This window comes from Mustelus asterias, chromosome 15 (genome assembly GCF_964213995.1).
Source record: "Mustelus asterias chromosome 15, sMusAst1.hap1.1, whole genome shotgun sequence".
In the NCBI taxonomy this organism is placed as follows: Eukaryota; Metazoa; Chordata; class Chondrichthyes; order Carcharhiniformes; family Triakidae; genus Mustelus; species Mustelus asterias.
This window is the reverse complement of record NC_135815.1, coordinates 6,669,246-6,957,603: the sequence shown is the minus strand read 5'-3', so window position 1 is coordinate 6,957,603 and position 288,358 is coordinate 6,669,246. Positions and strand designations below refer to the sequence as shown.

Sequence of the window (288,358 nt, the reverse complement as noted above, 5' to 3'; positions counted from 1 at the left end):
TCCTGCTCTGCCCAAGACTGCAAGGAACTACAAAGGGTCGTGAATGAAGCCCAGTCCATCACACAAACCAGCCTCACACCCATTGACACTGTCTACACTTCCCACTGTCTCAGAAAAGCAACCAGCAAAATCAAGAACCCCACACACCCCGGGCATTCTCTCTTCCACCTTCTTCCATCGGGAAAAAGATACAAAAATCTGAGGACACGTACCAACCAACTCAAGAACAGCTTCTTCCCTGCTGCTGCCATCAGACTTTTGAATGGATACCTTGCATTAAGTTGATCTTTCTCTACACCGTACCTATGACTGTAACACTACATTCTGTACCCTCTCCTTTCCTTCTCTATGAACGGTATGCTTTGTCTGCAGAGCCACGCAAGAAACAATACTTTTCAATGTATGTTAATACATGTGACAATAATAAATCAAATCAAAATCAAATCAAATCACTTCAATTAATGGGCATAAAATCAGGGTGAGCAACATTATCTTTCCTCCCCCCCACCCTACTGCCCCTCCCCCCACCAAATTTTCCAGGACTTGTGGTGCCCAGATGATTCTGGATGCTGACAATCTGGAGTTGGGTAAGGCTGTGCCTTTTCACAAGGTGGAGATGCCGGCGTTGGACTAGGCTGGGCACAGTAAGAAGTCTCACAACACCAGGTTAAAGCCCAACAGGTTTATTTGGATTCACGAGCTTTCGGAGCGCCGCTCCTTCATCAGGTGACTCACCTGATGAAGGGGCAGCGCTCCGAAAGCTCGTGATCCCAAATAAACCTGTTGGGCTTTAACCTGGTGTTGTGAGACTTCTTACTGTATTCACAAGGTGAGTGTGCAACCTCCGTGTGAGAACATCCACTTCTGTGGCTTTCCACATATATCCAGGTAACCAGAAGAAGAAAGCTATTGAAGTTGTCCCTCTGTCTTCACAAGGAGACTCCTGTGAAGACAGTGACAGGCTGCTCCACTCCTTACCCTTGGTGTCTCCACTGCAGCAACATTTGCAAATCTCTTGAAGCTAAGGCGGGGAGAAATCTCCTGTTCTGATGGCCATTGGAGGGGTCGGGGGACGGCGGGGGGGGGGGGGGGGGGGGGGGGCGGGGGAGTGGCGGGGCGGGGCGGTCATCAACACATCTCCCCGCGGACCTCATTAAATATGAACTCCAGTCTTAGGCGAGTGGATGTTCGCCCAATAGGGAAGGAGTAGGTTCAACAGGCTGATTGTGGGGATGGTGGGACTGATGTATGAGGAGAGATTGACTAGGTTAGGATTGTTTTCGCTGGAGTTCAGACGGATGAAGGGGGGGATCTCACAGAGACTTATAAAATTCCAACAGGACGAGACAGGATAGATGCAGGGAGGATGTTCCCAATGGTGGGGGAGTCCAGAACCAGAGGTCACAGTCTGAGGATTGAGGATAGACCATTTGGGACTGAGGTGAGGAGACATTTCTTTGCCCAAAGAGTGGTGAGCCTGTGGAGTTCATTACTACAGGAAGTAGTTGATGCCAAAATATTGAATGTAGTCAAGAGGTGGCTGGATATAGCACTTGGGGCGAATGGGATCAAAGGTTATGGAGAGAAAACAGGATTAGGCTATTGAGTTGGATGATCAGCCATGATTAATGAATGGTGGAGTGGGCTCGAAGGGCCAAATGGCCTCCTCCTGATCCTATCTTCGATGAGCAGTGGGAGGGGTTTAAAACCAGCTGGACCTACTCAGGCTGGCAGTCGATAGACTCAGGAATGAGCTGCACTCTGTAACCACTGAACGGCACTCAGCTACCACTGTAAATAAGTGGGTGATTGGTGACGGACAACTGGCCTTGGGGTAAGATGATTACATCTCCGTTCCCCATTGTTCCACTCGCTGAGTGAGGAAAGTTGGTCAAACACCTTGAAGTTTGGTGATTGATTAGTTTAGCTCCCTGGCTGTCTCTCTCCTGTCACTGTTTAAAAAAATCCTTTGCCTCACAGGTACAAAGGCTGCTATGACATAGGTTTCAACAACTCATCTCAGAAAGCATATTGAAAAGCTCATCTGCTTAACACAAAGATATTCTGGAAGATAATATGATTTAATGTGTTACAATCTCGCTATTAGCAGAAGCTGTCTGGATGGGCTAGAAGTTGAAATAAGATGAGCATTATTCATATTCATATGAATAACAACTGGGTAAGAGTTACACAGATATGTGCACAGATATACAGAACATAGAATCCATACAGTGCAGAAGGAGGCCATTCAGTCCATCGAATCTGCACCAACCACAAAACCATCCAGGCCCTGTTCCCGTAACTTCACACATTTACCCTGCTAATCCCCTGGCACAAATTGTGTCTGCAATCTATGGTCCTCTGAAGTCTATCTTAGATTCAATTTGCCAGGACTTTCTTTTTCATGTTTCGATGGGATGTGGGCATCGGTGACAAGGCCAGAATTTGTTGCCATTCCTAATTGCCCTTGAACTGACTTTTGACTTGATTTGATTTGATTTATTATTGTCACACATATTAATATACAGTGAAAAGTATTGTTTCTTGCACGCTATACAGACGAAACCTACTGTATATAGAAAAGGAGAGAGTGCAGAATGTAGTGTTACAGTCATAGCTAGGGTGTGGAGAAAGATCAACTTAATGCGAGGTAGGTCCATTCAAAAGTCTGATGGCAGCAGGGAAGAAACTGTTCTTGAGTCTTTGCCAAAGGGTCATCTGGACTCGAAACGTCAGCTCTTTTCTCTCCTTACAGCTGCTGCCAGACCTGCTGAGATTTTCCAGCATTTTCTCTTTTGGTTTCAGATTCTAGCATCTGCAGTAATTTCCTTTTATCCACTGTTCTTGAATCAGTTGGTATTTGCTAGTGCCATTTCAGAAGGCAGCTAAGAATAGACCACGTTGTTGTGGGTCTGGAATCACATGGAGGTAAGGATGGGAGATCCCCTTCTTAAAACTGGATTAATGAACAAAATGGGATTTTACTACAATCAACAACAGCTTCACAGTCACTGTTACTGTGATCAGCTTTCAACTACAGATTTAAAAGAAAAATAATTGAATCCTTTTAATTCCTGAAGTGGGTTGCAAACCCACATTACCAGAGTATTAACCTGGGTCTCTGGATTACTAGTCCAATGAAATTGCTGCTGTCATCCCCTATATAAATTGTAGGAATTCAGTGTTTTTATGATTTTGTTTTTCTTGGCTGGTCTGAAACGTTAACCGATTTGATCTCAACACTCTTCCACTTGCTCCACACCCCATTTGTTTAAACTTCCCGTTCCCTCCACCATTGACGCACGGTGGCAGCAGTGCGTGCCATCTACAAAATGAACTCTGGCAACTCGCCAAACCTCCTTCGACAGCACCTTCCAAACCCGCCACCTCTCCCACCTCGAAGGACAAGGGCAGCAAACGCATGGGAACACCACCACCTGCAGGCCGCACACCATCCTGATCTGGAGCTGTCCTTCACTGTGGCAGGGTCAACATGCTGGAAAGTCCTTCCCCAACAGCATTGTGGAAGCACTTGGGCCACCCATGCCGCAACAGTTCAAGAAGGCAGCTCACCATCACCTTCTCAAGGCCAACAATGGCTGACCACATCTAAAAGAATGGTGCGTTTTATAACAAGGTTTCTGTTTGCTCTGATAGCTAGATCAATCCACTGTTAACAGATTTCCGTCCAAATGTATTGTTTATTCATCGGTGAATTGTGCCAATTCTTTGTTCCAAAAGGCATTTAATGAAACAAAATTCTCAATCATAGCACAGCTCTGAGGAAAGCAATGTGAGTTCATTTTCTAATAAAGTGCCTGTGAAGGAGAGATTGGAAAATCCTCACATTGTGCAAAATAAGCAGTTAAGAAATAATTGAATAATTCATCTTTTTATTCAAATTGACGATGTGTTTTATACAATCAAGCGGTTTTTACCGAATGCAATCAAATACATTTCCACACGGCGTAACAGCGGAAGATAAATCCAAGCTCAAAATGGTACAGTGGACATTGGAACAGGAAGCCCACAGGATACATCGCACGATGCTCACACCAGGTATACATTGGAAAGCACAGGTAGCAGCTCTGAAAAAGGGGGGGGCGGGGGTGAGTTGCCCACACAAAGCCTGCTTGTTTAGCAGTGTGACATTCAGCTCCATTAGAAATGCGGTCACTAATTTAATACACAAAGCAAGATTCCCACAATCAGAAGGGGAATAAATGACCAGATCATCTGTTTAAAGTCATACCGGTTGGAGGGTGAATAGTGCCCAGGAGACCAGGAAGAACGGCCCTCTCTTCGAGACAGCAGCCATGGGAATCTTTTACATCCACCTGAGAGGTTTCAAGCCACATTCAGAGGAAGTCCCATCCAGCAATGGCGCACTCCCTCAGTACTGCACCAGAGTGTCAGCCCCTGAAAAGACAGCTCACTAATGCTCGTAAGTATAAATCTAGGTCAAATGATCATATTTACACACACAATATTTTCATTCAGTGAAATCCATGTGATGAAGCAGCATTGGTGCCATACCTCACCGGATCACATCCAATATATATATTTTAGTTCTTTTCCGAATGCCTTGGAGCTTTCATCTCTGCTCACAACGTTTCACTCCTGACACTCACATCTTTTTGAAATTAAGTCTGAAATCGCAACATGTCGATATTCTGCCGTTTCGTTCTCAGGGCAAAGTTCTTATTCCTTTATTTTGAGAGGAGTCAGTGGGTGGGATTTTCCAGACCCTCTCCCAGCGGCATGTTTTCCGGTAGTGGGAGCAGCTCGCCATTGGCCGCTGGCAAGATCTTCCAGTCCCACCACCGATGTCTATGGCATTTTGCGTGGCCCGCCCGTTCCACCACTGGGCAACCCGCCTTGAGGGGTCGCCATCGGCAGGACCGGAAGATTCCGTCGGTGGGAAAGGCTGGGAAATCCCACCCATTGAATTAGACCAGAGGTGCGGTGCTGAATCAGACGATTCATCACTCTGGGCTGGTCCTAGACGATCCCCCTGCCACCTCTCACTATCGAACTCCATCACAAAGAACAAAGAAAGTTACAGCACAGGAAAAGGCCCTTCGGCCCTCCAAGCCTGCACCGATCATGCTGCCCGACTGAACTAAACCCCCGACCCTTCCGGGGACCATATCCCTCTATTCTCATCCGATCCATGTATCTGTCAAAATGCTCCTTAAAAGTCACAATCGTACCTGCTTCCACTACCTGCCCTGGCAGCGAGTTCCAGGCATCCACCACCCTCTGTGTAAAAAACTTGCATTGTACATCTCCTTTAAACCTTGCCCCTCGCACCTTAAACCAATGCCCCTGGTAATTGACTTGCACAGTGGCCCCGGTCTGTCAGTCTCCCTGTTTGCTGGCCAGCTCGATCGCTGGCCAGCCTGGGACCCCCGTAGTCCTGCCCCTCCAGCCCCCCTCCTCCCCAACCCATGGACTGATCGTGGCCCCCCCACGACAATTCCCAGGCCAGTCCTGACTCCCCCCCCAATCCTGGTGTGCCCCGATGTCCACCCCCCTCACCCAGCAGTGGCGATCCCCCAAACCCCCTCACCCCGGCTGACACCCCCCCAGGAGGCAGACCCTCCATGACGGGAGGCAGACCCCCCCAGGAGGCAGGCCCCCACCCCCCGGCAGACCACCAACCCTCCCACCCAGCCCGCCCCGGTCGCTGGCCTCCCTCCATCCCCAACCGATCCCCATTCAGAGTGGCAGCAGGACCCCCTACCGATTGCCCCTTAGGCCCTGCCCACAATACGCCCCGCCCCTTGGTACTGCCCAATGCACAATGAGCAGTGCCAAGGTGCCCCCTGGGCATGGACACTTTGCCCCTTGGGAAGTGCCAGGGGGCACACGCTGGCACTGTCAGGGTGCCCATGCCTCGGGGGCACCACCCCCTGCCGCCCGACCCCGGGGGGGGCTCCAATTGCCCCCCCCTTCACTCCAGCAGAGTCTCCTGCTAGTTCCCCGAACGTGGGAAGCTACTCTAAACCCCGCCGGAGGATGCTATCAGGCTCGGCAGGTTCCGTCCCGGGCCTGATGATCACACTTAAAATAGATTTTTAAAAGATTTAAATCACTTACCTCTCTTCCCACCGGTTTCCAGTGCGGACCCGACTGCGACTGTTCTCCGGTTCTGGGAGGCGCACATGCATCGGGAACACATGCGCAAATCCCGCGAAATGGCCGGCACGCGCAGCTCCCGACTCGACCTGCCAGAAAATGTGCGGGTCGCAATGGGAGAATCGCCCCCTTAATGTCTGTGTCAATATGCGTGATCTTCTTGGAGACCCTCTCCACTTTTGTGCAGGCGGTTTGTGGTGTCAATGTTAGTCATGATGTGGAGATGCCGGCGTTGGACTGGGGTGGGCACAGTAAGAAGTCTCACAACACCAGGTTAAAGTCCAACAGGTTTATTTGGTATCACGAGCTTTCGGAGCACTGCTCCTTCATCAGGTGAATGGAGGTAGGTTCACAAATACGGTATACATAGGCAAAGACACAATTATAAGATAATTACTGATTCCAAATAAACCTGTTGGACTTTAATCTGGTGTTGTGAGGCTTTGTACTGTGCCCACCCCAGTCCAACGCCAGCATCTCCACATCATGGCGAAAAGAAGGTTGCGAGGAGATTTGATTGAGGTGCTCAAAACCACGACGGGTCTGGACAGCTTATATAGGGAGAAACTGTCCCCGCTGGTGGAAGGATGGCGAAGTGAGGGCACATATTTAAGGTGACTGGCAAAAGAAGCATTGGAGACATGAGGAGAATCTTGCACAGTGGTCCCAACCTGGAACAAGCTGCCTGAGAGGCAGACTCAATTGAGGCTTTCAAGAGGGAATTGAATTAATATTTGAAAAGGAAGAATGCTTGGGGCTATGGGGGGGAAGGCGAGGATGTGGCATTAGGTAAGTTACGCATTTGGAAAGCCAGTGCAGGCACAATGAGCCAAAAGGCCTCCTTCAGTGCTGTAACCATTCTGTGGTTCTCTGTGCTTTGTCAAAGTGCCAACAGAATCTGATTTCAGATCGAGCACCCTAAAACTTAACAACCCGCTGAATGAAAAATTGCTCCTCATTTCCTCCCGAGTGCATTTACCAATTATTTAAAATCTATGACCTCCAGTTACTGAGCCGCTTGTCAGAGAAAGCAATTTCTGCTCGTTCCCTCTTTTAAAACCCTTCATTATTTTGAACAGGTCTATTTTGTCTCTGCGTAATCTTGTCTGATCTAAGGAGAACACTCCCAGCTTCTGAAATCTCTGATTTCACTCTGATGAACCTTTTCTGCACCCTCTATAAGGACCTCAATGCTCTTCACTCAAGCAAATGGGTGTTTCCCTCAGAGATGGTTCATCCCGCAACTCAACAATAAAATAAATCATTTTGTTGGTTTCTGCTTCTTAAAATTTCAAAGGTGAATTTACAGAATATCAGAATTTACAGGGCACGATGGTTAGCACAGCTGCCTCACAGCGCCAGGGACTCGGATTCGACTTCTGGCTTGGGGTCACTGTCTGTGTCGAGTCTGTACGTTCTCCCCGTGTCTGTGTGGGTTTCCTCCCACAAGTCCAAAGGTGTGCGGGTTAGGTGGATTGGCTATGATAAATTGCCCCTTACTGTCAGGAGGATTAGCAGGGTAAATCTGTGGGGTTGCAGGGATAGGACCTGGGTGGGATTATTGTCAGTGCAGGCTTGATGGGCCAAATGGCCTCCTTCTGCACTGTAGATTCTATGATCTCCCAAGTTGGAAGAGTGACATAATTGCAAAGCTTAGATTTTACAATTTTGAGTTTCCACATGAAACAATTCATTTCAATAATGGGAACAATGATCGATGGAAATAGCAATGTTTCTGTCTGAATTTTGTATTGTATTTACATAATAGCACTCAACCTCAGGATGTTCCAGAGCAGTTTTATAAAACAACAAAGTACATTTTACTGTGTGGTCACTGTTAAAGTTTAAAATTTATTTATTAGTGTCACAAGTAGGCTTATATTAACACTGCAATGAAGTTACTGTGAAAATCCCCGAGTTGCCACACTCCGGCGCCTGTTCAGGTACACTGAGGGAGAATTTAGCATGGCCAATGCACCCTAACCAGCACGCCTTTCAGACTGTGGGAGGAAACCAGAGTACCCGGAGGAAACCCACGCAGACACGAGGAGAACGTACAGACTCCGCACAGACAGTGACCCAAGCCGGGAATCGAACCCGTGTCCCTGGTGGTGCTGTCGGAATTTAAGAATCACAGAACCCAATATGTGCACAGCAAGATTCCACAAACAGTCTTGTGTTAGATGACAGGTTAATGAGGTTTTAATAATGTTGGTTGAATGATAAACAGCTCAGGTTCAAATAGAATCCCTACAGTGCAGGAGGAGGCCATTTGGCCCATTGAGTCTGCACCAACCACAATCCCACCCAGGCCTTATCCCCATAACCCCATGCATTTAACCCAGCTAGACCCCTGATGCTAAGGGGCAATTTAGCATGGCCAATCCACCTGATGCATATCTTTGGAGTGTGGGAGGAAACCGGACCACCCGGAGGAAACCCACGCAGACATGGGGAGAATGTGCAGACTCCACACAGACAGTGACCAAAGCCGGGAATTGAACCTGTGTCCCTGGTGCTGTGAGGCAGCAGTGCTAACCACTGTGCCACTGGGGCTTGGTTTATTGATTCGTCTGGAAGCCAGCACCTGGACAGTGCAGCACTCCCTCAGTACTGCACTGGAATGGCAGCCTGGATATTATGCATAAGTCTCTAGAGTGGGACTTGTCAGTTCTCTGACTCAGAGACCCGAGACCCCGCGGCATCAAAATAACTGGGGAGGTGTTTCGCAGGTGAGGCACAGCCGACGGTAGCTTTGCTTTATCTGACCGGCTCGTATGGAAACATCTACCCAAACCCAAGAGAAACAATGACAAATAAAGTGCTGGGAAAACTCAGCAGGTCTGGCAGCATCTATGGAGAGAGAATCAGGGCTAATGGGTGGGATTTTCCACGCCCCACCCACCCCACGGTGTGCTTTGCGGTAGCAGAACAGCCCGTCATTGGTTGGCAGCAGGATCTTACAGTCTTGCCGCCGCCAATGGGGTTTCCCATTCTGTGCACCTCCTGTGGCGGGGGTTCACCGTCAGCGGGTCTGGGAGACCGCGCCAGTAAGGATGGCCAGAAAATTCCAGCCAATGTTTCACGTCCATTTGACTCTTCTTCAGAAGAGAAGAGAGATAGAAATGCGATGGGTTTTATATTGTTGAAAAGTTGGGGGTGGGGAGGGGGAGGGGGAAGGGGCCGTTCTAAATTTGGGATGAGGATTTTCCATCTCCCCGCGGCATGTTTCCACATCGGAGGAGGTGATTTGCCATTGGCTGGCAGCAGGATTTTCTGGTCCTGCCACTGCCAGTGGGGTTTTCCTGTTATTACACCTGGGATGGAGGGTGGTGGTGGTGGGGGAGGTGGGGGGGGGGGGGGGGGGGGGGGGGGGGGGGGGGTGGGGGGGGGGGGGTGCGGACACGGGTTTCGCTTTCAGTGGGAATCGGAAGCTCCCACCAATGGTCTGGCCCATAGAGCAAGCATCTTGAGTCGCATTGAAAGGCAGCACAGTGGTTAGCACAGCTGCCTCACAGCGGCAGGGACTTTTGATTTGATTTGATTTATTATTGTCCCATGTATTGGTATACAGTGAAAAGTATTGTTTCTTGTGCGCTATACAGACAAAACATACCGTTCATAGAGGAGGAAAGGAGAGATTGCAGAATGTAACGTTACGGCGTAGAGAAAGATCAACTTAGTGCGAGGTAGGTCCATTCAAAAGTCTGCTGGCAGCAGGGAAGAAACTGTTCTTGAGTAGGTTGGTATGTGACCTCAGAGTTTTATATCTTTTTCCCAACAGAAGAGAGTATGTTCAGGGTGCGTGGGGTCCTTAATTATGCTGGCTGCTTTGCCGAGGCAGTGGGAAGTGTAGACAGTGTCAATGGATGGGAGGCAGGTTTGCGTGATGGATTGGGCTACATTCACAGCCCTTTGTAGTTTCTTGTGGTCTTGGACAGAGCAGCGACCATACCAAGCTGTGATACAACCAGAAAGAATGCTTTCAATGGTGCATCTGTAAAAGTTGGCTGACATGCCAAATTTCTTTAGTCTTCTGAGAAGGTAGAGGCCATTGGTGGTCTTTCTTAACTATAGTATCAGCATGGAGGGTTCAGAGCCGGTTTTTGGTGATCTGGACACCAAAAAACCTGAGTTTGATTCCTGCCTTGGGTCACTGTCTACTTGGAGTTTGCACATTTTCCCCGTTTCTGCGTGGGTTTCCTCCCACAATCCAAAAGACTTGCTTAGTAGGTGCATTGGCCATGCTAAATTCTCCCTCAGCGTACCTGAACAGGTGCTGGAGTGTGGCGACTAGGGGATTTTCACAGTAACTTCATTGCAGTGTTAATGTAAGCCTACGTGTGACACTGCTGAATAAATTTAAACTTATGGTCTAGTCCGCAAACATCGTTTGTACAACAGGGAGATAGAGTTGCCCTTTTCCGTGTGATGAACAAGGTTCTTTGCAAACAAGTAACTCCTCAATGGGAAGATGAGACTGTCACCTTCCAATCAATCTCCTGCGTCTAAGGTAGTGGTGCCCTGCAGCAGCATTAGCAACCAGGGACAGGTCATCTAGCCCCCGGGATCTGTTCTGCCATTTACAATTCCATTGGATCACGGTTGATCTCAATATCAACTCCATTTTTCCACACGATGCAATTTTCACATGACTCAAAATTGATCTGAGCTGTAATTCGAGAAGATCAGGGAAATATGTAGCAGAAAGTTTCAGTGAATAATTCCAACCTGTTAAAGCGCTTGTTTTTGTGAAAGAGATACAGATCCGCCTCCCATTAATCTTTTGAAATCAAATTGGAACTGTAAATACTTACTCCAGTCTGGAATTAAAATGAGGCACCTGCGTATTCGAAATATCTTCTTCAGAATTTTAATGAGTAACTGCTAAGTGGGATAAATTACCACAGAAGCAGAAGATGTGTCAACCTCTCTTTTAAACTGTTATGATGCAAATGTGTTATTCATGTCCATTTATTTATTCATCCTGTTAAATAACTATTATTTGCCATTTCAATTTTTAGACTATAATCTTACAGGTCCCTTGGCACTTCTCGAAGAAGACCAGGGATTCTCTCTCCAGTTCCCTGGGAAATATTTATACCTCAACCAACATCACTGGAAAACAGAGATAACAATCACTGACTTCATTGCTGTCTGTGGGATCTTTACAGATGCACCATAGAAAGCATTCTTTTTGGTTGTATCACAGCTTGGTATGGCTCCTGCTCTGCCCAAGACTGCAAGGAACTACAAAAGGTCGTGAATGTAGCCCAGTCCATCACGCAAACCAGTCTCCCATCCACTAACTCTGTCTACACCTCCTGCTGCCTCAGCAAAGCAGCCAGCATAATTAAGGACCCCACGCACCTCGGACATTCTCTTTTCCACTTTCTTCCTTCGGGAAAAAGATACAAACGTTTGAGGGCACGTACCAACCAACTCAAGAACAGCTTCTTCCCTGCTGCCGTCAGACTTTTGAATGGACCTACCTCACATTAAGTCGATTTTTCGCTACACCCTAGCTATGACTGTAACACTACATTCTGCACTCTCTCGTTTCCTTCTCTATGAACAGTATGCTTTGTAAAGCATAAACTTCTTCACACAAAGGGTTGTAAATCTGTGGAATTCTCTGCCCAATGAAGCAGTTGAGGCTACCTCATTGAATGTTTTTAAGGCAAGGATAGATAAATTTTTGAACAGTAAAGGAATTAAGGGTTATGGTGAGCGGGCGGGCAAGTGGAGCTGAGTCCATGAAAAGATCAGCCATGATCTTATTGAATGGCGGAGCAGGCTCGAGGGGCCAGATGGCCTACTCCTGCTCCTAGCTCTTATGTTCTTTATGGGAGTTTACGAGGACCTTTGACAGCAGCAGTAATTGCTGAAAGCAAAACACTATGAATGCTGGAATCTGATACAAAAACAGAACATGCTGGAAAATCTCAGCAGGTCTGACAGCATCTAGAATCGAAACATTGGCTCTATTCTCTCCCACAGATGTTATCAGACCTGCTGAGATCTTCCAGCATGTTCTGATTTTGTGTCAGTAATTTCTTTATCAACACGATCTGACAGAGCATGGAATGAAATTCATAAGTACAGACTTTGACACAGCTCTCTCCCATTGTGCTGCTGCCGCTCGATTCCAAAGGTTTCACACTCGGGAACTGTGTAAACCCTGCTCATTCCCTCCTGTTGCTTGCACTGCAGTCTCATTAGCACATAGATGGCAGCTAATCAGCCTTTAATAACTCCGCTGCACTTCAGAGACGCATTCTATCACCTTAAAAGGGCTACTGGTGTCATTGTGAAAAGGGAAGAGAAAGAAGCCTTTCACATCATCAGTGAGTCCCAAAGCAATTTGCAGCCACTTAAGTCCTTTATGAAGTGTAATTGCTGTTGCGATGTGGGAATCGCAGCCACCAATGCGCAGTCAGCGAGTTCCCACATGTAGCAAAACAGCGGTTTATAAAATAGAAACAGACAGTGCTGGAAATGCTCAGCAGGTCAAGCAACATCTGGGGAGAGAAAATAGAGTTAAACACTTCAGGTCGATGACCCTCCATGTGTAGCATAATGACACTACGTTAAAGACCAAAATCTGGGACCCATCCGTTAACCAATTTCCTTCATCCACTGAGTAGGATTGGGAAGGGGCCCTTCTTATTCTCTTGGGTTCCTAATTTATCTTCAGTTCAAACAGAGTTCACTCTCATGACCTGAGCTCATTAAGAACATAAGAACATAAGAAATAGGAGCAGGATTAGGCCATCTAGCCCCTCGAGCCTGCCCCGCTATTCAGTAAGATCATGGCTGATCTGAAGTGGATCAGTTCCACTTACCCGTCTGATCCCCATAACCCCTAATTCCCTTACCGATCAGGAATCCATCTATCCGTGATTTAAACATATTCAGCGAGGTAGCCTCCACCACTTCAGTGGGCAGAGAATTCCAGAGATTCACCACCCTCTGAGAGAAGAAGTTCCTCCTCAACTCTGTCCTAAACCGACCCCCCTTTATTTTGAGGCTGTGCCCTCTAGTTCTAGTTTCCTTTCTAAGTGGAAAGAATCTCTCCACCTCTACCCTATCCAGCCCCTTCATTATCTTATAGGTCTCTATAAGATCCCCCCTCAGCCTTCTGAATTCCAACGAATACAAACCCAATCTGCTCAGTCTCTCCTCATAATCATTATTCACATGAACACTCCAGTGCGGTACTGAGGTGACAGACACTGTCAGAGGTGGTATCTTTCAGAAGATGTGTTGGGCCCTATTTTACCATTCTGATTCTAAGTGCTGGGCGGACTTGAATCTGGGAGTGTTTCAGATCCGACTTTTAGACCCGTTCTCAGGTGCCCCCATACACACTCTGCCTGAAAAAATATCAGCAAGTCCGAATCTCGCTGCACAAGCCTGTGGGTGGGGCCTAGCGCACCCAAAATTCTGCAGCTCCAATCAGTGCCTCCAACTGCGCATGCGCAGAAAAGAATGATAGAATGTGGCTCCCCTGCCACATCACTCCTGCCGCATAATACATCCCCCGGGTCCCCACAGACATTGCCCCAACCCCACAACATTACTGACCCCCTTATGCCCCCATCCACCCGCCACCTCGAACAATTCCAGGCGCCCCTTTCCCGCACCAATCTCAAGCAGAGTGGCAGCGGACCCCCCTTCCCCCCCACCAATCTCAAGCAGAGTGGCAGCGGACCCCCCTTCCCCTCCCCCCTTCCCCTCCCCCCCCCCCCCCGCAGTGATCTCAGGCAGAGAGATCCACCCTGCTCCATCCCTGGACCCTCCCGCACAAAGCCTCCATCTCCTCCAGACTCTGATGGCTGTATGACACCTTCCTCTCTCTCCCCTGTCCCCAATCATTGAGGCATTGATCTACCACCCACTCCCCCTCCCCATCAGCACACCTGCAAGTTCTCACTTGCCTTCCCCTCAATACTAACAAGCAAACTGCATGGAACTTGCTGGAATGTTCTGCCAAACTGGCTGCAGCTGATCTGCCCTAACGAGGGGCAGCTTCATTAAAAACACAAGAATGGACAGGCAGGCAGGCATTCCTGCACAAAAGGTGCACACGACCAGCCCCCCGATTCTCTGAGGGAGACCTGGGGATGCAGCAGAGGCGAGGCAGGACACCCTCTTCCCCCCCCCAAGGAGGACGCAGATCCAGGGGGGCTGATGGAAATGCGGCCTGGGTCGCCACCTCAGTCAGTGCCAGGGCACTGGCCTCCTGAACCGTGAAGCAGTGCTGGAAAAAAGTCAATGACCTCATCCGTGCAGCAAGGGTGAGTGTTGACCCCTATCTTGCATCTTCCCCCTAATCTCCCCCAGATCCTCCCATCCCCAGCACCCTGCATGTTTCCAGCTCCTGACCCCCAAGCACCTCCTTCCTATCCCCCCAAGAGCCCCACTGCGCTTGCCCCTTGAAGGGCCACAACCTGATACTCTGCAGCAGTCACGCCACCATTTCTTTCATGGCTCCTCCTGTCTTCTTGAAGTGCGTAGTCTGACAAGTTGACAATGGACTTCCCTGCAGTGGTACTGTTTTCTACTGTGGTACCGGGGAGGCTTGGTTGCTGCTGGTGATGATGCCGAGTTTCTCAAGTTTCCTGTTTTTGGTGGGCATGTAGATGGCTCCTTCTGTCTTCACAGGAGAAAACCGACCATAACACCCGTGAGACAGTGAAGACTGGTGAGCCAGATCTCCGGGTCCTCACCCCCTTTGAGGAGCGGGCGCTGGAGCTCTCAAGGGAAGGGGGGGGATGCGGGTTGTCAGCGACAGCACGGTCGGGCTGCCGTCAAGACGTGAGCACCTGTCATTCCTCTACTCACTTTGAGGCAACTTCTCGGGGGCATGAGTTTCGGGTGCAAGGGGCAAGGTTTAAAGGAGATGTATGAGGCATGTTTATTTTCACAGAGAGGGTAGTGGGTGCCTGGAACTCACTGCCGGAGGAGGTCACAGATGCAGATATGATAGTGACCTTTAAGGAGCATCTCTACAGCTATGTGAATGGGATGTGAAAAGAGGCATATGATCCCCGGAAGGGTAGGGGGTTACAAGTCAGATGGGCAGCCTGGTCGCTACAGGCTTGGAGGCCGAAGGGCCTGTTCCTGTGATGTAATTTTTCTGGTGCTTTGTTCTATGTTCAATCCTCCCCAGTGACGCCTGGCTGGTCAGCCTCCATGTCCTCCTCCTCCTCCAATAGGCCACCTCTCTGTCGAGCCAGATTGTGCAAGGCACAGCACACGACAACTATGCAGGAAGAGATCACTGCGTTGTATTGGAGGGCCCTGCCACATCGGTCCAGGCACCAGAATCGCATTTTGAGGAGCCCAGTGCACCTCTCCACTATCACGTGGGTGGCTACATGGGCCTCAGTATAGCGGGTCTCTGCCTCAGACACAGGCCTCCGCACAGGCGTCATCAGCCATGTCCGAAACGGGTAACCCATACCACCCATGAGCCACTCCTGCAGCCTGGGCTCCTCCTCAAATGCCTCTGGGATGTCCGAGCTCCTGACAATGAAGCTGTCATGCTCGCTGCCTGGGTGTCTTGCACAGACGTGCATAATGTCCATGTTATGGTTGCACATGAGTTGAACATTTAGGGAGTGGAATCCCTTTCTGTTGATGAATCTCCGCGGATTCTGTAGGGAGTCTTGAAGACAACATGTGTGCAGTCGATGGCCCCCTGTACATTAGGCATCCCCGCAATGCCTGCAAACCCTGCAGCCCAGGCTTCCTGATGGGCCTGGTCCAGGTTAAATTTGATGTACTGCCCAGCCCGGGCACACAGGGCTTCAGTGACCTGCCTCACACAGGTGTGCACGGCTGATTGGGAGATGCCACAGACATCTCCGCAAGGGGTCTGGAAGGAGCCAGTCACATAAAAGTTTAGAGCGACCGTCAATTTGACAGCCAGCGAGAGTGGGTGCCCCTCCTGCCTCAAGGTGCCAAGTCCTGCAACAGGGGCACAGATGTTGCACTGTCTCCTTTTGGAGGCGGAGATCTCGGCGACACACGATGTCCGACATCTGTTCAAATTACATTCATGCGCGGAACTGCTGGGGTCTCTGCTCCCTCCTTCTCCTACGCGCCCCCCTCTGGGTGAATGGCGGCCACCTCCTGCCTCTGGTGGTTGTCTCCCTCTACTCCTGCAAATGGTAAGGCCCAGGCCTCCTATGCCCGCAATTCTTCCTCCATTCTTCCTCCTCAGTTCCAGCAGCAACTAAAAGAACAGCAAGATCAATTGGTTGCATCGCAAAAGCCATCTCATCACTCTGAAGGTGTGGGGGGAGATGGAGAGGAACACATGTATAGGTTATGGAATGCTGCTTATGCAAAGCTGCACCCCCCCCCCCCCAATTCCCCCAGCCACATGCTCCCCACAACCACAGCTCCCCCAATTCCCCCAGCCACATGCTCCCCACAATCACAGCCCCCCCAATTCTCCCAGCCACATGCTCCCCACAATCACAGCCCCCCCAATTCTCCCAGCCACATGCTCCCCACAATCACAGCCCCCCCCAATTCCCCCAGCCACATGCTCCCCTTAATCACAGCCCCCCCAATTCCCCCAGCCACATGCTCCCCACAATCACAGCCCCCCAATTCCCCCAGCCACATGCTCCCCACAATCACAGCCCCCCAATTCCCCCAGCCACATGCTCCCCACAATTACAGCTCGCCACACTACCAGAAGGACGTGGAGGCTTTGGAGAGAGTACAGAGGAGGTTTACCAGGATGTTGCCTGGTATGGAGGGGCTTGGTTCTGAGGAGAGATTGGGGAAACTGGGGTTGTTCTCCTTGGAAAGACGGAGGATGAGGGGAGACTTAATAGAGGTGTATAAAATTATGAAAGGCATAGATAGGGTGAACGGTGGGAAGCTTTTCCCCGGGTCGGTGGTGACGTTCACGAGGGGTCATAGGTTCAAGGTGAAGGGGGGGAGGTTTAACACAGATATCAGAAGGACATATTTCACACAGAGGGTCGTGGGGGCCTGGAATGTGTTGCCGGGCAAGGTGGTGGAGGCGGACACACTGGGAACGTTTAAGACTTATCTAGACAGCTATATGAACGGAGTGGGAATGGAGGGATACAAAAGAGTGGTCTAGTTTGGACCAGGGAGCGGCGCGGGCTAATTGTTCCTTGTTTCTCGTTTCAAGGCTTCATTCTACGATCATCTTGCTGGTGCCAGTACAGAGTGAGACTGCGGATAGTTGGGAACCTGTCTCGGGGGCAGGGAATTCATATGGTGTTCGTGGAAGTGGAAATGACTAGGGTTGGGAAGCATTTTCCGATCGGGGCCATTGTGATCTCCTGGACTCGTTTCGATCGCCTCAGGGGGTCGGAGAGGAATTTCCCAGATTTTTTTTTCCCCATATTGGCCCTGGGGTTTTTCACTCTGGGTTTTCGCCTCTCCCTGGAGATCACATGGTCTGGAATGGGGGGGTGGGGGTAAGTTAATAGGTTGTAATGAACAAAGCATCGTAGCTGTGAGGGACAGCTCGGTGGATAGGATATTGGTATGTAGATAGGCTGGAAAATTGGGCGGGGATCCTGGATTCAGGATTCAATCCTGGACCGGGGAGCGGCGCGGGCTTGGAGGGCCGAAGGGCCTGTTCCTGTGCTGTATTGTTCTTTGTTCTTTGTTCTTTGTCCCCCAATTCCCCCAGCCACATACTCCCCACAATCACAACCCCTCTAATTCCCCAGCCACATGCTCCCCACAATCACAACTCCTCCAATTCCCCAGCCACATGCTCCCCACAATAACAGCTCCTTGAAAAGTTGAGAGGCTGCAGCAATGCTCTTTGCATGGACTTTGTGAACATCCTTCAGCTGGAAGTGAGCTGAGGGCACTAGGAGCCAGCAGCACTGCAAGACTCGAGGTCAGTGCTGAGACCCGGATCCATGCTGCAAGTCGGACATCGGAGACCCTGCAGAGCAACAGTCCCCCCACTCGCAGAGTCACCACCGACCCAAGAAAGAAAATGGCTGCATTGAAAGGACACTCGTGAATAGCAGAGAGCCGTTGGACGCTTGGCACTTACCTTCTCACTAACCCTCACTGATGGAGCGCCCGGATCGGATTTTTATGGAGCATGTCTGTTTCACGTCGATTCTGGATGGGTAAACGCGATGGAGTTGGTAAAGTTGGGCGTGCAGCCCATTAATTCAATTTAAATACATTCAAATGCATTTAAATGGCCGTCGCGCCCGTTTCGGGCGCGGTCCCAATCATGTCCATTTTTGGGCCTTGGTAAAAGGGGAACTGGCGTGGAGGCGGGCACAGATCACGCTACTCGGCTCACGTCCGACTTTAACAAGTTTTCGCGCCAGAAATCGGGCGCAACGCAATGGTAAAATCGGGCCCATTAAGTCTTGAGAACAACATTTGACCCATTGAAATCGCTCCTCCATGCAGATTAATGAGGAATGTTCATGTTCCTTCCTCTGATTGTCAATCAAACCAATACCCATTGACATCTTCATCATGCCAACGTGTTTTGAAGTAACTTTGTAATTCACTCACTGAGAGCACTGTGCGTTGCTGAGGTGCAACCTTTCCACACCCTCCAACCGCAGAGACCCCTGTAAGTCTCAGTCCTAGATGGCCTTAGCTTAAGTGTGAGACTGTGATCTACCATTTTGTCCTTCCATGGGTAAGGAAACCATTTCTGTTTGGAGTACTCCAGGTGTGTTCTCACCAAGGCCCCCTATAGATGCAGTAAAACATCATTGCTTCTGCACTCAAGCCCCCTGGCAATGAAGGCAATCAATCATTTGCCTGAAAAACAGAAAATGATGGATGAATTCTGCCCTCTCGGATGGACACTAAAAAAATCCCACCGCACTCTTTGTGTAAGAGTGGAATGCCTTGGCCAATATCTATCCCTCAATTAACATCATTATACCAGATTATCTCATCATCGTCACATCGCTGTTTGTGGGATCTTGCTGTGTACAAATCGGCCGCTGCATTTCCTACATTACAACAGTGACTACACTTCAAAAATGCTTAATTAGTGGTGAAGCAATGTGACGAGGTTGTGAAAGGTGCTGTACGAGTCTTTAGTCACCAAATCACAGTCACCTCTGAAAGGTGGTGCAGGGAAAGGTCGTGAGACGGTTCCCTGAGGTTTGAGGACCCAGTTATGAGGAAAGATTCGAGAAGCACAGATGATTCCACCTTTCAACACAGCAGTCTAAAGGGAATCCAATTGGTCCACAAATATTAATGAACAGGTAATGGAGAAGAGATAAAGCTGGACCATTGATTGCAACCAAATTGTGACAACAGGACAATTGAGCACAAGTTCAAAAGACTGCAAGGAAAATTCAGGGCGAAGGCCATGAAATTCTTCTCCAATGAAGCGTCCGCAACTCACAGGGTGAAGCAAAGCGGATCGTTCTTATGGCACCGAAAGTTGAATTCTGGGTATCCCTGTGACATGGACATAGGGACGGAGTGGGACACGCAAACACATTTCACAAGAAGACAGAGGGGAGACCTAGAGTCACAGAGGTTTACAGCATGGAAACAGGCCCTTCAGCCCAACTTGTCCAGGCTGTCCTTTTTTTTTAACCATTAAGCTAGTCCCAGTTGTCCGCATTTGGCCCATATCCCTCTATACCCATCTGACCCATGTAAATGTCTAAATGCTTTCTAAAATACAAAATTGTACCCGCCTCTACTACTACCTCTAGCAGCTTGTTCCAGACACTCACCACCCTCTCTGAAAAAATTGCCCCTCTGGACCCTTTTCTATCTCTCTCCTCTCACCTTAAACCTATGCCCTCGAGTTTTAGACTCCCTTACCTTTGGGAAAAGGTATTGACTATCTAGCTGATCTGTGTCCCTCATTATTTTATAGACCTCAATAAAATCACCCCTAAATCTCCTACGCTTCAGAGAAAAAAGTCCCAGTCTATCCAGCCTCTCCTTATAACTCGAACCATCAAGTTCCCGGTAGCATCTGAGTAAATCTTTTCTGCACTCTTTCTAGTTTAATAATATCCTTTCTATAATGGGGTGACCAGAATTGCACACAGTACTCCAAGTGTGGCCTTACCAATGTCTTGTACAACTTCAACAAGATGTCCCAACTCCTGTATTCAATGTTCTGGTCAATGAAACCAAGCATGCCGAATGCCTTCTTCACCATTCTGCCCACCTGTGACTCCACTTTCAAGGAGCTACGAACCTGTACCCCTAGATCACTTTGTTCTATAAGTCTGCCCAACACCCAACCACTAACTGAGTTGGTCCTTTAGGTTTCATAGATTGAAAGCGCAGGATGCTGACTCATCATCTCATCCTTTCTCGTTGCAGAAAAGTCAACAGACGTTTGGGTTGTGTGGATGGAGTTGGATTTGGAGTGGGTGTAGGGTGGATGGGGGATGAAATAGCCTCAAAACTGAGGTCACATCAAGATGAAGTAAAATAAAAAATAATGTTCTGTTGAATTAAGCTTCACGCCACCGACTCCTGTTTGAGGCTGTGGCCATTGCTGATGGTGTTTCTGTTGCTGCTTCTCACGGATGTCATGCGCATGGCGGACGTGCTCTGGAAATAGCTGTTGGATATCGAGGGCTGCCGCCGCCTCTGGCACCTGAGGTGGCTGTTGAAATGCCTTCGGAAACTCTCGCTCAGAAGGTAGAGGGCGAATGGGTTCACGCAGGAGTTGGAGAAGCTTAGCACCCGGCCCAGCACTGTGACCATCAGGTGCCCCAGGGACGGGTCGATCTCACCGTAGTGGAAGGAGCGGTACATGTACAGGACGTGGTTGGGGAACCAGCACAGGGCAAACAGGCCGACAAACACCAGCACAATCTTCGCCAGACGTTTCCGAGTTTCCATCTGGAAAGAGAAACAGGGGAAGAGAAAGAGTAACACTGGGGATGGTGAAATCAGAGGGCAGAACTAAATGCCAAGAGATACCAACAATAACGTAACCCTTTGCCCTCACTATCAACTCAATTGGCTTCAACTCTCGCAGGGAGTGGGCATAATAAGCTTCCCAAAGTTTTCCATGGGATGTGGGCATTGTTAGCAAGGCTAGCATTTCTTGCCCATCCCTAATTGCCCTTGAGCTGTGTCACTTGCGAGGCCATTTAGGAGTCACATAGAAACATAGAAGATAGGAGCAGGAGGAGGCCATTCAGCCCTTTGAGCCTGCTCCGCCATTCATCACGATCATGGCTGATCGTCCAACTCAATAGCCTAATCTTGCTTTCTCCTCATAACCTTTGACCCCATTCACCCCACGTGTTATATCCAGCCACCTCTTGAATACATTCAATGTTTTGGCATCAACTACTTCCTGTGGTAAGGAATTCCACAGGCTCACCACTCTTTGTGTGAAGAAATATCTCCTCATCTCCGTCCTAAATGGTCTACCCCGAATCCTTAGACTGTGACCCCTGGTTCTGGACACCCCCACCATTAGGAACATCCTTCCTGCATCTACACTGTCTACTCCTGTTAGAATTTTATAAGTCTCTATGAGATTCCCCCCTCATTCGTCTGAACTCCAGTGAAAACAATCCTAACTTAGTCAATCTCTCCTCATACATCAGTCCCACCATCCCCGGAATCAGCCTGGTAAACCTTCACTTCGCTCCCTCGAGAGCAAGAACATCCTTCCTCAGAAAACCACATTGCTGTTGGTCTCAGGTCACATGTAGGCCAGACTGGGTAAGGATGGAGGATTTCCTTCCCAAAAGGGCACTTGTGAATCAGATGGGTTTTTATGACAATTGAGGATAGTTTCCTGATTGCCTAGTTTTCAATTCCAGATTCATTCATTGAGTTTAAAATTCCATCAGCTGCCATGGTGGGATTTGAACCCGTGACCCAGAGAACTAGCCTAGGCCTCTGGATGACCAGTCCAGCAGCATTACCAGTACACCACCAGTTCCCCTGCCAAAGTGGCTGAAGGATAAGTCCATTTCCGTACAGAATCATATTTCTTTCCAATGAAGCATAGTTAGATGAAAATCTTCCCCAATCAGGAAATGAGTTGTCTTTTCCAGGCAATTGGCCCATACACGGTGCATTTAAAGCATTTCCTGTTCACTTTCGACCACCAAAGACAATGGATAATAATGCCAACCTATTCCGTTCATGTGGGAAAGCTAAATTATCATCACTGCATACCTTAATCCAAAGTTTCTTCAACTCCAATTGCAATTAACAGTTGCCCTCAGAATGCGTCCAAAAATGTGCGGGTTAGGTTGATTGGCCAGGATAAATTGCCCCTTAATGTCAGGGGGATTAGGAGGGGGGTTACGGGAATAGGACAGGGTGGGATTGTTGTCGATGCAGGCTTGATGGGCCAAATGGCCTCCTTCTGCACTGTAGATTCTGTGATTCTACACTATCAATAGCCAATGATTAAGTGAACAGATGAACAAGTTTTAAACCGAAGGAGGCACTGTCATATGAGCAGTGGTACAAAAGGAATGTGAATCATATTTCAATTATATCAGACATCAAACATCTATTAGTCAGAACAATGAAAGGAAGTGGGTTTCATGGTTCACGGCACAGTGAGTGTGTGCATTTATCTGTTGCATTTTTTGCTTCACTTCTTCTAGTTTTATTCAGATGTGGAAAGCAGAAGCAGGCTATTCACTCCCATCAAGGTCATTTCCTTGATCAGCTAGCCGATTGCACCCTTCATGTTCCGAATCTGCTGCTACCCATGTGTTGAATCTGTCTGTTGTCCAATTTCTACAAGCCGCCCCCTTCCTTCCTCCTTTCTGAAGCTCTGATTTCATGTGGTCAGATTGCAGTGCAGGTCTGAGGAAGGCTATCTCATCCATTGAGCCAGAGATCCCAGTCTCCCCATCCTTCACACCATCGCAGCATCTTGCTATCCCAGGGATCCTTCAGGAAGGCTAATGGAATGTTTATTTCAAAAGGGGGTTGGAGTAGAAGAATAGGGAAGTCTTGCAGCAAATGTACAAGTTACTGATGAGACAGGATTAAGGAGAATCTTAAGGCATTTTATACATACGTTAGGAACAAGACGGTTGTTAGGGAAAGAATCGGACCTCTCGGGGACAAAGGAGGGGAATTATGCTTAGAACCAAAGGAAGTAGGTGAGATCCTAAACGAATACTTTGCATCAGTATTCACAAAGGAGAGGGACATGTCGACTGGTCGTGTCTCAGAGAGATGTGTTGACCCGTTAGAAAAAATCTCAATTACAAGGGAGGAAGTGTTACGTTTTTTAGGAAACATTAAGACAGACAAATCCCCAGGGCTGGATGGCATCTATCCAAGACTCCTCAGGGAGGCAAGAGATAGAATTGCTGGGCCTCTAACAGAAATCTTTGTCTCTTCACTGGACACAGGTGAGGTCCCAGAGGATTGGAGGATAGCAAATGTGGTCCCGTTATTTAAGAAGGGCAGCAAGGATAACCCGGGTAATTATAGGCCGTTGAGCTTGACGTCCGTGGTAGGGAAATGTTGGAGAAGATTCTTAGAGATAGGATATATGCGCATTTAGAACTGAATAATCTCATTAGCGATAGACAGCATGGTTTTGTATGAGGGAGGTCATGCCTCACAAATTTGGTTGAGTTTTTTGAGGAGGTGCCAAAAACGATTGACAAGGGAAGGGCCGTGGATGTCGTCTATATGGATTTTAGTAAAGCGTTTGACAAGGTCCCTCATGGCAGGCTGGTGCAAAAGGTTAAATCTCATGGGATAAAAGGTGAGCGAGCTAGATGGGTGGAGAACTGGCTTAGCCATAGAAGACAGAGGGTAGCAGTGGAGGCGTCTTTTTCCGGTTGGAGGTCTAGTGACGAGTGGAGTTCCGCAGGGCTCTGTACTGGGACCTCTGCTGTTTGTGATATATATAAATGATTTGGAGGAAGATGTAGCTGGTGAGATCAGTAAGTTTGCGGATGACATGAAGATTGCTGGAGTTGCGGATAGTGATGAACATTGTCAGAAAATACAGCAGGATATAGATAGGCTGGAACATTGGGCGGAGAAATGGCAGATGGAATTTAATCCAGATAAATGTGAAGTGATGCATTTCGGTAGATCTAAATGGCAGAACCATCAGGAGTATAGACACACAGAGGGACCTGGGTGTACAAGTCCACAGATCCTTAAAGGTGGCAGCACAGGTGGAGAGGGTGGTGAAGAAGGCATATGGCATGCTTGCCTATATTGGACGGGGCATAGAATATAAAAGTTGGCATGTGATGTTGCAGCTGTATAGAACGTTGGTTAAGCCACATTTGGAATACTGCATCCAGTTCTGGTTGCCATACTACCAGAAGGATGAGGAGGCTTTGGAGAGAGTACAGAAAAGGTTTACCAGGATGTTGCCTGGTATGGAGAGTCTTAGCTATGAGGAGAGATTGGGTAAACTGGGGATGTTCTCCCTGGAAAGACGGAGGATGAGGGGCGACCTAATAGAGGTGTATAAAATTATGAAGGGCATAGATAGGGTGAACAGTGGGAAGCTTTTTCCCAGGTTGGAGGTGACGAACACAAGGGGTCACAGGTTCAAGGTGGAGGGGGGGGGCAAGATTCAACACAGATGTCAGGGGGACGTATTTTACACAGAGGGTGGTGGGGGCCTGGAATGCACTGCCGAGCAAGGTGATTGAGGCGGACATGCTGGGATCGTTTAAGACTTATCTAGGTAGCCACATGAACAGACTGGGAATAGAGTGATACAAACAAATGGTCTAGTTGGGCACATGAGCAGCGCAGGCTTGGAGGGCCGAAGGGCCTGTTCCTGTGCTGTATTGTTCTTTGTTCGTTGTTTTGTTCTTTGTTCATATCTTGTTCATATCTGGAGTTCTGAGAGCAGTTTTGGTCTCCTGATTTAAGGAAAAATATTATTTCATTGGAGGCATCTTAGAAAAGGTTCACCAGGATGATCCCGGTATGGAGGGATTGTCTTATGAGGAAAGGTTAAACAGGTTGGGACTCTACTCATTGGAATTTAGAAGAATGAGAGGAGGTCTCATTGAAACATATAAGATTCTTAAGGGGCTTGACAGGGTAAATGCTGAGAGGATGTTTCCCATCATGAGGAAGTCTAGGACCAGAGGACATAGTCAAGGGACTTGAGAGTCCTGATTCAGGACTCTCTTAAGGTTAACGTGCAGGGTTCAGTTGGCAGTTAGGATGGCAAATTCAATGTTAGCGTTCATTTCTAGAGGGCTAGAATACAAGAGCAGGGATGTACTGCTGAGGCTGTATAAAGCTCTGGTCAGACCCCATTTGGAATATTGTGTGCAGTTTTGGGCCCCATACCTAAGGAAGGATGTGCTGGCATTGGAGGGGATCCAGAGAACATTCACAAGAATGATCCCAGGAATGAAGGGTTTGTCATATGAGGAGCGATTGAGGAGTCTGGGTCTATACTCAGTTTAGAAGGATGAAGGGGGATCTAATTGAAATTTACAGGATACTGACAAGCCTAGATAAAGTGGACGTGGAGAGGATGTTTCCACTTGTGGAAGAGACTAGAACTCGAGGGCACAACCTCAGAGTGAGGGGACGCTCCTTTAAAACTGAGATGAGGAGGAATTTCTTCAGCCAGGGGGTGGTGAATCTGTGGAACTTATTGCCACAGAGGGCTGTGGAGGCCAGGTCATTGAGTGTCTTTAAGACAGACTTGGATAAGTTCTTGATCAATAAGGGGATCAAGGGTTACGGGGAGAAGGCAGGAGAATGGGGATGAAAATAATATCAGCCATGATTGAATGGCGGAGCAGACTCGATGGGCCAAATAACCTAATTCTGCTCCTATATCTTATGGTCTTATAGTCTCAGAATGAAGGGGCGCCAATTTAAGAGTGAGATGAGGAGGAATTTCTCCTCTCAGAGGGTTGAGAGTCTTTGGAACTCCTTGCCACAGAGAGCTGTGGGGCAGAGTCCTTGTGTATATCAAGGCTGAGATAGAAAGATTTTTTTTATCAGTAAGGAAATCAAGGGTTCTGGGAAAAGGGAAGGAACGTGGATGTGAGGAATGTTGGATCAACCATGATCCTACTGAATGGTGGAGCAGGCATTAAGGGCCGAGTGGCCTTTTCCTGTTCCTATTTCCTATGGTCTTATTATCATTACATCTTTGGGTGTTAGGGATTTCAGGAGGTCTGTGCTTGCTTGCTGCACGACCTGATCAAAATTCAGATGTAGGCTCATAAGTGGCAAGTTAGTGTCAGACCATCTCTAAAAACTGACAACCTCTGTTTAATTACATTATCATCACCAAATCCCCACCATTAATCACCATTGACCAGAAACTGGACTTCACCAGCCATAGAAATACTGTGGCTAAAGGAACAAGCCAAAGGCTAGGTAATCTGTGGCAAATAGCTCTCCCCCTGACTCCCCAAAGCCTGTTCACCATCTGCAAGGCACAAGTCAGAAGTGTGATGGAATGCTCCCCACTTGCCTGGATAAGTGCAACTCCGACAACACTCAAGAAGCTCAACACCATCCAAGATAAAGCAGCCCCACTTGATTGTCATCCCATATATCCATCAGTATGAACATTCATTCACTCCACCACCGCTGTATGTGGCAACAGTGCATACCATCTACAAAATACACTACAGAAACTTACAAAGACTCCTTAGACAACAACTTCCAAACCCACAACCTCGACCACCTAGAAAGACAAGGGCAGCAGACACTTGGGAACACCACCACCTGAATTGGAAATATATCGCAATTCCTGCACTGTTGCTGGGTCAAAATCCTGGAACTCCCTCCCTAACAGCACTGTGGGTGTACCTACATCAAATGGACTGCAGCAGTTCAAGATGACGGCTCATTGCCACCTTTTCCAAGGGCAATTAGGGATGGGCAATAAATGCCGCCCTAACCAACGAGTGGATAACGCTCCTGTGAAATTCCTTGGGATGCTTTACCACATTAAAAACACCAACAAATGTGGTTGTTGATTGAGTACAGGAGAATGAATTGACTGCTTGTCAAGGCATCAAAGATCAGGTGTATCTGTACAATTTTAAAGTTCTGATTACTAGAGAGGCGAACATATCAGAACCTGCGTTTACAGGAAGGAAGATCGCTGCTCAGACTCTGCATAATTGTATGTGAGAAATTAGATAGAAACATAGAAACCCGACAGTGCAGAAGGAGGCCATTCGGCCCATTGAGTCTGCACCGACCACAATCCCACCCAGGCCCTACCCCCACATATTTACCCACTAATCCCTCTAACCTACGCATCTCAGGATTCTAAGGGGCAATTTTTAACCTGGCCAATCAACCTAACCTGCACATCTTTGGACTGTGGGAGGAAACCAGAGCACCCGGAGGAAACCCACGCAGACACGAGGAGAATGTGCAAACACCACACAGACAGTGACCCGAGCCGGGAATCGAACCTGAGACCCTGGAGCTGTGAAGCAGCAGTGCTAACCACTGTGCTACCATGCCGCCCTTGTTCTTGTTGTTCACAGAATTAGATACCAAAAAATATTTTCAATTAGTACACATTATACATGAGTACACTTAAAGAGAGGCTCCTTTGAACTATTTATTCAACTATTTATGATTTATATTAATGACTTGGATGGTCACAGAATGTAGTTGAGGCCAAAACGTTGTCTGATTTCAAGAAGAAATTAGATATAGCTCTTGGGGCTAAAGGGATCAAGGGATATGGGGGGCGGGGGGGGTGTGGAAGAGGGAATCAGGATAATGAATTCGATGATCAGCCATGGTCAAGATGAATGGTGGAGCAGGCTCGAATGGCCCAATGGCCTCCTCCTGCTCCTAGTTTCTGTTTCTACAAAGTGGCCAATTGTGTTGTAGCCAAAGGTCGATGCTGGAATCTGAAACAAAAACAGAAAATGCTGGAAAATCTCAACAGGTCTGATAGCATCTATGGAGAGAGAACAGAGCTACCGTTTGGAGTCTGGATGATCCTTCAAAGCTGGGACAAAGGGTCATCCCAACTTGAAATGTTGGCTCTGTTCTCTCTCCACAGATTTAATTCAATGAGTCACAGGGTCATAGAGGTTTACAACATGGAAACAGGCCCTTCAGCCCAACTTATCCATGCTGCCCTTTTTTTAGCCACTAAGCGAATCCCAATTGCCCGCATTCGGCCCATATCCCTCTATATCCATCTTACCCATGTAACTGTCTAAATGCTTTTTAAAAGACAAAATTGTACCTGCCCCTACTACTACCTCTGGCAGCTCGTTCAGAGCAAAGAGTGCAGAGGACGCTGAAAGTCTACAAAGGGATATAGATAATCTAAGTGAGTGGGCGACGGTCTGGCAGATGGAGTACAATGTTGGTAAATGTGAGGTCATCCATTTTGGTAGGAGTAACAACAAAATGGACTATTATTTAAATGGTAAAAAATTGCAGTATACTGCTGTGCGGAGGGACCTGGGTGTCCTTGTGCAGGGATCTCAAGAAGTTGGTTTGCAGGTGCAGCAGGTAATTAAGAAGGCAAATGGAATTTTGTCCTTCATTGCTAGAGGGATGGAGTTTAAAAACAGCGAGGTTATGTTGCAGCTGTATAAGGTGCTGGCAAGGCCACACCTGGAATACTGTGTACAGTTTTGGTCTCCTTACTTGAGAAAGGATACTGGCACTGTAGGAGGTGCAGAGGAGATTCACTGGGTTGATTTCGGAGTTGAGAGGGTTGGCTTATGAGGAGAGACTGAGTAGACTGGGGCTATACTCATTGGAATTAGAGAATTATAGAATTTTTTATTATTATAGAATCCCTACAGTGCAGAAGAGGCCACCTGGCCCATCGAGTCTGCACCGACCACAATCCCACCCAGGCCCTACCCCCATATCCCTACATATTTACCCGCTAATCCCTCTAACCTACACATCCCAGGACATTAAGGGGCAATTTTAGCATGGCCAATGAACCTAACCCGCACATCTTTGGACTGTGGGAGGAAACCAGAGCACCCGGAGGAAACCCACGCAGACACGAGGAGAATGTGCAAACTCCACACAGACAGTGACCCAAGCTGGGAATCGAACTCAGGTCCCTGGCGCTGTGAAGCAGCAGTGCTAACCCCTGTGCTACCATGTCGCCCTTCATTCAGAAGAATGAGGGGAGCTCTTATAGAAACATATAAGATTATGAAGGGAATAGAAAAGATAGAAGCAGGGAAGTTGTTTCCACTGGAGGGTGAAACTAGAACTAGGGGACATAGCCCCAAAATAAGGGGAAACAGATTTAGGACTGAGTTGAGGAGGAACTTCTTCACACAAAGGGTTGTGAATCTGTGGAATTCCTTGCCCAGTGAAGCAGTTGAGGCTACCTCATTAAATGTTTTTAAGGCAAGGATAGATAAATTTTTGAACAGTAAAGGAATTAAGGGTTATGGTGAGCGGGCGGGTAAGTGGAGCTGAGTCCACAAAAAGATCAGCCATGATCTTATTGAATGGCGGAGCAGGTTCGAGGGGCCAGATGGCCTACTCCTGCTCCTAGTTCTTATGTTCCAGACACTCACCACCCTCTGTGTGAAAAAATTGCCCCTCTGGACACTTTTGTATCTCTCCCCTCTCGCCTTAAACCTATGCCCTCTAGTTTTAGACTCTCCTGCCTAAGGGAAAAGATATTGACTATCTCGCTGATCTGTGCCCCTCATTATTTTATAGACCTCTATAAGATCACCCCTAAGCCTCCTACATTCCAGGGAAAAAAGTCACAGTCTATCCAGCCTCTCTTTATAACTCAAACCATCAAGTCCCAGTAGCATCCTCGTAAATCTTTTCTGCACTCTTTCTAGTTTAATAATATCCTTTCTATAATAGGGTGACCAGAACTGTGCACAGTATTCCAAATGTGGCCTTATCAATGTCTTGTACAACTTCAACAAGATGTCCCAAATCCTGTACTCTCAGTGGCCTGTGGCTCAGTGGGCTGTTACCCAATTAAATATCGGGAACCCAAGCGAGATATTTCGTATGGATTGATTCCTAACAGCCGCTGGAAGAAGGTGATAGGTTGCGGTGTGGATATTTACTTGAATGAATTGTCTTCCCCATTCCCTATATGTGCTGTGTCAATTCTATTGGTTCCCCAGCTAGAAGCACACCTGCAGCTCCTCAATTGGACTGCAAACACCACCCATCAGGGACCAATTAACCCCAGCTTAACCTGCATCAATCATGCTCACAGCCAGTTACACTGCGGCTACCAATGTGAGATCAGGATCTTTCACCCAGCCTCACTGATATCACACAACCTGATGTAAACAGGGATAAGAAAAAGCTATTCAGCCCGACAGCAAACCTCCTGATTGAGTTTAGCAATTTCACACTGTCACCCCTGCCCCCTGTTTTATTTCCTTTATCTTCGCCGGTTTGGCTTTTAACTCCTCAGGTTTTGGCTTTCAGGAGACAGGAGTCATTATTTTGCCATTCGCACCACTTCTGTACACGTCTTTTGTTTCTTGACCCATCCCCTTTGACCTTGCAGCACTAACTCCTCTATCATTTAATCTGTCCTGTCTTCCACACGATCACAAGCCACCTCTGATGTTTTTTCTATCCCATCCTCCTCCCTTGCACTTTCTTGAAACCCATTATATTTCTACCTTTCCCAGTCCTTCCAGGATCAGCCATGATCATGCTGAATGGCGGGGGCTGGCTCAAAGGGCCGAATGGCCTACTCCTGCTCCTATGTTTCTATGTTCATGAAAACGTTAACTCTGCTTCTCTCTCCACAGATGCTGGCAGACCAGGTGGGTTCTTCCAGCATTTTCTGTCCTATTTCAGGGTGGTACGGTGGCACAGTGGTTAGCACTGCTGCCTCACAGTGCCAGGGACCTGGATTCAATTCCGGGCTTGGGTCACTGTCTGTGCGAGTTTGCATGTTCTCCCCTACTTACAAAACCTTGCTTTGTGTTATGAGTGCTTAATTTATCCACAGGTTGTAACCAATACTGCATATTAAACAGATATTGAAGGATTAAATGGCTGCACTGTACAGATTGTTTCATCAGCGGTTTTTCACAGTAAGTTCATTGCAGTGTTAATGAACGCCTCTACTTTCTCAGAAGACTAAGGAAATTTGGCATGTCAGCTATGACTCTCACCAACTTTTACAGATGCACCATAGAAAGCATTCTTTCTGGTTGTATCACAGCTTGGTATGGCTCCTGCTCTGCCCAAGCCGCAAGGAACTACAAAAGGTCGTGAATGCAGCCCAATCCATCACAGAAGCCAGCCTCCCATCCATTGACTCTGTCTACACTTCCCGCTGCCTCGGCAAAGCAGCCAGATAATCAAGGACCCCACGCATCCTGGACATTCTCTCTTCCACCTTCATCCGTCGGGAAAAAAATACAAATGCCTGAGGTCACGTACCAACCGACTCAAGAACAGCTTCTTCCCTGCTGCTGTCAGACTTTTGACGTCTCATCCCCGCCGCCCCCGCCTCCCCCCCCCCCCCCCCCCCTCACCCCCAGGGGATGAGACGTCACACCCCTTCTCCTCCTCCCACCCCCCTCCCGCCCCGACCAGAGGATGACCTGGGTCAGGGAGCCGTTGCAGTCTCTGACCCCGCTCTTCAGAGGCTGCAGCAGCGACTTCAGACTTTTATTTTGCAGGTCAGTAACAGCGCGGACGCGGTTCAGGCCAGAAGACGGTAAAGTGGGATTTGGCGGTAGAGTTGGGCGCGCGGTTCATTAAGTCGATTTAAATGCATGCAAATGGCCTGACGCCCAACTTTACCGCGATTTCTTTGGTAAAATCAGGCCCTACATTCTGCACTCTCTCCTTTCCTTCTCTATGAACAGTATGTTTTGTCTGTATAGCGCGCAAGAAACAATACTTTTCACTGTATGTTAATACAAGTGACAATAATAAATCAAATCAAATCAAGCCTACTTGTGACTTTACATAAATACATAAACTTTAAATTGGTCAATCACCAGAAGTTGACAAATATTGGTCTCCCAGACTTCCTCAGGAAACCACCATGACTTTCAAATAAACTTTTAAAATCAAGCTGTGGGCTGAAAGGAAATTATTCATTTCGAGACACAGACAGATGAATTAACTTCATGAATATGCTAATCAAGGAAGTGGTTGGAATGAACAAACCTCAGACTGACAGGCCTCTGTGTAAACTGAACCATCCTGACCACTCAATGGCAAACCACTGCAGTACCTTGCCAAGGGTAATGATGGACCAATCTAATAGAGGTCTGTGGTCACCAACATTTCAGTGGGACATGGTAACTAAACGGAAAAGGTTTCTGACCATTGAATTCCTGTGGCCAAGTTAAAAGGACGACAATGATTCCACCAGCCCCCACATCCTACAAAAATGTTAATACAGGTCGAATATATAGGGGAGGCGATGGCCTAGTGGCATTATTGCCAGACTATTAATCCAGAAATTTCAGTTAATGTTTTGAGGACCCGGGTTCAAATCCTGCCACGGCAGATGGATGGTGGAATTTGAATTCGATGAACAAAAATCTGGAATTAAGAATCTACTGATAACCATGAAACCATTGTCAATTGTTGTAAAAACCCCTATCTGGTTCACTAATGTCCTTTAGGGAAGGAAATCTGCCGTCCTTACCTGGTCTGGCCTACATGTGACTCCAGAGCCACAGCAATGTGGTTGACCCTCAACTGCCCTCGGGCAACTAGGGATGGGCAATAAATGCTGGCCAGCCAGCGACGCACATGTCCCACAAATGAATAATAAAATCCTTTATCCATACATCCAATAACTGAACACATCCAAACTCCTGATGCTCTTTTGAATGGTTATGCAATTAATTTGTATGTTAATGAAGCAATATAATATTATATTACAGATGTAATTAGTGTTAACAGGTAGGAAGTAGAGTGTGTGAGAATTGGCAAATGGAGAAACAACCTAGGGTGGAATCTTATGGCTGTTCATGCCGGCGTGATTTTTTGGTGTTGCTACAATGAACAGAGACTTGGCTGGGCACCAAACTCCCCGTCCTCGCTTGCAGCAGAGAACAGCGAGGGGTGTGAACAGTCGGTAAGATAATGTCCCTAGTATTTGTAGACTAAGCTAGCCTATGCTTGGGCTATCATAATGTAAGTAAGCCAGGGCTTACTGTATATCCTTCAATTTAAAGCTTGTAAAGTTTATTTATTAGTGTCACAAGTAGGCTTACAATAACACTGCAATGAAGTTACTGTGAGAATCCCCCACTCCGGCATCTGTTCGGGTACACTGAGGTAGAATTTAGCATGGCCAATGCACCTAACCAGCACGTCTTTCAGACTGTGGGAGGAAACCGGTGCACCCGAAGGAAACCCATGCAGACACGGGGAGAATATACAGACTCCGCACAGACAGTGACCCAAACCAGGAATCAAAACTGGTTCTCTGGCGCTATGAGGCAGCAGTGCTAACCACTGTGCTACCGTGACACCCTAGATCCCAAAAGCAAAAATAGCTGAATACCGAAATGCAGTCGACCCCAAGGATAAAGGATACTCGACCTGTATCGACCAGATTGTTTCTGGAATAAAACCCATTCAAGAATGCGGACAAGCCTAGAGGAACACATTTGTGTGATAATGGTTGAAAGTTGAATAGGATTTTCCTTGTGTATAAATGGTCTATTCACTGACCAGAATGGACAGATGAGCAAATCAAATTGGTACAATCAAAGGGAGAGGGGATTGCCTCAATCATTGTCACTGGTGTGATCTTTCATTATATGGAGTCTCCATTGGAGACAGATCTTGGGCAGCTGGTATGGAAACTGTGGGTGAACTTGATCATCCACACAGGTGGGAGCAGGGAGTAGCTCAGTGAAAAAACCAGAGTGAAACACTCCGATTTTCAGACTTTTGTGACTCTTAGAATTTTGGGGGGAAAGTTCTGCCCGTGATGTTTAAATACACGGAACTGTTCTGTACACGCTGCGTTATGTTTTATACACTGCAACACTCCCCTGAGACACAGCTGGCTTTAGGTAATCCTATCAAGCTTTCATACATGCTCCAGATCGATATTTTTAATGAATAGCTCCCCTGTTAAAACTTCCTCTGCCCCTAAGCATTGAAAAATACAACCATGGATTCACCATGTGTTATTATTCAGCTTAATTATAAGTTGTGGAATTGGATGTTTCTACCTGGCTAACACATCCATAAGTAAAATTATTGATTATAAAAACCATGTAATAAAGGCAAATAAACTGAAGTTCCTTTTGCATTGCAAAGATTTGGGGCACATTAATGCTGCAAAGTACTTCCCATTTCATATTAATGCTAACAGGGTAAACCTGCCTTAACCTGAACCTGGATTTACCATCCAAATCTCGCTTGTATAGTATTACATAGCATGTATGAGACTGAAATAGCTTCAATAGGTCCATGCCAGAGTGCATCTCCATCTCTCTCCATCTCACTCTATCAGTATATGAACAAAGAACAAAGAACAATACAGCACAGGAAGAGGCCCTTCAGCCCTCCAAGCCCGCGCCGCTCCCTGGCCCAAACTAGACTATTCTTTTGTATCCCTCTATTCCCACTCCGTTCATGTGGCTATATATATATTTCTATTCATTTCTCCCTCATGGGTTTGTCTAACACCCCCTCACATGCCTCTATGCTATTTGTCTCAACAGCTCCTTTGGTAGCAAGTTCCAAAGGCGCAGGTTGTGGTCTAGAATATAAGAGCATAAGAAATAGGAGCAGGAGTAGACCACACGGCTCTTCAAGTCTGCTCTATTATTCATTATGATCATGGCTGATGTTGGGTTTCTATTCCACTTTCCCGCCCAGTCCCCATTTCCTGTCCTGTCCTGGTCCCACCATGCCGACACTATAGTTAAGAAAGCCCACCAATGCCTCTACTTTCTCAGAAGACTAAGGAAATTTGGCATGTCATCTGCGACTCTCACCAACCTTTACAGATGCACCATAGAAAGCATTCTTTCTGGTTGTATCACAGCTTGATATGGCTCCTGCTCTGCCCAAGACCACAAAAAACTACAAAAGTCATGAATGTAGCCCAATCCATCATGCAAACCAGCTTCCCATTCATTGACTCTGTCTACATTTCCTGCTGCCTTGGCAAAGCAGCCAGCATAATTAAGGACCCCACGCACCCCGGGCATACTCTCTTCCACCTTCTTCCATCGGGAAAAAGATATAAAAGTCTGAGGTCACATACCAACTGACTCAAGAACAGCTTCTTCCCTGCTGCTGTCAGACTTTTGAATGGACTTACCTCGCATTAAGTTGATCTTTCTCTACACTCTAGCTATGACTATAACATTACATTCTGCACTCTCTCCTTTCCTTCTCTACGAACGGTATGCTTTGTCTGTAGAGCACGCAAGAAACAATACTTTTCACTGTATGTTAATACAGTGACAATAATAAATCAAATCAAATCACATCCCTTGATTCCCTGAGAGACCAAAGATCTCTCTCTCCCAGCCTTAAATATATTCAACGATGGAGCATCCACAACCCTCTGGGGTAGAGAATTCCAAAGATTCACAACTCTTTGAGTGAAGCAATTTCATCTCATCTCAGTCCTAACTGATCGGCCCCTCAATCAGAGACTGTGTCCCCGTGTTTTAGATTCCCCGACCAGCAGAGACAATCCTCAGTGGCCACCCTCTCAAACCCCTTCAGAATTGTGTATCTTTCAATGTGATCATCTCTCAAACTTCTAAACACCCAGAGAATATAGACCCAATTTACTCAGCTTCTCATTATAGGATGATCCCTCCATCCCCGGAACCAATTCAGTGAACCGTCGATGTACTGTCTCAAATACAAGTATGACCTTTCATAAATATGGAGACCAAAACTGCACACAGTCTCATCAAGACCATGCACAACTGTCACAAGACTTAATTATCCTGGTACTCCAATCCCCTTGCAAAGAAGGCCAACGTGCCATTTGCCTTTCCACATGCTAACTAGACTGTGTGCAATTTTGGTTTCTATATTGACTTCAGTGAGACCCATGAGGTTGGGCTCTCGGAGTATGAGCTCCCTGATTGAGGTCAGAATTGCCCGCCCAATCAGGGAGCCTCACTTGTACATAAATATGGGAGTGTCAAGTCCACTGGCCCTCTGGATTCTGACTTTGTCCCTGAAGCAGTCTAGGAGTGGAATAGAGTGTGTACGTACATAGACTAGACATTTCCTTAGACATATGATTAAACATTCTTGCATTTATCTATGTGAGACACCTTTCAAAATTCTCTTTACAGGCCCTCTAGGTAACAAATAATGGATAGTTGAGATACAGCAGGTCAAATGAAAAGAGAGAGGGAGAAATTCACAGTTACAACTAGAGGGGGGAATAATGGATGGAAAGATAGAGGAAAATAGAAATGTTCAAGTAAATTAAGGAATGGTTGCACATCAAGAGTCACTACATTGCACAAACATCTCAGGACTTTAGCTTTCAAGGCAAACACATTCTGATCCAGAGATGTCACTTTTCCAACTGTCTTCCAACCAAACTTCCATCTTCCACCTAACCTAAATTTAAAGTCATCCAAAGTTCTGCTACCTATATCATCGTACACATCAAGATCCATTCAAATATCACTCCCTGTCTTCACTGACCTACACTGACCTCCGGTCTAGCAAGGCCTCAATTTTAGAATTCTCACCCTAGTTTTCAAATCCTCCTATGGTCTCTCCCTTCTCCACCTCTGTAACTTCCTGCAACCCTACAACCCTTCACACTCCCTACAACCCAAGGGAAGGGGAGAGCTGCGTTTAACATCCATATAGATTGCCTGAGGTTGCATCTCCTTTTAGTTATTAGATGGGCTGCCCCTCAACCTTTGGTTACACTTCAGCTTCACGCTGCTAATCTTTGGTCACCTAATGCAGGGCGGGGGTGTGGGGTGGTGGATGGGGGTGAGGAGGCAGGAGGACCTCCTTTCAAGCCTGCTCCAGGACCCGGCCGAGTTGGCCCTTTACAGGTCCAGGTAGTTGAGGGGGGCGTCTGACTTGACTGTCTGCCCCTTTACTGCGGCTGTGTTGGCAGCTGAGTGTCCTCGGAGAGAGAGCATGCAGTGTTTGCCGGAGCGCTTCAGGCCTCATGGGACTGTAGGTGTTGTGGAGGCGGGTGGGGGATGGGGGTGGAGGTACATCATCACCTCAGAGAATGACACTTTAATTTGATTTCTCAAGTTTCCTTTTTTGTTCGAGTGCTCCTGTCATCCTCTCTCAATTATTGGTTTTTGTTTCATTTACTGTATTTGGTTTACTGAAATATTGTAAATAGGGGATAGCTGGGACACTGGGTTTCGTGGGAGGAGAGCTGTGAGAATGAATAAGGCAATAAACCCTCTCAATAAAGAAAGGTTCTGCGTCTTGGTTTTGGTTTTACCAATCAGCTTTGATCGTATTAACAATCCATCCTAATATCTCTCTTTGGGGTTCAATGTTTGATATACACTCTGGGATTCTAATGCCCCGCCCACCATGGAATCTGAGCGGGCAAGGGGCGGACAACGGAAATGTCCGTTGACCTCGGGTGGGAGTTTCCGGTTTCGCTCAGTGAGGCTGCAAAATCCCGCCCATACTTTGTTCTTCTATGTTAAAGGTATGGCGGCACGGCGGCACAGTGGTTAGCACTGCTGCTTCACAGCACCAGGATGGAGATTGCACGTTCTCCTCGTGTCTGCGTGGGTTTCCTCCGGGTGCTCCTGTTTCCTCCCACACTCCAAAGATGTGCAGGTTAGGTTTATTGGCCATGCTAAATTAACCCTAGTGTCAGGGGGATTAGCAAGGTAAATATGTGCGGTTACGAGGATAGGGCCTGGGTGGGATTGTTGTCGGTGCAGACTCGATGTGCCAAACGGTCTCCTTCTGCACTGTAGGGATTCTATGGGTGGGATTTTCTGGCCGCGCTTGCCCCAAACCCGGAAACGGTCAACTGACCTTTGCCCCCCCCTCCTTCTCCCCCCGCTGCGGTTCCTATGGTGGGCAGAACTGGAAAATTCCCCCCTATGGCTCTATACCACAAAATTGTATTTCACTGTTATCAGGGTCAGTGATCTGGTGAAGCCGGGCGATTACTGGTCGATTAGTGTATGGACCCCACTGAAAACATCAGGTTAGTTTGACCACATCAACCCTACCATTGGCTGACACAGTTTTCCCAATTCCCAATGGGGACTTGCTGTCTATTGAATCCTCTTTCAGTATAAAACGCTCCTATTCCTGTGGCGCTTCCACAGACAGACATTATTATGAGATGTGATTCACCAATGATCCGTACAGATGAGGAATCAGCCATAATGTCAAGGTGTCCCTAGTAAGGGACAGGCAGCCAGGATGGATAGCTAGCTCCATAACATCTCCTCTGATGCTTGAAGAGAAATTGCTTTTAATTTTGCACTTCCAATTTTTTGGGGGGAACAATATTGGACTCAAGGAGAAAAGACATTTTTGAAAAGTGATATACTCTGTAGTTTAGTGATTGAATTGTTTCCTACAATGCTTCCATTTTGCATTTTACAATCAAAAAGCAGCAGGTGTTTTCGTTTTGTTCTTTTACTGTATAAACCCATGTATTTGATAAAGGCAAATAAAACCATCTCTTATTAACAAGTTAGCATTAAAAGCATTGGAGTATTTTATTTCCATATGGATGGAGTAATGACCTGATCTTACTAGTTTATACTGCCATAGAATTAGACCTATACACACTATGACCAAGGTTAAGAAACTTAAGGGACGGAATTCTCTGGCCGTTCCCGCCCCACTGTCACTGCCAGCGAGGAGGGAGAATTTGGCACTCAGCCAAATCTCTGTTCACTGCAGCGGGGGCGGAGAATCCCATAGCGAGTTAGGTCGGAGAATCCGGCCCAACTCTTCGTGTTGGGGTGAGAGTGGACAATTTTACAACGATCTTACAAAAACCTGCATTTATGTATACCACATTTTTCAATCTTAGGCTGTCCTTTTAGGATGTGCTTTTAAGAAGGCGGTGATGTACTGGTATTGTCACTGGACTAGTAATCCAGAGATCCAGAGTAATGCTCTGGACACCCGGATTTGAATCCCACCACAGCAGATGATGAAATTTGAATTCAACAGAAGTCTGAAATTAAAAATCAAATGATGACCATAAAACCATCATTGATTGTTGTAAAAACCCATTTGGTTCACTAATACCCTTTTAGGGAAGGAAATCTGCTGTCCTTACCTGGTCTGGCCTACATGTGACTCCAGATCCACAGCGATGTGGTTGACTCTTAAATGCCCTCTGAAATGACCTAGCAAACCACTAGTTCAAGGGAAATAGGGAAAGGCAATAAATGTTGGCTGGACAGTGACACCCACATCACATAAGCGAATCTTGCAGTGCAGTCAGTGTACGCACAGTATGATTCCACACAAAGACCAATGAGATAAAAAGACCAGATAACATGTTTTAGTGACATTGTCTAAGGGATGAATGTTAGGCAGGACTCCTGCGCTCTTTGACAAATAGTGTAAAGGGATATATCATGTCCACCTGATATCAGGCAGGAGCCACAGTTTTGCAACTCGGTAGAAGAATGGCACCTCCAGCGGTGCAATGTTCCCTCAGTACTACAATGGGAATGTCAGCCTGGATTATGTACACAAGTCTCTGGAGTGAGATTTAAACCCTTTTGACTCGAGGAGGGAATGACACCCACTGAGAGAGACACTGGGCCCGATTTTACCATCAAGTTGCGCCCGTTTTCGGGCGCAAAAACTTGATAAAGTCGGGTGTGAGTAGCGTGATCCACACCCGCCTCTGTGGGGCGCCTAAGAATGGGTCTAAAAGTCGGACCTGAAACACTCCCAGATTCAAATCCGCCCAGCACTTAGAATCAAAATGGTAAAATAGGGCCCTTTGATTACATTTATACACATTTTGCAGCGAGATCCCAGTTTACTAAATTGACACAATGATCCAGCCCAGGTATAGAATCAACATCAATGTCTCTTCTCTGTGTGTCAATGGAATGCTCAATCTGCAGCCTGTTCTGCCTGAATTACAATCTCAGTGTTTATTAGACACTTTGACATAAGCTTACAAGCAATAAATTAAATGTAAACAAGGTGCAACAAAGGTTTTCACTCTACCTTGCGAGATAATCCTAACAAGATTGGAATGTCCTATTACCAAGTATCAGTGATCTTGATGAGCTATTGATTCCATCTGGACATCTCACACCTGAGTTCTTTGTCCTCTAAAGTCCATTTATATCACATTTACTCAGTGCGGAGCTGCTTTTTCATGTTGGAGCTTTTCCAAAATTATCTCAATTTCCAGTTAATCCCGATGGTGACTCTGACCCGTGACACCCTACCTCCTTAACATTACTGAAGACACAAGCTTCACACCACAAAGGAAAGATCCATTTCTCAGAATTGCATTTGCTTTTGATTTCTTTTTCACTTTGTTTGGCCTGGGCTTGATTTAAACTCAGGTCGAGTTTACAGCACAGAGACAGGCCATTCGGCCCAACTGGTGTGTCATAGCCTTTATGTTCCACACAAATCTCACTCCAGCTCACCTCTATCAGCATACCCTTCAAATCCTTTCTCCATTTCATTCTGCTACCCCACAGCCTTGCTCCTTCCTATCTCTGTGACCTCCTCCCAATTCTTGTGGTGCAGTGGGTAGTATCCCTGCCTCTGTGTCAGAAGCTCTGGGTTCGAGCCCCGCCCCAGGTCTTCATGGCAGAGGAAGGTGCGTTCACAACGCGGCCAAACAGGTTGAGTGTCAACCTGCAAATCTTTCCAAACACGCCAATGGTTGTCAGTAAGAGCAGGAGAGACTCCTGGTCAGCCACGCTTGTTGTGGAGTGGCGCCCCTCAAGCTATATGCCCCCAGATGACAGACTAGCAACCTGCTCTGGGAATTACTAGCTATGGAAACAGATGAATGTCAGCCTTGGTGCACCACTAGGTGCAGGAAGAGAATTGGAATGGAACTCCTCCAACATAGAAAATCGTAGAGTCATTCGGGTGCAGAAGAGGCCCTTCGGCCTATCGAGTCTGCACCAACACATTAGAAACACCGGAACCCGCACATAATCCCATCTGCCAGCACTTGGCCCATAGTCTTGAATATTATGACATGCCAAGTGCTCATCCAGGTACTTTTTGAAGGATGTGAGGCATCCCACCTCCACCACCCTCCCAAGTGATATTCCAGACTGTCACCACCCTCTGGGTAAAAAAGCTTTGCCTCACATTCCCCTAAACCTCCTGCCCCTCAGCTTGAACCTACGTCCCCTCGTGACTGACCCTTCAACTAAGGGGAACAACTGTTCCTCATCCACTCTGTTCATGTCCCTCATAATCTTGTATACCCCAATCAGGTTGCCCCTTAGTCTTCCCTGCTCCAATGAAAACAATCGAAATCTCTCTTCATAACTTAAATGTTCCTTCCCAGGCAGCATCCTGGTGAATCTCCTCTGCACCCCTCCAGTGCAATCACATCCATCCTACAATGTGTATCATACTTGTGCTTGTCCATTTCTGGCCTCTTGTATATCCTCAAGTTCCATTGCTCCACCTTCGGAAGACATTCTCTCAGCTTCCACAACTTTAAGCTCTGTCACTCTTTCCAAAAAAACCCTCCATATTTTCACCTCTCTCTCCACAATTGAGACGCTTCTTAAAACCTACCTTTGACTAAGATTTTGACCATTCATCCTAATATCTCCTTAGGCAGCGATCTATCAAATCTTGTCACCAACATTCCTGCAAAGTGCCTTGGAAGATTTTACTACATTAGATGCAATATATAGGTTAACTTTATTCTCGCATTTGTTGCCCATCCCTAATTGCCCTTGAACTGAATGGCTTGCTAGGTCAGGGTATTGAATTTGAGGATCAGCCATGATCATAATGAATGGCGGAGCAGGCTCAAAGGTTCAAATGGCCTACTCCTGCTTCTAGTTTCTATGTATTTCAGAGAGCTGTTAAGAGTCAAGCACATTGTTGTGGATCGTAGAATCATAGAATCCTACAGTGCAGAAGGAGGCCATTTGGCCCATCGAGTCTGCATCGACCACAATCCCACCCAGGCCCTATTCCCATAACCCCATGCACTTACCCTAGCTCGTCCCTCTGATACTAAGGGGTAATTTAGCATGGCCAATCCACCTAACCTGTACATCTTTCGACTGTGGGAGGAAACCGGAGCACCCGGATGAAACCCACGCAGACATGAGGAGAACTTGCAAATTCCACACAGACAGTGACCCAGTCGAGAATTGAACCCGGGTTCCTAGAGCTGTGGGGCAGCAGTGTTAACCACTGTGCCACCGGGCTGCCCTCTAAAGCATTCTCTAAATGCCTGTAGATCCTGTCTCTCAGAATATGGTCTAACAACTTACCCACTACAGGTGTTAGGCTCACAGGCCTGTAGTTCCCAGGCTTTTCCCTGCAGCCCTTCTGAAACAAGGAGTCACATGTAGGCCAGACCAGATAAGGACAACAGATTTCCTTCCCTAAAAGGGCATTAGTGAAGCAAATGGGTTTTTCCAACAATTATCGTTTTCATGGTCATGGCTAGCTTTATATTCCAGATTGATGAATTGAATTGAAATTTCCCCAGCTGCAGTGCTGAAACTTGAACCAAAGTCCCACTATCCCTCCCATCTCCCAACTCATTCTCCTGAAATGCTTGTTTAAGATCAGTGACGGGTGCGGAGACATCTCTCGCTGCAGGATAGCCGTAGTTTCTGGTAACTTACCTGCCTCCTGACATGCTCGCTGCTTTCTCCAGGCATGTCGTGTGCACTCTTGACTAAGCTCTGGGCGATGTGGATGTAGTAAACACTTATGATGCCAAGGGGAATGAGGTAATACACCAGGAATATCATCACTGAGTGGATTTTTGGGTGCAGCTTGTCCGAGAGCGGATACGGGACACAGGCAGTGAAGCTTTCATTCTCCCCATTGTGGTGCTGCACCACCTGTGAGTACACGGCCTCGGGAATGGCCAGAACCATGGAGACCATCCAAATGGTGACCGCCTTAAGACAGGTGTGAAGGACTGCACTGGATGCCTGGATGTCCATGGGGTTTACGATCGCCTTGTATCTGCAATAGCAATAAATGCACAAACTTTAACTTCATTTAAATTAGTTATAGAACAGAAACAGGCCATTCGGCCCCTTAGGCCCCTGCCAGTGTTATTACTCCACATGAATCTCCTCCCACCCTCCTTTGTGTAACTCCATCAACATATCCTTCCATTTCTTTTTCCCTCATGTATCTCGCTTCCCCTTAAATACATTTTCATAGAATCCATAGGATCCCTACAGTGCAGAAGGAGGCTATTTGGCCCATCAAGCCTGCACCAACTCTCCAAAAGACCATCTAACCTATCCCCATAACCCCAACATTTACCCCGCTAATCTTCCTAACCTATACATCTTGGGATACTAATGGGCAATATAGCACGGCCAATCTACCTAACATGCACATCTTGAGATACTAAGGGGCAATTTACCATGGCCAATCCACCAAACCTGCACATCTTGGGATACTAAGGGACAATTTAGCATAGCCAATCCACCTAACCTGCATATCTTTGGACTCAACAACTCATGGTATTAGTAAGTGCCACCTTCTCACCACTCCCTGGGTAACAAAATTCCCTCCGAATTCCTTATTGGATTATATTTAAGACTGTCATATACTTAAGACCTCCACTTTTAGTTGCCCCCCCCCCCCCCCCCCCCCCCCCACCCCCCACCTCAAGTGGAAATATATTTTCTTCATCTATCCTATCAGACCCTTCCATAATTTGAACTCAATGCCTCAAACTCTTCAGTCGGGGCATTGAGTATAAAAATTGATAGGTCATGCTACAGCTGTACAGAATCTTAGTTAGGCCTCATTTGGAATATTGTGTACAATTCGGTCACCACACTACCAGAAAGATGTGGAGGCTTTGGAGAGGGTACAGAAGAGATCTACCAGGATGTTACCTGGTCTGGGGGGTACTAGCTATGAGGAGAGTTGGATAAACTTGGTTTGTTCTCACTGGAACGATGGAGGTTGAGCGGTGACCTGATAGAGGTTTACAAGATTATGAGTGGCATGGACAGAGTGGATAGTCAGATGCTCTTTCCTAGGATAGAAAAGTCAAGTACTATGGGACAGAGGTTTAAGGTGCGTGGGGAAAAGTTTAGAGGAGGTGTGTAAGGCAAGTTTTTTTACACAGAGGGTGGTGAATGTCTGGAACACGCTGCCCGGGGAGGTGGTGGGAGCAGGTACGATAGCGGCATTTAAGGGGCAACTAGACGAATACATGAATAGGATGGGAACGGAAGGATACGGACTCCGTAAGTGCATACGGTTATAGTTTAGACAGGCATCATGATCGGTGCAGGCTTGGAGGGCCGAAGGGCCTGTTCCTGTGCTGTACTGCTCCTTGTCCTATGAATTTACGTCACAGAAATTATTGACTGCACTCACCTGACCCATGCTGCTGCTTATTGCTCGACACAAAGCTCCTCCAACATTACCACATCCCACCCAATCTGCATATCCTTCAGTTCTTTTACCCCTGTGTCACTGGGCTGTTAATCCTTTTGGAGCAGCCTGGAGCTACCAGGGATGAAAGATGCCTCCCCTTGGCATTGCCGGAAGCAACTTGGGACATTCAAATAAAGAGTGATTTCTCATTTTCTCTGAACTCTTTCACTTATTAGTTCTAAAAATATTAGCAATGGGTTAAAACCGCAGTTTGATTGGACGAGGCAGCTGGGAAGTAAGAGGTCACGTGAGGAAACCTCCAGAAATATGTTCAATCAGAGTTGGCAACCTTATTTACTTATGGAGTTTCCCCATGAATGCAAGTCGGATTGTCGGTCCAGATATCAAGAACATCCAACAGTTTTTGATTAATCTTTTCAAATACTTAAAATGTATCACTATGACTCTCAACAACTTTTATAGATCCACCATAGAAAGCATTCTTTCTGGTTGTATCACAGCTTGGTATGGCTCCTGCTCTGCCCAAGACCACAAGAAACTACAAAAGGTGTGAATGTAGCCCAATCCATCGCGCAAACCAGCCTCCCATCCATTGACTCTGTCCACACTTCCCGCTGCCTCGGCAAAGCAGCCAGCATAATCAAGGACCCACGCACCCTGGATGTTTGCTCTTCCACCTTCTTCTGTCGGGAAAAGATACAAAAGTCTGAGGTCACGTACCAACCGACTCAAGAACAGCTTCTTCCCTGCTGCCATCAGACTTTTGAAAGGACCTACCTCGCATTAAGTTGGTCTTTCTCTACACCCTAGCTATGACTGTAACACTGCATTCTGCACTCTCTCCTTTCCTTCTCTATGAACAGTATGCTTTGTCTGTATAGCGCGCAAGAAACAATACTTTTCACTCTATACCAATGCATGTGACAATAATAAATCAAATCAAACTGAATTAAATGATTAGATGAATGCTGGGGCTTTCCGTCCTTACCTGGTCTGGCCTACATGTGACTCCAGAGCCACAGCAATGTGGTTGACTCTTAAATGCCTCTGAAATGGCCGAGCAAGCCAATCATTTCAAGAGCAATTAGGGATGGGCAATAAATGCTAGTATTACCAGTGACACCCACTCCCACAAATGAATAAAAATGTCCCGCCCGAGAGTGTTGAAGGCTTTCAAAGGGGAGTTGAACAATTAGCTGAAAGGAAACGAGAATTGCAGGAGTATAGGGATAGCAGAGGGGAGTGGGACTAACTATACTGCTTTTACACATGACCAACAGAGGATTGGCAGGCTGAATGGCCATCTTCTATTCTATGGTTCTATGAAATACTTTGGTCGGGTAGGCACTGTAAGAAACGCAGCATCAAAGCACCCTGATTAAAATATTAAACAAGCCTAGCAGCAACCCAGGGGAGAGCAGTAACCAGCTAATTCTGATGAGGGTCTCACTGCCATCAGGAGCAGGGCAATAATAAATTCCCGCTCAGTTTGGACACACTGGTGCCTCATTTCCTCCAAGCAGATTTGAAAACCACTCTGGTTGCTCTCCTCTGCATGTCCTGCAGCATCACTGGTTACTAACCTCTCCCTTCCCTCTTATTGCAAAGGCCTAGTTAGCAACCCATTGAACCAGAGGGCACCCATTTCAGGTGACTGGCTTCAGAGCCAAAGGAGGAAAGACTTTATTTTTACACGAGTGTTAGGATCTGGAACGCACTGCCTGAAAGTTTGATTCAATTGTGGCTTTGAAAAGGGATTTGAATAATTATCAGAAGGGACAAGGGGCGGCACAGTGGCACAGTGGTTAGCACAGCTGCCTCACAGCGCCAAGGACCTGGGTTCAATTCCGGCCTCAGGTCACTCTGTGTGGAGTTTGTGCATTCTCCCTGTGTCTGCCTGGGTTTCTCCCAGTGCTCCGGTTTTCTCCCACAGACCAAAGATGTACAGGTTACGTTGATTGGCCATGCTAAATCAGGGGGATTAGCAGGGTAAATACATGGGGTTACGGGAATAGGGCCTGGATGGGATTGTGGTCGGTGCAGAATCAATGGGCCGAATGGCCTCCTTCTGCACTGTAGGGATTTTATGATTCCATGACAAAGTCTGCAGGGCTACAGGGAACGCACAGGGGAGTGGAACTAACTAAACTAGCAGGAGCTTGGCTGGCTGTATGGCCCCTTCTGTGCTATAACCATTGCATGATTCTATGGTTCTATGAAATACTTGGGGCACCCTCCTCTTTCCTTATGAGCTTTTATTTGTTCTTGGGAGACAAATGATATTGGCCATTTATTGCCCACTCTAGTTGCTTTTTGAGATGGTGGAACATATGAATAAGTGGGCCATTCAGCCCCTCGAGCCTGCTCCGCCATTTATCAGGGGAGGCGATGGCCTCGTGGCATTATTCCTCAGACTATTAATCCAGAAACTCAGATAATGTTCTGGGGACCCGGGTTCGAATCCCGCCACGGCAAATGATGGAATTTGAATTCAATAAAAAAAAATCTGGAATCATAATCTACTGATGACCATGAAACCATTGCTGATTGTCAGAAAAACCGATCTGATTCACTAACATCCTTTAGGGAAGGAAACCTGCCATCCTCACCTGGTCTGGCCTACATGTGTCTCCAGAGCCACAGTAATGTGGTTGACTCTCAACTGCCTTCCCAAGGGAAACTAGGGATGGACAATAAATGCTGGCCAGCCAGCGACGCCCGTGTCCCATGAATGAATTTTTTAAAAATACCATGGCTGATCCGATATTCACCTCAAATCAGCACGTTGTCTCTCCCAGTAACCCATCACCCCCTTGCTTACCAAGAATCGATCTACCTCTGCCTTAAAACTATTCAAAGGCTCTGCCTCTTTTCGGGTGAGCGCAGTCCTTCAAGGTCCCAGGATTGGAATTACCGACCCATTCTTTAACTTACCTCAGCTCCCCTGCTCCTCCTAACCACGGGTGCCTCTGGAGTTATTGAGATTTCCTCTCAGATTCTCACTTTGTTGACAATTTTCCCATTGCAAAGCAAGGTCAAACAGCCGGGCGCTGAAGCAGTTAATAAGCACATATTCAGTGAGCAGAGCTTTCTCTGTGCGGTTCCTGGGGCAAAGTGGATGTGTTGCAGCCAATCGCACCACATAGGTAGTAGATGCAGGATAATTAAAATTAAATTCTGCCCAAACATGACGGCCTGATTTGCCACTAATTTATATTTCAATTTACCTCCTGCAGTTAGTTACGTCGGTCGTTGGGACATGTAATCAGGCAAATGAAAAGCTCAACACAAAACAAATTGCATGACTTTTGCAATAAGCCCACAGCTACCTTCCATCAAATGGTGGGTAAAGCTCCACTCAAGTGTTCACTGCTTATTAGCTAGCGTGAATTTTACACTGTGACTGCCTCAGTAACAGTAAACAGAAAATAGGAGCAGGATAGCTGGCCCTTCGAGCCTGCTCCACCATTCATTTTGATCATGGCTGATCATCAAATTCAATATCATAATCCTGCCTATGAGTGGCACGGTGGCACAGTGGTTCACACTGCTGCCTGACAGCACCAGGGACCTGCGTTCGATTCCGGCCTCGGGTCACTGTCTGTGTGGCGTTTGCACATTCTCCCCGTGTCTGCGTGGGCTTCCTCCGGGTGCTCCGGTTTCCTCCCACAGTCCAAAGATGTGTGTGTTAGGTTGATTGGCCATGATCAATTGCCTCTTGGTGTCAGGGAGATTAGTAGGGTAAATATGCAGGGTTACGGGGATAGGACCTGGATGGGACTGCGGTCGGTGCAGACCCAATGGGCCAAATGGCCTCCTTCTTCACTGTAGAGATTCCATTACTTCCCCCTTGTCCCTTATGCTAAGAATAAATCTTTTAAATAAAAATTCACAGTTTTGGCTCCCGTTGGAGGACCCGTGTCCAATTCTGGGCACCACATATAACGTTTAGGGGAATTAATGGGGTAACCATACAGGGATAGGGCCTGGGTAAGATCCTCTGTTGGAGAGTTGGTGCAAACTTGATGGGCCGAATGGGCATTGTAGGGATTCTATGATTCTATGTTAAGAAGCATCTTGTGGAGGATGTGGAGGCGATTTGCTCAAATACTGCTGGAGCTGAGGGATTTTGCTTGTGTGGAGATGCTGGGTTTGTTCTCCTCAGAGCCCACTGGGCCCATAGGAGACTTAAAGTCCGAACGGGATTTAATGGAATAGTAACTAATGATGGAGGGTTTCCAAAGGCAGGAAGGGTGGTTACCAGAGGGCACGGATCAAAACCAACTGGCGATAGGATCAGAGGAGTGAAGAGGGATTCAGTTCTGGTCACCACATTATCAGAAGGACGTGGAAGCTTTGGCAAGAGTGCAATGAAGATTCACCAGGATGTTGCCAGGTCTGGAGAGTGTTGGCTATGAGGTTGACTGAACTAGGATTCTTTTCACTGGAAAGATGGAGGCTGAGGGGAGGCCTGATAGAGGTCTACAAAATTATGAGAGGCATAGACAGGGTGGATAGTCAGAGGTTTTTTCCCAGGGTAAAAGTGTCAATTACAAGGGGGCACAGGTTCAAGGTGAGAGGGGGAAAGTTTAAGGGAGATGTGCGGGAGAAGTTTTTCGCGCAGAGAGTGTTGGGTGCCTGCAATGTGCTGCCAGAGGAGATGGTGGAAGCAGGAACATTGGCAACGTTTAAGAGGCATCTGGATGGGTACACGAATAGGGAGGAAATAGAGGAATACAGTAAGGACAGAAGGTTTGTTTTTTAGTTAGAGCATCATGATCGGCACAGGCTTGGAGGGCCGAAGGGCCTGTTCCTGTGCTGTACTTTTCTTTGTTCTTTAATCCTTCAATTCCAGATTTGTTATTAATCTGATTTAAATGTTGGAGTGGGGTTTGAACCCATGTCTTCAGAGCATTATAAGGCGCAGAGTCGCTGAGCAGAAACTGATAGCCAAGTTCCGCACACATGAGGACGGCCTCAACCGGGATATTGGGTTCATGTCACACTATTTGTAATCCCCACAGCCTGCCTGGACCTGCAGAGTTTCACTGGCTGTCTTGTCTGGAGACAATACACATCTTTTTAGCCTGTCTTGATGCTCTCTCCACTCACATTGTTTGTATCTTAAAGACTTGATTAGTTGTAAGTATTCGCATTCCAACCATTATTCATGTAAATTGAGTTTGTGCCTTTATATGCCCTGTTTGTGAACAGAATTCCCACTCACCTGAAGAAGGGGCTTAAGGCTCCGAAAGCTTGTGTGGCTTTTGCTACCAAATAAACCTGTTGGACTTTAACCTGGTGTTGTTAAACTTCTTACTGTGTTTACCCCAGTCCAACGCCGGGCATCTCCACATTCAGAGCATTACCCAAGGATCTCTGGATCATATCCAGTGACATTATCACCGTCTTTCCTCATTACTAATATGACCCAAACAACCTGTGCATCATTAACAGAGAGTACTTATTTACAACCTTTCTTTCCTTATAATACAGCGGAGTCGTGAGAATGCTAAAACCCACATTCCTGAATATCTGTGTCAAGAAGTTGGAGACATCCTTTATCTTAACTCCCTGACAAGGGCCTGTCTGGTGCTTATTCACCCAGTTTAAATCCAAGGGCCATTGTTGCCTAACTGGCTCATCACACAGTCTGATTCCACCCAGTTTAAATTCAATTTAGGACCATCTTAATCACCTTGTTATGGGATACCCACAAGACGCTGAGTGAATGCATCAACCCTTCCTCAGCAAACCATCAAAGATGTCACATAGCCACTCAAGCAATTATTCATTAGTTTCTGAACACATCGGATGCATAAATAATTAGTGGATAGAAATATAGTCAGTGTCACCCAGTAATTTGAATAGCAAAGTTTACAAGGACAGTTTGGTGTACCACCGTAATTCTGTGTTAATTGGTTATTAAATTATAATTGAGGTCAGTGACTGAGGCTATTATAATTGTGAGATTAATTTCAGATTGGAGACTGGTTTAATGGATTAGAATCAATGTGCAGCTGCCTAGCAATGTTCTTAGGGTTGATATGACCTTGTCCTTGTGGTTGAGTTGACGCCTTAGCTTCCTATGGACAATGGTGATGTGGGACATTGAGTGATGGACCTCCCTACATGTGTGTCTCCCATCCTCTGCGACCATACCTGAAGCAGCTGTTTGAATTCCACCTTCCTCAATGCCAGCCAGTTGTATATTGAGGCAGTGCATCACTCTCTGGCTGGTACAATCTGTCTTTCATAACCTCTTCCTCCCTGCCTTGTTACAGTTTGATCATCCTTTGAAGCACACTCCCAATCAGGCTAGGTAAAGGTTACTAGAAGTTAACCTTCCTGGTGACAATCACATCTCACAGCCATGCAAAGCCTATGATGATCTCTAAGTTATAGCCGCTTGATAGTAAAGAATTTGAGTGTTGCCCAAAAAAGAGACATGTTGTTGAAGTTTTTTCCCTTGCACTCATCAGGACAGACTCAAGAATGTTAAATTTCAAAGGGAGCAACAACTTACACTGTGTGAGAAAAGTGTGCTGACTGGTTGGCGAGTCAACTCTGATTGGGCAAGATGTTACCATAACAAATACAACTATTGTTCCTCACAGTTTTGTTTCAATTCAAGGAAAGGTGCCTTCCTTGGACATGTTCCTTTTGCCTGCAGAGGGTGGGTCTCTGAATATGGATGTATGTAGCTTCGAACATGCATGTGTAAGCCACATTGTGAGCCCAACTGGTAACCTTCAATTGTTTAAAGGGATGAATAGAAAGGCGTGTCCTAACACACAGTCACTCCAAAACTCCCCAATATTTCTCTAATCGAGGGTATCACATGGATCCAAATGTAGTATGACCTATATAAATAGAAGCCTATCTGCAGATCTGCATCTGCCATCATCAATGGAGAATCTCGTGTTTCTATATGTGAGATTTTACAGCTCCAATTATTTTCAGTCAGCTGGGTTTCAGATAAAGCACTGATTTAACTTGGAGGAAACATTCTAGGCAGTTGACAAGGTATTTCCCCGCAGTTAGAAATCTATTAAAATTACTGTCATTATCCAAGAGGTTTTAACAAGTGTGAAGGAGCAAAAAATAGAAGCGAATGCTGATAGGGTGAGATAAAGATAAATGGGAGGAGTTTCATGCGTAGGATTGACACCAGCACGGTCAAAAGCAAAATACTGCAGGTGCTGGAAATCTGAATTCAAAACAGAAGCTGGTGGAAATAGTGAGGAGGTCAGGTAGCATCTGTGCAGAGAGAAACAGAGCTCACAGGGATTGGCCGTGGCCAGGGGGAGGGTGAAGTTAGTACTTACCGACCCGTGGGGTCAGTGGGAAAGTCATGGGAAGTTCGCAATCCGTGATTGCCTCATAAAGTTTTGTAGATTTAATTCCACGCCATGTTACTGAGGTCTCTAGTCGGTTCCCCACTCCAAGGCTTAACCTTATCAGTGGTCAGAACATTCGCTGAAGTCTGGAGGCTGCACTAGCAGACCTGAAGCTGGGGATATTGGGGGTTCAATTGGGTGGGCCAATAATTCCAAGTGGGGTGAAAGTCCACGGGAGAGTGGTGGGGAAAATTGAAAATTGGCGAAACATCTAGCGGAGGGATGGGTTGGGCGGAGTAACTGATTGGAGGCCTCGTGTTTTGGAGGGGTAACCTGAGAGGGGGGGGAAATCAGAGGTAAAGTCGGCATAGAGTGCCCTATCATGAACACTTCTCAGGCAGACTTCAGGATGTATGGATACTGGGTGGCATATTGGTTGGCACTGGTGCCTTACAACCAGGGACCGGGTTCAATTCCAGCCTCGGATCACTGTCTGGGTGGAGTTTGCACGTTCTCCCCTTGTCTGCGTGGGTTTCCTCCGGGTGCTCCGGTTTCCTCCCACACTCCAAAGACATGCAGGTTAGATGGATTGGCCGTGCTAAATGTGTGGGGTTACGGGGATAGGGAGGGGCAGAGGGCCTGGATAAGATGCTCTGTTGGAGAATCAGTGCAGACTTGATGGGCTGAATGGCCTCCTTCTGCACTGTAGAGATTCTATGATTCTGCCCACTTAATCCACCAATTCCTTGCCCCAGTGAAGCTGGCATATTTCTTGATTATCAGTCAGAGTTAAAATTGGAAACTCGGCTGACAAGAAGGTTAGAATTAAACCTTGCAATACGGGTGGAAGAGCTCCCACCACAACTTTTACCAGTTCCGACGACAGTTCATTGACCTGAAACATTGGCCTGGATTTTTTCCCCTTGAGGCAGTTCAGGAGAAATCAGGAAAATTCCGGGCTTGGCCGGCCCACCTCAGGAGAAAGTGCCCACTGAGGCAGGATCTTCATTGTCAGAGTCTGGTACAGGCTGGAGTCGGGCCAGCCAGCCTGGGAATAAATGCAGAGGGAACTACAGGTACCGGCGAGTGCAGAAGCGGATTGTTTAAAAGTCTTGGTGCTGTGGGTCTTTGTCCCAGTTGAAATAAAACACATAGACTTCCATCCCTTACACCCCCTTCACCTTTCACATACTCTCCATGCCCCATCCATGCCATCTCATGCCGCATACACTCCCTTTGTCTGTTCATGCCAATTGCCAAGATCTGCCCTTCCCCCTCAGACCCCTCATGCCTGCTATGCCAAGCACTGTCATTTTACCCACCCCATGACCCCTATTGGCCCCATGCCAAACTTTAGTATTCCTCCCATCCCCTAATGCATTTATGCCAAGCTCTGGCACTTCCATGCCCATTTACCAACTCTCTCGAACCAATGAACACCACCGTGTATTGTGGCATGTGTAAAAAAAGCTTTGAACAAATGTCATTCATAGATAACTTTCTCCTATGATTGAAAAGAAAAGTCAGGACCAAACTAATAAAAGTATCATCCAGGCCTGTTGAAGTTTCAAAACCCACCAACAACAAACCCTTGAAACCACTTAACTCATGTCAGTAAACATTGTGAAACTGACCATAGAGATCAGAGAGCCTGAGCTGTCAATCAAACTATGTTTCCTCCAGGGAGCTGTTGTTCTAGTATTCTAATAGCTGTTTGGGCTCACAGCCATGCATACTTAATGGGTGGAGCTTGGCACAGGGGCATGAGGCACCTGAGGGAGTGGATGTAAGAGGGCAGAGCTTGGCATTGGGGATACGATGGACACCTTTTCAAAAGGTCCCCTCATGCACGTGGGGATTCACAACTCCTTCAAGGAGCTGGACCATGACTCTTTAAAAGCCAGGACTAACTCCATCAAAGTTGCATAGGGGCAGGACATGTCTATCCCTGCAATGGAGCTGGCCAGGTAGGAATGCCGAATATGAGCTTCTGACGTGAACCAGCCCACACCCTATGAAGGCACCCCGAAAATCAGACAGTCTGGGAATGTGAGTCAACTCCCTTCCCTGAGACCAATCAAAAGAGCATTATCTGATTTGAATAGGTTGTTCTAAAACAAAGACACTGACCTACTCCAACCCTTAGAGCTGTTAACTCGCAGCCGGGATGGATAACCAACATAAATACCAGTCCTTATTTGGAAAAGGACTTAAACTTGTGGAAAGTCACATGGTGGGGCAGCCTTGTTTTGTCAGCTTTTAAAAGTCAGCTAAGAACTTTATGTAGGCAGTTCCACCAAAGCCACCAGAAGCATCAGTTCAGCCAGTCTATAACCAGATTACCAGAAAGATCTGAGACACATTCGGCAGCCAGGGTACCTGGTCCAGTTAACATTCACCTGAGAACCAACCTGGAAACCTCATGACCTGCTGTGAACCCTTTGCTTTACAAGACCCTCCCTTCATCTTTACAGCATCAAAACCATCCAATAAATGACAGGCTTACAACGCCTGTGATAACTGTAACTGGCAAAAGTGAATGCCCTTTAAATGTATCGAATCTTCATGTGTGTGAGGGTGTGTGTGAGAATGTGGGTTGGTGTTTCATTTGAGGTAAATGTCTGAGGATAAATTACCTTTCCTTATTTTTAAACTTACAAAAACTTGCAGCTGAATTATTTAATTGGGATACCCACTCAGAGAGGATAAGAAAAGGCATGCCTGTTTCCATAAAGCACACATCGATCATGGGCAGTATAATAACACACACGTTCTGTGTGTAACATATTACTGACCTGAACAAGTTGAACCAATTGCCCTGTTACAAAAGATACAAAAGTCTGAGGTCACGTACCAACCGACTCAAGAATAGTTTCTTTCCTGCTGCCGTCAAACGTTTGAATGGACTTACCTTATATGACTGTAGCTATGACTGTAACACTACATTCTGCACCCTCTCCTTTCCTTCTCTATGAATGGTATGCTTTGTCTGTATAGCATGCAAAAAAACAATACTTTTCACTGTATACTAATACATGTGACAACAATAAATCAAATGTTACTATGCAATAGAAGCTGCAGAAACTGTCTGTGAGATAAGATTCAATTTATCTCAAAAATAAAGGTAACAATTAAGAGAGGAAGGGTGAATTATTGATATTCAGATCACTGAGCATCTTAAAATAAAAAGCTGGGTGCTGGGCATCTGAAATGCCCAGAGAAAATGTTAGAGTTACACAGCCAGTCAGTGAGCATCAGAATAGCTAAATTGTTATCTCTAGTCTGAGCCTTTCATCAGAATTGGCTCTGCACCAGCCCACTGACAGACTTACTGTGCATCCCCAGTGCCCTCTGGCTTTACAAGCAGTTTATATTTTGTGCTAGATGATAATTAAAATAAACAGTAAATAAATCAGAGGATCCAAGTGGCCCAGTTCTAATAACTCATATAGCCATGTAAACCTAAATGTGTTGTCACAGCACCAGGGGCACACATTGGATCAAATTTAACGAGAAGTTAATTCACCCGTTGGACCTACGTGTCGGGGCTTTCATGGGCTCAGGTTAGGGGACCAGGGAGAGTGATGCAGTTCATATTCTGTGATGATCCACTGGGGGGAAGGTTGCATCCATATTTCCCTGTTGGAGAGCGGGTTCTCGGATTTCCTTGTGACCCAAGAGGGAGATGGAAGAATGGTTTTGATTTTCTGATTCTCCATTTTTCAAGTTCTGATGAAGGGTCTTCCAGACGCCAAACGTTGGCTCGATTCTCTCCCCACAGATGCTGTCAGACCAGCTGAGATTTTCCAGCATTTTCTGTTTTTGTTAGATTCCAGCATCCACAGTATTTTGCTTTTATCTTGGATGTTCTGTGCTTGTTTTCTGTGAGCAAATATGTTCATCCCGTATTTTGGGACTGAACTCCAGGATGGGCGGGAAATTACACACACAGACACTCAGACACAGACACTGCACGCACGCACACTGCACGCACACACACTGCACACACACACACACACACACTGCACACGCACACACACTGCACACACACACTGCACACACACACACTGCACACACACACACTGCACACACACACACTGCACACACACACACACTGCACACACACACACTGCACACACTGCACGCACACACACTGCACACACAGACACTGCACACACACACACACTGCACACGCACACACACTGCACACACACACACACACACTGCACACACACACACTGCACACACACACACACACTGCACACACACACACACTGCACACACACACACTGCACATACTGCACACACACACACTGCACACACACAGACTCCACACACACACACTCACTCAGAGACACAGACACACCTAGGTAGTAGTAGAGGTGGGTACAATTTTGTCTTTCAAAAAACATTTAAACAGTTACATGGGTGAGATGGGGATAGAGGGATATGGGCCACACACGGGCAATTGGGACTAACTTAGGGTTTAAAAAAAGTGGCGGCATGGACAAGTTGGGCCAAAGGGCCTGTTTCCATGCTGTAAACCTCTATGACTCTATGACAATATCCCCTCTCTCCATCCCACCAGCCCACACCACACACACACACACACACATACAGACACACATATTTGCATATTCATTATAAAATAAAGAGTTTAGTCATTTGCTCCAGCAAATCATCAAAATACAAACATGAAAGAATGACAAGCTCTGACATCTGGCAGAATAACATCGCTTTAGCAGTCTCTAGGAGACCAGCAGGTACTCACAGCTGCAGTCCACATTCCATACTCCACGGGGAATCAAAGCTTCATCAGTTATCCTGAGAGATTTGTGAACCGGCAGCTAATGACTTTCTCAACATTGGATTTACTTTTTACAAAAATAACGTGGGGGCGCGTGTGTGTCTCGGTAGTGAGGGGGGGGGGTGCGAGGCGGGGAGGAGGAACAAGCTCCAGTCTATTCATTGTCACAGGCAGAATGCTCCAAAGCCTTGACCTGACTAAAGTAAAAATTCACTGGTTGAAAGCAAGAGAGAACAAGCTCAAGGGAAATTAATCTGATATTAAAATATTTCTCTCGCTGGCTTCTCTTGCTGGATGAGCTTCCAGTTACTGAAGTGCTCACTGGCATCTACCCAACAATGTGGAAAATTGCCCAGGTATGTCCTGTACACAAAAAGCAGGACAAATCCAACCCGACCAATTACCGCCCAATCAGTCTACTCTCAATCATCAGTAAAGTGATGGAAGGGGTCATCGACAGTGCTATCAAGCAGCACCTGCTCAGCAATAACCTGCTCAGTGACACCCAGTTTGGGTTTCGCCAGGGTCACTCAGCTCCTGACCTCATTACAGCCTTGGCTCAAACATGAACAAAAGAGCTGAATTTCAGAGGTGAGGTAAGAGTGACAGTGCTTGACATCAAGGCTACATTCGACCAAGTGTGGCATCAAGGAGCCCTAGCAAAACTGGAATCAATGGGTACCGGGGGCAAACACTCTGGTGGTAAGAGCCATACCTGGTACATAGGAAGATGGTTATGGTTGTGGAGGATCAGTCATCTCAGCTCCAGGACATCTCTGCAGGAGTCCCTCATGATAGTGTCCTAGGTCCAACAATCTTCAGCTGCTTCATCAATGACCTTCCCTCTATCATAAGGTCAGAAGTGGGGATGTTCGCCAATGATTGCACAATGTTCAGCACCATTCGCGACTCCTCAGATACTGAAGCATCTGGACAATATCCAGGCTTGGGCTGACAAGTGGCAAGTAACATTCGCGCCTTACAAATGCCAAGCAATGACCATCACCAATAAGAGACACTCTAACTATCACCCCTTGACATTCAATGGCACTACCATCACTGAATCCTCCACTGTCAACATCCTTGGGGTTACCATTGACCAGAAGGTATTTGAGAGGTATTGATAGAGTGGATTCTCAGAGGCTTTTACCCAGGGCTGAAATGGTTGTCACGAGAGGCCACAGGTTTAGGGTGCTGGGGAGTAGGCATAGAGGAGATGTTAGGGGTAAGTTTTTCACTCAGAGGGTGGTGGGGGCATGGAATCGGCTGTCGGTAGTGGTGGTGGAAGCGGATTCGATTGAGTCTTTTAAGAGACTTTTGGATAGGTTCATGGAGGTTAGTAAGATAGAGGGTTATAGATGAGCCTCGAAGGTAAGGAAATTGTTCAGCGCAACTTGTGGGCCGAAGGGCCTGTTTGTGCTGTAGCTTTTCTATGTTCTAGAAACTCAACTGAACTCACCACATAAACACAGTGGCTACAAGAGCAGGTCAGGGGCTAGGAATACTGCAGCAAGTAACTCACTTCCTAACTCCAAGGCTTTTCCACCATCTACAAGGCACAAGTCAGTAGTGTGATGGAAATCTCCCCACTTGCCTGGATGGGTGCAGCTCCAACAACATTTAAGAAGCTTGACACCATCCAGGACAAAGCAGCCCGCTTGACTGGCACCATATCCACAAACAATTCCCTCCACCACCGATGCCCAGATAGCAGCAGTGTGTTCTATTTACACGATGCACTGCAGCGATTCACCAAAGATCCTAAGACAGCACCTTCCAAACCCACGACCACTTCCATCTAGAAGAACAAGAGCAGCAGATACATGGGAACACCACCACCTGCAAGTTCCCCACCAAGCCACTCACCATCCTGACTTGGAAATATATCGCCATTCCATCACAGTCGCTGGGTCCAAATCCAGGAATTCTCTCCCTATTGGCATTGTGGGTCAACCCACAGAACATGGACTGCAGCGATTCAAGAAGGCAGCTCACCACCACCTTCTCAAGGGCAATGAGGGATGGGCAATAAATGCTGGCCAGCCAGCGACAACCATGTCCCACAAATAAATTTTTAAAAACCTGGCATGTCAAGTATCCACACCGTCACTGAGACAATCACAACTGATGTGGGCTGGTCATGTGCCCATGCATCTGACACTCATTTACGAAAGTGGATCTTCTGTGGGGAGCTGTAGTTGTGGGGTGTGTTCCCATGACACTCAGAAGAAACCCGACAAGGGCTGAACCGCTACAGAAGGCTTCACTTTGATATTGAGTTTACGTCATAGAGCACAGAGCAATACAGCACGGAAACAGGCCCTTCAGTCCAACCAATCCAGCTGATCCCAATTTCCCGGCATTTGGCCCATATCCCTCTGGGAGATGTTTATTCAGGATTACTGCACCCAACCTAACCAAATAAAAAATGGTGCCGCTGCCTTCAAAGGAAGTGAAGTATCCAGACAGAGAGAAAATAAAAGAGAAAAGAAATCCTGAGACCCAAAACTCAATAAGCCTTTATCTGACAGAACCTTCCTGGCACAGATCTGCCTAAGCAATCACCCATGGACCCACCACAACTCTCCCAGGCATACCAGGTAATCAAATAGGTAAACTTCCTGAAGTGCGACACCCAGAACTGAATGGAATATTCCAGCTGAGGCCAAACTAGTGTCATTTACAAGTTCAACATAACCTCTTTACTCTTGTACTCGATGCTACTATTAATAAAGCCTGGGACAGTGTAGGCTTTATTAACCACTCTATTAATCTGTCCCGTCACCTTCAATGTCTTATGCACTGAGAGACCCATGTCCCGCTGCTCCTGCACCCACTTCAGAGTTGCATCTTTTATTTTATATTGTCTCTCCATATTCTTCCTACCAAAATGAATCATTTGACATTACAACGAATTGAACTATATCTGCCACTTGTCTGCCCATTCCACCAAATTGTCCACGTCCTTTTGAAGTTCTACCCGATCATCTTCACAGTTCACAATGCTTCCAAGTTTCTTATCATCCACAAATTTTGAAATCATGCTGTGTACGCCAAGGTCTAGATCATTAATGTGCATTAGGAAGAGTAAGGTTCCCAGCATTGACTGCAGGGCAACTCCACTATAAACCTTCCTCCAGTCTGAAAAACATTCAGTAATCACCACACTGTTTCCTATCATTCAGCTAATTTTATATCCCTGTTGAGACTGTCCCTTTTATTCCATGAGCTGTAACTTTGCTCACAGGTCTGTTGTGAAGTCCTATCAAATATCTTTTGGAAGTGTCCTTGGATGGCACAATGGTTCGCGCTGCTGCCTCTCAGTGCCAGGGACCCAGGTTTGATTTCAGCCTCAGGTCACTGATTGTGTAGAATTTGCACGTTCTCCCCACGTCTGAGTGGGTTTCCGTTGGGTGCACTGGGTTCTTCCCACAGTCGAAAGATGTGCAGGTTAGGTGGATTGGCCATGGTAAATGTGTAGTATTACAAGGATAGGGTAGGAATCTGGGCCTGGGTAAGATGCTCTTTCAGAGAATCAGTGTAGACTCAATGGGTTGAATGGCCTCTTTGTGCACTTTAGGGATGGTGTCTGTACACTGCATCAATAGCATTGCCCTAATCAACCCTCTGTTATCTCTTTAAAATATTCCATCCAGCTGCTTAGTAATGATTTTCTCTTGACAAATCCATGCTGCATTTCCTTAATTAACCTGCATTTGTCCATGTGACTATTAATTTTGTCCTGAATTATTATTTCTGGAAGTTTCCCCACCAGCAAAGTTAAATTGACTGATGTGTAGTTGCTGGGCTTATCCTTGCACCTTTTTTGAACAAAGGTGGAACATTTCCAATTCTCTGCAGTTACCCATGAGTCTAAGGAAGACTCCCTGACGTCCACTCTCACTTCCCTTAGTATCCTTGAATGCATCTCATCCTGTCCTGGTGCCTTATCAAGTTTATTGTTCAGACAACCTATTCAATACTTCTTCCTTATCAATTCTAAACCCTTCTAGTGTATTAATTATCTGTGAAAAGTATTAAATTACCAGCTCAGCTATCACTCCTGCCTTCATGTGTAAATTCCCTTTTTGATTCCTCATCAGCTGCACTCCTTTTATTATTTAGATGCCTGCCACAGCCTTGATGGGAAGCAGTTGGTAAGCCTGCGGTGGTGGAGGTGGTTTTATCATCCTGAGATGTGAGTGTGTGAGGAAGCTAACCCTGTGTCTCTACACATGTTGCCATGTTGCCACCGAAGAACATCGTCTGGTTAAGGATGAGGAAGAAACTGAAATAAACTAGCCATGAATTCGATCATCTAACAGTTCATTCACAATGCTTTACAACCCCGGGGATCATTGCAAAACGTGAGACACTTGGGTTAAAGCACGAACGACAGATCATATTTATATCCCAGTCACAACTTAACTCAACAGCTGATGGTAACAAGTTACCATATGTATCCAACCAACAGTGTGAATGTGTAAACATGAATTATCACAGTTAATGCAACAACAGCCTGTATTAAATACACTTAATATAATAAACCATCTCAAGGTGCTTCACAGGTGAGTTCCAAAACAATATTTAACACCAAGCCACAGAGTAAGATGTCAGGACAGGTGACTGAAAGATTGGTCAAAAAGGTAGATTTTAGAGCTAGTTTAAAGTGTATATATTTATTAGTGTCACAAGTAAGCTTACATTAACACTGCAATGAAGTTACTGTGAAAATCCCCTAGCCTCCACACTCCGGCGCCTGTTCGGGTACACTAAGGGAGAATTTAGCACAGCCAATGTACCTAACCAGCACATCTGTTGGACTGTGGGAGGAAACTGGAGCACCCAGAAGAAATCCACACAGACACAAAGAGAACATGCAGACTCTGCACAGACAGTGACCCAAGCCAGGAATCGAACTCTCGACCCTGGTGCTGAGAGGTAGCAGTGCTAACCAGTGTGCCACCAGTGTCTGAATGGCGTAGAACAAGGTAAGGTTGGTGGAGGGGTTTAGGCAGGTTGAGATGCAGGGAGAGAGCTTAGCTTGGCTGCAAAGGCACTTTCTTGAATGGTAGCAGACGGATTAAAGTTGGGGATGTTCAAGATGTCAGAATTGGAGGAACATTGATATTGTCAAAGTTGTGGGGTGGAAGGACCAGACAGGGACTGATGAGAATGTTAACAGTGAGATGCTAATGAACCAGCCATCAATATAGGTCAGTGAGCACTGGGTGATCCATGAATGAGAGTTAGAATCATAGAGTCCTACAGTGCAGAAGGAGGCCATTCGGCCCATCAAGTCAGCACCGATCACAATCCCACCCAGGCCCTATCCCCATAACTCCATGTATTTACCCTAGCTAGTCCCCCTGACACTACGGGGCAATTTAGCATGGCCAATCCACCTAACCTGCCCATCTTTGGACTGTGGGAGGAACCCACACAGACACAGGGAGAATGTGCAAACTCCACACAAACAGTGACCCAAGCTGGGAATTGAGCCCGGGTCCCTGGCACTGTGAGGCAGCAATGCTAACCACTGTGCCACTGTGCCACCCCAAGTTAGGATGTGGACAGCAGAATTTTGGATAATGTCAAGTTTACAGAAAGTAGAGGATGCAAGATGGGCCAGGAGTATGTTAGCATAGTGAAGACATGTACTAAGGATAAATCTGTTGGAAAGTGAATCAAAAATTTACTTACAGCAAAAGAGAAATGAAAGAGTATGTTATAATTTGTGCTATTAAAGTCAAAGCAAGCACAAGAGCAAACCAGGCTGTGAGCAGATAAGTTATCATGCGCATCTATCATTCACACCTCATATCAGGAATGTAATGAAAGTAGTGTATGTGGCTGGAAGCTGTTGCTAATAATACTACACAACAGCTGCCAAACGTAATGTTTCTGTCCCCTTGTACAACAGGTTAAGGTTGCTTTTGAAATTATATAAAATCACAGAATTCACTGCACAAAAATAGGCCATCAACTGGTCTATACTGGTGTTTATGCTCCACTCGAGTCTCCTCCCGCCCTTCTCCATCTAACCCTGTCAGTGTCCATATTTTTCCTGTCCCTCATATGTTTACCTATCTTCCCCATCGGATGCATCAAAAGAAGATCGCATCAAATGCACTAAGGATTTGTCCACTGTTATTGACAGCAGGGACATCTAGTCCATAAAGCTAAGAGTCTAAGCTGGAAATAGAGTACTGTTCCGGTCAATGAAAATACTAATCTTTGAACGGTAACAATGGTCCAATGAACTAGGGTGTGAGCGCCTCCTCTGGTTCAACTGAGCGAATGCACTTTTTAAATTCATTCATTGAAGGTGGACACCGCAGATCAGGCTGCATTTATTATCCCACCCCCAACTGCCCGTCTGAAGATAATGGTGAGACACCTTCTCCAATACAACTGAATAACTTCTGGGCAATTTCAGATGGCAATTAAGAGTCAGCCACATTGTTGTGCCTCTGGAGTCACTTACAGGCCAGGCTGGGTTCGGTGCCAAATGACCCTCCTGTGCGATTGGGTTCCTAGTTTGGTTTTAGCCCCCTCAGATTCAAATAGTCTGAGGCCTTGTGAGGAGATATTCCTTTAGGACAATGGGACAAGAGGTGCTGACAGATGGGCAAACACCTCAAGGGATGGGAGGAGAGAAAGGTGGAATTTCCCCTCATGTATATTGAATGTTACAAAGAGTAGCTGGAGGAATGATAGAATAACAACTTCGCACTAAATACACCTGATGCCCCACTGCTGATAGCTGCTGAATATTGTTCATACTTACTGCACATATACACATGTACATGTATATCTTGCAATGATTGTCATAAAATGTCCCAAAGTGGGCAACAGGGATTAGAATTACACATATATATATTTTTTAAATTGAAATTAGGAGCCAAAACACTGTTGCAGGAGTAAGTTTTAAAGAGGCTCTGGAACAGATCTGAAGGTTGACAATAAAAACAGAAAAGAGTGAAAACATTTTAGCCGGCAGCTATGGAAAGAAAGAGGGTTAAACATTCAGGTCCGATAGGCGCTGCACAGATAGTCAACGCAGTCGGTAGGTATTGTAACTGGATTTTTCTTGAGTTCATTTCGAGATTACACCAAATGAGTGAAGTGGATGCTATTGCCTACCATTGTAATTATTGATAGCTGAGGATCATGGACATATATTGGAAGACATTGAACATATGAGGTCCTGAAAAGGCTAATTGTGGCAAATCTGCTGCGACGTGGCGCAGGATTTTGAAGTGCTGCCTTTTGATGTCTGTCACATTTGTTTTAATTGCATTACACAAATGGCTTGAGAGCTTTGTATTTCTAACGGGGAACATGAAAACAGCGAGGCCGGGAGAGTGCACTTTCATCTCCGAAACTCCCACTGTGATGAATCTGGAGATTGTTGTATTTGTTAGAGCACCATCTAGCAGCAGTGTCCTTTCACCCCCAGTAAAGAGACCGAAATTCTCAATCCCTCCAAAAAGACTAGTAATTTATCCGCCTTTTGTGCAGCTTTTGCAAGTCCCCTTTCGTTTCATTTTAAGTACTCAATGCTGTCATTGTTCGGTGCTGATAATGGTGCATTTTGTCCAATTACTTTCATTATTTTAATTACAACTGGAGATATCGAGATGGAAGAACGCACCAACAGGTAGAAGGAAGATTTAATAGATGGATAGATCAGCAGATAGATAGATAGATGTCATTGGGAGTTTCTGAAGCTCCCTCTTACCTGTCTGCGCTGAGGGCTGTTAGTGTGAACACTGACACTCCCACAGAGGTGAGTTGGATCAGGGGGATGAGTTTACAAGCCACTGTTCCAAAGATCCATTCCTCAAAGAAATACCTGGCAGCATCCACGGGGACGCAGGTCACCAGAAGCAGCAAGTCCCCGGCGGCTAAGCTGGAGATGAAAATGTTAGGTACACTCCTCATGGCGCTGTTGGCCACAAAGATTTTGACCAGAGTAATGTTCCCCAACAAGCCGACGGTGATGATGAGGAGGTAAATGGGTGGAACGATGCATCTGATCGCGAAGAACACGGTGTCAAGGTAGACGATCTCCTCGGTGAAGTTATTCAAAGTTGCTTGCTCCGGCGAGGGGAAGGTGCCGTTGTAGAAAAGTCCATTCTCCATCCTGGTAAAGCGCCTCTCAACTTTCCAAGGCAAACCTGGAAAAGGACACGTTTCGCTCTGATCGCCAACCCCGGCGACTTCCGCGCTCCAAGACTCGCTCAATGTAGTGGGTGGTTCGCCAAATTCGCCCCCTGCCCCCTCAGCCAATTCACAACAGGACAACTGAAAGAAAGAGGAGAGCACAAGACACAAACCGGTCAATATCTCAGCAACATGCTCGCAAGAATACTCCTTCATGACCAACAGTTATTCATTAGTTTTCAATATCCGAAATATTCTCAATAGCATTTTCACTGAAGTTAGGAATAGGTGTCGCGTGATTCTGAGAATACCCGGTGTTTAAGTCCCAAGGAGTCTTGGTGTTGGGGAGAGACAGAGCTGGAAGGTGCCCTCTGTCCAGCCGCACTGTACAGGGAGCTGTCCCCGAGCCACGGTGCTGAAACCTCTCTCTCAATCGGCACTACGATTTCATTTGACTTTCTCTCTCGATCTGACGGGTTTCCCAATCTTTATGGGTTTTCCTCCTCGTTTCTTCTCACCTCCTTATTCATGTTTTGTTTTAATTCTGACCCTCCCTTTCCCCAGCTCTTATTCACCGCTCCTTTCTCTCCCTTCTCGTTCATTTAGACTCTTTCTCTCTCTGTCGGGGGTTCTCTTTCACTTTGTCTTTACTCTTTCACTCACACACGTTCTTCCTTCTCTCTTTCTCCTTTACCTTTCTTTCGGTCTCTCAGGTGCTCCTTTTATGCTCCCTCGCCCACTCTTGATTCCTCTATTAAAGATCCTTCCCGAGATTTTGCTGTCTCTCTCGGTCCTATTGATGAGATCTCAAAGGGTGACACTTCTGCGGTGACAAAGTGATCATTTTATCAACGGGCCGTTTTAGTCACTGGGCTCATGTGTAGTGACGAAAGTTATTGCCAATGAGAATAACCTGAAGGGAACGCCTCTACCTATACAACAATAGGCAGCCCGCTTTCACACAGCGACCAACACAACCCCCATCTCCCCTCCAATCTGCTAAGATCCTACCTTTTGTTTCTCTCTCTTTTCTTCCAAAAGGTGTTTAACTCTTCAATACCTCCACCCGTTCAATCCCTGTTATGTACCGAGAGTTGGAAGGGAAGGAGATTCTGATTTGACTGCGAGATATGTGCGATTAAAGTGTCTAAAACTCAGGTCCCAATCCTGGGGGAATCGGCTGTCCCAAGTGGCGATTAATCGTGTCATTCAGACACATCGGTCAATATTAATTGTATTCTTTCGTGGGACGCGAGCATCGCTGGCTGGCCAGCATTTATTGCCCATCCCTCGTTGCCCTTGGAGGGCAATTGAGAGTCAACCACGTTGTTGTGATTCTGGAGTTTCATGTAGGTCAGGCCAGGTAAGGACAGCAGATTTCCTTCCCTAAAGGACATTAGTAAACCATTGGGTTTTCCCCACAATCAAAAATGGTTCCAGGGTCATTAATAGATTCTTAATTCTAGATTTTTTAAAATTCAAATTCCATCACCTGCCTTGGTGGGATTCGAACCCAGGCCCTCAGAACATTAGCTGAGTTTCTGGATTAACAATCTAGTGATAATACCACGAGACCATTGCCTCCCCACGCACCCACTCCTAACATCTAGACCAAGTACTCTTCTTTAAAATAAACTAACGTGTTTGCCATAACTGGAGGAATAGCAAAAACTCTATTTTTCAGTTTCAATTTACCTTCAACCCCTTTCAGATTCGGAGGAAATTGGAATATTGGCAAAAGTTACATTCACATGGTCACTTCAAAGGGAGATCTTTGCAATGGGCGACCTTCCCTGTTTGGGAAACGGTGCGGATAGAGGGGAGGGTGAAGCTGAAGATCGGAGTTCTTCACCAATCCCGGGACATCGAAATGAGTAAAATCGCGCGTTGTATTGTGCAGGTTTTCACTCCGAGAAGCGTCCAGCCTCTGCCTCGCGGGAGAATGTGGTGGCAGCGAAGCGTCCGAGCCCAATTTCTCATAATCCAGGAATGTGTTCCCCACAAGATCCCAAATAGAGAGCGCCGGGCAACATGACAGATAGATTTCAGACTGGAAAGTTCCTCTCTGCCCTTCTATGTTACCTTTCCCTCCAAATAAGCTTTCTATTTACAAACTCAATCATTGTATTTGGAAGCCATTGCATCGTCAAGGTGTGGGTTGCTTATTCTGTGCAGATATCCTCCCCGGGTCAGATGGACAGGTAGAGTTAAACAGTTAGAAGGAAAGTTCAGATTAAAGCAAAACACTGCGGATGTTGGAAATCTGAAATAAAAACCGAAAATGCTGAATCCACTCAGCAGGTCTGGCAGCATCTGTGGAGAAGGAATAGAGCCAACCTTTGGGGTCTGAGGAAGGGTTATCCAGACTGGAAATGGCTCTATTCTCTCGCCACAGACGCTGCCAGACCTGCTGAGATTTTCCAGCATTTTCTCTTTTGGTTTCAGATTCCAGCATCCGCAGTAATTTGCTTTTATTTTGTACAAATTTATTACCGGATCACAGTCTCACCTTTTGCCTAACCTTATGAGGGGTTATTAGGGGAAAATAATTAGACTCATGGAATGTTACAGCACTGAAGGAGGTCATTCGGCCCATTTCACCCACGCCATCTCCTTAAAAAGGCTATCACTCACCCCACTGCACCTCTCTCCAAACGCCGGCTTCCCAACTCATACCCTCCTCTGTTACCCCCCACCTCCACCCCCCTTTTTTTAACCTCCACCCCCAATTCCTTTTCCCAAGTTATGATGGAATCTTTTTATTCCAGCAGCCTGTCGTGCATTGGCTCCAGAATCACAACAACTCGCTGTGTAAAACAAAACTCACCACTGCTGCTTTTAAATCTGTGCTCACTGGTTTACAAACTCCTCCTACTGCTGGAAACCTGCCCTTGTTAACATTCCTCATGTTCAGCGGAGCAATAATACCGCCCTCAGCTGGACCAGGACTGCGAGGCTGTAATTTCTGTTTATAAATATCGACACCATGAAAGAGTTTTATAGACTATAAGAATAATAAACTATGTTGATTGCGGAAAAAGCTTGGAAATAATCAGGGCACAGAGTAAACATAACATGGAGGAACTGGTCCTTTTGTGAATTCTCAGCTGCTCCTGGACTTGTCTCCTATAATTGACCGGGGGGTGGCAGGTGCGGTGGACAGCGCAGAATTGTTACCCGGAACTCAGGAATGGGCCCCAATATGGACAAATCCTACAGGATTTTCTGCAGTCTGCTTGCAGGCGAGGCGAGTGCTCTTTAATACCTGACAAAGGGTCTTCTGGAATCTAAACGTCAGCTCTTTTCACTCCTTACAGATGCTGCCAAACCTGCTGAGATTTTCCAACATTTTCTCTTTTGGGTCTTTAATATCTTTTCGGTATAAATTTTAAAAAAATAATTTGAAGAAAATAAAATTAATTCAGCCTCCATTTGGGTTCATTTTTCTGATTTGGACGCTGGCAGCTGACTTCCAATCTGGTGGAACCCATTCCTAACTAAGTCTGCAAAGGGTTTGTGGCAATTATATACCACAAGGTAGGGCTTCTGATTTCACTTAAATCATTCTCTGAATTATCCAGTCAATGGGGATCATTTAGGTTTACAAAATATACCCATTTCTCAACCTCAAATACTCACCTTTTAATATACCCTCAATCTCCTTTCTCCAGAGAGTTGTCCCTTTAACTTATTTATGCTGTTCGTTCCTGTGAGTTACCTGGATAATGTATTTCATAAATCCCATATCCTTTGTGTAGAAAAAAACAGATTGGGCCGCACAATGGTTAACATTGTTGCCTCACAGTGCCAGGGACCCAGATTCGATTCCGGCCTCGGGTCACTGTCTGTTTAGAGTTTGCACGTTCTCCCCATGTCTGCGTGGATTTCCTCCGGGTGCTCTGGTTTCCTCCCACAGTCCGAAGATGTGTGGGTTCGGTGGATTGGCCATGCTGAATTGCCCCTTAGTGTCAGGAGGACGAGCTAAGGTAACCTAGCATGGGGTTATGGGGATAGGGCCTGGGTGGGATTGTGGTCAGTGTAGACTTGATGGGCTGAATGGTCTCCTTCTGCGCTGTAGGATTGTATGATCCTATGATTCCTGTTACCATGGAATCATAGAATTGTTACACGGCTGAAGGAAGCCATTTGGCCCATCGTGTCTAAGTCAGCTCTCCAATCGACCATCATGACTTAGTGCTATTCCCATGCCTTTTCCCGTACCCCTACACATTGTTTCCATTCAAATAATCATCTAATGCCCTCTTGAATACTTCAGTTGGACCTGCCTCCACCACACTTCCAGGTAGTGCATTCCAGACCCCAACCACTGTCTGTGTGAAGAATATTTTTCTCTCACATCACATTTGCTTCTTTTGCCAATCACTTTAAATCTGGGAACAGTTTCTCCCTATCTACCTCTGTCCAGCCCCCACATGATTTTAAACATCTCTATCAAATCTCCTCTTCACCTTTTTCTCTCCATGGAGAGCAGTCCCAACCTCTCCAATCTATCCTCATCCAGAGATGATTACATTTGATGTCCTGCTTGCTAATTTTCTACCTCGCTCCTTAAGTTCTGATTGAAGGACTCCGTCCCCTTTCCTACTTAAGTCCCTGGTGCCAATGTGAACCACGACCTCTGGCTGCTCACCCGCCCCCTGAAGAATGCCCTGCAGTCATTCTGTAACATCCTTGACCCTGCACCAGGAAGGCAACATGCCACCCTCTGTACATCAACGGAGATGAAGTAGAAAGGGTTGAGAGCTTCAAGTTTTTAGATGTCCAGATCACCAACAACCTGTCCTGGTCCCCCCATGCCGACGCTATAGTTAAGAAAGCCCCACCAATGCCTCTACTTTCTCAGACGACTAAGGGAATTTGACATGTCAACTACGACTCTCACCAACTTTTACAAATGCAGCATAGAAAGCATTCTTTCTGGTTGTATCACAGGTTGGTATGACTCCTGCTCTGCCCAAGACCGCAAGGAACTACAAAAGGTCATGAATGTAGCCCAATCCATCACGCAAACCAGCTTGCCAACCATTGACTGTCTACATTTCTTGCTGCCTTGACAAAGCAGCCAGCATAATTAAGGAACCCACGCACCCAGGACATTCTCTCTTCCCCCTTCTTCCTTCGGGAAAAAGATACAAAAGTCTGAGATCACGTACCAACCGACTCAAGAACAGCTTCTTCCCTGCTGCTGCCAGACTTTTGAATGGACTTGCCTTGCATTAAGTCGATCTTTCTCTACACCCTAGCTATGACTGTGACACTACATCCTGCACTCTCTCATTTCCTTCTCTATGAACGGTATGCTTTGGCTGTATAGCGTGCAAGAAACAATACTTTTCACTGTATGTTAATATATGTGACAAATAATAGATCAAATCAAATCAAATCCTGGAGTCACATCGACAGCTGAAGAAGTATCTATCTGTTCCTCTTGTGTGCTTGTTATCCAAAGCATTTGCATCGATCAACTTGGTTCTTGTAGTCGTTTTTGTTTAAACTCATATTTTTCATGAGAAATGATGATTCATCATTAGTTGAGCTGAAGATGATATAAATGCTGGAGACCAACACAAGAGCAGAAACAAAAACAAAGCTTACACCTGCTGATGCTTCTATTTCTTTCATCTATTGGCTTACGATAAACTTATTTTGGACAGTGGTCTCACTCTCAGGAGGGCTGAAGCAGCTCTTTTATTCAGCCATTAATTCAAACTCTTTCAAACATTCCAGTTGAATGTGACAAACAAGAACAGGAGTCAACTCTTAATTCACATAACAATCTTCCGATAAAACAAAGTGGGCCACAGATCAGCTCGATAATCAACATTTTTTCCCAAAGGTAGGGGAGTCTATAACTAGAGGGCATAGGTTTAAGGTGAGTGGGAGAGATACAAAAGTGTCCAGAGGGGCAATTTTTTCACACAGAGGTTGTTGAGTGTCTGGAACAAGCTGCCAGAGGCAGTGGTAGAGGTGGGTACAATTTTGTCTTTTAAAACGTATTTAGACAGTTATATGGGTAAGATGGGTAAAGAGGGATATGGGCCAAATGTGGGCAAGTGGGACTAGCTTAGTAGTTAAAAAAAAGGGCGGCATGGACAAGTTGGGCTGAAGGGTCTGTTTTCATGCTGTAAACCTCTATGACTCTATAACACTTTAGGTACCAACTCATACTTAAAACAGTTACAACACTTTTAACTCTTTTACTGAATTTTAACTCTAATTCCTTAACTAAAAGTAGGCACTACCCAATTAGAACAAAGTGGCCAGATGCATTCCCAATGTAGAATCTGTCCTCATGGTCTTCTCTGAAAATGTTCGCAAGGCATTTCTTCTTGCAATTATTGATCTCTAGACTGTACATGTCTTTCATCTACAAATTGTTTCAACTTTTCCAGAAGGCCCTCTGGCACCAAGCCAACGGTGTAACTAGAAACCGATCACATTACTCAAACAGCCAATGAAATTATTTGTAAAGGACTTCATTATGCTCAGTTCAGATAGCACATAACTCACATAGAAATCAGAAAACGCGGTGCATTATGTCTAACTCAAAGTAAACAACTTGGCATACCTAGTCAACACAGGAAGCTTCAGGTCACAGACCAGGCCATGGCTCACAGTAACTCTGCAACCTGCATCCGTTTTTAATTGTAAGTCAACTGAAAATCCCAGCATGCTTAACTCTCAGTTGCACCATTGCTTTTTAAAGCTAATGTTGCCATTTTTGTAGTTAAAATCATTCTTGTAATAATTCTTTCTCTGTCTATATCTCCAATCAGAGCAACTTCAATGCAGTGTTAATGTAAGCCTTCTTGTGACTAATAAACTTTTTTACAAATTGCTTAAACTGGTTCCCTCATAGCTAGTGAAAGGAAATTGCCATTTAGTCATTCTGAGATGGATTCCAATTCAACCACCCACTCCCAAAGCATTTGAAAGGTTTATCACCCTTTCCCTAAATCGGACATTGCTGATCCTGACTATTTGAGAGAGATGGACTAGCTTCCAACTGTGGATCTCTTTTGACCTGAAGGTGCTACTCCTAATTTTTCTGTGTCTTTTTTTGCGGAAGCACTTAACCTCCATGAGATGCTTGTCCCCTGTTTGTCTTCTGAGGCGGTCGGTACAGTTATTCGCTGATCACCATGAGTCCAAAGGAAGAAAATGTCATCGATGTATCTAGTGTATAGCATCGGTTGAAGGTCCTGTGCAGTGACGAGGTCTTGTTCGAATCTGTGCATGAAGATGTTGGCATATTGAGGTGCGAATTTGGTCCCCGGTGAACAATCACTGAAACAACTATATGATGACATCAACAAGTTCCATCCCACCATCAGACTCACCATGGACTACTCTCCGGAATCGGTTGCATTCTTGGACACACGCATCTCCATCAAGGACGGTCACCTCAGCACTTCATTGTACCACAAGCCCACGGATAACCTCACGATGCTCCACTTCTCCAGCTTCCACCCTAAACAGGTTAAAGAAGCCATCCCCTACGGACAAGCCCTCCGTATACACAAGATCTGCTCAGAAGAGGAGGATCGCAACAGACACCTCCAGACACTGAAAGATGCCCTCATAAGAACAGGATATGGCGCTCGACTCATCGATCGACAGTTCCGACGCGCCACAGCGAAAAACCGCACCGACCTCCTCAGAAGACAAACACGGGACACAGTGGACAGAGTACCCTTCGTCATCCAGTACTTCCCCGGAGCGGAAAAACTACGACATCTTGTCCGGAGCCTTCAACATGTCATTGATGAATCTGAACATCTCGCCAAGGCCATCCCCACACCCCCACTTCTTGCCTTCAAATAACCATGATGTGGAGATGCCGGCATTGGACTGGGATAAACACAGTAAGAAGTTTAACAACACCAGGTTAAAGTCCAACAGGTTTATTTGGTAGCAAAAGCCACACAAGCCGAAAGTTTGTGTGGCTTTTGCTACCAACTAAACCTGTTGGACTTTAACCTGGTATTGTGAGACTTCTTACTGTAAGCATTAACCCAGCAGCTACTACAGGCCAGTAAGTTGAACCTTGATTGTGAGAACACTTGTAGAAACAATTATATGTGACAAAATTAGTAGTCATTAGACAAATGTAGCTTAATTAAGGAAGGCCTAAATGGATTTGTTAAGGATAGAGTTGACTTCATGGGTTCAGATGAAAATAAAAGAGACTTTCTTGGATATCTGACTCTTGCTAATGGACAATTGAATAAGCGATGACGAGAGACAACCATCAAGCCATGAACATAAGTTTTATAAACTGGCACTCAAGAGGGAAACATCACTTTGGACAGAAAATGACTTCTGGGGGTGGATCCATGTTGCTTTCAGCCGAGCACTTTAGCAAGTTCGAGCAGACAGAGAACGCCTCTGTCAGCTACAAACATCAGCTTCCTCCATCTATTTGTCTGATTCATGGGGAGACTGCCACAATCTGTCACAGAGTTTGCCATCCTCCCAGATCTGGGAAATCATTCTCATCTATTCTAGGTTGTACATCTTTTCTGCCGAGAAACATAGAAACATAGAAACTAGTCACAAAAGTGGGCCATTCAGCCCTTCGAGCCTGCTCCGTCATTCATTATGATCATGACTGATCATCAAATTCAATATTCTGATTCCCCCCCTTCCCTCCATATCCCTTGATCCCTTTAACTCCAAGAGCTATACCTAAATTCTTCTTGAAATCACACAACGTTTTGGCCCCAGCTACTTCCTGTGGTAGTGAATTCCACACATTCAGCACGCTCTGGGTGAAGAAATTTCTCCTCACCTCAGTTCTAAAAGGTTACCCTCAAACTGTGACCCCTAGTTCTGGACTCCCCCACCATCGGGAACATTTTTCAGAATCTACCCTGTCTAACCCTGTTAGAATTTTAGAAGTTTCTATGAGATCCCCTCTCACTCTTGTAAACTCCAGTGAATATAATCCTAACCGATTTAGTCTCTCCCCATATAGCAGACCCGCCATCCCAGGAATCAGCCTGGTAAACCTTTGCTGTGTTCCCTCTATAGCAAGGACATCCTTCCTCAGATAAGGACACCAAAACTGCACACAATATTCTGGCGGGGGGGTGGGCGGGGGGGGGGCCTCACCAATGTCCTATACAATTGCAGCAAAACATCCCTAATCCTAAATTCAAATCCTACTTAGTTTATTTTCACATCTGAATTGTTGCTTCTTCATAAACTGCTTTAAAATCACTTGAGGCTTTGACATGCTGATTGGGTAATGTTGATTCCTGGACCAAAACTTACAGAAATTGCTTTTGAAGGAGAATAGATGAATTACTGTGTCTTGTAACATTGGGCACAGGTGGTGAAGGGAGTGAATTTTTAATGGATGGGATGTCGATCAAGCAGGGCTGCTTTGTCTTAGATGGTGTCAAGCCTCTTAAGTATTGTTGAAGCAGCACTCATGCGAGCAAGCGGAAAGTGCTCCATTACACTCCTGGCTTGTGCCGCGTAGGTGTTTGACTTTGGGGAGTCAGGGGGTGAGTCACTCACCACAAAATTCCCAGGCTCGGACCTGCTCTTGTCACCACAGCTGAATGGGTGAGTCTGAGTTCTGAAGCAGTAATATATTTCTCAGCACGGGGAGGGAAAGCTGATGGTTAGAGTGAAAGTGAATGGTAGCTCCATTTCACAGTCTGAATGTGATACGTTCCTATATCTGGTATGCAGAATAAGAGGCGGTGTTACATTTCCTGGGCATTGGTTATCCAGATATTGCAAAGAATAAAATACATTCCAAACCATAGGGCTTACAAGGTTCCTCTTATGGCTGGTGTTGAATCAAATAAAATATCTTCCATAAAAACACGAGATGTGGAGATGCTGGCGTTGGACTGGGGTGAGCACAGCAAGAAATCTCACAACACCAGGTTAAAACCCAACAGGTTTCTTTGGAACTTTGGACTTTAACCTAGTGTTGTGAGACTTCTTACTATAAAAACACAAAACAGTAGCAATGAGAGAGTTGTAAAAAAGGTTATGGCATTGTGCTCAAAGGGTTGATTCTCATGTGAGGGAAGTTCGCTTTAGCTAAGACGGACAGAATAGCAATGTTATATTTATATTCTGAATATACAGATCGAGGTCTGTGGATTTTAGAAGAGTGTGAAGGGGGAGAGGTTCTCCGTTTGGATTGGCAGACTATTAGCTTCTACTGGAGTAAGCTGAGTGAAACGATGCTGAAGTCCAGTACAAGATGGACCCTGATTTTTATAAAGCAATGTGCAGTTCTTGAAGAGACCTCACCGTCTATTATTGCCAGGCTACATGAACATCAGAAATAGAAGCAGGAATAAACTGTCTGGCCCTTTGCTCACGCCCCAACATTCAATATGATTGTGGCTGATCTTCACATGTATTCCCCATAATCCCTCAAGTCCTGAGAGGCCAATAAACCTGTCAATCTCAGTCCTGACCATGTGGTCATAGAAATCATAGAAACCCTACAGTGCAGAAGGAGGCCATTCGGCCCATCGAGTCTGCACCGACCACAATCCCACCCAGGCCCTACCCCCACACATTTACCCGCTAATCGCCCCAACCTACACATTTTAGGACTCTGAGGGGCAATTTTTAACCGGGCCAATCAACCTAACCCACACATCTTTGGACTGTGGGAGGAAACCGGAGCACCCGGAGGAAACCCACGCAGACACGAGGAGAATGTGCAAACTCCACACAGACAGTGACCCAAGCCGGGAATCGAACCCAGGCCCCTGGAGCTGTGAAGCAGCAGTGCTAACCACTGTGCTACCGTGCCGATCAATGATCCACAACCCTCTTGGGCAGAGAATCCTAAAGAGGAGGCTGTGTCATAGTGGTATTGTCGTTGGATTAATAATCCAGAGATGCAGGGTAATCTGTCTGGGGACCCAGGTTCAAATCCACCACAGTAGATGGTAATATTTGCATTCAGTATTGAAATCTGGAATTAAAAGCCGAATGACACCATTGTCGATTGTCGGAAAAATCCATCTGCTTCACTCATGTCTTTTCGGGGAGGAAATTTATCATCCTTACCTGACCTGGTCTGGCCTATATATGATTTCAGATCCACACCATAGCAATGTGGTTGACTCCTAAATGCCCGCTGGCCCAGGCAATAAATGAACATCCCATGATCAAATCAAAAAATGGTTCATAACTCTTGGATTGAAGAAATTTCTCCTCACTCAGTCCTAAAGGATCAAACCCTTATCCCCATGTTCTAGTTTTCCCAGTAAGAAGTCTCACAACACCAGGTTAAAGTCCAACAGGTTTATTTGGTAGCAAATGGCATTTGCTACCAAATAAACCTGTTGGACTTTAGCCTTCTGTTGTGAGACTTCTTACTGTGTTACCCCAGTCCAACACGGGCATCTCCACATCATGACTAGTTTCCCCAGCCAGGGTAAACAAACTCTCAGTGTCCATCCTGTCAGATCCTTTCAGAATTATGTATATTTCAATCAGATCACCTTGCATTCTTCTAAATTCCTGGAAATTTAAGCTTAATTTACTCAGTCATCTCAGGAACTAATCTAGTAAACCTTCAATATATTGCCTTGAAGGCAGGTACATACTTCCTTAGATGTGAGGAACGAAACTATGCAAACTACACAAGATGTGGTCTTACCAAAGCCCTGTACAATTGTGGTAAGATTTCCTTGTTCCTGCACATCCTGTTCCTGTTCCTGTTCTCTTTCAATACAAGCGAACATACAGTTGTTTTCCTAATTGCTTGTCAAACCTGCACACTAACTTTATGTTCCTTATACAATTACAACCAAATCTCTCTGAACAACATTTAAAAGTTTATTGCCTTTTTAAAAAATATTATATTTTTCTGTTCTTGCAACCAACATGAATAACCAGACATTTCCCCACATTTCACTCCATCCACCAACTTACTTCCCATTAATTTGACCTGCCCCCATGCCTTTGTTGGCTCTTTGTGTCCTCCACACAGTTTACATTCTGAGCTAGCTTTGTGTCACCAGCAAACTTGGATACATTCCCTCGATCTCTTCAACTAAAACATTCACATATTATGATTAACTGGAGCACAGACCCTTGCAATGATTACAGCTAACAATGGTTACAGCTTACCAACTTGAAAATGCCCCAATTCTCCCTAATCTCTGCTCCATGTCCATTCATTTATGCTGATCTATTACCCCCAACTCCATGAACCCTAAACGTCCATGTTAACCTTTTGTGTGGCACATTCCCAAATGCCTTTTGAAAATCCAATTATACTGGCACCCCTTTATCTATCCTACTTGCTACATCTCATAAAACAATAATACATTTGTCAAACAAGATTTCCCTTTCATAAATAAAAGTAAAATCCTAAGGATGTTAGAAATCAGAAATAAAACCAGGAAGTGCTGGAAAAACTCAATGGGTCTGGCAGCATCTGTGGAGAGAGAAACAGAGTTAACGTTTCAAGTCCAACATGACTCTTTGTCAGAACTCACTTCAGACTCAAAATGTTAACTCTGTTTTTCACTTTCCACAAATCATAGATCTCCACCGTGCAGAAGGAGACCATTCGGCCCATCGAGTCTGCACTGACCACAATCCCACCCAGGCCATATTCCCGTGACTCCCTTATTTACCCTGCCAATCCCCCTGACATTAGGGTCAATTAGCATGGCCAATCAACCTAACTCGCACATCTTTGGAGTGTGGGGGGAAACCAAAGCACCCGGAGGAAACCCACACAGACACAGGGAGAACATGCAAACTCCACGCAGACAGTCACCTGAGGCCGGAATTGAACCCGGGTCCCTGGAGCTGTGAGGCAGCAGTGCTAACCACTGTGCCACCCTGCTGCCAGACCCGCTGAGTTTTTCCAGCACTTCCTGTTTTTATTCCCCTTTGCAAAACCATGTTGACACAGTCTGCTCACACTATGATTTTACAATTGCACTGCTATGACCTTCATTAATAATAAACTCCAACATTTTCTCGATGACTGATGTCAGCCTAACTGGCCTGTAGTTCCCTGTTCCCTGCTGTCTCCCTCTTCTCTAGAAGAGCATTATTAATTTGCTAAATTTATTGTGTCTATTGCGCTTGATTCTGATAGTGTTGACTATCCAGACCACTTGGGCTGAGATCTTTGTCCAATGAAGAAATGCTTGCATTTATATAAGTTTTAAAGTTTATTTATTAGTAGGCTTACATTAACATTGCAATGAAGTTACTGTGAAAATCCCCTAGTCGCCACACTCGCCTGTTCGGGTACACTGAGGGAGAATTTAGCATGGTCAATGCACCCAACCAGCACGTCTTTCAGACTGTGAGAGGAAACCAGAGCACTCCGAGGAAACCCACGCAGACACGGGGAGAACATGCAGACTCCACACAGAGAGTGACTCAAGCTGGGAATTGAACCCGGATCCCTGGTACTGTGAGGCAGCAGAGCTAACTACTGTGCCACCATGCCGCCAGCATCTTTCATGTGTTCAGAATGTCCCAATGACTTTACCGCCATTGTAGTGTTCTTGGAATGTAGTTGTTTTTATCAGGTAGGCAATGCAGCAAATCATCGATGCACAGCAAGATCCCACAAATAGCAGTGAGACACGGTGGCACAGTGGTTAGCACTCCTCCTTCACAGCTCCAGGCACTTGAATTCAATTCCCGGCTTGGGTCACTGTCTGTGTGGAGTTTGCACATTCTCCCCGTGTCTGTGTGGGTTTCCTCTGGGTGCTCCGGTTTCCTCCCACACTCCAAAGATATGCGGGTTAGGTGGATTGGCCATGCTAAATTGCCCCTTAGTGTCCCAAAATGTGCAAGTCAGGTGAATTAGCCATGGAAAATATGCAGGACTATGGGGATAGGAGGAGAAGGACTGGGTAACATCCTCTGCCTGAGAGTCAGTGCAGACTCGATGGGCCAATTGGCCTCTCCTGTTGTAGGCATTCTATGATTCCATGATAAAGACCAAATAACCTATTTTTAGTGCTTATAATAATTGGTAATCAGGATGGCAGAGATACCTGCTCCCTTCTTCAATATAGTGCTATGGGATCTTTTATGTCCACATGAGAGAACAGATGGGGATTCTGTTTAACATTGAATCCAAAAGATAGTGCAGTTAACAGAGTTGTACTCTCTCCGTCCTGCCCTGGAGTGCCAGCTCTGATTTTTATGCTCAGACCTCTTGCATAGAATCTGAACCCATATCATTCTGAGTCTTACTATTGGAATACAAGTGGTACACTAATCCAGCACCACAAACTACCAGGGGCAGGCTGGAATGAGGAGCATTTTCTGTAATGCACTGCAGCTTAGGGAATCATCTCATTTATGACAAGAGGAAATAAATAACTACTTCTGCATTATGCTTGGTGTAAGTCGGATGAAAAAATAATAATTTCGAAATACTTTTGGGATCCGCAAGATGAAGGAATCATTTCTGAACTGCACTTGGAACAACTGGATCAAAAGGTCTATTTGGGGATGGATAACTTTAGAAATCAGTTACATAACTGATTTAAGATTAGCTGGATTAAGGAACCATTTTTGTATTTTGTTCCGACTCTCAGGGAAATCAACAAACCAAATGAACCAAATTTACTGAAATGATCCCAACAAAGAACTGGTGACCAAGATTTCATTGTTTACAACTTTTCCTTCACAAATAAAACCAAAATCAGCATCAATTAAATATGAATTAACACATAAAGATTTGGCCAATAGAAACTTTCACTTGCACATTTAATAAGAGATGCAACAAAGATATGTCTTGCAGATTCCACTCAGCATCTATGGCACCGATTTCAGTCAAAAAGCCCTTTCACGCTCTGAACTATCTCAGGTAAAATTTCAGACCCTTTTGTTCAAGGATTTAGCCAGCAATTCTCATCTGACATCAACATGGCGGCGCGGTAGCACAGTGGTTAGCACTGCGGCTTCACAGCTCCAGGGACCTGGGTTCGATTCCCGGCTTGGGTCACTGTCTGTGTGGAGTTTGCACATTCTCCTCGTGTCTGCGTGGGTTTCCTCCGGGTGCTCCGGTTTCCTCCCACAGTCCAAAGATGTGCGGGTTAGGTTGATTGGCCATGCTAAAAATTGCCCCTTAGTGATCTGAGATGCGTAGGTTAGAGGGACTAGTGGGTAAAATATGTAGGGATATGGGGGTAGGGCCTGGGTGGGATTGTGGTCGGTGCAGACTCGATGGGCCGAATGGCCTCTTTCGGTACTGTAGGGATTCTATGAACAGAGGCATTCTAGAGGACATTAGATGATTACTTGAAAAGAAACAATGTGTAGGGGTACAGAGAAAGGGTAAGGGAATGGCACTGAGTCATGATGCCTGTTTGGAGAGCCAGTGCAGATGCGATGGGCCAAATGACCTCCTTCAGCACCGTAACAATTCTGTGATCAGCTCCCAGCCAACCTGAGTTCCATCGGCATGATCTTCAGCAAAACTGCATACATCTGCAGAACCTCCCGGACTGTGCTCATAATATTCTTGATGGGGTGGACCCACCAGATTAACCTCAATCTGAACCATCAGTATCAATCCTGTGCACTGTATGGCTCAGCTTTGTGACAGAAACAGCCATCATAAATCCTGGTAGTTATCTGTTGCCAGCTCCTGGATCCTGCCTCAGTTTTCTCCAGCCTGCCTGCACTGTACCACTGGGTAATCTGAGCTCAGGAAGCTCTTGTGTCTTTTATTAGGTTTAAACTAGCATCATTTTTCCCCAGAAAGTTTCAGTTTTAGTTTCCCTAGAACCTGAACGTCAATTTCCCTTTCAGTTAGGGGCTGCCTCAAGATAAAATACATGCTTTGAAACTTTGAACATCACAATTGGATCTGTCATTGTGGTGGGGAATTCTATTTTGGTGGCCGGATTACTTTACAAAAACTCTAAAGAGCAACTTTATAATGCAAACTCTCGCAAAGGTAAATGATTCAGTTTTATTAAGCCTAATGAATTTATTTTGAAAACTAGTTTATTAAAACATAGAAAATTCAAACATAACATACAATTAGACATACAGAGAGTTTGGCCAAAGAGATGTCTAAGAGTCTAATGGCACAAGATTATCATAGAATCATAGAATCATAGAAACCCTACAGTACAGAATGAGGCCATTCAGCCCATCGAGTCTGCACCGACCACAATCCCACCCAGGCCCTACCTCCATATCCCTACATATTTACCCACTAATCCCTCTAACCTACGCATCTCAGGACACTAAGGGCAATTTTGACATGGCCAATCAACCTAACCCGCACAACTTTGGTATCATTGAGCTATCTCCGTAGACCCCATTTTTCATGCCAAGCAGTAAACAATTATACACTTTGGTATTAATAATACAGCTCAGTAATTAGCTTATTATGATTTCATTTATTATTCAGCATGTCGATCTAATCATGACAGTATTCTAAATCGAATTATAATCTGCCACCTTAAATAATGGTCTGTCATTTGTTCATTTCTGACTACCAGAAGTCCATCCCTTATCAAAATGGCTTCCTGGTTGCTAAGCAATGCAAAACTATATTCTGTTTGAACTAGCATTTCGCTAGCCTGTCAAGACTGGTTCAGTGTCAGACGAGGGCCCTTTTCACCTGGCCCTCTTCCCAGGCTGGACATGGAGTATGTTTCTAAAATGTTCTAAAATGTTCCTTTTGTCAAGATATAAAGTTTGAAAGTTAAAGTTTATTTATTAGTCACAAGTAGGCTTACATTAACACTGCAACAAAATTACTGTGAAAATCCCCCAGTAGCCACACTCCAGCACCTGTTTGGATACACTGAGGGACAATTTAGCATGGCCAATATACTTAACCAGTACGTCTTTTGGACTGTGGGAGGAAACCAGAGCACCCATAGGAAACCCACACAGACACAGGGAGAACATGCAGACTCTGCACAGACCCAAGCCAGGAATCAAACTCAGGTCCCTAGTGCTGTGAGGCAGCAGTGCTAACCACTGCGCCACCGTGAATTATATATCCTGAATTAATGTGTTTGCATCTGTTGTATTTTCAATGACAGTTACGTATTTTTGTGTCAATGTTGTATTTTGCTAAAGCCATTGATGAAGACAGACCTTGAGTTATAACACATTTTCTAATTGATTTAATTCAGTTTTATAATATTAAAAACATCTTTTAAAACGTAAGCTGCATTCTGAATTAATACATTTCAATGTAATCTGCGTTTAATACATTTAAACAAGTTAAACATAATTTAATTTCATTTAAAACCTTTTAGTATGATCATTTATTAGCTGCTATTTATCCCTGTGTTGGGTATGATTAATTGTGTGTTCCTCACTTCTAAATTGTGCCCTTCTATCTCCTATGTGTTAGCCAGCTAATGCCTACAAATTCTGTCTCAATAAATTCTTAATTCATTGGGCAGAACAAAAAAATCCAGTGAAATTAATCCTATTGTTGAAGCAGAAAATGCGTATCTCTTCTTACCCTGAAAAGATACAGCCTGTGATAAAACCAGCAGCATTGGAGAAGCATTTTCTTATCATCTTTCCAGAAACTAAGAGAACTAAAAATCTATCAAATTAGCTTTGATGTACATTTGCCCAACTATGATTTGAAGGAACTAAAAAGGTCGTGAATGTAGCCCAATCCATCATGCAAACCAGCCTCCCATCCATTGACTCTGTCTACACTTCCCGCTGCCTCGGCAAAGCAGCCAGCATAATTAAGGACCCCACGCACCCTGGACATTCTCTCTTCCACCTTCTTCCGTCGGGAAAAAGATACAAAAGTCTGAAGTCATGTACAAACCGACTCAAGAACAGCTTCTTCCCTGCTGCTGTCAGACTTTTGAATGGACTTACCTTGCATTAAGTTGATCTTTCTCTACACCCTAGCTATGACTTTAACACTACATTCTGCACTCTCTCGTTTCCTTCTCTATGAACGGTATGCTTTGTCTGTATAGCGCGTAAGAAACAATACTTTTCACTGTATGTTATTACATGTGACAATAATAAATCAAATCAAATCAAAAATTTCTGAAATCTTGTAAGACGCTATATCGATCCATAATATTATTTTCAAAAATTTGTGTCAGCAAATTTCCTCTCTACCTCATTTGGCTTCCTGTTGTCATATTTTTGTCATACTTTGTATGAACTTTCCACATCATTAAATATACACGTAAATAAACTGTCACACTGCAATCTGATCATTGGATTCCCATTATTCTCTCAATGCTAACTAGAAATTATATTTTTCTTAGTACCTGAAATTTCTAATGTCCAAAAAAGTCAAAATAAAAAATTGAAATTGATACATATTTCACAATAATTTGATTCCACATATTGCGTGGTAAGATGTAATTAAAGTGAAGTTTTTTTGCTCAAGTAAAATCAAACTGTCATGTATTTTATAAACTATGTCTGGACAGCAACTAAGAAAAAGGAAAGAAAAGGAAAAATTAGGGAACAGGGTGTTGTTTGCAATTGGTACAGTTATTAGTCAGAGTGCTGTAAGCCAGAAAGCAGTTTAGATACAGATGAGGTGTTGAAAAAGCAGCAGCATGAGAGAGAGAGGGGCAGCCAACCTCAGGAATCAGTTTAGCTCAAGAGGAAGTGATGAAGGCAAAAGCCAGTTTTTGCAGAAGATTGCTTTCTTCGTTGAAATAAAGACCATTACCAAATCCTGGTCAGTTAAGGTGTATGGTGTGGTAATCACTGGCTAAATTTGACCAATAGGTTTATGGTTATTGTTTAGGAAATGGGGGGGGGGGGTCTCAGCAGAGTTTAGGATTACCGGGAAAACAGAAACTATAGGGGTTTCAGTCTTTGAAGGACTAAATGCTTTCTGTTAATTTGCCAAATTATAAGATTGTTCTTTGGAGTGTTTTATTACTTTTCTTCCACTTTAATTAATACTCTTTATTTGTTGTTTACTGGAAGAGAACTCTGAGTGCTCACTGTTTTCGCAAATATCCAAGAGAACAATACACCATGGGAAGCCAGTGTTTCAGGTTAGATGACTCTCGCACATTACATTAGCGGGGTTTTGTAACAGTGTTCATTGAGTTGCTCTGTGTGTCTTTCAGTGCCTTGTTTATGGTTTTTATTCGAAGATTTCAGCCGCTACTGAAAGCCTGGGTTTGGTGATTAAATATTTTCCTCCAGCTCCAATGCCATGAGATGAATTAGTATTGTGCAGTCTGAGCCCAAAATGCATCAGTACCATTTAGTTAGCAATACTGAGGAATATTTTCTTTAGCCTCATGTAGTTTCTGCTTGACAGGTTCTTTATTACTTTCAGAAAATTCATATGGAGACTTTATTAAAGAGACTGCATATCTTTATATCTGTGTCCACATGTATATGCGAAAGAGAAAATTACTGTTGATTACAGATAATGGTTCCTTCTTCATGTTCCATAAACTTTTTACAAAGTGAGAGGAAAATAGAGAGACAGTTCAATGTTGAGGAGAGAGAAAGAGAGACAGGGGACAGGGAGAGACTAATAGAGACATGACTGTAGTCAGCACCAAAAAAGGAGATGGGGAATAAAGAGACCAAGATTACTACAGTTGTATAGGGCATTGGTGAGGCCACACCTGGAGTATTGTGTGCAGTTCTGATGTCCTTACCTGAGAAAGGATGCCTTTGTTAAAGAGGGCGTACAGCAAAGGTTTACCAGGCTGATTCCGGGGATGGCAGGTCTGTAATATGAGGAGAGACTAAGTTGTTTAGGATTATAGTCATTGGCGTTTCGAAGAGTGAGAGGGGATCTCATAGAAACTTATAAAATTCTAACAAGATGAGACAAGGTATATTCTGAAAAAATGTCCCCAATGGTGGGGGAGTCCAGAACTCGGGGTCATAGTTTGAGGATAAGGGGTAAACCTTTTCGAACTGAGGTGAGGAGAAATTTCTTCACCCAGAAGGTGGTGAATGCGTGGAATTCACTACCACAGAATGTAGTTGAGGCCAAAACGTTGTCTGATTTCAAGAAGAAATTAGTTATAGCTCTTGGGTCTAAAGGAATCAAGTGAAATGGGAGGAAGGGGGATCAGCCCTGAATTTAATGATCAGCCGTGATCATAATGAATGGTGGAGCAGGCTCAAAGGGCCGAATGGCCTACTCTTGCTTCTAGTTTCTATATTTTTATGTAAGAGGAACAAAAGTCAAGATGGAGTGAGAGAGAAAGAGTGAGAGATACATGTCACCTCTACAAGTACCTGAAATAGCAACGAAATGAGCAGGGCTGCTATTTGAATAATACTGGTCTTAAATTACAGCATTTCAAAGATAGGGATGGGAAAATGATTAAATGTCTTTTTCAATTTGTAACCTAACTTGTACATTATCTACAGAATGAGTCCGTGTAGTCCATAGCTTCATTGCGATATTGTTGCTCTTTGAAATCATGTACGTCTACTTTGCTAAAGCATATTCATTCATATTCAATAACATGCCCTCTTTATTTCAGCTATGCAAGACTTGTCTCAGCATTAACAGAGACATTAACTGAGATCAGTGATGATTGGGGCAACTACACTGTTACAATGGAAAACGTCCCCACAGCAATTATCCAAATTATAAAATACATTTCAACTGCGATCAGGCTGACGTTAGGAGGCATTCTGCTTTTTTTAATCAATGGTTTATTGGTACTTATTGAAGTGAGGGAGGAGCGATGAAGGTTAATCGGTTTCAGTCGGTACAGGAGGTGAATGGAGTCAGCATTCATGAAAGTTTTAAAGTTTATTTATTTTAAGGTTTATTTATGATTAGTCACCAGTAGGCGTACATTCACACTGCAGTGAAGTTACTGTGAAAGTCTCCTAGTCGCCACACTCCGGTGCCTGTTCGGGTTACACTGAGGGAGAATTTAGCATGGCCAATGCACCTAACCAGTTTTTGACCATGGGGAGAAACCAGAGCAACCAGAGGAAACCCATGCCCCATGCAGACACGGAGAGAATGTGCAGACTCTGCACAGACAGTGACCCAAGCTGGGATTTGAACCCAGGTCCCTGGTGCTGTGAGGCAGCAATGCTAACCACTGTGCCACCGTGCCACCCATTGAACCTAACTCAAAACCACAAGTTGCAATAGAATTGTCAAAAAGAGATCATTTAGAAGATACATGGAAATGGGGCAATGATAAGAAGCATCTTCCACGTTCTGTCAAATTTCCACTAATCTCTGTCAAAGTCGTCGAGATTCGAAATGTCAGCTTTGTGTCCTCTCCATAGATGTTGTCAGACCTGCTGTGAATTTCCAGCATTTTCTATTTTTCCTCTTTTCATTCCATCAATTTATCACCCAAGATCTGAGATTAACTGAATGCGCTGGGCAAAAGTCAGCTCCAACAAGCAGAACCAGCCTTCTAACTGATAAATGTTTTGTACCTGTGGGATCATCTTTGAACTATCTACCATCTTTCATTCCCAAACCTTAGCTTCCCACCATAAAAAACCATTCACTTGTGCTGACTGTTCCTCCTGTCAGATAAAGATCTCACAATGAATTGCACGTGGGGAGGAGAAACCGGGTCCACTATTCAGAGAGACCATTCAGATCAATCACCTTCCATCAGAACTGGAAGATAACTAGAGATGCAATCGGTTTTAAGCAACTACAGAGGCAGGGAACAGATGGGAAGGAAGGAAAGAGCAAAATATTAGGCCTGCACAGTTGAAATGATGTGGAGATGCCAGCGTTGGACTGGGGTAGGCACAGTAAGAAGTCTCACACCACCAAGTTAAAGTCCAACAGGTTTATTTGGAATCACAAGCACTGCTCTTTCATCAGCTGAGTGGAGAGGTGAGTTCACAAACATGGCATATATAGGCACAAACACATTTGCAAGATAATGGTTGGAATGCGAGTCTTTACAGATACAGACAATGCGAGTGGAGAAGGATAATCACATGCTTAAGAGGTGTGAATTGTCTCAAGCTAGGACAGTTCGTAGGATTTTGCAAGCCCAGGCCAAATGGTGGGGTTATATGTAGTGTGACATGAACCCAAGATCTCGGTTGAGGTCGCTCTCATGCATGCAGAATTGGCCACCCCTATTGAAGATAGGGGTGATTGTGATCTTCAGATGCACCAAAGCACTTTGCAACCAATCAAGTACGTTGGAAGAAGCCACTTTTGTACTGTAGGGAATAAAGCAGTCAATTTTCACACAGCAAGATCCCATAAACAGCAATGTGATAAAGACTGATTTAGTGTTGTGAAAGGGTAAATATTGAGCAGCACTGGAGGGATAACTCAAACACAAAAGCAAAATACTGCACTTAGAGTCATAGAGTCATAGAGGTTTACAGCATGGAAACAGGCCCTTCGGCCCAACTTGTCCATGCCGCCCTTTTTTTTTTAAACCCCTAAGCTAATCCCAATTGCCCGCATTTGACCCATATCCCTCTGTACCCATCGTACCCATGTAACTATCTAAATGCTTTTTAAAAGATGAAATTGTACCCGCCTCTACGACTACCTCTGGCAGCTTGTTCCAGACACTCACCACCCGCTGTGTGAAAAAATTGTCCCTCTGGACACTTTTGTATCTCTCCCCTCTCACCTTAAACCTATGCCCTCTAGTTTTAGACTCCCCTACCATTGGGAAAAGATATTGACTATCTATCTTGTCTATGCCCCTCATTATTTTATAGACCTCTATAAGATCACCCCTCAGCCTCCCAGGCTCTAGAGAAAAAAGTCCCAGTCTATTCAGCCTCTCCTTATAACTCAATCCATCAAGTCCCGGTAGCATCCTAGTAAATCTTTTCTGCACTCTTTCTAGTTTAATAATATCCTTTCTATAATAGGGTGACCAGAATTGCACACAGTATTCCAAGTGTGGCCTTACCAATATCTTGTACAACTTCAACAAGACGTCCCAACTCCTGTATTCAATGTTCTGACCGATGAAACCAAGCATGCCGAATGCCTTCTTCACCACTCTGTCCACCTGTGACTCCACTTTCAAGGAGCTATGAACATGTCCAAGATGTGCGGGTTCGGTTGATTGGCTATGCTAAATTTGCCCCTTAGTGTCCTGAGATGCGTAGGTTAGAGGGATTAGTGGGTAAAATATGTAGGGATGTGGGGGTAGGGCCTGGGTGGGATTGTGGTCGGTGCAGACTCGATGGGCCGAATGGCCTCTTTCTGTACTGTAGGGTTTCTATGATTCTATGATTCTATGTACCCCTAGATCTCTTTGTTCTGTAACTCTCCCCAACGCCCTACCATGAACTGAGTAAGTCCTGCCCTGGTTCAATCTACCAAAATGCATCACCTCGCATTTGTCTAAATTAAACTCCATCTGCCATTTGTCAGCCCACTGGCCCAATTGATCAAGATCCCGTTGCAATTGGAGATAACGTTCTTCACTGTCCACCATGCCACCAATCTTGGTGTCATCTGCAAGCTTACTAATCATGCCTCCTATATTCTCATCCAAATCATTAATATAAATGACAACTAACAGTGGGCCCAGCACTGACCCCTGAGGCACACCGCTGGTCACAGGCCTCCAGTTTGAAAAACAACTCTCTACAACCGCCCTCTGGCTTCTGTCAAGAAGCCAATTTTGTATCCATTTAGATACTTTACCCTGGATCCCGTGAGATTTAACTTTATGCAACAACCTACCATGCGGTACCTTGTCAAAGGCCTTGCTAAAGTCCATGTAGACAACATCAACTGCACTGCCCTCATCTACCTTCTTGGTTACCCCTTCAAGAAACTCAATTAAATTTGTGAGACATGATTTTCCACTCACAAAGCCATGCTGACTGTCCCTAATCAGTCCTTGCATCTCTAAATGCCTGTAGATCCTGTCTCTCAAAATACCTTCAAACAATTTACCCACCACCGATGTGAGGCTCACTGGCTTGTAGTTCCAAGGCTTTTCCCTGCAGCCCCTTTTAAACAAAGGCACAACATTTGCCACTCTCCAATCTTCAGGCAGCTCACCCGTGACTATCGATGATTCAAATATCTATGCTAGGGGACCTGCAATTTCCTCCCTAGCCTCCCACAATGTCCTGGGATCCACCTAATCAGGTCCCAGGGATTTATCTACCTTGATACGCTTTAAGACTTCCAGCACCTCCTTCTCTGTGATAGGTACACTCCTCAAGGCATCACTATTTATTTCTCCAAGTTCCCTAACATCCGTGCTTTTCTCAACAGTAAATACTGATGAGAAATATTCATTTAGGATCTCACCCATCTCTTGTGGATCCACACATAGAGGACCTTGTTGATCCTTAAGAGGCGCTACTCTCTCCCTTGTTACTCTTTTGCCCTTTATGTATTTGTAGAAGCTCTTTGGATTCTCCTTTGCCTTATCTGCCAAAACAATTTTGTGTCCCCTTTTTTCCCTCCTGATTTCTCTCTTAACTCTACTCCTACACCCCCTATACTCTTCAAGAGATTCACTTGATCCCAGCAGCCTATGCAAGTCATGTGCCTCTTTCTTCTTCTTGACCAGGGCCTCAATATCCCGAGTCATCCAGGGTTCTTGACTTCTGCCAGCCTTGCCCTTCACTCTAAGAGGAATGTGTTTACCCTGAACCCTGGTTCACACACTTTTGAAAGCATGCCACTTACCAGACATCCCTTTGCCTTCCGACAGACTCAGACTCCCCCAATTAACTTTTGAAAGTTCCTGCCTGATACCATCAAAATTGACCTTGCCCCAATTTAGAATTTTAACTTTTGGGACAGACCTATCATTCTCCATAGCTATCATAAAACTAATAGAATTATGGTCACTGATCCCAAAGTGATCCCTCACTAACACTTCTGTCACCTGCCCTTCCTTATTTCCCAAGAGGTGGTCAAGTTTTGCCCCCTCTCTAGTCGGGCCATCCACATACTGAATGAGAAATTCTTCCTGAATACACTCAACAAATTTCTCTCCATCCAACCCTCTAATACTATGGCTATCCCAGTCAATGGTGGGAAAATTAAAATCTCCGACTATTACCACCCTATTTTTCTTGGAGCTATCTGTAATCTCCTTACATATTTGCTCCTCAATTTCCCACTGACTATTTGGAGACCTATAGTACAACCCTATCAAAGTGATTTCCCCCTTCCTATTTCTCAGTTCTACCCACATAGACTCGGTGGCCGAACCCTCGGATATATCCCCTCTCAGTACGGCCGTGATGCTTTCCCTCGTCAAAAGTGCAACTCCCCCTCCTCTCTTACGTCCTGTCCTATCTTTCCTATAGCATCTGTACCCTGGAATATTAAGCTGCCAGTCCTGTCCCTCCCTTAGCCATGTTTCAGTAATTGCTATAACTGCTATTTTGGCAGGTCAAATGGGATGAAGGAGTACAATATCAAGGGTAAGACTCTTAGCAGTGTAGAGGATCAGAAGGACCTTGGGGTCTGGGTCCATAGGACTCTTAAATCGGCCTCGCAGGTAGAGGAGGTGGTTAAGAAGGCGTATAGTGTGCTGGCCTTCATCAATCGAGGGATTGAGTTTAGGAGTTGGGAGATAATGATGCAGCTTCATAAGACCCTCGTCAGACCCCACTTGGAGTACTGTGCTCAGTTCTGGTCGCCTTATTACAGGAGGGATGTGGAAATGATTGAAAGGGTGCAGAGAAGATTTACAAGGATGTTGCCTGGATTGGTTGGCATGCCTTATGAGGATAGCTTGAGGGAGCTCGGTCTTTTCTCCTTGGAGAGACGAAGGATGAGAGGTGACCTGGTAGAGGTGTACAAGATGTTGAGAGGTATAGATCGGGTGGATTCTCGGAGGCGTTTTCCCAGGGCTGAAATGGCTGCTATGAGAGGACACAGGTTTAAGGTGCTGGGGAGTAGGTACAGAGGAGATGTCAGGGGTAAGTTTTTCACTCAGAGGGTGGTGGGTGAGTGGAATCGGCTGCCGTCAGTGGTGGTGGAGGCGAACTCAATAGGGTCTTTTAAGAGACTTCTGGATGAGTACATGGGGCTTAATAGGATTGAGGGTGATAGGTAAACCTATATATAAACCTAGGAAGGTAGGGACATGACCGGCGCAACTTGTGGGCCGAAGGGCCTGTTTGTACTGTATTTTTTTCTATGTTTCTATAATATCCCAGTCCCACGTAACCATCAATGCCCTGAGTTCATCAGCCTTGCCCGCCAGGCCTCTTGCACTGAAATAAATGCAGTTTAATCTGGACTTCCCTTGTTCTCTGTCTTGCTTTTGCCTGATCTGTCTGGTACTAGGACTACTGACACTGCCTTTACTAATTAATGTGCTCTCTTTAACTTCTGTGCTGTCCCCAAACTTCTCTTCTGTCTCCCTACTGCTTTGGATCCCACCCCCCTTCCAAACTAGTTTAAATCCTCCCGAGTGGCTCCAGCAAATCTCCCCACCAGGATGTTAGTCCCCCTCCAGTTCAAATGTAATCCATCCCTCTTGAACAGATCAGCCCTTCCCCAGAAAAGATCCCAATGATCCAAAAATCTAAATCCCTGCCCCCTGCACCAGCTCTCAAGCCAGGCATTCATCTGCCTAATCCTCCTATTCCTACTCTCACTAGCACGTGGCACCGGTAGTAATCCTGAAATTACTACCTTCGAGGTCCCGCACGTTAGCCTTCTGCCTAACTCTCTATATTCACATTTCAGGACCTCATCCCTTTTCCTACCTATGTCGTTGGTACCAATATGTACAATGACCTCCGTCTGCTCACCCTCCCCCTTAAGAATGTCCTGCAATCGCTCAGAGACGCCCTTGACCCTGGCACCAGGGAGGCAACACACCATCCTAGAGTCTCGATTGCGGCCATAGAAACACCTGTCTGTGCCTCTAACTAGCGAGTCCCCTATTACTACTGCTCGCTTGCTCTTTGCCCGACCCTGTCCCACAGCAGAACCAGCTGTGATGTCACAGGCCTGGCTGCTGCTGGTATCTCCCCCTGACAGGCTCTCCCCCTCAACAGTTTGAAAGGGGAATAGGCACAGGAGACTCCTGCACCACCTGCCTGCCTCTCCTAGGAGTCACCCATCTACCTGTCTGAACCTGTGGTGTGACAACCCCCCTGTAACTAGTGTCTGTCACACTCTCTGCCTCCTGGAGATTTGAACTAAAAATTAAAACAGAAAATATTGGAAATACTCAGCAGGTTTGGCAGAGTCTGGAGAGAAAAACAGAGTTAATGTCTCGGGTTGATGACTTTTATCAGAACTTCAAACATCCTTTCCGATAAAAATTCACTGAGTTGAAACATTGGGTGGGATTTTCAGGTCATTCCCATTGGTATAATCATCCCGCCCTGCCAATGGTGACCCCTCATCCTGGGTTCCCCAACAGCGAAGGGTGCGAAAAACTGGAAACCCCATTGACAGCAGCGGGACTGGAAAATCCAATCGCCAGACAATGGCGGGCCCCATCCGCCACCACAAAACGCGTCACAGGGGATGTGGAAAATCACGTCTAGGAACTCAGCTTCACTCTCCACGGATTTGTTGTCATATTCATTCATGGGATGTGGGCATCACTGGCTAGGCCAGCATTTATTGCCCATCCCTAATTGCCCTTGAGAAGATGGTGGTGAGTTGCCTTCCTAAGCTGCTGCAGTCCACATGGTGTAGGTACACCGTGGTGCTGTTAGGGAGGGAGTTCCAGCATGTTGTTCCAGTGACAGTGAAGGAACGGCAATATATTCCTGAGTCAAGATGGTGAGTGGCTTGCAGGGGAACGTCCAGGTGGTGATGGTCCCCTGTGTTTGCTGCCCTTGCCCTTCCAGGTGGTAACAGTTGTGGGTTTGGAAGGTGCTGTCTCAAGAGGCTTGGTGAGTTCCTAAGGTATTGTGTGGATGAGACAGGCTGCTGCCACTGTGCACCGGTGGAGGAGGGCGTTAATGTTTGTGGATGGCGTGGCTTGGAGGGGTGTGGGGCAACTTCCTTGTGTCTGCCAGACCTGCTGAGCATTTGCAGCATTTTCTATTTGTTGCACCAGAGTTAATTCCCCCTGCTCTTCACGGGATCTTGCTGGGAGGACTAGTGGGACCTCACTTTAACTGATCAGATAGCGTTCTTAACAAACATAATCGGCTGCAAGGCCTCCATCTGTTGGCTATCATTTGATGATTCTATTGTCAGTAAACAAAACCCATTCCTGTTATTTAAAGCTTTCCATCTCCGTTGTACCCAGAATAAGAGAAACGTTGATGCCATTCAAAATTAGTCAGTGCACTCACTCATTGCTGTAAAACCATATGGAGTTAGAGAGCTAATGAGTAGGAGCTTACAAGAACTAAATTGACTGACTATTGAAAGAGATTGCTGAATAAGCTGGAAGAAGGTAAAGTCAATATTGTCGGAGCACACAGCAGTCAGTCACCTTCTGACACTGTTGACAGACAAAATATTGTCTTTATTGTAGAATGTATAATGCTGGAGAACAATAATACAATTGTGACACATGGAGCATAGGAACAAGAGGAGGCCATTCAGCCCCTCAAACCTGTTCCATCATTCAATCTCTTTCAATAGTCAATCAATTTAGCTCTTGCAAGCTCCTACTCATTAGCTCCGTAACTCCACATGTTATGGGTGACACAGTGACACAATGGTTAGCACTGCTGCCTCACAGCACCAGGGACTCCGGTTCAACTCCGGGTCACTGTCTGTGTGGAGTTCTCCCCGTGTCTGCGTAGGTTTCCTCTGGGTGCTCTAGTTTCCTCCCACACTCCAAAGATGTGCGGGTTGGGTTAATTGGCCATGCTAAATTGACCCTATTGTCATGGGGATTAGCAGGGTAAATGTGTGGGGTTATGGGAATAGGGCCTGGGTGGGATTGTGGTCAGTGCAGACTGGATGGGCTGAATGGCCTCCTTCTGTATGTAGGGATTCTATGACTTACGGCAATGAGTGAATGCACCAACTAATTTTGAATGGCATCAACGTTTCTCTTATTCTGGGTATGAAGGAGATGGAAAGCTTTAAATAACAGGAATGGTTTTGTTTACTGACAATAGAATCATCCAGTTAACTTATCTGCAGACTTATCCGCATTTTAACACGACTTATCCAGCATTGCGACATATCCCTTGGTGCCCTTAACAACGAAAATTGATTTCTATTTCACCCAGCATGTGAGGGCACCAACATTAGATGTTATGTTTGTTATGTCTTAACGATGTTCAGGGTTGTGGGTTTTAAACAAAAAGAAAAGATGTGGTTCGCACACATAGATTCAAAGTAACAACAACGGATTTATTGAAGGAGCTCTTGCCTGTACAGGGTACAAACTGAAACTAAAACAGCAGCCTGTACAACACCCTAATGACATCACCATTGAATCATGTGACTGACTCTTAAAGCAACCATGCGACAAACTAAATATCTACCAGTGTTCTCGATGTGATCTAAGCAAGGTCTAGTACAAAGACACCTCTTTCAAATTGAAATGCCCAGCAAAACATCCAAGTTCCTATCTGCCTTTGTATAGCCTTACAGTGTGCAGCTTTGAAGATTCATGTACCAAAGCACACAAGTCTTTTTGCCAGTCAACAGATTTCAGTCCCAACTGCAGCCTGGTATAGTTGCTTAGCACTATCCACATAAACATCCCTTCATTTATCTAACACCATATGTCAACCTGCCAGAAGTGGGTTTAATCCCTCCTTTGTATCTGGATATGATTTGTTATCCAAGCTCAAAACATTTGCACCAATATTCATTTCATGCGCAAAATTGGTTAGATAGGGTATATGGTGCAAACCAGACCATTCGGCCCAAGCAGTTAATGCTGGTGCTCCTCTCGAGTCTCCTCCCATATTTCCTCCTCTAAATCTAACATCATAGCCCTCTATTGACTTGTTCCTTCTCCAGCTTGCCCAGCTTCTACTTAAATGCATCTATACTATTTGTTTCAATCACTCACGGTGGCACAATGGTTAGCACTGCTGCCTCACAACGCCAGGGATCCAGGTTCGATTCCCAGCTTGGGTCACTGTCTATGTGGAGTTTGCACATTCTCCTTGTGTCTGCGTGGGTTTCCTCCGGGTGCTCCGGTTTCCTCCCACACTCCAAATATGTGTGTGTTGGGTGGATTGGCCATGCTAATTTGCCCCTTAGTGTCAGGGAGATGAGCTAGGGTAAAAGCAAGGGGTTATGGGGATAGGGTTTGGGTGGTAGTGTGGTCGCTGCAGACTCAATGGGCTGAATGGCCTCCTAATGCACTGTAGGATTCTATGAATTCAGTCAGCATTCCCTGTGGGAGCGAGTTTCGCATTCTCACCACTCTCTGGATAAAGAAGTTTCTTCTAGGTTCCCTATTGGATTTCTTGGTGACTATCTCATATTGATGGTCTCTAGGCATGCTTGTCCCCACAGCCAATGAGGTGTTTTTAAAGTGTAGGAGCTGCGTAATGCAGGATACGGAGCAGCCAATTTACGCACAGTAAGTTCCCACAAACAACAACCTGATAATGGCAGATAATGCATTTTTCTGATGTTGATTGAGGGATAAATATCAGCCAGGACACCAAGGAGAAATCCACTTTGAAATAGGATCCTTTGTGCCCAGCCAAGAGGGCAGACACTATCTCAGTCCGGTGTCTCAGCTGAAAGATGGCATCTTCAACACTGTGGCATTCACTCTGCTGGGATATTGGCCCTTTGGGTCCACGTCTTGGGCTAGAGGGCCTATTATTCCATCCAGGATCACTTCTGCATCCAATTCAACTGCTTCCATCCATAGAGACAGTTGAGTAAAAAAATCTAAGATGATACCTGTCCCCAGCCTGGCTTTAATTAGCGACTTGTCAAAATATATTACTCTTAACATAGTAAAACATCCTTCAGAGCGTCACAGGCGAAAAGAAGGAATCAATGTAAAAGTGAGAACTGACTCCTCTGCCTTTGATATAAATCATATGGTGAGAGGTTTCAAAGAATGTTTTACATCACAGTAATATCCAATCAAGTGTGCCTTGCTATTGCTGTAATAGCACATTTATGAGAATGCCGCCTCAGTTGGGTGTTAGACCAAGACAATAGTTTATTCAGTATTGAATTTGATGTTACTTTAATGTTGGGAAAATTGCTACCATTAAATTAAACCACAGATGATGAAAACCCATTAGTCTTCCTGCTGGAAGTGCAGACAGCAAGTCTCTTATGATGCACAGTCTGTCTGCCCAACTCAAACCCGCGGAGAAAAGAGCACTTACTAAGCTGGTCCAAAAGTAAAAGTAAAAATATTTCGCCTGTGACCATCACTCAGTCGTCTTCAGTCTTTGAGGATAGTTTGAAGTTAAAGTGTTCATAAGTGGATTGATGGCAGGGGGGGTGTTGGTGACATTGCTGCTTCTGGACAATCATGCCAGAGGCAGGTCGTCATTAGCAGAGGCTACCCGCCTGGCAAAGGGCAGCCAATCAACTGAATGAACTGTCGACTGTGGATTGATTGGGCAAGCCGCTGGGATCTTCCTGGCGGCAAACAGGTTTTCCACTCAGGACCAACACAGGCAGGTGCCTAAGCACTTGCCACAACTCACTACCCACAACTCACTCCCCACAACCGAACTGCAGCCATCAGCATCTGCTGTCAGGCTTCTTCCCTCCACATGGGTGTGGGCCTGGCAGCTAGCTATGGCCACCATTGAATCCCATTCAATGCCTCTTCAGAATGACGTTAAAGAAGCCATCCCCTACGGACAAGCCCTCCGTATACACAGGATCTGCTCGGATGAGGAGGATCGCAACAGACACCTCCAGACGCTGAAAGATGCCCTCATAAGAACAGGATATGGCGCTAGACTCATTGATCAACAGTTCCAACGCGCCACAGCGAAAAACCGCACCGACCTCCTCAGAAGACAAACACGGGACACAGTGGACAGAGTACCCTTCGTTGTCCAGTACTTCCCCGGAGCGGAGAAGCTACGGCATCTCCTCCGGAGCCTTCAACATGTCATTGATGAAGACGAACATCTCGCCAAGGCCATCCCCACACCCCCACTTCTTGCCTTCAAACAACCGCACAACCTCAAACAGACCATTGTCCGCAGCAAACTACCCAGCCTTCAGGAGAACAGTGACCAAGACACCACACAACCCTGCCACAGCAACCTCTGCAAGACGTGCCGGATCATCGACACAGATGCCATCATCTCACGTGAGAACACCATCCACCAGGTACACGGTACATACTCTTGCAACTCGGCCAACGTTGTCTACCTGATACGCTGCAAGAAAGGATGTCCCGAGGCATTGTACATTGGGGAAACTATGCAGACGCTGCGACAACGGATGAATGAACACCGCTCGACAATCACCAGGCAAGACTGTTCTCTTCCTGTTGGGGAGCACTTCAGCGGTCACGGGCATTCGGCCTCTGATATTCGGGTAAGCGTTCTCCAAGGCGGCCTTCGCGACACACGACAGCGCAGAGTCGCTGAGCAGAAACTGATAGCCAAGTTCCGCACACACAAGGACGGCCTCAACCGGGATATTGGGTTTATGTCACACTATTTGTAACTCCCACAGTTGCGTGGACCTGCAGAGTTTCACTGGCTGTCTTGTCTGGAGACAATACACATCTTTTTAGCCTGTCTTGATGCTCTCTCCACTCCCATTGTTTTGTTTCTTAAAGACTGGATTAGTTGTAAGTATTCGCATTCCAACCATTATTCATGTAAATTGAGTCTGTGTCTTTATAAGTTCTGTTTGTGAACAGAATTCCCACTCACCTGAAGAAGGGGCTCAGAGCCTCGAAAGCTTGTGTGGCTTTTGCTACCAAATAAACCTGTTGGACTTTAACCTGGTGTTGTCAAACTTCTTACTGTCTTCAGAATGAGCCACAGGGTGAAGGCCCCTCCATCCTGCAGCAGCAGCAGCTTCTGTCTCTGGTGGTGGGACTGCCACCCTTCAAAGGTTACAATCCCTCTGAGTGGGGTCTGCATCAGGAATCTTCTTACCAACCTCAATTAGATGGCGGACCTGGAGGTGGCTCCTTTATTGACCAACTCTAGGAAGATCTCCCAGGTCGATGTGCTGCCATATGAGCTCTGGGGGTGGGGGGGGGGGGGGGGGGAGGCGGCGGAAGGAGGGAGGTGGGAAAAGAGTTGGGGGGAAGTGGGGAGTGTCATAACAGGGTGGAAAGTTGTGCACTTTAAGAAATAATGAAGGGTTGTGAATCTGTGGAATTCCCTGCCCAGTGAAGCAGTTGAGGTTACTTCATTGAATATTTTTAAGGCAAGGATAGATAAATTTTTGAACAGTAAAGGAATTAAGGGTTATGGTGAGTGGGCGGGTAAGTGGAGCTGAGTCCATGAAAAGATCAGCCATGATCTTATTGAATGGCGGAGCAGGCTCGAGGGGTCAGGTGGCCTACTCCTGCTCCTAGTTCTTATGCTCTTATGTTCTTATGATTTAGTGTGTAGCATTGAGTTAGGCGTGGAATCACAGAATCCCCTCAATGCAGAAGAGGCCATTTGGCCCATTGAGCCTGCACTGACCCTCTGTCAGAGTGCCTTACCCAGGTCCTCTCCCCCACCCGATCCCCATGACGCCAAATTTCAGCTTCAGGCTTAACCAATCAGGCACAGTGAACAAGATCTGTTGACCAGACTTATATAATCAAACACAGAACAATTGAACCCATTGAAGGGTTGGCACGGTGGCACAGTGGTTAGCACTACTGCCTCACAGCGCCAGGGACCCAGAGTCAATTCCTGGCTTGGGTCACTGTCTGTGCAGAGTCTGCACATTCTCCCCGTGTCTGCATGGGTCTCTTCCGGGTGTTCCGGCTTCCTCCCACAGTCTGAAAGGTGCGTGAGTTAGGTGCATTGGCCATGCTAAATTCTCCCTCAGTGTACCCGAACAGGCGCCGGAGTGTGGTGATTAGGGGATTTTCACAGTAACTTCATTGCAGTGTTAGTGTAAGCCTACTTGTGACTAATAAATAAACTTTTTGATTGCAATGTCAAACAAAAATCAAATCTGATTTTGAACACCTGATTTGTTTGAGGAACAAGTATTAGGGACAAGGGACAAGGGTAGAAGAGTCATTTACTAGGGGGCACAGGTTTAAGGTGCGAGGGGCAAGGTTTAAAGGAGATATACGAGACAGATTTTTTACACAAGAGGGTGGTGGGTGCCTGGAACTTGTTGCCGGGGGAGGTTGTGGAAGTGGATACGGTAGTGACTTTTAAGGGGCATCTTAACAAATACATGAATAGGATGGGAATAGAGGGATATGGTCCCCAGAAGGGTAGGGGTTTTTAGTTCAATCGGGCAGCATGGTCAGTGCAGGCTTGGAGGGCCGAAGGGCCTGTTCCTGTGCTGTAATTTTCTTTGTTCTTTGTTCTTTATTGCCCAAGAATTCCCCAACTTCTTTGGAAATAACGCCATAGGGTTGTTTTGCTTCCAACCTGTAGAACAGAAGCATCAATTTACATCTCATTCCAAAGGCAGCCTCTCTAATGTTTCCCAAGGGCTGCACCGGATTAGATGTTGGAATAGGGTTTGGATCAACCTGCAATCTTCCGACTCAGTGCTATCCACTAAGTCATGGCGGACAGCTCGGTGGAGGATGAAGAGGAGAGGAACATCTTTGTAAACCTGCAGCTGGCACTTGATTTTTTTTTTAACCTAACCCTACTGGAGTAATTTGCTTTTCAGGATTGCACACGCAGTTATTAGGAGTCCAACTGACTGATGACGTTTAGTTCAAGTAGTGTGACAATCTCTTTCTCCCTCTCTCTCGCTCTCTCTCCTGATAGACTTTCTCCCACACTGCAGGTGTGAATTGTCTTCAGAAATACCTGAAAACATTGAGACAGGAGCAGAACCCTGTAATTACCCGTGATGGCCCTCTGCTATCATTAACTGCTTTTATTTCTCTGCTCGTTTCACACATGCCTCCCTTTGCGAGTTTGTGAAGACAGAACCACCTAGTGGAGAGTCTAGAGGGTGACGTTTATCTCGGGAAGTGTTAACTGCGACACAAGATCAAAATACAGGGACGTGGAAAATGGGCAACAACTGCTGGCCTTGTTCACGCTACCCACATACCATGAAAGAGTCATTTTCAAAAATCTGAAATAAAACAGAAGGTGGAATTTTCCGGTCCTTTGTGCAGACAGAATTTACCCTACTAATCCCCCTGACACCAAGGGACAATTTAGCGTGGCCAATCAACAAAGATGTGCGGGTTAGGTTGATTGGCCATGGTAAATTTCCCCACAGTGTCAGGGGGATTAGCAGGGTAAATGCGTGGGGTTATGGGGATAGGGCCTGGGTGGGATTGTGGTCAGTGCAGACTCAATGGGCCGAATGGCCTCTTTCTGCACCGGGATTCTATGAACCTAACCTGCACATCTTTGGACTTTGGGAGGAATTCGGAGCACTCGGAAGGAACCCTGGCAGACACGGGGGGAACGTGCAGACTCCACATAGACAATGACCCAAGCCGGAATTGAACCCGGGTCCCTGGCGCTTTGAGGCAGCAGTGCTAACCACTGTGCCACCGTGCTGCCCCTAATAATCCAGTCCAGGATAGTCCAGTCCCACCAAAGGCAAACACCCCCGAATGGGTTCCCCAGTGGCAGGATGGGCAAGCCACACAAAACGCTGTAGCGCGTAGACATCACCGGGACCGGAAGACCCGCTGGCAGCCAATGGCGAGCGGCTGGAACACATGCCACGGAAGGGGCAGAAAATCCCGCCAGTAGATGCTGGAAATACTCAGCAGGTCAGGCAGAATCAGCAGAGAGAGAGGAACAGAGTTAATGTGTCAGGGGAAAAATTTAGAAATGTAATAGATTTTGAACAAGTGACAGGGGGAGAGTGGAAAATTGAACAAAATGGAAGGTCTGTGACGGGCTGAAATACAGGCTAGATTAAAAGTTTCATAGTGCAAGGCTGAAGGGAGTGTCCATGGGATAAATAAAGAAAGAAGGAGTGTGGAGGGCGGGCTACTGAATAGTTGCTGTCTGAAAGCAAAAAAAAGAAATGGTAGAAAGACAAGAGTGAGGAAAATAACACCAAAGAAAAGAGTCAAAGTTTAAAGTTTATTTATTAGTCACAAGTAAGGCTTACATTAACACTGCAATGAAGTTACTGTGAAATTCCCCGAGTCACCACACTCCGGCGCCTGTTCGGGTCAATGCACCTAACCCGCGCATCTTTCAGAATGTGGGAGGAAACCGGAGCACCGGGAGGAAACCCACGCAGACATGGGGAGAATGTGCAGACTCCGCACAGACAGTGACCAAAGCCGGGAATCAAACCCGAGTCCCTGGCGCTGTGAGGCAGCAGTGCTAACCACTGTGCCACTGTGCCCCCCCCCAGGAAAAAGGAATCACACTGGGGGCAGAGGTTGGATTTCATGCTTATCATAGAATCATGCAGTGCAGAAGGAGACCATTTGGCCCATCGAGTCTGCACCAACCAACTTGTTCAATCTAATGTTGAACACAGAAGGCTATTAAGGGCAGCACGGTGGCACCGTGGTTAGCACTGCTGCCTGACAATGCCAGGGACCTGTGTTCAATTCCATCCTCAGGTGACTGTGTGGAGTTTGCACATTCTTCTCGTGTCTGCGTGGGTTTCCTCCGGGTGCTCCGGTTTTCTCCCATATTCCAAAGGTGTGCAAGTTAGGTGGATTGGCAATGCCAAATTGTCCCTTGGTATCCCAAGATTGGTAGGTTAGAGAGATTGGTGGAGTAAATATGTGGGGTTACAGGGAGAGAGCCTGGGTGGGATGCTCTGTTGGAGTCAGTGCAGACTCGATGGGCCAAATGGTCTCCTTCTGCACTGTAGGATTCTATTGTATGATCTATAAAGTGCTCAGTTGAATGGTGAGGTGCAGTTTCCCAAGCTGTATTGAGAGTCATTGGAACACCACAGGAGGCTGAAGGCAGAGTGGCAGCAAGGTGATGAGTTAAAATGATGTGGAGGTGCCGATGTTGGACTAGGGTGTGCACAGTAAGAAGTCTCCTGATGAAGGAGCAGCGTCCCGAAAGCTCGTGCTACCAATTAAACCTGTTGGACATTAACCTGGTGTTGTGAGACTTCTTAATCAGTTAAAATTTCAGAGTTCACACTGAGGAACTGAATGGAGATGTTCCACTCGGTGGTCACCCAGTCTGCATTTATCCTCAGTGTAGATGGAGGAGATGGCATTCATAGAATCATAGAATCCCTACAGTGCAGAAGGAGGCTATTCGGCCCATCGAGTCTGCACCAACCACAATCCCACCCAGGCCCCATTCCCATAACCCCATATATTTACCCTGCTAATTCCTCTGACACTAAGGGGCAATTTATCATGGTCAGTCAACCTAACACACACATCTTTGGAGTCTGGGAGGAAACCGGAGCACCCGAAGGAAACCCACGCAGACACGGGGAGAACGTGCAAACTCCACACAGACAGTGAGCCAAGCCGGGAATTGAACCCGGGTCCCTGGCGCTGTGAGGCAGCAGTGCTAACCACTGTGCCACCGTATCGCCCCATCGTGAGCAGTGAATGCAGGATATTAAACTGAAAGTATGTCTGAAATTGAAAACTGCTTTACCGGGTGGGAGGGTTTAGGGATTTTGGTATGGTCCAAGAGATTACAAAATAAAGTTGCTTTCGCAGTAATTCTTTGTTCACTTTTGGTCTTACACCATCATGTCATTTCTGCCTCATTTAAATATAGCTGATCAAAAAAGGCCAAGTAGAGGCAGGGGCTGAAGTGAGGAGGGTTCAGGGAGCGGAGCCCATTCCTGGGCTTGAATTGTTCGAAAGCCATGCTTTATTTCAAAAATGACTTTAATCATTTATTCGGTTGAAATCACTGGTTCGGTTGAAAACAGCATTCAGCTGCTTAAGACAGCAGATTCTAAACTGGACGAGCATAACTGCACCTTACAAATTTCAAATCCAATAAAAATTTAGTTTCGAAGAATCCATCAAAGACAATCACCATTGAGTAATGTCTATCTCCCAAACCATTCACAAAACACTGAGAAAAACAGCCAATCATTTGTGAATTCAATTGGTTGTGGACCAAGCCATTAGGTACAATCACTTTGGAAAATGAACCCTGGTCAAGAACGCAATTTTCCAGCCCCAATCTAATCATAAGATAAAAGCAAAATACTTCGGATGCTGGAATCTGAAACAAAAACAGAAAATGCTGAAAAGTCTCAGCAGATCCGACAGCATCCGTGGGGAGAGAATAGAGCCAACGTTTCGAGTCGAGATGACTCTTCGTCAGAGCTGAATCTAATCATGTCTAAACCACGGAACTGGAACCAACTTGCTATGACCATGTATCTACATTCTCCTTTTCCAAAATGAAAACCACAGAGAAGTATTCATTTAACACCTTTCCAATACCCTGCTGCTCCACACCCCCTTGGTTTCTAATGGGCCCTACCCTTTCCCTGGTTAACCTCTTCCCTTTGATGTATTTATAAAATATCATGGGATTCTCCTGAATCCTGTTTGCAAGTTATTTTCCATGCCCCCTTTTTGCTCTTCTAACTGCTTTCTTAAACTCCCACTTGCACTTCCTCTATTCCTCTAGGGCTACAGCTGAATTGCTCCCTTTGGACTTGCTACATGCCCTTCTCTTCTTCCTCATCCAGTCTTGAATTGTTTTAGACATCCAGTGTTCCGGAACTTATTGCTCCTTTGTGAGCACAGGTCCAACATTTCCCCCAGCGGGAACATGTTGGACCTCTACTCTCCCTAGTTCCTTTTGAAATGTCCCCCCATTGCCCCGCTGTGGACTTTCCTGCAAGGAGCTGTTCCCAGTCAACTTTGGTCAGATCCTGCCTTATTTTAATAAAATCTGTTTCCCCCAATCCAAAGCTGTCTTATGCAGGCCATCTTGCTCCTTGTCCGTAACAAATTTGAACCGTACTGTGTTGTGGTCGCTATTGCTAAAATGTTCCCCCACTGCCACATTGAATACTTGTCCAGCTCATTCCCCTGAACCAGATCCAGCACTGCTCTACCCCTTGTTGGGCCTTCTACAGACTGATGCAAAAAACTCCCCTGAATATGTATTGCATTCTGTTCCTATTGTTAGGTGTTCACGAGTTTGCAATAATGCCAAACCCAGCTCATTAATCCACAATCAGAGTTTGTATGGGATGGATTAGGTGGGATCGAGGAACGGGGGGTGGAATTTTTCCGTCCTGTCTGCCACAGGAATCGTAGCGAGCGGGACACAGACCAGACAAAGTTCCGTTGACCTCAGGCATGGTTTTCTGGCTTTGGGCCAAACGCTGTTGGAAAATCCTGCCCAATATCTCTTGGGAAGAGTTTGGCATCATGTGAGCAAGGTCTCTTTGGGATAAAATCTGTTTGATGTGGTTGAAGTAGAATAGTTAGATCTCTGAGCTGGAATGAGTGGATCTTTGAGCTGGAGTAATGGGGTTCTTGACGAAAAAGAGTAGGTATGTCTCTGAACCACAGTACATGCACCTTTGAGCCACTGTTTTGTCTGGAAGAGTTGTTGTTACAGAACAGCACTTCTTCAAGAAATCTCCATATGTTCAGCGTTAGTCTTTATTGACTATTACAGACCACTGACTATTACAGGGCGGCACGGTGGCAGAATGGTTAGCACTGCTACCTCATAGCGTCAGGGACCCAGGTTTAATTCCCGGCTTGGGTCAATCTATGTGGAGTTTGCACGTTCGCCCCGTGTCTGTGTGGGTTTCCTCCGGGTGCTCCAGTTTCCTCCCACAGTCACAAAGATGTGCAGGTTAGGTGGATTGGCCATGCTAAATTGCCCCTCAGTGTCAGGGAGACTAGCTGGGGTAAGTGCATGGGATTATGGGGGATGGGCCTGGGTGGGATTGTGGTCGCTGCAGACCCAAAGGGCCGAATGGCTTCCTTCTGTACTGTGGGATTCTACTGGAACTATTTACACATGCACAATAAAGGGAGCAAGCTAGGAGCTATCTCCAGAGGTCTGTACATGACTCCACCCAACACCACACTGGGTCTGGGTCATGTGCCTTCTTACATCACTATGTGGGTGGTACTGTACTCAATCCCCTTAACCCTATATGTGCCAGACCCCTAGAGTACCGGTTCTGGCTCATTGATGAAAGATTATGGGGATACATCTATAATCTGGACTGTCGTCCTTCCCACTTATCTTTTTGTTCCATTTGCCTTTATAGTCCAAACTGGGCCAACTGCAGGAAACTTGGGGCTAGCAAATTATGCTATTTTAGCCAGTTAAGTCCTAGCAGCGCCCTTCACACACTTGGAGGTCTAAACTTCATCTAAATCTTCTGGATTCGGGCTGTGGGTATGTGAGTGCATCTCCTCACAGAGAAACTGTCCTGAGAGAAGGTGGTAGCCCTGATGTGGAGATGTCGGTGTTGGACTGGGGTAGGCACAGTAAGAAGTCTCACAGTGGAGGTCCACCTGTTCCACTCACCTGATGAAGGAGCAGCGCTCCAAAAGCTGGTGATTCCAAATAAACCTGTCGGACTTTAACCTGGTGCGGTGAAACTTCTTACTCAGAGGAGTGGAGTGTTCACTTAAAAGTTCCTGGAAGGATGGGAATGTGTGCCTGCAGCTGCCGATGCCACAGTTCAGCGCTGGCTGGTGTGAACTTGGCACAAGCACAGCTAAACCCAACAGAGTGGGCGGAGTGCAGAACACCCGACAATAAATGACTTTAATGGTGATGTTTTGTGGCTTTGTTTTTGTTCCGCGGCTGGGCGGTGTTATGCCCGTGTAGATCTGGATGGAGGTGTGTGTGACATGGAGCAGTTTGAGTTGCTGCATCACACTCCTGCCTGCTCAGTTTGCACTCACCCGGCCTGATTGCCAGGAGATAAAGCCAGAGAGAAGGAGAGAGAGAGAGAGACGAGCTGACTGATGGTTGAGCCCCTTTGGCCATGCTGTTTTTGCTGCTCTCACACAGGATGAGGAGAGGTGAAGGAGGTCAATGGGCAGCCGCCAACACTTCGCCAGGACTGGGTTTGGTGCGTGCAACTTTCATTCTATTTACTTAACAGCAAAGCTCAGCGAGTCATCTCCGCGGATTTCCAGATTCCCTGAGATGCCTCTAGGGACAGGCAAAGTGTCAATATTTAGAGAGAAGCAAACCCCTGTATTAAATAAAAAACCCTGGGAGGTGTTCCAAAGATAAGCAGGGTCGCTGGTGAACCAACATTCAGGTCTGCACAGTTCTACTTTCTAAATCATTTATATTCCCAGCCAAATATTAAATTTCGAACATTCTGGGCACTGGTATTCTAACGGCTTTCTCTGCTGTGGGACTGGAATTTCTTTAGCAATATTTAGTGTTGATCCCCCGCTGGTAATAACAAAGAAACAGAAAATGCTACATAAAACTCAATAGATCTGGGAGCGTCTGTGGAGAGAGAAACAGAGTTGAACCTTTCGGAGTCCCAATATGAATCCTTCTACAGAGCACTTTCTCATTGATGTCCGATCTGCCAGCAGTAAACACAGCTGGACATGGTTTGACGCATCCTGAGCTGGTGGGGATGGGACATCATTCATTCTTGCACATTCTGGGGGGTCAGTCTGTCTCTGATTAATACAGCAGTAAATTTGCTCCCTCGCTTGCTTCCCAATGACTCACCTTCTGTGGCGCGATACATATGGAGATTAATTTAGATTATTGCACCAAGGGGCACAGTGCTGTCGCTGGATTCGTAAATCAGTGGTTGTGACTGTTGATCAAACCCCACCCTTGGTGCGAAAGGTAAAAGATGGAACTGTTGATTTGGAATAACACACAGCTGGTTCAAGGAAGGAAAGCAGCTATCATTACCTAGTCTAGGCTGTGTGTGTGACTCCAGTCTCCTCATAGAATCCCTACAGCGCAGAAGGAGGCCATTCGGCCCATTGAGCCTGCACCAGTTCTCCCACAGAGTGTCTTTCCTAGGCCTACCCCTATACCTGTAACTCCACATATTTACCCCACTAATATATTCTCACCACTAAGAGGCAACTGAGCATGGCCAATGCACTAACCAGCACGTCTTTCAGATTGTGGGAGGAAACCGGAGCACCCGGAGGAAACCCATGCAGACACGGGGAGAATGTGCAAACTCCACACAGACAGTGACCCAATGCCAGGAATGAAACCGGGGTACCTGGCTCTGTGAGGCTGCAGTGCTAACAACTGTGCTGCCGTACTGCCCCTCAAAACCAGCAACATTGTTGACTCTTAGTCACCCTCCGATGTAGTTGTATAATTCACTCAGGATCAAAGTAACATTAGAAAGTGCTGGGGGAAAATCTCCACAGGTCTGGCAGCATCTGAGAAGAAAGAACTAGGGATATGGTTTGAAATCCAGCATGACTTTTATGGAACCCAAGTAGTGGTCTCCAAATGTTCACTCTGTTTCTCTCATGGTGCCACACCTGCTGAGTTTCTTGCATGCTATACAGATAAATCATACCGTTCGTAGAGTATATAGAGGAGAAGGAAAAGAGAGGGTGCAGAATGTAGTGTTACAGTCATAGCTAGGGTGTAGAGAAAGATCAACTTAATGAGAGGTAGGCCCATTCAAACGTCTGATGGCAGCAGGGAAGATGCTGTTCTTGAGTCAGTTGGTACGTGATCTCAGACTTTTGTATCTTTTTCCCGACGGAAGAAGGTGGAAGAGAGAATGTCCGGGGTGCGTGGGGTCCTTGATTATGCTGGCTGCTTTTCCGAGGCAGTGGGAAGTGTAGACGGAGTCAATGGATGGGAGGCTGGTTTGCTGGGGCTTCATTCACAATCTTTGTAGTTTCTTAGTCAGAGCAGGAGCCATACCAAGCTGTGATACATCCGGAAAGAATGCTTTCTATGGTGCATCTGTAGAAATTGGTGAGAGTCGTAGCGGACATGCTGAATTGTGGGGAATGACTGTGCGGTTAACATTTTGCAAGTCAATGATCAGGCAGGTTGATCTGCCAGGCTGGGGTAGAGTCAATAATCAGGGTAACCAATGAGGTTCAACCAGTGTGTCATCTGATGCAGTTTTTCGAAGCCATCTCAGCCTTTGGGCGTCAAATCAAGCCCAGGATGGGGTGCAATGCCTCATCTTGCCAGCTTGGAACTTGTTGGTCTCTCTTGTGGGGGCCATGAATTGGATTCAATTTAAATTTGGTTTTTTTGGGTGGAATGAAATTTTTTCTTTAAAATAGCCCCTGTAGTTTGGTATCATCTCCATCTCTCTCTCTCTCCTTTTCCTCTCTCCATTCTATGGACACTGGGTGTTGAGTTGTGCTGACTGTTGGATCAGAAAGGATTAGGGGAGAGGCCACATGCTCCCTTGCCCTTTGTTTCCATCTTTCTGTTGTGCTTATTTTTTTGTTGTTTGTTTTTTTTCCCCCTGAGTGAGTCTGGTTGGGTTCAGAGGCCCGGTTGACAGCCTGTTTCTCTGTCTGTCTCTCTATCTGTCTCTCTCTCAACAGAGAGAAATGCAAAAACGGGAGCTTTTCGCCACAAGTGCGAAGCGACAGAGTGAGTGTCGAGATTTATCTGTGGCTAGTACACTGGTGCGAGGGGTTTGCCCAATTATATTTGTACTGGGACAACATGTCTTTAAATTATATCAGAAATTTCTATGAAGGATGTGTAAGTATGAAATAATAACCAATATATCAAGCTTTTAGCCCTTTCTGGTTAATCTTTGTAACTAAATGTTGTTATGTGTCTATTTTCCACTCTGTGTTTAGCTGAGGCCTCCGACAGTGATTGGCCAGTTCCACACCCTGTTCTTTGGTTCGGTGCGGATGTTCTTCCTGGGTGTGTTGGGATTCGCTGTCTATGGAAATGAAGCTTTGCATTTCAGCTGTGACCCAGACAGGCGAGAGTTAAACCTCTTCTGTTACAATCAGTTCCGGCCTATCACCCCACAGGTAAACAAGATGAATTAGATGCGCAAAGAGTGCAGTTGTTACTCAAGGCTGGAAGTTAGCGTACATTCACTTTGCCCAATTCTACTACCCCTCTCTACTCTCAGTATAAATCTCTGCTGTCTCTCTTTCCTCTCAGCTCTGACGAAGGGTTATTCTGACCCGAAACGTTGGCTCTATTCTCTCTCCACAGGTGCTGTCAGACCTGCTGAGATTTTTCAGCATTTTTCAGTTTTTGTTCCAGATTCCAGCATCTGCAGTATTTTGCATTTATCTGGAAGTTTCTTTGTTCACTATTTTACTCCCTCTACATATTTTAGTGTTTTTTTTTTCTTCTTCATTGTTAGGAGGTGGACATTATTTCCTACCCAACCTTAGTTGATTCTTATTTTGATATTGCGCGGTTATTGGGGGTAGGGAAGAAAGTGGAGTTGAGGCTATAATCAGACCGGATCTTACTGAATGGTGGACCAGGCTTGAGGGGCTGAATGGCCCATTCTTACTCCTAATTTATCTGTCCGTATGTCTATTGATTTATTAGTCCGGCAACACAATTGTACTTCTATGAAGTACTTGGTTATGGTTGAGGCCTGTCAGTTGACTGTTTACCCAGTTAATACACTGATGTGTTTTAGCCATTTGATTTTGATTTGATTTGATTTATTATTGTCACATGTATTAACATACAGTGAAAAGTATACACTAATGTGTATTAGCCATAGGGATGCAGCATTGTCAGAGGAGCCATTTTTCAGATCAGACATCTTTCCTGGACAAAATAAGCAGGAGTCCTGGCCAAATAAACCCCTCAATCTGATAGAAATGTGATCATTTTTTTCTCTGGGAGCTTGCTATGCACAAATTGACTGTTGTGTTTTGCTCCTTTGCAACACTTCAAAAGAACTTCATTGGCTGTGAAGCACTGTGGAATGCCCTGGGGTTGTGCAAGGCACCATATAAATGTAAATCTTTCTTTACTGCTTGGGGAAGTCATTTCACAAATTGAGAGAACTTTGCAATTTCAAATTTCACATTGCTTCTGGAAACTATATTTGTATTCATGTGAGGGATACAGCCGGAGGAAGGATGCGATTGCACTAGAAAAGGTGCAGAGGACATTCACCAGGATGCTGCCTGGGCTGGAGCCCAGTTATCAAGAGAGGCTGGTTAGACTGGGGTTGTTTTCTTTGGAGCAGAGAAAGCTGAGGGGGGACCCCGGGTGAGACATATAAAATTATGAAGGACATAGATAGGGTAGATGGGAAGAAACTTTTCCCCTTGGTAGAGGGATCAATAACCAGGGAGCATAGATTTAAGGTAAGGGGCAGGAGATTTAGAGGGGATTTGAGGAGAAACTTTTTCACCCAGCGGATGGTGGGAATCTGGAACTCACTGCCTGAAAAAGTGGGAGAGGTGGGAACCCTCACAACATTTAAGAATAGTTTAGATGAGCCCTTGAAACCCCATAGCATACAAGGGCTGGAAAATTGAATTAGGATGGATAGGTGCTTGATGGGCTGAAGGGCCTCTTTCTGTGCTGTAAAGCAGTGTGACTACCCTTGAGAAGTTGATGTTGATTTGCCTTCTTGAACATGATCGAGTGGCTTGCTAGGCCATTTCAGAGGGCAATTAAAAGCCTCCCATATTGCTGTCACTTACAGGCCAGGCTAGGGAGGGACATAGATTTCCCCTTTTATGAAGGGCATTGGGGAACCAGGCAGGTTTTTATATCATCTGGTACCGATGCTACCTATTTGATCCCAATTCATTTAATTAATTATATTGAAATTCCCCAGTAGTCATGTTGTAATTTGATAACAGCAAAATACTACGGATGCATTAAGTGGAAAAGTGAATCGTGTGGAGGGCGTAGAAGGTCTGCAGAGAGATTTGGACAGGCTAAGTGAGTGGGCGAGGATCTGGCAGATGGAGTATAACGTCAACAAATGCGAGGTTATTCACTTTGGAAGAAATAATAGCAAATTGGATTATTATCTAAATGGAAAGAAATTACAACATGTTGCTGTGCAGAGGGACCTGGGGGTCCTTGTGCATGAGATGCAAAAACCCAGTTTGCAGGTGCAACAGGTGATCAAGAAGACAAATGGGATGTTGGCCTATATCGCAAGGGAGATAGAATATAAAAGCAGAGATGTCTTGCTGCATCTGTACAGGGCATTGGTGAGGCCGCAGCTGGAATATTGTGTGCAGTATTGGTCCCCTTATTTGCGGAAGAATATATTGGCCTTGGAGGGAGTGCAGAGAAGGTTCACCAGGTTGATACCAGAGATGAGGGGTGTTGATTATGAGGAGAGACTGAGCAGATTGGGTTTGTATTCGTTGGAATTTAGAAGGCTGAGGGGGGATCTTATAGAGACCTATAAGATAATGAAGGGGCTGGATAGGGTAGAGGTGGAGAGATTCTTTCCACTTCGAAAGGAAACTAGAACTAGAGGGCACAGCCTCAAAATAAAGGGGGGGTCAGTTTAGGACAGAGTTGAGGAGGAACTTCTTCTCTCAGAGGGTGGTGAATCTCTGGAATTCTCTGCCCACTGAAAGTGGTGGAGGCTACCTCGTTGAATATGTTTAAATCATGGATAGATGGATTCCTGATCGGTAAGGGAATTAGGGGTTATAGGGATCAGGCGGGTAAGTGGATCTGATCCACTTCAGATCAGCCATGATCTTATTGAATGGCGGGGCAGGCTCGAGGGGCTAGATGGTCTACTCCTGCTCCTATTTCTTATGTTCTTATGCTGGAAGCTGAAACCAAAACAACAAATGCTGGAAAATCTCAGCAGGTCTGGCAGCATCTGTGGAGAGAGAATAGAGACAGCGATTCAATTCTGGATGACCTTTTGTCAGAGCTGGTGTAATTTAAACTCAGGTCTCTGGATTGCTGACCATGTAGGACAACCAATAAATTATTATAACCCCAATAAAGAGATCCTGGTCATTTTAAGTTGTTCCATTTCAAAAAATATAGGGTTAAATTAATACTGGTGTTACTGTTTTAGAATGAAGTTTACAACACCTTATCTTTGACTCAGAGTGCTTGGAGTGCAGTAGCTGCTGTTTTTTTTGTTTTTGCAAACATCCATTCAGTGAAATCCGTTTTGTCAGCTTTTGTGTGTACATTAGTGCTGGAATGTTCCACATTGTTGTTTCTTTTCATGCTAAAAAATGGATTCATTTAAATCTTTTTCCTCAGGTGTTTTGGGCTTTACAGTTGGTCTCCGTCTTAGTTCCTGGAGCAGTGTTTCATCTCCACGCTGCCTGTCGCAGTATTGACCAAGAAGTGATCCTGCAGAGACCTGCCTTCACTGTCTTCTACATAATTTCTGTCCTGTCCAGAATCATCTTGGAGACCGTGGCCTTTTGGCTCCAGAGTCACCTGTTTGGCTTCCAGGTTCATCCAATCTTCCGCTGCAACGCCACGTCCCTCGATAAGCATTTCAACATCACCAAGTGCATGGTGCCCGAGCACTTTGAGAAGACCATTTTCCTCAGTGCCATGTACACCTTCACTGCCATCACGGTGCTGCTGTGTGTTGCCGAGGTCTTCGAGATCCTGTGCAGGAGGCTGGGCTATATGTCCAGCTCATAAACGAACCCACTACCGACCCACACCCAGGACAACGACCCCACCAGCATCGACTTGTCTCAAGTGCGCCAAGTAACTTCAAAAATAAATTTAAAGTGCGTTCATGTGTTTGAACAGGAACCATTTGCAGGGCTATTGGTGGAGGCTGCGGGGTGGGGGTTGTGACTAATTGTGCCTTAAAAGAGCCAGCACAGCCACAATGGGCCAAAGGGCCTCTTCTTTGGGCTGTACAATTCTATAATATTACTTTGGGAGTTAACAAAATTGCCAACCTATTAATCTACTGGGAGAAAATAATCATTTTAATCTTTTTAAAACTATAAGATGGATAAATTAGACACGGTACAATAACTAGTCAGGAGTATGGAAAAGAAGTTCAGCCATGGTAGAGTGTGGGACTAATGCTGATCAGAGTCTGGTAACCAAATGAAGTAAGGTTATATACATGCATGATGGCTGTGTCTAGTGTCCAATACCTCGTGCCTCATATAACTGGGAGTAAAATTTCAGTACTATTGTCAAACAGGGTCTATTAATCACTCAGAGGGTTCTTTGAACCTCCTAGGCACCATATAAACTGCAGTAAATGTTTGTAATAATATTTTAAAAGTGCGGAAGCCCTTGGCTACATTTGTGAAACATTTCACATCTTGAACTCTGTATGTGTGCAGATTCTTCCAGGGTTACCGGAAAGGTTCGATTCCAGCCTTGGGGTCACTGTCTGTGTGGAATTTGCACATTATTCCCGTGTCTGCGTGCGTTTCCTCCGGGTGCTCCGGTTTCCTCCCACAGTCCAAAGATGTGCAGGTTAGGTGTGGATTGGCCATGCTAAATTGCCCCTTAGTTTCCAAAGATGTCCAGGTTAGGTGGATTGGCCATGCTAAATTGCCCCTTAGTATCCAAAGATGTGTAGGTTAGATGGATTGGCCATGCTAAATTACCCCTTAGTGTCCAAAGATGTGCAGGTTAGATTGTTTGGCCAGGCTAAATTGCGCCTTAGTGTCCAAAGAGATGCAGGTTAGGTGGGTTGGCCATGCTAAATTGCCCCTTAGCATCCAAAGATGTGTGGGTTAGATGGATTGGCCATGCTAAATTGCCCCTTAGTGTCCAAAGATGTGCAGGTCAGATGGATTGGCCATGCTAAATTGCCTCTTAGTATCCAAAGATGTGCAGGTTAGATGGATTGGCCATGCTAAATTGCCTCTTAGTAACCAAAGATGTGCAGGTTAGATGGATTGGCCAGGCTAAATTGCCCCCTAGTGTCCCAAGATGTGCACGTTAGATGGATTGGCCATGCTAAATTGAACCTTATTGTCCCAAGATGTGTAGTTTAGATGGATTAGCCATGGGAAATGTGTAGGGTAACGGGAATAGGGTGGGGGAAAGGGCCTGAGTAAGATACTATCAGAGAGTCGGTGCAGACTAAATGGGCTGAATGGCCTCTTCTGCACTGTAGGGATTCTATGATTCTAAAGCAAAATCCCTTCCAGGAGCAGCCAGTAGTATAAGTCTGGTGCCACTGGGTGTGAACGGCAATCATATTTAGTCACCCAGTAGCACAGTCTAAACGCAGCTGAACTGTGTCACCCGTGCGCAGAGTGGCGTGGTGAGCAAGCTCTCCTTGGAGTTCTGTCAATATTGATGGAAGGTAAATAAAATATGACACTCCCTGTCGGCACCCCCACCAGCACACAATGAAAAGGACAGCTCAGGTTCTGTCTGTATTGTCAACCACAAACAACGTGTATTTACTATACTGACTCAACCAGTTTGACTCATTCAATCTGCTGATTCCAGTCATCTATTCTCAGGCATCAGTCCGAGATTATCACCATATGACCTCACAAAGCAACTGCTGTCAACTGATTGAATTCTCGCATACATAGGTGAAAGCTCCCTTTAAAGGAAAACAGAGTAGTGTTGAATTGGCAATCTAACTCAACGAGGCCAAGGGGTAGCTGATATTGGAGTTAGAATGATGTCCCATGGATGTGGTGGAGAATGCCCTTCTCAGAAGTCTCAGCAGGTGTGACGGCACCTGCAAAGAGAGAATAGAGCCAATGTTTCAAGTCTGGATGACGCTTAGGACCCGTGTTTGATTGCAGGCTTGGGTCACTGTCTGTGTGGAGTCAGCATGTTCTCCCCGTATCTGCGTGGATTTCCTTCAGGTGCTCCGGTTTCCTCCCACAGTCCGAAAGATGTGCAAGTTAGAGGGACTGGCCATGCTAAATTGCCCCTTAGTGTCCTAAGATGTGTAGATAAGGAGGATTAGGGTTATCCAGATTCGAAACATTGGCTCCATTTTCTCCCCACAGGCACTGTGAGACCTGCTGAGATTTTCCAGCATCTTCTATCTTTGTTTCAGATTCCAGCATCCGCAGTATTTTGCTTTTATTATAATGTTCTTCTGAAATTGGGGATGGTGTCGGGGACACACTGTATTAAGAATATCCCTTGGTGTTATGTACATTGTCATTTTCATTTTCGCTTGTGTCTGTGTTTCCTCTGGTATTCAAAAGTTTTAAAGATAATTTATTAGTCACAAGTACATTAACACTGCAATGAAGTTACTGTGAAATTCCCCTCGTCGCCACACTCCAGCACCTGTTCAGGTCAATACACCTAACCAGCACGTCTTTCAGACTGTGGGAGAAAAACACAGAGCTCTACACAGACAGTGACCTAATCCAGGAATCGAACCCAGGCCCCTGGTGCTGTGAGGCAGCAGTGCTAACCACTGTGCTACCACACTTCCCTGAAAAGAACATTGGATTTAAAAGGGATGAATGTTGGATCCCACCACCTAAGTGCCCACCTGAGTAAGTATTCTCCAATGCAGTTGCCATGCTACAACAGACAGGCCTAGAATCTGCCCCAGAGTGGAGCATCTCATAACACGCTGCACTGGTTAGCATTTTACCCTAATCCTTCATTCCAGAAGCTATCTTTGCACCATACGTTGGTGGAAATGTGAGCTTGCAATGGTGCAGTGAGGACAATGGAGCAGCTTGTCAACCAGAAAGGTTTGAGGATTGAAAAAGAACAGGAAGAATGAAGAATCAGATGAATTGGGATCAAATCAGGTACAGAAAGAGAAAGAAAGTGAGGGAAAAGAAAGATCAACTTGGGGGGGATGAAAAGAGATAGAAAGGAAAGGTAAAAATGGTTGGAAATCAAAAATTAAAAAATTTTGATGATTACCTGCATGAGTGAGATGGCGCCACCTTAATTGTTCCCTTTCTAGGCCGGAGATGTTGAGTGACATTTGTGCGAGGCAGTGGTGTTGTAGTATTGTCACTGGAGTAGCAATCCAGAGACCTCTGGGGACCTGGGTTCAAATCCCACCATGACAGATGGTGAAATTTAAATTCAATTTTAAAAAAATCTAGAACTAAAAGTCTAATGATGACCATGAGATTATTGTCGATTGTCATAAAAACCCATCTGGTTCACTAAAGCCCATTAGAGAAGGAGATCTGTTGTCCTCACCTGGTCTGGCTTACGTGTGGCTCCAGACTCACAGCAAGTTGACAAGCGTCGACTCTTAAACATCCTCAGGGATAGGGCAATAAATGCTGTTCCCAGCCAGTGACACCAAGATCCAATGAAAATGTTTTTAAAAAATTGGTGGAATATGAATCTCATTGCTAAAAGATCCATGCACCATTAAACACCACCCCTGACTTCGTGCAGTGAGCTGAACAGGTATTTTTGGAGCAAATGCAGTAATTTCTTGCACCTCATGGAGAGATTGTAGATGAGTTCTATTTCCATCAGGCTGGTGGCTAAGCAGGAAAAAATTGTCCATCAATTTGGGGCAATTTGCAACTCAGGACGTAGCTCTTCCTCACTGTAAATTGCTGTTTTTTATAGCACAGTAATAGCAGTGTGTGCCTTGTTATTTTCTCTGAGAGTTCATAGAATCCTGACAGTACAGAAGGAGGCCATTCAGCCCATCGAGTCTGCACTGACCACAATCCCACTCAGGCCCTGTAAACCCACATATTTATCCTGCTAGTCCCCCCGACACTAAGGGGCAATTTAGCAAGGCCAATCAACCTAACATGCCTGGGTCCCTGGCGCTGTGAGGCAGCAGTGCTAACCACAGTGCCATTGTACCACCCATACACATAGAAACATACAAACCTACCATGCAGAAGGAGGCCATTCGGCCCATCGGGTCTGCACTGACCACAATCCCACCGAGGCCCTATCCCCATAACCCCATGCATTTACCCTAGCTAGTCCCCTTGACACTAAGGGGCAATTTAGCATGGCCAATCCACCTAACCCACACATCTTTGGACTGTGGGAGGAAACCGGAGCACCCGGAGGAAACCCACGCAGACACGGGGAGAATGTGCAAACTCCACACAGATAGTGACTGAAGCCGAGAATCGAACCCGGGTCCCTGACGCTGTGAGGCAGCAGTGCTAACCACTGTGCCACTGTGCCGCCCTCTGGGCCATAGTGACACCACTCTCAGAGTAGCACAGGGGGAGGTTTACTCTGTGCCTGACCGCACAGTGCCTGATTTAGAGTGCTTAATACTGTCACTACCTGTCCAAACTGGAGTGTGCTCAGTACCCCAACACATGAAATTAATACATAACAAAGCTTAATTAAACTAAATCAGTAACAGCAGTGTGTATTATCTACAAGATGCACTGCAGCAATTCACCAAAGATTTCATAGGCAGCACCTTCCAAACCCACGACCACTTCCATCTAGAAGGACAAGGACAGCAGAGACATGGGAAAAACATCACCTGCAAGTTCCCCTCCAAGCCACTCACCATCCTGACTTGGAAATATGTTGCCGTTCCTTCGCAGTCGCTGGGTCAAAATCCTGGAATTCCCTCTCTAACAGCATTGTGGGCCAATCCATAGAACGTGGACTGCAGCGATTCAAGAAGACAGCTCACCAGCACCTTGTCAAGGGCAACTAGAGATGAGCAATAAATACTGGCCCAGCCAGCGACGCCCATGTCTCACAAATGAATTTTTAAAAAATTCAAATAATGACTTGCAATTTGCTCTCGAGGGTTTATTACAAACCAGAAAAAGAATCATTCTTTGTCACTGCTGCTAGTTGTAGAATAATAAGTTGCCCCCATAACCTCAAAGCTGTAGTTGAAATTTGTTTTATTGTCGTCATTCAGTAACCATGATGGATGTGGATAGAATTATCATCCATGTTGTCCTTGTGCAGCCTTCACCTCCTGTCCCTGTGGTCTGAGAACTGGAAAGTATTTTGCATACATCGGTTAGGTACAAAACGTGTTAAACTTACTTACCTCTTGAACTGTCTACCACCTCAAACCAAGCGTCTGACTGTTGCCTCGGTGTGTCTGTCGATGTTCCATGTTGAGTGCGAGCTAACTGTAGCGCATCACCTCAGGTACAAATGTCTTTCTACATGTTGTGTCTTCTGAGATCAAAGCCGGTAACCCACTTTCAGTCCAAAAAATACCTGCTGTGCTCAAGATAACATTTTAGCAACTTTACAAATGTTTGCCGATGTTGTACTTTACTACATACAAGGAATAAATAAAATATTTCTAAGCTTCACTGTTGTCTTTCTCGACTAGATCCTTACTGGGAATTTTCACGGTTATGATACAATTGGAGAACGATAAGAATTTTGACCTCTTTCACTTGTTCCAGAATTTGTGCTAATAGAGGCATTATCATGAGGTGTGGTGCAATGGTTCAGTGGTTAGCACTGCTGCCCCACAGCACCAGGATTCAATTCTGGTCTCGGGTGACTGTGTGGAGTTTGCGTGTTCTTCCCGTGTCTGCGTGGGTTTCCCCCGGGTGCTCCGGTTTCCTCCCACAGTCCAAAGATTTGCAGGTTAGGTGGATTGGCCATGCTAAATTGCCCCTCGGTGTTCAAAGATGTGTAGGTTAGATAGATTAGTCATGGGAAATGTGTGGGATTACAGGGATAGGGCAGGCAGAAGGCTTGGGTAAGATATTCTGTCAAAGAGTCAGTGCAGACTCAATGGGCCAAATGGCCTCCTTCTGCACTGTAGGGATTCTATGATTCTATGATTACAAGCTCCTTTTTGATCTATCAACCCAACTGAACCCATTCCTCCTTCGCCATATTTCTCGATCACTTCACTTTTCAGGAACACACTGCGTCTTTCTCTTTTCAAATTCCAAATGGTACATTATGACTACTTCACAACATTACATGGTGCTAGCTTGTTTTAAAAGCTTAGCAACATCTTCCTGGCTTCTTCTCTGACCCCATGTTCGTACAAAATGGCCAAGTTAAGCAAACACACTGAATCCTATTAAATTAAAATCTAGGCCAGTTTCCAGCAGACTAAAATAAAATGGGTGGAAAGTTTTGGGACGCTGGGTACAGCACCTTCAGAGGCTGGGAATACTGCGACGAGTAACTCACCTCCTGACTCCCCAAAGCCTGTCCACCATCTACAAGGCACAAGTCAGGAGTGTGATGGAATACTCCCCACTTGCCTGGATGGGTGCAGCTCCAACAACACTCAAGAAACTTGACACTATCCAGGACAAAGCAGCCCCGCTTGATTGGCACCACATGCACAAATATTCAATCCCTGCATCATCAATGCTCAGTAGCAGCAGTGTGTACTATCTACAAGAGGCACTGCAGCAATTCATCAAAGATCCTTAGACAGCAGCTTCCAAACCCACGACCACTTCTATCTAGAAGGACAAGGGCAGCAGATAAATGGGAACACCACCACCTGCAAATTCCCCTCCAAGCCACTCACCATCCTGACTTGGAAATATATCGCCGTTCCTTTGCAGCCGCTGGGTCAAAATCCTGGAATTCCCTCACCTAATGGCATTGTGGGTCCACCCACAGCACATCGACTGCAGCGATTCCAGAAGGCAGCTCACCACCACCTTTTCAAGGGCCGCTGGGGATGGGCAATAAATGCTGGCCAGCCAGTGACGCCCACGTCCCACAAATGAATAAATTAAATACATAAATAAGGGGTGTGATACCTGCACTCAGTTAGTCCCACCCCGCCCCCACATATTTATGGCATTGCAATTTTCTTCTGCTTCAGATTATTGTCTCTTTTGAAAAGACATGATAAAATCTTCCCCCACCACACTCTCAGGTACGGAATTCCGGATCCTAACCACTTGCTGCATAAATATAATAATTCTTACGTCATAGAATCATAGGGCAGGATTTTACGGCCTTGCTCGAGCGAGATCGGAAAATCCTGCCCAAGGTCAACGGATATTTCCTTTGTCCGCCCCTCGCCCGCTCCAATTCCGTGGTGGGTGGGTGGTAGAATTCCGGCAATAGCGTTTAACAGCACAAAAAGAGGCCCTTCGGCCCATCATGTCTGTGCTGGCCATCAAGCACCTATCTATTTTAATCCCATTTTCCAGCACTTGGTCCATAGCCTTGTATGTTACGGCATTTCAAGTGTTCATCTAAACGTTTCTTCAACGTTGTGAGGTTTCCCGCCCCTACCACTTTTCAGGCAGTGAGTTCCAGATTCCCACCACCCTCTGGGTGAAAAAGCTTTTCCTCAAATCCCCTTTGAATCCCCCATCCCTTAACTTAAATCGATGGGTGAAATCTTCCCATAAAATGGCAGAATGTTGTTTCCAGCGAGGAAAAATAACATGTATTTTCTCCAGAGAAACCAGTCGGTTTTCTTTCAGCTCCTACCACACGCGAACAAAATAAATCAAGGGGGCGTGTTTCACGCCATCATGTGGCGGGGGGCGGGGGGGGGGGGGGGGGGGGGTGGGGGGGAGGGGTGGCGGGGCCTCGACACACAAATCTTTAAAGGGTGCCCCGATTAGAATGGAAATAAACCTCCCACCCAGCCCACAACGGAGACCCCAGGGACTCCCCACCACCCTCCCCAATCGAAGTGGCATTCAACTACAACTTCCTCCCCCCTAACATGATCATTGGCATGGTGCCAACCCAGCAGTGCCAACCTCTGCTCACCCCACTAACAGGTTTACATCTGGGTGAACCTGTTGTAAGCCTTGCCGACGTTATGTTAGCGGCTTGAAAATACTGTGGGTTGGGGGGGGGGGGGGGTAAGGAGGCATGTTAATAATGTGGAAATGTATTTAAATGAATGCAAATCAGGTTCACAACTGTTATGGGCATGAACCTGATGATGTCACCAGCGAGGGGCAGGGAAGATCCGAAATCTGCGAACTCGTAGTGAGATCTGCGACCTCCGGATGTTGTGCCCCCAATGGCATTCTTCATCTAACTGTAATCCTGAAGCATCTCTGAATGAGCTTAGCACAAGGGCAAAGCAATTGGCCAAAACCCCAATGCTCATTATTTGACAGGTCAACAGATTTCCAAATCCTAAAAGAAGGAGAAGCAGACAGGATAACAAGGCCATAAGAGTGGCTGATGCCACCACCATAGTGGGTCGGATCTCAAGCAATGACGAGAGAGAATACAGGAATGAGATAAAGAACCTGGTGAACTGGTGCGGTGACACTAATCACTCTCTCAATGTCAACAAAATGAAGGAGATTGTCATCAACTCCGGGAAGCGTAGGGGAGATTATGCCCCTGTCTACATCAACAGGGACGAAGTAGAAATGATCGAAAGCTTCATGTTTGTAGATGTCCAGATCACCAACAACCTGTCCTGGTCCCCCCATGCCGACACTATAGTTAAGAAAGCCCACCAATGCCTCTACTTTCTCAGAAGACTAAGGAAATTTGATATGTCTGCTACGACGCTCACCAACCTTTACAGATGCACCATAGAAAGCTTTCTTTCTGTTTGTACCACAGCTTGGTACGGCTCCTGCTCTGCCCAAGACCGCAAAGAACTACAAAAGGTCGTGAATGTAGCCCAATCCATCACACAAACCAGCCTCCCATCCATTGACTCTGCCTACATTTCCCGCTGCCTCGGCAAAGCAACCAGCATAATTAAGGACCCCACGCGCCCCGGACATTCCCTCTTCCACCTTCTTCCATTGGGAAAAAGATACAAAAGTCTGAGGTCACATACCAATCGACTCAAGAACAGCTTCTTCCCTGTTGCTGTCAGACTTTTGAATGGACCTACCTTGCATTAAGTTGATCTTTCTCTACACCCTAGCTATGACTGTAACACTACATTCTGCACTGTCTTGTTTCCTTCTCTATGAATGGTATGCTTTGTCTGTATAGCGCGCAAGAAACAATACTTTTCACTGTATGTTAATACATGTGACAATAATAAATCAAATCAAATCAAATCAAATCGAAAAACTAATGTTCATTTCTCGAGGATTAGTATGGGGAAGCTTGGGCCTGTTTCCTTTGAAGAGTGAGAAGTGATCTTATTGAAACACCTAAGGTCTTAAGGGGGTTGACAGGATGGATACTGCGAGGATGTTTCCCCTTGTAAGAGAGACTAGAACGAGGGGATATTGGATAAAATTAAGGGGTCGTCCATTTACAATGGAGATGAGGAGAAATGTTTTCTATTCATGACTCTTTGGAACTCTCTTTCCCAGAGTGGTGGTGGCATTGAATATTTTCAAGGCAGAGGTAGATAGATTCTTACCAATAAAAGGGTATTGGGTAGGCCGGAGAGTGGCTTTGAGACTATGATCCAATTGCATAGGGGAGCAGGCACGAGGGGCCCAATAGCCTATTCCCCCACCTAATTCGTATGTTCATATGTAGAGTTAAAAAAATAAACAGAGAGGTTGTGTGCAACTTATCTCGAACCTTGTTAAATCTTATTAGCTTGAAGTGTTGTGAATAGTCCTGCAAGAAGACAGGACAAGCACTGGGGAAATTGCAAATAGGATTCATTAGAATGAAACTGGAACTGTGAGTATCAGGAAAGGTTGAACTGACTGGGGCCTCTTGAAAGGAAAAGGCAGAGGGATAATCTAACAGAAATCTTTAAAATGATGAAGTGGTTTGAGGGGATGCAGGGAGAGGAGATTTTGCCAGAGAGGGGTGGCAGGGCAGGGGCTGGATTCCCCAACAAGGGGTTAGGTTTTTAAGTTTATTTATTATTGTCACAAGTAGGCTTACATTAACATTGCAATGAAATTGCTGTGAAAATCCCCCAGTTGCCGCACTCCGGTGCCTGTTTGGTACACTGAGGGAGAATTTAGCATGGCCAATGCACCTAACCAGCACGTCTTTTGGACTGTGGGAGGAAACCGGAGCACCCGGAGGAAACCCACGCAGACACGGGGAGAACGTGCAGACTCCGCATAGACAGTGACCCAAGTTCGGAATCGAACCTGGGTCCTAGGCACTGTGAGGCAGCTGTGGTAACCGCTGTGCCAATGTGCTCCACGCCCACCAACCACACCCCCCCCCCCCCCCCCCCACCTCACCAAACCACCCCCTCCACCCCATCCCCGGGTTAGAAATATAAGATAGCCATCAATAAATCCAACAGAGAATTTAGGAGAAAGGACATTACCCAGGGAAAGAATGATTGAGGTCAATAGTACAGACGCATTTAAGAGGGAAGCTGGATAAACACCTGAGGGAGAAAGGAATCGGAGGGGAGGGTGATGGAACGAGATGAAGAGGAGCTGAGAAGATATTCGAGTGGAGCATAAACACCGTCAGGGACTGGTTAGGCCGAACGGCCTGTTTCGATGTTGTAAATGCCACGTAACTTAAAGAATACCAGCAAAGGAAAGCTTGGCAGATGTGGAAGTTGTCAGTATAAGTGACAGGAGGAAGACAGCTGTGTACCTCAGAAATTCGCAGCGATTACTCTCGGGAGTGCAGCAAAGCAATTTGCAAAGAATACTCGAAGCACAGCCACCTCTGATGAACAGATGGTACCTTGACAAACACGGCAGAAAGTTTGAAAGGCATTGAGATGTTCTTTCAAGCAAAAACAATGGGGCTGGTTAACTTGCCCTGCTCAAAATCGCTGGGATGCAGAAGCCACACTGGTTCATTCATTCATTCATTCAGCTTGGGAGGATAGGCGACTTCATCCCTGTTTGCTAAGCGCAGGGGTACATTATGTTTTTGACAGTGCAGCAGACTGGAATGTTAGGGTGTCGGACACATCTGCCAATACACCTGTGTTAAATGTTTATTCATAGCGAGGAACCAGATTGCCAAACTGAACAGGTGCTTCAATACCCTGCTACTGAAGCAAGCTAAAACATCCATGCAGCAGTCAGGGCTGATGAATGTGTTCTATCCAACCAGCTCACAATGACAGAGCAAGAGCGGTACAAGCTGACATTCCTGATTTATGTGCAGAGAATGTTTTGAGTTGATGCACAGAAAGTACAAACATCAAGTAATTTATCCATATTCACAATTTTCCCTCCTGTACTCCCTTGGATAAAGAGTTGGCTGAGGGGGATAAATGTGAACAGGGTTTGACTGGGTAAATATGGGAAGATTAATTCCTCCAGCCGGTGGGAGGGTGGGGGGGGGGGGGGGGGTTGCATATGAAAACTAAAGGGGCACAATTTTAAAATTGGGGCATTCGGGAGCAAGATCAGGAAGCGTTGTTTTCATACACATGGCAGTGGAAATCTAGAATTCTGTCTTCAAAAGGCCTATGATGTTGAAGTTTTCCATACTGAAATCATTAGATTTCAGGTAACAGATCAAGGGATATCGATCAAAGACAGGTAAATGGATTTGAGATACAGATCAGCCTTGACCTAATTGTGTGGCGGAGCAGGCTCGATGGACTGAATGACCCTCTCCTCTGCTGACTGTCTTTATGTTACATTACGGTAATTAATGCAGCCTTGCCAAGACATTTAGATTACAAATGAATAAATGTCTTCACCAGAAATATTGCCTTCTTGCCTTATATGCCTGTGCGGCACGGTAGCACAGTGGTTAGCACTGCTGCTTCACAGCTCCAGAGACCTGGGTTCGAATCCAGGTCCGGGTCGCTGTCTGTGTGGAGTTTGCACATTCTCCCCGTGTCTGCATGGGTTTCCTCCGGGTGCTCCAGTTTCCTCCCACAGTCCAAAGATGTGCGGGTTAGGTTGATTGGCCATTCTAAATTGCCCCTTAGTGTCCCGGGATGCATAGGTTAGAGGGATTAGTGGGTAAATATGTAGGGATATGTGGATAGGGCCTGGGTGGGATTGTGGTTGGTGCAGACTTGATGGGCCGAATGGCCTCTTTCTGCACTGTAGGATTTTATGATTCTATTCTATGATATTACTCAGAGATTGTCGCGAAAACCATCAATAGAAAGCACTCCCATTGTTTATTCAAATGTCTGGATATATTCCCTTCGCCCATAGATCTACAGGTACCAGCAGATGAATATTATTAGCACTTAGCAAGCCGAGCACTCACATTTGGCTGGAAGCTTCATGCATTCATAAACAGGGACTTGTCCTCTTTGTCAGCAATGTAACATTTTCAGCCCATGAGGTTCTCTGATGTCTTTGCAGTTGAGCGTGCACCTGTGGGACAGTCACTCCATAGTACAAAAGAACCATATTGGCTTACCAGACAGATGGGGTCCATCAACTTTGTGTTGGCACTTGGTGAGAGTAACCCAAACAGAATCCCCCTGCTCTACTCCCTCTTGACAGCCCCGTAACATTCTCTAAGTTTTTGCCCTAAATTCCCTTAAAAGATGGAACATTCTGTGCCTCAACCGTTCTTTGTGGAAAACCATTCCATGCTGTATGATTGTATGAAGACATTTCTCCTACTCTCTCTCTTAACTCTTTAGAAACTATTTTCAATTGATGACTCTTTTTTTTCTGACTGATCTCACAGCCAAAGGAAAATAACGTTTTCCTTTTCACTCAATAAATCCCTTCAAATTCAACCAAAATCTCAACCAAAATCTCAAATGTTTCAAGTCCAGATGACCCTTTGTCAAAGCTTTGACATCTGGACTCGAAATGTCAGCTCTTTTCTCTCCTTACAAATGCTGCCAGACCTGCTGAGATTTTCCAGCAATTTTTCTTTTGATTACTGCTCCTATCACTGGGTTGCCTGGTAACTAATGTTGGAATATTTTGAATAGATTTATGTGTTTTAAAATAGCACAGCTGTGGTCCACATTGTGGCTATTGTAATGGACACACCATGTGTTTGCCACTCGCAGTCCTGCAGCGTTCGAGTTCAGCTTTGCACTCATCCTGTCCACCCCTTTCTTTTATGTTTCACATCAAGTATATAGGAAGCCACACGAAGATAGAACAGGCCATTCTGCCCACCATATTAACATCCATCCACTCCTCTTCATCCCACCCTATCAGCACATCCTTCTATCTCTTCCTCCCTCATCAATCTATCTAGCTTCCATTTAATTGCATCTATGTTCTCCACTTCGGCTAGTCCCTATAGTAACTATGATGCTACTGTGCGTGGAATTTTCCCGTCCCGCCCACCAGGGGAATCCTGGCGGGCGGGACAAAGTTCTGTTGACCTCAGGCGGGATTTTCCGGTTTTGGGGAAAATCCCACCCAGTGTCTTGAAGAAATGCATTTTTATCATGTTTCTTGTCAGGGGTATGTTTAAATTTCAGCTTTGTTTTACATGGTGCCAGTTTGTCTGCACTGGGCAGAGAATGCAGGCTAATGATTGATTTTAGCTAGGGATATGTTTGTTTTAATCTGAGTTAATGCATTTTTGATTATTTTGGTTTTTGCCCTGGGGTTTCAGAATAGGGTTTTGATTAGGTTGATTGGCAGAGGCAAAGACATGTGAATGGGTGATGCTAAGCTTGCAGGAAAAACACACATCGTTCTCTTTTATTTTCAAACAGTCAGTTTCTGCTTGGTCCTGAAAGAAGCAAGAGGTGTCTTTCTGTCTCTCTCTCGCTCTCTCTCTGGAGGCTGCTGTTTGCGACTGTCAGAAGACAGTTGTCTCTCTGTCTCTCTCTCCAGTGGTGCTGAAAAGCTCTAGGACTGTTAACAAATACAAGCATGTAAGCCTGGGGTTTGCCAACTGACTTTGAAGAGGAGTTTAAGTCTATAAGAGGAGTATTGCTTGAATTGGAACTAATAGAGATAGATTAGCAGTTAAGAATTGTATTTTGTCATGTTTAAGTATTTCAATTTGTAAAAGTTAAGCTAATTCATTCATTATAGTTAAAGTGTATTGCTAAATAAAGTTTATTTTGATAAAAGCTTCCTGGTATGTCAGTAGAATCACATCTGGAGTAGAACATGTTGTCCTCACACTAATGCCAAAATAGAAAATGTGTTGGGGTCTAGTCTGGCTTTGTAACGTACCTTAGGGTTTCTGCCCTGATACCCTAATATAACAAGTTCTACATTCTCACCACTCTCATTCTCCATTCAGCAATCTGTACACAAGCTATTAATCGGTATAAATTTCATTTAGTTTGTCCAGAATTATTGTCCTAATGCATTACCATTTGCAGATGAAGCTTGATGCTTTTGGGACACAGGGCAAGTTAATAATGTACCATTCAGAGCCCATCAAAGTCATATCCTCTTCATCATCGTTCTGCCTCTCATTATGCTTTGATGCTTTTTTTCAAGGTTAGTCATTAAAGACTAACTCCGGCACTGTTCAAATAGTCAGCAATACTAAATAATTAAAATTGTGAGACAAATTCACCCATAAACTTTTCAAAAGAAAATCTTTTCATTCCCTTGAGGAGTGATGGAAGTAGTAGACCTGGCAAGTTTCTGAAGTCGTTGCACACAGCTTCCCTTTCTCTTCAATGGACCGAGACAAAATTGCTGCTTTTTGTCAAAAGCTGAGCATTGTACTGGGTTCTTCTCCCAGATGGAATACTTTGGAGGCTAAAGAAAGAACTTGCATTTGCATAGGCCCTTTGGCAACCTCAGGATGATCCAAAGCACTTTGCAGCCAATGAAATATATTTTTGACACTATTGTACTGGAAATTTGACAACCAAGTTGTGCACAGCAAGATCCCACAATAGCCAGGTTTGGCAGCTTCTGTGGAGAGAGAAGCAGAGTTAGGGAGGGTGATTTTGAACCCACATTAGCCGTGCATGGGATCACCGACGCTGGTGTAAAATCCGAAGAGAATTGGAAAACATGAATTTCACTGGCGGAACCACAATTTCCAGTTTCAAACCCCCAGCCGGGGGAGTAACGTGACAAATGCCGCGGGAGGCCGGGGATCTCTTTTTAATACATTAGCATGTCATTAGGGAGCACTCAATCCGGCACCTCCGCCCCCCCGCCGCCCCCCCCCCCGCCACCCCCACCCCACCCCCCCACCTCCCCCACCCCACCTCCTCACTGATTGGCACCATTTACAACAGCTGCATAAAATTGTCAATGTGGTGGCCTCACCTCAAGAGGGGATATCTGAGGTGAGTGCTCAGGTCACCCTCACTATCTAGGTGCCAGTCACAGAGGGAGCAATGGAGACAACGCGGGGGACCCAAATAAAAGCAACCCGGGGGCAGGAAAGGGGTTCAATATTGCCATCTCAGGGGGAGGGGTCATTTGCAGGCCTTACCTTCCCTTCATGTAGGGGGAGCCCCTAGCTTTAAAGGGGTCTGGCGGCTGTTTTGCACTTCCCGTGTCCCCCTTGATGGGCTCTTGTCCATATCCTCACTGAGGGATTGCCTTTCCAGACTGAGAGCTGGGAAGTGGGTGGGAGGAGTGGAATCCAGAGGGCTAGCACGGGGGCCAACTGTGAAGTTCCTGGGTGGGGTTCCATGAGAGGCCTGGCTGCAAAAGCAGAGTGAGAAATTCAGGAATGGGGGCTTCCCTGCCTCATGAGGTCTGAAGACCCTCTCAATGAAGCGGGGATGGGGAGGGAGGGGGGGCAGTGACTGATGTGATATTTGAACCCCAAACTCAGGCAGCAGTGTGAGGCCAAGGGAATGAGATGTATGGGGTGCCTCTCACAGGGAGGGAGGTGTCAGTCAGGCGGGACACCTTCAGGGTCTCCTGGATGGAAGGCTCCGGGCTGCACTCCTGTCCATCCCCTTCCTTTCAGGTGCCCAAAGCCTCTGTGTTCCTCCATGGGATAGAGGAGCAGCTGAAGTAAGCTCCAGTAGCCCCACCGTCCTCTGGCGCTGACACTCGTGGATTCCCACCAGTGCCCTGCATCATGCAGTTGAAACCTTGCACCATGAAGCTCATGCCCTCAGCCACGGAGGTCATGAGCTGAACCATGGCGTGGACTTCCCCCACCATGAAGTGCAGGATCTGTGCCAAGCCATCCACTGCGGATGCCACCCTCGCAGTGTAGGCCTTGCTGCGTTGGAGTAATGGCACCATCTCTTTGGACAGAAGGTGATGGGACTCCACCAGTCGACCTTGCAGTCCGAGGAGGGATGCTGTCACCCCTTCCTGATGCGGACGACTCTGCCTTTATAGCTCCAGAAACTCTGGGATGACCGGATCCAGTCTTCGGCCAGAGGCTCAGCAGAGTCCTGGGTTCCGGCATCCCTCTGAGTGCCGGTTCCCTGGGATGTCCCTCCTATTGTGGATTTTCAATTGTGAGGGGCTCACCAGTGACCCAGAATCCTGACTACTTGTTAATCCCGTCAAGATGCGAGTATCTATGCTGGTGAAAGGTGTAGGAGACAAATGTGATGCATCTTCTATGCTGGTCTCTAAGACCTTGGAGCTGGTCGACTGATTCCCTACAAGGGAAGAGAGATGGCATTCGTGCATAACAGGGGCAGACTGATGAGGGGAAGTTAACTCATATGAAGCTTAAAGAATGACTTCATGACTTGAGGGTTCTCACTTTTGTCTCGTGCCCCCACTGAGAAAAGTCAGGCTGGGGCTGTTTTAATGATGTTGATTAAGGGATCTTTATTTCCAAGGACACTGGAGACAGCGCCCCTGCTCTTCTTCAAAATAGTACCATGGGATATCCTGTGTCCACTGGAGATGGCAGATGGGTTTGTTTTTAGCCCAGGCCTTGTCTTAATTTTGACTTCCAATGATCCTGAATCCTTTGCTTATCCATAACTTTCTCCTGAGATATCTACGTTCCTCCAACTCTGGTCTTTTCAGCATTCCCAATTTTAATCCCATTACCACTGGCCACTGTGCCTTCAACGATTTGGAACCTGAACACACACAGAATCATAGAATCCCGACAATGCAGAAGGAGGCCATTCAGCCCATTGAGTCTGCACTGACAACAATTCCACCCAGTCCCTATCCCAGTAACCCCACATCTTTACCCTGCTAATCCCTCTGACACTGAGGGGCAATTTAGCACGGCCAATCAACCTAAACTACACATCTTTGGACTGTGGGGGGAAACCGGAGCACCCGGAGGAAACCCACGCAGACACGAGGAGAACGTGCAAACTCCACACAGTGACCCAAGGCGGGAATTGAACCCAGGTCCCTGGCGCTATGCCATCATGCCGCCTATTGGAATGTTGGATATATAAATGCAAGGTGTTGTTATTTCCTGTTGTGTTGAATTATTTTCATAAAACTATGATCACTCATCCTAACTGCAAGTGCATTCTCCTTCCTATACTCTAGGTGGCAGAATGGAAGCAGGTGCTGTCCTCTCCGGGGCTGCGGGCGGCGCAGTGGCGGGAGGATTGAATGGGTCCTCCGGCCTGGCAGTGGCGCTGTAGCGGAAGGAGTGATTAGGACCTCCGGCCTGACAGTGGCGCTGTAGCGGGAGGACTGACTGGGTCCTCCGGCCTGGTAGTGGCGCTGTAGCGGGAGGACTGACTGGGTCCTCCGGCCTGGCAGTGGCGCTGGGGCGGGAGGGGTGATTAGGACCTCTGGCCTGACAGTGGCGCTGTGGCGGGAGGAGTGATTGTGTCCTCCGGCCTGGTAGTGGCACTGTGGCGGGAGGTCAGGCTCTCCCTCGGAAGTGGTTGCTGGGGCGGGTCAGAGTCTTGGTAACCGAGGCGATGGCGGCCGAGCCGATCCTGCCGCTCCCACCGGCGCCACCGCAATTCAAACTGATCCAGCATCACCTCCGCACCGCCCAGGAGCACGAGAAGCGCGACGCGGTGGTGTCTTATTTCTGTAAGTCCAGGAATAAATAAGAGAGAGAACCGGGGAGGGAGCTGCAGGGACCGGGCCCTGGGCTTGATCCTGGGCCCTGGCACTGATCCTGGGCCCTGGCACTGATCCTTCCTGTTGCCAGTTGTGGGGTCACCCCAGCCTCTATCTAAACCTGTTTGCCTCTGCCCCTACATCCGTGGCTATCTATGTATGCAAATAGATGTGTATATACATATACATATATATATATATGCATGCATATATTTATTTGACATTTCTGATCATGTATGAGCCAGTCGGGGTTTGGTGTGTTTAAAATTTAATTATTGGTGTCACAAGTCAGCAATGAAGTTACTGTGAAAATCCCCGAGGCGCCTGTTCGGGTACACTGAGGGAGAATTTAGCACAGCCAATGCACCTAACCAGCACATCTTTCAGACTGTGGCAGGAAACTGAAGCACCTGGAGGAAATCCATGCAGACACGGGGAGAATGTGCAGATGCCGCACAGACAGTGACCCAAGCCGGGAATCAAATCCGAGTCCCTGGCACTGTGAGGCAGCAGCGCAAACCACTGTCACCTCCGAGACAGAAGGTTCCAGGTTCGACCCCAGAAACTTGAGCACCACAATCTGGGCTGACACTCCAGTGCTGTGCTGAGGGAATGCTGCACTGTCAGAGAGATGTTGCACTGAGAGTCTGTCTGCCCTCTCACATAGATGTGAAAGATCCCATGGCACTATTTCTGTGTCTGTGTCTTTATATGCCCTGTTTGTGAACAGAATTCCCACTCACCTGAAGAAGGGGCTTGGAGCTCCGAAAACTTGTGTGGCTTTTGCTACCAAATAAACCTGTTGGACTTTAACCTGGTGTTGTTAAACTTACTGTGTTTACCCCAGTCCAACGCCGGCATCTCCACATCATGACTATTTCCAATACCAGGAGAGTTGTCCCCCAGTGTCCTGGCAATTATTTATCTTGCAAAGTCACAAAAACACAATTTCTGGTAATTGTAACATTGCTGTTTGTGTGAGTTTGCTGTGTGCACATACCATAGTATCCCTACAGTGCAGAAGAAGCCATTTGCCCATCACATCTGCACCAACTCTGACAGAATATTTTACCCTGGCCCTCTCCTCATAACCCCGTACATTCACCATGGCTAATCCATCTAACCTACACATCTTGGATACTAAGGGACAATTTAGCATAGCCAATCCACCTAACTTGCACATCTTTGGATGTGGGAGGAAACCAGAGCACCTGAAGGAAATCAAGGCAGACACAGGGAGAACATGCAAACGCCACCCAACCGGGATTGAACCTGGGTCCCTGGAGCTGTGAGGCAGCAGTGCTAACCACTGTGCCGCCCCATTTGCTGCTGTTGTTCTTATTTTACAGCAGAGACTATACTTAGTAAGTATTTAATTGGTTATAAAGTATTTTGCGACATCCAGTGGATGTGAAAAATTGGATATAAGTGCAGGTCCTTTTTGAAGGTGCATCCCAAGGTTTTGCCTTTTTGTCTGTATTCAGTTACTTTTAAAAAATAATATAAATTGGCTAACTCTCAATTCTTAGATTAAAAATGTGACCTATTACTATGTTATATGGACCTGGATCCATTTGCTTAAATAGATTTTCAGTCTTTCTTCCCAACATCTCTGTTCCACCTTCTTCCATCGGGAAAAAGATACAAAAGTCTGAGACATGTGCCAACCGACTCAAAAACAGCTGCTTCCTGCCATCAGACTACCTGGCATTAAGTTGATCTTTCTCTACACCTTAGCTATGACTTAACACTACATTCTGCATCCTCTCCTTTCCTTCCCTATGTACGGTATGTTTTGTCTGTTTAGCATGCAAGGAACAATACTTTTCACTGTATAGCAATACATGTGACAAATCAAATCAAACGTCTCTATATATTTGTCTTTCAGGGTGTGTTTAATTGAGGTTATAATGTAATAAATTCTAGTGCAAATAGAAATAATTCTAGTTACATTCTGTAACCCCTTGGTGGGTTACTACCTCTTGTGGGTTCAATTGTTTATTCTGATTGTGGTGACCATCATTTAGAATAACCTTATCCAACTGCATTTGTCTGAAGGACGAGCATTATGTTGTAACCATAAGTCAGGCTTTGCACAATTATAGTTATCAATAGGAAACAAATTATTTTTATTTGAGAGATAAAGATGAGAGTATTGCTGATTCTTTAAATTATATGTGCAACTAAAAGTGATTTCTTATCTCTAAATTACTGCAGTATATTCTAAGGTTTTGGTTATTGTATCAATAGCATGCACTGTTCATTTCTGGTACAGTTGTCACTGAATAATCTTGCACCAGAGTTGTTCCTGCTTCAGTGGGACTATCATCAGGCATCCGCTGCACAAAGTATTGTACTGAGAGCATCCACAACCAGCTATGAATGATTGTTATTGAGTTTGATAAGATACTGAATACATGGGAATGATTTTAAGATCGTGATGTGGTATTGGGTGTGACTGTTTGTGATTTATGGGGAGCTCTGAATGAGATTATTCCCACTTCATCAGTTGTTCTCCATTTGTGAGTCGGCCTTGCATCAGCTGGAGTGCTTTCAGCTCTTTGAGCTATGGGTTCTTACCCCACTCTGAAGATGTGAGCACACAATCTTGAGGGAGTGCCACCCTGTTACAGGTGCCATCTGATGCCTGTGTTTACTCTGTCGAGTTGCGAGTGAACTAAAACTACATACTGTAATCCTCCTCTCCCTTCAGCAAGCCACCTCACACAACTTGGTGTGACTCAAAACTAGCAGTATAACCGGTTTTGCAAGCTACACCAAACGTACTGAAGTTCTCAGTCTGAGATTGTAATGAGGCGCCATTGCAAGCTAACAAGAGCAACTTGCATTTATATAGCACCTTTAATGTAGTAAAGATCCCAAGGCATTTCACAGGAGGGTAATCAGACAAAATATGATATTGAGCCACATTAGATATTAGGATTTCAGGGAGATGGGGCACAATGGTAATTTCATTAGAAACTCAGGCTAATGTTCTGGGAACACAGGTTCAAATCCCACTATGGCATCTGGAGGAATTTAAATTCAATTAATGAAAACATCTGGGATATAAAACTAGTCTTATCTATCATCAATTGTTGTAAAAAGCCCATCTGGTTCACTAATGTCCTTTCGGGAAGGAAATCCCTGGCCAACATATGACCATGATATGGAGATGCCGGCGTTGGACTGGGGTAAACACAGTAAGAAGTCTCACAACACCAGGTTAAAGTCCAACAGGTTTATTTGGTAGCAAAACCACTAGCTTTCGGAGCGCTGCTCCTTCATCGGGTAAGTGGGAGTTCTCTTGCAACTTGCAACATGTGACTCCAGCAATGAGGTCGATTTTCAATTGTCTTTAGAAATGGCCTAGCCAGCTACATTATTCAAAGATAAGTCAGGAAGGGTAACAAATGTTGGCCTTGCCAGCAACACCCACACCTAAGAAAGACAAAAGGACAGGTATCTAAAAGCTTGGTTAAGAAAATGTGGGTTTTAAGGGTTATTGTGAAAGAAGACTGAGAGGCAGAGTGATGGGCGAGGATGGAGGGGAGCGGGGGAGGGTATTGGCTGTCATGTATCCAGATATTTGTTAACGACCTCCCAAGTTTTTTTGGATGTTTTAATTTAAGTTTTGGAGTATAGGTCACGTGAGTTGCAATTAAGATTGATAGAAGTACAAAGAATAGGGTTTCTTCATTTGATTGTGCATTTTGGTTCATGAAGGTTTTCCTGATATAAATGGGACAAATGACTAGAACAGTATCACAGTAGACTGCTGATTTAGGGTAAAAACAGTAAATACAGCATCTGTTGAGAGAGAAACAGAGTTACTGAGCTGAATAATATCACGTGACAGTTCCGTGACTGTACGTTTCAATGTTTGGGGGCACATGGAGTTTTAACAGGGGAGTTATTCACTTAAAACATTCACCTGGAGCATGCATTAATCAAAAAGGAAATCTTGATGGGATTTTCAGAAGCAAGCTGTCTCTCGGAAGGAGTATAGCAGTGTGTAAAACATAACCCACCCTGTTCATGATATGTGCAGAATAGTTCTGTATTCAGTTTTTAAAATATTGTATGTTTCCAGTTTACATCAATTAAAGTAACCTTATACAACTGCATATTTCTTCTGTTAGATGGCTGTTGTAAACACCTTGTGACAGGAAGTTATGGGTTTTGTAAGACCATTCTAAAGTTGCTATAAAATCATTTTTACTTGAGAGATAATGGAGATGAGAGCGTTGATGGTTCTTTAAATTGTATGTGGTACTAAAATGGAAGACTGAGTGTTTACTTCTATGTCAGCGCAGTCAAAGGTGTTGGTTATCCCATCAACAGCATAATATTGTGTTAATTCCTGATGCAGTTGTCACTTCATAATCTTGCAGCATAGTTGCTCCTTCAGTGGGAAAGTCACCAGGCATCCGTCACACGCTGTATTGTACTGATAACATCTGTCCCCAGCTCTGAATGAAAGCCATATCTGCATAGTATTTGAGGTAGATATGATAGTGAATGCGTGGAGGTGATTTTTAGGCAGTGATGTGTTGTTGATTCTGACTGTTTTGTTATTTATGAGGAGTTCTGGATAGGATTATTGCCGATTTATCCATCATTCTCCATTGGTGAAACGGTGCGATAATAATCGCTCCCTCAAGGGAGCTAGTCATCGACTACAGAAAATGTAGTGGTCCCCTGTCTACATCAACGGGATTGAAGTGGAAATAGTCGAGAACTTCAAGTTTCTAGATGTTCAGATCACCAATAACCATGTCAATGCTATAATTAAGAAAGCCCACCAACGCCTCTACTTTCACAGAAGACTAAGGAAATTTGGCATGTCCACTACGACTTATCAATTTTTACAGATGCATCATAGAAAGCATTCTTTCTGGTTGTATCACAGCTTGGTATGGCTCCTGCTCTCTGCGCAGACCACAAGGAACTACAAAGAGTTGTGAACGAAGCCCAGTCCATCACGCAAACCAGCCTCCGATCCATTGACTCTGTCTACACTTCCTGCTGCCTTGGAAAAGCAGCCAGCATAATCAAGGACCCCACACACCCCGGACATTCTTGCTTCCACCGGGAAAAAGATACAGAAGTCTGAGACCACGTACCAACCAACTCAAGAATTACTTCTTCCCTGCTGCTGTCAGACTTTTGAATGGTCCTAATATATTAAGCTGATCTTTCACTTCACCCGACCTGTAACTGCAACATTATATTCTGTACCCTATGCTTTCCTCTGCCCCTATGTACTCTATGAATGGTATGTTTTGCCTTTATAGCGAGCAAGAAACAATACTTTTCATTGTGCATGGGATACTAAATAATAGATCAAATCAAATTTCTCTCCCTCCCTCCATCACTGAGTTCCTTCTCTCCACTCCCTCCCTCCTTCCCTCCATCTCTGAGCTGCTGCTCTCCATTCTCTCTGACCCTCCCAAGCTGGGCACTCTGCGACTCTTTTCCTTTCTGCATTCTCTAGTTCATACGAATATTCTTCTCTCCCTCTTCCAGTTCGTATTAAATAATTCCCCTCTCATTCCCTCTTAATTAAAGGTGCTTCTCTCCTTCATTCCCATCCCAAAGCCCCAGTTCCTGACCCAGCATTTCTCCCCCTCACCCTGTTTTGTTTGACCCTCCATTTCCATCCTTGCTGTCTTCTCTCTAATTTGTCCCTTCCCTTCATTTCTTCACAGCCATTAATTTCCCCCAGGCCCTTTTACCTTTATTGCTCTTCATTTTGCCTCTCTTCGCTGCTCCTTTTAGCACCTGCTGGTAATGGATATGATTCTGGTCGTCACATACTGTCGGAAAAGCCTGTTCTCCTGACAATTTCATTTCTGTCAACAGCATTTCCAGAATGCTGGAAATACGTAAGCAGTGTGATTGAACAAAGGCAAACGCTTGTTTACCCACTGGGTGACAAGTATTGGCCAACCTTGAATAGCAAGAAGTGCGACTGATTCCTACTGGGAAAGAGGTAGAGCAGGGATGTAATGTGTTTGCTGTACAAAGATGGTTGATTTATATTGGATCTGGTGTCCTGGTAATTTCTGTGTCTCTTCAATCCTCCGAGTCCTTGACCAGAATTGGAATGAAAGTTTCCAGCAGAGAATCTAATGGATTTCAGATGAGTAGACCCATTCTTATTAACTGCAGGTGGAATGATGCACAGCTCGATCTAGTCTACACTATTTCTGCTCCCTACCTGACTGCTGGATATCTATCTGCCTCCAATTTCCTTCCTCTGCCCTGGCGAAGAGTCACTTTGATATTCTGTTTCCATGGCGGAGTTTGGCCACTCGTGTGTGTGTGAATCTGCCCTTTGTCAAAGTGTTGTGTATGTGTAAACGCACGTTCACCATTGAAAACCACTCCACTCCCTTTCCCAGCCCATCCTCTTAAATTGTTAACGAATGAATTAAGTATCTGCATTAAGAGGAAGAAACTGATCTAAATATTCAGTAGTGTATTAAAATACTTTATTATATCCCAAGTGTGCAATTACATTATAATAGTTTAATATAACCGATCTTTCTGTGGCTCAGCAATTTCAGTGGTGTGATTCAGTCCCAGGAGTTTGCTATCTATAGCAGTCTGTTATGATGCTCAGCATTGGTTGAAAATGGAAACAAACCCACGCAATCTCCACCTGTTTACATTATTTACGGGCCAGTGTGAGCTTGTAGTACCTTCCCGAGGCTGTAATTCACCCCAGTTTCAGGCCAGAAACTGCCTTCTGTAAGAGGCCATTCTCAACAACCTCGTGGAGTCAGCACTCACTGATAGTTTAGGCTAGAGCCATCATTCCACATTGCTGGCCTTTGCAAACCTACGTCCCCAACCATTAGGCAAGGTTCGTGATGTGTATTCTCATGTGTGAACTGCCGCATGTGTTCAGGGTGTTCCCACAGAAGAGTTAGCGAGGTCCCAGGCACGCATTGGCTAGGACACTGGAGAGAACACCCCCGCTCTTCTCAAATGGTGCCTTGTGATCTTGTACACTGTGCTGAGCGAGCAATCAGGGCTGTGGCTTAGTGTCTCTTCAGAAAGACGGTGAAGATTGTTTGCTTTATGTTTGGGTTAGAGGGAACGTGAGCTGGGGCCTATTCTCAGTTAGGAGATAATGGAACATTTTTTTAACTAGTGGCAGTTTTTGAATTTCGGGTTTTCTTTGGGGCTTTTTTTCGCTTTTTAAGGATCAGTGTTTTTCACCACCTCTGACTATTCCTGATTTCTGAGGAGAAGAGATGATCTTTTTCAGTTAGCAGTTTAATAAGTTAGTATAAAGCATGGCATAGATTAGTAATCCCTGCAGTCAGCAGCTTGCGAGGGGAAACATTCATGGAAGATGGTGGCACAAAAATAGCGAAGCATACTGAAGCACTAGAGGTACTACCTACCGCGGGAGTTCACCTGTTATCCTGACAGCAGTTTACATCCCACCCCATGCGGACGTGAAGATCGCACTGGACAGAATATACCTCACCGCAAATAGCCTTGAGACAAAACATCCCGAGGCCTTGTTCATCATGGCCGGAGACTTCAACCAGGCCAAGCTCAAGAGTGTCCTACCAAAATACCATCAATGTGTCTCCTGTCTTATCAGAGGCCCAAACATCCGAGACCACTGCTACACAAACGTGTCTACCGCTCCATCACCCATTCACACTTTGGCAAATCAGACCACAAGGCTGTGCTCCTGCTTCGGGCTTGCAAGCAAAAACTGAAACATGAGCTTCTGATAAAGGAGGTCATGCAATATTGGTCTGAGGAATCGGATGTCTCCTATGGGACTGCTTCGAGTCAGTGGACTGGTGAATATTTAAGAACTCAGCGACCAACCAACCTGAATGAGTACGCCACTACAGTAACAGATTTCATTAGTAAATGCATAGAAGACTGTGTGCCAAAGAAGCAAATCCATGTGTTCCCCAACCGGAAACCATGAATGAACGGGGGATATCCACTGCCTACTGAAGTCTGGGTCTGAGGCGTTCAAGTCGGGTGACCCTGACCTATGCATGAAATACAGATAGGATCTATGGAGAGCCACCAAGGATGCCAGCAAACAATACAGGTGGAGTCTCTGATAGGCACACGAACACCCACAGATTATGGCAAGGTCTGCACAACATAATGGGCTACAAGATGAAGGCATGTAGAATCGCCAGCAGCAATGCACCCCTCCCCGATGAGCTCAACGCATTCTATGCCCATTTTGAGCAAGAGGTCAGCGAGAGGACGTCTTCCGTTCCGGAAGCTCAGCCGAACCGATATCCAAGGTCACCATCGCAGGTGTCTGATCGGCCTTCTTGAAAGTCAACCCATGGAAAGTAACTGGCCCAGATTGGGTACCCGGACGAGCACTCGGGCTCTGCGTGGACCAGCTGACGGGGATATTTGCAGACATCTTTAACTTCTGCTGGTACCGATCTGAGGTCCCTACTTGCTTCAAGAAGACCATCATCCTGAACCAAAGAAAAACCAGGCAGTGTGCCTTAATGACTATTGCCTGATGGCTTTGACATCCATCATTATGAAGTACTTCGAAAGGTTAGTCATGGCACGCATCAAATCTGGCCTCCCAGATTGCCTGAATCCACTACAGTTCGCTAACCGTCGCAAAAGGCCCACAGCAGATGCCATCACCCTGGCCCTACACTCAACCCTGGAGTACCTGGATAATAAGGACACTTACGTCAGACTCCTTTTTATTGACTACAGCTCAACCTTCAACACCAATATCCCAACAAAACCCATCGCCAAATTCCATGGCCTCGGGCTCAGTTCCTCCATCTGTGACTGGATCCTAGACTTCCTAACCCACAGACCACAATCAGTAAGGATAGGCCAGCCACTTCCTCCACGATTATCCTCAACACTGGTGCCACGCAAGGCTGTGTCCTCAACCCCTTACTATACTACTTATACACATAAGACGGTGTGGCCAAATTCTGCTCCAACTCCATTTTCGAGTTTGCTGATGACACCACTGCAGTGGGTCAGATCTCAAACAATGATGAGATGGAGTGCAGGAAAGAGAGAATCTGGTGAAATGGTGCGATGACAATAATCTCTCCCTCAATGTCAACAAAATGAAGAAGATAGCTGTCGACTTCAGGAAGCGTCGTGGAGGACATACCCCTGTCTGCATCAACGTTGGGGAAGTGGAAATGGTCGAGAGGTTTAAGTTTCTAGGTGTCCGGTTCACCAATAACCTGTCCTGGTCCCACCACGCCAAAGCTATAGTTAAGAAGCCCACCAATGCCTCTACTTTCTCAGGAGGCTAAGGAAATTCAGCATGTCCCAGCCCAGTCCATCACTCAAACCAGCCTCCCATCTATTGACTCTGTCTACACTTCACGCTGTCTCGGCAAAGCAGCCAACATAATTAAGGACCCCACGCACCCCGGACATTCTCACTTTCACCTTCTTCCATCGGGAAAAAGATACAAAAGTCTGAGACCATGTACCGAACGACTCAAGAACAGCTTCCTCCTTGTTGCCATCAGACTTTTGAATGGACCTACCTTATATTAAGTTGATCTTTCTCTACACCCTAGCTATGACTGTAACTACATTCTGCACTCTCTACCTTCACTCTCCCCATGTACTCTGTCTGTATAGCGTGTAAAGCTTTGTCTGTAGAACGTGCAAGAAACAATACTTTTCACTGTATACTAATACATGTGACAATAATAAATCAAATCAAAGAGTAATGGCTGGTCATCGACAAGGAAATCAGGAGTTAATGATGGAACTTAATGTGGACAATGTCCGCTTAAATCCTGTGGAAGGACCCAAGGCAGATTAAACGCTAATGAGTGCAAATAAGCCTCAAGTATTTCATTATTGACACCTGGAATCGGGCTAATTTTATATTGAGATTGCTCCACTTTCCATGTGGTGCCAGCGTACGGGATAAATAATTAATTAGTTTGAGTGCTCAGCTCGATAGCTCTGTTCAGTAACACGCGAACCTATGTTACAGTTACAACTCGCAGAAGCCCTGTTTGACCAAAGTTAACTACACATAATAAAACAACACTATTGTTGCATTGAGGAAAAAAACCCAGTGAAATATAACATGATAAAAAGCAACAGGCTACTTGCTTAGGAAAAAGCAGTAACCCCAACATGGTTTTTATGAATCGCTACCTGTCAGTTTGTGGTATCTGCTGTGTTTTTCCTGAGCTTTGACTCATGTTGTTTCTGTGAATGCTTGATGCCAGCAGATGAGCTGAATGTTCTGCGTGACTCACATCAGTGAAAGTGTGCACATTGCTTCATGGAAAATATATGACACTGATACATATATGCTAGTGTTCACTGTTCTCTCTCTCTCCCAATGACTGCCCCCTCCTCCCCTTGCTGAGGCCAGGCTGGAATCAAATAACCTCACCCAGGCTGAGGTCGGAACCTGGAGCCTGTCGCTCAAAGCTAGGTGGGAAATTTCCCAAATTGCAACCTGGGGTTGATGTCGTACATGAACATAGAAGATAGAACAGTACAGCACAGTACAGGCCCTTCGGCCCTCGATGTTGTGCCGAGCTTTGTCCAAAACCAAGATCAAGCTATCCCACTCCCTATCATTTCTGGTGTGCTCCATGTACCTATCCAATAATCGCTTGAAATTTCCTAAAGTGTCCGACTCCACTATCACTGCAGGCAGTCCATTCCACACCCCAACCACTCTCTGAGTAAAGAACCTACCTCGTACATCCCTCCGAGATCTCCCACCATGAACCTTATAGTTATGCCCCCTAGTAACAGCTACATCCACCCGAGGAAATAGTCTCTGAGGAGAAGGTCCGAGCATCAAGATGATATTAAAGAGTTTAACAGTGGTACGTTCAGCTCTCTTCAATAGAATAATAGCACTGACTGACCACAGGTGGACAGGTGGTTCAAGGTGCATGCATTGAATCCTCCAGTACGTGTGTGCAGAGGGTTTGCAGGCCAGTTCAATGAGTGTAAATGCAGTCTGCTGTCGCAGGCAGCCTTCGATGAATGGAGGGGAGGGTGAATCATCAATGTCAAATTCTGTGTCAAGTGGTTTACTTCAGGATGACTCATGGCTCAAAGAATTAAGCAGCATCTGTTAGAACTTCTGCTCCCTTCGAATATAAAGTGGCAGGTTGTTTGCTTTTTCACACCTCGATAAGCCAGTGAGTGCCAGCTTCCGATGTTCAGGGAGGATGTTGGGGGAATGGTGTGGGAGAATCATTTTCTGGGTTCGGGCTGGTGGAAACTTTCTAGTTCAGGGTTTGCTTTGCAAAGGAGGCCTCACCCAAACTACTGGTCAGGTCCCTACAGCTGGGTTTACAACTTGCCATCAAGTTCAAAGAGACCGGTCGCCATTAGCCCCCTCGCCTTTGGATGGGGCAGAAAGGAGTTTCTAGAAATGGAAGAAAAGAACATTCGACAAACTATTAAAATATTGCTGTAGTCTACCTGAACAGTCTGTTGCACAGTCTTGGACTTTATTGGTTCCATATCCAGCCTCTAATCCTCTTCCTGTACCTCTCCACCTTGCTGAAACACTCTGTATTTTAATAGCTTTATCAGCCACCCCTTTACCCAGTGCTCCCAATTTTTCTTAACTGCTCCACATTGTTCAATCAAGTACATGGTGGAACAGTGGGATGGGCGGCACGGTGGCACAGTGGTTACCACTGCTGCCTCACAGTGCCAGAGACCCAGGTTCGATTCCCGGCTTGGGTCACTGTCTGTGCGGAGTCTGCACGTTCTCCCCGTGTCTGTGTGGGTTTCCTCCGGGTGCTCCGGTTTCCTCCCACAGTCCGAAAGACATGCTGATTAGGTGCATTAGCCATGCTAAATTCTCCCTCAGTGTACCCAAACAGGCGCCGGAGTGTGGCGACTAGGGGATTTTCACAGTAACTTCATTGCAGCGTTAATGTAAGCCTACTCTTGACACTAATAAACAAACTTTAAACTTAAAAAGTACCTCAGAACACTCAACTGCATTAAAGATATGATTTTAATAGTTATTTAGGGGTTTAGAACTCACCCTGCTACATGTTTCTATCTGCAGCACTATAAATGTTTGTCAGAATTCACCACCTCCCGGTAAATGTCAAATAACAAATAATGAAGGTTAAAATCAGAATTAACTTGACATCCTGAACGTTACATGTTTTGCTATGCATGACAGCTTTAGCTCTATGTAATTACAGCAAGTTATCACGAGATGGCAGTCAAAGTATGTGGTTCTCAATGGTAATAGGTTCATGAAGTCAGATTGCTGAATCTCGTGTAGTTTAAACTTGGAAAGCAAGAGGTCTAATTTCCCAAGATTGTCATCTTGTTTTCCGTCAAGTAGAGATGTTAGTTAAGGGATGTTTTAACATTTAGAATGCACAAATAAGGTAGACCTGGAGGAAGGAAAGAGTTACGTTTTATATTGTGCGTTCCATGACCTCCACAGCACCCAGGAAGGGATTGCACACTTGTTGAGGTGTCGTCACTGTTATGATGTAGAAAATGTGGGGCAGCCAATTTGTCCACAGCAAGCTCCCACAGACTGCAGTGAAATAACGATGAAACATTGGGGAGAGTTCCCTTGCCATTGGTGCAAAGGAGAGGGCCGGTGACACCTCTGACAGTGCAACACCCCTTCGGTACTGCAGTGGAGTATCAGTCTGGAATGCAACTTGAACCTTCTGACACAGAGGCAATTTGTATTGTTGTAAATATGGAGTCACCTATAAGTCAGATCGTGGAAGGAAATCAAATCTCCTTCCTTAAAGGACATTCAGTGAATCAGATGGATTTTTACAATAATTTTCTCATTTAGTGGTCACATTAACCTTGTAGAAATCCAGACTTTATTTAATTGAGTTTAAATCCTCCCAGCTGCTGTGGTAGATTTGAGCTCAAGTGCAGAAAAAGGCCATTCGGCCCATTCCAGTCTGTGCCGACTCTTTGACCCATCTCATTCAGGCCCTATCCCTGTAACCCCACTTATTTATTCATCTAACCCCCCCACCCTCACCCCCACCCCACACATCTTGGAACACTAAGGGTCAATTTAGATCCACCTAACCCGCACATCTTTGGAGTGTGGGAGGAAACCGGAGCACCCAGAGGAAACCCACGCAGACACAGGGAGAATGTGCAGACTCCACACAGACAGTGACCCAAGCTGGGAATTGAACCCGGGTCCCTGGCGCTGTGAGGCAGCAGTGCTAACCACTGTGCCATCGTGCTGCCCAGTCTCCAGATCATTACTGTCGCTCTCTGGACTACTACCGCAGTGCCACAATCTGTATTCTATACTATTGCTGTAAAATCGACTCTCTGAATTATTTCCATCTTGCCTCCAACTCCCTGGCTGAAACCACAGGGTCCAGAATCACTTTGTTTCGAGTTTGCATTGGTGAAGAGCCAGTTAAATATTGTAGATGTCGATGAATACTTTGACCTTTGAAACATTTTGATGTTCTTCCAGAAACTGACTCAACTGCACAGAGTATAAAATTGAACCACCAGCCTGTGTGTGGGCGATCATCATTCTGAAATGTGTAAAAGACATCATACCGGTATTACATTTAAATTGACCTGACATGGTTTATTGAAAAAAAATAATAACAAAAGTACTTTTAACCACAATCAAAGAGTTCTAAAATCCAATAAATTTATTGTCTTAGATCAACTGGCACAGAGAGTTCGTCAGATTCATTCTGAGTCACTTTGTCTATGGTATCATCATAAGGATCTCACTCCGCATTAGATTTGGTGCTTTTGATTTCAGAACCATCTCTGCTGATATGACATAACGGATCCTCATGCTTTAGCTGCTCTCAGATGGTGAACCTCAGGAAACCGATCATTTTGGCATTGAGATCTCCTACGGAATCTTGGTGCCCTGTTGCAATACTCAACTTTTTCATTTCATGAAGTTACGGTGCAAACTAGCTGCTGCTCTGCCGCCTTTGCTGAGCTGGAGGTTTGATTCGCTCTAAGTCAGAGCGTATCCACACATTGCATTTCTGGCTGTGATGTAACCATTCTGACGATATCCGGGGACCCATTTCGATTTGTGCTTGTCAAAAGCAGGCCAATGGCTGGTCCCTGTTCAAATGCCACGTTTTAGTCTCGGACATCACCTTCAGGACAAATTCCTCCTCCTATTCTCATACCAGTTTTTCACTAGTGCTCAATGTCAGTACAACAAAGGAGATAGTCATCGACCTCAGGAAACGTAGTGGAGAACATGCCCCTGTCTGCGTCAATGGGGATGAAGTGAAAATGGCCGAGAGCTTCACGGTTTTAGGTGTCCAGTTCACCAACAACCTGCCCTGGTCCCCCCATGCTGACGCTATAGTTAAGAAAGCCCACCAACGCCTCTACTTTCTCAGAAGACTGAGGAAATTTGGCATGTCAGCTACGACTCTGACCAATCTTTACAGATACACCATAGAAAGCTTTCTTTCTGGCTGTACCACAACTTGGTATGGCTCCTGCTCTGCCTAAGACTGCAAGAAACTACAAAGGGTTGTGAACGTAGCCCAGTCCATCACGCAAAGTAGCCTCCCATCCATTGACTCTGTCTACACTTCCCGCTGCCTCAGAAAAGCAGCCAGCATAATCCAAGGAACCCACACACCGCGGATATACTTTCTTCCACCTTCTTAGTCGGGAGAAAGATACAAAAGTGTGAGATCAAGCACCAACCGACTCAAGAACGGCTTCTTCCCTGCTGCCATCAGACTCTTGAATGGACCTACCTTATATTTAGTTGATCTTTCTCTACATCCGAGGTATGACTGTAACATTCTGCATTCTTTCCTTTCCTTCTCCCCATGTACTCTATGAATAATTTTCTTTTCTCTGTCTAGTGCGCAAGAAACAATACTTTTCACTGTATGCCGGTACATGTGACAAATCAAATCAAGAAGCTCCAATGAGCTATGTATAATATGATTTGTATGGATGGCGCACAAAATGATGCTTTTCACTGTATCTCTGTGCATGTGACAATAAATCAGATCAAAAAGAGGTATGTTTTAGAGGAGGAGAGAGGGAGTTGGAGGAAGCAGTAGTTAAAGGGGCTGCACCTTGCAACAGGAATGAAGTGAAAGGATCCAGCTATCCTATCTAAATGGAATTGTAAGGACATATTCACATTAACGGAAATAAAAAGAGAAAATGCTGGAAGTAGTCACCAGGACAGGTAATATCCATGAAGAGAAACAGAGTTAACGTTTCAGGCCAGTGACCCTTCACATTAATAGAATACTGTACACAAGGGCCTATCATAGACTGTTTCTGAAGAAACCTTTCAATGTTTACTTTTTAAATGTTGTTCCTTCATGAAGTGTGTGTGCGTGTGTTTGCGTGCGTGCGTGTTCCTGTAGCTAGCCCCTCAATCAGCCCAGGTGTTCTGCTTTCGGGGAACAGGCTTGCAATGCTGAGGTGTGACTTGGCCTGAGCAAGCCAGATACACACTACTCATTACTCTCAATGGGCCATGCTGCAGCCACTGGTGACTGTTTAAAGAGGTCAGTGTTATTAAAGCACGTGGTGTAGTGATGGCATTGTCAAAATAATTCCTGAGGCCCCTTCTGGCCATTTAGAATCCCGTGGAAACAACAAAAATTGCACTTATTCCTTTTAACAGAGCTAAAACCCAAGGCACTTTGCGGGAGCAATTATCAAACAACATTTGATGCAGCCATGTGAGATGTTAGGACAGGTGGCCCAGAACTTGTTTGAAGAGGTATGTTTATAGGAGGAGAGAGGGAGGTGGAGTGATCTTGGGAGGAGTTATCAGAAGTTAACACCTAGACATCTGAAAGTAATAGAACATAGAACATAGAAAGCCACAGCACAAACAGGCCTTTCGGCCCACAGGTTGCGCCGATCACATCCCCATCTCTAGGCCTATCTATAGCCCTCAATCCCATTAAATCCCATGTACTCATCCAGAAGTCTCTTAAAAGACCCCAACGAGTTTGCCTCCACCACCACCGACGTCAGCCGATTCCACTCACCCACCACCCTCTGAGTGAAAAACTTACCCCTGACATCTCCTCTGTACCTACCCCCCAGCACCTTAAACCTGTGTCCTCTCGTAGCAACCATTTCAGCCCTTGGAAATAGCCTCTGAGAGTCTACCCTATCCAGACCTCTCAACATCTTGTAAACCTCTATCAGGTCACCTCTCATCCTTCGTCTCTCCAGGGAGAAGAGACCAAGCTCCCTCAACCTATCCTCATAAGGCATGCCCCCCAATCCAGGCAACATCCTTGTAAATCTCCTCTGCACCCTTTCAATGGCTTCAACATCTTTCCTGTAATGAGGTGACCAGAACTGCGCGCAGTACTCCAAGTGGGGTCTAACCAGGGTCCTATAAAGCTGCAGCATTATCTCCCGACTCCTAAACTCAATCCCTCGATTAATGAAGGCCAGTACGCCGTACGCCTTCTTGACCGCATCCTCCACCTGCGAGGCCGATTTAAGAGTCCTATGGACCCGGACCCCAAGGTCCTTCTGATCCTCTACACTGCTAAGAATGGTACCCTTCATATTATATTGCTGCTTCATCCCATTGGATCTGCCAAAATGGATCACCACACACTTATCCGGGTTGAAGTCCATCTGCCACTTCTCCGCCCAGTCTTGCATTCTATCTATGTCTCGCTGCAACTTCTGACATCCCTCCAAACTATCCACAACACCACCTACCTTGGTGTCGTCAGCAAACTTACCAACCCATCCCTCCACTTCCTCATCCAGGTCATTTATGAAAATGACAAACAGCAAGGGTCCCAGAACAGATCCCTGGGGCACTCCACTGGTCACTGACCGCCATGCAGAGAAAGACCCCTCCACAGCCACTCTCTGCCTTCTGCAGGCAAGCCAGTTCTGGATCCACAAGGCAACAGCCCCTTGGATCCCATGCCCTCTCACTTTCTCAAGAAGTCTTGCATGGGGGACCTTATCGAACGCCTTGCTGAAGTCCATATAGACCACATCCACCGCTCTTCCTTCGTCAATGTGTTTGGTCACATTTTCAAAGAACTCAACCAGGCTCGTAAGGCACGACCTGCCCTTGACAAAGCCGTGCTGACTACTTTTGATCATACTAAACTTCTCTAGATGATCATAAATCCTGTCTCTCAGGATCCTCTCCATCAACTTACCAACCACTGAGGTTAGACTCACCGGTCGGTAATTTCCCGGGCTGTCCCTGTTCCCTTTCTTGAATATAGGGACCACATCTGCAATCCTCCAATCCTCCGGAACCTCTCCCGTCTCCATCGACGATGCAAAGATCATCGCCAAAGGCTCCGCAATCTCCTCCCTCGCCTCCCACAGTAACCTGGGGTACAGCCCATCCGGTCCCGGCGACTTACCAACCTTGATGCCATTCAATAGTTCCAACACATCCTCTTTCTTTATGTCCACATGCTCGATCCTTTCTGTCCACCGCAAACCAGCAGTACAACCACCCAGATCCCTTTCCACCGTGAATACCGAGGTAAAGTATTCATTAAGCAGCTCCGCCATTTCTAACGGTTCCGCACAAACTTTTCCCCCTTCACCTTTTAAGGGTCCTATGCCTTCACATCTCATCCTTTTACTCTTGACATATTTGTAGAAAGCCTTGGGGTTCTCCTTAATCTTACCCGCCAAGGCCTTCTCATGACCCCTTCTCGCTCTCCTAATTTCCTTCTTAAGCTCCTTCCTACATCCCGTATACTCCTCTAAATCCTTAACACCTAGCTCTCTGAACCTTCTGTACGCCTCTCTTTTCTTATTCACCAGGTTCATCACAACCTTCGTGCACCACGGTTCCCGTACCCTACCAACACCCCCCTGTCTCATCGGAACGTTGTCATGCAGAGCTCCAGACAAACATTCCTTGAAAATCCTCCACTTTCCTTCGGTACTTTTCCCCAAGAATGCCTCCTTCCAATTTACCCGTCTAATTTCCTCCCTGATGACACTGTATTTCCCTTTACTCCAGAGAAACACTTTCCTAGCCTGCCTGATCCTATCTCTTTCCAATGCTATCATGAAGGAGATAGAATTATGATCGCTATCCCCAAGATGCTCACCCACCGAGAGATCCTCCACCTGTCCAGGTTCATTAGCCAGCACCAGATCAAGTACAGCCTCTCCTCTAGTAGGCTTATCCACATACTGTGTCAGGAAACTCTCCTGGACACACCTAACAAACTCCTCTCCATCCAAACCCCTAGCCCTAGGGATATTCCAATCTATGTTTGGGAAATTAAAATCTCCCATCACGACAACTCTGTTATTCCTACATCTCTCCAGGATCTGTTTCCCCATCTGCTCCTCAACATCTCTGTTACTATTGGGCGGCCTATAGAAAACACCCAGCAACGTTACCGACCCCTTCCTGTTCCTAACCTCCACCCACAGAGACTCCGTCGTCAATCCCTCCACGGCGTCCACCTTCTCTACAGCCGTGACACTATCCCTGATCAACAGTGCCACTCCCCCCCCTCTCTTGCCTCCCTCCCTGTCCTTCCTGAAACATCTAAAACCCGGCACCTGAAGCACCCAGTCCTGTCCCTGAGACATCCAAGTCTCCGTAATGGCCACCACATCACAATTCGAAGCAGCAATCCACGCTCTAAGCTCATCCACTTTATTCACTACACTCCTGGCATTAAAATAGACACATCTCAGACCTTCAGCCTGAGCACTTCCCTTCTCCATCACTCGTCTAACCTCCCTCTTACCCTGTTTACATTCCTTATCTATTTGCGAGCTAACCTCCTCGCTCTCAGTCCCCTCATTTCGATTCCCTCCCCCCAACCTTTCTAGTTTAAAGTCTCTCCAGTAGCCTTAGCCAACCTTCCCGCCAGGATATTGGTCCCCCTGGGATTCAAGTGCCACCCGTCTTTTTTAAACAGGTCACACCTGCCCCAAAAGACGTCCCAATGATCCAAGTACCCAAATCCTTGTCCCTTGCTCCAGTCCCTCAGCCACGCATTCATTCTCCACCGATTCCTGTTCTCACTCTCCCGCGGCACAGGCAGCAATCCCGAGATTACTACCTTTGCATTCCTCTTTCTCAGCTGTCTACCTAACTCCCTATATTCTCTTTTCATGACCCCTTCCCTCTTCCTACCTATGTCAGCAGTACCTATATGCATCACGACCTTCGGCTCCTCTCCCTCCCCCTTCAGGATTTCTGGGACTCGACCAGAGACATCCCGGACCCCTGCACCAGGGAGGCAAACCACCATCCGAGAGTCCCGTCTTTGTCCGCAAAAACGCCTATCTGACCCACTCACCGTAGAGTCCCCAATTAGCACTACCCTCCTTTCCTTACCCTTTTGCACTACTGGGCCAGGCTCAGCTCCAGAGACACTGCCACCGCTGCTTCCCCCAGGTGGGCTGTCCACCCCAGTAGTACTCAGACAGGAGTACTTATTATTAAGGGGCACATCCACCGGGGTGCTCACCATCAACTGAGTTTTCTCCTTCCTCACTGTTACCCAGTTACCTTCCTCCCGTGGTCCCGGTGTGACCACCTGCCGATAGCTCCTGTCAATGACCTCCTCACTATCCCTAACCCGGCGAAGGTCCTCGAGCTGCAATTCCAGTTCCCTAACATGGTCCCTTAGGAACCGCAGCTCAACACACCCAGCACAGATATGGTCGTCCGGGAGGCTAGGAGCCTCCAGGACCTCCCACATCCTACATTGGGAACAACATACTGGCCTCACACTCATAATTGCCCCTTTAAACACACAGGGAAAAAAAAGTGAATGAAAATTTTAAACTTACCTTTCCTCCTCCTGTTTTCTCCAAAGCCCTGCTCTCACTGGGTCTTTTTTTTTAGGTTAGAGGAGGAGGGAGGGTGGGATACTCTACAAGTGTAGAGTATCGGGATTCCTCTCTGTTCCAATTTATTGGGGGAAAAAAAAAAAAAAAATCTCTCTCTCCCAGACCTCCCTGCGCGACCACTTCCGGGTTTAGATATTTTTAAAGAAAAAACCCGCGAAAAAGTAAGTTAAAAATAACAGCGCTTACCCGCAGCACTCCTCTCGCGAATCTCTCCCTCTCTGCTGCACTTCCAAGACGCAATGAGGCCGATTCACTGAGGTGAGTAACTTTTTTTAAAAAAAATCTCTCTCCCAGACCTCCCTGCGCGACCACTTCCGGGTATAGCTAAGGAAATTGGGGATGGCAGGAGCATGAATGTGTACTGAAAAAAGTACACATTAAAAATGAAAGATATTATGGTGAGATTTATGGAGAGTTTACACCAAAACAATCCACAGGTGTAAATCAAATGTGCTGGCGAAAACTGACGCAGAGACAAAGAGCCCAGAGGATAATGCAGCTGGACGGGAGGACTTACAGCAGTAGAGTTAGGGCCATCGAGGGATTTCAAAACCAGTAGTGAGATTGTTGCTGGATGGGGAGTTAAAGTGGGTCAGTGAGCATAGGGGTGGTGGGAGAACCAGACTTTGTGTGTTTTAGAGTACAGGCAGCAGAGGTGTAGATGAGTTCAAGTTTAGAGTTTGGGGTGAATGGCCCCCAGGAGAGAAAGAGAATGTTCTGTCTGAAGATGTTAAAGGGTGTTATATATTTAAGCAGTTACATGATTGCTTTAAGAGCTGATCACGTGATTTGATGGTGATATCATTAGGGTGTTGCACAGACTGCTGTTTTTATTTTCAGTTTGTACTCTGTACAGGCAAGAGCTCCCAGAATAAATCTGTTAGTTTGAATCTAAGTGTGCAAACCACGTCTTTTCTTTTTGTATAAAAGCCACAACCCCAGCATAGTTAGGACATGACAGAAGGCATGGATGCAGTGGCTCAGCTGATAATGTACAGCAGATTAATCAGCTTCTGAAACTGATGCTGGGATCCTTTATCAGAACTGAATTGTGTTCGGAAAGGTGTTCGCCAATGGAATAGCAGGCAGCGCTCCGAACTGAAAAAAATACACATTAAAATGAAAGATATTGTGGTGAGATTTATGGAGAGTTTACACCAAAACAATCCACAGGTGTAAATCAAATGTGCTGGCTAAAACTGACACAAAGGCAAAGTGACCCAATTTTTCACGGTATCTTGTACTTTGTTCTGGTCAGACTGGGACCTGGCCTCCAATTTGCCCTGCTGTTGCAGTGCTTTGTCAAGTCCGCTTGACTTCAGTACTACTGTAGTAGCATCAATGCACCCTTGTTAGTGATGTAATCTCTTTATCAGATTCCTACTGCCTCATAATCCCCTTGTCCATAGCAGCGCACGCATAAACCATCTGCATCTCGTGATCGCATTACCTTCTTGTGATGGATCCCAGGTATCCGTTTCATGTGCAATCAGAGATGCTGTGATTAGATTACCAGTTTCAATTGTTCAGTTCTTCAACCTGCCATTTTTGGAACATGTAGGGGTCGAGCAGTCTGCTTGAAGCTGATTCTTGAAAACCAGCAGCTGTGTAAGCCTCCTGGACATTGGAAACATGCTTGGTGACCCCATCCTCTCTAGTTCCTAATTTGTACGTTATATTTTATGCAAGTCAAGACGTACGAAACATATGCAGTTAAATTCGTGCCTTTGTTCAGTGCAGGATCTCTCATTCTTTCATCAAAGTCTTTTACAGAATCAAAACTTTTCACTGGAAAAAGCTACATCAAGTTGCCCATGTGTAAGTCCAGACCGCGCAATATTTAAACAAAATTCGTCAAGTGTCTGGCCTTGTCACTTGTTTACAGTTAGTGATGTGTATGAAAGTCTAATTGGAAACAGTGTTCTCCCGAGTTGTAAAGGGATGTTTACATCTGATGGATTCAAGATTATTCAAGGAATAAACATTCTATTTCTTTGAAATCGGCCTGTTATAATTACAGTGTATTATTGGAAAACAGCCAGCCTCCTAACGACCAGTCTTGTCCATGACAAAGTCTCTGCTTGGGATTCAAGTCTCACAGCAACATTATAACTGGTCCTTCCTCTAGTCTAGGTTTATGCAGTGGCATACCCATTGGAGTGGGACTGTGAAGAAAGGATTTTTAAACACTTTTTCCCCACCACTACTTGCTATCATTACCAAAGTTCTATAGAAAAGGATTAAAGTTTGACAGCTACAAGTCTGAAAGTTGTAGAAATCTCTGAAAATTTAAAGGATGAGATGGGAAGAGTAGTGTCTTCATTATCACTCAATTTCTTGAAAATTCAGGACTCAACAATTCGGTCAGTCATATTTCCGGAGAATACATCATTACTTGACACAACCTTGATCCTTTTAAACGTACACCACCTCCTCTTGATGAGAAAAGTAAATCAAAAGGGCGTGTATGCTTGTAACTGGCAGAGACGAAAATCTGTGGCGAGAGAATGGAGCCAACGCTTCGAGTCAGAATGACCCTTCATTCGAGCTGGTTCCTTAACACCTGAAAAGAAGAGAAAAAGTTTATTGTTGAGGCGTCGGATGAGTCGGAAGAATGAAATGAAACGGGGGGTGTGGACAGCTTTGAGATAGTGAGTCGGTGCTGCTGGAGAGAGTTATCAAGTGTGTGCATGTGATGGTGCATGGCACTGAGTGGATCTCAGGATACTGTTCAGAAAAAACAAGATGCCTGGAGATATTCAGCGGATCTGGTTACATCTGTGAAAGATGTTATGATCCCAGCTGATATTCGTATTGGACAAGTTAGATCCCAGGGTGGAACCCAGCTTGATTGAGGGCAGCTACTGAACAGAGTCATAGTCAGCTGTTGAACTTTTAACAAAAGAAAAATCATTTATTAAACAAGTGATGAAGTACATTACACTATTCTGTCACCTACAATTCTGCCATTATAGATATATAGAGATTCATGAGGATAGCAAAGGTACAATATCCATCTTGTACTCTAATGCTCACAGTAAGTACAGTCCATGTAAACTAATAAGTGATATGTGGTCGGACACCATTGCACTCTAAAACCAAGTGCCAGATGTCACCCATAAGCAGATGCTATGGATCTCATCAACTCTCCCAGACCCTTACCACACTGAGTCAACCAGTCTCCCGAAAGTTTCCAATTTCAGTCGATTGAGGTACTCGGTTTGTAATCTTCTCCCAAACAGCGCTTTCCCGGACATCTTTAAGAAGGATCCATCTCCAGGGTTTCAACCTCTCCTGACAACGTTCCTCTCTTCTGGATCACCACTTGCAGTCAAGCTTCACCTTCCCCCACACACTCTAAGATATTGGGCAGGATTTTATGGCCTTGCTCATCCTGAAACCGTAAAATCCTGTCCGAGGTCAATGGATCTTTCCATGGTCCGCCCCTCACTGGCTCCGATTCCCATGGTGGGGGGATGGTAAAATTCTGGCCATTCAGTCATACCAACCGAATACCTTTGCTTCACAGGCCCATAGTAAGAAGTCACCAACCTTTTGACTGTCTCCTTGAATCTCGCAAGCCCAATTTGTTCCAAGTCTGCTCCCTGATGCCCTGTCTTTTAACTTGGTAACTTTTCCTCTGCTCATCAGCTTCACTGAACAGGACCTTTTTGCAGATTGCTGTTCTTTTCCTTTGACTAGAAGGACTTCCTGTTCTTTAGGGAAATCTGCCCCCTACAGTGACTATCCTGCCTGTTCAGGCAGTTTCTCTGGAGTGGAATTTTCTGCTGGGTCACCTTGTACCTCTCTGGGTCTCTCTGATTCCCTATTATGAAACAACACAGTTTTTACTACTTTAAGAGTCTTAAAATCTCATAAAATGCAGTATACAAACACCTACAAATGTCCAGACATCACTCTAAAGACAAACCAAAACTCAGGCTGAACACATACAGAAATATAAATTAAACTCATCCCAACGCCCACAACACAAACACAACTCACTTAAAAATATTTGTGTTTCGAAACAAAGACAAAAATGACTCGTGTTTCAGACCAATGACCTTTCATTGATGAAAGATAATTTGGTAATCGTTTCACAATTAAAATGTGAGCTTTTTTTTAGTGTAGCATGAATTGCCTGAGTCCTTATGAAGCTAATTCATCATGATCAGATGACCTATAGTAGATATACAGTAAGCCAGCATGATGATTATGGTACTGGGCAAGCAATCCAAACGCTGCGACTGCAGCACCCACCATGGAGGCTGGGAAACTTAATTCAAATATAAATGGATAAGCATCAGAAAAAAATCAATGTGAAGGCTAATGGATTGTGAAACTTGACTGAGCCTGCCCACTATTACCTGGATTGTGAAATCCCATTTGATTTGATTTGATTTATTATTGTCACATGTATTAACATACAGTGAAAAGTATTGTTTCTTGCACGCTATACAGACAAAACATACAGTTCATAGAGAAGGAAAGAAAAGAGTGCAGAATGTAGTGTTACAATCATAACTAGGGTGTAGAGAAAGACCAACTTAATATGAGGTAGGTCCATTCAAAAGTCTAACAGCAGGGAAGAGGCCGTTCTTGAGTCGGTTGGTGAGTGACCTCAGACTTGTATCTATTTCCCAATGGAAGAAGGTGGAAGAGAGAATATCCGGGGTCCGTGGGGTCCTTAATTATGCTGGCTGCCTTTCCGAGGCAGCGGGAAGTGTAGACAGTCAATGGATCGGAGGCTGGGTTGCGTGACACAGCCCTCTGTAGTTTCTTGCGGTCTTGGTCAGAGCAGGAGCCATACCAAGCTTTGATACAACCAGAAAGGATGCTTTCTGTGATGCATCTGTAAAGGTTGGTGAGAGTCGTAGTAGACATGCCAAATTTCCTTTGCTTCCTGGGGAAGTAGAGGCGTTGGTGGGCTTTCTTAATTATAGTGTCGGCGTGGAGGGACCAGGATCGGTTGTTGATGATCTGGACACCTAGAAACTTGAAGCACTTGACCATTTCCACTTCATCCTCATTGATGTAGACAGGGGCATGTCCTCCACGACACTTCCTGAAGTCGATGACTATCTCCTTTGTTTTGCTGATGTTGAGGGAGAGATTATTGTCATCAGTTCACCAGATTCGCTATCTATCTGAGTCCTGGTGAGGCGAATTCATCACGACCAGAAGATCTGTGGTAGATATAGTCGGTCGGTGTAATGATTATGGTACCAGGCAAGCAATCCAGATGCTGCGACTGCTGCACCCACTATGGAGGCTATGAAATCCCACTCAGCCTGCCCACTGTTACCTGGAAAACCCATTGAATTTGCCCAGTCAGTGTTTGTTATGTATGTGGGGCATACTCTTTAGTTTCCTTTTCTATGAATGGTATGCTTTGTCTGTATAGCGTGCAAGAAACAATACTTTTCACTGTATACTAATACATGTGACAATAATAAATCAAATCAATAATCAAAAGCCCCTTTAAGAGGACGGGTCAGGTTACCCGGAGTGTGGAGTGACGTCCCCAAAAAACCATCCCCACAGCCACTGGAGGGCTGGAGTCCAAAGATGATAAAGCCTATTGTTGCTGTGGCTTGCCTTTTGGTGTGACTTCTTTGGAGCTGCCTCCCCAGTAGTCTCAGACTTCACAGTGTTAACCTAGTTTGTTAAAACCCGCTACACCTGCCCACTATCGCCTGGTTTGGCCTAAATTCTGGTCCAATCCTACATACTGTATATGTTTTGGTCTTAATGTGTTCTTGCAGTCGCCTTGCAAGCCACTCAGTTGTGAAAACAATCTGTGCAAGCCAAGGTCCACTGCACTCCCCTCAAAGCAACTGGGAATAGACCAACATTCCATGAATTAATTGGGGAGAAAAGTATTCAATTTCATTGCAATACCTAACAGGCCACAGACTTGAAACATTTCGGCAGTACAAAGATCGAAGATGTACCACTGAAGATGCTGGACTGGTGTTGGTCAAGGCCCAGTGGCTTGCCAAATTAATTAGAAGCCAACATTGTACACTCAGTGACTTTCACATGCAGCCATACACACAGACAGGAGTTGGGAGCATTCTGTAAACAAGAAGCGTAGTGCAATGACTATTCTAATTGGAATCTGTAACCCACCATTCAGGCTCCCACTGGCAGTCTCAGTCCAGTGGACTGGAGCTAATTTCATCGTGCTGTTAATGGCTTACAGGTGTTCTGTATGCTTCTGAACATGACCTGGACTGAAGAAGGTTGCGCGCTAGTTTGCAATCTTTCTGACTATCTTATTTCAAATGGAATTATCCTCATCCATTCTGTTTATTTGTATTTAACTTCTAACTTGGAGTTGCTAAAACATTGGGATGATCATCTGGGATGAGCTGCAGAGCTTCATGTATGGAACCTGAGTTAACATGAAGGGGCTTTTCAACTTGCAGTGCTCCAGGAATTATGTTAATTATACCAAAGATCATGTGGGGGTTATCAGTCAACTGACACAATGGTTAAAATGCCAGGAATCAAAAATGCTAGTTTACAATGAAATTATTTCATTGAAGCAAACCCACTGCATCTTACCTGAGATTTAGCAACTTGTAGGCATCATTTTAAATTGCTGATTCCTTCCATTCCCCAGGCCCTTTTTAATTTGCCGTTTGGATGCCTTTTTTCTGCAAGGACTTGATCCGTTAATGGTTGCTGATGTGCCATGGAGTAGTTCTATAAAGAAACTTGGAAGTATACATATGAGACTAGCATGGACACCACCTGGGGAAAATTAAGGACCTGCCCGAGTCTGCAGTGAAACTGGTGTCAGTTTACTCATGTTCTAATGCCTCTAATTTCGTAGTAAGAAGTTTAACAACACCAGGTTAAAGTCCAACAGGTCTATTTGGTAGCAAAAGCCACACAAGCTTTCGAGGCTCTAAGCCCCTTCTTCAGGTGAGTGGGAATTCTGTTCACAAACAGAGCATATAAAGACACAAACTCAATTTACATGAATAATGGTTGGAATGCGAATACTTACAACTAATCAAGTCTTTAAGAAACAAAACAGTGTGAGTGGAGAGAGCATCAAGACAGGCTAAAAAGATGTGTATTGTCTCCAGACAAGACAGCCAGTGAAACTCTGCAGGTCCACGCAACTGTGGGGTTACAAATAGTGTGACATGAACCCAATATCCCGGTTGAGGCCGTCCTCGTGTGTGCGGAACTTGGCTATCAGTTTCTGCTCGGCGACTCTGCGCTGTCGTGTGTCGCGAAGGCCGCCTTGGAGAACGCTTACCCGAATATCAGAGGCCGAATGCCCGTGACCGCTGAAGTGCTCCCCAACAGGAAGAGAACAGTCTTGCCTGGTGATTGTCGAGCGGTGTTCATTCATCCGTTGTCGCAGCGTCTGCATAGTTTCCCCAATGTACCATGCCTCGGGACATCCTTTCTTGCAGCGTATCAGGTAGACAACGTTGGCCGAATTGCAAGAGTATGTACCGTGTACCTGGTGGATGGTGTTCTCACGTGAGATGATGGCATCTGTGTCGATGATCCGGCACGTCTTGCAGAGGTTGCTGTGGCAGGGTTGTGTGGTGTCATGGTCACTGTTCTCCTGAAGGCTGGGTAGTTTGCTGCGGACAATGGTCTGTTTGAGGTTGTGCGGTTGTTTGAAGGCAAGAAGTGGGGGTGTGGGGATGGCCTTGGCGAGATGTTCGTCTTCATCAATGACATGTTGAAGGCTCCGGAGGAGATGCCGTAGCTTCTCCACTCCGGGGAAGTACTGGACAACGAAGGGTACTCTGTCCACTGTGTCCCGTGTTTGTCTTCTGAGGAGGTCGGTGCGGTTTTTCGCTGTGGCGCGTTGGAACTGTTGATCAATGAGTCGAGCGCCATATCCTGTTCTTATGAGGGCATCTTTCAGCGTCTGGAGGTGTCTGTTGCGATCCTCCTCATCCAAGCAGTTCCTGTGTATACGGAGGGCTTGTCCGTAGGGGATGGCTTCTTTAACGTGTTTAGGGTGGAAGCTGGAGAAGTGGAGCATCGTGAGGTTATCCGTGGGCTTGCGGTACAGTGAGGTGCTGAGGTGACCGTCCTTAATGGAGATTCGTGTGTCCAAGAATGCAACCGATTCCGGAGAGTAGTCTATGGTGAGCCTGATGGTGGGATGGAACTTGTTGATGTCATCATAGAGTTGTTTCAGTGATTGTTCACCATGAGTCCAAAGGAAGCAAATGTCATCGATGTATCTAGTGTATAGCATCGGTTGAAGGTCCCGTGCGGTGAAGAAGTCTTGTTTGAACCTGTGCATGAAGATGTTGGCATATTGAGGTGCGAATTTGGTCCCCATGGCTGTTCCGTGTGTCTGGATGAAGAACTGGTTGTTGAAGGTGAAGATATTGTGGTCCAGGATGAAGCGGATGAGATGTAAAATTGCATCTGGAAACTGGCAGTTGTTGGCGCTGAGCACTGAGGCCGTTGCAGCAATGCCATCGTCATGGGGGATGCTGGTGTAGAGTGCCGAGACATCCATTGTGACGAGGAGCGCTCCTGGTTCAACTGCTCCATGTGTGCCGAGTTTCTGTAGGAAGTCCGTCGTGTCGCGACAAAAGCTGGGGGTTCTTTGTACAATGGGTTTCAGGATGCCCTCAACATAGCCGGAGAGGTTCTTGCACAGGGTCCCATTGCCCGATACGATGGTTCTGATCTAATTTCGTATGCAGGCTGATCCCATCTCTGAATATCTGTGACTTCCTGATGCAGATGCATCCATGATCATTATAACTGGAGGGGGTGCAGAGGAGATTCACTAGGTTGATTCCGGAGTTGAGAGGGTTGCCTTATGAGGAGAGACTGAGTAGACTGGGGCTATACTCTTTGGAATTCAGAAGAATGAGGGGAGATTTTGTAGAAACATATAAGATTATGAAGGGAATAGATAAGATAGAAGCAAGGAAGTTGTTTCCACTGGTGGGTGAAACTAGAACTGGGGGGCATGGCCTCAAAATAAGGTGAAGCAGATTTAGGACTGAGTTGAGGAGGAACTTCTTCACCCAAAGGGTTGTGAATCTGTGGAATTCTCTGCCCAGTGAAGCAGTTGAGGCTACCTCATTGAATGTTTTTAAGGCAAGGATAGATAAATTTTTGAACAGTAAAGGAATTAAGGGTTATAGTGAGCGTGTGGGTAAGTGGAGCTGAGCCCACGAAAAGATCAGTCATGATCTTATTGAATGGCGGAACAGGCTCGAGGGGCCAGATGGCCTACTCCTGCTCCTAGTTCTGATCTTATATGAGGGGAAACTCAAAACATGAACCTTCCTAATTGCATGGGCGAAGAAAAGGAATACTGAAAATTTGCTTATCTCTTATCAGCAAATCACATACACCATCCTTTAATGACATTTTCCCCGAATAATTGTACTGGAGTGTTTTATAGTTAGAGTAGTTTTCATCAGAAGTGTTATTTGTAAAAAATTTGACAAGTAAGAGTGGTGGTTATATACAGCATATGCAAGTTGTCCTGCATGCTTTGTCAGTGAAATCAGGCAACACTCCCAGGAGCCTTACTGCATTTTGGCTAAACGTAGAAAGAGATGTTGCTTGTTTTGTGCGTCAAAAAAGGGGATGGGACTTGATGGACCTGATAACCTTTGGCTGTTTAGAGAATGATGGTTTGTACTGTAATGGAACTGTTGGGTAGAGGTGGGGGTGGTGGGTGGGTGAGTGAGAAAGTGAGGAGAGTCTGTTCAAAAACTCGTACAATGCAGTATAACACAGTGACTTTTTGACCTTGAGTTTCCCTTCCTTCGCTGGCAGGCATCCAGTCTTCCAATGAACTAAACCAAATAATGGTATCCTTGTGCCCAAGCAGGGAGGGCATGCTGGCTGAGATTCTCTGCCCTGGAATTCCACAGCATTCACTCGGATCGAAGTGTGTGTCGGTGGATGTTGCACAATTGCACTTGATTTAGAGGCTGAAATAGTCGTCACTGTAACTTAGCACCACCACATGGAGAGCATTGTCCCTTTGTCTGCCCAGTTCATTAGCTTGGACAGCTGCTTAGTGCTCGGAAGTTGTGTATTGGAACAACACATCCCAGGGGTGCCAAAAGCATAAAACAAGCATACCCCGTACATATAATCGGTACGTATAAAAACAACTCACTGGGTGGGTAGTAGTAAGCAAATTGTGGATAGAAAAGATAGATCTCCATTTATTTAGCCCCCTTCACATTCTCAGGACAGCTCAAAGTGCTTTATAGCCAATGAAGTACTATTGAAATATAGCCACTAATGTAATGTAAAAGTGGCAATCATTTAACACAGCAGCTCCCACAAACAGCAGTGTGATAAAGACCAGATAATCTGTTTTTGTGATGTTGGCTGAGAGAGAAATGTTCGCTATTTCAATGATCTATTGTGTGTTAGAATCGAGGCGAACACAATAAGAAGACATGTTTTTAATGTCAGTATATTTTCAGTAAAGATGTCAGATAATGTCTATTTGCACCAGAGAAAATCCCCAAGTGATACAAGTGCAGATTTCGACCCACCAAGTACTCGTTGGAGTTTAGAAGGATGAGGGGGGATCTTATGGAGACTTATAAGATAATGCGGGGGCTGGATAGGGTGGAGGCGGAGAGATTCTTTCCACTTAGTAAGGAAGTTAAAACTAGAGGACACAGCCTCAAAATAAAGGGGGGTCGGTTTAAGACAGAGTTGAGGAGGAACTTCATCTCCCAGAGGGTGGTGAATCTCTGGACTTCTCTGCCCACAGAGGTGGTGGAGGCTACCTCGCTGAATATGTTTAAAGCGTGGATGGATGGATTCCTGATCGGTAAGGGAATTAAGGGTTATGGGGATCAGGCGGGTAAGTGGTACTGATCCACGTCAGATCAGCCATGATCTTATTGAATGGCGGGGCAGGCTCAAGGGGCTAGATGGCCTACTCCTGCTCCTATTTCTTATGTTCTTATGTAGGTGGATTTGGGACATACAAACATTGTGAAAGATGTATTTGGCCATATTGCATGATGTGGATAAAATCGCTGGAAAATATGGCCTTCCTTCATTGTCACAAGGTTTGGGAAAGATTATATAAATGCACATTTTGATAAATTATTGATGCAACCTGTGAAAATGTATAGTTACTTGCTATCAAACCTTTGGCCACACTATTGTTATCTCCCACATTGATATGTTTAATGCTGTCTTGGCTAGCCTCTTGTGCCCTATCCCACAGGACTTTCAACTTGCTTAACATTTTGATATGCACTCCAGTACCCAGCCACAGTTCCCTATCATTCACGGCTTGCTTTGGCTCACAATCCTTCATAAAACTTTCAGCACAGAAACTGGACATTTGGCGCACCCTTCAGCCTGCTCTGTACTCTGCATGTGCCTTGTATTTTTTGAATTTAACAGTTTTTCCCTTGATTGTGAATGCATCCATGGCCATGCCTCCCCTAACCTCTGCAATCTAATTTGACCCAAGCCCTCTGTCTTTCTGGAGGCCTATCTTTGCAACTCGCTCTTTCATTCCGCCTTCAATGTGGGACCTATGTTCTGGGACACCTCTGCCATCCCCTCTGCCTTTGTACCTCGCTGCTCACTTTTGAAGCCTGTTCCAAACCTCTTCATGATGTGGAAATGCCGGCGTTGGACTGGGGTAAACACAGTAGGAAGTCTCACAACACCCAGGTTAAAGTCCAACAGGTATATTTGGTAGCAAAAGCCACTAGCTTTCGGAGCACTGGTCCTTCGTCAGGTGAGTGAGATTTCAGTTCACAAACAGGGCATATAAAGACACAAACACAATTTACAAAATAATGGTTGGAATGCGAGTCTTTACAGGTAATCAAGTCTTAAAGGTACAGACAATGTGAGTGGAGAGAGGATTAAGCACAGGTTAAAGAGATGTGTATTGTCTCCAGCCGGGACAGTTAGTGAGATTTTGCAAGTCCAGGCAAGTCGTGGGGGTTACAATCCTCTCTACCCATCCCTCTAGTGAGGGCTCCTAATTCCTCCTCCTAATCATCCAGTCTGCTAAACTGTACAATAACCCAGCATGAAAAGAACACACTTTCTCTTGGTTGCATTTTGTCACCAAGTTCCATTGGTAAAAGATAATTTTTATAATCCACTACAGCAGCTAAAAATGGGAAAAGCCATTGAGGGATTTGCACGTGAGGATGAGAATTTTAAAACCGTATACTTGGGAAAAGTCTCTTAAAAGTATATATATCTCCATGAGGCCACTTTATGAGCTGTTGTAGCTCGCAGTAATTTTTAATGTGTGGCAGAGTCAAATGTTATGAAAAAGCTGAAAGTTCTCTATTCAGTTACCTGCTTAAATAGGCAGGCGGTGCCAGGGCTGCAGCTTTTCACATTAAACAAAGCTCCCTTTAATGCAGGTCAGGATTTTGGGCTTGATTTCTGCTGAGGTGCAAAGGAGTACAAAGTTCACTTTTTCCAGTATTTTTGGAAGGGTTCCGTTTTGCTGAAAAACTCCTTGTCAGCTTTTTATTTTAGCACGAGGGCAGGATGAAGTGTGACAAATACAATCTTGCGCAAATGAACCACTTGTTTTGCTAACCAGTATGTTGCCACCTGTGCCACGAGGCTTGAATTTATGTTGAATTTTGCTATTGCTAGCACAACTCTTCAAAGTCACAGTTTAAAACATTTTTCTCCTGGCCCTACTCTTGAGGTAATATTTCAGATTTCCCCTTTCCATTTTGTGAACTGTTTTGCATAATTCTGGAACATCACCTCTCAGATTCCTTCATACTTTACTGAGCTTCTGACTCCATTTACTCTGTGTCACAAAGATTGCTTACTTTCAAATCCATGATATTGCCTTCACCCAGATTCAGTGCGTCCTCATCCATCCATGTGGTACTTCTGTAAGGCTACAAATCAGAAACCCCAAGGTATATTGTGAAGCCAGACTAGACCCCAACAATTTTCTATTTAGACATTAGTGTAAGGATGTTTCAATCCAGATGTGATTCTACTGACAAACTGGTAAGGTTTTGTCAAAGCATACTTTATTTAACAACACAAACGAATTAGCTTAGGCTTTAACAATTGAACAATAATTAAACATGACAAAATACAATTCTTAACTACTAACTACTAACCTACCACTATTAGTTTCAATCAATTAATATTTCTCTTATAGGCTTAAACCTCTCTTTAAAATCAGTTAGCAAAACACAGGTTTGTTTACTTGGCATACGAGGATGTCAAAGATGCTTTGCAGAAGTCTGAAGTTCTGGTTCATTTTAATCGAGCTACCATTATTCTTGCTTGTGATGCTTCATCTTATGGAGTAGAACAAAGAACATTACAGCGTAGTACAGGCCCTTCGGCCCTCGATGTTGCGCCGACCAGTGGAACCAATCTAAAGCCCCTCTAATCTACACTATTCCAATATCATCCATATGTTTATCCAATAACCACTTGAATGCTCTTAATGTTGACGAGTCCACTACTGCTGCAGGCAGGGCATTCTACGCCCTTACTACTCTGAGTAAAGAACCTACCTCTAACATCCGTCCTATATCTCTCACCCCTCAATTTAAAGCTATGTCCCCTCGTGCTAGCCAACACTATCCGAGGAAAAAGGCTCTCACTATCCACCCTATCTAACCCTCTGATCATCTTGTATGCCTCTATTAAGTCACCTCTTAACCTTCTTCTCTCTAACGAAAACAACCTCAAGCCCCTCAGCCTTTCCTCATACGATATTCCCACCATATCAGGCAACATCCTGGGAAATCTCCTCTGCACCCTTTCCAACACTTCCACATCTTTCCTATAATACGGCGACCAGAACTGTACGCAATACTCCAAATGCGGCCGCACCAGAGTTTTGTACAGTTGCAGCATGACCTCCTGGCTCCGAAACTCAATCCCTCTACCAATAAAAGCTAACACACCGTACGCCTTCTTAACAACCCTATCAACCTGGGTGCCAACTTTCAGGGATCTATGCACATGGACACCCAGATCCCTCTGTTCATCCACACTACCAAGTATCTTACCATTAGCCCAGTACTCTGTATTCCTGTTACTCCTTCCAAAGTGAATCACTTCACACTTTTCCGCATTAAACTCCATTTGCCACCTCTCAGCCCAGCTCTGCAGCTTATCTATGTCCCTCTAGCCTGCCACTTCCCTCCGCACTGTCTACAACTCCACCGACTTTAGTGTCATCCACAAATTTACTAATCCATCCTTCCACGCCCTCATCCAGGTCATTAATAAAAATGACAAACAGCAGTGGCCCCAAAACAGATCCTTGCGGTACACCACTAGTAACTGAACTCCAGGATGAATATTTACCATCAACCACCACCCTCTGTTTTCTTACAGCTAGCCAATTCCTGATCCAAACCACTAAATCACCCTCAATCCCATGTGTCCGTATTTTCTGCAAAAGTAGGGGCAGTAGTTTCACATATTGTACCTTCGGGAGAAAAGTGACCAATAGCTTTTGCTTCATGGACTCTGATTTGTGCTGAATCTAACTATGCCCAGCTAGGAAAAGAAACATAGAGCATAATTTTTGTCATACGAAGGTTTCATCTTTATTTATATGGTCATCATTTCACATTATTGACTGATCATTGACCCTTTACTATTTTTGGGCTATATAAACGCATAATGTCATGAGCTGCTCTTTGAATGCAAAGATGCACTGATCTTATCTGCACATCTTACCATATAAGTGCCATGCCAATACATTATCACGCTTACCTTTACCTATTGAGCAGATGCCACCAACTAGTTTTGCGAATATTCTTTATTTTTCACGACTAGATCATTTGCTTGCAACAGCTTCTCAAGTTCAGAGACAGACCACCACGGCAGATGTTGGAATCTGAATTCAATAAAAAATATCTGGAATTAAGACTCTACTGATGACCGTGAAACCATTGTCGATTGTCGGAAAAATCTATCTGGTTCATTAATGCCCTTTAGGGAAGGAAATCTGTCATTCGAACCTGGCCCGGTTTACATGTGACTCCAGATCCACAGCAAAGTGGTTGACTCTCAACTGTCCTTGGGCAACTCGGGATGGGCAATAAATGCTGGCAAGCCAGTGATGCCCATGTCCCACAAATGAATTTTAAAAATGTGGTGAGGATGGTAGTTTTCCTTGCCTAAAGGACAAAGTGATCCAGATGGGTTTTTATGCCAAACGACAATGGTTTCATAGTCATCATGAGACTTTTAATTCCAGATTTATGTAGAGTTGCCAATGTCATTCGCATCCAGTGAATGGATATGGAAAACAAATTTAACTGAAGTTTCCAACACAAGTGCCTTGTGAGGAATTGGAGGGTTCATTTTATTCTAATTAAAACTTTTCCCTGTCTGTACAGAAGCCATCTAGGCACAGCTTGGCAATTGTTCCAGTGGCCTTTCTGAAGCAGTGAAACTATCCAGGAACAAAGTTTTCAGAGAATATATGTTGTATTTTGGGATATGCAATGTCAAATGTTTCCAAACGCTCATGTAAATGACACTGGGACGTTTTACTATATTTAAAGGCATTATGGAAATACAAACTGATACTGTTGTGACTCCATGGTAAATCTTCCTCTCAGATTTCAGGGAGGCTCATAAACTGGGAAGTCAAAGAAACAATCTTAAGTCCACAGCAGATCAGATAATTTTTACATTGCAGCTGGAGTTTCAGAAGAATATTCTCAATCAGTTTCTCTGTATCATTTCCCACACTGCCATATGTCTGAAATCACCATTTGCCAAGTGATGGATGGAGTTGACAACAGGGTGGTATCAGGTGGCACAAACCTACGCTCAAATTGGGTTCTGCCAGAGCCACTCAGCTCCTGACATCATTACAACCATGGTCCAAGCATGGATGAGAAAGCTGAACTCCAGAGCTGGGAGAGAGTGACTGCCCTTGATATCAAAGCAACATTTGACCGAGCATGGCACCAAGGAGCCCAAGTAAAAGTAAAGTCAATGGGAATTGGGGAAAACACTCCACTGGCAGAGTCATATCTGGCACAAAGGACGATAGTTGTGTTTTTTGGAGGTCAATTATCTCAATTCAGGACATCACCGCAGGAGTTCCTCAGGAATAGTGTCTTTTACCCAACTATCTTCTGCTGTTTCATCAATGACCTTCCTCCCATCATAAGTTCACAGATGATTAATGCTATTCACAACTCCTCAGATGCTGAAGTACTCCACGTCCATATGCAACAAGATTTGTGCAGTATTCAGATTTGGGCTGATAACTGACACGGGCGCAGTGGTGGTGTTGTGACATTGTCACTGGACTAGTAATTCAGAGATCCAGCTAATGCTCTGGAGCCTGGGTTCGAACCCTACTACAGCAGGTGGTGAAGTTTCAATTCAATAAAAATCTGGAATTAAAAGTCTATTGATGACCATGAAACCGCAGTCGATTGTTGTAAAAACCCATAGGTTCACTAATATCCTTTAGGGAAAGATATCTGCCATTCTTACCTGGTCTGGTCTTATTCAATGTTACTACCATCATTGAACCCCACCCCTTAATTATCAACATCCTGGGAATTACCATTGACCAGAAACTGAATTGGATCTGCAAGTTCCCCATCAAGTCATGTACCATCCCGACTTGGAACTGTTAGCACCGTTCCTTCACTGCCACCGGGTCAAAATCCTGGAATCCATCCCTCCAACTCCACAAAGTCTGTCCACATCTACAAGTGGTGGAATGCTCTCAACTTGCCAGGATGAGTGCAGCTGCAACAACACTTAAGAAGCTTGACAGCATCCAGGGCAAAGCAGCCCACTTGATTGGCTCTCCATCCACCACCGATGTACAGTGGCAGTTAGGTATGTCATTTACAAGATGGCCAACTCACCAAGGCTCTTTCGACAACACCTTCCGCAGCCTCTACCACCTAGAAGGACCAGGGTTGCAGATGCATGGGAGTACGACACCCTGACTCGGAAATTTTCTCACCGTTTGTTCACTGTCGCTCGGTAAAAATCCTGAAACTCCCTTCCTAACAGCACTGTGGGTGTACCACCTGGACTGCAGCAGTTCAAGAAGGCAGCTCACCACACCTCGAGAGGCAGTTTGGGATGGGCAATAAATGCTGCCCTAGTCGGCCACACCCACATCTCATGAATGAATTAAAGAAAAGATGGCTGGCAGACATACAGGCAACCACCAGATGTGCTGGCTTTAAAGACCACCAGATAAATAGATCTCTGATGTGGTTGAAGAGTTATAGCCAAGCAGTTTTATCTTTGAAAGAGTTAGTTGCAGATTTTACATGTAAAAGGGATCTTTTCGTTTTGTTGATGGTGTAATTTACCCTGGGTTTGGCTCCAAGTTCCGCGCTAAGAACTAAGCTTGTATTCTAAGCTGACAATATTGGAGCACTGAGAAATGGCTGGACCCACCACTGTGCTGTCCATTGAATAAGACCTTGAATCAAGGCTCCATCCATCTGGATGTGCCTCAGGAACTTCGTGCTTTGCTGAATGAAGAGCCAGGAGTTCTTTTGTGCAGGCCAACGTCCTTTCCTCAGCCAGCACCATACATAAAAACAAATTAATCATCTTGTTGTTTGTGGGCCTTTACTGGCATGAAATGGTTGCCACATGGAGATTACAGGTATTGTGCTCCTATAGCAACAAAATACATTAAGTACTTATGAGATATTTTGATGACTCGATAAGGCCCTATACAAAAGCAAGTCTTGTTATTATAACTTTATACATCTGTTGCCAGCTTATGCCTGGCTCCTTGCCTAGATCTGGATACTTTATAGCTTCCAGCACCGTGACTGCTGCTGTGTGTCATTCAAAAATTTGGTTTTTAAAGATTTAAAAAGCTGTTAAATTTTCACCCTTTTTCTATCATCTCCTGAATGAAGCTTCTAACATTAGGGTAAAGTTTCACAAGCACAGCACATTCTGATACTGAGCTTAGGAGGGATGACACCCTTCCTTCGAATGTGATGTTGCTTCACAAACGAGTATTGACGGGTTTTTTGACTACAGGCAAGGGGCACATTACAAATGATCTAGTCCTTACCTAATTCCCTTTCCAGCAGAATCACGTAATATGCAAGTTTTCTTTGTGTCCCTGGCCTAGTTGGGGCCAACTACAGTCTACAAAAGTCCACTATTGTCCCAGGTGAGCACTGGTGGAACACAAGCCTAGGATTGAGCGTGGCCCTCATTGCAGTGCATCCCACAGTCCCATGCTACGTGGTTTACATTCTGAACGAACCTTGGCTTAGCAAGCACTTGGGCAAGCTGCCCTTAGATCCTCATCAGTGTTTCTCCGAAACCAGCTGCCAGGAACATGTAGCAGGAACTTTCCATGCAGATTTCCCTTGTTACCCTTCAGGGGGGGAAAAAGTTTCTGAAGGCGGGGAGAAGTGGCAAAGCCAAATCGTTTTTAAAAATTTGCTCTGGGGGTTTGGGTAGCGCTCGCAAGACTGCAGTAAGTTGCTGTGAGAAGGTGGTGATGAGCTGCTGCCTTCAAACGCTATGGTCCTCCCAAACAATGTTAGAAAAAGTTTTGGAAGAGTTCCAGAGGCAAGGACCTAATAACTGATTTGGCTCCAATGGTATTGAGGGGCAAGATGGACATTCATCTGCAGGGATTGAGCAAGGAAGAGTACATGTTAATGTGCATGGCTTCTTAGAAGAAAAAAGTGACCTGGAAAATTTGAGCTGAACATGTAAAGGGATTTGCAAAACTTTTAAATTTCAAATCTGCAGTCTAAAGGAAATTATTCTATTACCGATGGGAGGTTCTTCATTAAAACACTGATTGGATGTTTAAACTCAAGGTGCAAAGTACAGAAGATACTAATGTGAAAGGGCTTTTATGCTCAATTACGTAGAACTATTGGAAAGGAAACTCCTGTGAGAATTTTAATTAAAACTGTTTATTTGCTGAGAACGTGGTATGTCTACTGCTCAGACTGGCATTTTGTTCTTAATGTGTGTTAAGTATTGGCTAGGAATGGATTTTATATTAAACATTAAAGTAAAAACAGACTTAATGAAAAACAGTGCAGTCCTCAGAATGAAGATCTTGTTACATGGATTGTCATGCAACTGATGCATCAGATGCCTATTGTGTTGGTATGGCAGTGCATTATTAACTATATCGGTTAAGTTATTGCATTTTACTGTATCTCACCCTGGGCAACTAAAGAATTGTGGCTCACCTGATACTTTTGTTCTTCCAAGGCTTTGTAAACAATGGGTGGGTGGTGCTGCCCTTAGATCCTCATCAGTGTTTCTCTGAAACCAGCTGCCAGGAACATGTAGCGGGAACTTTCCATGCAGATTTCCCCCTTGTTACCCTTCAGGGGGGGACAAAGTTTCTGAAGGCGGGGAGAAGTGGCAAAGCCAAATCGTTTTTAAAAATTTGCTCTGGGGGTTTGGGTAGCGCTCGCAAGACTGCAGTAAGTTGCTGTGAGAAGGTGGTGGATGAGCTGCCTTCTTCAAACGCTATGGTCCTCCCAAACAATGTTAGAAAACAATACTGTGGATGGTGTTCCTTATCTGAAATGTGTTTCCTGTTTGTGAAAATTACATCATCTAATTACTGAAATCTGTGTTTTTTTAATTGAAAATTTATTGTATGAGAGTTTAGAAACATGATTTGTATTGGCTAGAAGCATGGACGAGTGGGTGGAGAGAGCTTCACAGGAAATTAACAAAGATATAACTGAGAAATGGAAGAAAGCGAAAAAGGGGCATGGGGGGGGGCGGTGGTGGAGTAAAAGTACAAAGAGAAAGGTCTTCAGCTCTTGGAAGTTAGGGAGGGAGGAAAATGACAGAACATCAGGGTGGATGTTGGGGTGTAGGCGAGACTGGACACACAATGCCTGAAGGAACATCCTTTGAAGGTCTCAAGGGAGGTGAGCAAACAGTAGTTGGGCAGGTGTTGGAGGTGAGGGGTCTAGGTGTGCTCCAGTTTTTATAGCTGGAGGAGATTGGGGAGGGACACCATGGAGGGAATTGAAGAAGTGGATCTTGAAGGACAAGCATGTTGGGCTTGGCGCTATCGTGTTTTGGGTTAGTTATAGTTTTTAGGGACTTAAACATGGCTCGCAAGAAGTAAATTTGTGAAATCAAGCGTCAATAAAAGCCTTGATATTGTTTTGGGCAGATGTGAAAAGTTAGAAGCAGAGATGGATGATGTTTCAGAGAGAATATAATGTACCATTAAAACTCCACTATTTTAATCCCTTTGTCCAACTCTGTGTCTAGTTCATCTGTGGTGTCAAATCAACAAAGTCCACAAGATATAATTTATATTCCATTTGTGGACCTGTCAGTTCTAAAGTTTATTTGCTTTTTGTGAGCTACCTGATCATTGCACTTGTTGAAAATCTGTGGGTTTCGTAATGCATTCTTCACTGGATCCTGAAGTGAAGGAAAAGCATCCATTTGATTGTGTGAACATGAAAAATAATAATTCCCTTTCCTAGTTTGGAGTGACTCGCAAATTTCCATAGATGTTGGTTTACAGGTCAAACTTTGAAAAACCCCTCCAAAAATGTGGAGGGGCACTTGTGAGTGAAGGAAAAGCTCCCTCACTACTATTATAACGTAGGCCTGGGCTTCATGATTCCACAAGAGGCCATTTATGAAACCTACATTGACAGGAAGTATCCATTCACTGGCAACATGTCAATCTGGGGGTGGATCCTGATAGGTGTTGTGACTAAGATGAAGATGCAGCGGACTATTGTTACTCGCAGAGATTGCTTGCACAATATCAGGAAGCACAACTATTTTGAGAAGTGACATAAGAATATGTCTGTCCATCTGTTACTCTGCTTCAGGGATGTACAGTGTGACTGTGCGCGAGTGTCGGCCTCTCGGTAAGAGTGAGAGTTCTAATGTCCTCAAGGTCACTAAAGCCGCAGGAACCAAGAAACGGTTCTAGAAATTTTGAAAATTATTGTAAAGTAAATCAGCCGCAATAAAGCTTTTGTGAACAGACAAAAAACAAATAGTGTCATGGGATCATTTGTGTCCACCTGAGAAGGCAGACAGGGTCTCAGATTTACATCTCACCCAAAGATTGTACATCAGACTCTCCCTTAGTACTGCACTGGATTGTCAGCTTTGATTTTTGTGCTCAAGTCCCTGGAGTCCGACATGAACCCATGACCCTTCAGCCTCTTCAGACTGCTGGCTTACTGTGAAGGAAAATGTTGAATACCATTGCGGAAATATTTTTTTAAAAGCCAGCTTGGCTAACGCGGGCAAAATCCAATATGGCACAGTCGCCTTTAATAATTGGCATAGAAGTCAGTTGATGAAACATTATCCTACTTTCCTTGCACCATTCATGCAAAGTTGAGAAGTGGGTGTAATTTCGAAAATGCAGCCCATAAATAGAAATATTTGCAATTTCATACGTAGTCACCTAATGAGGAAAAATATTCAGTAATGGTAGAACTGATGTTTGATGTTTTGCCGTAGGAGTTATAAAGTCCCTATGGAGAAAGTTGTTTAATATAGAGACAACAAAACAAATGATTATCTGTACTACACATTTCTGCAATGTTTAGAATTGTATACTGGAAGTAATGCTTTCCTCATTTCCCCTTGATGGATGTATTTCTGTCAGCTTTTCCTCACATTTCCCGCCCCCCCCAGTACTTTGCATAAACATAGTGTCCCCACGGAAAAGACAATTAAAGTTAATCTGTTAATGGAACACCCTCCTGGCAGGCAAAATGTTCTTGTCATTCAAGTCAGTAAGTCAGATGCTCGAATTTGTATTTCAGTCCTTTCCAGTCCATTTAGCGGCTGTTGAGTTGTTAAAAAGCTGCATTCTGAGGTGAAGCTGTTGCCGGAAATCTGCAGTCATTGATATGCATGAGTGTGTATGCACATGCTTTTGTAGACCTGCGATCTGTCATCCTTAGTCCGAGTGCCTAAAAAAAACTTGGCCTTTTCCTGTCTGATCTTGAGCCTGCATAAGAAGAATGCCACTGGTTTCTAGGTGTGTTTCAGTCGCCATCATCCTGCAGTGATGATCTGAAAATCTCCTCTTAAGAACGTAACAGAAAATGCTTTGAGCAATTGGGTGAAGATGTTTTTTTTGTCAGACGTAAGACTGCATTGCAGTGTAATTATTACATGACCCACCTCTGATTATGTTTTCTATAATCTCCTTAGTTGCTTCCCCGCAAAAAATAAGTTAAGTAGGTAAATGTCATTTTTCCAAAAGATGTAGATTTATTTTCCACAGATTGTTGAACACCAGTTTTGAAGAAAAGCGTGACTTTTGAGAACAACAGTGTTGAGACCTGATTTTTCTTTCCCCTCTTCTAAATGCATCAAAAAGGAAGGAGTTTCTCATTTCATGGACATAGGATTGGACCAGCTGGCCCATTAAGTCCACACCGTTTTGCTGGCTATAACAGCTCTTCAATTTCAGTATCCTTCCCCTTTCCATATCCTGTAATGCCTTTCTTTACTTGTCAGTATCTGTCTCCCTTTTTGAAGTATTGATTAATTCTGTTTTCAAACCTTTCCAGGGCAACGCTTCTAACATCTTCATAATCTGTTCAGATTTTTTTTTCTTTGGCATTGCTTTTGATTCTTGTGGTGATGCTTGTTTCTGAACGTGACAATGTCTGAAATCCTGAACACTGAGAATCAGAAATAAAAATACAAAATAGCAGAAACCACCTCCATCTTTGATGCCCTTGTTTCCAACAGAACATTTACTCTCCCGCCCCTCCAAGTTCTCCAGTATAGCTCCCATCTTTGCTCCATCAATTCCAAATGGTGCAGACCTAAGTGTATCTGGTGCCCAACTGAGTTTAGTCATCCATCACCAGATCTGCTAGACCGCATCAATAGATCATCTGGACTCACCAAAACCACCCATTCTTCCTCCATCATCTGATTTCCCCCGTAAACTCCTTCTGATTGCATTCAGTCATTTGCCCACTAGACCAACTACTCTTTGGCTATTGCTGGCTCACTTTTATTGGTTATTTGCCTCATGGACAGGGTTAATTTTTGAGCCTTGCTTTTACAATGGGCACAGGGTTGATGTCACATTTCCCCCCAGTGTGTGCTACCCTACCAATATGAAGTGCTTCAAAAGGTTAGTCATGGTATGAATCAATTCCGGCTTCCCAGATTGCCTGGATCCACTACAGTTTGCCAATTGACATAAGTCCATAGCAGACGCCATCTCCTGGCCCTACATTCAATCCTGGAACACCTGGATAATAAAGACACTAATGTCAGACTCCTATTTATTGATGACAGCTCAGCATTCAGCACCATTATTCCTGTGAAACCCATCTCCAAACTCTGTGGCCTCGGGCTCGGCTTCTCCCTCTGTGACTTGATCCTAGATGTCCTAACCCATAGACTGCAGTCAGTAAGGATAGGCAACAACACCTCCTCCATGATTATCCTCAACACCTGAGCCCCACAAGGCAGTGTCCTCAGCCCCTTACTATACTCCTTATACACCTATGACTGGGTGGCCAAATTCCCTCCAGTTCGATTGTCAAGTTTGCTGATGGCACCACCGTAGTGGGTCAGATCCCAAATAATGATGAGACAGAGTACAGGACTGATGGAGAATCTAGTGCGATAATAATTTCTCCCTCAATGTCAGTAAAACGAAGGCGATAGTCATCGACTTCAGGAACCATAGTGGAGGACATGCCCCTGTCTACATCAAGGGAGATGAAGGGAAATGGTTGCAAGCTTAAAGTTTCTAGGGATCCAGATCACCAACAACCTGTCCTGGTCCCTCCATGCTGACACTATCGTTAAAAAAGCCCACCAATACCTCTACTTTCTCAGGAGGCTAAGGAAATTTGGCATGTCCGCTACGACTCTCACTAACTTTTACAGATGCGCCATAGAAAGCATCTGGTTGTATCACAGCTTGGTATGACTCCTGCTCTGTCCAAGACCGCAAGAAACTACAAAGGGTCGTGAACAAAGTCCAGTCCATCCCATCCATTGACTCTATCTAGTCTTCTCACTGCCTCAGAAAAGCAGCCAGCATAATCAAGGAACCCGGACATTCTCTCTTCCACCTTCTTCCACCGAGAAAAAGATACAAAAGTCTGAGGTCACATACCAGCTGACTTAAGAACAGCTTCTTCCCTGCTGCCATCAGACTTTGGAATGGACCTACCTTATATTAATTTGATCTTTCTCTACACCCTAACTATGACTGTAACACTACATTCTGCACCCTCTCCTTTCCTTTTCTATGTATGGTGTGTTTTATATGTATAGCATGCCAGAAACAATACTTTTTACTGTATACTAATGCATGTGACAGTAATAAATCAAATCAAAATAGCTACTGGAGGAGTTTGATGTATGCAAATTGGCTGCCATATTTACTACATTACAGCCATGGCTACACTTTTTAAAAAAGTATTTAATTGACTGAGGTGTTTTGAAACATACTGTCTAAATACAAGTTATAAAATTTCAATTCATCCTTTTTTTTTCTTTATTCTTTGACGCAATGTGGGTATCGCTGGTAATGCAAGCATTTGTTGCCCATTCCTAATTGCCTTTGATCTGAGTTGCTTGCCAAGCCATTACAGAGAGAGTCAAGAGTCAACGACAGTGCTATCTTAAATACCTTTATATCCTTTATGTTCACTTGCTAGTTTTGTTGGTGAAATTCAAGACAGCTTGAAATATCAGGAAATAGTTTCCAGTGATACTTTAATCAAAATCAGGTTTTACTTTAACTGGATAGGACTTAAAAAATTATTTCTGCCCGCACAGTGGATTCCATTATGGAGAATTATGTGCCATGTCAAAGTACTTCAGGGAAATGAGCAGTACTTTTTAGGCAGCCCATTTGACAGATCACACAAGCGTACAACACTATTATGGGTAATGTATACGGGAAAGTATGTGGTCTTTGGAATGTCTTCAGTCAGCAGTTAGAAAGTGAGCCACAGCCACATTATGCTGGCATGGTTTTCTTCTAATAATCTTTTCCTTCCTATTTTATGATGCAGGCAACAGAATTTAAAGGATAAATTGAATATTTCAAATTGATTCAGTGTTCCAAACGAGTCCGAGAGAACAGACCAATCCACCTTCCTAATAAGAAGCCAAAAGCTAAACAGTAAAAAAAGCTAATCTCTGTTCAATATAGCTTGTGGGTTGGCTTGTCCTATAACTTTTCCATTTACAAAGTATCACTCATGTGGAGCCCCTCTTCCTTTTCCCTGCAACTAGCATTGTAGGTTTAGTATGTAGCTCCACGTACGTTCCCCTGTATGCAATCTGTTTTTGATAGAGAGAAATGGTTTATGCCGCAGCATATTTGGAGCAAGTATGGGGATGTGGCAGGAATAGTAATGGGGTTAAGAAGGTTGGGCAATTTGTGTCGTTTAGACCGACTTGCATCTGAATTGGCACTGGTGCAGAATCCCTTTTATTAAAACTGCCCAAGTAGTTAGTTAAATTGTTGGATGGAAGTCAGATTTCAGTTTATATGACTTGACAATGTCACTTACGAAAAAAAGGATATTAATCTGTTTGCAGATAGTAATTGTGTTGTGCAATACAAACCACACAGCCTGGAGACAAAGATGTCCTATCTGAAATCCACAGTGATAGTTTCACTGGCATGATGCTTTGTGCAAAGTGTAACTTCCAAACAGTGGAGTTCACCTCTCTTTACAACTCTCAAACACCAAACCCCTTTTAAAAATCAACTCATTATGATTGAAGGCCCTTTTTGCTTTGTTTTATCTGGAGAGAGTTCAGAGAAATTTGTTCAAGTAGCAAGTACATGAAGTACTGGGACTGGAGAGGAGTAGTACAAAATTTATGTGAACCAAATTAACATGGTTATAATGACTGCTTCGTTCATGGATCCCCCCACAACACCTTTGTAGAGATTCATGTCCCATATGCACTACCTTTCTTTCTAAAGAATCGTATATTTGTAAAGTTAATGTAAGTGTGAATATAGCCAATAACCTGGAATATTTCAATGGTTTTGTCATTTAAGGTGTTTTACCTCTCCTACACACTTTGGAGTTTTAATATGAGGCCTAATCATAGGAGCTCACTTGCTGGGAAACTTTGCTGATCTGCATCAGCTCGGCTGTGGTTTCGTTGCTGAGATGGGTGGAGGCTCGTGTTTGCAACATCAGCTGCAAATAAAGTGCTTTCCACTTTTCTGACCATATCAAGTCAACACCAGTCTGACGAAGGGCATACTCTTGGAACATTAGTTTGTCCCTCCTCCTGATCAATTTCAAATCATCTTTTGCTCCAGTCGCTGGTGAAGCAGGAGCAGATGGGAGGAATTTCCAGGCCAGTGGCCATGTGGGATGAAGGACTTAGAACCCCACAATGAAGAAAGAGGCCATTTGGCCCATCGAGTCTGCACCAACCACAATCCCACCTAGGCCCTATCCTCTTGATCCCATGCATTTACCCCACCTAGTCCCCCTGATACTAAGGGGCTATTTAGCATGGCCAACCCATCTAACCCGCACATCTTTGAATCTTTGCTAAAGGAAAGCTGTGGGGTTTTCCAGGCATCACGACAAGGCCCACAAACAGTGTGATGATGACCAGATCAACAGCTTTCAGTGAAGGTGGCTGAGAGAGAAATATTGGTCAAACCACCCGCGCTCTTCAAATAATGCTATGGGATCTTTTGCAATCAGCTGAGCGGGCAGACAGCACTTCTGATAGTGCAGCATTCTCTCAGTACAGCACTGAAATGTCTACCCAGATTTTGTGCTCTGGGGTGGAGTGTGATCCCACAACCTCTGGCTTAGAGATACAGTAAGCAGTCTCACAACACCAGGTTAAAGTCCAACAGGTTTATTTGGTAGCACGAGCTTTCGGAGCGCCGCTCCTTCATCAGGTGAGTGCAGGATTTGTTTCACAAACAGGGCATATACAGACACAAACTCAATTACAAGATGATGGTTGGAATGCAAGTCTTAACAGGTAATCAAGTCTTTACAGGTGCAGACAATGTGAGTGGAGAGAGGGTTAAGCACAGGTTAAAGGGGTGTAAATTGTCTCCAGCCAGGACAGTTAGTGAGATTTTGCAAACCCAGGCAAGTCATGGGGGTTACAGATAGTGTGACATGAACCCAAGATCCTGGTTGAGGCTGTCCTCGTGTGCAGAACTTGGCTATCAGTTTCTGATCGGCGATTCTGCGTTGTGTGTCGTGAAGGCCCCCTTGGAGAATGCTTACCCGGAGATCAGAGGCTGAATGCCCTTGACTGCTGAGGATCAGAGGCTGAATGCCCTTGACTGCTGAAGTGACACTTCAGCAGTCACGAACATTCAGCCTCTGATCTCCAGGTAAGCGTTCTCCAAGGCGGCCTTCACGACACACAACAACACAGAATCGCCAAGCAGAAACTGATAGCCAAGTTCCGCACACATGAGGACGGCCTCAACCGGGATCTTGGGTTCGTGTCACACTATCTGTGACCCCCATGACTTGCCTGGGCTTGCAAAATCTCACGAACTGTCCTGGCTGGAGACAATTCACATCTCTTTAACCTGTGCTTAACCCTCTCTCCACTCACATTGTCTGTACCTGTAAAGACTTGATTATCTGTTAAGACTCGCATTCCAACCATTATCTTGTAATTGAGTTTGTGTCTATATATACCCTGTGTGTGAAACAAATCCTGCACTCACCTGATGAAGGAGCGGCGCTCCGAAAGCTCGTGCTATCAAATAAACCTGTTGGACTTTAACCTGGTGTTATGAGACTGCTTACTGTGCCCACCCCAGTCCAATGCTGGCAACTCCACATCATGGCTTAGAGGTGAATGTGTTACTGAGCATCATATGTGGGCCCCAAGGCCTCAGGATGCAGGGGCAAAAAAAAGAAAAAACGCTTCACCCCCACCTCTCTCCTCAAGGCATGTACTCAGGCTGTAGCTGCACCTCGTAGGGGCTATCAATGCTTTGGTTTAAAACTATTGCCTGGTGTTGCTTGCTTTCTCGAATGTACTTCTGTACAGCATTATTTATTTTTTGGAAGTTCTCATGATCTCTAGGGTTTTCACTGGCATGGAACTGCAAATAAAGTGCTTTCCACTTTTCTGACCATATTAAGTCAACACCAGTCTGACGAAGGGCATGCTCTTGAAACATTAATTTGTCTGTCCTTCTGATAAATTTCAAACCATTTTTGCTCCAATCGCATATTCTTTTTCAACTTATTTCTTAGTTCCTTCCTCCTTTCTATGGCCTTTCTAGCCTCCCCTTAAATGTATCTGCTATTAAGTTCAGGCACTCCATTTGGTGCTGAGTTCGACATTGTGACCACCCCGCAGGGCGAAGACATTTACCTCCTGAACATGGCAAATTGCTCTTTTCTTTCTCATTTTACTCGCATCTTCTAATTTTTATTTCATGGCCATAGTCATTAAGAGATCAATAAGCCAGCCGCTTTTACTCCACATTTAAATCGAGCCCTCCAGAGGCTTGTTGACTTTGGAAGGGGGTCTTTTTAGTCCCAATGTAAAGTCCAACTCAAATATTTTTAATTTTGAAGACCCCCCCGTGGTACCCATCCACTGGCTAACAACCATGAAAAACAAATGAAATGTTGGAATGCATTTTTTACTTGGAAATCTCAAGCTCCTACGATCCTGCCCAAGAGTGTTGCCTGACAGTAAAAACAGAATGTGCTGGAAATACCTGGCAGCATCTGAGAAGGGAGAAACCTAGTTAACGCTTTGAGTTGAACATGGTGACTCTTCTTCAGAACAGTGTTGCTTGCATGTCCGATCCAGCAATGACAGTTTGTTTCCTAAAGTGCACCCAGTTCGTTTGCCATCAAAATAGTTTTGGTTTGTCACAGGATTTGGCCAATGTACTAAATCCCAAAATGGAAATAGATCAGCACTGGAAAAAAATGAAAGGGCTGCTTTTAATGAGATGACTTTTAATTCAGTAATGTGGAGAGGCTTGAGAAGCTAGAATTGCAAAGAAGATTAAAGGAAAATTTAATAGAGCTGTTCAAAATTGAGGGATATTGGGAGACGAGAAACTTTTTCCACTGGCACAGGGTCAGTAACTGGAGGACAGCTATTTAAGATAATTTACAATTGAAGCCAGAGATGGATTTTTTTTTAACTCAGTGAATTATTGACGACTGATTGTGAAGATGGTGGATGTAAATTCAATAATTAGTTCCAAAAAGGAACTGGATATGTGCTTAGAAGAAGAATTTTGCAAGGCTATTTTATTCATTCGTGGGATATGGACGTCATTGGCTGGTCAGCATTTATTGCCCATCCCTAGTTGTTCTTGAACTGAATGACTTGCTAGGGCCATTTCAGAGGGCAGTTGAGAGTCAACCACATTGCCGTGGGTCTGGAGTCACTTGTAGGCCAGACCAGGTGAAGGCAGCAGAATTCCTTCCCTAAAGGGCATTAGTGAACCAGATGGTTTTTCTGACAATCAACAATGGTTTTATGGTCATCAGTAGATTCTGAATTCCAAAATGTTTGTGAATTCAAATTCCATCATCGGCAGTGGCGGGATTCGAACCTGGGTCCCCAGAACATTAGCTGAGTTCACTGAGCCATCAACTGAAATAAAAGCAGGGGAATGGGTCAACTTGGTCACTCAATCAGAGAGCAGCTGGCAGAGGCGCAATGGACCAAATGGCCTCCCGTCTATGCTGTATGATTTTGATGACACCTGGTCTACATCCAATTCATTATTTTAGTGCATCATGTTTAGTGACTGTTTTTATGTGTCAATTTAACACAGCTGCTGTTTTAGGCACAGCAGCATCCCACAAAATTGGCCAGCTAATTCTGTTTTTGCCACATTAAATGTAAAAGTATGAAAGCAGTTTATTAAATCTGGGTGGTGGCATTGCAGTTGATTTGTTCCACTGGCATACTGGCTTTTCTTCATTGAAATTTCTGATTCCGTGAAATCTGATGATCATTATTTTCCCATTGGGATTGTAAACAGTCCAAATGGAAAAGTCTGAGTCCAGATTGGAGCTGCCTGTTCCTTTTTTTTTTCCGGAGTTTACATTTGGCTTTACTGGTTCAACCGTTTGACAGTTCTTTCAAACAAGTTTGTTCGACAGCCTTTCCCTGGTTTTGTTCACTTCAACAACAAGCATTGCTTGAATTGTGTCTGCTTGTGTGGGGCTTAGATCTGACCCTCCACTTTGTGCTGCCAGCTATCAGCTCAATATCAATCGGAACCATCAGGGAAAAGTAGTTCATGTGCAGGAAATGCGTTCACAGCCCAAGGGTCAGACACTCAAAATAAGATACAAGTTCAGCTTTCAATGCTTGATTTACTGCTTGGCTCTGAATTTGAATCTGGTCGTGACAGGTAGTCCAGTTCAGGAATTAATCAGCACGACTTCAGTTCATTTTGAACCAAAGGTTTAATGATTTTTCAAAGTACAAGTGGAGTGCTTTCCCCTGTAGTACATAAAATACTATGTACTTTATGTACTTGGGGCATTTCGGTGGCACAGTGGTTACCACTGCTGTCTCAACGCCAGAGACCCAGGTTCGATTCCCGCCTTGGTCACTGTTGACGTGGAGCCTGCACTTTCTTCCCGTGTCTGCGTGGGTTTCCTCCGGGTGCTCCAGTTTCCACCCACAGTCCAAAGATGTGCAGGTTAGGTTAATTGACTGTGCTAAATTGACTCTACTATCAGGAGGATTAGCAGGGTAAATGTGTGGGGTTACGGGAATAGGGCCTGAACAAAGAACAGTACAGCACAGGAAACAGGCCCTTCGGCCCTCCAAGCCTGTGCCGCTCCTTGGTCCAACTAGACCAATCGTTTGTATCCCTCCATTCCCAGGCTGCTCATGTGACTATCCAGGTAAGTCTTAAACGATGTCAGCGTGCCTGCCTCCACCACCCTACTTGGCAGCGCATTCCAGGCCCCCGCCACCCTCTGTGTAAAAAACGTCCCTCTGATGTCTGAGTTATACTTCGCCCCTCTCAGCTTGAGCCCGTGACCCCTCGTGATCGTCACCTCCGACCTGGGAAAAAGCTTCCCACTGTTCACCCTATCTATACCCTTCATAATCTTGTATACCTCTATTAGATCTCCCCTCATTCTCCGTCTTTCCAAGGAGAACAACCCCAGTCTACCCAATCTCTCCTCATAGCTAAGACCCTCCATACCAGGCAACATCCTGGTAAACCTTCTCTGCACTCTCTCCAATGTCTGTGTCTCAGTGTCTGTGCACTGTTTGAGAGCAGATATCCACTCCATCTGACGAAGGAGCAGTGCTCCGAAAGCTTATGGTATTTGCTACCAAATAAACCTGTTGGACTTTAACCTGGTGTTGTGAGACTTCTCACTCAGATTGAAAACACAGGTACAATTAGATCAGGTAAAAGAGAAATTCCAGAATGGCTCTGCGTTTCACAATGCTGCTGTGCTCTTGTCTCTGTGCACCAATATCAGAAGCCAAAACAATGGCAAGGCTCAGACCATTATTGGTTATTCTTGCAGCCAATTGGAAAACCCAACTCATGTTAATTGAAGCAGACAGCATAGGAATTGCGGGGGTTATTGGCACTCAGTGGGTTAATAGCACCTTGTGACATAGCCCTGGGGCTCAAACACCCATCTTCATTCATTTGGGAAACACAGCTAGCTCACTCCATCTTAAACTACCATAGTTGGTTGCAAAGTGCTTGTGGTCATTTTCTTCCATCTTTTTGTCTGAATATTTTACTGAAAATGATGCAAATAAACAAGAAATGGAGGGGGAATTACACTGTGAATGTTCAGGTTTTATTGAATTCGATAGCAACTATTGCAAAGAAAGAGCTATTTGCCTTCTGAAAAGAAAAGCAAGACAATAAATGTGTGCCTTATTACAATCTTAGTCACAGTGATTGCATAATCAAAAAAGACTATTTAATTGACTTTACAATGTCTTAAATCATCCTGAGGTCATGAAAGACATAGGTGTAAATGCAGGCCATTTTTTCCTTATAGATATATGCCATACATTGGACAAGCCTTCTGCTTAAGTTTTGTTGTCGGTGTCCACTTTGTAACTGTTGACAGCTGTGCCAAAGTCAAAGGCTCTTTGGTGCCTAAACCTGGAACTAAAATTGATGGTGCGAACTTGGCAGTTTGGAAAACAGTAACAAAATGTTTACTGAACAGCCCAGGGTCGAAGCCTATAGTGCAGGACAACACCAAAGTTAAATAGGGTCAGACAGAAGGATAAGTTAGTAAAGGGGGCGAGACTAGTTGACGCCAAGTTTGGCTTTAAAAGTCTGTCAACCGTAGGACGAAGAGAGATAAAAATATTTTACCACTTTAAAAGCACTATGCGAATACAAATAGTTGAGTGAAGCTGGTCAGGAAGTTTGAGAAAAGAAAAACATGGTCTGGTGACTTTTGATTTCAAAACAGTGAGGTAGGTTTGTAGTGAGGAACTATTGACTATTGTAGCTGATGAGTCAACATCTAGGGCATGGGTTTATGGTGATTGAAGAAATCAAATTCAGCAAATATTAAATGGCATTCTAGAATTTTGCTCTTTTGGGGGGGTAAATTGATTCCATCAACTTGTCTGTGAAATTTGTCAACCAGTGGTTTGCATTTATCTGCAGAATTCTGATAATGTACGGGTGAGCATGCAAGAAATTGAAATGTCATCATTTCTGTTTTCAAAATCCTGCCACATTGACTTTTTGCCATAATGCTCATATAGGTGGACCTACTTGAGACAGTAACCAAAAGAGAAAGTGCTGGAAAATCTCAGCAGGTCTGGCAGCATCTGCAAGGAGAGAAAAGAGCTAACGTTTCAAGTCCAAATGACCCTTTGTCACAGCTGAGACAGTAATAGAATTACTCTTCTTGACTCCTGAGAAGTGAAGGGAAAGGGACAGGTTAAAGAGCTGCAGGGTTGTTGATGTCATGTGAACTTCAGTATGTGCAGAATTTCATGAACAGTGATGAGAAATGCAGACTGTTTATGTTGTCCAAGATTGAAAAGAGCTTGCAAGCTGTCAATCCAGACACACAAGTAATTTGGAAGGATGAGTTGAACCAGCTGTGGTCATAACCCTGAAGGACAAGTCTTGAAACAGATTAATGGTGCAAATTCTGTTGTACTCTATTGGAAATCGAATACTTTTAAAAGAATTGCAACACTCAAGCAACCTCCCTTCATTTGTGACAATTCACATGCAATGAACACTGACTATTCACTTCAACCGTTCAAGTGTAAGAACACCAAAGTGCAGGGCAGGGGACGAAACTGCTGTCCATCTGGCTAACCCCAATACAAATACCTCACAATCATTCATTCCCTTAAATACTTAACCAATTCCTTAAATATTGGCACAGTGGTTTGCTGCCTCTCAGCACTAGGGACCCGGGTTCGATTCCCGGCTTGGGTCACTGTCTGTGCGGAGTCTGTACGTTCTCCCCATGTCTGCGTGGGTTTCCTCCTAGTGCTCCGGTTTCCCCTCTCAGTCCAAAGATGTGCGGGTTAGGTGCAATTGGCCATGTTAAATTCTCCCTCTGTGTACCCAACAGGTACCAGAGTATGGCGCCTTTGTGTGTGCCAAAGTTACTTTGACAAAGTAACTTCATTGCAGTGTTAATGTAAGTCTACTTGTGACTAATAAATAAACTTTATGTATTTTTACTTTATATTTCCATACTATAACCTGAATTTCATTCCTGGGCAGATCATTCCACATTATTCACCACCACCTGTTAAAAGTGGTTCAATCTAAACTGTTTGTGTATTACTGCTCTTTCAAAGTTTGATTTTATGTCCTATGGTTTTAGAGATTGAGGCAATCTTGAACATATTATTGTGGTTCAGTTTATGAATTCAGTTTAGAATCTTAAATATTTTAACAAATAAAATTGTTCACTTATAACATTTCCATACTCCAGTTGTTCCAAAGTGCTTTACAGACAAGTAAATACTTTTGTAGTCTAGTCACTGTTGGCAGCATGGTAGCACATGGTTAGGACTGTTGCCTCACAGCGCCAGGGACCTGGGTTTGATTCCCGGCTTGGGTCACTGTCCATGTGGAGTTTGCACATTCTCACTGTGTCTGTGTGGGTTTTCTCCGGGTGCTCCGGTTTCCTCCCACAGTCTGAAAGACTTGCTAGTTAGGTGCATTGACCTGAACAGGCGCTGGACTGTGGCGACTAGGGGAATTTCACAGTAACTTCATTGCAGTGTTAATGTAAGCCTTACTTGTGACTAATAAATAAACGTTAACTTTTAATGTAAAGAACGGAGCAGCCAATTTGTACTCAGCAAGGTCCTACAAACAGCGCTGAAATGACTGACCAGATAATCTGCTGCGCTGATGTTGTTTGGCTGAAGGATAAAGGATCACCAGGACACAGGACCTGCACTCTATAAATACACAAAATATGGCGCAGGAGTAGGCCCATTGAGCCTTCTCCACTATTCAATATGATCATGTATGATCCTTGGTTTCAAATTCATTTTTCTGACCAAATCCCACCCTTATATCCTTCAATTCCCTGCAAAACCAAAAATCTGTTTATCCCAGCCTTGCATGTATTTAACGATGGCACACGTACATCTTTGAGCTAGAGAATTATTCCGAAGACACTCAACTCATTGAGCAAAGTAATTTCTTCCTGTCTCAGTCCTAAAGGATTGGCCCTTTATGCTGAGACTGTGCCCCTGTGTTCTAGATTCCCCAACCAGCAGAAACAATCTTTCAGCATCAAGCCCCATCAGAATCGTGTATGTTCCAGTGAGATCGCCCTCTCATTCCTCTCAATTCCAGAGAATATAGGCCCTATTTGCTCAGCCTATCATCATAGGGCAGCTCTTCTTATGTGGAGATGCCGGCGTTGGACTGGGGTAAACACAGTAAGAAGTTTAACAACACCAGGTTAAAGTCCAACAGGTTTATTTGGTAGCAAAAGCCACACAAGCTTTCGAAAGCTTCGAAAGCTTGTGTGGCTTTTGCTACCAAATAAACCTGTTGGACTTTAACCTGGTGTTGTTAAACTTCTTACAGCTCTTCTTATCCCAGGGACAAATTTAGTGAACCTTTGTTATACCGCCTGCAATGCAAGTTAAAAATCTTTAACGTTCACATTAAACAGTTGATGGGGTATTGGTTTAATGTCCAAATTGGTTTTAATGTTGAACTGGAACAGTGATCTGAATTTTGTTTTCAGTCTCTGAAGTGGGACTCAGAAGGACATGCTGGCAACTGAATCACTGCTGATTCACAGTTTATCCCTGAGCCGACTGAAACAATCTGGAACATTTCAACCTCTCCTCCAGCTCATCTGATTTAAGATAGTGGTTTGGGTGTGGCGTATGACTGTAACTATTTATTAATGGTAAGGTATATTCTATGGTGCCCCTCGCTCTCCAAAGTAGCAAGTTAAAGGGCAGGTTTAAGGTGGGGCAGCACCTGAGCTGCCAGCTAAGGCTGGAACCTGTCAGAGCTGGAGCAATTGTCAGTTTATGTCTGAGGTGTTGGCGTGGATATATTCGGCTTGTTTTTTCTGCGTTTCCTGGGCTGGCAGTAAGCTTAAGTAGGAAACTGAAACAGGAGCTAAAATTTAGCTGTTTTCCACTGTCCACAGGAGAAGCACTGTATTAGTTGTCCACAGGAGAGACATTGTATTAGTTCAAAAACTGCAATACATGCCTGACCAGTCTGACACCTTATATACGATGGAAACACACCAGCTTTGTTTAGATAAATGCAATTTACTTTTGGGCAGCACCTCTTTCAGCTGTCAGTATGGACAGTGGCAACTATTGTTCTTGCCATTGCACAGTGCCATTTACACCGTTAATTAAGTATTGTCACCTCTGGGTCTTTTTTAGGGTAATAACTGGCTGGTAGTTGCTGTGACATTTTGGCCAATAAATACTGTAACACAGTAATGTCATTATGTGATGAAGCTTTGTGGTCTGCAGGGTGGAGGGACATTACTGCTGCAATCCCCTCTCCCCTGACTTCTCCAAGTCAGGTATGGATGGGATGGTGTAAATACATGGCAATATTCTATCCATTCTCTTCACCTGATGGATTTAGTACCGATCTGCCCTGATCCTCGATGAACCACACTGATAGTTAACAACAGGAATTTTGATTTCTGCATCAACTTTAACGTAGTAAAACACTCCAAAACACTTCATAATAGCATTACCAAAACAAAATGGAGCCATATGAATGGACCTCCCATATATTAAGCTGATCTTTTTCTACACCCTATACACCCTGCAACACTATATTCTGTACTCTTTCCTTTCCTCCCCATGTACTCTATGAACGGTATGTTTTATCTGCATGGCGCACAAAAAATAATACTTTTCACTGTATCCCAATGTCTGTGACAATAATGCAAATGAAATCAAATAAGGAGATATTAGTACAGATGGCCAGAAGCTTTGTCAAAGGAGTTGGTTTTAAGATGCGTCTTAAAGGAGGGGACAGAGTTGAAGAGGTTTAGAACGGGAATACCAGAGTTTGGGGCCGATACAACTGAAGGCATTGCCACCAGTGGTGCAGCACACACCCGAGGGATGTGTATGAAATATATTTAGATTTTGTCATGGCTAATTTCTAAAATTTTACAAAGACCTTAAAATGCCTGAAGTTATATCTTTCTGTGACACTGAACAAAATGAGCTTCTATGGTGGTATCACAAAATCCTGTGCCTTGTTATCACTGAAGAGACACTAACAACCCCTTTGGCCTGGCCAACTGGTGCATTGAACCATCTGGGGAACCCAATTGGTGATCCACACCTTATGTCAAAGGTATTGTGAAGAGGTGGAGTCATGTGACAGAGAATCCTCTAGCTTGTGCAACCAGCAATATTACTGTAGGAGGGAAATGAAACGAGTCGAGCCATAAGACATAGGAGCAGAATTAGGCCACTCAGCCCATTGAGTCTGCTCCGCCATTCAATCGTGGCTGATATTTTTCTCGGCAGTTTTATTCTAATGGAGCCCAGTCATGAACCTTGGAGACCGTGACAAACTTCAAGAAAAGCTTTTATTCCACATGCATGAGGGAGAGGTGAACTCGGGCCTGAAATCTCAGGTTGCCTGCGAGTCCTCTCTGTCTCTGGTAGATTTGGTACAGGTTAATATACTGTTTTGAGTCATAAAGGTTTATATTAGCGTATTAATTCCTCAAGTTGGATACAAAATGGCTCTTTTAATCTCGTTGTGCAGACTGTATTGTTCAGTACAACTTTGTTAATCAGTTTCTTGGGCAGTTCCGTTTATCCAATTATAATGTCAAAGCGTTGTATTTGCCCAACCAATTTGCACTGATGTGTTAATCGTTATCCCCCTCTGCTAGATGATGTTCTATGGAAGACTATACCCTTCCTAGACTATATGGAGCCTGGCTGTCTTAATGCCGGTTCTCCCATTGTCGTGACAATTCGAGCAATCCCCCGCACATCAGAAGTTGATAGCATGCGTTAATCATTATCTGTCGACAGAGCAGGCCTGGAGCTGCCTGCATTAACCCTTTCCTTCCCTCTGGTGAAGTCCGGCCCTCTGGGCTTGCTCTATGTAGCCCTGCATGTATTATACTGAAATTAAATGACATATGAACGGACATATAAATTAAAATATAAAAGACATCATCCCCGATATTGCCCTACAACAATTACCTTGCTATATTGAAAAAAAAACAGTCCACTATTTTTATATCTACAAGCAGCAGCATAGGTTGAATACCTGGCCCCATCTACACTGTTCCAACTCTACCATCGCATACAACACTGATTCATCTCCATATGCTATTTCATCATGTGATGTCAACTCCACTGGAAAAGTGAATAATAGAGCATCGGTTTTCAGCCTGTCAACTTCCTTAAACAAATAACTCATTGGACTTTGATTCTGAACTAAGCAATTCTTTTCTCTGTGGTATTAGCCCTGTAAATCTTCCTTGTTTCTATCCTTTTACAGTATGAGTGCACAAAAGGTTACACGGCAACCTGCCTCTGACATTTGGTTATGTGCAAATAAACTAACCCTTTGAGTTCATCCTATCTCGAGTTTGCTGTCAAATTATAAATAGAATATTGGGAAATACACTAGTGTTTATAAACGGTGAAGCAACTCTCAAACTTGGACTGGTGGCAAAAGGAGAATCAGGGCTGTTAAAATTAACCCCCTCCTGTCTGTAACAACTATAATATGGAAACACAGCTCAGTGGAAATGTGCCTGCTCTGTTCTCCCCTCTGCTGCAACTCTCCTTTGTGCCTGGCCATATGGCTTTCGCATGTCATCCTCCTTCCTCTTGCTCCAAGTCAAGGGTCGCCAGATCACATGGACCAGTATTTCTAATTCATAGTGTCATATAGTGCAGAAAAGACCCTTCAGCCCATAGAGCCTGCACTGACAACAACTACCACTAGAATCACGCTAATCCTAATTATTCAAGAAAATTACACTTGATCCCTTTGCATTTGATGCAAACTCTTGAAAATCCTTTTCAAACATTCTTAAAACCAATTAAAAATTCCACAGACATTTTAAAGAATTACAAAATTTCCTGACTGCACTGCTTTTGAGTCAAAGGTTGTGGTACTATTGTATTTGCTCCTCATGATCATGAAAGGTAATTGTTCTTGTTATCTGTATGTTCAATCATCTTAGAATTTGCTGTTCTGTTCTTTTTGTGTTTTCCTTTTAACTTATTTTTATTTGTGCAGGTCGCCTGTATGCTATGCAAACTGGAATGAAGATTGATAGTAAAACGCCAGAATGCCGCAAGTTCTTGGTGAAACTAATGGATCAACTAGAGATTGTAAGTGTCAATTTAAAATTTATTCTTAGTTTTGTGTCAGAGGACACGGGTATTTAGATCAGGTGATACAATATAAATCCATTCCAAAGTTTAAGTGTTTAAGTTTATTCATTAGTGTCACAAGTAGGCTTGCATTAACACTGCAATGAAGTTACTGTGGAAATCCAGTTTACATCCAGTGCTCCACATCACAGAGTGGCCCCGAGAGAAATCAAAACCTAAAAACTCTTAAGCTCCAAGTGGTGGGGGCGCTGTGACGGAGGGAATTGCAGGACCTTCCGAGTTGAATCGGTCAATTGGCCTTCCTCATCCTTCACTCAGTTTATATGGCGAACAATGGGAGAGAAGAGGCAGCAGCAAGCAAATCTGTGGTTCAATGTGTTCCATAATCACAGTGCCACTTTATGACCCATTTTGGTTGATGATGGCCTTCGAGGAATCTTAAAAAATGTGTGATTAGATGGTCATGAACATTAAATGGACGGTGATTTTTGTCTGTGATTGCTCTGCTGCATCTTTCTTTAGCCTCTTGGTCTTAGTGGAAAAAACATATTAGCCATTTTTATAACAGTAGCAGAATGGCAGAGTGGGAGGATGGTACTTCTGTTACTGCCACATTACAATAAGAGATGCAAGCCTCCTGGTTCTAATAGCAGCCATTATTTTCCTGTTGCCCAATAATGTCAGAGCCACAGTGAATGTAGGAGTGCTTTCTCCTGAAGGTCCAGCACAGACCAGTTAGACCAAAACAAAACTGGACTTGCAAGATTGTGCCTTTGGTTATGATATGTGCCATTCCAGCATGTTAAAACACAATTTTCAGTTTATTTCCAGCCAATTTTTGATCAGTTTGCTGATGGATTTCTACCTCTTACTGAGCATTTTTCAGTATTTTACAGCGCAATTTATTTTTTGAGCTCCCTGCAGGAGGTAAATTTCTTTGTAGAACTGTGTAAAAGACCTGAGCACTGAGCGTTATCGCACTTGGGCTCTGCAGCAAGTCACTCATAAAGTTTAAGGAGTATCAATGACTAATGCATGTTTACTGTCTGAGTGGTAATCTGAAATGCTTTTATCTTTAAAGCTGAGCTTTCATTCCCAGGTTTCATGTAATCCTGTAGCTTCATTTTAAGCATTTCTGAATCTCTACGTCCTTCAGTTTTACAGTTCAGTTTAAAGAGTAATTGCTTTTACAATAGTATGAAAGCAAAATTCTGTGGATGCTGGAAACCTGAAATAAAAACAGAAAATGCTGAAAAAAACTCTAAATGTGGCAGCATCTGTGGAGAGCAAAACGAGAGTTAAAGTTTCAAGTCCCTAAGACTCCTCTTCAGAGCTGAAGAGGTCTCTTGCAACTTTGGAGCAACCATTTAGCACAACATTGCCCAAACTATTTGGGGACGCAGTGACATTGTGGGACAGAGAGATAGAACATAGAACATAGAACATTACAGCGCAGAACAGGCCCTTCGGCCCACGATGTTGCACCGACCAGTTAAAAAAAAAACTGTGACCCTCCAACCTAAACCAATTTCTTTTCGTCCATGAACCTATCTACGGATCTCTTAAACGCCCCCAAACTAGGCGCATTTACTACTGATGCTGGCAGGGCATTCCAATCCCTCACCACCCTCTGGGTAAAGAACCTACCCCTGACATCGGTTCTATAACTACCCCCCCTCAATTTAAAGCCATGCCCCCTCGTGCTGGATTTCTCCATCAGAGGAAAAAGGCTATCACTATCCACCCTATCTAAACCTCTAATCATCTTATATGTTTCAATAAGATCCCCTCTTAGCCGCCGCCTTTCCAGCGAAAACAAGAGGCAGCAGCAAGCAAATCTGTGGTTCAATGTGTTCCATAATCACAGTGCCACTTTATGACCCATTTTGGTTGATGATGGCCTTCGAGGAATCTTAAAAAATGTGTGATTAGATGGTCATGAACATTAAATGGACGGTGATTTTTGTCTGTGATTGCTCTGCTGCATCTTTCTTTAGCCTCTTGGTCTTAGTGGAAAAAACATATTAGCCATTTTTATAACAGTAGCAGAATGGCAGAGTGGGAGGATGGTACTTCTGTTACTGCCACATTACAATAAGAGATGCAAGCCTCCTGGTTCTAATAGCAGCCATTATTTTCCTGTTGCCCAATAATGTCAGAGCTGGTGGCATAGTAGTCCTATCTTTGGGCTGGTAATCCAGAGGCCCAGGCTTTAGGGACATTGATTCAAATCTCACACAGCAACTGATGGAATTTAAATTCAATTAATAAATCTGAAATAAAAAGCTAGTCTCAGTAACGGTGGCCATGACAGCTATTGGTTGTTGGCTGGTTCACTCATGTCCTTCAGGGAAGGAAATTTGCTATTCTTGCCTGGTCTACCCTACATGTGACTCCAGATCCAGAGCCGTGTGATTAACTCCTAATTGCGCTCTGAAATGGCTGAGCAAGCCACTCAGTTCAGGGGCAGTTAGGGATGGGGGGACAACAATGCAGGCTTTGCCAGCGATACACATGTCCTGTGAAAGAGTAAAAAAAAACAATGTTCTGATATGACTCCATTTGCAAATTAACATGACTCCAGATACCAACAAAATAAAAACAGTAATGAAACAGCATATTAAAATGCGATACATAATTCTTAAAGTTCTCGTATTATAGATCAACATAAAATACATCATAAATATGAAAATCTGGGACCTCAGTGACTGGGCTGCCATCAGTCAATGTTTTAAAGTTTATTTATTAGTGTTTTTATTAGTGTCACAAGTGGGCTTGCATTAACACTGCTGTGAAAATCCCCTAGTCGCCACACTCTGGCGCCTGTTCAGATACATTGAGGGAGAATTTAGCATGGTCAATGCACCTAACCAGCACAAATTTTGGACAGTGGGAGGAAACCGGAGCATCCGGAGGAAACCCACGCAGACCCGGAGAGAACGTGCAGACTCCACACAGACAGTGACCCAAGCTGGGAATCGAACCTGGGTCCCTTGCGCTGTGAGGCAGCAATGCTAACCACTGTACCACCGTGCCACCCAGTCACTCCACCCCTCCAGGGAACCTCTTGCATTTTTACACAGTTGCGTCACAGCGTGCCTAATCAGAGCCATCACAGCCAGAGTATCCTTCACTGGGAATTTATCATTGATTGGTCACCAGGACATTTATGAGCAGCCAGGAGAGTAATGTGATTTTACTTCTCCCAACCCTATTCACGGTTTCTGCGACTCCAATTGTGGTCAGGACTATAGTTTGGGAGCCCCTGACCTCAGAATTTTGCATACTGAGGTCAGGTTACTTTTCATTAGTCCATCGGTTTGGCATTAAAATGAGAACACAATATCACCATTAGTTGCAGTGGCAGTGTGATGAGCAGAAAGAAGAACAAAACAGCTAATTGTCTTCATTCTCAAAGATAGTTTAGGTTCAGAACCAATTTATTTCTCCATTTTTTCCTTGGCTTTCATTAATAAAAAACCTGTTTATCTTCCCTCTCTATAACTCAGTATTTCATTTTTCTAGAAAAATTAACCTGTGGCCAGGAATTCTCAGATTTGTAGTCAAGTATCAGCAAGGGTATTCATCAATTGTGGTTAACATTTTTTCCACCCTCTCAGCTTGGTGCACACGTGTAGCTGGCTGTTCCTATAAATGATCAAGCGAGTTTAGGTAAAAGCCTTAAATTTCCAGGTAAAGTAGCAGCAGCCACTGAAAGGGATCATTCAACATTTTCACAAGAAATGTAGTGTTTTTTTTATTTCTAGTCTCCATCACTCCAAAAAAGGAATTCGACCATAAAAAGAGAAACAAAGATAATTCTGTACCTCTGCTGAACAGTGATGTTGTCTATAAACCCATTTATATTGAGTTTTATTTTAAAGGATCCTGTGGGGAGATCAGGCAAACCTTTTTTGTGGAAGGGCCAGTAGACAAGGAGATCACTGAAGTTGATTAATGAAAATGCAATGTGTACTGGGGGGCAATTTCTGTGCGGAGCGATATGGTAAGAAGGTTGATGGACAAGCAAACTGAACTGAAAAAATTATGGGACTTTTGAGCCCATAGCCTGTTCCTAAAAATTCTTCACAGCAAAAACAGAAAATGTTGGAAAATCTCAGCTGGTCTGACAGCATCTGTGGAGGGAGGATAGAGCCAACGTTTCGAGTCAGGCTGACCCTTCAAAGGGAAGGAATCTGTCGTCCTTACCTGGTCTGGCCTACATGTGACTCCAGAGCATCACAATGTGGTTGACTCTCAACTACCCTCTAGCAACTAGGGATGGGCAACAAATACTGACCAGCCAGCGACGTCCATGTCCCACAAATGAATAAAAAATGTGTTATTTGCCAAAATCAGGTTTATTCATGAAATTGCTGCCCTTGATCTTTTCAACAGTTAAGTTGTTGGCAAAGCAATGTCATTAGTAATATTGGTAAGTTGCTGCAGTGCATCCTGTAGATTGTACACACTGCTGTCACTATGACCTGGGGATGGAGAGAGTCGATATTTGGTCCAACAAATAGCCATTCATCAAGTGGACTGCTCTTTCCTGAATGGTGCCAAACCTCTTGAGTTTGGTGATGGGTTCCATCCAGCTAGGTATTTATGTTATATTTATCTAATTGAAAAAGAATGAAAGGAAGGCGGAATGAAGCATTCACCTCTTCATTATTTTTCATAATTCTTATCTCTATCCCATGCTGTTATATCCCTTCTGTCACGCACTTTCAAAGTCCAGTAGGATGAGCTTCTAGAAGGGCTTAATAGGGTAGTCACTGAGAGATTGTTTCCACTGGTTACAACATCTAAAGCATGGGGCCAGAGCTCGGGATAAGGGACTGTTCATTTAGGACTGACAGAAGGAGAAATTTCTTCACACGGTGAGTTTGAATCATTGGAATTCTCTACCCCAGAGGGTTGTGGATAATGTAATGCATCATTTAATGCATTTTAAGGCTGGGATAGGCAAACTTTTGGCGTCACGGAATCAAGGGATATGGGCAGTCAGTGGGAAAATGCAGTTGAAGCTCAAGATTGTATTGACTGGCAGGGCAGGCTCAATGGGCCATATGGTCTATTTCTCTTTCTTGTCAGAATGGCCACCTGGGCAAAGTTGGTGTGCCAGTGGCAAAATGAAGCAAAATAAGAACACTGCCACCTTGTCCACTTTATGGAAATCCACCATAGACTGGAATAGTGAGCAAGCTTTTCATCTCTGTCAAATACAAACTTTGCCCCTAGCTTGATGTTCACATATAATATACAGACTTTCCAGTGAAGCGATTGCAGAGTGGTAATATGGGGAGAAAACTTTTATGGATTCCTCCTCATCCCTTCCAAAGCACCTCCCCAACCTCACAGTGCTAAATAGAATTGTTGTACTCTTACTTCCTTCCTGATTAAGAACTGCAAGCTTGTCACAGAGCTGTCCTGAAACCAGGTTTCACCTGGTTTACATGGCTCAGTATCACGCCAGCTGGTGTGTGCAATTAATGATCAGCATGCCACCTCATCAGTAGATAGTTTGAGTGACCCTTTATCGACTATCTTTAAGCAAGCAGTGCACCTGTGATGAATTGAAATTTCTGTACCTGCAAATGAACAGGCTGCTGAAAGTTCAAATACTGGTTATCTGGCATGAGCTGTCAATGGGTACAATAAAGTGGAGATCTTTTCTAAGCTGCTGGTGTACATTCTTGTAGGTTTTAGTACTCCTGAAATCTGAAGCATTGCTGCCAGGGAGAGAATAATCTTGGCATTCGAGCAGAAGGAAAATAAAAACAATCCTGCATTGAGGAGAGCTAAATCTTCCTCCTCCGCAACAACCTGTCCAAATTGGTTACTGTTATTAAACTAGATCCAGAGCGTTGGGTTTCAAATGCTAAAAAAAGAGAGCATGAGTGTTTCTGCTGAATGTACTGCAAACATCTTGAGCTTGGAGGAAGTAGATTCAAAAATGGTGGATTTTTTTTTGGAATGTCGAATTTCTTATCCTAATGGGAGGCCTGTCATGTCATAGAATCATAGCATCTACAGTGTAGGAGGAGGCCATTTTATAAAGCTTTATTTATCAGTCACAAGTAGGCTTACATTCACACTGCAATGAAGTTACTGTGAAAATTCCCTAGTTGCCACACTCTGGCGCCTGTTCGGGTACACTGAGGGAGAATTTAGCAAGGCCAATGCACCTAACCGGCATGTCTTTCAGACTGTGGGAGGCAATTGGAGCACCCGGAGGAAACCCACGCAGACACAGGGAGAACATGCAAACTCCACGCAGACAGTGACCCAAGCCAGGAATCGAACCCGGGTCCCTGGCACTGTGAGGCAGCAGTGCTAAGCACTGTGCCATCCTAATTTGGCTCATTGAGCCTGCACCGACAACAATCCCATCCAGGTCTTGTCCCCATAACCCCACATATTTACCCTGCTAATCCTCCTGACACGAAGGGGCAATTTATCATGGCCAATCAACCTAATGCACGTATCTTTGGAGTCAGTTGTCCTTGAATCTTCCCTGATGAGGCTTCATTAAATAAGTTATAACTGTGACTGAGAATAGGCTGGAATGTTGATTTAGAGCCACTCGATTGTGGGAAAAAGCTCATCTGACTGGATTTATGCATTTCTTAAAATCAGCCTTTTTCTTCAATTTCATTATAAAATATAGCAATCTTCAAACAAAAAGTGGCCTTTAGACTATATTCTTGCATCAACACGTTCTTTCAATTGTTGCCATAATTTTTCTGATTTAAAACACTGGCTTGTCTAGAGTATTGCATCCACTTCTCGGCACCTCACTTTAGGAAGGATAGGAAGGCATTTGAGGAGGTACAGAAAAAAATCACCAAAATAGCAATGAGAAACTTCAGTTGTGAAGATAGATGGGAGATATTGGGACTGTTTTCCTTGTAGAAGAGAAAGTCAAAGGGAAATTTGATAGAGACGTTCAAAATTATGATGGGCCAGAACAGAGTAGAAGGATCAAACTGTTCCCATTGCTGGAAGGATTGAGAACCTGAGGGCACAGATTTAAGGTAATAAGCAGCTTCCAAACCCACGACCACTTCCATCTAGAAGGACAAGGGCAGCAGATACATGGGAACACCACCACCTGCAAGTTCCCCTCCAAGCCACTCACCATCCTGACTTGGAAATATATCGCTGTTCCTTCGAAGTCGGTGGGTCAAAATCCTGGAATTCCCTCCCTAACGGCATTGTGGGTCAACCCACAGCACATGGACTGCAGCGATTCAAGGAAGGCAGCTCACCACCACCTTCTTGAGGATAACTAGGTATGGGCAATAAATGCTGACCAGCCAGCGACGCCCATGTCCAACAAACAAAAATATATTTATAACTAATAAACAGAAGTGTTCAAAGAAAATGGAAACACTTTTTAATAAAAATGATCCTATGTTTTTTTTCTCAGGTGTCGTTCATAATTCCTAGGGACTCCCAAGACAATCCTGGAGGGGGGTGATCCTAACTCCATGCCACTGAGAGCATGCTGTATTTTTGAAGCTATTATCTTCAGGGTCAAACGCGCTATCAATCCAGGATATTCCAGGACTTTTTGTTTAAATAGTGTAGTGTTCCAGTGTATTGATGATTGCTGACACTCTGCCTGGTCTCCTACAAAACAAGTCGGCACGGTAGCACAGTGGTTAGCACTGCTGCTTCACAGCTCCAGGGACCTGGGTTCAATTCCCGGCTCGGGTCACTGTCTGTGTGGAGTTTGCACATTCTCCTCGTGTCTGCGTGGGTTTCCTCCGGATACTCCGGTTTCTTCCCACAGTCCAAAGATATGCGGGCTAGGTTGATTGGCCATGCTAAAATTGCCCTTAGTGTCCTGAGATGCGTAGGTTAGAGGGATTAGTGGGTAAAATATGTAGGGGTATGGGGGTAGGGCCTGGGTAGGATTGTGGTCGGTGCAGACTCGATGGGCCGAATGGCCTCTTTCTGTGCTGTAGGGTTTCTATGATTTCTATGATTCTAAGTCATTGCAGTGTAACTGTGAGGAAAGTACTTGTTGAGAGACTTGCATTTATGTTGCACCTTAGTAAGACAAACATGAGGGGAGGGGGAAGCAGTTAAAATGGATGAGAATTCTTTTTGGATCAAATTTTAATTTCATTTCAAAGAGACATTGATGGTGAAGCTCAATCAATCTTTGTGAAATCAGATCCAACTTTCTACTATATTTCATTGCCTATGTTTTGATTTGATGTTTCAACACCTTACTGAACTGAGGGATAATATAATACTGATGACAGGCCGGAGGAGTCTGCGCCAAGTCTGATTTTTATTATTTCCAGGGTCTAAATACCTATCCTCAGTGAATAGAGCTTTCCTGAATTCCTGAATGTTATGATTGGAATCCTGCCCAAAAAAGGTGATTTTTCCACTTATTGTACAGGCCAAGAAGCTTGACTGGTCATTGCTCTTCCCTTGAGCTTGGATGTAAAATCCGCTGGGCTCTTGCGCTGTCCTGCCCACTGCTCTTAACCCTCAATCGGACCTGGTGAGGAGGGGCTGTTGGTCATGCATTTAGTATTCCACGATACAGGATCACTGATACCTGACAATAAGCTGCAAAGCTGTAATTCAGCTGAGTGATATCCTTAAGCCTGTGAATGAAGCTCAAATTATTCACGCGAAATTATTGCATTAAACGTAGTCAGATTTCAAACATTTTAGATCCTTTTCAAAGCTTTCTATGATGGATGCCCCTGAAATCATCTCTTTGGAGGGAGGTAATGGTCTAGTGGCATTGTCGCTAGACTATCAATCCAGAAACTCAGCTAATGTTCTGGGGACCCGGGTTCGAATCCCAGCACGGCAGATGGTAGAATTTGAATTCAATAAAAAATATCTGGAATTAAGAATCTACTGATGACCAGGAAACCATTGCTGATTGTCGGAAAAATCCATCTGGTTCACTAATATCCTTTATGGAAGGAAACCTGCCGTCCTTACCTGGTCTGGCCTACATGTGACTGCAGAACCACAGCAATGTGGTTGATTCTCATCTGCTCTCGGGCAACTAGGGACGGACAATAAATGCTGGCCAGCCAGCGACGCCCATGTCCCACAAATGAATTTGAAAGATGAGGTACTATTTTAAATTGAAAACTTTTCGGCATTGGCTCCCTGACCAGAGGAAATAGCCCTTCCCTCTATTCACCCTATAAAAACTCTGCATGACTAAGAAACACTGCCTGATTTAATCTCCCAACAGTAGGTAGCGGGTGTTAGCAGGTTATGAACATTGATACAAATACAAGAATTAAGAACAGGAGTAGGCCATTCGGGTCTTCGAATAACCTCTGCCGTTCAATAAGATCATTGCTGATCTGAATGTAGCCTTAACTCCATTCTACCCCCAGTAACCTTTGAACCGCTTGTTGGTCAAGAATCTATCTACCTGTACCTTAAAAATATTGTCTATTGTACCAATGTCATCCTTAATTAACAGTATTACCCCTTCACCTTTTCCTGGCTTCCTGTCCTTTCATACATTTGAGCGCAGACCTGACCTCACCTGGCATCCACACGTGACATTTACAATCCAGCAAGAATTACTAGATAACTAATAGGAACAGGATAAACAGAAAATGCTTGAAGTACTCAGCAAGTCAGGCAGCAACTGTGGAGAGTGAAACAATTAATCATAAAATCATAGAAACCCTACAGTGCAGAAAGAGGCCATTTGGCCCATCGAGTCTGCGCCGACCACAATCCCACCCAGGCCCTATCCCCATATCCCTACATATTTACCCGCTAATCCCTCTAACCTACACATCTCAGGACACTAAGGGGCAATTTTAGCACGGCCAATCAACCTAACCCGCACATCTTTGGACTGTGGGAGGAAACCGGAGCACCCAGAGGAAACCCACGCAGACACGAGGAGAATGTGCAAACTCCACACAGACAGTGACCCAAGCCGGGAATCGAACCCAGGTCCCTGAAGCTGTGAAGCAGCGGTGCTCACCACTGTGCTGCTGTGCCGCCCAGATGTTTCAGATTGATTACTTTTTGTGAGAGTGACCTGAAATGTTAACTCTGTTTCTGTCTCCACAGATGCTGCCAGAGCTGTTGAGTGTTTCCAGCATTTCCTGCTTTTATTTCAGATTTGCCGCATCTGCAATATTTAGCTTCTCCATCACAATTGAGCACCCTGGCAGATATTGTTTACCCCTTCTCCCAACTTAGAGGAGCAATTCTAGCACACCTGCTACATGTCCTACATCACATCACCTAACTACCCACATGCCGCAGTTATTTTGGTTCTGTAGCACAATGCGATAGTGGCTTTTATCATTCAGTGTGTGCGTTTATGACAATGCAGCTTATTAGACATTGCTGCATTAAACTCCACAATCTTCAGAATTTGTCTTTTTAATGCAAAAAGTTATGCCATGCAAGCAATATTAATCATTTAAGCATGGAAGGTTCTGGTCAGCTGTCAGAATGTACATGCTTGAACCCTGTAACATATTAGAAACATAGGATCATAGAGGGTAGAAGAGGCCCTTCAGCCCATCAAGGCCACACCAACACATTAGAAACACCTGAACTCCCACCCCATCCCATCTGCCAGCACTAGGCCCATAGCCCTGAATGCTATGATGTGCCAGGTGCTCATCCAGGTACTTTTTAAAGGATGTGAGGCAACCCGCCTCCACCACCCTCCCAGGTAGCACATATTCCAGACTGTCACCACCCTCTGGGTAAAAAAGGTTTCCTCACATTCCCCCCTAAATCTCCTGCCCTTCACCTCGAACCTATGCCCCTCGTGACTGATCCTTCAACTCAGGAGAACTCCTTATCTACTCTGTCCATGTCCCTCATAATCTTGTAACCTCAATCAAGTCACCCCTCAGTCTTCCCTGCTCCAACGAAAACAACCCAAGCTTACTCAACCTTTCTTCATCACTTAAATGTTCCATCCCAGGCAGCATCCTGGTAAATCTTCTCTGCACCCCCTCCAGTGCAATCATATCTTTCCTATAATGTGGCGAACAGAACTGCACACAGTGCTCCAGCTGTGGCCTCATCAAAGTTCTGTACAATTCCAACATGACTTCCCTGCTTTTGTAATCTATGCCTCGATTGATAAAGGCAAGTGTCCCATATGACTTTTTCACCACCCTACTAACATGCCCTTCCGCTTTCAGAGATTTGTGGACAAACGTACCGAGGTCCCTTTGTTCCACAGAACTTCCTAGTGTCCTACCATTCATTAAATACTTACTTGTCAAATTACTCCTAAAGCGTATCACCTCATACTTTTCAGGGTTAAATTCCATCTGCCACTTATCTGCCCATTTGACCATCCCGTCTATATCTTGTAGCCCAAGACACTGCAGCTCACTTTTAACCACCCGAGCGATCTTTGTGTCATTCGCAAACTTACTAATCGTACCCCCCATGTAGTCATCTATGTCATTTATATAATTGACGAATAATAGGGTGTTTTTTCTCTCAAGTTGTGATGGTTACAAGGAAGAGCACTATAACAATATACAGAAACATACAGCTGTCCTTAATTAATGTCATTCCAGGAATGAGCTTTTGTGAATATTGGTTTTTTTTCAATAAAGCTCCGTTTTTATTGTGATAAAGTCCAATAATCACATATGAACTATAATAGCACTGTTATTGTGCTGCCAACTCTTCCATTTTAATGGGAAACCATTTATAGTTAAATATTGGGCTTGTGTGTGAGCTTTTCTTCAAAATAAGCCTAACTGTGATACTACACTCAAAGTGTCTCCCTCACCTCCCACCGGGAAATGTCATTTCCAAGGCAGGGCTCTGAAACATGATTCTCCAGTTCCTTTCAGGCTCCATTCATTATGAAACTCCCCAGAGCTACTTTGATGTGCTGAAAAGCATTGCCAGAACTTTAAGGATTCCCTCCAGAGCTAGCAAATTCTGTTATTCATACAGTCAATTTCCTACCAGCTCAAAAACAATGAGGCTGATGGCGTGTTTGGATCCAGTAATCACTCTGCATCCGTTAATACCTAAACAACCTTGTTTGGATGCTAGGCTGTTGAACAATGATTCCTTGCCAAACCCAGTAATGAGTTATTTACACTGATCACGGATCAAACACCAAGGACCGTTAAAAGTCAAAAACTTTGAAGTGAATTCAACACCATATAAATGTGTTTTACCCAAAGATATTTCTGAAAAATGAAGGAGTATTCAGGATATGAATGAGAAGTTGAATTTGAAAGAGTTTTAGCCGAGTTTTTCTTGAACAATTTAATGGTCCAGATATTGCTATCAAAATAACACAAAACTCATTTATCTACACACACCACCACAACATCTGGTGAGGGTAGATGTGTGATTGAACATGGAAATATGAAAACTGCGGTCCGAAGTGTGCCGCTCCATCATTGGCTCTGCGAAATCAGCATTTTGCTCTCTGCCGCCCCATTCAATGCATCGTGAGGTTCCTCTATTTACATTGTAATTACAAACTAAATCCGCAAAAGAAAAATGGCATGTCCATTTCAGCCAAAGCGCCCTTGATATGTATAAATTATTGATGGTGAACATTTGTAACACTGAAAATTAACTATTACAACTGAGGAATCCCATTCCTTTCAGGTTTTAATTGTTGAGATTTTTTCAAAGTCTGAAATTAAGCATGTTTTTTTTTACTTTGTCACTTCTCTCTGTGTGTCTCTTTTTTTGTACTGATTTGACAATGGTTAAGTTCACCATTCTACCGTATAATCCTTGGTTCAGGCTTTTTTGTTCATTTCACAATCCTTCAATCTGGTTAAGGAGATGCACAGTTGGCTTGTCCCCTTTGTTTACTCAGATCCCATATGACCTGTAGAGGGCCATCTCCCACTTGCAGCACTTGAAGGGTAAAATATCATTGACATTAAACAGGCAAGGACAAGTCTAATTAACAACCGGCGCCATTTGTTGACCTGACACAGCAGTTTGTGGGTCAATGTCTGCCTTTACGTTGTCTTTGGCTTGCTTCCTCAGATTTCATGGAGAATTATGTATTTCTAACCCAACCTCTCAAAGCATTTTATAACCTTGTCTGTCATTTATCTATAATGGATAGAGTATTTCTCATCTTTTTAGAATATTAACATTTCAAATTCAAGTGTAGTGACTCTTTTTAGATTCAGTCAGAAGTCTCACAACGCCAGGTTAAAGTCCAACATGTTTATTTGGTAGTACGAGCTCTCGGAGCGCTGCCCCTTCATCAGGTGAGTGAAGAATTGGGCTCACAAACAGGGCATATGTAGACACAAACTCAATTACAAGATAATGGTTGGAATGTGAGTCTTAACAGGTAATCAAGTCTTTACAGGTGCAGACAATGTGAGTGGAGAGAGGATTAAGCACAGAGGTGTGTATTGTCTACAGCCAGGACAGTTAGTGAGATTTTGCAAGCCCAGGCAAGTCATGGGGGTTACAGGAAGTGTAACATGAACTCAAGATCCTGGTGCGGAACTTGGCTATCAGTTTCTGCCAAGCAATTCTGTGTTGTGTGTCTTGAAGGCCGCCTTGGAGAAAGCTTACCCAAAGATCAGAGGCGGAATGCCCTTGACTGCAGAAGTGTTCCCCGACAGGGAGGGAGCACTCCTGCCTGGTGATTGTCGAGCGGGGTCCATTCATCCGTTGTAGTAGTGTCTTTTTAGATTGAAAAGCCAAGGTAGTCAGAGAGCAGACTGAATAAATCAGGGAGTGGTGCTGAGGTAACACCAAGTGGTTTATGTTTTCACACATGCCTGAAAGGAAGCGTTCCACTTAGGAACACTTGATAGTAACAATGCCTTTCTCCTCCCACGCCCAGCTCTCTCCTTCCCCTGTCAAAAACAGATGCTGTTGTATCTAATGCCAAAAAATAAATTGCTGTATCATAAGCATTAAAGCTTGCTCCTGTTTTTCTTTCACCTTCCTTTCAGATGAAGAAACAGTTGGGTGACAATGAATCAATTACACAAGATGTGGTGGGGAATGCCCATGTAGAGAACTATGCCTACAAGATGTTCCTCTATGCAGATACTGAAGATCGCGCAGGAAGATTCCACAAGTAGGTCTACCAATACGCTTTCTTAAAAAAAAATTCTGATATAGCATCATGACATAGCACATCATACAATATTCCAATGACTTGGAGCAGCCAGTTGAGGCTTTCCATCCAAGACTTGTAAAGTCACCGCCAATAGATATTGTGCATTGCACAGAGGTTATGAAAAATTATAGGTTTAAAGTTTGTGTAGCTTTGTGAGCAAAAGGAAAGTCTGATTATCAGAATTTTAAGTTTAAAAATCTGTCCTTTAAGAGGTATTCTTCTGTCAGGTGAGTGCTACCAATGGCAGATATTCAGTTCTCTCAAAAGAAGCAAATCTGCGTGTTTCCCAACTGAAAACCATGGATGAACAGGGATATCCACTGCTTGCTGAAGTCCAGGTCTGAGGTGTGCAAGTCGGGTGACCCTGACCTATACAAGAAATGATGTGGAGATGCCGGCGTTGGACTGGGGTGAACCAGTAAGAGTTTTAACAACATCAGGTTAAAGTCCAACAGGTTTATTTGGTAGCAAACACCATTAGCTTTCGGAGCGCTGCTCCTTCGTCAGATGGAGTGGAAATGTGCCCTCAAACAGGGCACAGAGACACAAAAATCAAGTTACGGAATACTGTAACCAGTATACCAGTATTCTTTCTGTAACTTGATTTTTGTGTCTCTGTGCCCTGTTTGAGGGCACATTTCCACTCCATCTGACGAAGGAGCAGCACTCCGAAAGCTAATGGTGTTTGCTACCAAATAAACCTGTTGGACTTAACCTGGTGTTGTTAAAACTCTTGCTACATAAGAAAGCCAGGTATGATCTACGGAGGTCCATCAGAAATGTCAAAAAAGAGTTTCGGACCAAGCTAGAGTCTCAGGCTAGGCACACAAACTCCCACCGACTGTGGCAAGGTCTGCAAGACATAACAGGCTACAAGATGAAGGCACGTAGAATTGCCAACACCAATGCACTGCTCCCCGATGAGCTCAACGCATTCAATGCCCATTTTGAGCAAGAGGTCAGTGGGAGCACACCTTCAGCCCCGGAAGCCTCAGCCGAACCAGTATCCGAAGTCACAGTTACAGACGTCAGATCAGCCTTCTCAAAAGTCAACCCACGGAAAGCGACTGGCCCGGATGGGTACCTGGACGAGCACTCAGATCCTGTGCGGACCAGCTGGCAGGGGTATTTGCAGACATGTTAACCTCACTTTACACCAATCTGAGGTCCCTATCTGCTTCAAGATGACAACTATCATCCCTGCAGCAAAGAAAAGCCAGGCCGTGTGCCTGGAAGACTTATCGCCTTGTGGTTCTGACATCCATCATTATGAAGCCCAGCCCAGGAACAGCATTCCTCTTCCGACTTATTTTATAACTGGTGACAAAATGCACCCTTTTTTAGTGCTCCCATGATGTTTCCCCAGAGTTGTTGCTGCAGTATCCAAACAATCTATAGTTCCTAGAAGTCTAGGACAACCTCAGAAGGTTGGTAACCCTAGCTAACTCCCACCACGGCTGTCATATAATGCAAATTCTAAGATACTCCATACATTTTCGTTGCAAGAACCTTCCTTCACCTGCACTGATCTTCCTGACCGGCATCCCATTCCCTTTTTATTGCATTTTCCAGATTCTGTAAAGCGTGACCTGAATTGGAGAGCTGAAGCCCAGGGAACAGGGCCTGGTTTATCCTGAGCTTGGCCAGGCAGCAATGTTTATGAAGCTATCCACCTGGCGGCCAACACTGCTCTGGAATGCAGAGCCAGAGAGAGCGGTGGCTGTGCTTGTGTAGGGTTGTGTACACCCAACCAAGCACGATTCAATTGATGCTGGAATTCCATAACTTGACTCACAGAAGAGTAGCTGTGAACAAAATGGTGCACTCGTACTTAGATGGATCAGTGGGGAAGCTGCAGATCCCATTAAGGATGCCTTACCAACCTCATGGTTATATTATAGAGTGGAGTCCATGTAGCCAGTGTCAAAGAGGCAGGATATGGTCGATGCGATGTCTGCTTTAAAAGTAGATTTTTCTTCCGTCTGTAGAAGATTCCCCAAAATGTCTAAATTGGCACCAAGATTTTGCTTATTAAATGGGGTAGGGAGGCTTTGATGGAACAATTTATTTCCAGCAAGACATTCCAGTTAATAAACACAATTTACATTTTTATTAGCAAGGTGTGTTTCTTGCCTCCTCCAACCTGATGTAACTATAACCAGGCGTCTAAATTGTAGGAACCGTAAAAAGTGAATAGATTATAAAGGGAGAGGAAGGAGTAAAAATGTCGATTTTTCAGGGATGGAGAGCATGAATTCTAAAGTACATAAATTAATGAGAGAGATTGAAGGGCTAAAAGATGGGGAGAAAGAAGCATTCACTTATGTCTGTCCCTCCCACAGGCCCAGATTCCCTGCAGGGTTCTAAGAGAATGGGGCAATTCAAATTACTTCCATTGTTTGGGGTTTCTAATAATCTTAACGAGGTCTACAATTCACTCAAAATGTGCACGCTTTCATCTCAGGTCATTAACTCTGCTCTTCCCATCACTATTCTGATAATAATGCAGTTGCAGTTAACGGGAGATCTAATAGAGGAGTTAAAAATTGTGGAATGTTTTTACAGAATGGGAAATCTGTTCACAGTGGCTTGAGGTTTGGTAACCAGAAGGGGCAGATTTAAGGAAACTGACAGAAGAGTCATAAGATCATAGAATCCCTACAGCACAGAAGGAGGCATTCGCCCCATCGGGTCTGCACCGACAACAATCCCACCCAGGCCCTATCCCTGTATCCCCACATATTTACCCTGCTAATCCCTCTAACCTACGCATCCTGGGACACTAAGGGGCAATTTAGCATGGCCAATCAACCTAACCTGCACATCTTTGGACTGTGGGAGAAAACCGGTGCACCCAGAGGAAACTCACGCCGACAGAGAGAATGTGCAAACTCCACACAGACAGTGACCCAAGCCGGGAATCGAACCCAGGTCCCTGGAGCTGTGAGGCAGCAGTATTAATCACTGCCACCGTGCAGCCCATAAGATCTGTGAGAATTTAATTTTACATAACAATTTGCTATGATCTGGAATGCACATCATGAAGGGATGGTGGAAGCAAATTTACAGTAACTTTCAAAGGGAATTAGATGTATTTGCTTTCTCCTGAGATCTACCTCTGAAGCTGCAGCCTACTGTCTCTTCCGATGACAGAATGCAGATTAAACCGTGCCCATCCTTCACTCCCCACTTTTCTGCACTTGGTGTGCACAGCGAGTCAAATTGTTTCATGCAGTACAGAGGGCCACCTCTTCAATCTCAGTGGAGTGTTAGTTGGGATATTGTAACAGAGTGACATGTTGGAGGAGATTCTGGATGATCTCGGAGTAAGTTTGTGATCTAGGCTGAGTGGCACAAGCGCTAAAGAATCCGCTCTCCAAGCACAATGCACCTCGGGGAGTTTTCTTGAGTAGCCTAGGACTGAGGCAAGGACCAGCTGGACTGCTTACTCTTCTCAGTTTAAAAATGTAGGTGAGAGAGTGAGAGATAGTACAGAGAGAGACTCACGCACACACGCATCTTTTTCCAAGCTATAAAATTGGACTAGATGGAAGATGCATGAATTGAACAAAACTATCTACTTACAACGCAATCTAATGTCTTCCTTGCAGATTGCACAATTGGGGTTGCATGGGGTGGCACAATGGTTAGCCAGGGACCTGGGTTCGATTCTGGCCTTGAGTGACTGTCTGTGTCGAGTTTGCACGTTCTCCCCGTGTCAGTGTGGGTTTCCTCCGGGTGCCTCCAGTTTCCTCCCGCAATCCAAAGGTTGCCGTTTAGGTGGATTGACCATGCTAAATTGTCCCGTATGTTCAAAGATGTGTAGGTTAGGGGATTAGTGGGGTAAATATGTGGGGTTGCTGGGATAGGGCAAGGGGTTAGGCCTGGGTAAGATGCTCTGTGGGAGAGTAGGCACAGACTCGATGGGCCAAATGGCCTCCTCCTACACTGTAGGGATTCTACGACAATACTTGAATAGTTGAACTGCTTGACCACCTGAAGAGTGCTTTTCATATCATTACACAGACAAAATCATAGCATTATACGGCATGCAAGGGGCCATTTGGCCCATTGTGCCTGTGCCAGCTCTTTGAAAGACCTATCCAACTAGTCCTCTTCCCACTTTTTCCAAAGCCCTGTAAATATTTCCTTTTGAAGTAAAATATCCAATCCATAATCCAAATTGGATGCACCCATGCAGATAACTTCAAAATTAAATGTATTGCTTTTTAAGGCAGGCTGATTTTTTTGAAACAGAAGAGACACAACAGCTAAAATGAGTATAATCAGATCACTGCTACACAAAGAATGAACTGGCCTTCATTAATATGACTGGGTCCCAAAGGACAGTTCATTCTTTATGTAGCAGCAATCTGATTGTACTCATTTTAGCTTTTGTGCATCTTCTGGGCCCTCAGGAAGGACCCAGTGCGTTTCTGCATCAAAATCACTTTTTGGAAGGAGAGATGTCAGGCTTTTTGCATAAGGTAGGATCCAACAACGTGATGCATGAATGAATCATTTGTTTTTGGTGCTGTTGGTAATAGGGGGAACATTAGCCAGAACACCAGGAGAACTGAAGTCCACCTTTAAACTATGCCTGGAATCTTTTACCAATCAGCAGGATCTCAGTTTAAAATCTGCTGGATGTCACCTCCAGTAATGCAGCACGTCCACAGCATGGCACTGAAGTGTTAGTCTCAATTATGGCACAGGCGCAAAATCCAGAACGATCAGGAAACGTGACGCTCGCTGGAGAGATCACGTTTCCCAATTTTCCCCACACCTCGCTGCCGATTTCACAAAGGGCAGGAACCTCCTTTGAATAGCTTTTAATATGACTAACGGACCCCTCACCACCCGATCACCCCTCACTAAATACTCACACCTCGCCACGTGACATCACATCATCGGTTTGGCCAAATGAGAAACAGTTGATGGGATTCCCCCTGGAGGCGCAGAGGTTAGTGTACCCCCCAGGAGGAGAGCAACATGGGTGGTCACAGCCCGAGCAGTGCTAATCTGGCAGTGCCAATCTGTGCCAGGGGTCAGTGCCAGATGTGGACCGTAGTGAGAGGCTCCCGGGTGGAGGGGCGAGGGGCATTCACTTATATGTGGGGGGCAGAGGGGTGAGTGAGGAGAGCGTGCACTGAAGGGGGATTGGAATGCCAGCGATGAATTTGGGAAGGATGGTGAGAATACCGCATGGTAGGTTGTTGCATAAAGTTAAATCTCTCGGGATCCAGGGTGAGGTAGCTAAATGAATACAAAATTGGCTTCTTGACAGAAGCCAGGGGGTGGTTGTAGAGAGTTGTTTTTCAAACTGGAGGCCTGTGACCGGGTGTGCCTCAGGGATCAGTGCTAGGCCCACTATTAGTTGTCATTTATATTAATGATTTGGATGAGAATATAGAGGGCATGGTTAGTACGTTTGCAGATGACACCAAGATTGGTGGCATGGTGGACAGTGAAGAAGGTTATCTCCAATTGCAGCGGGATCTTGATCAATTGGGCTAGTGGGCTGACGAATGGCAGATGGAGTTTAATTTAGACAAACGCGAGGTAATGCATTTTGGTAGATTGAACCAGGGCAGGACTTACTCAGTTAATGGTAGGGCGTTGGGGAGAGTTACAGAACAAAGAGATCTAGGGGTACATGTTCATAGCTCCTTGAAAGTGGAGTCACAGGTGGACAGAGTGGTGAAGAAGGCATTCGGCATGCTTGGTTTCATCGGTCAGAACATTGAATACAGGAGTTGGGACGTCTTGTTGAAGTTGTACAAGACATTGGTAAGGCCACACTTGGAATACTGTGTGCAATTCTGGTCACCCTATTATAGAAAGGACATTATTAAACTAGAAAGAGTGCAGAAAAGATTTGCAAGAATGCTACCGGGACTTGATAGATTGAGTTATTAGGAGAGGTTGAATAGACTGGGACCTTTTTCTCTGGAGCGTAGGAGGCTGAGGGGTGATCTGATAGAGGTCTATAAAATAATGAGGGGCATAGACAAGGTAGATAGTCAATATCTTTTCCCAAAGGTAGGAGAGTCTAAAACTAGAGGGCATAGGTTTAAGGTGAGAGGGGAGAGATACAAAAGTGTCCAGAGGGGCAATTTTTTCACACAGAGGGCGGTGAGTGTCTGGAACAAACTGCCAGAGGTAGTAGTCGAGGCGGGTACAATTTTATCTTTTAGAAAGCATTTAGACAGTTACATGGGTACGATAGGTATAGAGGGATATGGGCCAAATGCGAGCAATTGGGATTAGTTTCGGGGTTTTTTTTTTAAAAAAGGGGCGGCATGGACAAGTTGGGCCGAAGGGCCTGTTTCCATGCTGTAAACCTCTATGACCAGTGATGATTGTGGATGGGGGGGTAGGGGGATGCTGGTGATGATTGTGATCGGTGGGGGGGACAGGAATGCCAGCGGTGGTTGAATGGGGCGGAATTAACTTTTTGTTCTGATCAGGACGACCTTTAAAAAGGGGTCCCAATCTTGGTGGAGTGGGTCTTGCCAGCTCAAGAGGTCCAACCCTGCCAGAGTGACGGTGTAAACCACACCCACTCATTTTTCTTGACTATGAGGCTCAAAATCTGTCGAGAAAACTGGTCTGTGGGGCTGAAGAGCTTTACGTCAATCTTCTATCTGAGCCTGACACTTCGAGAAATTTTGGTAACATTCCCCCCATAGTGTAAACAAGGCAGCACACACCATTTCACACTGGATGGCTCAAAGGTGTCTGAAACAGATCAAATCTGTGTTCCCTTTTTCAGTGATGGTCAATAAAACCTGTTCTGGAAAACCAACTCTGGCACTCACTTCCTCTTTAAAAATATAAATTATGTTGCATGCTAATCTACTAAAATGGATAAGTTTCTGGTACCCCAAACTTCTGTTTTTTATTTCTTCCTGTGGCCATTGGCTAATGTGTTTGTAGTCACGTTAACTTTTAATGCTTCCAAACTGTTCAAAATGCAGGACTTCATCAATTCCAGAAAATTTGTATTGAGAGTAAATAACCACGAGATTCAGGGATTTTAGTTGCTTTGAGTGCCTCAAAATCAACCCCAATAATGATTAATGCACTGGTTTACTATGTCCTTGGAGGAGAAAAAGCTACTGCTGACCCACCCGCCCTTACTTGGTTTGGCCTTCAAGCAACCCCAATCTGTGGTTGACTTTCAGTGCCCCCCACCCTGCCATGGCAAGGTATAGCCTTACTAGTGTTACCAACATCCTAAGAACAGAAGAAAGAAACTCTTGTCTTTCGAATTCCACTTGAAATTGGTGCGTGACTATATAACCAGTAATCTAACAGTGAGACGGTGTATACAGGTGGTTTATGTTCACTGCACAAGTGTTCTTGTTGAACAGCAGACCTGTGTTATTTGCCATTTACTTTCCAAGAGTATTTGCAGGTAAAATCTTAACCAATAACTGTAAGGACTTTGGAATGAACTTATGTTTTTAGACTGTCAGCAATATTTGTCTTGAAATAATGTCATTTTCTTAATATGGATTTAAAGCCTATTTCTGGCAGCTTGAAGTAATATTTTGTTTTCCACAGAAACATGATCAAGTCATTCTACACCGCCAGCCTGTTATACGATGTGCTTACTGTGTTTGGGGAGCTCACTGAAGAGGCAAGTATAGCATGTGGTTACTCCATCCAAAAATGCATTGCGTGCTGTGATTTAAGGTTCGATCTTGCAATCATGGCCAATGATATAGTGTGGTGCACCTACCTAGGAAGCTGGAATTTGAATCTTAAGTCCAAAGATTGTTTGCATTGAAACAATTGGGATGGCACAGTGGTTAGGACTGCGGGTTCGATTCCCGGCTTGGGTCACTGTCTGTGTGGAGTTTGCACATTCTCCCTGTGTCTGCGTGGGTTTCCTCTGGGTGCTCTGGTTTCCTCCCACAGTCCAAAGATGCGCGGGTTAGATGGATTGGCTTTGCTAAATTGCCCCTTAGTGTCAGGGAGACTAGCTCGGGTGAATCCATGGGGTTATAGGATAGGGCCTGGGTGAGATTGTGGTCAGTGCAGATTCGATAGGCCGAATGGCCTCCTTCTGCACTGTAGGGATTTTAAGTTGCATTTATATAGTGCCATCCATGTTGTTAAGACATTCCACAGCACTTCATGGTCAATGTGCTACTTTTGAAGTGCAGTTACTGTTGTTATCTGCGCAACCACAGCAGCCAATTAACACACAGCAAGAGTCCAGAAACTGTAATGAGGTGACCAATGGGTTAATCTGTTTTGGTGATGCTCATTCGTCCTAACATTTCCGCTTTGGGGAAGAAGCGGTGAAACTGTTTTTAGGAATTTGCGGAGAGAGCGACAAACTGGAAATGCTGTCTGAGATCAGAGCAAGTGTGGCAGCTGACCACCCACAACCCCAGCCTAGTCAGTGGAGGTGTCTCTGTTGAAACTCTTGAAGAAAGAGGATTTTAATTGATGGTGGGAAAGAAGGTACATCACTACCATTATCATTTTTAAACTTTGTTTACTCTGGCGAACTATTTAATAACAGGAATTGCAATGCATTTACAAAACTGAATAGACAACTGACAGGAAATTCTCACAATGAAGCTCCACAAACTAACCCTTTTTGAAAGAAAGATGTGAGGTTTGTCATCTCTCACTATCAAACCACTCACACTCATGCTAAGAGCTGGTGCAAGATCATGTTTCCACTTGCTGTTGTATATCAAGAATATTGCATCTTGCAAGTTGTCATCCTGAACGGTGACAGGAGGAAAAAAAATAGTGTCTTCTAGCGATTAACAAATGACGATTCTCCATCCTTTTAAAGCTTTCCTTCCACAATAGCATTTTCTTATTTTGATTTCCTAAGTTATTAGGGCAATTCACTTGATTGGAGTGGCTAACTCCAGAGTTGACATCAAATCCCTCCACCACAGCTGCAGTGCAAGAGGAAAATGTAGTGAGGACCCTTATCAATTCTTCAATTCTCTTTCACGTCACACACCATCCTGATGTAGACGTAAACAGCCATCCTTTATTATCAGTGGATTAATACCCTGCAAATCACTCCCTAACGTTTGGGGAGAACCATCATTCCTGTTCATCTGGGAGTAGAAGCTCGAACTGCAGTTCTACATGCTGTGGGACCTCAACACCTAGGTTATTGCAGTTCAAGAATTTATCTTCTACCACCATCTTCTGAAGGGCAACTGGGGAGTGATTGTAATGTCATCTATATCCGAGAACAAATAAAAAGTTTAGCTTTTCATGAGTGCAATCCAAAACAATCCCATTGGCTTGTTCTTGCAACTGCCTTTGCTGCCGTTATTTAAACAGTTTTTAATTAAAAACTGCAATGGTCTTTGACTGAACCACTACTTGTGGCAAAACATTGCATTGTGCAGCAATCCTCTGCACAATGGCATCACTCTGAACCTCTCTCTCTTAGTTTCCACTGAGTCTTCCATCAGAGAAATAGTCTTTTCCGTATTCACCTGACCAAAACACTTCATCGCTTATTTTAAAAAAACTCCTCAGCTGCTGTGCTCCATACAAAATAGTCCTAATCTTGGGGCTCTTATGCTATGTCCTGGTATTGGATCCATTCTGTGTATTCACTAAGGCATTAATGTTCTTATAATCCTTTGTCCCCTCTTTTTCTGAATTTATCTACCTCCATTTAACTTCCAGGGCATTGTGTTTGAACCCTCTGGTTTCTGTTTATCCCTACTCTTCAGTTTAATTACATCACGAATTTAAGCCCGCATCTTATTTTACTCCCAAAATCTATGAACCTACACTTCTCAATGTTGCATTGCATCTTCCACCTTTCTGCCTCTGCTGCTAACCTGTCTATGTCCTCATGTGGTCTTTTAAAGTCATTCTCTTGCATTTTGACCAACTTTTGTGTCATCAGATCTTGGGATGCTATTTCCATATGCAAGTCTAAATCATCTATACATAGTGAGAACTTTAGTGAGACCATTAGTGGACCTAGCACTGGCCCTTCACTTGCACCACTTCCAATGCAGTTTCAGCTACACTGATTAACCTTAACCTTTGGTTTCCTTCCTGCCAGAAAATTTACGATCTGTGTTGTATTTTGTTTTGCTCTCAGAACCCTAATTTTATTAGCTAGCATTTTGTGAGGCAAGTTATCGTGAGCACCTTTTGAAAGATCATGCGTGCTATATTTGCAGCATACTCCTTGACTGACTCATTGGTTACTTCCTGAAAATACTTCTGCATTTCTACAAAATTTCTTTTACAAATCTGTACTGGCTGTTCTTGATTAACCGATAAAATTGTAAATGCTCTCTGATTTTAACGTGTACTTGCTTATCTGCTAAAATTGATATAGATTCAAGGGGAGGGAACTCTCTTTAGTTGAACAGCGGTGACAAAGTCATGGAAGTAAAAGTACATCCTTAAAGAAATCAAAAATAATTATTTGCATAGCATGTATCCAGAACTTGCAGCAAGATGAATTTTGACAGAGGATGTTGTGGAACATACTGCGAAAGATATTTTAGAAGTTATATTCTGTCTTTTTATGAATTTTTAAAAAAGTGATTGTGTTAAAAAAAATTAAGTTTATTTATTAGTCACAAGTAGGCTTACATTAACACTGCTATGAAGTTACTGCAAAATTCCCCTAGTCGCCACAGCCCGGCGCCTGTTCGGATCAATGCACCTAACCAGCACGTCTTTCAGACTGTGGGAGAAAACCGGAGCACCTGGAGGAGACGTGGGGAGAACGTGCAAACTCCACACAGACAGTGACCTAAGCTGGGAATCGAACCTGGCTCCCTGGCTAACCACTATGCTACCGTGCTGCCGTAGTAGATTGAGGAAAAAAAATTGCCTCATAAAGTATTGTTTAAGAGAGTTCTGATTCACCCAAGGATGGCTACTTGTGATACCATCTTGTGTTTTCATGACCTGTATTTCATCATTGTGAGCTCTCTTAATATGGTGTATTCTGGCCAGCACAAAGTGAAGGTAACCCAGAATATTGGACTGCAAAGAGATGAAGGAATTAGTACCAAGGTGTAGGTGAGCATGGAGGGGTGCATCAGTTTGCCAATGTGCTGCATCATGAACTGTATTCACCCAGGACACATGGGCGCACCAAATTCTGGACCCTGAGCATATCTTCAGTCACCTAGTGGAGGCTGCATGTTTTTTGAAAGCAAACTACGTGCTAACCTGGCTATTTCTCCGTATTTGCTCTGAGCTGAGGGATAACTTTACTGCTTGAGCAAAATAAATATTGGATCTGATAAACTGTGTGGCTGTGGATGTCAGAGAGCCTGAAGGAAGGGATTTGTTTTCTCAATCAGTAGTATTTCTGCAAGTGTTGGGTAAAATTGCAAGTATCCAAATTCAGTTATTTGTAACAGGAATAGCCTGTGGTGACTTGTTCCCTATCACTAAGATTTCCTTCCCCACTACTGAACTCCCATATAGATATAATCAGCACAGTGGGTTACTTTGGGTTGTTACAGATGGTTCTGCTTCTTTTTTAGCCTTCAATTACAAAACCGAAAAGAAAAAAAAAGATAGAAAGATTTATACAGTGCCTTTTTACAGCCTTAGGATGTCCCACAGCATTTTATGACCAATAAAGGTTTTTTTGAAGTGCCATTTTAATGTAAATGATTGGATAATCTTTTGATTGATTCAGGGATAATTATGGCCTGAGGAGGAGCAGAACAGCCTCTGCTGTTCCTCAAAATTGTGCCGTGGGATCTTTGTCCACCTGGGAAAATGAATTCAGTCTAAACAATTGTCTTGAAGGATTGTTGGAGTCAGTCGTAATTTGGACTGCGTTGACGTGTTTATTTTAAATCTGGACTTTTTCCATTCCGTAATTTTCTTCTCTGTTCACCTGGGAGTAGGAGCTCGAACTGCACTTAGATTAGGAATCACTGGTTCAGAATTGGGATTGGGAGCTCTGGCTGGAATTGTTTGTCTTCTGCTCGGACTTGGAAATCATAGAATCCCTACAGTGACTAAGGAGGCCATTTGGCCCATCGACTCTGCACTCACTCTCCAAAAGAGCATCTTACCCAGTCCACCCCCATCCCCATAACCCTGTGCATTTACCATAGCTAATTCCCCTAACCCACCCATCCTTGGACATTAAGGGGAAATTTAGCATGGGCAATCCACCTAACTTGCAGATCATTGGACTGTGGGAAGAAGTTGGAGCATCCGGAAGAAACCCATGCAGACACGAGGAGAATGTGCAAACTCCACACAGTTACCCAAGGCTGGAATTGAATCTGGGCCCCTGGTGCTGTGAGGCAGCAGTGTTAACCACTGTGCTATCCAGCAGTTGACCATGTCTTTTGGCCTGTCTAATGGAAGGAATTAATTTGTGCCCAATAACTGAACCAAGCATGCACTGATCATATGCAATTTAATCTAAGTGTTTAAATTTGAAGGAAGTGGAATATAGATTAAAATAGTCTATTTACAGCAGTTGAGGAATCTACAGCAAAGGGGTATAGATATAGGAATAAGCTTCAAAGATTTAGGAAAGAGAGCAGGAAAAATGTGTTTTTAGAGGACTGTGAGAGTGAATTGCACTATGAGTTCTTAACTAAAACAAAGACTATAGGAATGTGTAGGAATAGATTTAATAGGGAGTTGGAGGAACAGGGACAAAGGGATTTAAGGACATGATGTATGAGTGGCTCATATGGAAGATATTCACCACTACAGATTTGTGCCAAATGGTCTGTCTAATCCCCTACCTGACTCTACATATCCTTTGTCAGACTCCACATATGCCTCTCTCTCCAATCCAGCCTTTGGTTGTTTCCCTGTAACCTCCCATCTCCCGCTCAGTCATTCACACCATGTTCCGTGTAGAATAGATCCACAGAGATACTTGGGGTGAGAAACTTAAGATACTTGTCAGGCAAGGGCGATTAATTGTTACAAGAACCAAGGCAGATAGGTGGAGTTACGAAGCAGATTAGCTTTGATCCAGTTGAATGGCAGAACAGGTTTGTGGGGCTGAATGGCCTGTTTCTCTGTCATTGTCACTGTTTTCTGATAGTTTCCACAGAGAAAAGCTGAGGAGATCTGATGGCAAGTTTTTTAAAACTTTTAATACAAAAGACAGTTTCCTCTGGTTGAGCAGTCTGTAATAAGGGATCATCAACTCAAAATGGTAATTATGAGTGAGGAAGGAAGTAATAAAGATGTCTGAAGCTGAGCTATTGGAGTAGTGCTTTGCCACAGGGAATTTTTGAGACTGAGACTGTCGCTTTCTTTGAGGGAAGAAAATGGATAATTGAAGCACAGAATGGTAGACGGGAAAGACTCAGGCATAGCGATTTAGTTTGGATTGCTCCAACAAAGAGCTGGCCTCCTTTCTTTGCTGTAAACCTCTCTGATTCTGGAAAGTGCAGTTCCATTCACTGTTTCTCCCTCCCACTCCCCCCTCACTCCCTTATAATGACCTAATACTTTTGTGCAGCAACAAGGGTGCATTGTACTGTTAGAGGTGCCATCTCATGGTTGAAATGTTAAACCAATCCCCCAATGGCCCTCTTAAGTGGATGTGTGTGATCCCACAGTATGATTCATTGAAGAGAAGGGTAATTCTCCCCAGTTTCAGGCCATTTTGTATCCCTCAATCAGTTTTTAATGTTTTTTAATCTGGTCACTTATGGAATGTCACTGATTGCAAATCAGCTGCTGTGTTCCCGACTTTGCAGCACTGACTGCACTGAAAATACTTTATTTCTCTTTCATGGGATGTAAGCATTACTGGCAAGGCCAGTGTTTGTTACCCATCCCTAATTGTCCTTAAATTCAGGACAACTAACAGCACTGTGGGTGTATCTACACCTCGGACTGTTCTGTGCTGCAATTCATAAAGGCAGCTTACCACCAGCTCCTCAAGGGCAACTAGGGATGGGCAATAATTGAAGGCGATGCTCACATCCCCAAACTAAATTTTTTTAAAGTTAGCCGTGTTCCTGACAGTCTGGTGTCATAAAAGGCGCTGTATAAATGTCAGTTTGTTCTTGAATTGAAAAAGCGAACTGACTTGAGGGGCTGGTGGACCTACTCTGTTCCTATATTTAATCATCTAAAATGAGTTGAGATGTTTCATTACAGCAAAAGCCCCAAATGAGTGCAAGGTTGTGAATTGGGGTAGCACAGTGGTTAGCACTGCTGCCTCACAGTGCCAGGCATTCGGGTTCGATTCCCGGATTGAGTCACTGTCTGTGTAGAGTTTGCACATTCTCCCCGTGTCTGCGTGGCTTTCCTCCGGGTGCTCCGGTTTCCTCCCACAGTCCAAAGATCTGCTGGTTAGGTTGATTGGCCATGTTAAATTCTCCCTCAGTGTACCCATAAGTACATAAGAAATAGGAGCAAGAGTAGGCCATCTAACCCCTCGAGCCTGTCCCGCCATTCAATAAGATCATGGCTGATCTGATAGTGGTTTAGTACCGCTTACCCGCCCGCTCCCCATAACCCTTAATTCCCTTATTGATCAGAAATCTATCTACCTGTGTCTTAAACATATTTAACGAGGTAGCCTCCATTGCTTCAATGGGCAGAGAATTCCAGAGATTCGCTACCCTCTGAGAGAAGAAGTTCCTCCTCAACTCTGTTCTAAACTGACTCCCCCTTATTTTGAGGCTGTGTCCTCTGGTTCTTGTTTCCTTTCTAAGTGGAAAGAATTTCTCTGCCTGTACCCTGTCTAGCCCCTTCATTATCTTATATGTCTCTATAAGATCTCCCCTCAGCCTTCTAAACTCCAACGAGTACAGGCCCAATCTACTCAATCTCTCCTCATAAGCTAACCCCCTCATCTCCGGTATCAACCTGGTGAACCTTCTCTGTACTCCCTCCAAGGCCAATATATCCTTTCGCAAACAAGGGGACCAAAATTGCACACAGTACTCTAGTTGCGGCCTCACCAGTACCTGAACAAGCGCCGGAGTGTGGCGACTAGGGGATTTTCACAGTACCTTCATTGCAGTGTGAATGTAAGCCTATTTGTGACTAATAATAATAAATAAAATTGAATGCAGCAGAGAGCCTGTTTTGTGTTGTGGTAAAGTATTTTCTATTCTTAAAGTCTTTTTTTTAAGTTTATTTATTAGTGTCACAAGTAGGTTTACATTAACACTGCAATGAGGTTACTGTGAAAATCCCCTAATCGTCACACTCCGGTGCCTGTTCGGGTACACTGAGGGAGAATTTAGCACGGCCAATGCATCTAACCAGCACTTCTTTCAGACTGTGGGAAGAAACCAGAGCACTCGGAAGAAACCCACGCAGACACGGAGAGAGCGTACAGACTCCACACAAGCCAGGAATCGAGCCCGGGTCCCTGGCGCTGTGAGGCCGCAGTGCTAACCACTCTGAGACCATGATCTTTTGGTTCTGTTGAGAATGTATCTGAGGCAAGGTCTATTAACCAGGCTCACTGTGCAACATTAGTCTCCAACAATGGGCTTCAGATGATGAAGTGATTACTCTGCCCTTTACAAATACCGTTGTGATTGACATTTGGAAATGAGGTTAACATGTAAGGAGAACTTTCAACACAATGTTGTTCAGCCTGACCAGGCAGTTGGCATTGTGCATATTCAGAGACACACATCTATAAATCCATTTTAGCTGACAGAAACATTCAACGTGTTGTAAATTGAATCCTGGTACCTTGTTTCATATAACAATCTTGTTTATTTTTTCAATAGTTAATTGTTAGAAACAGATTATTAGTTTCTTTGCAATTATTGTGATACAGTGTGGGGGTGGAGGCTTGGGAGTATGGGTGCTTCTATGTCTTAAAGAAAGTAAGCCTCCCATTTATAAAGCACCTTTAACCTTTCATGACCTCAGGACATTGCAAAGCACTTCATAACCAATGTACTCTAATTGTATTCACTGCTGCAATGCAAGACGGGCAGCAGCGATGTGATGTACCCCGCAATTCTTTTAAATATAGTGATAAGAGATAAATATTTGCCAGGACTCCAGAAAGAACCCCTGCTCATTTTTGAAAAGAGTGTAATGGGATCTTTTATATCCATCTGAGAGGGGTGGCAGGGTCACAGTTTGACATCTCATCCGAAAGACTGGTGCAGCGCGCACTCAGTCCTGTACCAGCATGCCAGCCTAGATTTCATACTCAATTCTTTGGAGTGGGACATGAACCCACAGTTTTCTGACTCAGAATCGAGATATGCTAACAACCAAGCCACAACTGACATTTCTTTCCCCACAGAGTGCCAGAAGATGAGTTTGTGCCTACAATTCTCCAGATGGTGTTTTATAGTTTCAGGAGTTTGGTCACGGATCTGCCATGATCTCATAGAATGACCAAACAAGCTGGAGGTGATAAATGGCGTTTCGTTCTTCCTCTGTTCCTCTGTCACATTGTGATGAGCCTGGGGGATTTTCTCAACTTGTAGGATTAAGTGGATTTGGTTGGTGGATTTGCGGATAGCGATGAGGACCATCAGAGGATACAGCAGGATATAGATTAGTTGGAGACTTGGGCGGAGAGATGGCAGATGGAGTTTAATCCGGACAAATGTGAGGTAATGCATTTTGGAAGGTCTAATACAGATAGGAAATATACAGTAAACGGCAGAACCCTTGGGAGTATTGATAGGCAAAGGGATCTGGGTGTACAGGTACACAGGTCACTGAAAGTGGCAATGCAGGTGGAGAAGGTAGTCAAGAAGGCATACGGCATGCTTGCCTTCATCGGCTGGGGTGTTGAGTTTAAAAATTGGCTAGTCATGTTGACGCTTTATAGAACCTTAGTGAGGCCGCACTTGGAATATAGTGTTCAATTCTGGTCGCCACACTACCAGAAGGATGTGGAGGCTTTGGCGAGTGTACAGAAAAGATTTACCAGAATGTTGCCTGGTATGGAGGGCACTAGCTATGAGGAGAGGTTGGAGAAACTTGGTTTGTTCTCACTGGAGCGACGGAGGTTGAGGGGAGACCTAATAGAAGTCTACAGGATTATGAGAGGCATGGACAGAGTGGATAGTCAGAAGCTTTTTCCCAGGGTGGAAGAGTCAATTACTAGGGGGCATAGGTTTAAGGTGCGAGGGGCAAGTTTTAAAAGAGATGTATGAGGCAGAGTTTTTACACAGAGGGTGGTGGGTGCCTGGGACTTGTTGCCGGGGACGGTAGTGGAAGTGGATACGGTAGTGACTTTTAAGGGGCGTCTTGACAAGTTCATGAATGAGATGGGAATAGAGGGATATGGTCCCCGGAAGCGTAGGGGGTTTTAGTTAAGTCAGGCAGCATGGTTGGTGCAGGCTTGGAGGGCCAAAGGGCCTGTTCTTGTGCTGTAATTTTCTTCTTTGTTCTTTAGTAGCAACGGGTAGCAGCATTGCTGGGAGACTAGGAATGACTCACCAAACTGAAGCCTCAGTCATCTAATCAAAAGGGTTGCATGGTGGCACAGTGGCTAGCATTGCTGCCTCACAACGCCTGGGACTCAGGTCTGCGTCCGGCCTTGGATTACTGTCTGCATGGGCTTCCCGTCTCTCTGTGGGTTTCCTCCAGATGCTCCAGTTTCTTCCTACAGTCCAAAGATCTGCAGAGCAGGTGGATTGACCAGGGTAAGTAAATTGCCCCTTAATGTTAGGGGGGCGGTTAACAGGGTTACAGGGTTAGGGTCTGGGTGGGATTGTTGTTGGTGTAGGCTCGATGGGCTGAAAGGCCTCCTTTTGCACTGTAGGGATTCTTTGAAAATCTTAAACTTTAAATGAGTAATGCCTTGCCTCTGACTCCCCAACCAAAGTGAAAAATCTTCTCCTGTCACCCCTATCCAAACCTTTTCCAATTTTCGAGTGAGCTAGCAGTTTGAGACCAGGCCAGAAGAAGATGAAAACAAAGCTGCTTACAACTAAAATAAGTGCCAATTGTTTTTGAATTGTCACAGATCAAAGTTGTCAAATATAACATAAAACCGAATGGAGGAACCTTCCTTTTCTATTTAAAGGTAGAAATGGAGAGAGATGTTTTTCCATTACATTGTGCAAGTATTTGGGCAGGAAAGGTTCTTTGCAGCTGTATCCACCAACTTGTTGAACATTACGTAGCACTGGGACTCCTGCTGTTACCAGTATAAACTCGCACTGTCTGCTGTCTATGAGTAGCTGTGACATTAAGTGTCCTCATAAACACAAGGGTATGCGGCTCGGAAAAAGTGAAGCAAACAAACAAAACATTTGAATGTTTAATGTTATAAGGAGTTAAAAGTAAATGATGCGGTGAAATTGATCAGCTGAATGGTTAGGGTTGTTTGTGCACTAATACATCTTCATGGGGTGAAGGATGAAGCATTTCATAGGCTTTGTCAGTCACCCATGGACACACATTTAGTTCAGATGTCCTGCTGAGGCGTTTCAGAAGAGTCATTATTCCGATGTTGGGATGCATTAGGTAGGTATAGTCTATCAAAAAGCTCACTGGAGGAAAATGAGCTGCAAGTGTTATAGTACTCACTGGGTAAGATTTATACTACACTGTGAACATTTGTGATTTATTTATTTTAACTTGAACATTTTTTTCATATATTGTAGAACCACACTCTTGTCAGTGTAATTGGATATTGAAAGCCCAGTTAAGTGTCTTTCAACACATTTCACTACATGACGAGGTTTCTTTCTTGTCTGTATATAAAAGCTGATTATTATTTATACTTCATTTTCACAAAGGAAAGGCTGAGCCAGATGTGTTGGCTATTATCAAATAAAATAGACAAGCCTTACGATAAAGAAACCCAAGCTCTTGCATCAGTATGTTCCTGTCATGCTTCTGATCCACTTAGCAAGTGCTTGTCAGGAGGAATATTGCGACTGGAGTAATTGCTGCCTGCAAGATGCCATTAGCATCTCTAGCCTTGTGCAATTGTGAGTTTATTAAAGGTGTTGATGGATAGTTCATGTTGAAAGAGAGATTTTTATTGCACTCAATTAATGCTATTTCTGCCCAGGTTTCTTTGCAGTTTTAAAAAGAAATCTGGAGAGACAGCAGTGCCTTGCCATGTGCCTCAAATATCCCAAAGTTCATCACATTGAATGAGTTACATCCATTGCAGTCAGTGCCAGCCTTCTGACTTGAAAGGTAATAGATTCATAGAATCCCTACAGTGCACAAGGAGGCCATTCGGCCCATTGAATCTGCACCGACTCTTTGAAAGAGCATCTTACCCAGATATTTTGCCCCACTAATCCCCCGAAGCCACACATCTTGGGACACTAAGGGGCAATTTAGCATGGCCAGTCCACTTAGCCTGCACATCTTTGGAGTGCGAGAGGAAACCAGAGCACTCGAAGGAAACCCACACAGACACAGGGAGAACATGCAAACTCCACACAGTCCCCCAAGACTGGAATCGAACCCGGGTCCCTGGTGTTGTGAGGCAGCAGCGCTAACCACTGTGCTGCCCCGCAGAACCAACATTGGGAACTTTTGCTGGTTTGACAACACCATCAGCATTTTGCGCGCACACAGATAAGAAGAGGCACAGCATATCAGTTCACCTGGTGTTGGAATCTTTAATGCCTAACTCAGGTCATCAAAGCAAGCGCAGAGAGTTTCCAATTTTTGTCTCATTCAAATGACAGCATTTTTGACAGTGCCATACTTAACAGGGTCCAGTGGAATTCTGCGCTTCCTGCTGGCTTAAAGCTCAATGTTCACAATCTTTAAACATATCAATAATTGCGGATTATGATTCAGTTTATTGAAAGGGTTTTTGACAATAGCGGCTTTTTAAAAAAATGTTTGGAAGTCCATACTTCTTAAACAACTAACAACGATACTAGAAGCAAGACCTCTACGCCTTGCAAGTGGTGAGATTGGAGACAGAAGAATTAGTGAGGAATAGTGCAACCAGTTCGGAAGAATGCTGATGTTCTGGAAATTTAATTAGATTAAGATTTAAGCACCTTTGTATAAATTTAGTGGAAATATGAGACTCTTCTGGGAACTTGGTATTGTATTTGTACTGAAAATGTACCTGACTTGAGGGAACCTAGGGTCCCTGATTTATGACTTGGAGTTTTTCAAGTGAGTATTCTGTTCTGTATTTGTAATCCTAAAATGGATTTCTTTTTATTCAGTTTTGCTTACCACTAAATGTATTGTGCTACAATTTTAGAACAAACCAATTTGTTTTGCTGAAACTGGCCGTCTGAAGTGAAAGAGCACTTGTTTTTAAAGTTTATTTATTAGTGTCACAAATAGATTTACATTAATACTGCAAATAAGTTACTGTGAAAATCCCCTAGTCGCCACATTCTAGTGCCTGTTCGGGAACACTGAAGTAGAATTTAGCATGGCCAATGCATCTAACCAGAATGTGCAGACTCCGCACAGTGACCTGACCCAAGGCCGGAATTGAACCCAGGTCTCTGGTGCTGTGAGGCAGCAGTGCTCTCATGAGTGGATCTCATTTATAAATAGGTTAATAATTAACTAAATGAGGTAGTGATTCACTTGGGTTAATTACCCATATTTCTTTTTAGGGACATGTGCTTTAAAAAAGTGAGATCCACACGGTGGCACAGTGGTTAGCACTGCTGCCTCACAGTGCCAGAGACCCGGGTTCAACTCCGGCCTCGGGTCACTGTCTGTGCGGAGTCTACACATTCTCCCCACGTCTATGTGGTTTCTCCGGGTGCCCCGGTTTCCTCCCACACTCCAAAGATGTGTGGGTTAGGTTGATTGGCCATGCTAAATTGACCCTAGTGTCAGGGGGCTTAGCAGGGTAAATAAGTGGGGTTACGGGAATAGGGTCTGGGTGGGATTGTGAGCGGTGCAGACTTGATGAGCTGAATGGCCTCCTTGTGCACTGTCGGGGTTCTATGATTCTACTTGCAACCGCGGATTTCCCATATGGTTCATTTTAACCTGCAAATACTATTTCACTTAATCATTTTTGAACTTGGTGTATTCTCAGCACTGTGACCACATGAAATTTCATTCTGTTTTTATCCCTTCATTCGAAAGCAGCCAGGCGGATGGGCTGAAACCCTCCTCTGTCTGCTGGTTGTAAAGGCCCAGTGTGAAATGAATTGGACAGTCTGTCAGTTCCTGGTAGCCACATGCCTCCGGCACAAAACTGTTCTGGCAGCTTAAACTCAGTGCGGGGAAATTACTGGGGGCTATCATCCAAGACAGACTGACTGAGCATTTAGGCACTATTGATTGATCAAAGAGAGTCTATGTGGATTTGTGATGTCGTGTCTGACTAATCTGGTTGAATTTCGTGAGACAATCACTGACATGGTGAATATGGCAGATTCTGCGGATGTTGTCTCTCAGAACCTCCAGAAATATTTGTTAAGTTTCCAGATAAGAGATTATTCTCAAAAAAAATGAAACCACACTGAATTGGAGTTAACTTTATCGGAAAGCAGAAGATAAAGAGTAGGAATAAAGCATCCATACTCTGATGAATGGGATGTGAAAAGTTGATGTTCCCTAGAGATCTGTACTGGACATCAGCTCTCCGCCATAAATGTTCATGACTTGGATGAAAGATAGTGAGCTATATGTCCACTAAAGCACAGCAAATTTTGTGAGTGGGCAGAGAGAATTACAAAGGGATGTAGATAGATTAAGTGAATGGGTAAAACTATAGCAAATGGAAATTCAAGATAGGAAAGTGTGATGTCATCCACTTTGAATCTGAGAGTCAGATTGGAATATTTTCTTAATGATAAAGGTCTCAGCTATAGAGGAAAGAGATTTGGGTGTTCATGTGCAAAACTGGCACAAAAAATAATCAGGAAGGGCTAATGAATGTAATAAAGGGATTAAAGTTCAAAAATGAGGAAGTGGTGTTTCACTAGTACTGCCTTGGTCACATCCTCTCTGTGGTACTGCATTCAGTTCAGGGAGTCTAACCTCAGGAAATATCTATGCTGGCCTTGGAAGGGAAGAGTGCAGTTTCATAAGAATTATACCAGTGTTTCAGAGAGTTAAATTGTGAAAAAGAGTTATGTAAACTTGCCTATTATTCCCTGAGTTTAGAAGGTTGAAGGGTGATCGACTCAAGATATTTAAAATAATTAAGGATTCGATAGAGTAGATACAGAGAAACTATTTAGCCTGGTGTGGGAATCTCGAATAGAAGGAAAATGAAGTTAGAGTTCAGTTATTACGAGTGAAATCGGGAAGCACTTTTTCACACAAAGAGCTGGATTTTTTTAGTGATGTTGGCTGAGGGATAATTAGTGAGCAGGACATTGGGGGATTTCTCCTGCTCTCTATTGTTGAGTGTCACGCCATCTTTAATTTCCAGATGAATTGCCATTTTGTTTGAAAAGTGGCATTTCCAACTGTTCACCACACCCCCTGTAAAACAGAAATGCAGCACCACCCCTTAAAACAGAAATGATATGCTCAAGTCTGTGAAGAGGGGTTTCAACGCTCAGTCTTCTTACTTGGTGACAGAGTGCCATGAACCTTATAAAGCAAGTTGACCTTGCATCTTTTAAATGAAACATTAAACTGAGATTCTGTCTGCACTTTTGGTTGAATGTAAAAGATCCCATGGTAGTATTTCGATGAACAGCAGAAAGGTTATACTCAGTGTCCTGGTCAATGTTTATTCATGATGTGGAGATGCCTGCGTTGGACTGGGGTAAACATAGTAAGAAGTCTCACAACACCAGGTTAAAGTCCAACAGGTTTATTTGATAGCACAAGCCACTAGCTTTCGGAGCGCTCCTCCTTTATCAGGTAAATGGTAATCAGGTAATGTTTATTCAGCAGCATTAACCAGATCATCCAGTCATTATCACATTGCTGTTAACTGGAGTTTGCTGCATGGAAATTGGCTGCTGCATTTCCTATATTATAACAGTGACTACACTTCAGAAATTACATCATAGGCTTAAAACACTAAGAGACATCCTAACATCATGAAAGATGCTGTGTAAATGCAAGTTTTGTTTTGTGCTGTACTGGATAAATCTGAGAGGTTTTCAGAAAACACCTTCCCCATTGAGTCTACCTGGCCACCCATGAAATGCATGAAACAAAAACACTATTCAAATATGCAAGGGTACCGAGCTGAAGTTGTGTATTTTGCATGCAACTACTGTGGATAACATTCACCCATTTACTAATGCAGGGAGGGAGGTGATGGCCTGATGGTGTTGTCGGAAGACTACTTTAAAATCTCAGCTAACATTCTGGGGGCCAGGGTTCGAATCCCACCACGGCAGATGGTGAAATTTGAATTCAATAAAAAATGTCTGGAATTAAGAACCTACTGATGACCATGAAACCATTGTTGATTGTCAGAAAAACCCATCTGGTTCACTGATGTCCTTTAGGGAAGGAAATCTGACATCCTTACCTGGTCTGGCCTACAGTGTGACTCCAGAGCCACAGCAATGTCAACTGAAATGGCCTAGCAAGCCACTCAGTGCAAGGGCTACTAGGGATGGGCAATAAATGCTGGCCAGCCAACAAAGCCATGTCCCATGAATGAATAAAAAAACTTGGAAAACCAGTAGATCATGATACTTGCACGTTATGAGAGTTTGAACAGCCAATTTTTTTCAGATTAATCTTTTTTTCATTCCAGCAGCATTTGTATGTGGTAAATTGGATAATGGAGGTAGGTGTTCCTACTTCAATTGCCTTATTTAGATATTTTTAGAAAGGCCCTCTTGGCAGATAGTTTGGATGCAGCTTGTTGTTTCTTGGGTTTTTTCCCCAAGCAAATTTCCCCCTGTACTAAAACCTCCTACACAACTGTTGAAAGCATGAATAACAATGAACCACTTTGTTAAATAAAAACAAAACATTTACATCATACTTTATCTCAGATTCAGATCCTTTCATCGAAACATTTTCCAGTTGCATGGCTCAAAGCAGTTAATATCAACACCATTTAAGGCCTTCACTACTGGGGAAAGTGCAAAAAGGATCAAATGTAACAACTGGTAGGCACGGATGAATGACACGGGTAGGACATCAAAAGAATAGTAGATATGGTTTGCTGGATTTATGATGTGGAGATGCCGGCGTTGGACTGGGGTGAACACAGTAAGAAGTCTCACAACACCAGGTTAAAGTCCAACAGGTTTATTTGGTAGCAAATACCATAAGCTTTCGGAGCGCTGCTCCTTCGTCAGATGGAGTGGAAATGTGCTCTCAAACAGTGCACAGCGACGCAACATCAAGTTACAGAATACTGATTAGAATGCGAATCCCTACAGCCAGCCAGGTCTTAAAGGTATAGACAATGTGGGTGGAGGGAGCATTAAACACAGGTTAAAGAGATGTGTATTGTCTCCAGACAGGAGAGCTAGTGAGATTCTGCAAGCCCAGGAGGCAAGCTGTGGGGGTTACTGATAATGTGACATAAATCCAACGTCCGGTTTAGGCCGTCCTCATGTGTGCGGAACTTGGCTATCAGTTTCTGCTCAGCGACTCTGCGCTGTCGTGTGTCGTGAAGGCCGCCTTGGAGAACGCTTACCTGAAGATCCAAGGCTGAATGCCCGTGACTGCTGAAGTGCTCCCCCACAGGAAGAGAACAGTCTTGCCTGGTGATTGTCGAGCGGTGTTCATTCATCCGTTGTCGTAGCGTCTGCATGGTTTCCCCAATGTACCATGCCTCGGGACATCCTTTCCTGCAGCGTATCAGGTAGACAATGTTGGCCGAGTTGCAAGAGTAGGGACGGCCTAAACCGGGATGTTGGATTTATGTCACATTATCAGTAACAGGGGTTACTGATAATGTGACATAAATCCAACATCCCGGTTTAGGCCGCCCCTACTCTTGCAACTCGGCCAACATTGTCTACCTGATACGCTGCAGGAAAGGATGTCCCGAGGCATGGTACATTGGGGAAACCATGCAGACGCTACGACAACGGATGAATGAACACCGCTCGACAATCACCAGGCAAGACTGTTCTCTTCCTGTTGGGGAGCACTTCAGCAGTCACGGGCATTCAGCCTTGGATCTTCAGGTAAGCGTTCTCCAAGGCGGCCTTCACGACACACGACAGCGCAGAGTCGCTGAGCAGAAACTGATAGCCAAGTTCCGCACACATGAGGACAAGCCTCTTGGGCTTGCAGAATCTCACTCGCTGTTCTGTCTGGAGACAATACACGTCTCTTTAACCTGAGTTTAATGCTCCCTCCACCCACATTGTCTGTACCTTTAAGACCTGGCTGGCTTTAGGGATTCACATTCTAATCAGTATCCTGTAACTTGATGTTGTGTCGCTGTGCACTGTTTGAGAGCACATTTCCACTCCATCTGACGAAGGAGCAGCGCTCCGAAAGCTTATGGTATTTGCTACCAAATAAACCTGTTGGAATTTAACCTGGTGTTGTGAGACTTCTTACTTGCTGGATTTAGGCAGAGGCATTTGTATAGATCATTGGTCGGCAACCTGCAGCGCAGGGGTCAAATTTGGCTCATTTGGGTTCTGAGTGTGGCCCACTGGACATTTTGTTGACTGTTGCCCATGCACAGGGTTACCACATTCTACCCAAGACCGCAGGAAACTACAAAAGGTCATAAATGTAGCCCAATCCATCACGCAAACCAGCCTTCCATCCATTGACTCTGTCAACACTTCCCGCTGCCTCAGAAAAGCAGCCAGCATAATTAAGGACTCCACGCACCACGGATGTACTCTCTCCTACCTTCTTCCGTTGGGAAAAACATACGAAAGTCTGAGGTCACGTACTAACCGACTCAAGAACAGCTTCTTCCCTGCTGCCATGGACCTGCCATGCACTAAGTTGATCTTTCTCTACACCCTAGCTATGACTGTAACACTACATTTGCACTCTCTCCTTTCCTTCTCTATGAACATTGCCTTGCCTGTATAGCGTGCAAGAAACAATACTTTTCACTGTATATTAATACGTGACAATAATAAATCAAATCAAAATCAAATTCTGTTGATTTTCGTCCATGTTTTTTTCTACCACTATGATACACACATGATGCAAGGACAAGTGAAGCATGTGCTGATTGCTCAATGCATTGACTGTGAGAACCATGCACTCCCTCTGCTTCCAAAGCGTAAATATTTATTTTGTTTTTACCATTTGAAATTGACAGTTCTACTAATATATAAATGATTAAGCATCTTCTATAACTCATTATGAAAAATTCGGTGTCTATCAAATGTATTTAATATTATTCATGGAGTCATGGTTAGTGAATAAGCCCAATTTCAATCTTGCGGCCCACTCACTAGCGTGGGTTGTCCGACACTAGTACAAATTTTTCTGTTTTGGCTTGTTGAAGCCCATGTAAAAAAAATATTTTTGTAGTTACTAATGCAAGGGATTTGTGTGCTTGAGAAAGGAAAACTATTAAGATTTTGCATCCAAGACAGTTAGATTGGTTCTGCATCAAAGTTCTACCTTAGTTCATTTTGCATTGGCTTGGCCCATTTACCAATATTCTCGCCACTAAGACAGAAGGTTATGGGTACAAGCTCCACTCTAGGGGTTGAGCACACAGTGCTTGGCTTACCCTGTAGTGAAAATGTTCTGTCTTGTCAGAGGTGCTGTGCTGAATTGATGCTCATCCACTACTTTCAGTTGTTAAGATTGATGTTAACGATCCCAAGACATTATTAAAAGAACGCCATCGAGACTATTAAAAACTTCCACTGCACTACCGCCCCCCCTCCCTCCCCCCCTCACTCAGAGGGGAAAAGGCACAGTGACTCACAGCCCTCATGTCTCTGCATAGACTCTATACACAATCTGCAGATATCTAAATGTGCTTTCTGCCCCGATTCAGGAGATTAATTGGAAAGTCACCATTATGGAGTGAATTTATTATTTCTGAAGGGAATCTAACATTGTGTTTTTGCAGGTATTTGAGTTGAATTTAAAGGATACTATACTCAGGAAAACATGTTGAACAGTCTGTGTGTCGGCATTCATTATAACATTGTGTTATGTACTTTTGGCCCCACTGTACTAAATGTGGCGTTTTCTTCACTCTCGGTGTGGGTGCCGATGTCAAGGCTGCCTTTTATTGTCCATTCCTTCTTTCCAATGAGACGTTGGTTGAATTGCTGCAATCTGTGTAGTAAAGGTATTCGCAGTATGCTGTTCGGTAGAGAGTTCCAGGACTTTGACCCAGTGGTAGTGAAGGAACAGTGACATAGGCCCAAGTCAAGACAATGTGAGACTTGGAGGTGTTGCTGTTCCCATGCCCCCACCCTTGTAGGTGGCAGAGTTTACGGGTGTGAGAGATGCTGCCGAAGACGCCTCTGTCAATCCTTGGTCGAATTCTAGATTCATGCATCAGAGAAGGGGGCCATTCAGCCCACTATGCCTGTTCTGGCCATTATCTCCAAGCATATGATTTATTAAATTTATTCATGTTGCCTATTTAGCATTGACTGTAGGTCAGACTGTAGGCTTATACTTGAAAGTAACATGTCATTTTTTTCGGATGAACATAATATTAAAATATGATTGGTTATTTTGACAATCAAGACAGAAAACAGCATATGCAGATAGCAAGTACTTTGGATTTAAAGAACTGCAAATTTGATCACGTTTTGAGGCAATCTTGTGATCTGCAACTACTAGAGTGCAAGTGTTGGTCAATAAGGTCAGCATAAAAAATGCTGACTAGGAAGATGCAGTTCCACTGCCACAATGACTCTCTTTCGATGGCGTGACTAACACAATACAAACTTAAGTACATAGCTGCAAAAATATGGATAAACACATGAGCAAGAGCTGCATTCTTCAAGCAACTTTTTTCGTCCATTTTTGTCAATTTAAAGGTGCATGCAATGAGATGGAGCAGGAAGTGTGAAAGAGCACTGTGCATGTAGCTGAACATAAGAAACTATTCATCTCTTTGGAACCTTCTAAGCTAACATTTGATGTACTTGAACTGTACACAGTGGAATGCATTTAGTCTCCCTTGGTGACAGCTCAGATGTTGAAATCTGTGCCATCATTGTATCACCCCAGAGATTTCTTTAAGTAGGAACATAAAGTTCAGGGCAAGAAATTGGCATTCTGCCATCGAACATCCTTTATCAGGCATCAACGCATGATTAATCTACTCCAGATTCTCACTGAGTGCTGCCTCTGATCCCCTACTCGAATCAGGACAAAGTTAATTCTCCTTCTGAAAAAAATTGCGTGTTATTGATATATCTGTAACTCTCATTTGGAAGGGTGAAGCTTGTATCGCTTCCCAAGGGTGAAACTGTAGAGTAGGCAGATATTTGTTCAGTTCTCATTCTGATTTCCTTCCAATGTGCCCTACTCAGCAAAGTTTTTATTGATTTAACATTTTTGATAAGGTTACTCGCAGTGAGATACAGTTGACATCAGTGTAAGACAGTGTTGTGAGCTGCACTGCATCCAAGTGAACAAAGCCCCTTCAGTGAAGTTAAGCAAAGGAGAATGAAAGCTGTGTCATAGCAGTAACAATTTCCGAATTTTAGTCTTAGCTACCCTCGAATGAGTAGCTTGTTCAAACGGTTGACATCATTTGAGTAGTTCATTGTCAAAGTTAAACATAGCAAAGCAGGAATGAGGTTAAATATATGGTTCTTAGAAAGTAGAAAATCTTAAAACTATTTTTACACTTCAAATAAAGCTGTTTTATTACCAACTAAACCAGGGGATATACTTTACATTGAAAGTAATTCACTATCATAATTTAAACAGTTGGCCCCGATTGTCTGATTAAAAATAATGCTGAGGCTATTAGCTGTCAAGTAAATTGGACAGCAGGCGCACAGTTAAACATGGACATAAGGAAGTGACTGTCCAGTGTGCCCTCCCTCTCCAGTAACAGAAATATTCGAATGGTGTCACACCTAATGAATTTCAAATTACTGCAAATTGCAGTATAAACGCCCACAGAGTCCGAGGGCAGGTGAAAAGTGTATTGAACACCTCCCCAGCACTATTTGCCAGAATTCAAGCCAGTTATGCATTTTGAAAGGAGAACCAAAAAAATGGAAAGAAATACAGGCTGTTGCTTGCTTGTGCATTTCTTGAAAAAATGTTGAAACTCAATGATTTATATTATTTGATTCCCTTATTAGGTGGATAATCTGTTCTATGTATCAATAAGAGATGCAATCTACTTTATAAACATGGTTTCCTATGCTGCAATTGTCTGGTTGAGTACCCTATATTGACTGACCTGATCTGAATCTTTGTGATGCAAAGCAACTTTTATGTTTGGTTTCCATTGGCATTCTTAATTTGCCTCTTTTCATCCAAAAACTACATACTCTTCCCACTCCTTCCATCCCTCCCCTGGTTGCCATCTCAGGTTGAGTCAAACTGTTTGCAGTCTTGATGTTTTATCTGACGTCAAGCTAAGCTTCTGACCTCATCTCCTTCAACATAAAGACTCATTGCTTTTGCTACCATAACGTCGCCTGTCTCTGCGCATGTTTGGTTCAATCTTCTGCTGGAACACCCCCCTCCATGTCACGGTCATTGCCAGAGTTAACTACTCCAATACCAGAGGATGCTGGATAAACTCAGTAGACCTGACAACATCTGCTCTGCAAGGAGGGAAAATAGAGTTAATGTTTTTAGTCCATTTGACTCTTCATCAGAACCAAAGAGAGGGAGAATGTGTTTGATATTAAACCGTAGCTGGGAGAGATTGCAACAAGATGTAGCAAGCTTAAGAACAAAAGATAGATGGGGGAGGGAGGGAGGGAAGCAGGTTTGCATTGCGACAGTAATATTTTGCTTATTTAACTATTCAAACGCTCCCCTCATTGGCCAGCAATCCTACACCATTCATATATTTCATTTAATTGAAACTCGATTGTCCTATGCTATAATTCAGGTCAGAAACTCAAAAGTGTTTTATGAAGCCCACCTGGATCATAAGTTTTGCACTTTGAATTTAGCTAGGGTAGGCATGATATGTTTCACTTCAGGTATGATATGTTTCACTTCAGGTATGATCCAAGTGACCCACTTTCATCAAACAAAGTTTGTTTACGAATATAGTTGACATGTATGGAAAGAAAATTAGCAATAACTTGTATCAATTACAAGCAAAAACAAAACGACCACAAAAATGTAGAACCCTTTAACAAATATATCTAAAATGTTTCAATCAAACAGAGCTTCCCATAAATAAAAAAAACCCTTTCCTCATGTTTAATACAGCAAAGACAAATGCTCACGTGACACTGGAACTGAGTCCCTTGATTGGAGAATTGAAAATCCTGACTTCTCAACTTGTAACTGCTAGCAGCCCTCTGGACACACCCAGAGCAGTTTGAAGTTAGAACAACTTCCCAGAACACCAGGGAGAACCTCTGGCCAAGCCACCAACAGCAGATGTTCTGTTCCAGGAAGGCAAGAAGCCTTGCTATCAGCGAAGCAGCAGAATTTCCAAATGCAGGGAGAGAGGGAAACACTTCTTTTCATCTTGATGTCTCTTCTAAGACTAACACTGCTGCCAGCCAAAACAGAAAATGAAACCTTAAAATTCACCATGGAGAAACAAAACTGTCCAAAACACATGACCTGCCACCAGTCTTCCTCCTAACAATGCAGAGTCATAAAGTAAAGTTTATTTATTAGTCACAAGTAAGGCTTACATTTAACATTGCAATGAAGTTACTGTGAAATTCCCCCAGTCACCACATTCCAGCGCCTGTTCAGGTCAATGCACCCTAACCAGCACGTCTTTCAGACTGTGGGAGGAAACTGGAGCACCCAGAGGAAACCCACGCAGACACAGGGAAAATGTACAAACTCCACACAGACAGTGTCCCAAGCCTGGAATCGAATCTGGGTCCTTGGCGCTGTGAGGCAGCAGTGCTAGCCACTGTGCTGCCCAGATCCCAGAATAAAAAATAAACAACCCCCGTTTAAGTAGCAATAAAAGAACTTCTACCGGCAACTCGGCAGCAAAGAGAGCTGCAGAGAACATGATTTTTTTTTAAAAATCTCTTAAAGATACACCAACGTCACACCTATCTGCACCAGACTATGCTCACCCATCACCCAAGTGATGCCAGTTCATGTGCTCATGGCATATGACAATTATTAACAATAATTGACATTGATGAAACAAGCAATTGTTTTTTCTACTTTAGAAAGAGTTTTGGTTTCACCTCGAGCAAAGCATGAGACATAGTGGCACTTCGCACCATGGCACCATCAGCTGAGTCTGAAAGATTGCTGGATGCAATGGTCAGAACGGACTATTGGTGTTTCCCAATTAACATAACATTAATTCAGTCTCATTAAGTAATTTAAATCTGAAATTTTGTTTGCCAATCCAGTAAATGGGTGTCTTATTCAGTTAAAGGCGCTATGTAAATGCAAGTTATCTCCAGACAGTTGCATTCTTCATTTTTTTTTTCTGCATGAATCCCATGTTGGAGTTTCTCAATCTGCCCACGCAAATCTTATTACCCAGTATTACCATTTAAAATAAACAGTTGCAGGTGGATTTGTTGTGAGTGCAGTCCTTTTTATAATGTCTGTTATTGTTCATTTTGGTCTGATGGAGTGGCAAGTAGATCATAAAGTGTCTCGCCCATTAAGTAATCGCCTACGGCAGAGTTAATCCTGGCATGTTAATGTCTGAGTAATACCACGTCACAGGGTTTGTTTCTAACAGTTGCATATATTCAGCCTAAAGACTTTACAAAAATAACTGGTGGTCGTAAAGATCGCTTTCACAGTTGTGCGAGCCACGTAGGTGTGCATCTTCAGGAGGCAGCTGTTAGTAACGAGTACTGATAGTGTTCCTTCAATGGCTGGTTTTAATTTAAATGTCCATTAAGTTTTTCCTAGTAACTTTACAATGTGGGTGATTTTTATTATTGTCTTTCTCTCTCATGTTAGAACATTCAACACAGGAAATATGCAAAGTGGAAGGCAGCCTATATCCACAATTGCTTGAAAAATGGTGAAACTCCCCAGTCTGGACCTATAGGGATGGAAGACGACGAAATACTTGGTAAGAATTAACTTTTAGTACTTCAGTACAAACGAGGGTTGACAACAGCTCTCCAGAACATAACTGTTATTGCTTCCAAAAATTGGAATTGTCCCTTCAGTTCAAAATGGATTCAAAACAAGAAAAATTAAGTTGGGCCAGTGTTGCAGCCTGGTGCACAGGCACTGGCGCTGAATGTAGTTGCTTAGGTTCCAAAAGGCTGTGGGATTGTATCCATTGAGGACTCATTTCTGGGAAGTGACATCTGGTTTGCCCACATGATAAGCTTCCAAGGTTAAGTGGTGTCTCTGGGGAAGATGCTGAATAAGAGCAATCACATTGCCCCACAGCAAGAGATTGAATCTTGCAGTATTACTTTCTGGCCTCCTGTACATCATAGCAGGAGACATTCTCTTTGCGGCTTCGTGCTTAAGGAACCATTGGGAGTGGGAAGACAGGAAATAGCTAAATTAGGCAGGGAGTGGAAATTAGAACTTAAAGAGCTTTCTCGAGATTTTCCAGAGCTCATTATGGATATGTAGATGGTACGTGGGCTACTGTGATGTTGGCTTTTTTCAAGTTTTTTAAAATTAGCAGCATCATGTCTCTGCAAGAAATTAAACTTGAGATCTCCATTTTCAGTCAGAATTGGTGCCTTTTTGCGATATTGCAAGTTAACAATTAACAACTGAAAACTATGAAACAGAAAATTACAGGAAACACTGAGTGGTTCAGGCAGCATCTGTAGAGAGAGAAAAGAAATGAGAGTTAATGTCTCAAGATGTCAACCTTTTGGCAATACTGACCCAACGAGCTGCAATGCCCACTCCATGGTATATTGTTGTCTATAGTTGTTTATCCTGAGCTTTAATGGTGCTTAATTCATGTATTGCATATCCTGTAAACACATGCATGTCCATCCAGTATTCCATGGGGTGGGCACCGTAAGAAGTCTCTCAACACCAGGTTAAAGTTCAACAGGTTTGTTTGGTAGCACGTGCTTTCGGAGCGCTGCCCCTTCATCAGGTGAGTGGAGAATTGGGTTCACAAACAGGGCATATATAGACAACTCAATTACAAGATAATGGTTGGAATGTGAGTCTTTACAGGTAATCAAGTCTTTACAGGTGTAGACAATGCAAGTGGGGAGAGGGTTAAGCACAGGTTAAATAGGTGTAAATTGCCTCAAGCCAGGACAGTTAGTAAGATTTTGCAAATCGTGGGGGTTACAGATAGTGTGACATGAACCCAAGATCCCGGTTGAGGCTGTCCTCATGTGTGCGGAACTTGGCTATCAGTCTCTGCTCAGCGATTCTGCATTGTCGTGTGTCGTGAAGGCCAGCTTGGAGAATGCTTACACGAAGATCAGAGGCTGAATGCCCTTGACTGCTGAGGTGTTCCCCGACAGGAAAGGAACACTCCTGCCTGGTGATCGTCGAGCGGTGTCCATTCATCCGTTGTCGTAGCGTCTGCATGGTCTCGCCAATGTACTATGCCTCAGGACATTCCTTCCTGCAGCCTATCAGGTAGACAATGTTGGCCGAGTCACAAGAGTATGTACCGTGTACCTCGTGGATGGTGTTCGCACGTGAGATGATGGCATCTGTGTCGATGATCCGGCACACCTTGCAGAAGTTGCTATGGCATGGTGGTGTCGTGGTCACTGTTCTCCTGAAGGCTGGGTAGTTTGCTGCGAACAATGGTCTGTTTGAGGTTGCGTGGTTGTTTGAAGGCAAGTAGTAGGGATGCGGGGATGGCCTTGGCGAGATGATCGTCTTCATCAAGGACGTGTTGAAAGGTCCAAAGAAGATGATGTAGCTTCTCCACTCCGGGGAAGTACTGGACAACGAAGCGTACTCTGTCTGCTGTGTCCCATGTTTGCCTTCTGAAGAGGTTGGTGCGGTTTTTCACTGTGGCGTGTCAGAACTGACGATCAATGAGTCAAGCACCATATCCTGTTCTTACGAGGGCATCTTTTAGCGTCTGTAGATGTGTGTTGTGTTCCTCCTCATCTGAGTAGATCCTGTGTATATGGAGGGCTTGTCCGTAGGGGATGGCATCTTTAATGTGTTTAGGGTGGAAGCTAGAGAAGTGGAGCATTGTGAGGTTATCTGTGGGCTTGCGGTACAGTGAAGTGCTGAGGTGGCTGTCCTTGATGGAGATGTGTGTGTCGAAGAATGCAGCTGATTCTGGAGAGTAGTTCATGGTGAGTCTGATGGTGGGGTGGAACATGTTGATGTTGTCATGTAGTTGTTTCAGTGATTGTTCGTCGTGAATCCAAAGGAAGAAAATGTCATTGACATATCTAGTGTATAGCATCGGTTGAAGGTCCTGTGCAGTGAAGAGGTCTTGTTTGTACCTGTGAATGAAGATGTTGGCATATTGAGGTGCGAATTTTGTCCCCATGGTTGTTCCATGTGTCTGGATGAAGAACTGGTTGTTGAAGGTGAAGATATTGTGGTCCAGGATGAAGCGAATGAATTGTAGAATTGCATCTGGGGATTGGCGGTTGTCGACATTGAGTACGGAGGCAGATGCAGCAATGCAACATCGTGGGGGATGCTGGTGTAGAGTGCGAGACATCCATTGTGACGACGAGTGTTCTGGTTCAACTGCTTCATGGGTGCTGAGTTTCTGTAAGAAGTCCATAGCGTCACGACAGAAGTTGAGGTTTCTTTGTATGATGGGTTTCAGGATGCCCTCGACGTAGCCGGAGAGGTTCTTATCCAGGGTCCCGTTGCCTGATATGATGTGATGGCCGGGCGTGTTGGCCTTGTTTATCTTCAGGAGGCAGTAGAGAACTCTATTGTGGGGAGTACGTGGGATGAGAGCACAGAGGGTGTTCTGAAGGTCTGAATCAAAGGTCTTGATCAGTCTGAGTTGGCAGGTGTGTTCTTTGGTCGGATCTGCAGGTAACTGTAGTGTTCCCCATTGTTCAGTTGTCGGTACACCTCTTTGCAGTAATCCGTTCTGTTCAGTCTGACAGTGGCCCCTCTTTTGTCTGCTGGTTTGATGACAATGTTGCAGTTGGTCTTGAGAGCCCGGATGGCGTTGCGTTGTGCTTGGGTGATGTTCGGGGCTGTCTTGTGAGTGCGGCTGATGAATCTGGCATTGACACGCCTCCGGACGGCTTGGGTTTACATGTCGAGTCGAGGGTAGCAGTCTTCCGGAGGAGTCCAATTCGACTCTTTCCTCTTCGGTTGCTGCACCGCGGATCTCTCTGTCAACTGTTCCGGTTCATTGGGAAAGGATGTCCCGAGGCATGGTACATTGGTGAGGTCATGCAGACGCTACAACAACGGATGAATGGACACCGCACGACAATCACCAGGCAGGAGTGTTCCCTTTTGGGGAACACTTCAGCAGTCAAAGGCATTCAGCCTCTGATTATCGGATAAGCGTTCTCATGACACACGACAACGCAGTATAGCCGAGCAGAAACTGATAGCCAAGTTCCGCACACATGAGGACGGCCTCAACTGGGATCTTGGGTTCATGTCATACTATCTAATCCCCACGACTTGCCTGGGCTTGCAAAATCTCACTAACTGTCCTGGCTGGAGACAATTCACATCTCGTTAACCTGTGCTTAACCCTCTCTCCGCTCGCATTGTCTGCACCTGTAAAGACTTGATTACCTGTTGAGACTCTCATTCCAACCAATATCTTGTCATTGAGTTTGTGCCTATATATGCCCAGTTTGTGAACCCAGTTCTCCACTCATCTGATGAAGGGGCAGCGCTCCAAAAGCTCGTGCTACCAAATAAACCTGTTGGACTTTAACCTGGTGTTGTGGGACTTCTTACTGAAAATATATTTAAGCATGTGAAAATTACTGGATCACCTCAAAAAATTCCCTACATTTAGCTATATTGAATACCCTTTAAAAAGAATCCCCAGTGTCATAAGCTTTGCTAAATTGTGTTAACATACCAAGTAATTGGGAATTAAAGTAAAGAAAGGCTGCTTTTGTGTAGTGCCTTTCACAGCCTCTGCATAGTTTGCAGCTTTTTTATAGCTCATGTAATCACAGTGATAATATCTGAATGCTGTAGGTAATTAGCACACTGCAAACTCCCACAAATACCAATGTAACAGTGATCAAATAACCTGCTATTTGAGGGATAAGTGTTGACCATGACACTAGGGATGCTACAAGATCTCTTATACCATCTTAGAGAGCAGACAGGGTCTCGGTTTAATGTCTCATCCGGAAGACAGCACCTCCAAAAGTGCAGCACTCCTTTGGTGCAACACAACAGTGTGTGTCAGTCTGGATTATGAGCTGAAGAGAGTATTGGAATTTAAACCTACTGACTTGAGTGAGGGTGCTAACCACTGAGCTATGTATAATACTATGTATGGTATTACCCTTTTTTAAAAATAATTTTTTTACTCAAATAAGTGTTTCTAATCTAAAAGCAAAACACTACAATTACTTAAACTATACAAGTCCTATGTTTAATCAAATCTTAATTTTTTGTCTGGATTTTGATGCACTGCAAGCCAGTGGGTGAGCACAGAGTGAGGCCCTTCAACCTCTGGCACTTGGGATTGAACGCAGCTTAATAAAAGTTTATTTTCTGCCACCAATCCTGCCAGGGCCCCAAGCTGAAATAGTTCTTGTTGAACGTGATCCACAGTATGGAGCTATGCACAATTTACCAGTAGTTGGCATTGAATTTGACATTTGTCTGACAAGTACTGATAGAAATCTGAATAAAACCACTCAAGCAGGTTGGGCAACGTCTTGAAGTGGACATGCCAGGTTATTGGGTCAGTTTCGACAAAAGGTCATCAACCTGAGACATTAACTCTGGTTTTATCAGTCGAGAGTTATGGGGGACAGACAGGAAAGTTTTATTAAGGCCACAGTTAGATCAGCCATGATATTGTAGAATTGCAGGGCAGGGTAGCAAGCTTAAATGCCCTACTCTTGATCCTATTTCCTACGTTCGATGACACGCAAAGAGGCCATAAAGGTATGGTAAACGTCCTGTTAAGAGCTGGGTACATTTCTGATGTTGGGTTTAAGGTGTATTGCAGCAGCAGGGAACTTTGCTTTGCACCTGGCCTTTGCTGCAGCAAATCTGTAAGTGTTTCATGCTGTAACCAGGCAGTAGAAGTGGGTAACTCCCTGTGACTGATATAATTTCAAGCATAGATTTGAGTTTTGGCAAAGAAATCGGAAGTGTCATCGTGGCTCAGTGGGTAGCACCTGTAGAGTAAAGGGTTAATAAAGAAACATAGAAACTAGAAGCAGGAGTAGGCCATTCGGCCCTTCAAGCCTGCTCCGCCATTCATTTTGATCATGGCTGAACATCGAATTCAATATCCTAATCCCCTCTTCCCTCCATATCCCTTGATCTCTTTAATCCCTAGAGCTACACCTAATTTCTTCTTGAAATCAGGCAACATTTTGGCCTCAACTACATTCTGTGGTGGTAAATTCAACACATTTATCATCTTGAGTGAAGAAATTTTTCCTCACCTCAGTTCTAAAAGGTTCATCCCTTATCCTCAAACTACGACCACTGTTCTGGATTCCCACATTCTTGGGAACATTCTTTCTGAATCTACTTGTCTAATCCTGAAGTTTATAAGTTTCTATAAGATCCCCTCTGAATCTTCTAAACTCCAGTGAATATAATTCCAACCGACTTAGTCTCTCCTCACATGACAGACCTGCCATCCTAGGGATCAGCCTGGTAAACCTTCACTGTACTCCCTCTGTATCAGGGACATTCCTCAGATAAGGACACCAAAACTGCACACAACACTCCAGGTGTGGCCTCACCAACACCCTCTACAATTGCAGCAAAATATCCCTATCTTATTCTCAAGATTTCTCACTATGAAGGTCAACATACCATTTGACTTCTTTACTGCCTGCTCTACCTGCATGCTTACTTTCAGTGACTGATGCATGAGAACACCAAGGTCTTGCTGAGTATCCACCTCTCTCAATTTACACCCATTCAAATAATAATCTGGCTTCCTATTATTGCTACCAAAGTAGATAACCTCACATTTATCCACATTATACTTCATCTTCCATGCATATGCCCATACACTCAATCTGTCCAAATCAAACTGAAGCACCTCTGCATTCTCCTCACAGGTCACCCAACTTTGTATCATCTGAAAATTTGGAAATAATACATTCAGTTCCATTTTCCAAATCATTAATATATAATGTGAACAGTTGAGGTCCTAGCACAGGTCTCTGCAGAACCACACAATTCACTGACTGCCAATCAGAAAATGACCCATTTATGCCAATCCTTTGCTTCCTATCTGCTAGCCAGCTTTCTGTCCATTTCAAGACATTACCTAAAACATCATGTGGTTTAACTTTACATAGTAGCCTGATATGTGAGACCTTGTGGAAAGCCTTCTGAAAGTCTAAAACCCCATCCACTGGTTCTCCTCGGTCACGGTAGCACAGTGGTTAGCACTGCTGCTTCACAGCTCCAGGGTCCCGGGTTCGATTCCCGGCTCGGGTCACTGTCTGTGTGGAGTTTGCACATTCTCCTCGTGTCTGCGTGGGTTTCCTCCGGGTGCTCCGGTTTCCTCCCACAGTCCAAAGATGTGCGGGTTAGGTTGATTGGCCAGGTTAAAAATTGTCCCTGAGATGCGTAGTTAGAGGGATTCGCGGGTAAATATGTGGGGGTAGGGCCTGGGTGGGATTGTGGTCGGTGCAGACTCGATGGGCCGAATGGCCTCCTTCTGCACTGTAGGGTTTCTATGAACTCTACTAGTTACATCCTCAAACAATTCTAATAGATTCGTCAAGCATGATTTCCCTTTTGTAAATCCATGCTGACTTTGATTATACCACTGCTTTCCAAATGCTGAGTTATGAAATCCTTGATAATGGACTCTAGCAACTTCCCCAGTACAGATGTTAGGCTCACTGATCTATAGTTCCCCGCTTTCTCTCTACCTCCCTTTTTGAATAACAGGCTTACATTAGCTACCCTCCAATCTGTAGGAACCAGTCCAGAGTCCAAAGAATTTTGGAAAATAACCGCCAGTGGATCTACTATTTCCAGAGCCACTTCATATCAGAAATTTATGTGATGCTGATGTAAGAATCCTATCTGATCACATGACTGAGCAGTATAGATCTGGAAGGAACAAAAGTTCCAACCTTGTCCAGAAGTCCCAATGGATATATCATCGCTGTAAATATAGAGGAATGGTTTTAAGAAACTTTAGTCTCGTGCAGCTTACTTTGGGGGATATGCTTCAAAGAACCTAGTCTAGACCCTAGCCATACAATGAAACAGCACCCTCACTTTCGTGCCAACAACTTGTGAAGACAGTCTCAGAGAATTGAGCACACCACTCAGTTTGATATTCCAGTCCCCAGTGCACTATCAACAATAGAACGCTGTACTCTTGGTTACTGTTTATCAAATGAGATGTTAGACTGGCGACAACCCACTTAACTAGGTGTAAATGATCCCAGGGTACTATATTGAGGAAAAGGAGGAAATTCTCCTTAGCATCTTACCCAATATTCATCCTTTGGCCGACATCATCTGATCATTACCACAGTGCTGTTTGTGGGAGCTTGCTGCACTCAAAATTAGCTGCCACATAAGAACATAAGAAATAGGAGCAGGAGTAGGCCATCTGGCCCTTCGAGCCTGCCCCGCCATTCAACAAGGTCATGGCTGATCTGAAGCGAATCAGTTCCACTTACCCGCCTGCTCCCCATATCCCCTAATTCCCTTATCGATCAGAATTTTAAATTTTAAACACACATTCGTGTGTTGCAACAGTAACCATGTTTCAAAATATTTCACTGGCTGTAAAATGCTTTGGAACATTGAAGTGATGGAAGATCCTATATAAATGCACGTCTCTTTTATCTTCCTTCGCAATTATTGTTGGAATGACTTGCATTGTTGAGCACTGTCGATTGCAGGAATGGATAGTGGCTGGCAAAGTTTATTAATGTCCGGTAGAGCTGATCAGGGTGTTCTTAGAAGCCTTTGCAGATGCTTCATCGTGTGAGTTGTTGACTTTGGCATTTTGTTTAAAATGTGTGAGCGTTTCGTTGAAAAGTCAGCTGCATATTGTTTTCAAAAAAAAAAATAGCCAGCTGCAGCATTTTACATAGTGTCGAACCAAATATCAAATGTAAATATTCCAGCTTCAGAAGATATTTGGGAGAGACTTTTTCATTCTCTTAGACTTTCATGGCCATTACAAGAAGTTCATTGTTTGAAGGCATAGCCCCGTTCATTTTCCATTAGCAAGTGGAGGAAACTAATGAGTAAGTAGAATGGAATGGGAGAAAAGTCTGTGTTGAAGCAGAGTATAAGTGGTGCTGTTTAACCTCACTCATTAGCATATATTCCGAGTGCTTTGTTTACACGTCGGAAACCTGTTTTTGGTAGAAGCTTTGGAGCAACTGCTGCTGAAACCTGACAAATTTTGAATAATACTTTTAGCGAGACTTCAGTAGTTAGGGGGACTCACAGAAACCTATAGCTTTCAACATGACATCTCCCAGTATACTGTGGGTGACAGATTTCTCTGTATACTCTTGGTGACAGATCTGCCTGTATGCTGTGGGTGACAGATCTCTCAGTATACTGTAGGTGACAGATCTCCCAGTATACTGTGGGTGACAGATCTCTCAGTATACTGTGGGTGACAGATCTGCCTGTATGCTGTGGGTGACAGATCTCTCAGTATACTGTAGGTGACAGATCTCCCAGTATACTGTGGGTGACAGATCTCTCAGTATACTGTGGGTGACAGATCTCCCTGTATACTGTGGGTGACAGATCTCTCAGTATACTGTTGGTGACAGATCTCCCAGTATACTGTGAGTGACAGATCTCTCAGTATACTGGAAGTGACAGATCTCTCAGTATACTGTAGGTGACAGATCTCTCAGTATACTGTGGGTGACAGATCTCTCAGTATACTGTGGGTGACAGATCTCCCTGTATGCTGTGGGTGACAGATCTCTCAGTATACTGTGGGTGACAGATCTCTCGGTATACTGTGGGTGACAGATCTCCCTGTATACTGAGGATGACAGATCTCTCAGTATACTGTGTGCACAGTACACTGGGAGGTCAGGGCGCCTGCGTAATGGCACCCCTAGAGCTCAGCAGCTGCCTCGCAGGCGAGCTGAGACTGTATTGCAGAGTGCCATAACTTACCATTAATTATCTTGCTGAAAGAAACAGCAAGAAAACCTCCAGTTTACTTGCCTGTTTTACACTTCGAATTTTTTAAAGAAAATTCCACTCCTCATTTTTCACGTAGCCCTGGAAAAACCAAACATTTTCAGCTCAATGTCCAATTCCCTTTTGAAAATTACTATTGAATCTGCTTTTACTATCCTTCCAGATCATCTCTGGTGCCACCCTCATGTTGGGCTGTGGTATGTTGTTGCTGTTGAGTCAGCTGTGTCTTGTTTTAAGCTGCACCTGACTACTACGCCAACTTAACAGCAAGCACTTAGTGCAAAAGCTGGGTGCCAGAAGTTACAGGTTACATTACCCAACAGTTTCTTTGGAGGAGCAAGGGAATTGCAAGTATTGTCAAGAGTTGCCCTTTGACCTCAAAATTTGCACCAACAATTTGAGACTTGTGCAAACTAATGGGTTCATAGATTTAAACTTCATAAGTGGATTTAAAATGTGTTTTGTCACGCTCTGGCTAAAAATAGGAACTTTTATTACCCATAAAAAATAAAGAGAAATTTAACAAAGTGGCAATGCAGATGGATAAGGTAGTCAAGAAGGCATGTGGCATGCTTGCCTCCTTCAGTCGGGGCATTGAGTATAAAAATTGGCAGGTCATGCTGCAGCTGTACAGAACCTTTGTTAGGCCTCATTTGGAATATTGTGTACAATTCTGGTTGCCACACTACCAGAAGAATGTGGATGCTTTGGAGAGGGTACAGAAGAGATCTACCAGGATGTTTCCTGGTATGGAGGGTATTAGCTATGAGGAGAGTTGGATAAACTCGGTTTGTTCTCACTAGAACGATGGAGGTTGAGGGGCGACCTGATGAGATTTACAAGATTGAGTGGCATGGACAGAGTGGATAGTCAGATGCTCTTTCCTAGGGTAGAAAAGTCAAGTACTAGGGGACAGAGGTTTAAGGTGTGTGGGGAAAAGTTTTGAGGAGGTGTGCGAGGCAAGTTTTTTTACACAGAGCATGGTGAATGTCTGGAAGGCGCTGCCTGGGGAGGTGTGGGAGCAGGTACAATAGTGGCATTTAAGGGGCACCTAGATGAATACATGAGTAGGATGGGAATGGAAGGATACGGACTCCGCAAGTGCATATGGTTTTATTTTAGGCAGGCATCATGATCGGCGCAGGCTTGGAGGGCCGAAGGGCCTGTTCCTGTGCTGTACTGTTCTTTGTTCTTAAATTCTATAAATGAAACCTTTTGTGCTTCATAGGATAGAATCCTATAGTGCAGAAGGAGGTCATTCAGCCCATCGAATCTGCACCGACAACAATCCCACCCAGGCCCTATCCCCATAACCCCACACGTTTAGCCTGCTAGTCCCCCTGGCACACAGAAGCAATTTAGCATAGCCAATCCACCTACCCCACAGACCTTTGGACTGTGGGAGGAAACCAGAGCACCCGGAGGAAACCCACGCAGACACGGGGAGAACGTGCAAATTCCACACAGACAATGACCTAAGCCGGGAATCGAACCCAGGTCCCTGTCGCTGTCAGGCAGCAATGCTAACTAACCACTGTGCCACCCGTTGCTTCTCCAATGTCTTTTTATTTTAGATTGTTCTTGGAATTTGCTTTGCATCACTGGAGAATTATGAAACCAAATTTGTCTTTAGTAATGATGCAACGATCAAGTCCAGAGGGGTGAATGAACTTCTTTTCCATCCCTGATGTTGGCTATAATAGTTAGAATTTTTTTAAAGTTGGGATTTCTCATTCCTGTACGTACTTAATAGTGTGCAAAGCTATATGGAGAAATAAGCCAGTTCTCTTGAGTTAATAACTAAGGAGTTAGTTTTATTGTTTAAAAACTCACTCGGGAAGTATAAGACTTACTTGAAAAGGTCAAAGCACGTTCTGACTCCCATGACACACATGCAAAACAGAATGTTGCAGGATGCAGGAGGTGGAATTGTTACGATTTTAAGTCCTTGTTGTGATGTTCCTTTGGTGGTCTTGAAATTTCCCTGGGGTTGCTGCGGCTGTAAGCTAGTTATTTTCTGGAGACAGTCTCTTAAACTGTAATCCGTCTTTTTCCAAAGTGGATATTATAGTGCTTGAAGTTCCTTTTGATTCTCCATCTCGGTTATGTATTCCAAAATGCAACAGAGATTGTTCATTTTAGAAATGCAGGGAGAGAGAGATGATACTGGTCCACCCTGAGACTCCCTCTGTGTCCACTGTAACGCCCACACAGTTTATAATCTTCGCTTTGCACATGTGGGGTTATGATCATGTGAGAGCTGCTTTTGGTGCACAATGGAGGGTCAACCTGAGGAGCTTTGATCTCCCACTGTGAAAACTATCAGGAGACCATTGAAACAGAAAGGTGGCCCTTAGCACCTTCCTTGCATAATGGATTTTGTTGGTCCTTCTTTGATCTTGGAGTTGGGAAACTTGTACCCAATTGTCCCGATGTTTCAAATATGAAGTTCAGACAATGGCGGATGTGAAGTCCATCAGGCAATCTGTCTAGACATGTCCCCCTAATATTCCATGTTCAAAGATGGCTTGAACGTTGGTCAATTTTTAGTTCAGATGACTTCTGCAGCCTTTTTAAAATAGTGTATTTGCTCTTCCAGCTGTGTCTTTTTTAAAAACAGTCCATGGCATTGCACCAGCCAATGAAACTAATGATTAGTAGTCCATATGGCACACGACACATTTACGTGACAATGGCAGCCCGAGAGCTCTGATTCCCATGACCCTGCACTTCTGTTAGTAGTAGGCTAGCAGAGGGAAATACGTCATAGTTGTATCTGAACATTTTGAAACTAAGACTGGGAATTTTGTTGGGTAATGTTATCAAGGGATATGGCATAGAGTCATATTGGTTTACAGCATGGAAACAGGCCCTTCGGCCCAACTTGTCCATGCCGCCCTTTTTTTAAAACCCCTAAGCTAGTCCCAATTGCCCGCATTTGGCCCATATCCCTCTATACCATCGTACCCATGTAACGATCTAAATGCTTTTTAAAAGATAAAATTGTACCCGCCTCTTCTAACTACCTCTGGCAGCTTGGTCCAGACACTCGCCACCCTCTGTGTGAAAACATTGCCCCTCTGGACACTTTTGTATCTCTCCTCTCTCACCTTAAACCTATGCCCTCTAGTTTTAGACTCCCCTGCCTATGAGAAAAGGTATTGACTATCTACCTTGTCTATGCCCCTCATTATTTTGTAGACCTCTATAAGATCACCCCTCAGCCTCCTACGCTCCAGAGAAAAAAGTCCCAGTCTATTCAGCCTCTCCTTATAACTCAATCCATCAAGTCCCGGTAGCATCCTAGTAAATCTTTTCTGCACTCTTTCTAGTTTAATAATATCCTTTCTATAATAGGGTGACCAGAATTGCACACAATATTCCAAATGTGGCCTTACCAATGTCTTGTACAACTTCAACAAGGCGTCCCGACTCCTGTATTCAATGTTCTGACCGATGAAACCAAGCATGCCGAATGCCTTCTTCACCACTCTGTCCACCTGTGACTCTATTTTCAAGGAGCTATGAGCATGTACCCCTAGATCTCTTTGTTCTGTAACTCTCCCCAATGCCCTACCATTAACTGAGTAAGCCCTGCCCTGGTTCAATCTACCAAAATGCATTACCTCGCATTTGTCTAAATTAAACTCCATCTGCCATTCGTCAGCCCACTGGCCCAATTGATCAAGATCCCGTTGCAATTGGAGATAACTTTCTTCACCGTCCACTATGCCAGCAATCTTGGCGTCATCTGCAAACCTACTAACCATGCCCCCTATATGCTCATGCAAATCATTAATATAAATGACAAATAACAGTGGGCCCAGCACTGATCCCTGAGGCACACTGATGGTCACAGGCCTCCAGTTTGAAAAACAACCCTCTACAACCACCCTCTGGCTTCTGTCAAGAAGCCAATTTTGTATCCATTTAGATACCTCACCTTGGATCCCGTGAGATTTAACTTTATGCAACAACCATGTGGTACCTTGTCAAAGGCCTTGCTAAAGTCCATGTAGACAATATCAACTGGTTAATTAAATGTGATTGGAACAGGTTTGAGGGGATGAATGTCTAGATGGGACCTAGAAAACTTGGCCAATTTATTCTTTCTTTAACTCGGAAACCTCCGACCAACGTTTAGATTCGCTGCATCTGTTTTTTTGACAGTTTGAAAACTGTTTTAAGTTGAAATATCGAGTAACCAAATGCCATGTTTGTTTGCAGATATCGAGAGTAAAGGGGACGGTTCACTCCCGCAATCGTCAAACTCCAATATGCCCCCTGAATCCATGCCAACTGCAGACCTCTCCAACATACAGGTGCCTCCCAGCGATCAACCTCCATCGAATTTCTCAACCATTCATATCCCTCCTGGCGCGCATGCTCCAGCCAATACTCCAGCGGAAGTGCCAGGCAGCTCAGGTACGATACACCGTAGCTTTGTGGCAAATACGGAGAATGGGTTAAAAGGTACCTGTAACACACTGCCAGCGTGAGGCTATATTTCCTGATTTTTAAATCCTGATACAGGACCGCTTCCTCACAAACGCAATGGGGAATCGCATGCACATATCCCGGGATTTTCCCGGATGGGAAATGGAGGACCATAACAGCTTAATCAGCTATCTTAACTGTCAAGTGGATACACAAAGCACCTGGCCACACTTGCACGGGTGAGAGTACATCGGGATTCCTTACAGATTTGCCTTTCAGAATATCACAGTGGCTGCTTTGTAAGAGGCAGTTCATTAATGACATTCACATGAATGGAAGGTATACATTCACTTACAGCTCCGTTTATGCAAATAGTAGAAATTTGAAAATTGGGCTACACAAGTATGTATGAAATTCTACAAGTTTTGGCTAAATGCCTGTGGATGAGCTTCCTCCGTGAACTGTGGAGTACTCAGCAGCTTCAGGAGAGAACGTTTGAAAGGAAGTTAGAATAATGTACATGTTGAGTGTGCAAGGCCGTCAAGCTCATTGTGTTTTCCCGAACTGTTATACACTGCAACCTCATGCACCATCCTCCTCTGGTCATTAGTCATGCTGTCAACTAACGGGAGGTTGGGAAAACAAATCTGGATCGTCCCTTATCCTGTAAGTCAGAAGTAGCTAAACTAAACAAAATGAAGCAATCCATCTCACTAAATCTATTCTTGCTTCATTTGTTGGTTCGGCTTATATGAATATTTTGGACCTGGAGTTTTGGGGAGGATTGTTTGTAGCTATTGTTGCTCTGTCCTTGTCTTCCTAAATCAACACTGGCATCAGCACTTGAAGGTATTTGCAAATTAAATGATTAAAGCTTTATGTTGGTCTCCCAAGTGTCCATGGTATCCACCCAAGCATCCAAGATTCTTCAATGGTGAACATAGGCTTGCTTGATCATATTAATATCTTGTGCTAAACCATCGTGTTGTCCCTGTGCTTTGTGGTAGTGTATAAGGCTGATCAAGTTTAGTGCCAAAAAAATTTTGCCTTCATTATATAAACTCATTTAGTGTGCTTAACATTATGCCTGAAATATATTCAGCTTGCATCTGGCAACAGACATTTCTGTGCTCGACTGCCCTTGCAGCTCTGGCTCACTTTTACTCTTGAGACTTGACCATAGCATCAAGTTTAAGTAGAGTGAAGCAGAAAGCCACTCAATGAATCATAGAATAGAATCCCTATAGTGCAGAAGGAGGCCATTCGGCCCTTCGAGTCTATACCGACCACAATCCCACCCAAATCCTATTCTCGTAACCCCACACATTTACCCTGCTAATCCCCCTGACACTCGGGTCAACTTAGCATGGCTCAATCAACCTTTGGGCTGTGGGAGGGAACTGGAGCACCCGGAGGAAACACACGCAGATGCAGGGAGAACATGCGAAGTCCACACAGACAGTGACCCGAGGCCGGAACTGAATCCGGGTCCCTGGCGCTGTGAGGCAGCAATGCTAACCACTGTGTACGTAATATGAGGTAGGTAGCTAGTTTATGGAGATTTTCCCTGGCCTTCAATTGTAAGTTTCTCGATACTGGAAAAACTGACCAAACTAGAGAAGTGATTACTCTGTCAAGGTGACCATGAGTAGATGTCGCACTGTAGCTCTATTGCTTTGCCCCATTTTAACCAACTCAAAAAGAGAAGCCTTCATCTATAAATGTTATTGTGTTAGACATTGGAACTGCAACCTTGGTTCGGAAAAGACAGTTTCTCTTTTATTTGTTGAGCTTTCCCCTTTTTTTGTGGAACTAATGCCACATGAACTGAAGTCAACTTGTTCACTTGGCAACTTTATCACGGCAATATCGCTCCGATTTCTCATAATGCGACCTCAAAAAATTGAGGAACTGTTTTTTAAAAAAAGTCAATATCTACAGTTGTAACCATTAAATATTCAACATTTCAGTGTAAGGTGTAATTTTAGATTGGGTCCAATGGCAGGTTGAAGGATATAATAACATAAGCAGTGATTCTCTAAATGTCAACTCCCATGCAGTGTCTCCAACCTGGAGCACATTTAACAAATCGGCCCTGCAGTCTGGAGGAACGGGGGACGCAATGGGTCAACCCATTGTCCTTTCACATCTGAGACCTGAACTTGAGTCCATCCCAGACTGAAAATCTTCTTTATGCCTTGACTTCTATTTTAAAATGACTTCAGTCAGTCCTGCAGCAATAGATTATACCCTAAGTTCGGGGACAAAGTAGAAATAGCTTTACCAGTGCTGGCATCAACAGTAGGGGTAGGATTTCATGTTTCTGGTCAGGATCCTGACATTGGCCATGATCATCATAGAAACTCTACAGTGCAGGAAGAGGCCATTCGGCCCATCGAGTCTGCACCGACCACAATCCCACCCAGGCCCTACCCCCATATCTTTACCCGCTAATCCCTCTAACCTACACATCTCAGGACACTAAGGGGCAATTTTAGCATGGCCAATCAACCTAACCCGCACATCTTTGGACTGTGGGAGGAAACCGGAGCACCCGGAGGAAACCCACGCAGACATGAGGAGAATGTGCAAACTCCACACAGACAGTGACCCGAGCTGGGAATTGAACCCAGGTTCCTGGAGCTGTGGAGCAGCAGTGCTAACCACTGTGCTACCGTGCCGCCCCGGGATGGTTCCCGGGAGGGGGGGGTTGGAGGTGTTGGGGTTGTTCCCTATTAGGATAAAGTGCACCCACCTCAATGCCCCCTTGTACTTGGTGTGAGGCCATTGTGTCTCTGCTAATGTGTAGGGCTGGCCCGCACACTGGAAATCTCTTAATTTGCACCTTAATTACCTCAGTTGACTGCCTTCCTGAAAATAAATTGCAGGCTAGGATAGTGCTGGCACGCCAGCCAGTGGTGCGAAATGACGCTCCCAGCCACCTCATTCCCACACCCATCCGCCTCCAAAATCCCACCCTTGGTTTCACAAGTGTCACGCTTGGTCCATTGGCATCACTGTTGCTTTTCAGTCAGAGGGTCATCGGCTCAAGCCAAACTCCAGTTGTGAGCTGTAAAATGTCACTTTGGTTCCATTGGGAGATGTACTTTGTTGCCTTTGGCTTTATTGGTGGGGCAGTATGCTGAGAGCTTTATTCTGCGTCATTCTCAAGCCACCAAGCACTACTTGGAGCTTGGGAGAGCTTGATGCTGACATGCATAATACGAAAAACATTCCATTCCCAGGAAACAAGCTCAAAGCCAGCTTTAAGGGGCTGGGAATCACTGAAATGGGAAAGTTTTTCATTTCATTTGACAATGCTGGCTTTTAAACCCCCGGGGCCGATAATAAGTTTCAAGTCGAGTTTCGTAATTTTTGTCTGGTTGAATGCCTTTCTTTTTAAAAACAAAGTTTAATTATTTATCCTGAATCCCCATTTCTCTTGGCTTCTCTGGGCTATGTACCATCTGGAGCTAGCTGGGTGAGCAGCCAAGTGACTCCCAGGCCCCTGTCAGTCTCTCTCTGACAACAGCTGTTAAAATATGGTCTGGGTGCGTCTCTCTCTCTCTCTTTTGGAATTCCCTGCTCACTGCATGACCATGATCGTGTGTCAAAAAGACAAGACTAGATTTTTTGAGAGTGGTTCTGCAGTATAATGTCCTTCTGCTTTATTTGTGCTGCGTGTGAATTCAACTATAAAAAGATAAATGCACACGTAGTTAGGGCATAGTTTTGTCAGCCTGGTGAGGACCCACCAGTGGTCATACTCAAGATGTAAACATAAACCAACAGAGGAGCTCTTTACTTTTGGTCTGCTCCGCTGGTACTCAAAGTTGAAATCCCTCCTTTGGAATGCTGTCACTTTCTTCATCTTACAGGGTTGCCTGCAATAACCATTGATTCATCGGGGCAACCTGGTAAAGAAAATAAGACACCTGTGTGTGAGCAATCAGAGGCTAGAATTTCTATAGCAAGAAATAGTTTGTAAGTTTATTTTTTCCACAGGATGAGAGTGTCATTTGACATTTATTGCCCATCCCTAATTGTCCTTGAGAAGATGGAGATGAGCAGTCTTCTTGAACACTGAAGTCCATATGGTGTAGGTACATCCAAAGTCCTGCTGAGAGGGAACATCAGGATTTTACCCTAGTAACAATGAAGGAATGGCAATATATTTCCAAGTCAGAATGGTGTGTGGCTTGGAGGGGAACTTGCAAGTAGTGGTGTTCCCACGCACCTGCTGCCCTTGTCCTTCTAGGTGGTAGAGGCCACGGGGTTTAAAAGGTGCTGTTGAAGGAACTTTAGTATGTTGCTCTAATGCATCTTGTGGATGGCGTCCACTGCTGCTACTATGCGTCGGTGGTGGAGAGAGTGAATGTTGAAGATGGAAGGGATGCTAATCAAGTAGATTGCTTCGTCCTGGATGTTGCTGAGCTTCTGGAGTGTCACTGGAACTACATTCAACCAGGCAAGTGCAGAGTATTGGATGTTCAAGTATTTTAATGCCATTGAATATCTTGGGGAAATGGTTAGATTCTCTCTTGTTGGAGATTGCCATTACCATGCGCTTGTGTGGCATGAATGTTACATGTCACTTCAGAACATGCTGTGAATGTATTCTGACTGCTTCAGTAATCAGCAGTTTAAAAATATGGTGAGGATGTCAAAGCTCCAAAATCCTGTGTATTCCCTTCAAAAGGGAACGTGGTACCTTGGAAGGGACGTTTATTAAAGTTCCTTAGGCAGCACCTTCCAAACCCACAATCACTACCATCTAGAACGCCACACACCATCTGGACTTCAAAATATATCACTATTCCTTCACTGCCAGTGGGTCAAAATCCTGGAATTTCCTCCCTAACAGTACTCTGGGTGTACCTACAACCGCTTTGACTGCGGTGGTTCAAGAAGGAGGAGTCTGCATTCAAACTTTTCTTTTACCGTGGAAAAAGTAAGAAGGTAAAGCCGATTTTCTTTTTTAATAAAAAATCACAGATGTCCTGTGACTTGTTAAATAGATATATTGAAGATCAAACTCAGGAGGTAGACTTGAATCTATGTAAATTACAGTCCAAAGTGCAATTAGAATACTGATTCCAGTTTTGGGCATCTGGATGGATGTTAGGTCCATGGCGAGGTCTTGAAGAATCTAGAGGTCGGATATAAAATAGACTATGGAGAACTAGGGGTGGCATGGTGGCACAGTGATTAGCACTTCTGCCTCACAGCGCCAGGGGCCCGGGTTCGATTCCCGGCTTGGGTGACTGTCTGTGTGGAGTTTGTACATTCTCCCCAGGTCTGCGTGGGTTTCCTCCAGGTGCTCCGGTTTCCTCCCACAGTCCAAAGATGTGCGGGTTAGGTTGATTGGCCATGCTAGATTGCTCCTTACTGTCAGGGAGATTAGCAGGGTAAATATGTGGGGGTTCTGGGAGAGGGCCTGGGTGGGATTGTTGTCGGTGCAGGCTCGATGGACCAAAAGGTCTCCTTCTGCACTGCAGGTATTCTATGATTCTGGAAAGCGTAAATTAAAACTAAAATACTGCAGATGCTTAAATTCTAAACGATAACCGGAAACTGTTGGAAATACTCAGCTGGTCAGGCGGCATCTGCAGTGAGAGAGAAACAGAGTTAATGTTTTGAGTCGTTGACCTTTATGAATTTTATGATGAAAGGACATTGACCAGAAATGGAACTCTGTTTTTCTCTTCTCACAGATGCTTCCTGACCTGAGCATTTCCAGCATTTTCTGTTTATATTTCAGATTTCCAGCCTCAGCTTGTTTTACTGCATATTATTTCCAGCACTTTCTGTTTTTTATATTAAGAATAAATTTAAGATCGCAATCAAAAAATAAAAAGAGAGGCCAGCATTTTTCTTTTACACAGGGGGCTTGTTAGGATATGGAAATCCTTCCCCAAAACAATGCTAGAAGCAGAATCCTGAGCAGCTTTTTAAAAGGAAAGTGGAAAAATAATTTGAAAAAAGAACTTCATTGCAGTGTTAATGTAAGCCTACTTATGACGCTAATAAATAAATTATAAATTTAAAAGGGTATGATGAGAGGGTGCAGGAATGGGGACTGTGGGTTTCTCTTTGAGAGCAGGATCAGTCACGGTGGCACAGTGGTTAGCACTGCTGCCTCACAGTGCCAGGGACCCGGGTTTAATTCCCAGCTTGAGCCACTGTCTGTGTGGAGTTTGCACATTCTTCCCCGTGGCTGCGTGGGTTTCCTCCAGGTGCTCTGGTTTCCTCCCACAGTCCAAAGCCAGGTGGATTGGCCATGCTAAATTGCCCCTTAGTGTCAGGGGGACCAGCTAGGGTAAATGCATGGGGGTAGGGCCTGGGTGGGTGGGATTGTGGTTGGTGCAGACTCGATGGGCTGAATGGCCTCCTTCTGCACTGCAGGATTCTTTGATTCTGTGAATTGGCTGAATACGTTCCAATTTGTGATATTTTCCTAATTATAGAATATTTTGTATGTTGTGAAGAAAACATATGGAGTTTGTAGGTGAATATAGATAGGCTGAGTGATTGGCAAAAATCTGGCAGATGGAGTATTATAATATGGGAAAGTATGAAGTTCTTTACTTTGACAGGAAGAATAAAAAAGCAGAGAATTACTCAAATAGAGAACGACTGCAGAATGCTGGCGGGCAGAGGGATTTGAGTGTTCTCGTGCGTGAGTCACAAATAGTTAATCTACACGTGCAGCATGTGATAGGGAAGGTTAGTGAAATGCACTCCTTTATTACAAGAAGAATTGGACTTTTGCTGAGTTATACAGGGCGTTGATGAGACTGTATCTCAATGCTGTCTGCAGTTTTAGTCTACTTAAGAAAGGATGTAAATGCTTTGGAGGCAGCTCAGAGTAGTTTCACTGGATTGATGACTGGAATGAGCAGGTTGTCTTATGAGGATAGGTTGGAAAAGCAGGACTCGTTTCCACTAGAGTTTAGAAGAGTGAGGGGGTGACTTGATTGAAGTATGTATAAGGCAGATGTGGAAAGGATGTTTCTTCTTGTGGATGAGTCCAGAGCTAGCGGGGAATGTTTAAAAAATTAAGCGTCATCCTTGCACGCAGAGATGAGAGAATTTTTTTCTCAGAGGATTGTACGACTTTGGAACTCACTGCCTCAGGAGGCGGGGAGTCATTGGATATTTTTAAGGCGAATGTAGAGAGATACTTGTCAAGCAAGGGAATCAAAGGTTATCGGGGGTGGGAAATGTGGAACTGAACACAAACAGATCAGCCATGAATGGTGGATAAGGTTGGGGGAGGGTCTGAGTAGGATACTCTGATAGAAAGTCAGTGCAAACTTGATGGGCCGAATGGCCTCCTTGCACACTGTAGGGATTCTATGATTCTGTACTAGTTTATGGAAAATTTTAGGGGAGTTTCGCCCTCACTATATCCTGAAAGTGCAAGGTGTAAATGGTTTATTGCTTTATAAGACAGAAGAATAAAGAAATTGGAGCCATGTTGAGAGACCTTGGTTTGATAATCTTTGCAGAAATCCTCTTTAGCCTGTAAGAAATCCTGTAAGGCAGCACGGTGGCACTGCTGCCTCACAGCTCCAGGGACCAGGATTCGATTCCCAGCTCGGGTCACTGTCTGTGTGGAGTCTGCACATCCTCCCCATGTCTGCGTGGGTTTCCTCCGGGTGCTCCAGTTTCCTTCCACAGTCCAAAAGACATGCTGGTTAGGTGCATTGGCCATGCTAAATTCTCCCTCAGTGTACTCGAACAGGCGCCGGACTGTGGCGACAAGGGGATTTTCACAGTAACTTCATTGCAGTGTTAATGTAAGTCTACTTATGACACTAATAAATAAACTTTAATTTTAAATCAGCTGTTATCAGAAGGTGGACCAAGTGTTCACAAAGCACTGACCCAACTCCTGAGAATTCAAAAGTGCTTTAATTTTGCGCTAGGAAGAAACAAATCAAACAAACTGAGGGACAAAGGAAAAGGTGGCAGCACCTTAAAGGGATACTGCCTTGCAAAGAGATTACCCTCCCCTTCCCAACTCCCATAGCTAGCACTGTCCTTCTATAAGTCATGTTAACCCTATGAAGATAGAAGTTCACTTTCCACAGCAAACCGCATGCTATTACAAACTAGCCATTTTTCTCAGACTAGGTCACTCATGCACACAATGCCTCATTTGTCTTCATTGCACATTGCAGTCCACACTGTTCGGCCTTGATAAAATATTGAAATGAAGCAATCTTCTGCTGAGTGGGCACTGAGCTTCTTGTTATATTGTGCCAATTCTGAGGAAAAAGAATTTCAGGAGGTGCAGCAAGGGTTCTTAAAGGGACCTTGCATCCAGTTGTCTACTGATGGCTGTAATGACAGAAGAGAGCTTGCATTGTGACTAATAAATAAAATTTATGATAGCACCTTTCAAATTCCTCCAGATATCCCAAAAGTGGGTCACAGACAGTTGAGTTTTTTAATTGTAATTATTTTAATGTCAGTAAACAGAGCAGCCAGTTTGTGCAAAGATAGATCCCACCAGCAACAATTAAATAACTGACCACAAACCTGCTTTAGGAATTTTCATATAAGTGCTAGTCAGGGCATGAGGAGAATTCCCCTGTTGTTCTAGTACTGTGCAACCTTCATGCTGCTCTGAGAGGACACTTGGGAGTTTGCTTTAATATCTCATTGCTGCACTCGGGGCTGGCTAGACCTTGTTTTTGTTTTCTTTTTTTAAATTCACTCTTGGGATGTGCATGTTGTTGGCAGAGCCACTATTACCCATCCCTAATTGCCCTTGAGAAAGTGGTACTGAGCCACTGCATAGGACTGCTTCACACCTACGGTGCCATTAAGAAGGGATATCCAGGACTTTGACCCAATGACAGTAAAGAAATGACAATGTATTTCAGCTTGGGATGGTGAGTATCTTAGAGGGAAACCTGCAGGTAGTGGTGTTCCAACTCCTGTCCTTGTTCATCTAGTTGGGAGAGATCACAGTTTGGAAGTTGCTGTCAAAGGAAACTTTGTGAGTTGCTGCAGCGCTTCTTGTAGTTGGCACACACAATAACATCTATGCCCTCTTCGTTCTTGATCCTTTTACAAACAGGAACAGTTTATCTTGATCTACTGTGTCCAGCCACCTCATGATTCTCCTCTTAGCCTTCTTCTCCCCAAGGAGAACAATCCCAACTTCCATCATTTTCTCGGTGATTGAGAGTAAACTGATGGGATAATAATTGGTTAGGTTGGATTTGTCCTGCTTTTTATGAACAGGCTTTCCTGGGCAATTTTTCACATTGTTGGGTAAATGTCAATGATGTAGCTGTAGTGGAACAGCTTAGCTAAGGCGCAGCTAGTTCTACAGCATTAGTCATCAGTGCTGCACCTGGGATATGGTTTCTACTGAAGTCAGTGCCTTTAGACGTTACTTGATATGCAAATCTATAGGACCTTTGATGGTGGAGACCTCAGGAGGGGTTTGATCAATTACTTGGCACTTGCGGCTGAAAATGTTTCCAAATACTTTAGCCCTGTCCTTTGCAAGTAATATGTTGAACTCCTCTTTCACTGAGGATGGTGATGTTTTTTGGAGCCTCCCTGTTAGGTTAGTTCCATTGTCCACCTTCATTCATGACCGGATGTGGCAGGATTGCAGAGCTTTGATCTGATCTGTTGGTTCTTGAATCACGTAGCTCTGTTTATAGCATGCTGCTTTGCCGTTTAGCATCTACATAGTCCTGCATTGTAGCTTCACTAGGTTGGTACCTCATATTTAGGAATGCTGGTGCTACTCTTAATGCTTCTTCCAAATGGTATTCAAGAGCACTGATTCAGACGAGGAAGGGCTATGGGTGGTAATTAGCAGGAGGTTTCCTTGCGCAAGTTTGCCTTCGTACCATGAAACTTCATCGGGTCCAGAGCCATCCAATGGCATACCACTGTTGCCACTCAAGCCTCTGGAGTAATGGCATCCTTCTGCTCCTATGTCTTATGGTCTATGGTTGAACTCAGCTCAGAGGCGAGTGCTACCAACTGAACCAATGCTGACACCCTACCCTAACTGTAACAGTAGGTTTAGCTAAGGCTTATCAAATATGTCTTCTGTTTTAATCAGCTCTCTGTTTACTGCAACACTAGGCTCCTTTTATTCTTTTGTTCGGTATTTCAAATTTTCCAGCCGGAATAAGATTTTATAAAAACATACGTGGGGGAATTAATCCTCAAAAACCTTCCATCATAATTAAAATTAATTAGCATCCTTGTTGTCTTCTGTCACATTAGCCAGATAACACACAACAAAAAAAAACTCAATTGGCAGAACTCTCTTGTTGGATTGCCAATTAAACGGTGTTCCTTTCTTTAGTTTCCTGTCTCAGCATGACATTTGGAATTGGCCAGCATTGCATTCTCCTCTGTCTTCTGACTAATTTGCCTCATTGAGGCAGTGAAACCCATTGCTTTGTAGTGACAGGTAAGCATCAAAATTTGTCTCCCATCCTATCTGGGACATGGCCTCTGGTACAGATGGTAGCACATGAGACTGTTTCAATCCTTGGCGAAGGTTTGCTTAGGTGGTGGATTTGCCCCCATGTTCAAAACATGTGTGGGAAACTCCTCGGATAAAAATATTAATGGAAAAGGGCAGAATTCTGCACCTGATGCAGTTTTCAGCTGCTTCTTAAGCACCCGTTGAGAAAGATATGGCCTATATTCCTCAGACGCATCATTCTTCTTTGGGGTTCAATTTGTCACCCAAAGGATTGGTTAGTAAGGAGCTGTGTCACCACAGAAGAGCCTCCATTTGCAGCTGAAGACCATGCTTCCTGAGATCAGCCTCCTAACCCAAAAGGAAATCGATAAGCTATCGTTAGCTGATTTGATCTTTTCCTAATCCACCTTTCAAGCAGCTTTCCATTTGGGATCGTGGAAGGAATCCTAAGTGCAAGTTTCTGGCTATATGGTGCAAGGCAATTGGAACGATTGCAGGAAGGAAATTGCTATTCTGAGCTGGCATTCCTTTCAGTCAGCAGATTGAAACAGTTTTGTTCCAGCATGGCAGATCATGTTTAGTGATGTGGAGTATCCGAGCAGAGCAGCTAGAAATTGGCAGTGACATATCTCTAGTGATTCCATCAGTCTCCAACATGATGTTACAACAGCAAACTTTGACATTAGAGAGCGTATTGAGAGTATGACCTTTTCAAGGTATATCTGGTGCATTATTAAAACTGAATTTTTGGGGTCACATGATGCGAGCATGGGAATAACTGGCGCTACTTGGCCTGTAATCCTATCACTTATCGCATTGTCACAGTTTGTGGTTATGTAATCCAGGAATAAGAACTCGATGTTATGTCCCTGGAAGATTTCTGGCTAAACGTTGATGACAAAATGCTGAGAAATGTTAAGAAAATCGTCCAAAAAAGAGAGCAATCAGAGTAACTCGGGTGGAGCCAACTCCCCAACATGGCGGCTTAGTGAACGACTAAGCTCTCGATCTGGCACTCTTTAAGGCATTACAATTGATGACTGCTAATATTATTCAGGATGTGTAGGTTAGGGGATTAGTGGTGTAAGTACGCGGGGTTACGGTGGGGTCGTGTCTGGGTAAGATGCTCGATTGGAGTCAGTGCAGACTCAATGGGCTGATTGGCCTGCTTCTGCAATGTAGAGATTCTAAGAAAAATGAAAGACGAAAAAAACTGAAAATCACAAGTTTTGTGTCATTACTGAATCTCCTTTCCCAAACAGGGATTTTAGAGAGAGAGGGGGAGGCAGAGCGTGACCCACTGTCCCAGAGGTGGACTTAGATTTTTTTTTCACTTGGGGTCCAGTTCTGCAAATAGCCATTATTCATCCAAAATGCTGCTGCCCATATTCTAACTCGTACCGAGTCCTGTTTAACCATTGCACCTGTGCTCACTGATCTACATTGGCTCCTGGTCCCTGAAAACATCAATTTTAAACATTCTTATCCTTGTATTTAAATCCCTCTGTGGCCTTGCCCCTCGCTACTTCAGTAACCTCCTTCTGCCCGACAAAACCCCGAGATCTCTGTACTCCTCAAGTCCTCACCTCTTGTACAACTCCAATTTCCAGTGACATCCAAGCCTTCAGCTGCTGGGGCCCTCAGCTTTGGAATTCTCTCTGTGAACCTCTCTGCATCTCCTCCATCCTGTGAGATCCTTCTTAAAAATTCTAATGTCACTTCATGGTTCAGTGTCAACAGCATTTTGATTAGCTTCTGTAAAGTGCCTTTGGACATTTAACTACATTAAAGGCACAATATCAATGGACGTTGTTGTTGGACAGCTACATGTGGGTAGCCTTTTGAAACATCAAAACTGAGGCCAATCTTTTCTTGACCCAGATTCCACCTGACACTTTCTACTGTATAGTGGTCAAGCGCAGTCCCCAGGCCAGTTGTCTCCTTGCTTATTCTGGAACGCCTTTAACCAACTCATCTCAGCTGCAATCAACCGACTCCACACAAAAAGAGGAACTGAAACTGTGGTGTTTTGGCATGCGTGATTGAGATGCACGCTAACTTTGCCAACTCATCTCTGTGGTTATAAACAGTAGTCCCTCTAACCAGGGAGCTCCTAACTCCATGGCTTCCTGAAGCGGCCAGGTATGTAATCAAGTTATGTTGCCTCATGCACTCAGTTATCAGTGTCGGCTACAGCATGAGAAAGGAAGCAAAGCTGTGGCAAGTCAAGCTGGTTTTCTGGCAATGCAAATGGATCCAGCTTGTCCACCATTAGCAAGGAATACTGCATTGGCAAATGAGACCCAATTGAGAAAAAGAGAAAATATAAGGAAATTAACCTTACCTTCTTCCAAAAAATGTTCCCATTGGATTAACACTTACACTGTCACAGTTGCAACATCATAGAGGGTACAGTGGAGATGCAGCATTTGCTGTTTGTCTGCGCAGGGTTTAAGGCCTGAACTTTATAAATAACTTCTTACTGAGGGTCAGAGGAATAAATTACTTTACATGTTCTCTATTATTGTCACATCTTGTATGACTTTGAGTAAAGATTGTATGTTCTGCTGTATTGCTCCATACTGCATCTCACTTGGAGATTTAATGATGCAGTACCAAAATGTTAGTAAGCCTCCTGATAGCAGGACAGGAGGAATATTGTACATGTTAAACAATAATTATGAAAAGCATATGTGATTCTCGTGCATTTTTTAATTAGTATGTTTCCTTTTTTTTTGGGAAATCTCGTTAGATTGGATTGCATGTCTTTGTGCAACCAATAAACGCTTTCACAGGGGTTTCATTACCTTTTAAAAACAGAGAGCCTGGCATAGGTATTAGTAATATGAGCTGGCTAAATTGCCACATCAAGATTGCATAGTTGGTGCAATTAAATTAAAATGGAACCTCCAATCCCATTAAACAGTAAAGAGCCATTTCGGAATAATCAGTGACTTTTATGAGGGAGAAATTTCTGCTGGGCCTCTCTTCGTAGTGAAACCTCTGCTTTCTGCTGCTGCAGTGTTTGGATCTCACTTGTTCGTTCCCCAATGCTTTTCGTTTCCTCTTTTTGCAGTGTTGCCGAATACTCCGACAATACAGCCAGTGCCACAGAACATACCAATAATTGACCCGTCGTTATACAGCGTGAAGCCTCAGGGTAAGATCAGAAACTCTTCCACGTTTTCCAGCAATTAGATAATTGATGCTGTGTGCAGCAAGATATAATGATCTGGTGCCGTACATGAGGCCCGGGTGCTGGCAACAAGCACAGCTTAACATAGATCATTCATTCAGAACATTTAATGAAGATTTGACGTCAGTTTGACAGCAAAAACCAATGTACTCGCAATAGCCTAAAGCTTAGTTTCCTCTGCATCCAACCAAGAATGCAATCGCGCACACAGGCCATGAAAATCTGAGGGCAACCAAAAAAGGAGCGTGTGCTTTTCCAATGTGTTGAAGTGGCAAGCATTTTTTTAAAAAGCAGGCTCCCAGAGCCAATTGAGCTACATTTTTTAATGACATTGATTCCAAGAAGAACAACAGCCTACAGGACAGGAGTCCTCCCTCTTTTACAAGTGCATGCTGTGGGATTTTTAAACATTTGCCTAAGTCACAGGAACAATCAGACAGCGCCTTGATTTAAAGTTATATTCATTGTGCAGATGTGCATCATATTACCAAGCATTTCATCAATATGACATGATTGTGCTCCCCAATGCCTAAAAACAGGGTGGCATGGTGGCACAGTGGTTAGCACTGCTGCCTCGCAGTGCCCCGGACCCGGGTTCGATTCCTGGCTTGGATCACTGAGTGTGGGGAGTCTGCACGTTCTCCCCGTGTCTGCGTGGGTTTCCTCCGGATGCTCCAGTTTCCTCCCACAATCCGAAAGACGTGCTGGTTAGGTGCATTGGCCATGCTAACTTCTCCCTCAGTGTACCCGAACAGGCGCCGAAGTGTGGCGAGTAGGGGATTTTCACGGTAATTTCATTGCAGTGTTAATGTAAGCCTACTCATGACACTAATAAATAAATTTAAACATGGGAGACATTCATGTCAAATGGGTTTTCAGTGCACACTGTATAAACTAACGTGGGGAATGCATTCACATACCTGCTGCAGGGAAAAGACTCCATAGTTGAAGTGGTCAGTCAGTATTCGCTGTATTCATCACTTGCAGCTGTCAGAAATGTGAGTTGAAGTATATTATTAGAATCGTACTCCAAATGAGGAGGGAATCTCTTCTCCCTGTCCCATCCTTGCCGTTTGCAAAGAGAACCCCACCATTTATTTATAGGTTTGCAGCATTTTGCTTTATTTTTAATTTGATTTATTATTGTCACATGTATAAACATACAGTGAAAAGTATTGTTTCCTGCGTGCTATACAGACAAAGCATACCGTTCATAGAGAAGGAAAGGAGAGAGTGCAGAATGTAGTGTTACAGTCATAGCTAGGGTGTAGAGAAAGATCAACTTAGTGCAAGGTTTACAAAAGCAAAATACTGCGGATGCTGGAAATATGAAATAAAAACCAAGAGTGCTGAAAATACTCAGCAGGTCAGGCAGCATCTGTGGGGAGAAGCAGAGTTAACGTTTCAGGTCAAGTGACCTTTCATCAGATCCGAATTCTGATGAAAAGTCACTCAACCTGTGAAGTTAACTCAGTGTCTCTCTTCACAGATGCTGCCTGATTGTTGTTTTTTATTCCAGCATTATTTGCTTTTTTTGTTTTGAATTGTCCACCAGCACTTAATCAGTTCTCTCACTTTGGTTCACCTGGATTTGCACGTGGTCCAGACTGATCACAGTGATGTTTGCCGTTTGGTATTTTCTAAAGACTGGAGGAGGAATGAACCATTGAATCCTGTGTGAGACGAGATGCTTCATTCTAACACTTGAAGTAAAAAAAATGCCTTGAGTTCAAAATGCGCAACTTTTTAAATCTCTCCATGACTTCACCCCTCCCTATCTCCATCGTTCCACAATCTTCCAGTATATTCCATTTAATTCTGGCCTCTTGAACATCCCTGAATTCATTTACTCCTCCATTGATGACCATGCCTTTGGATGCCTGCATCCAAATCACCAAAATCCACCCCCTCACCTGTGTCTGTGTCTCACTTGCTTTCCTCCCCTAAGACACTCCTTAAAGCGGCATGGTAGCACAGTGGTTAGCATTGCTGCTTCACAGCGCCAGGGACCCAGGTTCAATTCCCGGCTTGGGTCACTATCTGTATGGAGTTTGCACATTCTCCCTGTATCTGCGTGGGTTTCTTCCGAGTGCTCCAGTTCCCTCCCACTTTCTGAAGGACGTGCTGGTTAGGTGCATTGACCCGAACGGGCGCCGGACTGTGGCGACTAGGGGAATTTCGCAGTAACTTCATTGCAGTTTTAATGTAAGCCTTAGCTGTGACTAACAAACTTTAAAGCCTACGTCATTGACCAAGCGTCTGATCAGCTGCCCTGATATCTCCCTTTCCCTGTGTGGCTCCATGTCAAATTTAGTTTTATAACATTCCTGTGAAGCACCTTGGGACGTTTAATTATGTTCAAGGCGCTCTGTATATACAAGTTGTTGCTGTAGGAACTTTCAAGTTTCCTATTACAGGGACTCTTCTACATGAGTAAATCGTGCATTTTTTGACATGCACCTATTCCGGCAGAAGGAGCATTGAGGGCATCTCGCAGCATTGTGCAAAGGGATGAATGGCCAAGGTCGAGTAATGCTTAGCCTGGATAACATATCGCCTTGAGTATGTTACAGGATGTAAGGAAATATACAATAGGAAAGACCAATCTGTCCTCAAGGTTTTTCATTTTGCACACCCCATATATTTCCTTTATAACATTTCCTGCCTTTTCCCTGTGTAATCTTGTAAGACTATACAATGTCAACCTATTTAATAGCACTCAACGTCGACCAGTGTTTCTGGCTTCTAATCAAGTGCCCTTGGATGTGTCCTGGTGTTTATTACCCTTATTGATTAAAGTTTTGCATTGACTGTTCTTTTGAAGCATTTAAGTCATTTGTACGACCAAGTCATTTTCCATTAATTCACTTTTGTGAAGCAGAGGAAATCACCAGTGTAATCAGAGTCAGTTATCAATGTCACCAGTTGCTCCAGATTTTAATTCAGATGTTGCGAGCCAAAACTCGGCATTATTGCGATTAAATTAGTTGGCAGCTGACTCGTAGACCAGAGTTACCTTCGTTTCAAAGTCTGCCACAGGGTTAAGGTCAATGGTTCTCATAGCATAAACACAGGAAGTGGATTCCTGGAATCTAATTCTCTTACGACCCAGAACAAAAAAAGCAGTTATAGACAAGAAGCTTAGAGGGCTTATTGAAGTGAGACCAAATGTGTTACATGGTCACTTTCATAGTCTTTGGGTCCCTTTCATTGCAAACTTATTAACCCCGAGGAAGGGAACACAACCAAACCATGAATGGTGGCTTTGATTCTCTGTGACCTTCCCATTTTAATTTTGTTCTCAAAATTGAACGGGACATCTAAGTGGTACAATACCATAAAAGGCAACTGACTGACAGAGTGCAAATATTTTGCGCTTTTAAAAAAGAAATAATTTTAATAACCCATTCCCACATGGGATTGCGGATAGATTTTGTTGACTGGGAAGTACGGGAAAGACTTAACTTGAAGAGAGTGAGAGTGAGTGAGAGAGTTAAACTGTGGTGCGTATCTGTCATACAATGACAGGTCCAATCAGGTTCCCAGTTTACATCTTTCTTCCAAATGTGTCTGTGGAGATTCATGCATGATTGTACAAGGCACGGGAACTATGGTAATTGGCGCAAATATGCTGGGTGTTTTAGAAATGGTTATCCGTTCTCACCAAAGACCAGTTAAGATAATAATCGAGGGGTTTCGGATCAAAGTCATTATTTAATATGCATTTCCTAAGGAAAGAAAATAATTGCTCTGGAGTATTCTTGTAGGACACCGCTATAAGCAGTCTGCTGGCCCCATGACATTCCTCACAATTTTCAAAGGAAGGTTGTTCTTCATTATTCCCAATTGGATTGACTTGTCCAATTTAAAGTAAATCTTGCCATATTTAAGCCTTTCTCATTGCTTGAACAGCCTTATAAACATGAAAACTAACCCCACTATGAAGTTCCCTTTTGACATTGTTTAAGCAGACTTTCTCCAGATGACGGCACCATATATTTTACCTGGCACCTGTACCAGCCAATCACCTCAAGAGACTTCATTGAAAAACAATACAAAGAATCGGCATTGAACCACATGCAAGAGGTTAGGAAGATGATAACAGCTTAAGGAAAAATGGTGTGTTTTTAAATAAAGGCAGCAATGTAGAGAGCAGAATGTTTAAGATTGAGTTCCATTGAACAAAGCTATAGTAACTGAGTTATTAGCAGTAGGATTGAATGAATGTACCTAGATTTATCTCTCATTCCACATGAACCTGATGTTTCCATTATTTTGGTATATTTTTAAATTTCCACTACTTTAATTCTCTTACGTAAAATTGTACTTTATTTTTCTCTGTGCTATTTTTGGTGCATCACTATTAAGGAATTAGTATTAAACAGGTTAATTGCTGCATTAATGTAGCAGAATTTAACACTTCAGAAAGGGGGTATGCCTCTTTATTCTGTTACTGCATTATTTGTGAGGAAATTGTATTAAATTGAACAGGGCTTTCTTAAATTGTGCCTGAAGTCGATTAGTTGACTACTGCCTCACAGCTCCAGGGACCCGGGTTCAATTCCGTCCTTGGGTGACTGTGTTGAGTTTGCAAGTTCTCCCCTTGTCTGCCTCGGTTTCCTCCGGGTGCTCCGGTTTCCTCCCGCAGTCCAAAGATGTGCAGGTTAGGTGCATTGGCCATGCTAAATTGCCGCTTGGTATCCCCAAATGTGTAGGTTAGATGGATTAGCCATGGGAAATGTGTGGGATTACGGGGTTAGGGCGGGGGAGGGAGTCTGGGTAAATTACTCTGTCAGAGAGTTGATGTAGACTCAATGGGCCGAGTGGCCTCTTCTTCACTCAAGGGATTCTATGATTTAACTCTTGACTTACCCTCTTCCCGCTTCCAGCCTGCTCCAACCCCTCCACTTCCAAGCAGGACATGTGCTTTATTTCATATGTTCAAAGAGAATCCTGCTTATCTGGGCATTCTGGCTTGCAAAAATTCTGAGTAAGCTGAACCTGATGTCACCAATGGACTGTCAATAAGCTCAAGTGCTTCAGTAACCTTATCACTGTAATAATGTTTTGTTCTATCAGTTTCTACACACCATCTGGATCGGCAAAGTCACCAAGTCAGTGAGATGAATGTCAACAGCAGGAATCTCAAAATTACTTGCAATTTTGTAACTGTTCAGATTTCCCAAAGAGACAATTGTTCTTCAACGGCCTGGGAATTTTTTTTTCTACCCAAAACAAAGCGGTTTGACGGAACGTTAGTGAAAGACTTTTTCTGTTGTAAAGCATTGCTGAGCGCTGCGATAATTTCTTGGGTCACAGGTTCAAGTTCCGTCATCATCAGTTGTCAACTGCTGGCCGTCAACAAATAGTTAACCAAAGAAGTTATATGTGTTTTATTTGAGCCTTTGTTCTTCTCCTTATCTAACTGCTTTCAGCCCCATCACATTGTGTTCCCGAAGCAGGATTTCTTCACCTGAGATTCAATCTTCCCCCTTCGGAGGATTTGTTAGGAGCTTTGCAGAGACCTGCTCATTATACTCCTGTCTCCATAATACTCTTGCAAGAAACTATAAAAGGTCGTGAATGTAGCCCAATCCTTCACGCAAACCAGCCTTCTGTCCATTGACTGTCTACACTTCCCGCTGCCTCGGGAAAAGCAGCCAACATAATCAAGGATGCCACGCACCCCGGACATTCTCTCTTCCACTTTCTTCCATCGGGGAAAAGATACAAAAGTCTGAGGTCACGTACCAACATCTCAAGAGCAGCTTCTTCCTTGCTGCCATCTTTTGAATGGACCTACCTCGCATTAAGTTGACCTTTCTCTACACCCTAGCTATGACTCTAACACTACATTCTGCACTCTCTTGTTTCCTTCTCTCTGAGCAGTATGCTTTGTATAGCACGCAAGAAACAATACTTTTCACTGTATACTAATACATGTGACAATAATAAATCAGATCAAATGCCTGTTGATCTGTGGCATCAGATGCTGTGCCAATTCTCCTTTCTATATAATTAACTCTACTCCGTAAAGTTTATTTCCCTAATCTCTTAAGAGGCCGTGATCTTTCAGTCACATTAGTCTGGATGGAGATCAGTCAGGCAATTGTTGCCCGAGGGACCTTATTAACATAGATGGAAATATCACCACCTCAAAGCAACACCAAGCCGATTGCTTCCTTTAACTGAAAATCACTTGGATAGAAAACAGATGTATGTCAGAGCAGACACGATCAACCCAGGAAAGGTGATTTCTTAGAGAAACTTAAAACTACTTACAGACTCCAGGCAAGGGCTCTAATGTCAGTCTATGTATTGTGAAACTTTAATTTCACTGTAAATTTAATATGTCCATACTTAATTGCAATTTTTCCTGGAGTAATTGTACTTGATCGTTTCTGGGAGTTGCCATGCTTGGCAAAGGAACATTTTACACTCAATGAGCGCCATTCTATCAAGATTTGGTTAACTCTTCACTGCACCAGTTGTGTATCTTAAACCCAAACTTAGTAGCAAACTCAGCACCTCTCTCTGCATCCACATAAAAGGAAGTCCAACATTGTAATGAATTGTTGGAGAGGCAGTATGAGTAGTAAGTACAAGGAGCTAGGTACCAAATTAAGAAGCAGAGCCTCTAAGGTCATAATCTCTGGGTTAATACCTAAGCCACATGCAAATTAGCATAAGACAAATCAGAGAAAGGTGTTGAATGTGTGGATTAAAGACTGGTATGAGAGAAGTGTGTTACGGGTTGATGGGACACTGGCAGCAATATTAGGAAAAGTGGGATCTGTACCGTTGGGGTGGTCTGCACCCCCACCATACTGGGACCGGTGTTCTTGCAAGCCACATAACTAATAACAAAGAAAATTACAACACAGGAACAGGCCCTTCGGCCCTCCAAGCCTGCATCGACCATGCTGTCCGAATGAACTAAAACCCCCTACCCTTCCGGGGACCATATCCCTCTATTCCCATTCTATTCATGTATTTGTCCAGACGCCCCTTAAAAGTCACCATCATATCTGCTTCCACTACCTCCTCCGGCAGCGAGTTCCAGGCACCCACCACCCTCTGTAAAAAACTTGCTTCATACATCTCCTTTAAATCTTGCCCCTCGCACCTTAAACCTGTGCCCCCTAGTAATTGACTCTTCTACCCTGGGAAAAAGCTTCTGACTATCCACTCTGTCCATGACCCTCATAATCTTGTAGACTTCGATCAGGTCGCCCCTCAACCTCCGTCATTTCAGTGAGAGCAAACCAAGTTTCTCCAACCTCTCCTCACAGCTAATGCCTTCCATACCAGGCAACATCCTGGTAAATCTTTTCTGTACTCTCTCCAAAGCCTCCACACCCTTCTGGTAGTGTGGCAACCAGAATTGAACATTATATTCCAAGTGCGGCCTAACTGAGGTTCTATAAAGCATGACTTGCCAATTTTTAAACTCCGTGCCCCAGCCAATGAAGGCAAGCATGTGTTTCAGAGCCAACCAGAGAGCAGGCTATGCTAGACCTGTCATTGCGCAACAAAATGGATGAATTAATGATCTCAGTGCAGGCACGCCTAGGTAGCAGCAACCATGATATGATTGAATTTTACATTCAGTTTGAGGGTCACTGTCTGTGGAGTTTGCACATTCTCCTAGTGTCTGCGTGAGTTTCCTCCGGGTGCTCCGGTTTCCTCCCACAGTCCAAAGACGTGCGGGTTAGGTTGATTGGCCAAGCTAAAATTGCCCCTTAGTGTCCTGCGATGCGTACGTTGGAGGGATTAGTGGGTAAAATATGTAGGGATATGGGGGTAGGGCCTGGGTGGGATTGAGGTCGGTGCAGACTCGATGGGCCGAATGGCCTCTTTCTGTACTGTAGGGTTTCTATGATTCTATGAGGGAGAGAGAAGTGGATCTGAGATTACGGCGAAATTTTACCAAATATCGACAAAGGCCGATAGCAATTGGGAAAAGCAGCGCTGAAGCTGCCACCACCAAAGGAGGCTTTCTCCACCATATTGTTCAAGACGTAGTAAAAATAAATGGCAAGGAATGGGTCCCACGATGTTAAGTTGGTGGAGCGATCTCTCAATGAGCCCACCACGCCTGCAACTTCATTTTGGAAGATCGGGAAGCCGTTTATAAAGGCCACTCCAGTGCACAAAGGTTCACTTGGAACCCACCCCTACTCAACTCACCCCCCCGGCACTGTCCCCTGGCACTGCCAGGGGTTAGTGCCCAGGCAGTGTCTGAGCATGACTCTTCCCTTCCTCCTCCCTCCCCAACCCCAAGCAAATAACACACCTGAGATCCTCCGGAGCTCTGCTCGCCAGTTGCATATCTTGGGAGATCAATTGGGTTTCACATTGGTCTGCCCTCACGCCGACATGAATGGACTTTCTTTTGGGGGTGGGGAGTAGATGACTGAGGCATTGAGGTCTGATCGTGAGATGCTGATGTATGGAAATGATTCCCGACTTAATCCCATTGCATCACTGGCAGAGGGATGGTGTGAAACTCAATTTGGACATTTCACAAGATTTTCCGTGCCCATAGCTGAACCTGGCTGACGAGACCGGGAGTGGAAAATTCTGGGATATGTTTTTAAGTTTAAATAAGGGCAATTATGAAGGCATGAAAGCTAAGCTGTCTAAAGTGAACTAGGCTAAAGAATAGGTGAATAGAGATGTAGTGGCAGATATTTAAGGGGATGTTTCAATATACACACAATAAATACATGCCAACTACTAAGAACATGTCCAAGGGATGGACCCACCATCCATGGTTAACTAGCAAGATTAACGATAGTATCAAATCTAAAGCAAAAACATATAATTGTATAAAGACACCAAACTAGAAGCAGGAGTAGGCCATTCGGCCCTTTGAGCCTGCTCCGCCCTTCATCTTGATCTTGGCTGATCATTGAATTCAATATCCTGATTCCCCCGCCTCCCATATCCGTTGATCCCTTTAGCGTCAAAAGCTATATCTAATTTATTTTTGAAATCAGGCAACGTTTTGGCCTTAACTACTTTCTGTCGGAGTGAATTCCACACATTCACCACCCTCTGGATGAAGAAATTTCTCCTCGCCTCAGTTCTAAAAGGCTTAACCCTTATCCTTAAACTGTGACCCCCTAGTTCCGGACTCCCCCGCCATTAGGAACATTCTTTCTGAATCTACCCTGTCTAACCCTGTTAGAATTTTATAAGTTTCTATGAGATCCCCTCTCACTCTTCTAAACTCTAGTGAATATAATCCTAACGAATTTAGTCTCGCCTCATGCAGACCTGCCATCCCAGGAATTGGCCTGGTCAAGACAGGTGGTAGGTCAGGGGATTGGACAGAATTTAAGGAACAACAAAGGATGACGAGAACAAGGGGCGGGGGGACGGATTTGAGTATGAGAGAAAGATAGAAATATAAATGTAACAGTTTTTAATATTTTCTTGAGTACTGGTCCTATAGAAAGTTAGTCAGGAGAATTGATAATGGAAATCAAGGAGATGATAGAACAATTGAACAGGTATTTTGCATCAGTCTTCACTATACAGGATACAAGTAACAATTCAGAAGCAGTTATAAACCAGGAAATGGAAGGGAGGGAGGAACCCGGGAAATTACGGTCACAGAGTAGTGGTTTTGAGTAAAATATTGGCACTGTAGGCTGACAAGAACCCGGGTTCTGATGGACTTCATCCTCATGTGGTGAAAGAGGTGGCTAGTCAGTTAGTTGATGCATTGGTTCTAATTTTCCAAAACACTCTAGATTTGGAGAAGGTCCCATTAGATTGGAAGATAGCAAATGACAGAGAGCGGGAAAGTACAGGCTTCAGTTAGCTTAACATCTGTCAACGAGAAAATGTTCGAAACATTTAATAAAGAAGTTATAGCACAGCATTTGGATAAGCTCAAGATAATCAGGCAGAGTCAACATGGTTTTGCGAAAGGAAAATCACGTTTAACCAACTATTTCAGGAAGTGATGTGCTGTGGATAAAGGGGAACCGGTGGATGTACTGTACTTAGATTTCCAGAAGGCATTTGATAAAGTGTCATATCTAAGATTATTACACAATATCAAAGCTCACATGGAGGGTAACATATTGATGTGAATAGAAGTTTGGCTGGCTAGCAGGAAGCAGAGAGTAGGCATAAATTGGTCTTTTTCAGGTTGGCAAGATGTAACAAATTGTAGTGAACCAGATGGGATTTTACAACAGTCAGTGGTTGTTGTAATGGCCACCATTACAGTCTTCAATTCTAGATTTATTAATAAAATTTAAATTCTTCACCCACACAGCAGATACATCAGATAATGCAATGATTAACCTTTACCTAAAATATGAAGGTCTCTGGATTGAACCCAGACAGAAACATGCTCACCTGTATCTAAGTTGCAGCAAACTTGCGGACTTGACAAGAGAAAGCACAGCATTTAGGAAGAGTTTTGATTCTACATTGAAAAATTGACAAACATCTCTGTTCATTCACCAGAGGACTGAACAAGAGGAAGTGTATTGTGTCGTTCAGTCAAACATCACGTGTTTGCTGCAAGCTTGAGAACGCAGTTTTTCCTCCCACCATCCAGTTAGTGAAGGAGAATATTTCACCACGAATGCCCCAAGAACAAAAGAATGCTCAGTGGTTCTCAGCATTCCTTTCGCACTATTCTATAGTCGCCAGAAATAGAAGTTTACAAAAAATTATTTTGGCAGATGTCATATGACCGAAATTGTGTTCCCTCTCTCTCTCTCCCATCCCCCACTCTTCCATTGAGGCCCACTCATTCACACATGCAGTCTTTCACTGTCCACATGAATCCGGCAGCTTCTACTTTTTATTCTTCTTTCATTTACTCCTGACAGTTTAAGAGAGAGTTTCCTGGGCTTTGGGGTTGGAAGGGTAGGAAGGATTTCCAAAACCCTATTAGCTGCTGGAAGGAAATTGCTACAGAATGCATCTCATTACCATACTGTAACAAATACTGCATTGGTAAACCAACCAAAAAAATGCAGAAATCTTGATTAAACCCAGCACTTTCAAGCTCTCGGTTTGGAAAGCGAAACCACTAAGTTGTCATTATCTGGCCTTGACAAAAGGAAATGTTCAGAAAAATGACAACTCGCATTTACTTAACTCCTTTAACATCATAAAATGTCCCAAGGCACTTGACAGAAGCATTCTCTTTCTCTTTTCAACTACCATACCCCAAGAGAGTATAATGGGGACCATGGGCCTCTGTGTTAACTGTGGTCCAGAGGCATGGATCATATCCATTGGTAGCACATTCATCCAGTTTGTTCATTGTCTATCTCGAGGTCTTTTACCATCGATCTTTCCCATCAGCATCAGACTTTCTGAATCATGATTTCTTATTGCAGCCCAAGAGATCCCAAATCTGCAGAGTTCATTTAGTCTCCGATTTTGGTTGTATCAACCCATTGTGTGACTTGTCTCAGAAATCTTCATTATTCACCCCATAAACCATAACTCTGCAACATCAATTCTTCTTTATATGGCTTCACTGATTGTTCAACAGTCATTTCAAAGAGGCATTATCAAATTGAGTCTCATAAGGTGATATTAGAGCAGTTGACTAAAAGCTTGGTCGAAGAGGTAGGTTTTAAAAGAGGAAAAGGAGGCGGAAAAGTGGAGGGAGGGTATTCTAGAGTTTATTAGGGCTTAGGCAGCTGAAGACACAGCTGACATTGGCGAGGTGGCCAAAATCAGAGGTGCGCAAGAGGCCAGAAGTAGAAGAACAGAGATCGCGGAAGATTTTTAATACTCAAAGAGATTATAGAGATAGGAAGGAGGCATGGTCATTTGATTTTTTATTTAATTCATTCATGGGACATTGGAGTCGTTGGCTGGGTCAGCATTTGTTGTCCATCGAACTGAGTGGTTTGCTAGGCCATTTCAGAGGGCGGTTGAGAGTCAACCCACGTTGCTGTGGCTCTGGAGTCACGTGTAGGCCAGGCCAGATTAGGACGGCAAATATCCTTCCCTACAGGGCATTAGTGAACCAGATGGGTTTTTCCAATAATCAGGAGATTCTTAATTCCAGATTTTTTTTTATTGAATTCAAATTCCACCATCTGCCATGGCGGGATTCGAACCCAGGTCCCCAGAACATTAGCTGAGTTTCTGGATTAATAGTCGAGCGATAATACCACTAGGCCATCGCCTTCCCCAAGGAGTGATTTGAACACAAAGATGATGATTTAAAATTGAATCCTGATAGGTCAATGGGCACAGAGATTGTTCTATAAATGCTTTTTTAAGAATTTATTTCCTTTCTGTACTGTGGTTCCATAGTTCAGAGAGAATGCCATGTTGTACCTGGGATCACAGGGGAAATGCAGTGATGTATAAGAAATGAGTAAGAAGCTTGAGTCATGAGTTTAATGCTTTATTTCACATATCATAAAATGGACTCAACTATGTACAGGAAAGTAGCCGCACAGGAGAAAACTATTGTATAAAATAAATCTTTTTCTTTTTTCCTTAAACCTTTATTTCCCCTCTCCCACTCCAATCCGGATTCTGATTTTAAACCTCTTGCTTTGATTGCAAGATTCTAAAATCCTCACAGTTTTGGGGTTTCTTGAGCACTGTTCGACAAAGAGCAGGGAGTTCACCCACCTTCCTGACCAGCACAACTACATTAGCACTCCTACATAGCGTATACATTGCTGTTTGTGAGGGCCTTGCTGTTCGGACAAAGGTATTCATGCATCTATCGGTGGAACAAGTGATTTGTAAGAATCTGGAGATACAAGATGAGGTGTTGTGTGTTAGCGAGTCTCAATAAAAATTGTCAATGCCTTACCTTCTATATTGTTAATGGAAGAAAAGCTTTTGTCAGCTAACTTTTTGCGTTACCTTCCATAATTTTGCCACAAGCACATATAATAGCAGTCGATGCAGAGTCTAATGATCCATCTGCTGGAGGGGCCTGGGGTCCTTGCGTACTGGTCTGAGAATCAGGAGTTAAACAGGGTAGATTCAGAAAGAATGTTCCTAACGGTGGGGGAATCCAGAAGTAGAGGTCATAGTTTGAGGATAAGGGATAAACCTTTTAGGACTGAAGTGAGGGGAAATTTCTTTACCCAGAGAATGGTGAATGTGTGAAATCCACTACCGCAGAAAGTAGCTGAGGCCAAAATGTTGTGTGATTTCAAGAAGAAATTAGATATAGCTTTTGAGGTTATAGGAATCAGGGATATGGGGGGAAAGGGGGATCAGGATATTGAATTTGACCAGCCATGATCATAATGAATGGTGGAACAGGCTCGAAGGGCTGAATGGCCCACTTGTACTTCTTGTTTCTATGTTAATTGTGCTGGGGACTTAAAGGCAATGAAAGAACTGTAAGGTGAGGGTGCAAGAACATTAATTATTTAATTGACACGTTTATCACAAGCTAACAAATGTGTGGAATTTCCTGAAGGTTTATTCTTCTAATCATTGCTGTCTAGTCGAATATTAGTCTTCAGAGAGGACAAAGGGAGATTCTTCTGAGATTCTCAGGTTAGATGTGCTGCTTGTATTAAACTCTTGTCTGACATAATCAAAATTGCAGGTTAGATCCAGATCAGGGAGGCCAGTTGGTTGGAAAATGCAAATGGGCATCAAAGCGACACTGAAATGTTGTTTGTTTTCTGAACACAAGAAGTAGAAGCAGGAGGAAGCCACCAGGCCCTTCAAGCCTGCCCCGCCATTCAATACCATCATGGCTGATCTATGCCGGCCTCAACTCCTTTGATTCGATTTATTATTGTCACATGTATTAACATACAGTATTGTTTCTTGCGTGCTGTACAGACAAAGCATACCATTCATAGAGAAGGAAACGAGAGAGTGCAGAATGTAGTGTTACAGTCATAGCTAGACTGTAGAGAAAGATCAACTTAATGCAAGGTAAGTCCATTCAAAAGCCTGATGGCAGCAGGGAAGAAGCTGTTCTTGAGTCGGTTGGTACGTGATCTCAGACTTTTGTATCTTTTTCCCGGTGGAAGAGAGAATGTCCAGGGTGCGTGGGCTCCTTAATTATGCTGGCTATTTTTCCCGAGGCAGCGGGAAGTGTAGACAGAGTCAATGGATGGGAGGCTGGTTTGCATGATGGATTGGGCTACATTCACGACCTTTTGTAGTTCCTTGCGGTCTTGGACAGAGCAGGAGCCACACCAAGCTGTGATACAACCAGAAAGAATGCTTTCTATGGTGCATCTGTAAAAGTTGATGAGAGTCGTAGCTGACATGCCAAATTTCCTTAGTCTTCTGGGAAAGTAGAGGCGTCCTTTTCCATGTCATTTCTCCATAGCCCTCTATTCGTCGATCTATCAAATATTTATCCAGCCCCACTTTAAATACTCCTAATGATCCAGCCTTTGGGACAGAGAATTCCAGAGATGAACACCCTCTGCAAGGAAATGGCTCATGTCCATCACTAAGATTCGAGAAGTACCTGGTCCACTCCTTTGTTGATGCCTTAATGTGATAGGAAGGAGATGCAGATGTGCCAAGCTCCACGATGATCCAATGTTGACCAAAGGGGTGTCTTTTGGAAATGCTTGGTTTTGTTTTCATTCAGATTCCAAGGGAAAAAAATCCATGCTTTTTCTTTTAAAGATATTAAAATATTCAGAGAATCAAAGCTGTGTTTCCAGTGATGTCTAAAGAGGCTACTCATTTAGCTCACTGACATTGTCCAGTTGCACAATTCTCCAGCATCTTCAAGCCAGAAACCTACTGAAAGGGAAAGGGCATATACAATGTTAGACAAACCTTTTAAACATGGTTCACCTGGCATTCAGTTTCGAGAAGGTGTGGGGAAAAAGATACTGTTTGAATGGACAGGGAGGACTGAGATGGTAATCTGGAAAAAAGACTTTCACTGCTTTATCCAGGAAGAATAATGGATACGGGGTAAGAGTTACAGGCTGGAATCTCATTGAAGAATTCCAATTGATGTTTTTGTTTGTGTGATCAGGGAGAAGTTGAGCACACATTTTGACTTCTTCAGTGAAATTATCTGATACTTTGTTTAGTTATCTGGGATAACCTATATTCTAAATTAAATAACTTTATCATGATAGCTCCTGGCATCCTTTTCTGTTTAAATATGTTTCTGGTGCTATTTCGTTAAGACAGATAAATTATGCACAAAACTTGGAGTACACAGGATTGAGTTATGAGAATGCAATTATTTTGAGGGAGTCTGGTCAAAGAAGAAAAGTTTTGACCTCATCCTGGTGTGTTCTGTGATGTAGTTGTTCGTACTAATACTGTGCCTTGTTGTGAGGTGTGGGGAGGGAGTCGTACTTGTAATATGAATTTTCCTCTGAAGTTGAGCTGTAAATCTCCTCCTTTTCTCTCCAAGTCAACAATTTCTCCTGCACCCTGACCATAAAATGAGCGCCCCCCACGTTAACTATCCATTTGCCTTATAAATTGGGCGGCACAGTGGTTAGCGCTGCTGCCTCACAGCGCCAGGCCAGGGACCCGGGTTCCATTCCCAGCTTGGTTTACTGTCTGTGTGGAGTTTGCACGTTCTCCCTGTGTCTGCGTAGGTTTCCTCTGGGTGCTCCAGTTTTCTCCCACAGTCCAAAAGACGTGCTGGTTAGGGTGCATTGGCCATGCTAAATTCTCCCTCACTGTACCCAAACAGGGACCTGAGTGTGGCAACTAGGGGATTTTCACAGTAACTTCATTGCAGTGTTAATGTAAGCCTACTTGTGACTGATAAATAAACTTAAAGCTTAATTGTTTGTGGGGTGTCGCTGATGCAGAATGGTTGTTCTCTCTGCTACGTAACAAGCAGCTGCATTTGTGTTTCGGTGTGATAAGGTACTTTGTAAAAGCGAGTATTATTTCTCTTTGTATTGCAGCAATGAATTCAAACTTGTTCTGTACTCTTTGGTGCGGTCAGTTCCCGCCCAGTTATTGCTAGTCTGAAATCCACCTTTGAAGCAGATCTATGTGGGTGTTGGGTCTGTTTTCTGTTGGTTTTAAATATTGGCTCCCTCTGTTTGTTCTGATTGCTCAGCCCATTGTACGCAGCGTTGGACCCAGTGCCAGAGCAACTGGAGACATGAATAAATGGCTTTTTCAGCATTTTCTCAAAAGAGCACAGTGAACAATAACTCTAGGCGGGACATTAAAACTCCGTCTAAACAGCCATTTCATCAAGTTTACTGACAGCGCTGTGATTGGCATCCCCCCCTTTTTGCTCTGCTAACCTCCAAGTCATTAATAAATAGTATCAGAAAGCAAAGAGAAGGGGGTTATTCATCTCATCGCGCCTGTGTGGGCTCTTTGAAAGTGCTATCCAGTTAGTCAAAAGACCTCATTCTTTCCCTATAGTCAAGCAGCATTTACCTTTTCAAATGTGTACGCAATGTCCTTTCGAAAGGTACGATTGAATCTTCTTTTACCACCTTTCAGGCAGTGTGTTCCAGATCATCATAACCCACTTCATTCAAAATATTCTCATCTCCCCTCTTTTGTTTTTGCCAGTTATCTTAAATCTGTTTCACACAAGGGGTTACAGCACAGAAGGAGGCCATTTGGCCCATCATGTCAATGCTGCCTTACTGCAAGAGCAACTTGGCTAATCGCACCCCCCTGTCCTTTTTATTTGTAGCCCTGCATTTTCTTTTTCTTCCGGTGCTTATCCGAGTCCCTTTTGAAAGCCATGATTGAATCTGTCTCCACTACATTTTCAGACAGTACATTCCAGATCCTGACCACTCGCTGTGTGAATCTGCCTTCACCACACTCTCAGGCAGTGTATTCCAAATCCTAACCACTCAGTGCGCACAAAAAGAATTTCCTTACGTCACCATTGTTTTGCTTGCCATTCATCATAGGTCGGTGTCCTCTGGTTCTAAACCTTTCAGCCGATGGGAACTGTTTTTCCCTATCAGCTCTGTCCAGACCCCTCATGATTTTGAACACCTCTATCAAATCTTCGCTCAACCTTCCCTTCTTCAAGCAGAACAACCCCAGCTCCTCCAATTTATGCACATAACTAAAGTTATGGAACCATTCTCAGACATCTTTCCTGCATCTTCTGTAACACTTACACATCCTTGCTAAAGTTGGGTGCCAGAATTGGGCACAATACTCCAGTTGCAGCCAAACCAGTGTTTTATACAGGTTCACCATAACTTTTACTTTTGTATACTTATAGTGGCACAGCAGTCAGCACTGCTACCTTACAGGACGAGGGACCCATGTTCAATTCCAGCCTTGGGTGACTGTGTGGAGTTTACACATTCCTCTGAAGTTTGTCAGCATGCTCCTTGCAGTTCACAATCCTTCCAAGCTTTGTGTCATCCTCATAGTTTGAAATTGTGCCTGGTACACACAAGTCAATGTCGTAAACCACTGAAAAACACTGTCCACCACTGTTGTCTGTTTGCTGTCACTCAGTCAATCATTTATCCATGCTAGCACTGTCCCTTTGATTCCATGGGATTCAACTTTCCTGGCACTTGATCCTTTTGGAAGTTGTTGTGCACCACTTCCATCATGCAACCCTCACAGTTACCTCATCAAAAAACTCAAATCAATTTAGTTAAATATCATATTTTGCTGACTTTCCTTAATCAATCCACTTTTGTCAAAGTGATAATTCTGGAGTCTCTGGAAACTTTTCCAACACTGAGGTTAAACTGACTAGTTGACAAGGCACGGTGGCACAGTGGTTAGCACTGCTGCCTCACATCACCAGGGACCCGGGTTCAAATCCTGGCTTGGGTCTCTTTCTGTGTGGAGTTTGCACGTTCTCCCCGTGTCTGCGTGGGTTTCCTCTGGGTGCTCCGGTTTCCTCCCAGTCCAGTCCAAAAGACGTGCTGGTTAGGTGCGTTAGCCATGCTAAATTCTCCCTCAGTGTACCCAAACAGGAGCCGGAGTGTGGCGACTAGGGGATTTTCACAGTAACTTCATTGCAGTGTTAATGTAAGCCTACTTGTGACACTAATAAATAAACGTTAAACTTTAACTCTTTGGTTGCTAGGTTTATCGTTGCAGCTTTTAATTGAGCAAGTGTGTGACGTTTGCAATCTTTCCTATCAGCGCTGTCAAAACACATCTCAATTTTTAACACCTCTATTAAATCTCCTTTGGACTGACTTATCTGCATTTACGTTTTCCCCACAGGTGAGGTGCGTCTAACCCCGGAGGACTACGCCAGGGCTCAGAAGTACTGCAAGTACGCCGGCAGCGCCCTTCAGTACGAAGACGTGGGGACAGCTGTGGAGAACCTCCAAAAGGCCCTCAAGTTGCTCACCACGGGGAGGGAATGAGTCCCTTACCTGCAGTGCCCACACATAACTTGTATCCTCTCCACTGGTCCAAAGAACTAACCAGTCCGCAGCTCCACTCCGCCCTTGCATAACAAAAGGGCCTGTTGTTTCCCCATCAACGTCCCACATACCTTGATCTGCAGACCGTGTTGCATTTTGTATCTCAAAGGAAGGAAGAAGATGCTTTGGGTGCCAGGTGTGACTGTTAATGGCTTGGGTTTCATAGCTAAGGATTTTTTTATTTTTAAAAGGCACTTGTGATGGCAACATTAAAGAAATGTGCATCAAGTTCTTAATTCTGCTGCTTTTTCAGTGAGGTAGCTATCCTGTATATGGATACTTCAATTTAATGCAAGAACAGCAACCCGGGGCCGGGCGGGGGGGGGTTAGGTGTATAATGCCCTACGATTTTACGTATGCTCATTCAACAGTAGAACACAAATCACGCACCAATTTCACCCCGCATCTCCCACCCTTCACAATCCCATCATGGTCTGGGGTAGGTCAAGCCACAGCCATATGTTATGCAGTTTGGTTTGACTGTCGAGTGTAGCACATTCTCAGACTTTAGGTAATCCATTGTCCTCCTTGACAAGTACAACGTTGACCATCTCAGCGAGCAGTGGAAAGTGACAGACAGCATTGCTGAGATTCCAGTCCGGGTTCTTCTGTGTATATATTTGAGAGGAGGGGGTGTCGTGATTTGTGTACAATAGGTGTCGAAGCAGATCTTAGATGCTGCGCACATAGCCTGTCAAACCCCCCTGGTGCCAATAGGCAGCACTTCCACTGACTCCCCGATGTCTCCCAAATAAATGTTCTATTAAACATATCCAGTCAGCCTTTGAGCTAATATAACCAGTTGCCAGAGAGATGTTCAGCATGCATGGAAGAAGTGTCATTAAGCATTATGTCTTGTAATAAATAACTGTGATCTGACTGTTTCTCTTTTTCTCTGGAATTTGAGGTGGGATAAGTTGCACTGTGTATTAAGAATGTGTGTTTGTGTGTGACTGAGGCTAGAATTATCCTTCATAAATTATTTGCAAAGTGGAATAAGCCCAATGCAACATGGAGTCAGCCCATTGCGTAATAGGTTTACCATTGCCTAAATTTTCTTTTTTTGGGGGACTTGACAACGTAAAGTAACAGTACTGATCAAGAATCATTGCGTTTTTTCTTTCTGGGGGAGCTCTCAAAAGAAACAAAGCACATCCTCAGTGAATGCACCCGCTTCCCTTTGGCAGCAAGATCCTGTGGGCCTGATTTGCGACTGCCATGAAGTACTCCCACACGGCACTTTTTGTTACTTGTACTGATCAAACCATAACAGAAATAAAACATGTGCATTTGATCTGTCACTTTATTGTACTGTGCCATCCATTGCATTGAGAAATTCACCCTGCAGTGCAGTGTGTGTCTGCATTGATCATCTTTCATTTTCTCTTGACAAATGCTATCTCTGTATCCAGAATAAAGTTGATCAAGTCTCCAGTTTAGTATACAGGGACCAGTTATTTTATTAGTGTTGGCCATGGTTCAATTGGCAGCATTGTGGATCAACCCACAGCACGTGGACTGCAGCGCTTCAAGAAGGCAGCTCGCCACCACCTTCTCAAGGGCAACTGGGGATGGACGGCAAGTGTTGAGCAGCCAGTGAGCCCATGTCCCATGAACGAATGGAAAAGAAATGAGTCTTAAGACCTAATTTAGAGGCTTGAATATTATATCTAATCTAAGCCAATGTTGCAATGGAGTGCTTTCAGGTTAGTCGTCTGCTCTCTTTGGTGGATGTCAAAGGTCTCAACAGTGTTTCAAAGGAGAACAAAGGCACTCTTCCAAGTGCCCTGGCCAATATTTATCCAGTAAGAAGTCTCACAACACCAGGTTAAAGTCCAATAGGTTTATTTGGTAGCAAACACCATACACCATGGTGTTTGCTACCAAATAAACCTGTTGGACTTTAACCTGGTGTTGTGAGACTTCATACTGTGTTCACCCCAGTCCAACGCCGGCATCTCCACAATATTTATCCCTCAGCCTAAATATTGCTTGAACAGATGATCTCATTATTTATCACATTACTGTTCATGCGAGCTTGCCGTGTGCAAATTGACTACTGCATTCCCACATTGCAACGGTGACTACTTCAAAAGCACTCTGTTGACTGTAAGATATTTTTCAATGTCAGCACTGGTGCTTGTAATCATAGAATGGTTCCGACACAAGCCCGTCATACACACTGGCTGTCAGAATGAGTAACTCAGCTAGTCCCCCTCCCTACTTCCTCAGAAGACTAAGGAAATTTGGCATGACACTCAACAAATTTTACAGATGCACCATAGAAAACATTCTTTCTGGTTGAATCACAGCTTGGTATGGCTCCTCCTCTGTCCAAGACCACAAGAAACTTACAAAGGGTTGTGAACAAAGCCCAGTCCATCACACAAACCAGCCTCCCACCCATTGACTCTGTCTACACTTCCCACTGTCTCGGCAAAGCAGCCAGCATAATTAAGGACCCCACACACCCCGGACATTCTCTCTTCCAGCTTCATCCGTTGGGAAAAGATACAAAAGCCTGAGGTCACGTACCAACCGACTCAAGAACAGCTGCTTCCCTGCTGCTGTCAAACTTTTGAATGGACCTACCTTGCATTAAGTTGATCTTTCTCTACACCCTAACTATGACTGTAACACTACATTCAGCACTCGTTCCTTTCCTTCTCTATGAATGGTATGCTTTGTATAGCGCGCAAGAAACAATACTTTTCACTGTATATTAATACATGTGACAATAAATCCCCCACCCTTTCCTGAGGCCCTGCCTTGCTTTTCTGGTGAGCATCTCATTCCTTCTTGAAAAACACTAACTAGCCTGACACCAATCTTCCAATGAGGATTGTAATCTATAAGAGACAATAGATGTTCAAGTGAAGCCCTGTTTGGCTGTTTTGGTATTTATAAAATGATTAGAATTTCCTGTTGAGAGCACTTTTCATAATCTCAGGACACCCCAACTTCATTGTCAATGAAGTACTTACGTGTTTAGTCACCTTTATATTTATATTTAAATAAATCTGCATTGAGTTGGTTCAAAACTCACCTTATCATCTAAAGTCTTGTTAGCACTACCAGTCAAAACATCCAATATCTAACAGATATGAATGTCCTGCAGCATTTTTAAAGCAGAGTTGACCTGGCCAGCATTTATCCTTCCAAATCAGATAAACTGATCAGTCAGTTCCTTGTTGGTTGCACCTTGTTACCGTTGCTATGGTTCCTGACAAACTGGCAGCAACCACTCTTCAAAAGTCGCTCATTGCTGGCAAAGTGCTTGGGGAGATCCCGAGGATCATAAAAAAGACTTCCTCATTTTCCTGCTGAGTATATCAACACTTCACAAATCTCTGACCATTCCTCCCCCGTCCCCACGACACTAGCACAATATAAAAGAACTTGCAATGGGTTTATTACAGCTTACTTGGTGCAAGAGTGTTAACACCTGCCTGATAGGCAACTAACCTGACCCAAGAAAGGGGAACCATATCAAAATTAATTTGGTAAACACTAAACCATGTAATAGTCCATCTTCTACCAGATGCGGATCACTAGGCATGGGGAGCACAGTGAAAGATTCCTCTTGTTAAGAAAGTCAAATGGAAATACTTTTAGTGATGTGGAATAAATCATAGAATCCCTACAGTGCCAAAGGAGGCCATTCGGCCCATCCGGTACACCAACTCTCTGACAGCATTTTACCCAGATCTTATCTCCATAACCCCACATATTTATCTTGCTAATCTCCCTAACCTACACACCTTGGGACACTAAGGGGAAATTTAGCACAGCCAATCCACCAAAACCGCACATCTTTGGACTGTGGGAGGAAACTGGAGCACCTGGAGGAAACCCATGCAGACACGGGGAGAATGTGCAAACTCCACACAGTCACCAGAGGCCGGAATTGAACCCGGGTCCTTGCCACTGTGAGGCAGCAGAGCTAACTGTGTCACCCAAACCCCAAATGTTCTGAAGCAGTTTTTAAATATATGGGATGTGGGCATCGCTGGCTCGGCCAGCATTTATTGTCCATCCCTAATAGCTCTTGGTTTGATTATTGCTGGTTTTACGTTCATTAATTAGTATGTCCCAGTCAGATGGGAAACCGGAGCTGGAATGTACTTCACCTGCGTGTTTTCAAAACAGGACAATGCCAGCTTTTTCCTCAGTGTATTGTCTACTTTCCCAGTGCAAAGAAGAGCCCCAGAACACAGGTCCCACATTCTGCAAACTGAGCCTTGTTATTGACACGGCTGATATGGCTGCATGTACAATGTCCTCATAGAAAGTTGCCAGTCCCCGTGCTGGATCAGTTGCTGTATTTTCTTCATGTTTTAGACTGGGACCATTTCACAAACAATGGGTGGAACTCACGTCTCCATTTCTACCTATTTAACCTTTAAAAGGCCTGACTACAAAGCTAACTGGGTCACTCAGTAATATTTCCCGAGCCTGTCGTTATTGTTCACTGCTAGTTCCTTTCTGCTCCTGCACCACCACTTATACTGTTGGCCAAGTGAGTCCAATATTATGAACGGAAGCTCCACAATCATTGGCAGTGCTATTCCAGCAAAAGAGAAACTTGTTGAAGAGTTGCAAAGCCAGCCAACAGGTCGCCACCATTCCAGTTTAATCCTTAAGATCCACATTACATGTTCAAATGAAATAGCCAAAGCTGACAAAGGCCAAACAAAATTTGACTACTTATAAACAATTCTGAACACAACCTTATAGCAGGATAAATTATACCAAAAGGACAGTGACACATAGCTTTACCATAACTTAAGCTGCAGACGTTTTGTAATAATATCAATTTTACAGCTGTACGTAAAAGCTGTGATTGCTTTTGGCATCACTGGGAGGAACTTTAGAATCATAGAATCCTACAGTGCAGAAGGAGGCCATGCACTGACCACAATCCCACCCAGGTTCCACGCATTTACCCTAGCTAGCGCCCCTGACACTAAGGGGCAATTTAGCATGGCTAGTCCACCAAATCTGCACATCTTTGGAGTGTGGAGGGAGACCGGAGCACCCGGAGGAAACCCATACAGACACTGGGAGAACGTGCAGACTCCACCCAGTCATCCAAGCCGGGAATCGAACCCAGGTCCCTGGTCCTGTGAGGCAGCAGGGCTAACCACTGTACCACCGTGCCGCCCTTAGGTGCATTGGCCATACTGAATTTTCCCTCAGTGTACCCAAACAAGCGCCAAAGTGTGACGACTAGGGGATTTTCACAGTAACTTCATTGCAGTGTTACTGTAAGCCTACTTCTGTCACTAATAAATAAAATGAAAAATAGTGGTGATGATAGGAGCTTTATTTTGGGGGTTGTGTGTAGCTGGCTGCTTCTCCTGAACATTTTGACCTTTCATCATTTTGGAGTTTGCTATCATTCGAAGTATAAACCTCAGCACAATTTTTTATCATTACACCAAACACACTCACACTGGTCCCACAGGTACAGAGAAGGAAAGGCTCCAAGCCAATTGCTGCATTTAAACCAGATGCAATAAGTCAAATTGATAAAACATTTCACGTATTGCATGTCCCAGAATGTTCCATTGAATAAGTTACAAAATGCCTGATCGCACATGGCAGCTCCCACAAATAGCATGGGGATAAATGATGGGTTTTTTTAGTGAGGGATAAGTATTGGATAGATCAGTAGAACTCCCTTGCCCTTCTTTGAATTGCGTCCTGGGACCCTTTACATCCATTTGAGAGGATAGATGGGGCCTAAGTTTTGTACCTTATCTGAAAGACAGCACCTCCAACAGAGCAGCACTTTCTCAGTACTGCACTCGAAGTGTCAGCTTAGAAGCATAGAATTCTTGCAGTGTAGAAGGAGTGATGTGGAGATGCCGGCGTTGGACTGGGGTAAACACAGTAAGAAGTTTAACAACACCAGGTTAAAGTCCAACAGGTTTATTTGGTAGCAAAAGCCACACAAGCTTTCGAGGCTCTGAGCCCCTTCTTCAGGTGAGTGGGAATTCTGTTCACAAACAGAACTTATAAGACACAGACTCAATTTACATGAATAATGGTTGGAATGCGAATACTTACAACTAATCCAGTCTTTAAGAAACAAAACAATGGGAGTGGAGAGAGCATCAAGACAGGCTAAAAGATGTGTATTGTCTCCAGACAAGACAGCCAGTGAAACTCTGCAGGTCCACGCAACTGTGGGAGTTACAAATAGTGTGACATAAATTCTGATTCTAGGATCGCATGATAAAGACTCAGGAGGAAAAAAGCAGAAATATTTATGTGAAATAGTGTGACATAAACCCAATATCCCGGTTGAGGCCGTCCTTGTGTGTGCGGAACCTGGCTATCAGTTTCTGCTCCGCGACTCTGCGCTGTCGTGTGTCGCGAAGGCCGCCTTGGAGAACGCTTACCCGAATATCAGAGGCCGAATGCCCGTGACCGCTGAAGTGCTCCCCAACAGGAAGAGAACAGTCTTGCCTGGTGATTGTCGAGCGGTGTTCATTCATCCGTTGTCGCAGCGTCTGCATAGTTTCCCCAATGTACCATGCCTCGGGACATCCTTTCTTGCAGCGTATCGGGTAGACAACGTTGGCCGAGTTGCAAGAGTATGTACCGTGTACCTGGTGGATGGTGTTCTCACGTGAGATGATGGCATCTGTGTCGATGATCCGGCACGTCTTGCAGAGGTTGCTGTGGCAGGGTTGTGTGGTGTCTTGGTCACTGTTCTCCTGAAGGCTGGGTAGTTTGCTGCGGACAATGGTCTGTTTGAGGTTGTGCGGTTGTTTGAAGGCAAGAAGTGGGGGTGTGGGGATGGCCTTGGCGAGATGTTCGTCTTCATCAATGACATGTTGAAGGCTCCGGAGGAGATGCCGTAGCTTCTCCGCTCCGGGGAAGTACTGGACAACGAAGGGTACTCTGTCCACTGTGTCCCGTGTTTGTCTTCTGAGGAGGTCGGTGCGGTTTTTCGCTGTGGCGCGTTGGAACTGTTGATCAATGAGTCTAGCGCCATATCCTGTTCTTATGAGGGCATCTTTCAGCGTCTGGAGGTGTCTGTTGCGATCCTCCTCATCCGAGCAGATCCTGTGTATACGGAGGGCTTGTCCGTAGGGGATGGCTTCTTTAACGTGTTTAGGGTGGAAGCTGGAGAAGTGGAGCATCGTGAGGTTATCCGTGGGCTTGCGGTACAGTGAGGTGCTGAGGTGACCGTCCTTAATGGAGATGCGCGTGTCCAAGAATGCAACCGATTCCGGAGAGTAGTCTATGGTGAGCCTGATGGTGGGATGGAACTTGTTGATGTCATCATAGAGTTGTTTCAGTGATTGTTCACCATGAGTCCAAAGGAAGAAAATGTCATCGATGTATCTAGTGTATAGCATCGGTTGAAGGTCCCGTGCGGTGAAGAAGTCTTGTTCGAACCTGTGCATGAAGATGTTGGCATATTGAGGTGCAAAT

The 288,358-nt window shown here is 44.5% G+C and overlaps 3 protein-coding genes across 5 annotated transcripts; 2 read left to right on the top strand and 1 right to left on the bottom strand.

Moving 5' to 3' along the window:
* Positions 1-20,634: 20,634 nt before the first annotated feature.
* nmbr (neuromedin B receptor) lies at positions 20,635-65,561 on the bottom strand. The gene is made up of 4 exons (XM_078230636.1): positions 65,478-65,561; positions 64,535-65,100; positions 42,891-43,239; positions 20,635-21,021 (listed from the first exon to the last, which is right to left on the bottom strand). Exons 1-4 carry the CDS (start codon positions 65,559-65,561, stop codon positions 20,635-20,637), a joined length of 1,386 nt encoding a protein of 461 aa, XP_078086762.1.
* Positions 65,562-105,703: 40,142 nt separating this feature from the next.
* Positions 105,704-113,315, top strand: gje1a (gap junction protein epsilon 1a). 2 transcript variants are annotated; one of them, XM_078229426.1, is made up of 3 exons: positions 105,704-105,943; positions 108,660-108,842; positions 112,051-113,315. In XM_078229426.1, exons 1-3 carry the CDS (start codon positions 105,857-105,859, stop codon positions 112,444-112,446), a joined length of 666 nt encoding a protein of 221 aa, XP_078085552.1. In that variant the 5' UTR covers positions 105,704-105,856; the 3' UTR covers positions 112,447-113,315. The 2 variants fall into 2 exon arrangements, with proteins under 2 accessions (XP_078085552.1, XP_078085553.1); XM_078229427.1 differs by lacking the exon at positions 105,704-105,943 and adding an exon at positions 108,491-108,558.
* Positions 113,316-130,203: 16,888 nt separating this feature from the next.
* Positions 130,204-282,210, top strand: vta1 (vesicle (multivesicular body) trafficking 1). 2 transcript variants are annotated; one of them, XM_078229424.1, is made up of 8 exons: positions 130,204-130,388; positions 189,028-189,122; positions 203,084-203,211; positions 210,823-210,898; positions 235,129-235,243; positions 248,665-248,862; positions 262,425-262,508; positions 280,704-282,210. In XM_078229424.1, the coding sequence occupies exons 1-8, from the start codon at positions 130,271-130,273 to the stop codon at positions 280,847-280,849; spliced, it is 960 nt and encodes a 319-aa protein (XP_078085550.1). In that variant the 5' UTR covers positions 130,204-130,270; the 3' UTR covers positions 280,850-282,210. The 2 variants fall into 2 exon arrangements, with proteins under 2 accessions (XP_078085550.1, XP_078085551.1); XM_078229425.1 differs by lacking the exon at positions 130,204-130,388 and adding an exon at positions 145,593-145,632.
* The last annotated feature ends 6,148 nt before the right edge of the window (positions 282,211-288,358 follow it).

What these genes read in the sequence shown, in the direction of transcription:
- nmbr (XM_078230636.1), bottom strand. Translation starts at nt 65,561, where the DNA reads ATGAACGAGAAGGGAGAGAAAGGAGCGGTGAATAAGAGCTGGGGAAAG. An exon ending in ACAGCCCTCAGCGCAGACAG is followed by an intron (nt 43,240 to 64,534) that starts GTAAGAGGGAGC and finishes TTGCTATTGCAG; the next exon opens with ATACAAGGCGATCGTAAACC. An exon ending in GCGAGCATGTCAGGAGGCAG is followed by an intron (nt 21,022 to 42,890) that starts GTAAGTTACCAG and finishes TTCTCTTTCCAG; the next exon opens with ATGGAAACTCGGAAACGTCT.
- gje1a (XM_078229426.1), top strand. Translation starts at nt 105,857, where the DNA reads ATGCTGTTTTTGCTGCTCTCACACAGGATGAGGAGAGGTGAAGGAGGT. An exon ending in CTTCGCCAGGACTGGGTTTG is followed by an intron (nt 105,944 to 108,659) that starts GTGCGTGCAACT and finishes CTCTGTGTTTAG; the next exon opens with CTGAGGCCTCCGACAGTGAT. An exon ending in TCCGGCCTATCACCCCACAG is followed by an intron (nt 108,843 to 112,050) that starts GTAAACAAGATG and finishes CTTTTTCCTCAG; the next exon opens with GTGTTTTGGGCTTTACAGTT.
- vta1 (XM_078229424.1), top strand. Translation starts at nt 130,271, where the DNA reads ATGGCGGCCGAGCCGATCCTGCCGCTCCCACCGGCGCCACCGCAATTC. An exon ending in CGCGGTGGTGTCTTATTTCT is followed by an intron (nt 130,389 to 189,027) that starts GTAAGTCCAGGA and finishes TTATTTGTGCAG; the next exon opens with GTCGCCTGTATGCTATGCAA. An exon ending in GGAAGACGACGAAATACTTG is followed by an intron (nt 235,244 to 248,664) that starts GTAAGAATTAAC and finishes GTTTGTTTGCAG; the next exon opens with ATATCGAGAGTAAAGGGGAC.